Genomic DNA, 288,358 nt, shown 5'->3' with positions numbered 1-288,358 from the left:
TCCCACAGATATACAACTCCAGACCCACGCATACACAGACTCACAGAGGCACAGACATACCCATGCTTGCACATACGCACACACAGATGCACACACAGACCCATTGTTAGAAGCCGGAGATCCTGTGCGCACCGTTGTTGTCAAGTGCACGTCCTGGACCCGCCCCTCCATATTAGGCCAAGAAAGGACACCGTCTGAGACAGCCCTGCTCACCCCTTAGTAGCTTGACATGAGCAGCCAGGCTTATCTCCAAGGCACGAGTGTTCAGTATGTGCAACCACACCCACAGCAATTCCAATGATGTCATCACAAATGGACTCCACACAAGTTTGTATAAAACGAGTATACTTTATATAGAAATATATACAAAATGACCACACGATACGCATCCAACATATATACAATGCGTAATATTGTTTCCGGAGGCGGTCCTAATCTCCAACCACTGCTTCTAACCAACAGTTACTCTGACTTTTAAAAGTTCTCAACGTGTTAGGTACGTCGTATCACTAGAATCACGCATGTTGCAACATAAAAGGAATACTGCACTACTTAACGATGGATTCCTGTACAATGCCACAGTGAAACAATGCAATGCGTAGCGTCGTGATCATGTACTGCGTCAACACAAGATAATGCAACTGGGGTCACTACCAGCATGCCCTGTTCAAGGAAGAAATACAGTAATGCATCACACTGCAATTACGTACAGTGTGATACGAAGACAATGTAATGCGTTTCACCACCAACATGCCCTGTGCAAGGAAGGAATAAGGCAATGCTTCACAGTGCAATTCAGTACAGTGCAGTAAATAACCAATCCAGTGTGCCACGCTATGATCCTGTATCCTGCAAGAGAAACATAACGTAGTGTGTAGCGCACTAACCCCTGAGTCCGTTAAGCACCACTAGTGTCAGACGTTGTCCAATAGTTCGTTATCAGCAAATATGCAAAGTGTTATACGACTGTTTTCAGAAGCTGTGTGGCCGGTTGCCCCAACACGGATCAACGATGACACCAAAGTTCCACTTCGGACCCTGGCCTCTTTACTGGCCCGTCCGGGAGGGGCACGGACCAAGATCTGGACCAAAGCGACAGGCGCACACAGCTGTCAGCAGTGAGAAGCTATGAATGTCCCCCCGAGCCCGCACCCCACCCCAGGCGATGATCCACTTTACCTGGGGAGGCGTGACCCAACTCTCCTCTCCTGCAGCAGTGGCTTGGCCTCACTCCAGAACCTTGTCACTAGAGGCAAGGTACGCTCGGGCCTGTAGTTCAGCTCCTGCTGGGCTGCCGGTCTGGGCCGCCAACATTCAGCACAAACTCCTTCGACCAAGCTTTCCACACAACGCTGGTGCCACCCCACTTTGCCTTCAAGGGCCCGATCACTTGGCCCTATCTCTCCAGCACTGTTAGGACTTCTTCGCTCCCGGGTGCTCACCGTTCCCCGGTACTCCTCACCAGCACCTCCGGTGGCACCTTCAATACGCACCCGAGACTCACTCCTCCTCCGGCCTCCGATGACCAGGTGCACCTCACTATGCCTCAGCTGGCACCTTGACAAGAAACCTACGCGTCAGAGTCTAGCTCCGTCTCCTAGTGCACACGATCATCAGGCACTCTCCTTTAGCACTGCAACTGCACCCCCACACACACTCTGTGTGCTGGAGACCCACCTCGTTTCTTGGTGCACACGATGACCCAGGCGCTCTCCACTAACGCCTTGGTCGCACCACGACATGCACACTGCGCGTCTGAGTCTCACCTCTCCTTCTGGTGCACACGAGGCACCAGGCGCTCTCCACTAATGCCCAGGCTGCACCACCACACTCTGACCCACGTGTCAGAGACTCACTCCTTCTTAGTGCCTGTGATGTCCCCGCACTCTTCACTAGCACCTTGACTGCACTGCAATACGCACCTCATGCGTGTCCCGAATCTCGGCTCTCTTCCACGATGCCCACAATCGACAGGCGCTCCAACACCTGTAGCCTCACCAAGACACGCACCCTGCACGTCAGAGTCTTGATTCGCTCCGCGTGCTCATGATCACTTTAGGCACCCTTTCGAAGGTCTCAGGCTGCCACGACATGGTCCCACCACCGCAGCACTTGAGAAATTACCTGGAAACTTTTATGTTCCTGTGTTTCTGAGCAGGGAGCTAGCTCACCTCAGACCCTTGGGGTACAGGACGTAGCACACAGCAAAGTCCTGCTCAGGAAGAAGGTGGGCACGACCCACTGCAGCGCCCTTTTAGTCTCTCCTCAGTCAAGAGCTACAAACTACCCATGAGCCCCAGATCACGAAGCAAGGGTCAAGTGTCTCCCGCAGCCTATTCAGCAACTCTTCCTGAGGTAGATACTTCTTCCCGTATCACGGACAGGTTAAAGCCGCCAGAGACTCGACCAGTCCACGGCGTCTTCAAAACGCTCCTAGCCCTTCTCTGAATGATACAGAGACCGTTCTCGATGACATCATCAACATAAAAACCAAAGTCTTGGGGTTACAGTTCTTCCAGTTATACCCCTCATTGTCTTCGAAGTTTCCTTGTGCTCAGGGTTCTCAGACTCCTCCCTAAATCAATCTTGCGTATCTCCCCCCCAGTGTCACCGTCCTCCCTTTGATACTGGGGGCCTGGATCTTTAATCACTCAGAGGGAGATGGGTCTATTGTTTTAAGGCTCTAAACCAGGCCTCTTCACCTTGCAAAGCCTCTCCTTCTCCCCGCTCCAGGTCCAGGGCAGTCTGGCGCCGTCTCCACCCCTCCCCTGGGGCACGAACTCCCTCAGCCTTTAACACCTCTCCCAGATCCAGGCAGGCAATTAACGTTCTGCTGAGACACACAAAAAGGTCTAAAGCACAAACTCGGCCATTTTCTCAAACAACGGTTTCTAGACACCGAGCGATAAAACCATCTACCCAAAAAGATGCATTATGACGCTGTGAGTTCAGACATACCAAACTTCACTGTTCCATTTCCAATTCTTGGGAAACTAAGCTAACAATACTACGCCCAGCCTCCCCCATTCTGCCCTACGGGCAAGATGGCCTTTCACCAGGGAAAATGAAATGGAGTATTTTCCACTGTCAGGGCCTAGTACCCACACTGGCACAGGTCCTGCCTTTTACCTACACTGCACCCATCCTAGGGGTTACCCAGGACGTCCTACAGGGGTACCCCATGCGTATGCAAAACGGAAAGTAAGGCCTGACAAGTGGTAGCACTTGTCAGGACAACATGCTAGTTTACCATAATGTGCGCAGGCCCTACACTGAAGACCTATGTTCCCTCTCTGTGCATGTCTTTAATATTAGCCCTGGTACACACAGTGCACACCACTTAGGGATCTTGCTAGTAAGGCAAACATACCATTCAGAGACAACCAATCACCACTACAATTTATATATCTCCGCTAACGGTTTACAAATTAATACCAAGAAGACAAAAATAATGATGGTGGGTGGCACAAAATCAGGCAAGAAAGAATGGAAGATTAACGGGTTACGCATTGAAACTGAAATATTATAAGTATCTAGGAATAACATTCGATGATAACCTGGCTTTTAAGCATCACTTTACTATCCTTGAAGCAAAAGCTACAGCCATGTCGTTTGCTTTTAGAAATTTGAGGGATAAGTTGTCTTGTCTAAACCATGAACATCTACTTAAGGTTGTGAAAGCAAAGTTGAATCCTTCTTTGGCTTACGGTTCAATGATTTTTCGTGGGAAAGACGCGAAAATTCTCGATGACCTACAAATAAAGGTTTTTAAATCTGTCTTTGAGGTTCCGAGGTATATGGGGCACGCCAATTTCAGATCGGAATTTGGTCTGAAAAGACAATCTCTGTTAAGGCAATCCAACTTTTGTTAAATCGTTATATTCTTTTTTTCGTTCAGACCAGGGCACCCTCACATACCAATGTTGGCAGGAGATAATGAAGTACAAGGATGCTAGAAGTTGGAGAGCTTATCTAACAGAGAGTTTAAACAATTTTAAGTCTCCGTTTTTTGAAGACGAAGTCAGGAGTGAGGCGGTGTATAAAAAGAAAATAAATCACTCAATCTATCGAGTCTTCAAGATAAGGACGAGCTCACAAAAAAGAGTCACTCTTGGTCGGTTATTAACTCCTTTACCATACTAGTGCCTCAATTATATCTCACGACACATTTAAAACCATTCTTAAGGAACAGATTTATGTTGCTACGGTTTGGGAGATATCCCACGAAGGATGGAATTCCTACATGGGAAAAAAACTGGCCCTCAAACAGCTATAGGTTATGTGGTTTTTATAAAGAATCTTTAATGCATATTGTAAATTTGTGCCCTCAGCTGTTTTTACCTAATTAGGTGTGAGAACATGTCGAAAAGGCATTATAACCTGTCTCACTGAGAAGATGCCCCGCCTGACTGTACAATTTGTAAAGTTAGTTTTTATCACAGAAAATAAGTTGCTCTCCAAGTGCGACTCCCATAATCAGTCGCTTGCCTAGACCGTTAATGATTGTTCTTGCAGGATAATGTTGTTAATCCAATTAATTTTAAATGAAAATCTGTAACCACCTAATAACTGTCTCTAAAGTTGTGTATATGACCCTGAATTTGAAGCTCTAACAAGCTCATAATTGTTTATAGTAATTGGAAAAACAAATTCGAGATTTTTTATATTTAAAAAAAAAGGTTTTTAATTGTTCATAGCAACTGGTTAAATCCTAATTACACGATCAATTATCTGTATTGTCTGGGTCAGTCCTGAAGAGGAGAAATTAACTATCTTAATTAACAGTTCAAAAATGTTTTCCAGCTATTAGATTCTGCACATTTGCTCCTTTAATTATTGATGCTAAATACAATTGCACATGAATTATTGTTACTAAAAGACTTGGCACAGGCAATTTTTAACTATTGCTGCTAATTGTATTATATTGCGCAGGTGTTTTATTCTTGATTGTAATGATTTTTATTAATCATCAATAAAGTATTACTTAAACTACAATTTACACAGGGAACATCTGTACTTGCACACTGATTAGCAGTGGCAAGTACCTACAGCATCAAACTTAACAGGAGGCAAAGGCAAAAAGTCAGGGGTAATCACACCAAGCTATGCCAGGTCTAACATGCGTCTCCTATAGCCGAAAAGTTGGGGTAACTAACCACCCTCATGGGAGTTCTCATCACTGAGGTGGAAAAATCTGGACAGACCATCAGCATTGGCGTGTTTGGCTCCAAGACGGTGTTCCACCAGGAAGTCCATCCCCTGTAGGGAGATGGACCACCTCAACAGCTCTGAGTTCTCACCCCCATCTGCATTAACCATCTGAAGGGTCTGTGGTCCGTCTGAACCAGGAAGTGAGTCACAAACAAATAGGGCCGCAACTTCTTCAGAGCCCAGACCACAGCAAAAGCTTCCCTTTCAATTGCACTCCACCTTTGTTCCCTGGGGAGTAGCCTTCGGCTAATGAAAGCTACCGGTTGGTCCAAGCCCTCGTTGTTCAACTATGAGAGCACTGCTCCCACACCATGCTCTGAAGCATCCGTCTGTACTATAAATTCCTTGGAGGAATCCGGCGCCCGTAACATGGGTGCGGTGCACATAGCCGACTTCAGGGCATCAAAAGCGATCAGACAGGCATCCGTCCAGATCACCTTCTTAAGCTGTTTCTTGGAAGTCAGTTCCGTCAAAGGGGCCACCAGGGTGCCATACCCCTTTATGAACCGTCGGTAATACCCAGTGAGTCCAAGGAAGGACCTCACTCCTGTTTGTGTCTTGGCGTCTTCCCAAGCCAAGATGGTATCAATCTTTGCCTGCAGGGTTGGCATCTGGCCACTCCCTACCAGGTGTCCTAAGTACACTACAGAACCCTGCCCTATCTGACACTTACTTGCCTTGATAGTTAGGCCCGCCCTCTATAGGGCCTTCAACACTGCACAGAGGTGTTGAAAGTGTTCCTCCCACTTGGAACTGAACACTGCAATGTCGTCCAGGTACGCAGTGCTGAATTCCTCCAGCCCACTCAGCACCTGGTTTACCAGTCTCTGGAAGGTGGCAGGGGCGTTCTTCAACCCAAAGGGCATAACCCTAAACTGGTAGTGCCCCTCGGGTGGAGAACATGGACTTCTCTTTAGCCCCCCTCAGTCAAGGCAATCTGCCAATACCCAGATGTCAAATCAAATTTACTGAGGTACCGGGCAGCTCCCAACCGATCCACAAACTCATCAGCTCTGGGGATGGGGTGTGCATCCGTTTTAGTGACCGCGTTGAGCCCCCGGTAATCCACACAGAACCAAAGTTCTGGAGGGGTACCTGGCACAGCAGCTTTCGGTACGAGGACCACTGGGCTAGCCCAGGGGCTGCTTGAGGGCTCAATCACCCCTAGCGCCAACATCTTGGAGACCACCTCCTTGATGCTGGTCCTGACTTTATCAGCTACCCTGTAAAACTTCTGCTTGTCAGGTAGGCTGTCCCCCGTGTCCACATCATGGACACACCAGTGGGTGACTCCGGGGGTCAGAGAAAACAGCGAGGCGAACTGACCCAACACTCGCCGACAGTCCCTCCACTGTAACGGGGTAGGGAAGATCAGAGGTTCACTCCATGCACGGACCCATCCTTTTCCTTGTCTGACAGGAGGTCAGAAAGAGGTTCACTCTCCTCTTCCACCCCGACATCTGTAGCCAAGAACATGGTCACTTCCGACCTTTCAAAATGTGGTTTGAGGCGGTTTACATGGAGCACCCTTAGCAGACTCCTAGGAGTTTGGAAGTCAACTAAGTAGGTAAATTCGCTCCTGCGCTCCACCACCTCATAAGGCCCAGTCCACTTTTCTTGGAGAGCGCAAGGCTCCACCAGCGCCATCACCCACACCTTCTGCCCAGGTTGAAACTCGACCAGAGTGTCATTCTGGTCATACCATAGTTTCATATCTTCCTGGCTGGCTTCCATGTTCGCCTGAGTGAGCTGCCTGAAATGCCTAGTTTTATTCCTGAAGGCCATCATGTAAATGTATACATCCTGGGGGGGTCTACTAGGAACCTTCTCCCAACCCTCCTTCACCAAACTCAGAGTACCTCTGACCGGGTGCCCATAAAGGTGTTCAAAGGGACTGAACCCTAAGGACTTCTGCGGCACTTCCCTGTATGGAAACAACAGGTAGAGCAAGAGGATGTCCCACTTACGCCTCGTGGGTTCCTCCAGACCCATAATCATGCCCTTCAAGGTCCGGTTAAACCTCTCAACCAGACCATTACCCTGGGATTGGTACAGTGTGGTAAACTTGTAGGTTACACCGCACTCCTTCCACAGAGATTTCATATACCGTGACATGAAATTAGTGCCCCTGTCGGACACCACCTCTCTGGGAAACCAACAGGGCCGTCATCATCCAGAAGAGGATGCCCTCCGGATTCCCTTTGGCATGGTCCACCAAGACCAGGATAAACCTGTTGCTCATGGCTGTCTTTGGATCCAGAGCCACCACAATGTCAATTCCCACCCCCTCAAATGCTGTGCTGACCACAGGGAAAGGTTGGAGGGGAACCTTTTGCTTCCTTCCACTCTTACCAATTGCCTGGCAAGTCTGACAGGTCCTGCAATGAGTATCACATCTCTTGCACATCTGGGGCCAGTAAAAGTGGGTGACAAGCCGCTGAAAGGTCTTGTCCTGCCCCAAATATCCCGCCAAGGGTACATCATGAGCCAACCCCAATAGGAAGGCTCTGAAGTGCTGGGGTACTACCAACGCACGGGCTGATCCAAGTTCAGCCACCCTTGGCTCACTATACAGGAGATCGTTTTCCCAGTAAATCAAGTGTGATCCCGACGATCACCTGCTGCCTCGTTTAAGGCCTGCTGCCGCAAAGCCCTAAGAGAAGGTCACTTTTTTCTGTTCCTCGCTGAATACCTCCCTGGCGGGCCTGCCTTCCTGCTGCCAATCGGTCAGCCCTGGAAGGTCCCCCAGTTCAGCTACTTGTTCCCCTGTAGGTTCCAGGGTATCTCCCTTATAGAGTGCCTCCTTCTGGACCGTGGAAACCGGGGAGGCGGTTTCCCGTGCCACATGCCTTATCTTTTAACTGCAGATCCCGCCACTGTCTCCGGCCCCAGGTCCTTTTGAGTACCTTTACTGGCTACCATTGACCGAGTGGTCACACACGCCCACTCAGGTAGACCCAACATCTCCAAATGCGCCTGGCGCTCCACCTCCTTCCAAGGGGAACTCTCCAGGTCATTCCCGAGCAGACAGTCTATAGGCATGGATGGACTTACAACAACCTTCAAAGAGCCTGAGACCCCTCCCCATTCAAAGGGGACCAGCGCCACCTTGCAAAGGCGGTCTGAATTGTCTGCTGACATTACCGGGTGAAACACATCAGGAATTATTTGCTTGTCAGACACCCACTGACACCTAACAGATGTCAAACTGGCTCCGGTGTCTCTCAGAGCCTCCCACCCTCCGCCCATTCATGGTCACCCACTCCCTGTATTTCTTGGTGTTTTCTGGCAGCGGGATTTCTTGGACCACCTCATGATCTCCTTAGGAGACCAGGGTCATGACCGCTTGCTCCTCCCCATCCCTTGGACTTAGGTCCTCCCCCAAGACTACACTAACCAAACCTGGTGTTGGAGCACCAGGGGGTGTAGGGGACTTCTTGGGGCATTTAGGGGAGCTATGACCCACTTCTTTACAGAATGAACATGTAGGGGTACCTCGGGCTCCCTCTTGCCCCAGGAGAGCCAAGTCCTCTTGGTCTTGGGAGACTGTGACCCCTTCTTGGGGGGTTACTTAGGGGCCCCTTGGATGACTCCTTGTGGTTACCCTTATCCTCCCCCACCCTCAGCGGGGGACCCTGCCCACTCTTGGAAGCAGTACTCCCAATCCTCTTGTGGACCTGGGTACTAGTTCAGTTGTCTGCCTCCTCAACAAGCTTATTGGGATCAGTCAGCTTACTTTCCAAAAGATGCTGGTGCAGCTCGGGAATACAAAGACTATGTAAGTGTTCCCAACTAATTAAATCACATAAGCCCTTAAAATCAGTGACTTTGCTGCCTAACATCCCACCATCCAGTGCCCGGGTGTACTAATTTACACATGCCACCGAAGTACGGGATTCTAGTTTCTTAGAGGTCCTGAACTTCTGCCGATATTGTTCAGGGGTGAGCCCATGCCGGAGGCACCAAGCCTCCCTCATGTTGGCGTAGGTCAGGGTTCCCGCCCTATCTAAAGGGGATAGAACGTCCCTTCCTGAAGCCTCCAAGTGTTTCCATAGGCCTGCCCCCCAATGCTTCTCGGGTACCTCATTCATCCTTAGTGCAATCTCATATGCCGTGAACCACGCATAAATGTCATCACCCCTCTGGTAATCTTGTACTGAATCCTTGGGGATGTACACCTTCCCTCCTGGCACTGGTGGTGCGCTGCCACCAGTTGTCTACCTTTCATGTCCAGTTCCCTCATGCTTATGCCATGAGCGATAAGAATCTTCTTCTCCTCCAACGCGAGAGCCCCCTTGCCTTCAGTTTTAACACCTCCAACTCATGCAGCCTGACCCTTTGGTTTTCCTCCAACGCCTCTGGTGAAAACCTCCTCCCGGAATGGCCACTGCCAGCGTACTGGCTGGCCCCTTCACTTGCAAATCCTGTGTACCAAATCCATTCTCGGGGTCCTCCACATCCACTTCACCATCACCCGTCCCGGAGTCTCTTGGGCTTCCACCAGACCCTCAAGGCCACCTGTAGTTCCTCCTTTTTGGTGCTACCCCTCATGGGACATCCCAAGGCTCTGCAGAACCTCCTCAGCTGTTCAACCTTATAAGACAACAAAGCCTCAATGTCAAACTCACATTCTATAGCCGTAGCACCACTGGCTATCAGACTCCCTCCTGAGTCATGATGTGTGGATAACAGGGTCACTCCAAAGATAGAACCAATAAACAAATACAATATGTGGTTGTATCGTGGTCTACAGTCAATTTGCGATGCGCATCAATTACTGTGAGTGGTTTTGCACATACACGTTTTAATAACGTTAGGATCGAATCCCGCCACTCTGCCACCAATTGTTAGAAGCCAGAGATCCTGCATGCACCGTTGTTGTCAAAAGGGTGACCCGGATCCCCCCCCCCGCTTCCACATTAGGCCAAGAAAGGACACCGTCCGTGACAGCCCTGCTCACCCCCTTAGTAGTGTGACACTAGCAGCCAGGCTTATCTCCAAAGCGATACAAAAGGGGATGATGGACGGAGCGTTTGAGCAAATCAAACACTCACCCCCAGTCAACTGATCTGGGTTTAAGCCATCACCATTCTTTAGCCCACTCAGCCACCCCATTTCAGACATGGCTATATGCAAATCAGTCTGACCCTGTGCCTCATGGAAACAGTCCAGCCCGAACTGCCAAGCCATGTCTTCCATGGACCGGAAACAAGCATCCTGGGACCGGTTTCGGATTCATAATCCTCATCAGCCAGGCTATCTTGAATCCAGTGGCCAAGTGAGCAAAGGACTCACGTCTGAGCATACCCTGCCACACTTAGGGCGAACAAAGTGATACAAAACGGGATGATGGACGGAGCGTTTGAGCAAATCAAACACTCACCCCCAGTCAACTGATCTGGGTTTAATCCATCACGATTCTTTAGCCCACTCAGCCACCCCATTTCAGACATGGCTATATTCAGATCAGTCTGACCCTGTGCCTCATGGGAACAGTCCAGCCCGAACTGCCAAGCCATGTCTTCCACGGACCGGAAACAAGCATCCTGGGACCGGTTTCGGATTCATAATCCTCATCAGCCAGGCTATCTTGAATCCAGTGGCCAAGTGAGCAAGGGACTCACGTCTGAGCATACCCAGCCACACTAAGGGCAAACAAAGCGATACAAAAGGGGATGATGGACGGAGCGTTTGAGCAAATCAAACACTCACCCCCAGTCAACTGATCAGGGTTTAATCCATCACAATTCTTTAGCCCATTCAGCCACCCCATTTCAGACATGGCTATATGCAAATCAGTCTGACCCTGTGCCTCATGGGAACAGTCCAGCCTGAACTGCCAAGCCATGTCTTCCATAGACCGGAAACAAGCATCCTGGGACCGGTTTCGGATTCATAATCCTCATCAGCCAGGCTATCTTGAATCCAGTGGCCAAGTGAGCAAGGGACTCACTTCTGAGCATACCCTGCCACACTTAGGGCAAACAAAGCGATACAAAAGGGGATGATGGACGGAGCGTTTGAGCAAATCAAACACTCACCCCCAGTCAACTGATCTGGGTTTAATCCATCACCATTCTTTAGCCCACTCAGCCACCCCATTTCAGACATGGCTATATGCAAATCAGTCTGACCCTGTGCCTCATGGGAACAGTCCAGCCCGAACTGCCAAGCCAAGTCTTCCATGGACCGGAAACAAGCATCCTGGGACCGGTTTCGGATTCATAATCCTCATCAGCCAGGATATCTTGAATCCAGTGGCCAAGTGAGCAAGGGACTCACGTCTGAGCATACCCTGCCACACTTAGGGCGAACAAAGCGATACAAAAGGGGATGATGGACCGAGCGTGTGAGCAAATCAAACACTCACCCCCAGTCAACTGATCTGGGTTTAATCCATCACCATTCTTTAGCCCACTCAGCCACCCCATTTCAGACATGGCTATATGCAAATCAGTCTGACCCTGTGCCTCATGGGAACAGTCCTGCACAAACTGCCAAGCCCTGTCTTCCGTGGACCGGAAACAAGCGTCCTGGGACCGGTTTCGGAATCATAATCCTCATCAGCCAGGCTATCTTGAATCCAGTGGCCAAGTGAGCAAGGGACCCACGTCTGAGCATACCCTGCCACACTTAGGGCGAACAAAGCGATACAAAAGGGGATGATGGACGGAGCGTTTGAGCAAATCAAACACTCACCCCCAGTCAACGGATCTGGGTTTAATCAATCACCATTCTTTAGCCCACTCAGCCACCCCATTTCAGACATGGCTATATGCAAATCAGTCTGACCCTCTGCCTCATGGGAACAGTCCAGCCCGAACTGCCAAGCCATGTCTTCTATGGACCGGAAACAAGCATCCTGGGACCGGTTTCGGATTCATAATCCTCATCAGCCAGGCTATCTTGAATCCAGTGGCCATGTGAGCAAGGGACCCACGTCTGAGCATACCCTGCCACACTTAGGGCGAACAAAGCGATACAAAAGGGGATGATGGACGGAGCGTTCGAGCAAATCAAACACTCACCCCCAGTCAACTGATCTGGGTTTAATCCATCACCATTCTTTAGCCCACTCAGCCACCCCATTTCAGACATGGCTATATGCAAATCAGTCTGACCCTGTGCCTCATGGGAACAGTCCAGCCCAAACTGCCAAGCCATGTCTTCCATGGACCAGAAACAAGCATCCTGGGACCGGTTTCGGATTCATCCCTGGAGCGTCCGAGACTCACTCCTCCTCCGGCCTCCGATGACCCGGCGCACCTCACTACGCCTCGGCTGGCACCTTGACACGCACCATGTATGTCTGAATCTGGCGCCATCTCCTGGTGCACTCAATCTTCTGGAACTCTCCTCTAGTGCAGCAACTGCACCCCCACACGCACCCTGCGTGCTGGAGACCCACTTAGTTTCTTGGTGCACACGATGACCCAGGGGCTATCCACTAACACCCTGGTCGCACCATGACATGCACACTGCGTGTCTGAGTCTCACCTTTCCTTCTGGTGCACACGAGGTACCAGGCGCTCTTCACTAACGCCCTGGCTGCACCACCACACGCCGACCTGCGTGTTGGAGACTCACTCCTTCTTAGTGCCCACGATGTCCTGCAACTCTTCACTAGCGCCTTGACTGCACTGCGACACGCACCCCTGGCGCGTCCGGAATCTTGGCTCTCTTCCACGATGCCCACAATCTACAGGCGCTCCAACACCTGTAGCCACACCAAGACACACACCCTGCACGTCAGCGTCTTGATTCACTCCGGGTGCCCACGATCACCTCAGGCACCCCTTCGGAGGTCTCAGGCTGCCACGACACAGTCCCACCACCACGCCACTTGAGACTTCCAGGAAACTTATGTTCCTGTGCTTCCGAAGATGGAGCCAGCTCGCCTCAGGCCCTTGGGGTACAGGATGCAGCACACAGCAAAGTCATGCTCAGGAAGAAGGGGGGACACAACCCACTGCAGCGCCCCTTAAGTCTCTCCTCGGTCGAGAGCTACAAACTGGCCATGAGCCCCAGATCACGAAGCAAGGGTCAAGTGTCTCCCACAGCCTATTCAGCAACTCTTCCTGAGGCAGACATTTTCTTCACGTATCAGGGACAGGTTAAAGCAGCCAGAGACTCGACCAGTCCACAGCGTCTGCAAAGCGCTACTAGCACTTCTCTGAATGATACAGAGACCGTTCTCGATGACATTATCAACATAAAAACCAAAGTCTTTGGGTTACAGTTCTTCTAGTTATACCCCTCATTGTCTTTGAAGTTTCCTTCTGCTCAGGGTTCCCTGACCCCTCCCTAAATCAGTATTGATTATCTCCATCCCAGTGTCACCGTCCTCCCTTTGATACTGGGGGCTTGGATTTTTAATCACTCACAGGGAGATGGGTCTATTGTTTTATGGCTCTAAACCAGGCCTCTTCACCTCGCAAAACCTCTCCTTCTCCCCGCTCCAGGTGCAGGGCAGCCTGGCACCTTCTTCACCCCTCCCCTGGGGCACGACCTCCCTCAGCCTTTCTAACCTCTCCCACATCCAGGCAGGCAATTCATGTTCTGCTGAGACACACATAAAGGTCTAAAGAACAAACTCTGCCATTTTCTCAAACAGCGGTTTCTGGACACCCAGCGACAAAACCATCTACCCAAAAAGATGCGTTGTGAGTTCAGACATACCAAACTTCACTGTTTCATATCCAATTCTTGTGAAACTAGGCTAACAATACTACACCCAGCATCCTCCATTCTGTCCTATGGGCAGGATGGCCTTTCACCAGGGAAAATGAAATGGAGTATTTTCCACTGTTAGGGCCTAGTACCCACACTGTCATAGGTCCTGCCTTTTATCTACCTTGCACCCTGCCCTAAGGGTTACCCAGCACGTCCTACAGGGGTGCCCCATGTGTATGCAAAAGTGAAAGTAAGGCCTGACAAGTGGTAGCACTTGTCAGGACAACATGCTAATTTAGCATAATGCACGCAGCTCCTACACTGAAGACCTATGTTCCCTCTCTGCGCATTTCTTTAGTACCAGCCCTGGCACACACAGTGCACAGCACTTAGGGATCTTGCTAGTAAGACAAACATACCAATCAGAGACAACCAATCACCACTACAATTTATACAGGGAACATCTGTACTTGCACACTGATTAGCAGTGGCAAGTACCTACAGCATCTAACTTCACAGGAGGCAAAGGCAAAAAGTCAGGGGTAATCACGCCAAGCTATGCCAGGTCTAACACCCATGCATACACAGACTCACAGAGGCACAGACACACCCATGCATGCACATGCACACACACAGATGCCTTTAAAATCACACAGATATATAACTCCAGACCCATGCATTCACTGATGCACAGAGGGACAGACACACCCATGCCTGCACATATGCACATAGAGATACATTTAAAATCACACAGATATATAACTCTAGACTCATGCATACACAGACTCACAGAGGCACAGACACACTCATGCATGCACATACTCACACAGATGTATTTAGAATCTCACAGATTTATAATTTCAGACACACCATGCATGCACATAAACGCACACCGATACATTTTAGATCACACAGATATATAACTCCAGACCCATGGATACACAGAGGCACAGACACACCCAGGCGTGCACATATGCACTCACAGATGCATTTAAAATCATACAGATGTATATCCAGACCCATGCATACACAAACACATCCATGCAAGCATGCATGCACATTCGCACACACAGATGTATTTACAATCCCACAGATACACAATTTCAGACCCATGCATACAGAGACTAACAGAGGCACAGACACACCCATGAATGCACATATGCACACACAGATGCATTTAAAATCACATAGATATATAACTCCAGACCCATGCATACACAGATGCACAGAGGCACAGACACACTCACGCATGCACATACTCACACAGATGCATTTAAAATCTCACAGATTTATAATTCCAGACTTAAGCATGGAAAACTCACAGAGGCACAGGCTCATACAGACGCACACAATACAAAATGCACACGCACGCAGATCCATAGACAGTTGTACACATTCACTGATGAATATCTTCAAACTGTGTATACACAAATCAACAAACTCACACTCTGTAGGAAAGTAGGATCTGCTTTCAAGGTCACCCCTACTTTTTGCTGGTGTCATTATGTTTTACTGACTAGTCTGACAGGGATCCTGCTAACCAGGACTCCAGGTTCTATGCTTCCTCTGTAAATTGGACATGGTGAGTACTTAGGTACCCTCCAGATTGGCTATGGTTCTAAAGTACGCAAGTCAGAAAGAAATTCCCTTTGGGTGAATTTACAATGGTACATGAATACTCACAAACATACAGAAAACTACCGACATCTCATATATCACACGGAAGCAATGTAAACAGGTGAGAATTATAACATATGTGAAAACACTATCGCAAAAAATAAGTTATTAAAACAATTTATTGAGCATACATTACACAGGGCGCCCTAGGAGTTAATCTGGGATTATATGAAAGAAATGAAGTATAAAATGTTGACTGTGTTAAATGTATACATGCAGTGGGATAATAGAGTAGAGTATGAAAATGAGTTGAGGCTTTATAAGGAAGATGTTGATACCATACTAGATAAATATGCATTGGATATACTGATAATAATGGGGGACTTTAACCATAAATTAGACCCGAAAAAGGCGGACCTCTGGAATAGAGAACTGCTAGAGGTGTATGGCATAAATCCAGCAATCTTCCCAGTAGTAGAGATCTCAAAACAGGAAACTGAACTTGTACATGTCATGGGGGGTAGGGGATTCCAATGTGTGAATGGCAGAGTGAAGTCAGATTCCCCAGCAGGGAAGACCTTCAAATTAGGTTCACAGAAATGCCCAATAGACTACATGTTTTTACAAGCCTGGAACTTTCCACTAGTGCATGAATTTAGGATAGAACAAAAAGAGGTCAGTGATCACAAAGTATTACATCTGACATTACTGGGGGGAGTAAACTGATTAGAGATAAAGTGATCCACCAGGAGGTTGAGTATCCCAAACGGGTATCGACACGACTGACGGAGGAATATCAGGAAAAACTAAAGGCCATGCAAATTAAGACCGAGTTTGGAAACATAGAGAATAAAAACTTGGAATGGTTCATAGAAAAGATGGAAGAAGTGGTTCAGTGCCTAAAATTAGAATTGAAAAGGAATAAACATGTTTGTGTAAAACCGCCCTGCCGAGTAAAATGGTTCTCCGCTGAGTGCCAATCTAAAAAAAGGGAGATAAGGGCAGCACAACGTAGGCAAAAAAAGAGCTTCACACATGAGAGACAGGCACATATAAACAATTTGAAAAGAGAATTTAAAAAAATGTCCGACACTGCGAAAAGGATATATAAAGAAAAATGTTGGTTGAACCTGTTAGAAGCGATTGAAGAGAAAAATCTTAGGCATTTTTGGAAATTGGTAAAAGCGGCAATTGGCCCGACAGATGGGGAATTAAAATGTGTAGTTAGTGAGGTAGCATGGGAGGAGTATATAAGAAAACTGTACGGGTTAAGAGCTCCCAGAGATCCTGAAGACAATGTAAATTGGCAAGAAATTTCAGAAGATCTCAAAGCAAAGTTTAAAGAAAACCAGGTAGAAGTTATAATAAGAGAATTGAAGTTAACCCGGGCGGCAGGTCCTGATAACCTCCCGGCAATAATACTAAAATCAGATGTAAACTGGTGGGCAAGATTCTTCTCACAGATGTTCCACTTAATCCTAACAGAAGGTATAATGCCACCTAACTGGAAGGGCGCAATAATTAGGCCAATTCACAAAAAAGGGAATATAGAGGAACCACAGAATTATCGATTGATTAACCTCCTGGATATAGGAGAGAAAGTTTTCTCAAAAATTGTATTGAACCAACTAAATGCATGGGTAAAGGAGTGCCACATTGTACCTATAGAACAGGGAGGATTCAGAGAAGGGCACTCCACGATTGACCATGGATTCGCACTATGGGCTATGGCAAAGAAGTCGACGGAACAAAACGGCAAGTTGTGCTGTTGCTTCGTCGACTTCCGAGCCGCATTCGACTCAGTAGATCGGGCCTGTTTATGGGAATCTCTGACGAAGGTAAACATACCCAAAGACCTCTTAACCATAATAAAGGAATTGCATAGAGGAAATTGGGCTCAAGTCATTAAGGATACCGAGGGATCTCTGACGAAAAAAATACCCATTGAAAACGGCCTGAGACAGGGGTGTGTTCTGGCCCCACAGTTATTTTCGATCTTTCTGGCAGACCTCCCGGCCTATCTAGAGGTAAAGGGTAGTGCAAGCCCGAGAATGGACGGTAACAAGGTGCCCTGTCTACTATATGCAGACGACCTGGTAATAGTGGACCAGACCGAGAGAGGCCTCCAAAGAAAGCTTAATGCTTTCAAGGTATACTGTGCCAGAAAATTCCTAACAGTTAACCTAGACAAAACAAAAATATTATGCTTTGGGAAAAAGATAAATAGGTTTAACTGGTACCTAGGGGATCTCAAACTAGAGACGGTAAATGAGTACAGATACCTGGGTATATGGTTCGACAGGACACTGAACTGGCGTACCCATTTGGATTCACAAAAAGCAAAGGCATATGCTTCAATTTGTGGACTAAAAATGTTCAACAGGGATTACGGAGAAATGTCACATCGACCCATGTTAAGAGCATTTGAGGCAATGATCCCCCCCCCCCAAGTCCTATATGGAGCAGAAATCCTTTATTTGAGCGGTAAGGGAGCCTGGGACTTGGTGGAGGGGAAGTGCCTAAAAAGCCTTCTTTCTCTACCTCCGTCGTCTATGGTCCAAGCCATAAGAATTGAAATAGGTACAAAGTCTTGGGATATACAAACTCAAATGGCACTAATAAGACTCTGGAATCGATTTGAAGATCTAGAAGGGCAAAAAGTTGCCCAATGGTGTAGGAGAGAAATACAAAAGAGTGACCTAAAATGGGCAAAAGCATGTAGAGAAAGACTGATGCAAATCTGTAAAATGCTAAAGGTGGAGGTGTCCCAGGAAACGCACCAAGTAACATGCACTAAGAGTGAGTTGAAATTAAAAGGGAACGAAGTAAGCAGAACCATTGATATGAGTTACCTAGCAATGAAGAAATCAGTAACACACATGATGAATGTCTGGTCAAATGATAACTGGTTCCCCTATTTAGACATACTTCCCAACCGTGGTTACAGGCAGGAGATACTAAGGCTGCGGATAGGGATCCACCCATGGTTAATGAATAGAGACTGGAAAGCAAAAATGCTAGATCAGGAAGGGTGTTGCAGGTGTAGCTTAGGATGCAAAGGAGACCTGGTACATACTCTACTGGATTGCCTGTCGTTTTTAGAACAGCGGAAAACGTGGCTACGTCCTGTATTTATAAAACATGATGTAAGGACAAGGGCACAGGCAACAAACTTAATATTTGAAAGCTCAACTATTGATATTGTAATTGCCCTGGGGAAATACATAAAGGCGATGCAAAAAGCATTAAGAAGCCAAGAATATTGTAGTACTGCATGAACTCTAACACGAAGGAAATGATATAAGAACCAAAGGAAGGTAATGAGTTTTAAATGTTAGAATAAGTTTTATGGTAAGATGTATATTTTAGAGAAACTGATAAATGTAAAAAGGACTATTAAGAGTTTTTATCTGACATTGGATTCATTTTACATTGTTTTATGAGTTTTATGGGAATATTTTAAAACTGTGATATTGTTTATTGCTACTGTTTAAAGACTATGGTCATAATAAACATAATGTTGACTTGACTTGACTTAATCTGGGATTATAAATTAAGGAGGAATTCAAAACTAATGGTTCTTGTTTGAGTTGATCCTTTTTCCCTGTGCACTCCTTTTTATTGGAATGTGTTTTTTATTAATTATTGTACTGTCCTGTATGTGTTTCCCAATTTTTAGTTTTTAATTTGATGTAATGTATGCTCAATAAATTGTTTTAATACCTTATTTGTTGCGATAGTGTTTTCACATATGTTATAATTCTCACCTGTTTACATTGCTTCCGTGTGATATATGAGATGTCGGTAGTTTTCTGTATGTTTGTGAGTATTCATGTACCATTGTAAATTCACCCAAAGGGAATTTCTTTCTGACTTGCGTCTATTGTGGAACCCTATCCCTTTGGCTTTGGGGTCCCTCTCTCTTTTATTAGAGATATGGTTCTAAAGTACACCTGGGGTCTCCCATGGACTGAAGCATGTATTATTCCACCCATGGGAGATCACTCAAATTGAGACTACAAGCCTGACATTGCAGCCTGTGTAAGCTGGTGCTAGCACCAATTACAACAGATACATGTTTCCTTATATCTGAGGTCACAGCGCTTAAAACCTATAAGTCACCCCTAAGGCAGGCCTTTCAATCCTGAAGGCAGGGTGCTGGGTCCTAAGTGAGAGGGTGGCCCTGCATGAGCAGGACACCCCCACAAACTTCGGAGTACATTCTCCTGGGTTCTAAATGCATCAGCCATTACGACATATAGAGTGGCCATGCGTTATTGCGTGATGACCATCTCTAAACTGGCTGTAACGAACCCTGTCATGTTTCATATCAAACATGTTGGAATTATACCCCAACATCGTAAACCCCAACATCGTACACGGTGTTGGAGGTATGATTCAATGCACTGTAAAGTTCCTTCAAGAGGCCCTCAGTGCTCCTGTTACCAGTCTTCTAGATCTGGACAGCAAGCTATGGCTGCTGCCGACTAGAGACACAATTCTGCCCCTGTGCTGCTGAGCCAGACTCGGAAAGCCGGGAGAATAGGTTTCCTTTTACCGGGAGGTGTGACCACCTCTCGACATCCAACATGGGACAACTCGTAAACGGCTCCTGGTCTTCCACAGCATCACCTGGTCCACACAGCTGCAACCTTAAGGGCACCATCAACTCTCCAACATCTATCGAAATTGGTGGCCATTTGTCTCTGGTGCCTCCTGGTCACTCCTGAGTGGCATAGTCTCTATCCCTTCTGCTTGCAGGTTCTTCTCATCTCAATCTAGCTCTGGGTTCCTCCCCTTCATCTTTTTCTCCAGCAGCAGTTCCCTGAAGTCCTCCATTGTGGTCCATGGAGGTTTCTAAGGTCACTTCACACCTATGCACCCGTCTTCCCTGGTATAGGTAACCTGGTTCCTGGGGTACCATGGGTGGAGTGACTCTCCAACCTTACATCTTCCATTGAGTTTCTTCAGAGTCCACTGGGAAGGGTCCTTCTTTAAAATTGCAACGCAATTTCCCTATTGACTAACATTGAGCAAGTAGTTGTGTTCCCACTCCGCACACAACCTCCATGGGGCTCATAAATACTCACCAAGGGTGGTTCCTTGGGTCCCCGATTCTAATACATCTTCTGGGTCCAGAATTGACTTAGGTTGTGGTTTGCATGTCACCATTTTAGTATATGGTTTGGTCTCCCCCTGGAGAGCACTGTGTATTTGTGCTACTTATGTGTTCTAGTCTCAAAGTATTGTGTGTATTGTGAATAGATCTCCAGGTAGGGGATATTGCAATGTGTTACGGAGGTTTTGTAATAAAATACATATTTTTATAACTACACTTTGTTATTCTTTTTCACTTAACCTATACCATAAGATTAAGGACTGGTAAATAAGCTGCTTTACACTCCTTCTGGGCTGAGCCTGAAGGCTGCTACCACTTATAGAGCTTTCTAAGGTTGTCTAAGACCACTAAAATCACCATAAGCATTCTCTGGATTAGCACAAGGGTGCTGCACTTACATAACTGAGCACAATATACTAAGCCAGCCTCTCACACACTCTCACATAGGCACACTATTACATACAAATGCTCACACACAGATGCATATATAATCTCACCAAGGCATAACTTCAGACCTATGCACACACAAGCTAACAGAGGCACACACTCCTACAGATGAACATGTTTTTGCACACTCACAAATACCACCAGAAAATGCAGTATGCAAACCCATAGACAGGTATGCACACATGCAGGTACAATTCCTACAGTCAATAAATACAGAATAATGCATATGCAACTTTCAAACGCACATACTCACAGATAAGCCCATGCATTTCCATACTCTGTGTCTCAAAAGCCATACATGCATACCCAGACAGACACAAACACTCAACCATGCCCACAAAAACACACAAACAAAGCTATGCAGACATGCATGAACCCCACACCAAAGCGGGAACATGCATGCACACGTACACACACACACACACACACACACTGGTACATACTCGCAGACAAATAATGCCACTCCTGTGAACACATACTCTAACACACATCATGTAAGTAATACCTACTACCAGGTCCAATTTCAGCCTCAATACCCAAGCACAGTGCATCCGGTCAGTATATTTATCTGGTGGAAACCATGACCCAGTTTGTAGCATCTGTGTGTCTTGAACTTTAAGAGGTCACACTCAAAGACATGAGCACAGACATATACAGAGACAGAGCACTCACTGAAGTCACTCACCCTCATGGTTTTATATTGTTTCTCTTCCTTGAGTTTAGATTCCACATAATATTTCTCCTCTTTCTTCAGACGACGTAGCCACTCTTGAAGTTTTACCTGCAGAGATGAGAGCGCAAGAAATAAATGCTCATCTTGAGTGTGGTCTTACTTACAAAAAAGAGTCACTACAGTACATGCCCAATCTGTACATACCAGAAATACAGTACTATTGTGTAGCGGGGCAAGAGGACACCACAGCAAGATAGGGTTTATGAGGTTTATTTGATATGTACAACAAAAGTAAAGGCACTCTCGCTGGAGTCGGGTAGGGGAATAAGCTCTTCTCACGTCGGGTCGCGTTGCTGCTGTCACGGACTCACCGGAGGAGATGCATAAAGAGGAAAAAAAAAAAAGAAAGAACAGCCTTACTGTCAGGCTCTGACCCTCAGGTTTAGGATAGGGAGAAAGGGAGAACCATCTCATACGGGCCGTGAAACGGGAAGAACGCCAACACCAGGGAATCGGGGTTGATCCGTAGTCCTTAAAGGCCACCCGGGGAGACACTTCCCGCCCTAGATCCCGACCCACGGAATCTGGCACGCACCTTTTCTAGCCACAAACTCCGGTGTTCGTGGCTGGGCTCAGCGTGATGTTGGCCTCCTGGCTCCGGAACCCTCAACGCGGCTTCTGACTCTGCTCCTGTCCGGCTCGTCTGGTCCTCGGATCTTCCGGCTTCGTCTCCCGTCTTCGCTTCCCCGGCGTCCGCCTCGATGTTCTCCTCTTCCTGGTGGAAGTCCGCCCCCTTATAGGCCGACCAAATCCCTCCGGCCGCTGCTGTTGGGGGCGTGACCGCTCTGTGAGTCGTCTTCAGTGTTAAAGGGCCAGAAGCCCGGGACCTTCAAACCGTCAGTTTCCTTTTGTGGAAGCTGTAAACAAGCAGAGGGGTTTATCGAGGTTGGGATATCCCCGGAACCCCGAAGGTCAGGAGGAGGGGACTCCTGACATATTGCAAGAACCAGTTACAGATATCAGGATTGTGAGCACCACCCCCAGGTATCGCAGACAAGGACACAGACAGAGGTGTCATTTCTTTGGATTTGTTCTTGCATAGAAAAACCTAGGGCTAGAATCCCTGCTCCAGGTAAACAACTTTAATCACTGGCACTTATGCAACTTGATAAACAACACTGTGCGTACTTGAAGCCTAAATGCATGGACACAAATCGACTTGGCATTACAATAAAGAACACACTTTCTTCCTAATAAAATCAAAATATTCCAGAACAAAGTGAAAATATCTAAGCTAACAAGTTTTCACACAAGTCCATTAACCCCTAATGCAGCCCATTATCAGAAACAGTTTTGGGACTGCAAGCATTTAAAAATGTACATTATCTGTGAATTTCCTATTTGACGCTCATTAATGCTTACTGTGCTGCAACCTAGTTTCCCCCTTCAACATCCTTCAGGCACATGCACATTCTGGACGACTTCATTCCCGAAATAGACACTTCCAACGCACAGATCACACGCTTAAAGAAGGATGGAAAAGGCGTGTAGTCATACTACACCTCAGTATCAAGGGCAACTAAAAAAAGGAAAAGAAATATGTTATCCCATTAAAGACATCTCTCTGTAAAAAAATCAAGAACATGCTAGAACACATGAGCCCATCAAATATGTCACAGCGTAACGAAAATAAACAGGAGAAGTTCAAACACCCCACTAAAAACACTAAGGGCCTGATTTACAAGTCGGCAGATGGGTTACTCCATCACAACGGTGACAGATTACCCGTTTGGCAAAATATAAATCCCATAGGATATAATGGGATTTATATTTTGGCAGATGGGACATCCGTCACCGTTGATGGAGAAATCGATCTGACGAGATCTAAATCAGGCTCAATGTCTCAGGTCATGCATCATAGCAACTAAATCCTTTTACTATAAAATCTCTATCAGTGATGTAAACAACAGACGCAAAGCCCTTTTACTTCATAAGATCGCTCCAAGGAATGGCCCTTAAACACTTCCACCACATTCTCAATATCTCCCTTAGCCAAGGAACACTCTTAAGTCAAGTCAGATCTTCCCAGTGCTAAAGAAACCACCCTAGGACCCAGCCACACTCCAACTAGTTAACAGTGCCCTCCTGCTCAGTGAAAAGAGCAACCACTGTCCTCCTGGTCATGGTTCTGGTCCGGTTCTGGAGCTCTTGTCAGACACAGACGACAATCCAACTCTGATCAATATCCTGAAAAAGCCCATGGATTGTCAGACTATCTTGAAATGGTTCACATCATACCTCAGAAACTGGCTCCAGTTTTTGAAAATATGTTCTACAAGCTCACAGAAGTTCCCTTTTTCCTGCGGAGAACTGCAGGTCTCCATCCTTTCTCTTATCTTCTTTAACCTCAACATCTGAACTGCCGGATCAATTCTTACAGACAGCAGCATCAAGATCCATCAATATATAGATGATCCACAATTCTACCAAAAAATCTTCTTACCCAACAACATTTTCAAATCCTGCCTCAAACTCAAAGCGGCTTTTCTATTTCATCAATGAAAAGGATGGCAAAATTGGGGGCAAAGACTGCCCCATGAAAGTCCCTTTACATTGTTGGTAATACTTGTCATTAAACATGAAGTAATTTCTGGTAAGGGCTACTTCTAGGAGTGAGATGATAAACTCAGTGAGTACTAAATGTGGTCTAGGGCATTTATTTTGATGGGTTTGAATGACTCTGGTGCCTTTGTCCTGTGGAATATATGTATAGAGGGCCTCTATGTCAAGGGTGACCAAGAACTCTCATGTGGGGTCGATTCGTTCTTGTTCAAACAAGTTGATAAAATGGGTGGTGTCTTTGACATAGGCTACAGTGTCTTGAACAAGGTCTCGGATGAAACAGTCGATATATCTGCCAAGTGGGTCCAGGATAGATCCACAACCAGAAAGAATGGGCCTACCAGGGGGGAGGGGGGTGTCCTGGTTTTTATGGCTCTTTGATAGTGTGTAAAGTAGCGGAGTACAGGGGTTATTGTTATTGAGATATAGGTACTCTTTATGACTGGTGAAGCCTAGTTCTTCTGCTTCCCTGGTAATTGTTTGAAAGTGATTCTTGATTTCAGAGAGGGGGTTGTATGTCAATGGTTCTTAATGAGCTGTTTTGGCAATGTGTCACCACCACCTTTGTCGCAGGGCTTAAGTATGGGCGAAATTTGCGAATTAGCGTTCCGCGAATTCGCGCGAAATCGAATTCGCAAAATCCGCGAATTCGTGTGAATTTGCGGATTTTTGTTTTTTTGTGTGTTCGCGGGGTTTTTTGCGTGTTCGCGGGGCTTTTTACGTGTTCGCGGACCGCTTGCATGGCAAAGTTACCCATGCAGTCGTGTATGGGCACAGCACCCTCTGGTTCACCACTGCGACCCTCTGGTTCATCACTGCCACCCTCTGGTTCACCACTGCCACCCTCTGGTTCACCCCTGCCACCCTCTGGTTCACCCCTGCCACCCTCTGGTTCACCCCTGCCACCCTCTGGTTCACCACTGCCACCCTCTTGTTCAGCACTGCCACTCTCTGGTTCACCCCTGCCACCCTCTGGTTCAGCACTGTCACCCTCTGGTTCACCACTGCCACCGTCTGGTTCACGACTGCCACCCTCTGGTTCACCACTGCCACCCTCTTGTTCAGCACTGCCACTCTCTGGTTCACCCCTGCCACCCTCTGGTTCAGCACTGTCACCCTCTGGTTCACCACTGCCACCGTCTGGTTCACGACTGCCACCGTCTGGTTCATCACAGCACCTCTGGTTCAGCACTGCCACCCTCTGGTTAACCACTGTCACCCTCTGGTTCTGCACTGCCACCCTCTGGTTCACCACTGCCACCCTCTGGTTCACCCCTGCCACCCTCTGGTTCACCCCTGCCACCCTCTGGTTCACCCCTGCCACCCTCTGGTTCATCACAGCACCCTCTGGTTCACCCCTGCTACCCTCTGGTTTAGCACTGTCACCCTCTGGTTCACCTCTGCCACCCTCTGGTTCACGACTGCCACCCTCTGGTTCATCACAGCACCTCTGGTTCACCACTGCCACCCTCTGGTTAACCACTGTCACCCTCTGGTTCAGCACTGCCACCCTCTGGTTCACCACTGCCATTCTCTGGTTCACCACTGCCACCCTCTGGTTCACCCATGCCACCCTCTGGTTCCCAACTGCCACCCTCTGGTTCACCCCTGCCACCCTCTGGTTCACCCCTGCCACCCTCTGGTTCACCACTGCCACCCTCTGGTTCACCACTGCCACCCTCTGGTTCAGCACTGTCACCCTCTGGTTCACCACTGCCACCCTCTGGTTCACGACTACCACCCTCTGGTTCATCACAGCACCTCTGGTTCATCACTGTCACCCTCTGGTTAACCACTGTCACCCTCTGGTTCAGCACTGCCACCCTCGCGTTCAGCACTGCCACCCTCTGGTTCACCCTGCCACCCTCTAGTTCACCACTGCCACCCTCTGGTTCATCACAGCACCCTCTGGTTCAGCACTGCCACCCTCTGGTTCACCACTGCCACCCTCCGGTTCACCCCTGCCACCCTCTGGTTCACCCCTGCCACCCTCTGGTTCACCACTGCCACCCTCTGGTTCAGCACTGCCACCCTCTGGTTCAGCACGGCCACCCTCTGGTTCACCCCTACCACCCTCTGGTTCACCCCTGCCACCCTCTGGTTCAGCACTGCCACCCTCTGGTTCAGCACTGTCACCCTCTGGTTTACCCCTGCCACCCTCTGGTTCATCACTGTCACCCTCTGGTCCATCACTGCCACCCTCTGGTTCACCACTGCCACCCTCTACCGAGACCTTTTGTGACGCAGCGGCAGCACAAAAGATGCGCCATGGTGCTGGGTATTAACAACGTGACGCATCTCTCTGTGACATGCGTAACGTTGTAAAGCCCTGCGCCATCAGGAGGCGTTCCGACTCAGCCTCCTAAAAGTGGCTGAGTGAAATCTACAAGATTTCACTCAGTCACTTTTAGGCCAATGCTGCGTCAAAACCCTGCGCCTGCTTGAAGCAGGCGCAAGGCTTGATGCAGCATTGGGGAGATAGGGGCCCCCCAGAGCATTGCTAGAGCTCCAGCAATGAGCTGCTTTTATGGCACAGATGCGTGACGCATCTGTGCCGTTTTTGCCACATGGTGCACCACATTGTAAACGCGGCGCACCATGGGTGGCGGAGCTTCGGCGCACAATAACTGGCGCATCCCTGGGGATGCGCCAGTTATTGTAAATCTGCCCCTATACATTTAGCCAACGAGGGAGCACTTACTGATTAGACAGTAGAAAGTACTCCAGTTGAGTAGAGGTATTGCACAAAAGGGTGGCATCTTCGTGGACAAACATGCAGGGCGGGATTCATTCTGCCCCCTGTTAGACTCGTTTTTTGTGCCCTTCTGCCCTCTGTTATACTCGTTTTTCCCTTGTTTTTCTGCCCTTCTGCCCTCTGTTAGACTCGTTTTTCCCTTGTTTTTCTGCCCTTCTGCCCCCTGTTAGACTCGTTTTGTGTGCCCTTGTGCCCTCTGTTAGACTCATTTTTCCCTTGTTTTTCTGCCATTCTGCCCTCTGTTATTCCCTTGTTTTTGTGCCCTTCTGCCCTCTGTTAGACTCGTTTTTGTGCCTTTCTGCCCGTTAGACTCGTTTTTTGTGCCCTTCTGCCCTCTGTTAGACTCGTTTTTCCCTTGTTTTTCTGCCCTTCTGTCCTCTGTTAGACTGGTTTTTGTGCCCTGCTGCCCTCTGTTAGACTCGTTTTTCCCTTGTTTTTCTGCCCTTCTGCCCTTTGTTAGACTGCTTTTTGCGCCTTTCTGCCCTCTGCATCACCACATCATCACTCAGCGCTACCCCAGCATCACTCAGCTCCACCACATTATCACTCAGCACCACCACATTAACACTCAGCACCACCACAGCACCACTCAGCACCACCACAGCATCACTCAGCACCACCACAGCACTACTCAGCACCACCACAGCATCACTCAGCACCACCACACTATCACTCAGCACCACCACAGCATCACTCAGCACCACCACAGCATCACTCAGCACCACCACAGCACCACTCAGCACCACCACAGCATCACTCAGCACCACCACAGCACCATTTAGCACCACCACAGCACCACTCAGCGCCACCACAGCATCACTCAGCGCCACCACAGCATCACTCAGCGCCACCACAGCATCACTCAGTGCCACCACAGCATCACTCAGCACAACCACAGCATCACTCAGCACCACCACAGCACCACTCAGCACCAACACAGCATCACTCAGCACCACCACAGCATCAATCAACACCACCACAGCACCACTCAGCACCACCCCAGCATCACTCAGCACCATCCCAGTATCACTCAGCACCACCACAGCACCACTCAGCATCACCACAGCACCACTCAGCACCACCACAGCACCACTCAGCGCCATCCCAGCATCAATCTGCGCAACCATTCAACAACAACTGGTTCAAATATGTTCTCTCAATGTTTCAAACTTTATTACAAATGTCACAAAAAGATGTTAATATTTCACTTCTATACACTGAACATAATCTTCACAAAAGTTATTTACAAAAGTTTAAGCTATTGCCATTATAAATTAAATCACTTTTATTTCAGTATTAATTATTTAAAAAAATTAAAAGCCATTGTAATTTGTAATATCAATACAGCTAAGTCACGTAAAACACAAAACATGCGAGACCTATTGCATTGCAAATGCTTGTTTGTACTTTGTCATCTACGAGATCTTTGCAATGTTTCAAAAGAGAGAGAGAGAGATAGAGAGAGAGAGAGAGAGATAGAGAGAGAGAGAGGGGGATGGAGAGAGAGAGTGAAAGAAAGAACGAAAGAAAGAAAGAGAGAGACAGACAGTGAATGAGCAAGAAAGTGAAAGGGAGAGAAAGGGAAAGAGAGGAAGAGAAAGAGAAAGAGAGAGTGAGAGAGGGGAGAGAAAGAAAGAAAGAAAGAAAGAAAGAAAGAAAGAAAGAAACAAACAAACAAACAGGGAGAGAGAGAAAGTGAAAGAGAGAACGAGAGGTAGAACGGGAGAGAGAGAGAAGAGGAGAGAGGGATCGAGAGAGAGAAAGAGTGGGAGAGAGAAAGAGAGAACGAGAGAGAAAGAAAGAAAGAGACAGAGAAAGAGCAAGAAAGTTAAAGAGAGAGAGAAAGAGAGAAAAAGAGAGAAAGACACACAGAGAGGGAGAGAGAGAGAGAGAGAGAGGATGAGAGAGAGAAAGAGAAAGAGAGAGAGAAAGAGGGAGAGTCAGAGAGAAAGAAAGAGAGAGAAAGAGAGAGCGAGAAAGAGAGAATGTGAGAGAGAGAAAGAAAGAAAGGGAGATAGAGAGAAAGAGAGAGAGAACAACGGAGAAAGAAAGAGATAACCAGAGTAAGAGGAAGAACTTGAAAGAGAGAGAGAAAGAGATAAATAGAGCAAGAAAGGAGAGGAAGAGAGAGATAGATAGAGAGAAAGAGAGAGTAAGAGAGATGGGAGAGAAAGAAAGAACAAAAGAAAGAAAGAAACAAACAAACAAACAAACAAACAAACAGACAGGGAGAGAGAGAATGAGAGAGAAAGAAAGAGAGAAACAGCGAAAGAGCAAGAAAGTGAAAGAGAGAAAGAGGGAGAAAGGGGGAGAGAGGGAGAGAGAAGAGGAGAGAGGGATCGAGAGAGAGAAAGAGAGGGAGAGAGAAAGAGAGAACGAGAGAGAAATAAAGAAAGAGACAGAGAAAGAGCAAGAAAGTAAAAGAGAGAGAGAAAGAGAGAGAGACCTGGAAAGAGAGAGAGAATAGAGAAAGACACACAGAGAGGGAGAGAGAGTGGATGGGAGAGAGAAAGAGAAAGAGAGAGAGAAAGAGGGAGAGTGAGAGAAAAAGAGAGAAAGAGAGAGCGAGAAAGAGAGGATGTGAGAGAGAGAAAGAAAGAGAGGGAGATAGAGAGGAAGAGAGAGAGAACAACGAGAAAGAAAGAGATAAGCAGAGTAAGAGGAAGAACTTGAAAGAGAGTGAGAAAGAGATAAATAGAGCAAGAAAGGAGAGGAAGAGAGAGATAGATAGAGAGAAAGAGAGAGAAAGAGAGGGAGAGAGAGAACGAGAGAAAGAAAGAGAGGCCGGATCTCTGAAGGGCCAGATTCCTGAGTTGCCCCTACAGAACATACAGCTTTTTATTTTTAGCAAAATGCATATGAAAATTGTGCTGTAAAGGTCTCTTTTAGTTTATCCCCACCTGACAACTCACAATGGGTCTATTTGCCATCCTCTCCCTTCTTCCTGTTTTTTATATCTGTAAGTGCTTCCTGATGAGGTTTAATTCCTGGGACAGGTGCCTCGTTGCCTACTTGTAACTATTCTCTGACCCTGCTTCAAGGGTCAGAGCAGGGTCAGAGAATAGTTGCAAGTAGGCAAGGAGGCGCCAGGAAGCACTTAGCAGCAGGTGCCCAAGTTGAAGTTAATTTCTTTGTAACCCTTTTGTAAAAGGTTACAAAGAAATTAGGTTTAACTTTTGCACCTGCTGCTGTAACCCTTGCTTGGCTGAAAATTCATCCCCGCTGATTCGCGAATTTTACCGCGATTTCGCGAGATTCGCGGATCGCGAAATCGCGGAAAATCCGCAAATTCGCCCGCGAAACGGATTGTACGCCCACCCTTAGCAGGGCTTGATAATTATGTTGTCCATGCATTTGAGTTTGGTGAGGCTTTTTTTCTCCTCAAGGCTGATGTTTTATGGGATGAAGTCATGTTGGTTTTTCAATTTGTCGAAGTCTTTTAGGACTAGGTTCTCAAAGGTAATGACCTCTGGGGGTCATGAGCCAGTGTGAGGGTTAAAGGTCGATTTGGGACATAGTCCTGTAGTGTCAGTGTAGGTTGTAGTCTCTCTATCCTGCAAGAAGGATTTAAGTCTTATTTTCCTAAAGAATTGGAAAATCTCTGTCTGGATGTTAAACCAATTGGGTGTCTTGGTCAGGACATATGATAGCCCTCTACTCAGTAGGGAAATCTCTGTCGATGTTAGCTGGTGACTGGACAGATTAAAAATGGGGATTTTTTCTGTGTTGAAAGGGGGATCCTCTATCCCTGCACTGTTCAATATTGGTAGCCCCATTGATAGAATTTGCATCTCGTCAGACGCTCTCCTGGGGGTATGATGTATTGTTGCTTTCCCCTGCCCCCCTCTGTTTGGAATGACTAACCTCTCCCTAAAAAATTAGGATTGTTGGTGGAGATACTGGGTCCTACTCCTGGGTCAGCAGAATCAAAGTCTGCAGATGAGTCAGAGAAGGTTACTGGTTGTTTGTTCTTAAACCTACTCCAAGTGCCTGCGGCTGTCTTGTGGTGTACTGGGGGGTCGTGAAGTAGTCGTCTAAGAGGTAGGGGTATGTTTTCTCTTTGCTGTAATTTTTAATGTCTCTCGTGACCTTGGTGGCTTTCTTGTGATGTTTGAATTTATGGAAGTCGGAGATGATTTTCTCTAGGTTTTCAAGGATCGACCAGGCTGTCTAGTTCCATAATTGCTTTCTCTAGTTCTAAAATCCCTTCCAGCTCTTTCTGCTGTGTTCCAGCGCTGTGTCTATCCTTAACACCATCCAGTGGCATGAGCAAGTGGTGCCTAGGTGGGCGGAGCTGTTTTTGAATTTTATGTCTTGTAGGAAGATTGCTGGGGTGTTACGAATTTGTAGGCATAGGGGTATTATATCGGCCTTTAGGTATTCTGTCAACATACGAGCATGCAGCTCCGTGCGGATGTGTTCCTTTTTTAGGTGTTCTAGGGCTGTTATCTTGTCTGTGGCATCATCAGTAGGTGCTATGGATGGCAGTTGTGTTTCGAACAGGGAAGGACCACTTATGATTTTAGTTATATAGTCCTCCGTATAAGTTTGGACGCTAGTATTGACATAATGAGAAGACAGGTGTGTAGGGGGTGTAGGACAAAGTTTCTGAAAAGAAATAAAAAAGAGATAGAGCGCAAAACATTCACCCAAAGGTATCATTGTGCTAGCTCCGCACCCAAGAGATAAGAACAATGGAGACAAGCTCAAAGATTAAAAAGCCACTTCTTTAAAGCCATCCTAAATGGCAACAGGTGATTTTTCCTTCTTGATCTGTACGGGAAGTCTGTTCCAAAGTCGGGTCGTACTGATCAAAAAGCTGCTTCCCCACCCAAGCACACATTTTAAACCTGGGAACTACCAGGTTGTGAGAGTGTGCTGAGCGGCGCTGGCGGGCTGGAACATAAGGCTGGAGATTCTTTTTGAAAAATAAGGGCCCCGCATCGTGAGTGGCTATAAACGCAATGCCTTAAATGCTATCTGCCTTTTTACTGGCAACCTATGCATCACATTGAGCGTCATAGCGACCGATTTATATTTTGGGGTGTTTAGCAACGGACGTGCTGCGGCGTTTTGCGCAACTTGTTGAGACAGTTTTCCTGAGGTTCATAAAAAGCTCATTACAATAATCTACTTTGGACAGTACAAGAGCGGAAACCACTAGTTTCCTCAAATCAACTGGGATGAGTGGAGGAATCCTTCTTAATATTTTCAAGGTATAGAAAGAGACGAGAGTGACCTGATTGACATGACCTTCAAAGGAGAGCATACAGTCAAATGTCACCCCCAAGTTTTTTACCTCATCTTTTGGGTTGGGAAGTGGGCCAAATTATGGGGGCCACAGTGCGGGGGCCAAGAAGTTGGTGTTTTTGCCAAAAAGTAAGACCTCAGTCTTGCTAGCATTTAGCTTCAGACAGTTAGCAGACATCCAGTCCCCGACCTGGGAAGACATCTGTGGAACTGGGTCACTGTTTCGTCAGAAGAGCCAATCACTGAAACCACAATCTGGGTATCATCTGTGTATGAAATAGCAGAGAAACCCAAAAATCTAATTAGCCTTGCCAGTGGGGCCACTTAGACGTTAATAAGGGTAGGGCTCAACGACGATCCCTGTGGTACTCCACATTGCAGAGTGAAATTGGATGACTTGTGCACAGCAAGAGCCACAAACTGTTCCCGACCTGACAGGAATGATTTTAAGAGGGCAAGTGCTTTTCCTCTGATACCAGTACCCTCCAAAACTTGCAATAATTTCTGATGGTTAATCATATCAAATGCTGCAGAGAGGTCAAGCAGCACCAGTGCTGCATTGCTTCCTGCATCAACGGTCTGCCTAATCATTTCAAAAGTGGAAATAAGCGCTAGTTCCGTACTGTGTTGCTTCCTAAATCCAAACTGGGAAATGTCTAGACAGGCATGCTTTTCCAGATAATCCGAGATGACCGTATTCATAGCTTTCTCCGCCATCTTTGCAGGCAGGGGGAGCCTGGAAATTGGTCGATAATTATTAGGCTCTGCTCCATCCAGATTAACTTTCTTTAGGAGGGGGGGAACGGACGGCAGTTTCCAATTAGTCAGGAAGATCCCAGAAAGAAACATTTGATTACAAATGAGTGTCAAATGTGGGCCAAGAACCTCTGGCAGCCGATTAAACATTTTTGGTGGACAGGGATCAAGGGGGGACCCGGATTTGGTGGACATCATGAGATTAATGACTTCCTCCGTTGTTACTAGGGGAAAGGAGAGAAGTTCATGCAGATCAATCCTATCCGCGGATACCGAAGAGGTTTCCATTTCCACCATAACCGTACCAGGAGTCCCTGTAGGTAACAACATCCATGGGGCAGCACTCTGTGAGAACTCACCATAGACCACTTTCACTTTTTCTTGGAAAGATGTGGCTAGAGAGCTACAGAATGTTTAATTCATTGATAAAATAGTCTCCTCTGAGCATTTGGCTAGAATTTTCACTGTGGAAAAAAGTTCAGTGGATGAAATATTTGCAGTTAGTCTGGCTTTGGTAAAGTAAGAAGCTTTCTCCTTATGTACTAACTTTTTATAGTCACGTCAGGCTTGTTTATAGACCAACTTGATGTTAGTGTGGTTTGACAATCTCCACTTCCTTTCCAAATGGCGACACTTTTGTTGTTCTGCGAAATGAGTCAGACAGAAAGGCGATAAAGACTAAGGAAAACTCAAACGAGAAAAACCACTTCAAGTGGTAACCCTTGCAGTGAGGCATCTGCACGTAAGATATATTTTAAAAAACAAGGGGACCCCAGTAGTCTGAACAGGGGTAGTCTAAGGTATATTAAAGAACAATGGTACATAAGAGGCCAAGGAGGTCCTCAGGTAGCCTGGGCTACTGTTATTTAAAAGAGCGTTAGTCAGTGAGAACAAAGAAAAGCCCTAGAGGACTTGTTACGCAATGTATGCAAAGACACAGGGAGGAAACGACATCACATTTATTGACAGCATAAATGGAGTGTCAAAGTTCTACTTTTTAAGTGACAGTTTTGGTGCTCACACACGAATATAGTGAAAGTGCGTGAAGTGAAGGGTGCTACTGACTGACATTTAAAATTACATCGCATTGACAACATTGAAAACTCCATGCGTGGCTTGATGCGATATAGCACTGGTGATTTGAGGACAGAGGTCGGGCGCAGGCCCTTGAGGGAAAAGGACCCTGATTGTCTGCCACCCCCGGGGCGTTTCTGCCAAACGGATCGTATCAACGGAGGCGCAGAGATTCATCTGTGATACCATGGACACTAGTCGGGCTGCTGGTGCCGCGGGGAGCTGATGGGGCTAGAGCTTAAATGGCCACCATTATATCTTTGTGGATCGGCTGCACTCACAAGAGGAGTAGCCGTGGGGGCTGTGACAAAGGCCACAACGGGGACTGTGCCCCTCACCCCCTACCACAGGATAAGGAACCACGGCACTTGGGTCTGCCTTCGAGTGGAGAGGACTGGATCGGGTGAGAGCGGGCTGGCGCAGTGGCGAGTTTGGGTGGGTGTGGGTCCCATCGGGCATTGAAGCCAAGATATCGGATAAAGGATCCTGACTACTATTTGGGACTGTGACAGGGGCCCCCTGGATGTGTGTTCAGGGGCCCCCTGGATGTTGCTTCCCCCATTCTATTGATTGGAGGATCATCTCAGCAGAGTGCTGAAGGACAGCACTTTTGGATTGGGATATGGGTGTGGACCATGTGACATTGAGGGGACCTGGTCTTCCATCTACGGGGGACAGCAGCTGGTGACACCATTGCCGGATGTTGGACAATGGTATTGTTGGACAGAAGGAGTGCTTGTGCCCGGGATGAAGAGAAGTACTTGCTTGCCCCATGAAGGGATGAATCAACTGATTTGCTACATTGTGTGGGTGCCGTTTAACCCTTGATTGCAGGGTAGAGTCCGAGGGGGCGAGCACACAGCGCCTGTCGACAACGGCTCTCTGACTGGCACATCATGGATTGCCATAAGTTTGACAGCCAGTGGGGTATGGTGCTGCATGTTTGGAGCCTTGGGACAGGGACCCATTACCCCCACCAGTGCACCAAGGCCTTGAGGTGTACACCCTCATCATGCTGACGTCTATAAAGACCAAGATGGTATTGGAGGTTAAAACTGACTCAGTCTTTCTGGAGGTGAACTAACTTAGGGCCGACCATAACAAACTGGTGAGCAGAGCAGCAGAAGGTGAAAGCACTGTAGCCAAGGTCCATCCAACAGTGATGGAGCACAGTACTGGCTTGAGGGCACTGGAGAGAGAGGGGCAAACAGATAAACTAAATGATTTTTAGGGCTGCTCCAACAGCAATAAAGTCTGAGTGCTGGGGGTTCTGGAGAGCTTGCAGGGCCCCAGTGCTGAACTTTATCTGGAAGAGTGGCTCTCGTTGATGGCGTTGAAGGGGAAATCCTTGAAGAGAGTTATGGTGGAGAGGTTATGGTGGAGAGGGCAATCGGGGTGCACGGCTGACCTCACCTTACATTCTCCCCACGTGCAGTGGAGGCCACATTATTGAACCTTCGGGATCAGGACACAATACCAAAATCAGCAAGGACATGGCCATCAACAGTGGATGGTGGGCAGGTGAATTTCTACCTCAACTATACGACAAAAGTACAAAGTCAACTAAAATCCTTTTGGGCGGTTAAATAACACCTCTGCAAGTTTAATATCTGGTACGCTCTCCTGTCTCTAGTGAAGCTTCGGGTTGTGGATTAAGGTGAGTGTTCGTTTTTCACAGCGGCCGATACTGTCTGTGACTAGCTCAGGCGGAGGGTTGGTTTCAGGTGCAGAGATGGCAGGAGTGAAAGTGTAGACCGGAGGTGTGACAGAGGAGGAAGCCAATTACACCAATGAAGGAGCAAGCATAAACTGACAGGGTCAGGTAGGTACAGTTGGTTCACCCTCAGCGGCACAGGGGCAGCCGGGTGCAGAGGTAGTTAGGCCCAATGTTATCCAATGAGGGGCAGGGGGCCTCCGGTTGCTGGCTGCTGGCTAGCATGCCATGCGGCTGTGGGAGCTGGGCTCCTGGTCACTTGCTCAGGACAAAGGGTGAAGTAGGTAAGGACAAAGGTTGCACAGCCAGCGGCACTCGGGCGGCTGGGTGCAGGGTGCTTTTGAGCCATTGGGCGCTCAATGTTTTTCAATGGGAAAAGTAAAAAGGAAACAAAGGTTGCAGACTCGAGGACGGTGATTCTTCAGGTGTGACCACCACTTCGAGAGGCAAGTTGGGATCTTGGAGAAGAGGTAGGTACCCCAAAGGCAGGCACAGGGGGCTGCAGGGAGCCGGGTGCAGGGGTGTCTTTTGGTGTCGGGAATCTTACACCCGGCTGGTCGTGGTTGTGGGGGTCTCTGGTTCTTGAGGCTGAAGGTGTCGTCTGGTTCGTCGAGGAGGGTCTTTGGGCACTGGACTTTGGGTCCCAGTCACTGGGGAGACGTCCTTGTGGTCTTGGATCACATGGGCACAGGCTGGGCTCGGCGGGTGCAGAGTGGGCAGGTCTAGAGCTTCCTGACTGGTACCAGGGGGTGATTGTTGAAGCAGAGCCTCTGCTTACGGGAGTCCCAGTCTTTAATAGGGTCAAGGCAGGTAGGTCCTCCGGGTTTCCCAAGGTTGCAGTCTGCAGGAGTCACCGGGATTAGGCAGGAGCAGGTTCCAGGATCGACAGGCCGGTAAGGCTGGGGCCAAGTCAGTGGGTGTCGTCCTGTTGTTAGCAGCTGCACAGCGGGTCTTCTTCTTCTTGATCTTCTTTCTTCTTTTCTTTTCAGGATCTAAGGAAGGAAGGTTCAGGGAGCCCCTAAATACTGAATTTAGGGGCTTTACAGGTAGGGTAAGGGCAGGGACCAATAGGTCTCTGTTCTCCTGGGGTGGGTACACCCCCTAGCCTGCTCCTCTCCGGTGGGAGGGGGCAGGAACCTAGCTGTGATTGGGCAGGGCTCCCCATCTTCAAGATGGCTGGAGCCCAGGGTCGTGCTGAGGGGTGGGGTTGGCACAGGCTGGCACCCCCCCATTCCTGACGTAGTGTTTCCCACCAGTCTTCCCGCCAGTGTAGTGGTCAGGACTGGTGGGGGTCAGTTGCTGGGTACAGCAAATGGTCTGGAGAAGCTCACAGAGGTAGAATGCCTTTGAAGCTCCCCCCTGCCCATCCTGGGGGAGGAGACCTAGCACCTCGCCCAGGATGTGCATTGTTGCAGGCCCAGGAGAGCGGGGGGCTCTCCACCCAGGGGCCCAGAAACATGTCTGCTGTGTGGCAGCCGAGGCAGCCTCTCAGTCCAGACGTGGATTGTAGGTTAGGTTTCAGGGGGCATCTCTAAGATGCCCTCTGGTGCATGTTACATTAAACCTCACACTGGCATCAGTGCGGGTTTAATGTGCTGACCAGTTTGATACCAAACTTTTCAGTCTCCAGTGAAGCCATCATTTTGCTGTGGAGTTTGTAAGGACGACCTCCCAGTACCATAGACTCTTAAATGGTAGCACTGCACTTACAGTGCCCAGGAATGGCCCTGGGTACTGTAGGGGCACAGGGATCCTGCACCTGTGCCCAAACCACTGGCATAGGGCACCCAGCTAGAGGGGTGACTGATGTAGGCCAGGTCAGTAGGGTTTGTGGGCATGGCACACAGGGATGTGGGCCATGTCGACTCTCTGTTTAGTTCTGGACTTAGACACTCAGCCTGCAAAGGCAGTGTGTGGGTGTCAGGGTACAGGGCCCCCAAGGGTGGCACAATAAGTGCTGCAGCCCTTAGGGGTCTTCTCTGGTCACCATGCCCTTAGTACCTAGGGAACCATTTACTAGGGGCTGATAGGTGGCCAGAGATGCCAATTGGGTTTTGTTTCAATACAGCTTAAGGGAAGGAACACAGGCCCTGGGTACCTGGTTGGCAAGAGCACACTCAGTCAAAGCACATCAGCAGTTCAGCAAAAAGTAGGGGCATACCAATGCAAGAAAGATGGCACTTTCTCACACAAAAGATATAAAACAACTAATTAGAAAGCTGCAACGTACCTGGCTCAAAATAAACGCCAAACAAGACAAACTTCACCTACAGAAAATTAACAGATTATACAAGTCGGCTATCAAAAAAGCTAAGAAAAGGAACTATTCAGACAGAATTCAAAACGCTAAATGTGCAAATAAAGAATTCTATAAAATACTCAATGAATTTCGCAAACCAAATTGCCTAGAAGGAACTCATCCTGTTACTCAAGATTTCACAGACAAACTGGCAAATCATTACATGGATAAAGCAGACACGTTGGACTCTTACTTAAAACAGAAACAAAGCACCAGCACTAACCCTTGTACAAAACAACAATCCAAGAATATTCTAATCAAGTCGCTCCGTTCTTTCCAACACATTTCACACAATGAATTTATGGACCTGGTCAAAGCAAGCAGGCCGTTCTGACCCCTGTCCGCCACAAACTTTCAAGACAATTCTTTTAATAACCTCTGCTGCCACTCCAGTAAGAAGAAGAATCAACGATTCCTTAGCTACTGGAATATTTCCGGAAGAGCTCAAAAAGTCATACATATGCCCTTAACTGAAGAAAACAAACTTGGACCCGCTGAACCCTGATAACTACAGACCCATTACAAATTGACCTTTCCTGGGCAAACTGATAGAAAGAGCAGTGTTCATCCAGAAGTCACAATTCATTGAATAGAATGACATACTTTAAGACTTCCAAACAGGATTCTGTCCGGGAAGAGGCACTGAATCTGCCCTCCTTGCCATCTGGGATGACCTAAAGAATACAGTTGACCGCAACGGGTTTGCTGCGCTACTTCTCTTGAACCTCTCAGCTGCCTTTGACATGGTTGACCATGACACTCTGAAACAAAGAATTTATGAAGCCGGCATAGAGGGAACTGCTCCAAACTGGATCGCGTCCTACCTTCGAAACAGAACTAATGTCATCCATACCCCACCTTTCTCGTCCAAACCGTACTCCACAAAAGCAGGGGTCCCTCAAGATCATCTCACCCATGCTTTTCAACATCTACATGAAGTCATTACCAGTACTGATCAATACATTTCACCTCACGTGCTCTAACTATGCAGATAACACGCAAATACTCCTTCAACTGGAATGCCCCAAAGACACTGGCAAATCGCCTATTTTCAGCTGTCTCAGAACCGTGGATCAGTGGATGACTTGGAGCCATCTCAAATTGAATGCTTCAAAAACTGAAATACCCATGAGTGGCGATTCGAAACATTACAACCCGTTTGCCGCATGGCCTGATGAACTGGGATCACTGCCTAAAGTATCGAAGAACTTAAGAAACCTCTGAATGACCATAGACTCCAAGCTGTTGATGAATGCCCAAGTGGATAAACTAGCCAGATCAAGCTTTGATGCTATAAAAACGCTGCGACAAATCTTCCCTCATTTGGGATTTCCACACAAGGTCCAAGCTACCATCTCCCTTGTTCTGTCCAAACTCGATTATGCCAATAGCCTCTACCACGGATCATCTTTAACGACCATGAAAAGACTACAACGGATTCAGAACTCGGCTTCCAGTCTACTCTTGCATATCAAACTGCAAGACCACATCTCCCCTGCCTTGAAAGTCCTGCATTGGTTACCGGTTGCCAGAAGATCCACGTTCAAGCTGCTTTGAATCACCCACAAAGCAATACATGGAATAGGACCACTCTTCATCAGGAATAAAATCACCAAACACATTCAACAAAGGAACCTCCGCTCTAAAGGAGCATCGCGCCTCAAAATCCCACCATACAAGAAAAAACCATGAGTGGCACATCCTTCTCTGTTCAAGCAGCCAGACTATGGGACTCTTTACCCCCAACATAAGGTCCACCGACAACCACCTTATCTTCAGAAAACTACTCAAGATTTGTCTCTTCCCCACATAAGCACCATAAGCCAACAGAAATGTACAGCATATCCCTCTGTATATAAGCATTTGTTTTCGCTATAGATGTGTACCTATCTTTGTGTATTACTTTGTATAAACATGTAAAATAATATTATGTTGTTAAGAGAAAAAATAATAATAAATAAATAAAAATCATCATTGATCTACATACTGCATCTATGTACCTTCCATGTACTTGGATCTGTGTGTCTGTTACTTTTCTCCTGAAAAAGCATATCCAATGCACTACCGTAATTCTCATCCTGTGCCTCTATCAATATCTTTAATCTACATATACTTACCTCCTTTATGTATCTATATACTTTCAATGTACTTATGGATCTATATATTTATCACTTTCTTCTAATTTAGCATTTCCAATGCACTACCCTATTTCTCAGTCTTTACTTCACTCAATGTATCTTCTAGCCCAACCTACTTACTCACCTCAAATTTCTTTCTACTACCCCTTCCAATGCACTACCCTATCTCTCATCCTATACATCTATCAATTCAACCTCTACATCCACTCTCTCATTTATCTCAAACCCCATACCACTACTATGATCGTCAAAATAACCCTTTCTAGACTCTCTCCTACTATACCCTTCATTCTTATTTCCCTCCACTATCCTTTTCAATCAAAATTAACAGACTAACATGTTCACTTCTCAAATTCCATATTCAACTATACTAATATACTACCCAAATAACTGAATAACATATCCACTACTCAAATTACTTCATATTTATACTATACTAATTTTCAACACTAATCCTTTATGGGCTCCGGAGTGGCATGCTACTCGCCAGAAAAGCGCTTCAACACCCATCAGGGGTAACATGTGCTATATGAATGCAAATCTTTCTTCCTCTTTTATCCCTCTGCTATTCTTCTCACTCCAAGTAACTGACTAATATCCACCTCTGAAATTACTTCATATTTCACCATATTAATTCACCACTAATCCTTTATAGGCTTCCTGAATAGCGTGCGTCAACATGCGCTATATAGATACAAACCTTTGTCCTCCTTTATCCTTCTGCTATCATTCCAAATACAAATAACTAACAAACCTCTCCACCACTTAAAATGTACTTGCATGTTTCACTATACTAATTAAACACTAATCCTCTATGGTTCCTCGGAGTAGCGTGCTACTCGCCGAAAAAGCACTATATAAATGCAATTACAATACAATACAATACAGTGCTTTGCCCTGGAGACGGATCAGGGGGATCGTCGGAGGAAGACTTGGTTTGTGATGCAGAGAGCAATATTGGACCCTCCCCGAGTGTCACCCCCATGCCCTTGGGAAAGAAAATGTAATCGGAGTGGCTGTGGACAGGGAATGAGAAGGAGAGAACTAGAGGAACTGGTGGATCTGGGGAGAAATACCCTGCCCATGTTCCAGCCTAGGGAGTTTTGAGTATTCCCTTGCAAGTCTGAGTATCTTGTGGGCCTAAGGAGGGCTGCTTTGCTAGCCGCACTGAAAGTTTAGGATTGCAAATGATGTAGCTCCAAATTTTTGAGTGTGTTAGGTAACGGACATACCATGTCATGGGTTGGTGGCCAGTTTTTAGTCTGAAGGATAGTAAGGTAGGGTGGGAGGGGAGTTAGGTTACTGTTATGGTTTTTGTTCTTATGTTTTCAGCAGGGTGTCAGACGAGGTGCTGGGTTTGGATGCTCCCCTGACTGGGAGGCCAGTCAGCCCCCGAGTGAGGTAGACCGGCAAACCACGCAGTAAGACACACACACTTAGTTTGCTCACATGGAATGTTAATGGGTTGGGCAGCGCAATCAAGAGGTGTCTAGTGGCCAAATGTTGCACGGTTGAAGTATTATCTGAAATGGCTGGGGGCCTTATCATGTAATACTAACACAATACACAAAAGTGGACCTCAGATTCTCTCACAGCAATCCTTCGCTCAACCCTGGTAGAGTAGCAGAGAGCAGTCAGACTTACTTAGAGGAACATGTGTTAAGCATTTCACAGTACCAACATTGACAAAAAGTAAATGACACGACTCAAAAGAAATCCTGACATCAATTTATAAAAATAGATTGTATTTTTATATAAATATAGGCACCAAAACGAACTGGATATGTTGCATATAACTGGAATTATAGATGTTCTAAGTATTAAACATCAAATGCAATAAAAGCTGTCAAATGTTTACCATAGAAGTCAATGGGGGAAAATATATGGGCCAAGGCTCAACAGTTGTTACTTTGTTACCCTGCCCAGGGAGTCCAGGTGCAGAGGTTACTTGGCTGTCCCTGGTGCTGAAGAGATCTGCGGGAGCTGTCAAAAAATGCAGCACTTGGCAAACGATACTTGGGGATGGAGCTACACTCTACCCTCCTAGAGTGGAAGCCTTTGGGGGTCTCACCACACACTTGACAAACCCAATTTCAGGATGCAGGGATGCAGCAGAGGGGTTGTTGCTGACTTTGGTCATTGTGAGTTGCTCTCAGGATAGAGATGTCACCCAAGAGGTCGACCACCCAATTGGTGATCACCAAATTTTAGCTCCTGCAAATGTAGTTCTCGGTTACTTCAGCTAGGAGGGCACCAGCTGCTCGAAACTTGGTGTGGGCTTAACTACCACTCGGGGATTGCAAGACACCACTTTTCTTTGGGCTCACTCTCAAAAGTCCCAATGGGGCATAATTCCTGTGCCACAGCACATCAATTCTTCTACAAGTTGCTGTTGACTGGCTCCACCAGTCAGGGGAGTCTGCTTTGGCTTTCTGGTGTCCACTGGAGTCCTTGTTGTGAGTAATGAGCTTTCACTGCAAACACACACTGACACACAGTTCCTGTATATGGTCTCTCCAGGACACTTAAGTATCCTCTCTTGGCACTGTGACAGAGTCCAAAGTCCTATTTTCGATGATGGAATCATCTTTGTGCCTCTTCTCAGATTCTAAGTTAGAACTAAAGTTCTGGTGTCAGGGGAGCTCCTTAAATCCTAGTTTGGGGTTGTTAGGGGTGGGATGGACAGTGGCCATTGGGCTATTGTTCCCTGCTGCAAACCCGCCTCTGCAGTTACAACATCCTGTGGGTGTGCGTCACTGTGCTACCCAGAATACTCTATTTTAGGGTCTGTCAACATGGCAGAATCCTTTCTTGGATGTAAAGACCTCCTAGCCAACCCTAAAGGTGTGTCTAGCCTTTTGGAGGTGTAGACCTCCTGAATATCTAATTTTCCCGCTTGTTGGCCTGGACAGGGAGTGAAGGGCTTTGTCCTCGGGTGGTGGACAAGGTAATTACATATCAAGGGTGGAGGAAGTCTTTGAGGATACTGACGGAGCACATTTTGATTAATTGTCATTCATTGTACCACAGATTTACTGAGACAGCATCTGACACATTCTGACTTGTCATCTCCTGTTGAGTTGGGGAAGCAAGCAGTTAAATCAGTCAGATCCCAGGGTATCACAGAATAATTCCCAAGGTGGGGGCGACCCTAAGAAGGGTGCTCTGACTTGTCAACAGGGGAAGGAGGTGAGCACTAACAAAGATAAAAAAGGAGTTCTCAAAAGTCTCCCAAAACTCTTCTTAGGAGGGTGGGCAGGAGACTCTTCCCATTGCAAAGAAAAGGAATATCATGTGAAAAACTGGGATCCTAAGAAGGGTGGGACGTGCTTTGACTGTAGCCAACCAGGGCATAAGGGGAGGGGGGAGCCAGCAGGCACCAAGGAGTCTGCCACTAGTCGTCCTTCCAAGGGGTTAGTTACTTTCGGCATGGGAGTGGATGTGTACTGGGTGAGTTGGACATTGAACCTCTGGGTACTCTGTCTGACAACCTGTCTAGGTATAGGCAGATACTCAGAATCAATTAGACTGAAGTAGAAGCTCTTAGGTATACAGGAGCCAGTGTCACCATAGTGACAGCCAAAGTGGTTTGATTTCCCAAGAGCAGCACATCCTTGGTGCTAATCACCAAATTCCAATGCTGACAATGAGACTAGGCAGCACCCACTGGGCATGAATAGCCTAGAATGGGGAGGAGTTACTGGCCCAAACAGGTGGTTGTGTCTCCTGCCTTACCAGTTCCGTGTCTGTTAGGCAATGATCTAGAGACTTCTGCATGGGCAGAAGTGGAAATGAGGGTCCATGCACTATGCTGGGCCTTCCTGAATGAGTGTGCATGACTACAAAAGCACAGGCCACAAGAAAGGTTAGTCAAGAGAACTTGAAGCCTGAATGTATGGCCCAAGAAAAAGGGAAAGGGCCGAAGACAGGTGGTCCAGCTCCCAAGAGGTCCAAGGATCAGGGTAAAAATGTTTTCTGAAAACGATGTCCTGATGCCTGAGGAGGGAACTGCAGCTGAGGAGCTTGGGCCTGACCTGGCAGAGCTACTTGACACAGGGGGACTCTCCGAACAGTACTTGTGCAAAGAGCAAAAGGTGTGCCCTACCCTAGAGAGCCTAAGGTAGCAAGCTGCCAGGCAAGAAGAGGGAGATGTGAGTGGAGCTCATAGGGTCTATTGGGAGACAGACCCCTGTAAACTTTGTCCAGGGACCCCAAACCAAGGAAAACCAGCAAAATGGCGATCCCCAGGTATACAGGGAATTCCTTCTTACATTTGCACATGACATCCCCCTCGCTGGACATCTGGGTCAGCCTATGTACTAGCACATCCCACCAGGAGGCCAGATTCTTTTCTTGGTGACAAATGAAGCCCGTCAAGGTACTGGAGCTTTGAATCCAAGGGAGGTACCCACATAGGGTGGTATCCCTGTGCATGCCAGCTCATCCTCGACACAATTGGAGGTGAAAAAGTGCAGTGTTTGATACCAAAGAAAATACAATTCGGTCATTCCATAATGGAGCTGGCTATCTCAAGTTTGCCCGGTAGCTCTGGTCACTTACATTAAGACCTTTCTTTATAGGGTTACTGTATGGATACATATGTATAAACGTATATATCCACACCTTTAATATAATGGACTCTACCTCCTGGGATTAGGAGGGCAACCTTAGGAGTGACTTACTTATATTAAGGTAGTGGTGTGGCTCTGCAACACATGGTGTGGGCAGAGCTGTTCTTGAGCAGACAGGCTGCTTGGGCAGGGCTGCAGTGGCAGACCTGCTTGTAACTTTACTCGGGTCACGCAGGGCCACAATAATGTGCTGCAGCTCTGGTGACTTCTCTTATCATGTTCTACAAAAAAAATTGAAGCTGTTCCTCTGAACCAGAAATCACCTACCAACTAATTAGTGGTGGTGAGTTAGAAAAAGGGGTCAAGAAGGTAGTGGGATCTGGGATCCCGCTTTTCCGGAACTAGGGTCCTCACACACCCAGCAAGCTAGGTGTCATGCTTCATCATATGGACCTGCTCCTCGTTGAGCCGGCGCTGCAATGCTCAATGGGCACCCGCGAAGGGGCTCTTTGTCAGAGATCTTTTGTTCCTTTGCCGTATGATGAGAGGGGGTGTGTGGCCCGTGTATGTGTAAACAGTGAGTGGTGCTGTGGGTGTGATTTAAAAAAGGTTGGATATTCCAGGAAGATACTTTTTATTCTGGTTGGTAATCCATCTTGCTAAAAAGAAATATATAAAAGTAGAGTGGCACCGGCCCTAACGGGGGACGTTCATTCAATATTGTGCTCTTCTCTCTGGGTCGACATGTTTCTTGCCCTGTTGGTCAATTAGTACCGTGGCAATTCTTCAGGACCTATATATGTGTAATAAGTGTAAAAGGGGTGGTGTTGAATATCTACACTAAATGGTGCTGCTAATTAGGTGCTACCTTTCAGAATGGACTACCTATCTAAGTTTTTGTAGTCAAAAGTGAAGGACCTGGGGATATAAAACAATGTGGGAGGAAAGGAGAACAACACATTTAGAACGTTGTATCCAGGTTACCTCCATGGTTGATACACTCGCATTCCCTATGGACCAGACCTCCTAACTTAGCATTGCAATTACAGTGCCATGTGGTTAAAAACAAGTTAAAAAACATTTCACAGTAGTAAGTTCTCTTATTCATATTTAACTCATGCTGGTAACACTAAGTGGTGTCTGTGCAGGAACAAAAGATCTCCGACAAAGAGCCCCTTTGCGGGTGCAGCGCCGGCTCAACGAGGAGCAGGTCCATATGATGAAGCATGACACCTAGCTTGCTGGGTGTGTGAGGACCCTAGTTCCGCAAAAGCGGGATCCCAGATCCCACTACCTCCTTGACCCCTTTTTCTAACTCACCACCACTAATTAGTTGGTAGGTGATTTCTGGTTCAGAGGAACAGCTTCAATTTTCTTTATAGAACATGACTCAGGTGGGCACGAAGCTTGGACCTCCTTAATAAGCCCCCGCTGATTCCCCCCTCTTTTTGTCAAGACTTCTCTTATCACCCATGACCTGGGTACCACTAATACCATCCACTAGGGACTTACAAGGAGTAATAAGTGCTTTCCAATTGGGTGTACCAATTCAACAGTTACAGCTGAAGGGCAAAAGCACTGGCACTGGAGACTAGCTAGCAGGTCTCGGTGCACATTGAGATATATAAAGATTGTATCTAGAGCAAAAGGTTGGGAGTAACTAATACAAAAAGGGTACTTTCTAACACCAAGACACTCACATTCTATGCAGCAGATGCAGTGTTTCAACAGGAGACACAATTAAAGAAGCCCTAATGCATCCCCCTGGGCATGGACGATAAAGTGTGGCAGGGCACTAGGGTTACACTGCGGGATCAAAAGGGTTGTAATCCTGGTCAGAAAATCCATCTCTTTTCATGTGATATAGGCATGCTCAGATGACTCGAGCTGCAACACAGTGGTCATGGGCATCTGGGAGGGGGAGTCCTTGGCAATGATTAGCTTCCCCTGGGGCTGCAGGCGGAATCTCCCACAGGGGCTGGCATTTATTGGGAAGGGCGACTTTAATATGACAATGTATCCAGAGCTAGATAGGTCATTTGTATGAGTCAGTCGGGGGACCCAGAGTCAGAAAACAGGGAATTTGTAAAGGACTGTCCCTGCAGGTGGTTAGGGGACGCTGTGGCTCTACAGCAGAGTCCGAGCTCACACAGGAGGAAATACTCCTGGCATTGCGCAGCTGTATGCTGGGAGGTTCCCAGAGCCGAATGGCCTCCTGGCGGAGTTATTAGGAAAATGGCGGGGAGGATTACCAGGCCCAGACATAAGATCCATAGCTAGTAACACAAAGAGAGTACAAAGTTCCCCGAGAAGAGTGAAGGAGTAGAGGTGTGTGTGCTAGTAAGAGGGGGGAATCCCCTAGTTGGAACTAAAACACACACACCTCTACACCTTCACTCTTCTCTGGGAACTTTGTACTCTTTTTGTGTCCACTCTAGTCCCTCCTTTGTTCAAATGTTGTGCGCGAGAGCATTCTCGCGGGACTTTGAGGTTACCTACAGTAAGCAGTTTTTACTGAGAGGACCATTGGGTGCCCACTGATACTATTTTCGTACAGTTGGTTATTCAAGAAACCTGTGTGTCTTTCACCAAAAAAAACTCGGACTGGTACAAACAATACCTTATCATGGAAGATGTGCCAGGTCTAAGTTTCGATGAAGAAGCAATAGAAGAGGCTTTGAGAACGGCGCCCTCACTCTTTGGAATGGGTGGTGCTAGTGCCTCCAATTCTGCAAATGAGGACTGGGCAACGGTAACGTCACTGAAAAAAGAATGGCTCAGGATAACGGTACATGGGGCGATGATGACTGAATACCTGTAAGGATCCGAGGTCCGTTTCCGCAGGAGTGCCAGGAGCCGATGATAACCCCAACCCATCCTCCCTACACCACCTGTGCCTATCAAGCTCTAGGACACAGGGGTGATATGGAGGGAAAGGAGGGAACAAAACAAGGAAAGTAAGGGGAGACAAAACACTGGACTCTTCGGACCCTGTACTCTTCTGCTTCTGTCTGATGATGAAGCTACAAGGAATAAAGGTGTTAATACAACAACAATCAATCCGCCATTCAATCCCTTCAATGTTCTGTACATAAACCGTTAATCACCTTGAGAGTCTACAGGAGTGACAGGGAGAACAACTATGATCTGGTCTGGAACCGTATGTGTACAGCCCTATGGAGATTGCATGAGACCTGTATTGAAGAAAACGCTTTGTAATAAGGGTGTGAACTAAATCTGTACTATCTACTGGTATGTGTATCTACCTTAACTCCTGTTTCTTTTCTCAACTAAGGAATGGATATGGTACAAGGTCTGGAGTCACAATAATCCTTGCCTGTAAGATAATGCAAACGTACATAAACACCCAATATTATTCAACAAGAACACGAAGAAAATATAGTGCGCTACAAGCGCTTTACCAGGTCTTCTTGTCTTTGTACTGTAATATATGCCAGCATCCAGGAAGCCCAGAGAATGCCAAAATAAGAAGGTAAAAGGGGAATAAAGTAAACTCGCCAGGCGGACCAAAAATCCCACAATGCCAGGCAACCCCACTACTCTGCAAATACCGGCCGGCCGGCGGGACCGTAGTCCGGCCCAACGACGAGTCTGCAAGCAGCAGGGTGTATGAGATCACACTGACCCCATGGGACAGATAGCCGGCTCTGGACGAGAAAAAAGTAAATAATAGATCCCACGTTTAAAGGGCACACATGGGTCTATTGGGTAACTGAGGAGGAGAACTTCGTACAGCCCGCACGAAGTGATTACCGATAAACACTCGGCTAGAAAGTTGGAGCTGCCAGAGAACTGCAAAATATGGTTGACGGCAAAATCAAAACATAGGAAGGGAGCTCCACGTAGACGAACGCTCAGAACAGAAGTCCGTGACAAAATGACCCCAAACCGGGATCAAACCAACGAACGTTAACATTGCTAGGGAAAGCAGTGATCCTATAATCAGGAACAAGTATCACCACAAAACTATGGCGAAGACGGAAAGCGGATATGCGGAAGTGACGTAGTATCCAACAGGGAGACTAGAGCGCAAAGCGTTAGATGCCGAGGGAAACGAGCTTATGTTCCTGCCCGATACCCTTGCGCATGCGCTATTCCTCGAGGCCATCTTGCATTGGTCTCGATACATTGTCTGTGCTATCCGCGGATGCTCGGCAGGCATGACAATACCTACGGGCTAAGACCGCCCCACAAGGACTAATAGTCAATATCATGCCGAGACTGTTCCTTGAAGACGGTCAATTCAAAGTTGACTGGTGTCACGTTTCTTGGAAGTGTACAAAAGACCTCCTTTTCCTGATTGTTAAGACTGCTAAGAGATTGGCTGACGCACTTTTAGTAAAGATCACAGCAATTGAAACAGTGATAGAAGGCACAATGAAGAAAACTCCCTTTACAGCCAAGTTGGCGGAGATCAACCAAGAGATCTCTGACAATCAAGAATTTCTCTTACAACAAAAAATGACCAAATTGCAAAAAGATGTAGCAAAATTCGACAAAGAGAAGGTATACCCCTACCTCAAGGAGGGATACACCAACAACAGGAATGGCTACTCCACTGATGAGAGCTCAGGCAATGATAGCCGTAGGGGCTCCTCTGGGAGTGACTCCAGTGGGAATAACCAAACCACCAACAGAGGTAAACAGGGCCGCCCCAACTGGAACCAAATGCCGAATAGTGGTCCTATGTTCCAAGGTCCACCACAGATGCTACCTCCTTGGCAATATCCCTTCTACCCCCAGGGTCCACCCCATTTCTACCCGATGAACCCACCTTTTTTAGGCAGAGGCTGGGGCAGAGGAAGAGGGCGCAAGCGAGGAGGGCAAAAAGCCGTACAATGGCAAGAGCAACCAACTGCCCAGACAACAGTGGAAACCAGGAGCACAACCAGAGGCAGGAGAGTCTGATTGTGAATCTCTCCAACAAAACATTGAACACAATAGAGACAGAGATTCTTGAGAAAGGGTTAGGCTTTGTTCCTACTCCGATCCCTGATAGCTTCACTGAAATGTGTGAAGTGAAGCAATTTTTTAGGAAGGTACGCCTACGTTCCATTTTTGCTGATAAACCTGACCAAGACAAAACTGATACTGGGTTACGAAAACCTTCCACCTTTACCCCCACTGACTCTATGGTTCCTCCTGAGATACTAGCCTTCGAACGGGCGGTGCTTAGAAGCTGGACAACAGACCAAATACCTCTTCTCATAAGAATCTGAGCACGAATGAAAAACAAGCTGTCTTAGCTCTGGGGAATGACACTAGCATAGTCATTAAACAGGCAGACAAGGGTGGGGCCACTTTTATTCAAAATAGTTGTGACTATGACATTGAATGTAAACGCCAACTCTCCAATGTCAAGCACTACAGACCACTCACGATAGACCCCACAAAGAGACTGGCTACTACGATCACTAGTCTAGTCCTGGAGGGTGAAACGAATGAGTGGATCTCCAAGAATGAAGCAGCTTTCTTGATTACTACAGACCTGGTTATCCCATACTTTTACACCCTCCCCAAAGATTCATAAAGGGGTGTCACCAGTACCTGGAAGACCGGTTGTCTCCGGTATTGGCTCACTACTGGTGCCTTTATCAAAATTGTGTGACTCTTTCCTTCAACCAGTGGTCAGGAAAATTCCGGCTTTTTTACAAGACACAAGAGATGTTCTCCGCCTGGTCGAATCCATCGAGGGGAGGGATGACGTTGACCTCCTCCTCACTATGGATGTCGAGGCATTGTATACTAACATCCCCTAGCAAGCCACACTGGAGGCAGTTGAGTCGACCCTTCTGCTAGAGGAATGGTCCTCTCCCACACCAGTGGCATTCATCATGGCGTGTGCTTCTTTGGCATTGACATAATTTTTTTTTCAATATGGCACACAACTGTACCATCAGATACAGGGGACCTCAATGGGTTCTACATTTGCTCCAAGCTTGGCATGTATTTACATGGCAACCTTTGAAGAGGGCATCATCAGGTCTGCACTTAACCCCTACCTTGGTAACATTACCTTGTGGTGCAGGTATATCGACGATATTCTTATTCTGTGGAAGGGTGATCATGCAACCTGCGAAGCTTTCTGTTCTTGGATCAATCTCCAGAACCCCTATCTAAAATTTACTGGTAACATTTCAGCAGATAGCATCCCCTTTCTGGATCTATGTATCAACCTCAATCCCAAAGGCCTGAGTACGACTCTTTACTGTAAAAGCACTGACAGAAACAGTCTTCTTCTGTACCAGAGCTACCACCCCGTGCCCTGAGGGATAACCTCCCCTTTGGGCAATTCCTCAGGGTCCGGAGAAACTGTACAGCTATAACAGATTTCCAAAAAGAAGCCACGCTCCTGCAACACAAGCTACAGGAAAGAGGATACCCCACCAGACTACTCAAGAAGTCTCGCAAAAGAGCATCGAACAACCCTAGAGAGAGCTTACTAGAGTCGTATCCAAAAACCAGAGATGAGCAGATAACATGTGTTACCAGTTCCACTCCAAACTCATCATTTCTGAAGAAAACCATAAACAAACATTGGTCCATAGTGAACACAGGTGGCCTAGAAATTCCACGCCCTAGGTTCGCTTTTAAAAGGACCCCTAACCTTAAAGATGCCCTCATCCATACACGCCCGAAGAAAAACACCACTGACAACCAAAGCACATTATGGAGACTCCCCCCAGTGGTTGGCCATTTTCCTTGTGGCGGTTGTACGGTATGTCCACAGACATTACAAGTTAAGGAGGTGAGAATTACAGACACCTTCCTGTGGCAGCTGCACAAGCACACAAATTGTAATAGCATTAAATGCATCTACATGATCACTTGCCCCTGTTGGAAAAACTACATAGGGATGACAATGAGACAAATCAAAGTGAGGATTCTGGAGCACAAAAGCAACATCAGGTGCTTGAAAACACACACCAAACTATACGAGCATTATTCCCAAAATAACCATCCTGCTGACAGCCTCAAATGGTTAGTTCTGCAATCCCACCCAGCTATTTCCAAACAAGCACTGTTCAAGATTGAGCAGAGATGGGTCCATCGGCTCCAACTGGACTCACTGGGGTTAAACGATTCTGTCCCGTGGGCATCCCTGGGGAGTTAAAGTCACCGTCTCATGTATCATCAAACTGTGTGCCTTGCATCAATTTTTCTACTTTCACTACCAGTGGAATTACACTCGTACTGTACCCTAAATAAACCCCCCCTGTTCCCCCCTATACACTTTACCACTACAAACTATAGGGTGGCTCCCTTTCTGTCCGGGGAGGTCTGGATATGAAATTCTACACTCAGTGGGTTCTCCTCATTTGCCTCGCATTAACAATGCGCTAAACTCCCTTCCAAGATGGCCGCTATCTACATCTTACAGCCCCTTGCTTCGGGCCACCGCACATGCGCGGATGTAGAGGGGGGCGTTACCCTAGCAGCGCAGGTTACCGGGCTGAGTGAGGCGAGTCTCTTACATAAATAATGGCGTGCCCCGATGCTCCGCTACCAGCTGCTGTGCGCCTCGATCGAGACGCTGTCCGAGGGGTAGGTGCATCGGCTTGGACCGTGTGCCGCCCGAGGTGAGGTTTTCAATTTAATTTAATTCCACTTGATGTTCGACTTCGATCTGCCCCAAACCAGCGTGGGACATCCCGTCACCAGCGAGTGGGGCGGTAGAAACTCTCGACTACCCCTGAGTTTTTGGGTGCCAGGTAGCTAATTGTTGCCTGGCCGAGATGCCTTCTGTGGGTCCGATGGGCTGCCGGGGTGTTCGCTTGTTGCCGGGCTTGCCTCCTCCACCGCTGTGCGGTGCTCTGCTGTCTTCCAGCGGGGACGCGACGCGGTTATTGTAGGCGGCTTGTAGCGTTGCTTGCGCCCTAGGCTTTCCACCGGTGATCAGACCGTATTGAGCCACGGAGCAGTGGCTTGCCGGGACACACCAAGGCTCGAGATGCGAGGTGTCTATCTACCTCCTGGTGTGCGCCCTAAGTGGGGTCCTTCATACTCCCACTCTTATCCCTGCTGTGATAATGTTTTCACAGCTTATCATGCCGAAAAATCTCCCCCATTAGGTACCATACCTTTTCCTACCGGTTCATCGGAAGCAGACTGTGAAGTACCTCTGGGAATCTTCTGGGGTGAGCATGATTAACCTAGTCTTCTTCCTTTAACCAGCAGTTTTTGACTTCTTCAAACATCACCGTTATATTTTATTGCACAAACCACTGGTTGTGTGATACAATCACCAACTCACTATGCTATATGCTTGGTTTTTACCTCTCACTAGGGTTGGTGTGTGTGTGTGTGTGCATGGATTGAACTTGTACAAATCCTCCATATAGGATCAGTGCACTGAAGCTGCCATCTGTGAACTGTATTTATTTTATTTTCCACAGGTCATAAAACTTCAGCAGGACCAATCGGCCTGCACTTCGGTGTTACCGACCATAAAAAGTTGTATATCATATTGCAAGTTTTTATTTTTATCACTTCTTTAAAATAATTTTTCACTGTGTGGTACAATACACCGAGGTCCTGAGGAATTGCCATTATGGCAAGAAACATGTCGACCATACAAGAGGGTAGTAGCTAACGTGCTAGGATAGCTCCAGGGCATTTAGCTCCCTTCCCACCCCTTTTAAACAAGGAAGTCTACCACAAGAATAAAATAGGTTGTGGACTGACCAACCTTTTTTAACTTTACCTTTCACATCACGACCACACTCCCCCGCCTTCTCACACGCATGCACCATATGGCCGGAACAAAAGAGCCCCGGTTTCGGGAGCCCATCAGACATTGCAGCGCCAGTCTGATGAGGAGCAGAACCCATATGATGAAGCATGACACCTAGCTTGCTAGGTGTGTGAGGGTTTTAGTTCCAACTAGGGGATTCCCCCCTCTTACTAGCACACACACCTCTACTCCTTCACTCTTCTCGGGGAACTTTGTACTCTCTTTCTGTTACTAGTTTATGGACTTGTACACTGGACCCCATTAAATATTGCCCACTCTAGTCCCTCCTTTTTTCAAATGAGATCCATAGCTGCCAAGGTTTCAGATCTGTATGAGTGACATTTTCATGATTTCTCTGTAATTATGAGTGACATTCAACGACTATGAGTGACACTTTCTCGAAAGCAAAATCAAGCAATAAAGACGAGGGAAACATATAAATATTAGAAATGACTCCCCTCCCTCCTCCCTTGTAATTCATGAGGAATTATTTTTCAGCACTAAAACGTTTGCTGTGTTTCAGCACAGCACTGGAGGCAGTCGGATCTTTTGAGATCCTGCTTCAGCAGAGATGACTGTAAAAGGTTGTCTGTGCTCAAAATTGTGGCCATGTGGACAGGAAGCAACTGGCAGCACACAGGGATCGGCATTTCACTGTTGGCTGGCCAAGGGGGTGCAGCATTATATGGAGAAAACTAAAGTGTACTCAGGGAGGAGTCACTGTCAGTCAACACTAAGTGCATGGGGGCAGATTTACAAGCCCCTTGCGCCATTTTTAACATGGGAAAAGTGATGCAAATGTGGCGTAAGGGGTATGTAAATATGCCCCATTGTACTCGCAGCAGTGGACTTACTGTCTGCACTCATAATCTGCGCTCATTCACTTGCAACTCACTAAAATTACATTCTTGAATTTATATGTACTCAGAGACCAAAATATGTGCATCGACCTATACACACCTGAGATTATCAATGAATGTGCACTCGTGCTCCTTCCGTCGCCTCACATGTGAGATGACCACGAAACATGCACCATCTCTGTATCTTGTGAATGTGCACCTGCACACATGACATCCATGCATAGATATTTGACTCACCACAAATGCGTAGCAAGGTATGTGCAACAGTAACTCGGGATGATTGAAGCCTCGTAGAGCTTACCAATTACCGACTTTAGACGTTGTGTGTAATGGGCTCACTGCCTATGAGGTGGGGTAGTTGTCGGGCGATCTAAGCACGAACATCACTGTTCTGATTTCCAAGGTGAACATGCCTCGAGAGGGGTGGGATTCATACAGGCCGATCTCTTTTCTGATGGCGATGCCAAGGTTTTTCCCAAGGCACTGGCAGATAGAATGCAGTGAATGATCTTGGATCTGATCCACCAGGACCAGATAGGTATCTCCCCATCGGTCGACTGCGTTGAATCTTTTTCGCAACCACAACAGATTGAGGTGCAGATGGGTTGGAGACCCCTTTGGGGATAGCATGTTAGGATGCGTTTAATGCTTTCAACTCCATTCTTTGGCTCGTTTTGTTTGCCATAATGGAGAAAATGGGATTCAGGCCCCAATGTTTGCAGTGGAACTGTACACCTGCCCTAGGGCCAGGATGAAGGAGAATGGGGTTCTCTCTCCTGGGATTTACACATACAGAGGAGCACACACCGGGATAGCCCTCTATCACTGATGCTGTTCGCCATCTAAGCACCGGCCGAGTGCATTGGGGTGGAAGCTCGGGTGTGGGGATAGTAGTGGAGCGATTCGTGGGAGGACAGGATCTGGCGGTACGTAGACGACATTCTCATGAACATCCTGGACCCAGAGGCTTAACTGAGATGACTGGGGGATATCTTTGCAATCTAAGGCACTTACTTGGGGTTGAGGATTAACTGGGAGAAGTCATTGACTTTTCCGATAGGGGGGGGGTCGTCTGGTAGTTGCCTAGCCTTGTCACTGAAGGTGGAACCATTGTGTTTTAAGGATGTGGGCATATGGGTGTCCAGAGAGGGTGGTACACACTACATGGATAATCTGGGCTCCTGCTGCAAAAACTGGGAGGGGCCATAAAACACTGGAGGGCCCTAACGCTCTCATTTTTGGGGAGAGCGGCGCTGTTTAAGATGATTGCGGGTCCACCTACATATTGCAGAACAGCTCTTTTACGCTCCCGGATACCTTTTTCTGGGGTACGAACGCATTGTTGCGGTCCCTCCTCTGGATGGACGGCCCAGCACGTGCTGCGATGTTCACTCTGTGGAGGTCAGTCTTTGAAGGGGGTACCGCGCTTCTGAATGTCCGAAAGTACTATGAGGCTGCACAGGTGCAGACTGTCAACCAATGGGCATACACCCCGCTGACGGCCCTGCATTTCAGATGGGCCAGGAGATGCTGGGAAAGGGGGGCTATATGTGTTGTTAGGGGGAGGGGAGGCAGATACCTCAGAATGTGCCCCAGCTACTGCCCCGGTCATATGGGTCTGGCGTAAACTGACACAGGCGATGAGGTGGGAGTGGCGTCTGATGCCACATACCCTGCTGTGGGTGGGCATCGCTGCCCCGTTCAGGACTTTCCAGCGTTCATGAAATGGGATTCGATTGGCCTCTCAGCCCTGGAGGACGTATGGGATGCCAATGGGATGAATGTATGATGTTACAACGCGACGTATTACATCGCAGTACATCACAACGCGTCTTTTACAAACCAAGTCGTTACCACGACTTGCGCTGTAGGGGTGCTGGACTTAGGAATAGTTAGATATACTATTCCAACACCAGCCTACGTACAGTAGGGAAGGTGGTGGAATAGTAAATCTACTATTCCTTAGCCTAGAGCGCCCTCCAGCGCAAGTCGTGGTTACGACTTGCGTTGTAAAAGACGCGTCATAACGGCACTGCGGTGTAACATCCGCGTTGTAATGGATGTTCCCCCAATGGGATGGTTCTGTTTGCTAATTTACAAGCAGAATATGACATGGTCACCTGTCGATTATTTAAAAACTTGCAATGGAGGCAGGATTCCTAGAGACGAGGAAACGAAGGAAGAATCCCCAATGGAGCTACGGTTGCCTGATGATCTTCTTGTCACAAAGGCCATCTCCCTCACCAATGCTATATTGATGAGGAGCATGCATAGGGAGCTAACACGCTTATGGGAACTATCAATCAATCAATCAATCAATCAATCAATCAAAGCATTTATATAGCGCACTACTCACCCGGAGGGTCTCAAGGCGCTAGGGGAGGGGGGGTCCGCTACTGCTCGAACAGCCAGGTCTTGAGCTGCTTCCTGAAGGTGAGGTGGTCCTGGGTCAGGCGGAGGTGGGTCGGGAGGGAGTTCCAAGTCTTGGCGGCCAGGTAGGAGAAGGACCTTCCCCCTCTGGTGGCTCTTCGGAAGCGGGGGACGGTGGCGAGGGCGTGGCCGGTCGATCGAAGCTGGCGTGTGGGAGCGTAGAAGTTGAGGCGGCTGTTGAGGTATCCTGGGCCTTGGTTGTGTAGGGCTTTGGGTGCGTGGGTGAGGAGACGGAAGGTGATTCTCTTGTTGACCGGGAGCCAGTGCAGGTCTCTCAGGTGTCCGTAGATGTGGCTGCGACGGGGGATGTCCAGGATGAGTCGTGCTGAGCCGTTCTGGATCCTCTGGAGTCTCTTCTGGAGTTTGGCGGTGGTACCGGCAGAGAGGGAGTTGCCGTAGTCCAGACGGCTGGTGACGAGGGCCTGGGTGACCGTCTTCCTGGTCTCAGTGGGGATCCACCGGAAGATCTTACGTAGCATGCGCAGGATGTTGAAGCATGACGAGGAGACGGCGTTGATTTGTCTGGTCATGGAGAGGGAGGAGTCCAGGATGAAGCCCAGGTTGAGTGCGTGGTCTGTTGGTTTGGGAGCGCTGCCCAGGGCAGGGGGCCACCCGGAGTCGTCCCAGGCGGAGGGTGAGGATCCCAGGATGAGGACTTCCGTCTTGTCCGAGTTCAGTTTCAGGCGGCTGTTCATCATCCACTTGGCTACGTCTGTCATCCCTTCGTGTAGGTTGGCTCTGGCGGCGGCGGGGTCGTTGGTGAGGGAGAGGATCAGCTGGGTGTCGTCAGCGTAGGAGATGATGTTGAGGTTGTGTTGGTGTGCGATGGCTGCGAGGGGGCTCATGTAGACGTTGAAGAGGGTTGGGCTGAGCGAGGAGCCTTGAGGAACGCCGCAGATGACTTCGGTGGCTTCTGACCTGAACGGGGGGAGGCGGACTCTCTGTGTCCTTCCGGCGAGTAAGGAGATGATCCACTCCAGTGCCTTCTCCTGGATTCCGACGTTGCTGAGGCGCTGCACTAGTGGCAGACAGTGTTGAATGCCGCGGAGAGGTCTAGGAGGATGAGGGCTGCTGTTTCTCCGTTGTCGAGCAGGGCTCGGATGTCATCGGTGGCTGCGATCAGGGCAGTCTCGGTGCTGTGGTTGGCCCGGAATCCAGACTGCGAGAGGTCGAGGGATCCGTTCGTCTCGAGGAAGGCGGCCAGCTGCTTGTTGACGGTCTTCTCAATGACTTTTGCAGGAAACGGGAGCAGCGAGATGGGGCGGTAGTTCTTGAGGTCGGTGGGGTCGGCTGATGGCTTTTTAAGTAGAGCGCTGAGTTCGGCGTGCTTCCTGCTCTCCGGGAAGGTAGCGGTGTCGAAGGAGGTGTTGATGATGTCCCGCAGCTGGGGTGCGATGACAGCGTCGGCCTTGTTGAAGACGTGGTGAGGGCAGGGGTCGGTCTGAGATCCGTAGTGGATGGAGTTCATCGTGCGGACGGTGTCTTCGGTGCTGATCGGGGTCCAGGCGCGGAGGGCGGTGGTGGGGGGCGGTGGTTCGGTCGTGGTGTGCGTCGGTTGAGTGCTGAAGCTGTTGTGTATGTCCGCGATCTTGTTGTAGAAGTAGGAGGCGAGGGAGTTGCAGAGGTCTTGTGAAGGGGTGATGTCGTTGTGTCCGATGTTGGGGTTGGAGAGCTCTTTGACGATGTTGAAGAGTTCCTTGCTGTTGAGTGCGTTGTTGTCCAGTCGTTTCTTGAATGCAGTTTTCTTGGTGGCGTGAATCAGTTGGTGGTGTTTTCGGGTGGCGAGCTTGAGGGCAGTCATGTTGTCCGGTGCAGGCTGACGTGGGGGAGTTAGAGGACGAGGACTGGGGGACGAGGACAGTTCCCTTGGGTGGTGGCCATTGGGCCACCTTTCATCTCATTCAACTGAAAATCCTGCACAGGACATATTATACCGGGTCCTGCTACACAAATAGGTAGGGCCGTGGAGGATCATTGTCTTCAGACATGTGGCCATTGGGGAACTTTTCTTCACACACTGTGGAGCTGCCCAAAATGGAGGCCGCAGGAGTATCCTTGCCACTGACCACATCAAGGGTGTTTTAGGGGGACTGGGTGGACTTTAAGGATACATCCTACTCTAAGCTCCTGATCAGCATTGGCTACATCATAGCTAAGACATATACTGCAACACAGTGGGGCTATCGGAGTGGCGGGAGGGGATGAAACTGAGCAGGGTCAGGGAAAAAATCATATAAGAGAGCCAGGGATGCATGCACAAATATGAGAAAATCTGTAGGATCTGGGTGGGGGTGGGTTGTGGCGTAGGTCTTGGGGATGGTTAGAGGTACAGGACTACCGGGATGGTGGGTGGGGGAATGGCAGTAGGGTTGTCTCAATAATCCGTCTGTGATAAAAAGGGGCGCGGGGGGGGGGGAGACTGGACTTTGGTTGTTCTGTGATGGCTGCTGAGTTTGTTCTGTTTAGACATTTACGAGTCATGCATATTGTTTTCGCCTTTAAAATCAAGAAAACAAAAACACCCAAGGGACAGCAGGACTTGGAGAGGAGGCCCTGACCGAGGCACGATCGACGCAGGAGGGCAGCAGTCAGATTGAGACTGTGAACAGTAGAGTCAAAGGTTTTGGCGCAGTATCCATGTGACAAACTGCTTCCGTTTTACTATCCTGGCCCGGGATATCTTCTCGTGCAGGAGACCCGGGCCACGAGTGCCCTGAGAAGTGCTTTACACCTGGCGTGTTGCTCTAAAGCAGAGTATGAGATTGCGGTCCACCTAGGGTTCCTGCTTTATGCCCTAATGGATCCCCCCCTGATGACCAGCCCATGGCACTCCCATATGTTTGTGGCAGCCGAGCAGAGTAGTGGGGTAGATGTTGCCTTACACTCAGACAGGAGAGCACCTACTGATGCTACCTTGTGACTCTGTGTAGTTTGTCATCTCTTGGTACCATCTGTATGTGCAGCATGCATGTTGTGACACACATCTGTATAGCGCTGTATTACAATTAACAGAGCCTCACAGCACTGTGAGGCTCAGTTACCTTCAGGCCCAGGTGAGGTCTATAGGATGCAGTGCTTATGAACATGTGATGTGAGGTTCCCATGTGCGGTGATGGGGGCCTCAGTGTGTGTGAAATACTTTCTACAGTGCACCAGTGTTAGTTGTAGCCAGTGCCTACAGTCTCCCTTCTCTTTGTATCACGCACCTCTTCGAAGACCCTCACTCACCCTTCAATCCCCGTAAGTGCTTAATTTGAGCTTGGGCTTGCTGGTACAGTGGAACACACGGAGAAAGGGCCAAGAAGAAGTTTAAGGATCTGCGTGAGCACACTCCCCACTCGTAATACCTAACACAAAACGAGCCCACAGGTCCAGGACAAGAATCAGGTAAATACATGGACTGAATTAACCATACAAAACAAGGGATATCCCTTTTTAAAGATGGTTCCCCTCACACACCAGAGGTGTCATGCTTCATCATAGAGGTGCCTCCTCGCATTAAGAACCTAGTCTGGTTGCAGGCTACAACCCCCTTGCTGCAAAGGAGGAGCTCAGGGTTGTTTTTTGAGGTTGATCAGGTGAGTTGTCCTAAAAACCCTATGTAAGCTTGGTGTGTGAACAGTGTGGTGCAGTGCTAAGGTGAAAGTGATTTAAAACTGACGACAGGGCTAACTATTGGCAATCTTTATTGAGCTACCCTGTGACAGGGTTAAAAACAATGAGCTTGTTAATGGAGCTGTCGACAATAGAGACAGCTACATTAAAATGGGATCAACATGTTTCGGCCTAGAGACCTGTCAGAGTGTCATGGCCTTCATCAGGATCAAAAAAGCAGTTACTGCAAATGGTGAGTGAAAACAAACAAATCAATGTGAGAAAGAAAACGGTGTACTATCCTGAACCAGTGATCCTGTTGTTCAATTTTTTCACCGGTGAGACCCACGGATGTATGACATTACAACGCATGCTTTTTCCACGCATGCTTTTACATTGCAACTTTTACAACTCATGCCTTTACAAAGCATAGCGCTTTGGGGTGCTGGATAGTGAATAGTTTAATTTACTATTCCAACTCCAGTCCCCGTGCATAGTAGGGAAGGTGTTGGATAGTAAATTAAATGTATTCCCTATCCTAGAGCGCCCCCCAGCGCAATGCGTTGTAATAGTTTGCGTTGTAAAAGTTGCGATGTAAAAGCATTGCGTGGTAAAAGTTGCGTTGTAAAGGATGTTTCCAGCTCGTTTTGAGGCTGGATAGCAAGATCATATGTCCATCCGACAGAGTGTCCTCACTGGCACGTATTTTTGGGGACTGCCACCTATTTTTGCATCAGATATTTCCCAAAAGATGGATAGCACACAAAGTAGAAAGAGGAAGGAAGAGAAAGAATGAAAAACCATCACAAAGTGGGTTAAAGGGTAGATTTACGTCTACCAGCATTGTTATTCGCGAGCCGACATTTCATTGCACGGGCCGCAGGCTTCTGAGCAGAGCTTTGGACACCAGCACTCATTCTTTTACAAACTAAGCAATGACCCCGCCCTCCATTAAAATGTTTTTAAGGCCAAGTACTACTGTCTGGGTTGAATATCTATCCTGATGGAAAGAGCAATTGTTTGCAGTTCCTTCCAAAGGTCTGGCCTAACTATGAGTCTGACTGGACAGTTCAATTGAAGCTAACTATCCTGGGACAAGATATAAACTGTCCCCTCTTAACTCTAAGGAAGTCTGCAAAGCACTGAAGAGAAAGCTAAAGACGAGAGACGGGAATTTTGGCCGCCTCCCTTCTCCCTTCGAAAGGTAGGAGCTGTATCCCCAAGATCGGGGAATAACAATCTATTGTTGCAGCTGAAGGACCCAGGAGGTGGACTGCCTGTGAGGAGAGGGCTGGCCCTGATCACCCAGAGTCCACGTTCAGAGTTCAGCAACTTCAGATAATAAAGTCAGAGATTCTGAGCTTCGCGGGACCAGGCGCCCGAAGTCACAGCCAGGCTGACACCCTGTGGAGGGATGTATGACGTTACAACGCAGGCTATTACAACGCCTGCCTTTACAACGTGGTTTTTACATCGCAAACCTTTACAACGCATAGCGCTTAGAGGTGCTGGATAGTGATAAGTTTAATTTTCTATTCCAACTCCAGTCCCCGTGGACACTAGGGAAGGTGTTGGATAGAAAATTAAACGTATTCCCTATCCTAGATCGCCCCCCAGCGCAATGTGTTGTAATAGTTTGCGTTGTAATGACCGCGTTGTAATGGTAGTGCGTTGTAAAAGTTTTGTTGTAAAGGTTGTTCACCCCTGTGGAGGGTCCTCAAACCCAGCCAATGACAGGAGAGCTCACTCTGTGCCCAGTGAAGATGTAAGCCTGGCATGCCTGGACGCTACACTCCCTTTGTGCTTAATGAACCATGCACTGATGGGGAGTCGTCTGCACAGATAATGATAATAATAATAATATATAAGTTTATAAGATGCCCTTGGGATCCGTGTGCTACACAATGCATTGATTCTCCTCTTCTTCTACACCTTCTGCTGTGTCTTATGCCCATGAGAGCCCGTGTGCCACACCCTACATTGCTACATCAAGTCTTCTGACACCAACGACCGCGTAAGCCCATGTACTACACCATGCAGTACCACACTGAACCCTTTGAGTACCACGTGAGATCCAAAAAGATCCACACACAGATCCCTTCTGATCCTCTGCAGCTGCCTCTGCGGCTCATGGTATACGTCCTATGATCTCAGCGTTCTTGTAGACACACTGTGAGCTCTTTTGCATTTTCTTATGTAGGACCCACAAAGTGTATTCACTAACAACCCCTAAACACCCACAAACATACCTTGCGATTTTGGGACGCCTTCTCTAGGGGATCCACAAGGTTCACTGTGATCCCTGAATACCCACTGACATATCTTGTGGTCTTCTGCCACATCTTTTATGACGCTCATAGTGTACAACCTGTGATCGCTTAAAGCGGACATACATACCTTGAATTCCTCTGTGAGACTTACAGGATGCTTTATTTGTGAATCCCGACGTCCTACCTATATACTATGCAGTGGCGTCACTAGGGCTGGTGTCACCCGGTGCGGCTAACTCATGGTGTCACCCCCTCACAACTTACCGGATGGACCATCTCAACCTCTGCCTGCACCATCTCACCCTCTGCCTGCACCATCTCCCCTCTGCCTGCACCAGCGATCCCTTTGTCCGCACCATCTCCCCTCTGCCTGCACCATCTCTCCCTTTGTCCACACTATCTCCCCTCTGCTGCACCATATCACCCTCTGCCTGCACCATCTCCCCTCTGCCTGTACCATCTCCCCTCTGCCTGCACCATCTCTCCCTTTTCTCTGCACCATCTCCCCTCCGCCTGCACCATTTCACCCTCTGCCTGCACCATCTCACCCTCTGCCTGCACCATCTTACCCTCTGCCTGCACCATCTCACCCTCTGCCTGCACCATCTCCCCTCTGCCTGCATCATCTCCCCCTCAGCCTGAACCATCTCCCCTCTGCCTGCACCATCTCACCCTTCCGCCTGCACCATCACACCCTCTGCCTGCGCCATCCCCCTTAACCTGCACCATCTCCCCTCTGCCTAGACCATCTCCCCTCTGCCTGCACCATCTCCCCTCTGCCTGCACCATCTCCCTGCTGCCTGCACCATCTCCCCTCGCCTGCACCATCTCACCCTCTGCCTACACAATCTCCCCTCGCCTGCACCATCTCACCCTCTGCCTGCACCATCTCTCCTCTGCCTGCACCATCTCTCCCTTTGTCCGCACCATCTCACCCTTCTGCCTGCACCATCTCACCCTTCCGCCTGCGCCATCTCCCCCTCAACCTGCACCATCTCCCCTCTGCCTACACCATCTCCCCTCCGCCTGCACCATCTCCCCTTCGACTGCACCATCTCCCCTCTGCCTGCACCATCTCCCCCTCAGCCTGCACCATCTCCCCTCTGCCTGCACCATCTCCCCTCTCAACCAATAGACCTTTCAAAAACAGCCCTATAGTTACATTAGTCTATTCCTGATTGGCTATTTGATTTAATGCGCTTAGACACTCATATCTGCAACTGCATGGTTTATATTTGATGGTTTGAACAGGAAAAACAAAAGACATGCATGGTTTTGTTACCAATACTTTGTCCTTTACTTTGCCTTTTGCTATTCCTGCAAACTCATCCTTAGGCTGGAGGCTTGCTATCCAGCTCCCAACAGCAACTTCTCACGGTGATATTCTCAATTTAAGGTAGTGGTTGCAGAAATACAGTCGGTGCAGTGCCAACCATCAAGCAGCTACAGCACGTAGAACAGCCTATAATAATAAGGACTCACCTTACCTTATTCTGTGCATGCCAAACTCTGGCCTTGCGGAGCGTCTGCACAGGTCGCGCCCCAGCCTACTCAACAAATATGTGTAGGCTTCTGACGCAACCGTCGACCCTCCCATTGTGGAGGGGTGGGGGGCATGTAGAGGCCCGAGCAGGTGCTGTGTCGAAAGTTTATCATGACCCCTTCAAGTGCAGGCTTTCTAATCACAGTCACTGGAGCACTTCCTGTGTGCTTAGGATTCTAAAACGGGCCGATAATGTGGCCTGCTAACTCGTGTTCTGCTCCCAAAATAAGCAACGGATTTGATAACCTGGCATGCAATGACTAAAATGCACATCATAAGTAACAAAGAAAGATCGGAGTTGTTGCCTAATAATCCTCATGCTTACGATTTATCTGCTCCTTTCCCTGGAGCTGCGACGTCACCAGCTTTGGAAGTTTTGTGGCCTGGCCATCCTGGGCAGGGCTGCAGCAGAGGAGCATTTCAATGTATTTTTCGAGTGGGTGCAGAGTCGCATTCAGTTCTCCTTCAGGTCGGTATAACGCTGGAAGGGCAGGCGGCAGCGCCACTAACTGTATTTGAATATTTTAAGTGTGAACAGCAGGCACACTTAACATCGTCATTTCTTTTTTCGTGATCAATGGCTTTCTGCTCCAGGGAAATACGAGACCAGCGCAGGAAGAGCCTCTTTCAATGACTTTCTGAGCAGCCCCGCCCGCACCAAAGATTCTATTACAGGACCGGAGGCTTCAGATTATGCTTCTCAATCTTTACTGCATAAAACACAGCAGCCAATGAAAATGTATATTTTCAGTAAACATTAACAAAAACTTCATTACCCATGAACACCCATGAGTATAGGCACGCCCCCACAGTCCAGAAGAACCCCTTGCGTGCTCCCATCATCCTCTTTCTTTGCTGCTCACAAGCCAGAGTTAAGTGCACCTTCCCTGTCCCCTCACTCTGCTTGTTGGTTTGGGGGTGCTTTGGGAGATTGTTTATGATTATGTTGGAGTTACTGCGGGTCATTCCGCTCCCTATTTGAGGACGTAGGTGCTCTATCTGGTGTGTGTTTATTTTTAATTGTATTTCAGGACTGCTCGCGAGTAGCGCTCTCACCTCGCGCCGCACTCGTGTTGAGCCGTTTTCTGTCTGGGGCAGCTCCCGCTGTGGAGCGCGCGCGTTTCAGCGCGATTGAGACGGTCTCTGACCGGCGAGGGGCCGCCGCGCACATCAGATGGGCCCCGTTACCGGCAGCCTGAAGGCGCGCAGGAGCTCCCTGATACGCCCTGCGTAGAGGCCGGGTGGCTCACGGCCGACGCGCGCGCCCAAAAACGCTGACCAATTGGGCTTGTTTTAGTAGGTTTTGGTAGCGTTTTGGGCGGCGCGCCTCGGCACGTTACCAAGGCTTACAGGAACGCGCGTTTTGCACGTTCCACACACCGGCTTGCCTCTCGTGTCACCGCCAGTTCTGGTTGTAATAATTACAAGGTCCAGAGTGAGCACACGCTCTGTATATTTTATGGACCTATGTCTTTGACCCTGTAGACTACAGCTTTGCTGAGGGGGTTTGGGTATCGTTGTGAGTTTGTTGTATGCTTGTGTGCAGTGGGCTGACCCCCCCCACCACCCCCAGGATCTGCCAGGGTTTAATCCCTTGTGTTAACTTTGTTCTTTAAGCACCATGGAGAATTGGGCTAAGTACCCTGAGGAGGAGGAGGCAGATGGGGAGGAAACAAATGAAGGGCAGCAGGAGGCTGTCCTGGAGGATAATATAGTCGAAGCATTGGATGCCTCGGTCCAGGCTTCAGTTAATCGAGCCATGGAGACGAAGGTCCCCCAGACTGTGCAACAGGCACTCGCAGTGGCCCTGCGCCCCATAAGAAAGCAATTGGAAGGCTTTGCTAAGCGCCACGGTTATGATAAGCACAAGAAGCAGAAGCGTGCTAATCCCTCTACCTCTACTGCAGTTTCGGACGAACGCCAACTGTGGCCGCATGCGCAGTCCATGGCTTCCTTGCCGGATAAAAACGCCCTAGCTCAGCCACGTTCTGGCGGTAAGGCGAAGAGTAAGCGCCATATTGTAGTGGACACGGATACCACCACCACTGATACTGATACCAATACGGACACTGATTCCTCGCAGGAACAGCCTCCGCCTCCTAAGAAGGCCAAGCCGGCTCCAAAGACGGCTGAAGACAAGACCCCTAGGGCCTTCCATTTTGATCCTTCCGATATAATTCACCCTCGGTCTTCGGACTGGGTCCCGCCAGCGGAGGTCTCAGACTACATTCACGATCACCTCCGGAAGAGTTTCACTCGGGAAGTACGCAACCGGCTACGGTCAGAGTGCCCGCGTCCAGATATTCCGGACAATGTCGCTGACACGCCGGAAATCGACGCAAGTATGCTAACATTTTTAAAGAAATTTTCTAAAGACCCTAAAAGAGGGCTGGACAGGGCCTGGCGGGGCTGTCAAGACAAAATGCTTGATGTTATTGGCCCCCTGGCGAAGATCTTGGAGATGGCCCTGGCGGCCAAGGAAGGGGCGACACCGGTGGACCCAGACATCTTGGCTGAGTGGACTCAGCGCGCGATTTGCTTTCTAGGCAACGCAAATTGCGCCATCTCTTCGGAGAGGCGCAAGTCCCTGCTACTGCGAATGGACGGCAATTTGACGGAACTTGCGGAAGCGGAGCCGGGTCCCCTGGCTGGTGGTTGTCTCTTTGGAGACCGTTTCGTTAAAGATGTCACCAAATATGTTGGTACTTTCACCGCACTGGATAAAGCCCAGAGCGGTATCAAGCGCGCACTCACGCAGGGTGTTTTCAACAGGGCCGGGCGAGGCGGGGGTCGCTCGTCAGGCCGAGGGTTCCAGAGAGGCTCCCAGAGAGGAGATTTTGGCCGCGGCCGGGGTGAGTGGGACTCTACCCACGGTGGCACCTTCTATCCGTCCCGAAGAGGTTTCAACAAAGGACGTTTCCAGTCGGGAAACAACAGGGCGAGTTTCAAGGCTCATCAAAGTTCCGGTGAGTGTCACAGATGTGTCTCTTCTTCCATTGGGGGGTCGCACGCAGCATTGTCTTCTACAGTGGCAGGTGTTAACTCAGGATGCTTGGGTCTTGCAGACCATTCAAGGGTTCCAGCTGGAATTCTATTCTCCTCCTGCGCAGGCGTCAGCCCCGCCACCTCTCCATTTTTCCCAACTAGATCACAGTTTCATAGAAGCAGAGGTGGCAGACTTGCTGAGGAAGGGCGCGATCGCTCCTTGTCTGAGAAGCCCTCGCGGCTTCTCCAGCAATGTCTTTATAGTTCAAAAGAAAGGAGGTGGCAACAGACTAGTGCTCAATCTCAGAGAATTCAACCAGTATCTAGTGTACAACCATTTCAAAATGGAGGGTATTCACATGTTAGCGGATTTGTTACAGGAAGGAGATTGGATGGTGCGGTTGGATCTGAAAGATGCATATCTTTCTATTCCAATTTTTCCTCCGCATCGCAGGTTCCTGCAGTTTCCTTGGAACGGCCGTTGGTACGATTATTTGGCTCTTCCTTTCGGTCTCTCCTCGGCTCCCTGGTGTTTCACCAAGGTCATGAAACCAGTGGTAGCCTTCCTCAGAGAGAGGGGAGTGCGGATGATCATTTACCTAGACGACATCCTGATCATGGCGCAGGATCGGTCTGTGTTGCAACAACATCTGACCATGACTACTTCATTGTTGCAGCGCCTGGGTTTTGTGATAAATCTGAAGAAGTCCGTGGTGACCCCTTCTCAGGTGATAGATTTTCTGGGGTTCACGATCAACTCCCTCACGGCGCAACTGTGTCTTCCACAGGCGAAGTTGAGGGAGCTGAAGAAAGAAATCACGAAGTTACTGGACAGTCAATTGGTCACGCTTAGAACCCTGGCCAGGATTGTAGGGGTCCTGGCGTCATCAATGCAGGCGATATTCCCAGGTCCTTTACATTACAGAGCCCTCCAACGCCTGAAGATCAGGCACCTTCAGAAGGGTCTCTCGTATACGGACTCGGTCCCGCTTACGGACGAGGTTCAGAACGAACTCCAATGGTGGCTAGGCCACGTGGATGCCTGGAACGGAAGGGCGATCTTCGGGTCGCGGCCGGACGTGGTAATCGAGTCAGACGCCAGCAGATGGGGCTGGGGCACGCGCTGTGGAGAGGTTTCCACAGGCGGCAGATGGTCATCACAGGACCTAGAACTTCACATAAATTGTTTGGAACTACTGGCAGGATCGTTCGCGGTCCGCACATTATCCCCGAAGCAGACGTCATGTTGCATCCTCCTGCGTCTGGACAATGTGTCCGCAGTGAGGTATATCAACAAGTTGGGCGGCACGAGGTCGTCTCTTCTTGTCCAAATAGCCAAGGATTTCTGGCATTACTGCCTTCAGAACCAGATATCAGTCATAGCGGAGTACATTCCGGGACAGGCCAACCAGGTGGCGGACTGGAACTCCAGACACTTGAGGGATTACAGCGACTGGAAGCTGCTTCCCCAGGTCTTTCTCTGGTTGCAGGCGATTTGGGGTCCATTTCAGACGGACCTGTTCCCCTCCAGGTTGACGTACCAACTTCCCCGGTTCTTCAGTTGGAGACCGGATCCGATGGCAACGGCGACGGATGCATTTCTGCAAGATTGGTCGCTAGGGACCCAGTATGCCTTTCCCCCCTTTCTGTTGATTCCCAGAGTGATGACTCAAGTGATACGGCAAGGGGCGGAAATTGTCATGGTGACTCCGTGGTGGACATCACAAGCGTGGTTTCCCAAGTTGTTGCAGTGGAGCTGCGACCGCCCCCGGCTATTGCCGGATTTGAAGTGGTTGTTGCAGGGCCCTCATCAGGAACAGCACCCGTTGCTGTTGGAGGGCAGGTTAACCCTGATGGCATGAAGGCTTTCCGGGAACAGTGGAGGCTGCCAGGAATTTCGGTCCAGACTGCTGACTTTATCAAACAGGCTTGGGCACCTTCCACCAGGAAGCGATACTCCGCTGCCTGGAAGAACTGGGTGGATTGGTGCGTGGGACGACATCTGGATCCCGTGGGGGCAGAGTTATCCCAAATTTTGAATTTTCTATCCGAGAAAGCGGCTGATGGCCTGGCGTATCGTTCGGTCAACAACTTTCGCTCGGCCATCTCGGCGGGGCATGCCCGGGTGGACGGTAAGCCAGTAGGCATGCATCCAGTTGTTTGTAAGTTGTTGAAGGGCATCAGGGTAGCCAACCCTCCCAAACCCAAGTATACGGGTTTGTGGGATGTCTCAGTTGTGATTTCATTGCTCAACAGATGGCCGGTTAATTCTCTCCTTTCCAGAAAGCAAATATGGGCTAAACTGGCCATGTTGCTTTGTTTATCCTCTTGCAGAAGATCTTCGGATGTCAGAGCGCTCGACGTAACAGGAAGAGTGTTTACCCCGGAAGGGGTTTCTTTTCATATTACAGGTCGTACTAAAACATTGTCTCGACATATATCTTATAATGCTTTTCCTGAAAATGAAAAACTATGTGTGGTCCAATGTTTAAAGACTTACGAGGAATGTACGAAGGCCTTGCGGCCGCTGGGCTGTTCCCAATTATTGATTGCTATGCAAAAGCCCTTTAAACCAGTGGTGGCTGCCACTATTGCTAGATGGCTTCGGTTCATTATGAAGGAAGCGGGTGTTGATACAAACATTTTTGGTGCTCATTCAGTAAGAGGCGCGATGGCGTCAAAGTCATATGGTTTAGGATCAAGTATCCAGGATATCATGCGTTGTGCAGATTGGTCCTCTGATTCAACGTTTAAGACGTTTTATTATAAGCCGGTGGGAGATATTACTTCAGTGGTATTTAATCAGCGTTAAACTAGCATAATCTGAAGCCTCCGGTCCTGTAATAGAATCAAAAATTTGCTAGCATTCGCGACAAGAATTTTTAATTCTATTAAGGACACGGAGGCGAGGATTATCCCACCCGGCTTAATGTACTGTATGTATTAAGCTTACCCACCCTTTTATGCAAGGATTACGGTGGTGTTATTTCCTTTATTTCAGGATCTGATAAGAAGTCGGACTGATCGACTCCGGAGGTCAGGAGGTTACACCTGAAGATGTTCTTCCACGTTGGAGGATTGTGATTGTTCAAGTTTTGTTGGACTTGTTTCGCCTCAATGAAAGAGGATGATGGGAGCACGCAAGGGGTTCTTCTGGACTGTGGGGGCGTGTCTATACTCATGGGTGTTCATGGGTAATGAAGTTTTTGTTAATGTTTACTGAAAATATACATTTTCATTGGCTGCTGTGTTTTATGCAGTAAAGATTAAGAAGCATAATCCTCGCCTCCGTGTCCTTAATAGAATTGAAAATTCTTGTTGCGAATGCTAGCAAATTTTTGATTCACCACTATGTTTGTTCCAGGCAGGCTGGGCGGGGCTGACAGAGGAAGCAGCAGGAAAATACACAATACATCCGTGGCTGGTACCTGTTAATCAGAACGAGTCCTCCAAGCCCAGCGCAGGCAGGAAGGATTAATTTCTCGAAGGGGGCCCCCTTCAAGTACTGAAGACTGGGGGGCTGCAGGGGTGTTTGTTACGCCCCTGCACAGCATAACCGTAACCAGATGGTGTCACCCCAAGTGAGGCTGTCACCCGGTGCAGTCCGCACCCCCCGCACCCCCCCTAGTGACGCCACTGATACTATGTGCTCTTAGGCACCCTTGTCTAGTCGACCTACAGGATGAATTTTCAACTCTTTACACACAAACACATATTTTGTATCCTCTTATAGACTTAACACGTTTATTTACGTGTGGTACCTGAACACCCACACACATACCTTGTGCTCCTCTGCAGGGTCTTCCTCTGGGTCACTTACAGAGTGTCTTCACTTGTGTATTGTGAACACCCACATACACTCCGTGCACAGACTGCTCGTTGGGGCTCACATGGTGCACTGTGATTCGACATACCCTGTTCTCTTCTGCAGCCTCATCAATGGCATACACAGGTAGGGTGGCCAGATGACTCCATGCCACAAGGACACAAGCTTTCCACATCTGGGCTTTTGATTTAACATATTAGTGCATTCTGGGAGTTGTGTTCTTGGTTGGTTTTCCTGGATCCTCCTGCTTGAACGCACCAGATCAAAATGACATGGAAACGAGTGTCTCTTTGACACGGAGCCATCTGGCCACCGTATACAAAGGGTGACTTGTGATCTCTGAACACTCTCACACACAGCGTGTGCTCTCCGGCTGCCTCTTGGTGTGGCTCACCAAATGACTTTGTAATCTGAACTTTCACAGACACACCCTGTGCTCTTCGCCTGTCATTCCTAACAGCCTCCCACACACACCTGGTGTGACTTTGTGATCCCTGAACTTTCACAGACACACCTTGTGCTCTTCGCCTGTCATTCCTAACAGCCTCCCACACACACCTAGTGTGACTTTGTGATCCCTGAACTTTCACAGACACACCTTGTGCTCTTCGCCTGTCATTCCTAACAGCCTCCCACACACACCTAGTGTGACTTTGTGATCCCTGAACTTTCACAGACACACCTTGTGCTCTTCGCCCGTCATTCCTAACAGCCTCCCACACACACCTGGTGTGACTTTGTGATCCCTGAACTTTCACAGACACACCTTGTGCTCTTCGCCTGTCATTCCTAACAGCCTCCCACACACACCTAGTGTGACTTTGTGATCCCTGCATGATCACAGACGTACCTTGTCCTCCTTTCCAGCCCCTCTGTGAGGCTCTCACCAGCTGTAATCCCTAAAATCCGACTTAAATACCTTGCATTGTAACGGCTCAAACAAAAGTCAAGCTTCCAGCAGGGCCGGCTTTAGGCATGTGCAAGCTGTGCACCTGCACAGGGCCACCAAACCCCAGGGGCCACCACGCCAATATATATCCTTAATATAATAATCCTCTGAGGATGGATACATATTTGCGTGGCGGCCCCAGTGGCAGGGATTTGGCGGCCTCCGGCTCTGTTCCACTTTCAAACACCCTGACCCCCTCCCCTCTTTACTGGCCTGCGCGCTCCGCCCCGCCCGGAACCCCTCTTCCGGGCCCCCTACCTACGCTCCCTGCCCAGGGCCACCATGAGCCTAGAGCCGGCCCTGCTTCCAGGTATTGAGATTTGACATTCGCGAGCAGAGAGATTCACAACTCTAGATCGACAAGGTCCTCACTCCAGGTTTGCAAAGACGTCCATGAATCTGGCAATCACTCAAGGGGAAATGACTCCACTTGTCACATACTTCTTATAAGGCCTCCGGTTTTTGGATTATTCTCTGGATTCTTAAAATCTTGCTGCAAGGAGTTATTCAAACTCAAGGTCATTCAGGCATGTGGTGTTCAGTTTTCCATGATCCCCATTGTTACTTGATGGCATTCTCAAGCCCCTCAAACGACTTCCTATATATGATACCCTCCCATCTCAATAAGAGGTGCCATAAGGAGCTATTACAGGTTCCTTGTTTTCCTGCAATTCACATGTCTAATTTCTCACAAAGATGACTACTGACAGACTCTCTGAGGAAATTCTGGGGCAGATGTAACAAGCGTTTTGCGACTCGCAAAGGCCGAAATTTGCAGAATTTCGGCCTTTGCGACTCGCAAATGGTCTTTTTGCATTTTTTAGAATGGATCAAAAATTCGCAAATTTAGAAATCGCAAAGATTTGCGATTCCTTAATTTGCCATAGCATTTAAGGAATCGCAAATTATTCGATTCCTTAAATGCTATCAGCCTTATTCATCAACGGGCCGTTTTGCGAGCCCCTAATAGCGATTCATAGCGAATCGCTATTAAGGACTCGCAAAACGGTATTCATGTAGGAATTGCTAAATAAATAGCGATTCCTACACATTCCTTATTTGCGAGTAGCAAATTGCTAATCGCAAATAAGGAATAACTCAGCATTCATTCCTATGGGCCAAAAGGCCCATAGGAATGAATGGGGAGTATTCCTTATTTGCGATTAGCAATTTGCTACTCGCAAATAAGATAGCGATTTAAAGGGTGCCAGGGGTGTCCAAAGGACACCCTGTAGCACCCCTTAAATGCAAATTGAAACAGGTGTTGCGCACACACATGTCTGACCTCTCGGTAAATAGCGGCCCGAAATTGCGAATTAGCAATTTAAAAATGGTTGATGAATTGCATTTAAGGAATCTCAAATAGAGATTCCTTAAATGTAATTCCTCGCAATTTAGCGAATTAGCAATTACCGATTATTGCATTTGGGATGATGAATCCCAAATGCAAAAATTGCGCTCGCAAAGGGCCAGATTCTCAGATTCTGGCCCTTTGCGAGCGCAATTCGGCTTGATGAATAAGGCTGTAAGTATGAAGCATTTTTCTTTTGCGAATTTTGGTTAAGGAATCGCAAATTACCACCAACTTGTAGTTGATGGTAATTTGCGAAGTCCTCTACAAATGCACAATTTTGCATTTTTTAAGGTGGCATGTGACGCACACACATGCCCCATGGGGCATGTATGTGCGCCATATGCACACACATGTACATTTCAGGGGTGCAGCAGGGTGTCTTTCAGACACCCCTGCACCCTTGAAATATTTATCAAATTCCGATTAGCAAATTGCGAAATCGCAATTTGAGAATGACTTCACAATCATTCCTATGGGCCTCCTGGCCCATAGGAATGCATGGGAAATTATTCCTTATTTGCGAATTCGCAAAATGCGAATTCGCAAATAAGGAAGATTAAGGCATCGCAAAAAAATAGCGATTTTTTACATACATTCCATTTTGGGATTTCTAAATAGCGATTCCTTAAAAATCGCTATTTAGGAATCGCAAAATGGATTCATGATACATCTGCCCCTCTGTCTCCTTGATGCCTTCTCCAGTTGGTTAGTTCAAATAACCTAATACCTGAGAGCTTGAAAGGAGGCGTGGACAGCTCCTGGCGGTTGCATTCTATCATATTGAGTTTGAGACTCTGGGAGAGTCCACTGCGCTTAGGGAGCCTCTCGCAGCAGAGATGGGGAAATGATACCACTCCCCCTGGGATCACAGCTTCTGGACTTTGGGCACAGCTTTGACTCGCCTACCGGATTGTGTCCCTGTCACCCTCCCCCTCCTCTTGCCATGCCGTGTCTCTAACCCTCCCCTCCTCTTTCCCTCCTCCACTCTCTTTCTACTTCCCCTACCATTACCCCCCCACTCCCTTGAATATATCCCCATTCCAAGCTTTTTCCCCTATCTATATGTTCCTTTTTGTTTGTCTCAACCTTACTTGTAACTAAAATTGCCATGCTCTAATAACTGTGTAACCTTTGCAAAGCTGTAACCTGCAATTTATTGTCTGATACCCATGTAAAGCGCTCTGATACCTCCGGGTCTAGCCAGCGCTATATAAAAACGTTTTAAATAAATAAATTTAAAAAACTGCGTTGCTTCATGAGTGAACTCTGAACACCCACTCACATACCTTGTGCTCTTGGACAGCTATCTATATGGGCCTCACAGGGTACCTTTGATCCCTGAACACCCAGACACACTGCATTTTCTGAGACACTCTAGCAGTGTATCCACTTGTGAATCCTAAACACCCACACACACACCTTGTGCTCTTCTGCTGCTCCCTCTATGGGCTACACTGAATGACTTGTCACCTGGACACTTCCACACAGATGTATGACATTACAACGCATGCTTGTACATCGCATGCTTTTACAACGCGTTTTTTACAACGCATACCATTACAAGGCATAGTGCTTTTAGGCGCTGGATAGTGAATTGTTTAATTTACTATTCCAACTCCAGTCCCCGTTGATAGTAGGGAAGGTGTTGGATAGTACATTAAACACATTCCCTATCCTAGAGCGCCCCCCAGCGCAATGCGTTGTAATGGTTTGCGTTGTAAAAGTTGCGTCATAAAGGCACTGCGTGGTAAAAGTTGCGTTGTAAAGGTTGTTTACCCTTCCACGCATATCTCGTGCCCTCAGGCTGCCTCTTTGATGGGGTTAACAGCTCTGCCTTGTGATCCCTGAATTTCCACAGACAAACCCTGTGATCTTCACGGGTAGTCCCAGAGAAACAACAGACGCATTGTGTGCTCCTTTGCAGGTCCATCAGTGGAGCTCACATTGTGACTTTGTGTTACCTGAACATCCACAGACGTACCTTGTGCTCCTCTGCAGCCTCCTCTACAGGACTTGCTGAGTGAGTTTTATGCTCCTTGGACTCCCGGCAGACCCAGCATATCATCCTCTGATCCTCTGCACAGAACAGCCTCAGCTTCTCATCATGTTTCTCGCACAGATGCTCACCCTGGGGCTTCACGGGGGGCAGATGAAGCTGTTTTAACATTTCCACCATGTTCCCCAGTTGCCTGTTGGTTCGGAGGATTTTTCAAGGAGATATTTTTCTGCACTCTGGACAGGGAAAGTTTTTATCTCTCCCCTCCCAGCTCTGGGTGATGCAGGAGCGGCAGAAGTTGTGTCCACAATCAAAAATCATCACCGGATCAGTAAAATATTCCAAACAGATGGAACAAGTGGCCTCTTCCTGGAGGTTCCCGAGCTGAGCTGCTGCCGCCATGATGCAGAAACGCAGGAATGAAACTTAAGTTTCAGTTTCTCTCGCTGTGTGAAGTGGGTGTGGGTGTGTCTGTGTGTCTGTCCCTCTTCGTGTGCGCTGGGACTTCCGGGTTCATGTGACAGTCACAGAGCAGAATAGTCAGAAAAAACTGCTACTTGGATTTGTTCTCAGATTTTGTAAGTGTCAGTAGTAGGCACTTAAAATGATTTTCTGTCAAATCCTTTGTATTTTTTTAAATATGCTGATTTAAATAATTGTTTAAGAATTGTACAAATATCTTTGAAGTACTTTGAGGCAAATTCTTCCTGCATGAGCAATTTTATGTTTATGTTTTAAAACCTGTAAAGTACCTTTCTTTTGCAGCATTTTTTAAAAATTTGTTTGAGCCTTGCATACAAATAGTAGTCAGGCCAGTAAATAACTGCCCAAAAGGCAACTCTACATGGGCTTTCTAAAGGTTCACCTGCTGATGCTGATGTTTTTACAGTATCACAGTGTTGTGATTAAGGGATGCTTGCATTGCTTCTGCCTGTGATCAACTGTTCTGTTTGTGAGGTAAGCTTGCACTGCTGCTGCCTCCTATTACCTGTTCTATGTGTGCAGGACGGCAGGAAGCTTGCTCTCCTGCTGCCTGTAATTAACTGTTCTGTGCGTGAGGTAAGCTTGCACTGCTGATGCCTGATGTACCTGGGGTGTGTGTGTGAGGGAAGCTTGCACTGCTGCTGCCTGTAATTAACTGTTCTGTGCGTGAGGTAAGCTTGCACTGCTGATGCCTGATGTACCTGGGGTGTGTGTGTGAGGGAAGCTTGCACTGCTGCTGCCTGTAATTAACTGTTCTGTGCGTGAGGTAAGCTTGCACTGCTGATGCCTGATGTACCTGTTATTTATCAGGGGCATATGGTACCAGTTCTGTACTTCTGTGTGTAAGTGAAAAGTGCACAGACATATCTGTGCTGTACCTGTTCTGTGTGTGAGGGAAGCTTTCACTATTACTGCTTGTGCTGCACCTTTCTGTGTTTGAGGGAAGCATGTACTGCTGTTGCGTGTGCTGCTCCTCTTCTGTGTATGAGGCTGGTGTCTGTACTGCACCTCTTCTCTGTGTGAGGGGAGCTTATACTGCTGGTGTCTGTGCTGCACCTCTTCTCTGTGTGAGGGGAGCTTATACTGCTGGTGTCTGTGCTGCACCTCTTCTCTGTTTGAGGGGAGCTTGCAGTGCTGCTATATTTGTTGCTCCTCTTCTATGTGTGAGGGAAACTTGCACTGATATTATCTTTGCTGCACCTCTTCTGTGTATGAGGGAGGCTTGCACTGCTATTGTCTTTGCTGCACCTCTTCTGTGTATGAGGGAAGCTTGCACTTCTGTTGTCTGTGCTGCACCTCTTCTGTGTGAAGGAAGCTTACACTGCTATTGTCTTTGCTGCACCTCTTCTGTGTGAAGGAAGCTTGCACTGCTATTGTCTTTGCTGCACCTCTTCTGTGTGAAGGAAGCTTGCACTGCTATTTTCTTTGCTGCACCTCTTCTGTATATGAGGGAAGCTTGCACTTCTGTTGTCTGTGCTGCACCTCTTCTGTGTGAAGGAAGCTTACACTGCTATTGTCTTTGCTGCACCTCTTCTGTGTGAAGGAAGCTTGCACTGCTATTGTCTTTGCTGCACCTCTTCTGTGTGAAGGAAGCTTGCAGTGCTACTATCTTTGTTGCACCTCTTCTATGTATGAGGGAAGCTTGCACTGCTATTGTCTTTGCTGCACCTCTTCTGTGTATGAGGGAAGCTTGCACTGATATTGTCTTTGCTGCACCTCTTCTGTGTATGAGGGAAGCTTGCACTGCTATTGTCTTTGCTGCACCTCTTCTGTGTATCAGGGTAGCTTGCACTGCTATTGTCTTTTCTGCACCTCTTCTGTGTGAAGGAAACTTGCACTGCTATTGTCTTTGCTGTACCTCTTCTGTGTATGAGGGAAGCTTGCACTGCTATTGTCTTTGCTGCACCTCTTCTGTGTGAAGGAAGCTTGCACTGCTATTGTCTTTGCTGCACCTCTTCTGTGTATTGGAAGCTTGCACTGCTATTGTCTTTGCTGCACCTCTTCTGTGTATGAGGGAAGCTTGCACTTCTGTTGTCTGTGCTGCACCTCTTCTGTGTGAAGGAAGCTTACACTGCTATTGTCTTTGCTGCACCTCTTCTGTGTGAAGGAAGCTTGCACTGTTATTGTCTTTGCTGCACCTCTTCTGTGTGAAGGAAGCTTGCACTGCTATTGTCTTTGCTGTACCTCTTCTGTGTATGAGGGAAGCTTGCACTGCTATTGTCTTTGCTGCACCTCTTCTGTGTATGAGGGAAGCTTGCACTTCTGTTGTCTGTGCTGCACCTCTTCTGTGTGAAGGAAGCTTGCACTGCTATTGTCTTTGCTGCACCTCTTCTGTGTGAAGGAAGCTTGCACTGCTATTGTCTTTGCTGCACCTCTTCTGTGTGAAGGAAGCTTGCTCTGCTATTGTCTTTACTGCACCTCTTCTGTGTGAAGGAAGCTTGCACTGCTATTGTCTTTGCTGCACCTCTTCTGTGTATGAGGGAAGCTTGCACCTCTGTTGTCTGTGCTGCACCTCTTCTGTGTGAGGGACGCTTGCACTGCTATTGTCTTTGCTGCACCTCTTCTGTGTGAAGGAAGCTTGCACTGCTATTGTCTTTGCTGCACCTCTTCTGTGTGAAGGAAGCTTGCACTGCTATTGTCTTTGCTGCACCTCTTCTGTGTGAAGGAAGCTTGCACTGCTATTGTCTTAGCTACACCTCTTCTCTGTGTGAGGGGAGCTTGCAGTGCTACTATCTTTGTTGCACCTCTTCTGTGTGTGAGGGAAGCTTGCACTTCTGTTGTCTGTGCTGCACCTCTTCTGTTTATGAGGAAAGTTTCCATTGCTGTTGTTTGTGCTGTATCTGTTCTGTGTGAGGGAAACTTGAACTGTTGTTGCTTGTGCTGTGTGTTCCTTTTATAAGTGTGTGGGCGCTTTTAGTCAAAATGTTCATTATTTTGATCTTTTTTCACCTGTATAGTTTATCACTTTCTCAAATTCAAGCAAGGGGGACACATTTTATGTGCATTGTGTTTCAAAATATGTCTCTTTAGTGTATCCGGACATGGGCAGGTATGGTTGTGTCTGGACTGTTCCATACACAGTGGAAGTCTGCTCTGCTGCTGCTGTACCCATTTTGTGTGTGTAGGACTTTGATCTGCCTGTACCTGTATGATCCTGCACTGTGCCTGTTCACTCTGTGAGAACTGCTGCGGCTGTACCCAACAGTTTGCACTATGACTACTTGTGCTGTACTAAGCTTGGGTATGCACGAAGATTGCACTGTGGCTTCTTGTGCTGTGCGCTGTGGGTGAGTGAGAAGCTTGCACTGTGACTGCCTGTTCTGTACTCAGATGCTGCGTGCAAGATTGATGTACTGTGGTTACTCACAGGGGAGCAAGCAAAGTTGCTGCACTGAGTTGCTTGAAAAAGATTACAGAAATGCTCTATATTTACAAAGATATGGAAAATGTCTCCTCGCTCCTTGCACTGGCGCGCTGTGTGCTGCCTAGCATCAATGCAGGCACTATGCACCATAGTGCATGGGTGCAGGATTGTTCTTGTGCTGGAGGGGTTCCTTCCTGCACAAAACAGTCGTTAGAGGTATTTTCCTGTTTATTTGTGTGCTGCAGAATGCAGCTCTCCAGCTCACGTCGAAAGAGGAAATAATGAGTCGTTCTACATCTGGGAATGTGAGAGTCCATGTATGGATGAATTGGAATGCCCATGCTCGATGCGTGGACAGGCACGGAAGGCCACGCAAATCAGGCCTTACGTGGCTTTGTAAACGTTACTGAAACTTGTGAGTTGTCCTTGCTTCATCCTGCGTCACGCAGAGACAACGTAAAGCGTAAAGGCTATATAACTCTGTGTCCCAGTTTCTTTGTGCCTGGAGCCTGCACTTTGGCTGCTTGTGGCTTGTGCAGTGCCCAGCTTGAATATGCACGAAGCCTACACCATGGCTGCTTGTGCTGTACTCTATAAGAGAGGGAGGCTTGCTCTTTGCTTGTGTTATACTCAGCCGTGGATGGTTGTGCTGTACTCTGTGTACGAATGAGAAGCTTGCTCTGGGGCTGCTTGAGCTCTACTTTGTGTATGAATGAGAACCTTGCGCCGTGGACGGTTGCACTGTACTATGTGTACGAATAAGAAGCTTGCTCTGTGGCTGCTTGTGCTGTACTGTGTGTATGAATGAGAATCTTGTGCCGTGAATGGTTGCGCTGTACTCTGTGTACGAATGAGAAGCTTGCACTGGGGCTGCTTGAGCTCTACTTTGTGTATGAATGAGAATCTTGCGCCGTGGACGGTTGCGCGGTACTCTGTGTACGAATAAGAAGCTTGCTCTGTGGCTGCTTGTGCTGTACTGTGTGTATGAATGAGAATCTTGCTCTGTGGATGGTTGCGCTGTACGGTTTGTACGAATGAGAAGCTTGCACTGGGGCTGCTTGAGCTCTACTTTGTGTATGAATGAGAATCTTGCGCCGTGGACGGTTGCGCTGTACTCTGTGTACGAATAAGAAGCTTGCTCTGTGGCTGCTTGTGCTGTACTGTGTGTATGAATGAGAATCTTGCGCCGTGGATGGTTGCGCTGTACTCTGTGTACGAATGAGAAGCTTGCACTGGGGCTGCTTGAGCTCTACTTTGTGTATGAATGAGAATCTTGCGCCGTGGACGGTTGCGCTGTACTCTGTGTACGAATAAGAAGCTTGCTCTGTGGCTGCTTGTGCTGTACTGTGTGTATGAATGAGAATCTTGCGCCGTGGATGGTTGCGCTGTACTCTGTGTACGAATGAGAAGCTTGCACTGGGGCTGCTTGAGCTCTACTTTGTGTATGAATGAGAATCTTGCGCCGTGGACGGTTGCGCGGTACTCTGTGTACGAATAAGAAGCTTGCTCTGTGGCTGCTTGTGCTGTACTGTTTGTATGAATGAGAATCTTGCGCCGTGGATGGTTGCGCTGTACTCGGTGTACGAATGAGAAGCTTGCACTGGGGCTGCTTGAGCTCTACTTTGTGTATGAATGAGAATCTTGCGCCGTGGACGGTTGCGCTGTACTCTGTGTACGAATAAGAAGCTTGCTCTGTGGCTGCTTGTGCTGTACTGTGTGTATGAATGAGAATCTTGCTCTGTGGATGGTTGCGCTGTACGGTTTGTACGAATGAGAAGCTTGCACTGGGGCTGCTTGAGCTCTACTTTGTGTATGAATGAGAATCTTGCGCCGTGGACGGTTGCGCTGTACTCTGTGTACGAATAAGAAGCTTGCTCTGTGGCTGCTTGTGCTGTACTGTGTGTATGAATGAGAATCTTGCGCCGTGGATGGTTGCGCTGTACTCTGTGTACGAATGAGAAGCTTGCACTGGGGCTGCTTGAGCTCTACTTTGTGTATGAATGAGAATCTTGCGCCGTGGACGGTTGCGCTGTACTCTGTGTACGAATAAGAAGCTTGCTCTGTGGCTGCTTGTGCTGTACTGTGTGTATGAATGAGAATCTTGCGCCGTGGATGGTTGCGCTGTACTCTGTGTACGAATGAGAAGCTTGCACTGGGGCTGCTTGAGCTCTACTTTGTGTATGAATGAGAATCTTGCGCCGTGGACGGTTGCGCTGTACTCTGTGTACGAATAAGAAGCTTGCTCTGTGGCTGCTTGTGCTGTACTGTGTGTATGAATGAGAATCTTGTGCCGTGAATGGTTGCGCTGTACTCTGTGTACGAATGAGAAGCTTGCACTGGGGCTGCTTGAGCTCTACTTTGTGTATGAATGAGAATCTTGCGCCGTGGACGGTTGCGCGGTACTCTGTGTACGAATAAGAAGCTTGCTCTGTGGCTGCTTGTGCTGTACTGTGTGTATGAATGAGAATCTTGCGCCGTGGATGGTTGCGCTGTACTCTGTGTACAAATTAGAAGCTTGCACTGTGGCTGCTTGTGCTGTACTGTGTGTATGAATGAGAATCTTGCGCCGTGGATGGTTGCGCTGTACTCTGTGTACGAATGAGAAGCTTGCACTGTGGCTGCTTGTGCTGTACTGTGTGTATGAATGAGAATCTTGCGCCGTGGATGGTTGCGCTGTACTCTGTGTACGAATGAGAAGCTTGCACTGTGGCTGCTTGTGCTGTACTGTGTGTATGAATGAGAATCTCGCGCCGTGGATGGTTTCGCTGTACTCTGTGTACGAATTAGAAGCTTGCACTGTGGCTGCTTGTGCAGTACTGTGTGTATGAATGAGAATCTTGTGCCGTGGATGGTTGCGCTGTAATCTATGTACGAATTAGAAGCTTGCACTGTGGCTGCTTGTGCTGTACTGTGTGTATGAATGAGAATCTTGTGTCGTGGATGGTTGCGCTGTAATCTGTGTACGAATTAGAAGCTTGCACTGTGGCTGCTTGTGCTGTACTGTGTGTATGAATGAGAATCTTGTGCCATGGGCCTCATGGGAAAATTGCGATTAGCAATTTGCTAATCGCAATTTAGGAATGTGAAGGAATCGCTAAAAATAAGCGATTTCCTGCATACATACCGTTTTGCGATTTATAAATAGCGATTCCTTAAAGTTTGCTATTTAGAAATCGCAAATGGTGAGGATGATACATATGGCCCAGAGTGCATTAAATGAAAACATAGTCCGAGACAGGCGCACGAGAATAACAAGTTGCTCTTAAAGTGGTAAGAGCAATTTGTTGTTACAACATCATACCCTTTATTTTGACAAAAAATAAAAAGATGAAATAGAACTACAATGAATGAGAAATATAAAATGTAACATGAGAAAAGATAAAACAATGAATAAACATAGTTGAAAGCAGTATACAAAACAAGGTAATTACATTAAATAAAAATCCTTCAATTTCTGCGGAACAGAAACATTGCGATGTGATTTGCGAGAGGAAACAGGAGAAGAACAAACGTTGGGTAATGATCGCAATGTAGCTGAAGGAATTTGACTGGGTGTGGTGGCTGGAGACATAACACTGGGACAATCATTGGAAACAGAATCTTCATGTGAGAGAGAGTCTCTAACTGATGAAGCAGAAGATGAATTGTCACAAAAGAAGTCTATGCTCTGAAACATAAGAACCTCTATTTTTTGCAGACATGATTTTTAAGGCTTGATCAAGAGTAATCTTTACGAGATTGCTTCTGTTCCACCACCCCCTTCCATTTAGTAAAATTGCACTTTCAGCCACTTGAATGACTTTGACAGGCAGGGTAAATCTGGATTCCCCTTTCTTAATCCTGTTGTTTTTTTTAATCAAAACTCAGTCATCAACAGAAAATGAAATATCTTTTGTGATCTTAGCATTTGGATGGTACATAGAAATTGCAGTATGTTTGCACTTGACAGTATCTTTAATTTTCTGCAAATCATCTTGTAAACTTACAGTGGAGTTGGTTATATCTTTAACCCAATGAGGGCATAAATGTGAAGTAGCAACCCTGTTGCCCAGTAATTAGAAAGGAGAAATGCCTGCAATACTATGAGGAGTGGAATGGTAAGTCCATAACTTTTGTTTTAAAAATGCCTCCACCTGAAAACCACCAGACAAAGCAGTCTAAATTCCCTCTTTCAAAAATCTGTTGATGCGTTCAACCAGACCGTTTGAAGAAGGGGTGTAGAGTGCAACAGTAAGAGGTTTGATGCCTAGGTCTTGAACAAATTTCAACATTTGATGTGATATAAATTGTGTGCCATTGTCTGTCACAATTTTTCTGGGTGGACCTTCAACATCAAAAATACCTTTTAAAATTTGATGACAGTATTTGTGTCAGGAGATGATACATAATCAAAGTATACCCACTTTGAAAAATAATCAATTAAAACTAAAAGATGCCTTTTGCTTGCGGGAAGAAGATCAAAGGGGCCCGCAAAGTCTAATGCAACTTTGTCCCAAGGTGAATCAGGTAAGGGAACCATGTGAATATTTGGTTCAAAAGTTCTCCAATGCTTATCGGAGATTAGACAAGTGCTGCAGTCAGAAATCCACATTTTCACTTGAGAATCACGACCAGGCCACCAGTAAAATTGTTTTAAATTTCGAATGGTGGCTGACACACACATGTTACCCTCATGACTCTTCTTGAATAACAAATATCTAAGATTAGCTGGAGGGACTAAAGAATCATGTCGAAGTAAACATCCATTAACAATTGATAATTCATCAGAAACATGTGCAAAGGTTTGATAGTAGAAGAAATGTTTCTCTCATGAGGCCAGCCCAACTTAATGTAAGACATGACTGTTTGAAGAAGACTGTCTTCACTAAGTGCAGACTCCCATGACTCTTTAGAAAACAAAGAATTCTCATCCAAAATGTCACTAATGAGAGCTACAACGCACTCTACCTCATCAGGAACAGGTGAAGATGTATCATTGATGGGCATTCTTGACAGGCAATCTGCACGTCCTTTTTTTCCGCCAGGTAAGTATTTAATTGAGAAATTATACTCATGTAACTTGGAAAGGATGCGCACCAACCTGGCTGAAGCTTTATCTGTACCATTACCGATAAGCATGAAGATAAGAGGCTTATGGTCAGTGAAAATTGAAAAGTGCGTTCCCCAAAGAAAGGTCTTACATTTCTCAACTGCCCCTGTACAGGCAAGCGCTTCTTTTTCAATAATGCTGTAATTTGTTTCTGAGGGTATAAGAGAGCATGAAGCATAAGCAATAGTGTGTTCTGTGCTCCTAAAATGCTGTGACAAAACAGCACCTAAGCCTGACTGGCTGTTGTCCATGACCATGACCAGACAAGTCAACGCCGTCTCCTCGTCGTGCTTCAACATCCTGCGCATGCTACGCAAGATCTTCCGATGGATCCCCACCGAGACCAGGAAGACGGTCACCCAGGCCCTCGTCACCAGCCGTCTGGACTACGGCAACTCCCTCTACGCCGGAACCACGGCCAAACTCCAGAAAAGACTCCAGCGGATCCAGAACACCTCAGCACGACTCATCCTGGACATCCCCCGCCGCAGCCACATCTCCGGACACCTGAGAGACCTGCACTGGCTCCCGGTCAACAAGAGAATCACCTTCCGGCTCCTCACCCACGCACACAAAGCTCTCCACAACGAAGGACCAGGATACCTCAACAGCCGCCTCAACTTCTACGCTCCCAAACGCCAGCTTCGATCGACTAGCCACGCCCTCGCCGCCGTCCCCCGCATCCGAAGAGCCACCACAGGAGGAAGGTCCTTCTCCTACCTGGCCGCCAAGACTTGGAACTCCCTTCCGTCCCACCTCCGCCTGACCCAGGACCACCTCGCCTTCAGGAAGCAGCTCAAGACCTGGCTGTTCGAGCAGTAGCGGACCCCCTCCCCCCCCAGCGCCTTGAGACCCTCCGGGTGAGTAGTGCGCTATACAAATGCTCTGATTGATTGATTGATTGATTGTTGTCAACCGTTAAACAACAAGGTTGGCCAGAAATGAAAGGTGCTAAAATCGGTGCAGAAGTGATTAATGTTATAATTTCAGAGAATGACTTCTGCGCCTCATCAGACCAAGCAAAAACTTTTCCTTTGCGTAACAGTTCCCTTAATGGCTGAACTATTAAAGCATAACCTTGGCTGAAACAAGAGTAATACTCGCAAAGCCCTAAAAATGAGCGAAGAGTGTCCTTGTTTTTGGGAGGTGTGGTATCTCTGATGGCAGAGATAAGGGACATCTTGGGTTTAAAACCTTCTTTTGAAATACAATAACCAAGATAATCTAATTGGTCAACCATGAACCTACACTTTTCTCTTCTGAGAGTAATTCTCAAACACAGACAGCACCCTTTCCAAAATGAGAATATGTTCTCTAGTAGACTCCGCAAAAATAAGTACATCGTCTTGAAACGCTTGTATACCTGAAATGTGTCTAAGAATTGTGTCCATAAATTTCTGGAACACTCTCCCCGCAGAGGTAAGACCGAATGTCATACGTAGATACTTGAACGCACCAAAAGGTGTTATGAAGGTGGTTAGGTCTTGACTCGCTGCAGCAAGCGGTGTCTGGTGGTAAGCGGATCTAAGATCCAGTAAAGAAAACACTTTAGCTTTCCCCAAATTTGATAGCAAATCATGTACCTTAGGTAGGGGGTGACAGTCAACAATTATGTTCTTATTAAGGGTGCGCAAATCCACACAGAGGCGGATCTTATTTGTCTTTTATTTACAGTAACAATCGGACTGATCCATTCAGAAGAGTCTGTCACTTTGATGACACCCTCTTTGCAAAGCTTGTCAAGTAGTATTTTGAGATCTTGCCTGACGCTAAGAGGAACAGACCTCTCTTTCTGTACAACTGGAGAGACATTTTTCTTAAGTCTGATTAGGTGTTCAAATTGTTTGATGTTGGCAATTTCATCTGAAACGACGTTATTAAAGTTATTAATAACATTTATTACATTCTTTTCAACATCACTTTCAATAAAGTTAATGGATTGTTCTGCTAAAACAATTGGATTCTCAGCTCCAGGAACGAGGATGATGCCTAATCTTGCTAAATCTGTCCATCCTATTATATTTTTGTCTTTAATAGCCACATTTATTTTTGTAGTTATTTGTCTACTCAAACATGACAGAACATCAATAAAATATTCCAACATATTAATATCTTGATCTCCAAAAGCTTTCGGGTGAATGTCTGTTTGTGATAATTGTCTCTCCTTCCATTGTTCTGTAAATAACCAATCAGCAATAATTGTAATAGGTGCACCTGAATCAGCCATCATATCAATGAGAACATGAGATACCATTGCTTGATAGTACGGTCCTTTGATAGAAATTTGATCAGAATTGTCATCAGAAATTGTAAGAATCATTTTACCTAAATCTTGTGCACATGTGTATGGTGTAACTTCTACTGAACTAATTCTAACAGTGTTTTCACCAGTTTTACAAACTGACATAAAATGGCCCATCTTACCACACTTGGAGCATCGTTTGAATGAAGCAGGGCAAGAGAGGCAAGTATTCATGTTAATTGCAGCGTTGCGATTAACATGAATACTTGAAGAAAAGCAGACAATCTGCCCCCCCTCAGCGCTCTGTTAAGAAAAGTCATGAGGCAAGCCTAAAATCAGGACCTGTGCTTTCACAATCATTAACATATATTAGTGATTGTGAAAGCACAAATCGTGTGGTTGGGCTTACTGCATGTTTTTTCATAACAGAGCGCAGCAGTTTGTGTGCCTTTTTGAAAGTTTTCATGTTAAATTCAGCCCCGAGTGTAAGCATGTTGGGCCCTGCAATTAACATGCAAACTTTCAAAAAGGCATGCAATCTGCCTCGGTTCATTAACAAAAGGCAGGCAACAAGCCTAACAGCACGTGTGCTTTCACAATCACTAATAGTGATTGTGAAAGCACACGTTGTGCTGATAGGCTTGCGTGCCTTTTGATGATAGATAGAGTGACCTGAATTTTAAAGCCAAAAAACTGAAAATTTCACACAAACATAAAAGGGACTACACATAACTGCCAAGGTTTCAGATTGCTATGTGTGACATTTTCAAAAATTCAGTGCAATTATGAGTGCATTTTAATGACTATGAGTGACACTTTCTTGAGAGCGAAATCATCTTTGCTCTACCCGGTACATTAGAACCCCATTCCCAATATGAACCAACCTGCCTCACCCAGTGCATTCAAACACCACACAGCCATTAGAACTAAGTCCATTCATATCCACCAGAACCAACCTGCTCCTTTGCAGTCAATCTTAACCACATTCACATCTGCAGTGTTCAGCTCACATGTGCCAAGCAAGCCTCGGGCCAGGTTGAGATGGGGCTAGGGGTCATTGGTGTTGCTTTGCTGATTATTGCAGGAAAGAGGCCGGGCCTGGCTTCTCAGGACTGGCCTCAGATTGTACGGTGCTCTGTTATGCGTATTACATGCAGTGTTTGGTCTATGTTAGCAGTGGGGCTGCTGCCTGGGTGTCCTAGGGGCTGCACTGAGTCAGAGTCCCAATCTAAACTGCACTGGGTAGCTCTAAGTCTCAGCTCGCTGTTACGCGGGCCATGAGGGTGACCCGAATTCCAGTACACTGTAACTCTGTCACGCGATTGAAATGGGGCATGTGGTGAACGGTTGTTCAGTCAACAACTGAACAACATTCAGCAAAATAAACCTGTCTAAGAGTTTGCAGGGGACTGGGGAAATGAGTAGGTAAGATTTTAATTAAATTATTTCATATAACCATCCTGGGCTGCGCCATACTTTCTCAGTTTTCAACACAGTCTACACAGGGCCTGCAAGTGCCTGGCATTGCAGGCTGTACAGGAAAAAGCATTCATATGTGAGCTTTGTTTATTTAAATACCACAGTGAGTTACGGCAGACATCCTTAGGCTGCTTCATACCATGTCTGGTATACATATGGGTGGACAAGGTTTACTATCAACATATCGGACTTAGGGCTAGTTGCACCTCGGGGTCTCACCTGTGACTTTTGAAGTTTCCAGCAACCGCTGCAACAACTTTCCCTGCACAGGCCAGGTTGTGGGCAGATGCCACGGTCCAGGACGTGACAACTCGTGCAGGCTGTCTGCTAAACATGAAGAAGCACCACTCCCGCGGCGGCCGCAGTCTGGGTCGGGTTGCGGGCTGCCACAGGCATATTAGGGCAGCGCGGGTCAGCACAACAATGCGCGGTTCCCACTGCCAAGTGTAAACTGACGGTCATGCTACACGCTCGCACAGCAGGCGGCAGGGTACCTATAGCAAGGTGCGTAATCCGTCTCAGTCTATCTGACATTGGGCACAGGGTAAATCAAGCTGACACTAATTCGCTCGCATTGTTACATGAGGTCAGTGAAGCTGGATGCGGCGCCAGCCCACTATGAGTGAAGTTGTTACACTACAGCCCCTAAAGCCAGCCCAAATCTAGCTGAACCAATCCCCAAGTCTGCGCAAGCAGGGCTGACCGCGCAGTGCCAGCTTTCTGTAAGTGGTGCTAATTACCAGGTGGTACTGGGCTTGACATTGGAAGAGGATGTATGAATGCGTGACTTTGCATTTCAGTGTGGTGATGATGACCACCACACTAAAATGTGTTAGTCTAAGCCTGATGCGTGGTACTTGGAGGGCTGCAAAAGGCATGCAATAAATGCAGCAGGAGATAAAACTCGCAGATGGAATGTTCTGTGGTTGGCTAAGACAGGACACAACAATGGATTTTCTCAGATTCCATTGTGGTGCGATCTTGAATAACACAAACACCTCTCAGGGATTTAGCATTCCCAGTTGACAAGTGATAGTAAGGGACACATTGTTACATTAAAAGACTTTTAATGGAGAATATGCTTTTGAATACTGTATCCTTTTTATGTTTGTTGTATGTTGCAAACCTGCCTTCTGACCCTTCATGTGGTGCTGTAAGTGTAGAAATACACTGTCTTTTCACATTATTAAGCAAATGTTTGAGTGAGGGTTCCACTGATATTTGTCGCTACACCCACACACGCGGTTGGGTTCTTGGCGCACATAACCTGGGCTGCAGTGCACAGAGACCTTATACTGCCGTACACAAAGAAATAAAATTAGAGGGAACATTGCTTGTCACCCACTTTTATTGGCCCCAAATGTGCAAGAGTTCAGATACTCATTGCAGGATCTGTCAGACTTGCCAGGCAAGTGGAAAGAGTGGGAGGAAGCAGAAGGCTCCTCTCCAGCCATTCCCTGTGGTCATCACCCTCTGTGAAAGGGTGGGCATTGATATTGTGGGGCCTCTGGATTCCAAGACAGCCATGGGCAACAGGTTCATCCTGGTCATGGTGGACCATGCCACCTGGTACCCGGAAGCCATCCCTCTCAGGACAGTGACGACCCCGTGTTGGGACGTGCACTGTTGGGGATTTTCTCCCGTGTGGGCTTCCCCAGAGAGGTGGTGTCAGACCATGGTACAAACTTCATTTCTAAGTATATGAAGTCCTTGTCGCTGGAGTGTGGGGTAACTTATAAGTTCACCACTCCTTACCACCCCAAGGTAATGGGCTGTTTGAGAGATTCAACCGGACCCTCATGATTATTGGTCTTGAGGAACCTATGAGGTGTAAGTGGGATGTCCTTTTGCCATACCTTCTCTTTGCTTACAGAGAGGTGCCACAGAAGTCCTTAGGGTTCAGTCCCTTTGAACTGCTCTATGGTCACCCTGTAAGAGGACCTCTGAGTTTGGTAAAGGAAGGCTGGAAGAAAGCTCCCAGGAAACCTAACCAGGATGTAAATAGTTACATGCTGGCCTTCAGAAACCAAACCCGGCGTTTCAGGCAACTCGCTCCGGCGAATCTGGAAGCCAGCCAGGAAGAGATGAGTGGTGGTATGATCAGAATGCCACTCTGATTGAGCTTCAGCCTGGTCAGAAAGTTTGAGTCATGGCCCCCGTCGAGCTCTGTGCGCTCCAGGATAAGTGGACCGGACCATTTGAGGTGGTGGAGCGCAAGAGTGATGTCACCTACTTGGTGGACTTGGGGTCTCGAAGGAACCCTTTGTGGGTCCTGCATATCAACCGCCTGAAGCCCCACTTAGAAAGGTCTGAAGTGGGAATGCTCCTAGCGACAGATGCTGGAATGGAGGAGGAGTCTGAGCCTCTTCCTGACCTCCTGTCTGCAACAGACAAGATGGGCCAGTGGATGGTGTTAACCTCTCTTCCAACCTGACCACTGAGCATCAGAATGACTGTCGCAAGTTGTTGGGACGGTTTTCCGATTTGTTTTACCTGATTCCCAGTGTCACTGATTGGTGTGTCCATGATGTAGACACTGGAGACAGTCCTCCTGTTAAGCACAAAACTTACAGAGTGACTGACAGGGTGAGAGCTTGCACCAAGGAGGAGGTCTCCAAGATGCATGCCTTAGGGGTGATTGAGGCCTCTAACAGTCCTTGGGCCAGCCTAGGGGTCTTGGTCCGCAAAGCTGCCGCACCGGGTGCCATGCCAGAACTCCGGTTCTGTGTGGACTACGGAGGGCTCAATTCAGTCACCAGGACTGACGTGCACCCCATCCCCATAGCTGATGAGCTCATTAATCGGTTAGGGGCTCCCCGGTACCTCAGCACATTTGATCTAACATCTGGGTACTGGCAGATCGCCTTAACTGATGGGGCAAGAGAGAGGTCAGCATTTTCCACACCAGATGGGCACTACCAGTTCCGGGTTATGCCCTTTGGGATGAAGAATGCCCCTGCCACCTTTCAGAGGTTGGTCAACCAGGTGTTGGTTGGACTGGAAGATTTCAGTGTTGCCTACCTGGAGGACATTGCAGTGTTCAGTGCCAGTTGGGAAGAACATCAGTGCCACCTCTGGGAAGTGTTGATGCCGCTGCAGAGAGCAGGCTTCACAGTCAAGGTGAGTGAGGGCCAGATCTGGCAGGGTTCTGTGGTGTACTTGGGACACCAGGTTGGGAGCGGCCAGGTGGCGCCCCTACAGCCCAAGATTGAGACCATCCTGGCATGGGAACCCTCCAAGATCCAGATAAGAAGTGAGAACCTTTTTAGGACTCACTGGGTACTACAGGAGGTTTGTTAAGGTGTATGGCAGCATTGTTGCACCCTTGACAGAGCTGAATTACAGAAGCAGCCCAAGAAAGTGAACTGGACTGACACCTGTCAGAAAGCTTTTAATGCCCTGAAGATTGCCATGTACGCGCCCGTGCTCCTGGCACCCAACTTCTCAAAAGAGTTTATTGTTCAAACAGACGCTTCAGAGCACAGTGTGGGGGCTGTTCTTTCACAGATGAATGAGGAGGGCCAACACCAACCTGTAGCCTTCATCAGTAGGAGGTTACTTCCACTGGAACCGAGGTGGAGAGCAATTGAGCATGAGGCATTTGCCGTGGTCTGGGCACTGAAGAAGTTAAGACCATACTTGTTTGGTACTCACTTCTGGGTGCAGACAGACCACAGACCCCTCAGATAGTTGATGCAGATGAGGGGTGAGAATCCAAAGCTGTTGAGGTGGTCCATTTCCCTACAGGGGATGAACTTCATGGTGGAACACCGCCCTGGTACAGAACATGCCAATGCTGATGGTTTGTCCAGATTTTTCCGCCTTAGTGAAGAGAACTCCCAAGGGGTGGGTAGTTCTCCCCACATTTCAGCTGGAGGGGACACGTGTTAGAACTGGCACCATTGGCGTGGGTCTACCTTCCATTTTTTGCTATTTCCTCCTGTGTTTTTGCTATGTGGTTTGCTGGTCTAGATGCTTCAGTCACATTGCCACTGCTAGTCATTGCCAAAGTGCAAGTGCTCCCTATTGTAAAGTATTGGATTGGATTAGTGACTCCATGATTGGGTTATTTGATGGCCTGTAAATCAAATGCTGGTGGTGGGCTTGCAGCACTGGTTGAGCCACCCACAGAAGAGCTTGTAAAATGTGACTCAGGCCTGCCATTGCAGAGCCTGTGTGCAGCCTGGTGCTACCATGTCGACTTGCAAGTGCACTTACTTGCCAGTCCCTAAACCTTACCTTTTCTACATATTAGCCAACGCCTAAGGTAGGCCCAAGGGCAGGGTGCATTGTATGTAAAAGGTAGTGTGTGTGTAGCATTCCCTGATAGTGAATTACAGCCAATTTCATTTTTCACTATTTCACTATTGCAAGGCTACCTGTTCCCATAGGCCAGAATGGGCAGTTTGATTATTACATCCTATAATCCTAACTGACTCAGGAAACTAGGTGGAAATTCGAGCTTAGTATGCCTGACCTCAGACTTATAAAACACATCTTTTAGTGAAGTTGGTTTTAATATTCTGTGTTTGAAAATACCACTTTTAGAAAGTTGCCTAACCATCCAAGCCTGCCTCTGCTAGGTTGTGTATTCCATGTCTGGTCTGTGAGTGACAGGGGCTGGGGGGCTCCAGGAGGCAGGGTGAGTCAGCACAGGGCTGAATAGACCTATCTGCATGTAGGGTGGTGGGAGGAGTAGCACCTGGGCCTGAATAGGGCTGTGCCTGACTTCCACAATGCTGGCTCCACCTTTTGTGGTGTGTCTGATGACCCTAGCCCACACTGTCAAAGGAAAGAAGGAGTCCTGTAAACAAAGTGCTCCAGGACTGCACAGAACTGGTTTGGACTAGGTACGGACACTCTCTGCCTTCAGAGACAAAGGGGGACCCAGACCCCCGAACTTTAGATCACTTCTGGGAATCAAGACAACCCTTTGCCAAGGATTAGAACCAAGGAAGCTGAAGAAGGAGACTACCCCATGTGCAGTGCTGTTGGGGTTGGCCTGCATTGGTTACTTTATTTGCAAAGGAAAGGAGAAAAGGAACTTTGTGTGTACTTTTGCAATCTTTTTTTTTTTTTGGGTTAAAATCTTTTATTAAGCAGCAGAAATTATGTTTACAAACACGGGCCTACAACCACATGGGCTGGCCGCGAACAATCAAGGCATGGTACGGTACAAAAATCAGTGGTCAAAACCCCAGCGGTCAGGCAGGAACAGGATACAAAAGGCCGCACACAGTGTAAAACAGGATAGAACATTTTTCTTATTTTAGAACAAACCAAAAAGAAACAAACACGGAAACAAAGGCGAATAGCGTAACGAACAGAGTCAGCTCTAGAGGGGGGGGAAGCTCACTAATCAGGAATACAAAGTTGCAATCAACAGGACGAGTCAGGGTGGGGGGACAGAGGGGAGGTCAAGCGAGCCATATGTTTAATGTACGAACTTACGGGAATGCCACATTAAGGGGACAAGGAAACATCAGGGGTCTCTACCAGGGGAGGAGTACAGATGTTTCCGCGATAGGCGTTCCACTGACACCAGATCTTTGTCATGCCCTTGGTCTGCCCCTAGCTGTGTATACCGTCTTTTCGCGGAACATAGACCAGTCCATATTTTCTTCCCACACAGACACGGTGGGGGGTCTTTGCGAGCCCCAAAGCTGCGCTATGTCTCGCTTTGCAACCATATACCCCAGGGTCGCCCATCTCATCTGGGCCACTGTGTAATCGGTGGGTTCCCACACGTTCAGCAAGCACCTCCGGGCCTCGGGTACCAGGGCAATTCCAGTCACATCAGTCATCACCGCAAGCACCTTAGTCCAATAATCAGCCACCCTCGGGCACTCCCAAATAATATGAAGAAACGTAGCACTCATCCCGCACCCACGCTTGCACAGCCCATCCGGGGAAAAACCCATCGCAACCAAACGAGGACCAGTGACATACACCCGGTGTATGTCATAAGCTGGACGAGACGGAGACGGGCGGGAATGGCGACCTCTTTCGGGGAAGATAGAGCCGATTGCCAGTCTTCGTCGTCCAATTCCAGCCCGTCCCCAGCCCACACCTCTCTAAGTCGGCCGAGCAGGTCCGCTCGAGTGTTGATCAACTTCTTATAGATCAGAGAGATGGTGCTGTCAGGGAGATGACCGTCCAGAATACGGTCCTCAAGGGGGGAGGATTCGGGGATGGCGGCACCAGAAACCAGGACCGAGGTCAGGGCCTGACGGACCTGCAAATATCTAAAAAACTCTCTATCGCTCAATTCATATTCATTCCGAAGGGTCTCGAAGGACTTCACTGCTCCTTTCACCCAAAGGTCACCCACTCTACAGATTCCAATCATGTCCCAGCGTTCAAACCCCTTCGTAGTCCAGAGACATCCCAGACGCTCAGACGCATAAAGTGGAGTCGCCAGCGTAACTCGATCATCCCAGCCCATGCTCACATTCGCAGCGCGCCACACACTAACCGCAATCCTAGTCGGTCCCGTAAGGTGTAGCCCAGCAGCCCTGGAATAAAGCACTCTATTGAAGTCTCCACCCGGCAGCTGGAATTTGTCCATTTCAAAAGCTGGATTCGGGCCGGGTGAGTATATCGAATGGTTAATGGCGGACAACTGGGAGGCCCAATAATATCTTCTAATGTCAGGAAGTGCCATGCCCCCATCATACCAAGGGATGGTGAGCTTCGCAAGGGCAATACGTGGACGCCCGTCCCAAATCAGCTGCCTCTGCAAACCCTCTACCTCCCGGAAGTAAGTAGCAGGGATGTCATCATAAGAGTTCTGGAGTGCGTAAAGAAATCGCGGTAGGGACATCATCTTGAAAAGGGCGGCCCTGCCCGGCGGCGACAAAGGTAATTTACGCCATCGGGCCACGTCCAGCCTTAATCTACGAAGTGGGGGAAGAAGATTGCGTTCGAAGCGAAGCGACGGGTCTAGTGTAACAAAAATCCCCAAATATTTGAAGCCCGATTGAGTAACCTGGATGGGAAATCTATTCGGCAACGGAGGCAAACCGCCGGAAATAACGTACACACAGGATTTAGCCCAGTTTATAGTCAAGCCAGAATTCTTGCCGAACGAGGTAAGGACGTCAAAGAGGACATTTAGAGATTTGCGCGGGGAGGTAAGATAAAGAAGAATGTCATCTGCGTAAAGCGAAACACGGTCCTCAAAGTCGGGGGACCACTGTATACCTTTGATAGATGGCTCCCATCGGAGCCACGCGGCTAGCGGCTCCAATGCGAGAGCAAAAATAGCGGAGGCAAGGGACATCCCTGTCTGGTCCCCCTACCAAGGGAGAAGGGTACCGACACTCGACCGTTAACAACGACCTGCGCAAGGGGGTCGGTATATAACAGTTTCACCCATCCGATGAATTCCGGGCCGAAACCAAACTTCACGAGGGCGGCCCAAAGGTAGGGCCACTCGATCGTGTCGAAGGCCATCGAGGCGTCCAATGAAGCCAAAATGGCCGGCTCCGTCAGAGACCCCGCCCTCGCGAGGACTCCATGAAGGCGCCGCAGATTAAGGGCTGTGTTCCGGTGCGGGATAAATCCGGATTGGTCCGGATGAATCAAGTCACTGATGACTGTCAGGAGACGAGTAGCCAGGACCTTGGCTAGAACCTTAGGCTCAGCGTTTAACAGGGAGATGGGTCTATACGATGCACAAAGGTCTCGGGGCTTACCATCTTTAGGAATAACCACTATCGTGGCCAGGCGCTGGTCATAAGGGAGAGTGCCTAGATCACTGGATTCCTGGGGCATTGCTCGAAGATAGGGCGCAATCTTATCAGGCCGCAGTTTGTATAACTCAATCGGCAAACCGTTCGGGCCCATAGCCTTGCCCGAACGGAGATATCGAATTGCGGCCGCTATTTCGTCCGTAGAGAACGGGGCCTCCATAGAAACCCGCTCCACCTCGGAGAGGCAAGGCAGATCTATGTCACGTAGCAAAAGGTGGGAGTCTTCTTCATCCCTTTCCGACACCGGGGAGTAAACCATACGGAAATAGTCCGCAAAACATTCCACTATCTCAACCGGGTCAGTCACTCTCACACCATCCAAAGTCTGAATTACAGGTACAACACGATTCGCTCTTTCCTTCTTGTCCAACCAGGCAAGCAATTTACCCGCCTTATCCCCAACATCATAAAGCCGGCCCTGTTGCTCCCTGTACATCATCTTGGCAGCGTCTGTGACCAGGGACTTATAGTCAAATTGCTTCAGACCAAGGGCATGGAGTTTGTCACGAGTGACACCCGACTCCAGGTCAGCCTCCAACCCAAGTATTTCCGTCTCCAGATCCACCACCTCCCGATTCCTTGCCTTCTTAGTGTCAGCGATAAGAGATAGGGCCTGCCCACGAATCACAGTCTTAAAGGCCTCCCATAGGGACACTGCAGAGGAGACGGACCCTTCGTTGTACAGAAAGTAGTGGTCCAGGGACTTGATTAATTGACCACGGGTCCCAGGGGAGCTCAAGTACCAAGGATTGATAGGTGCCACCCGTCCCACCGCCTCCACACCCATTTCAAAACAGAGCCAGAGCGGAGAGTGGTCAGAGATGCCCCGGGCAAGGTGTCTGATCTCCCTGACCGTAGATAATTGCGCGGCCGGCATGAGGAAGTAATCCAGTCTGGACAAACTCCCGTGAGCCCCGGAGAGGAAAGTATATTGGAGCTGGGAGGGATGCATAAGTCTCCAGCAGTCCACCAAACCAAAGGTATCCAGAAAACCACCCAGCCACGCTTGGGCCGAAGGAGAATCCCTGGGGGGGTAACGATCAATCAAACCCGAGAGAACAGAATTGAAGTCACCAGCCATGAAAAGAGCACCATCAGGGAGTCCCAACAGCACTCGGCCCACATCAGAAAAGGTAGAGGTCTGCAGGCCGGGGGGCACATAAACGGTAAACAGGGAAAGGGTCTTGCCCTCGTATCGTTCCACGAGGACGGCATAGTGGCCCCTATCATCCAGGAGTACCTCATCTATCTCAAGGGGAAGGGAAGACCGGACAAGGATGCCCACCCCCCTGGAACCCGTAGTAAACCCTGAGTGTGCAACAAGACGATAGCCCCACCTATTCATCGCATGACAAGTATTACCCACTAGGTGCGTCTCCTGCAAAAACACAATATCAGGAGACAGTCGTCGCAGGTATCGCAACACCACCCCCCGCTTGATACGATCCCCCAAACCATTGACATTCCACGAAACGAACCTCAACCCATTACCCCCCATCCCAAGATGTGAAGCAGGAGCCACCCCACAATGAGCAAGACACTGAAAACAAAATTGCAGATATTGCATCGCCTTGGAAAGAACAAAGCACAACCACAAACACCCCAACTACCCACCCCCCAACACCCAAGGTAACACCCCCCACCCTGCACCCCTGCAGTAGACTAAGAAGCCACCCCAACATGCAGTGTGCCTGTCGCCTAAACGACCCCATTCTACAGAAAGACCCCGGAGGAGGAAAGGGCCCTGTCCCACCCGCCACCCTGACAGAGGAAAAAGGGGGGAAAATACACAGAAAACATAAGCGACATAATTACGGAACCCCCGCAGAAAATGTCTTGTTACGGAGGCAGGGGCCGAGATATCGCTTTCAGCTCTCCACGCCACCCTCCGCACCACCCAGGTGCTCGGTGGGATCAGTCAGGTTAGTCCGGTCCGGTAAAGAGTCCAGCCAATCACTTACGGCCTCAGGTCGATCAAAGAAGAACGTTCGCTCATTGTACTCAACTCGCAGCCTAGTGGGAAAAAGCATGGCATATTTCAGACCCAAGTCTCGGAGACGCTTCTTGACTCCACGGAAGCCCATTCGCTGTCTCTGCACAAGCTGAGAAAAGTCCGGGTAGAAATTCACAGTGGCATTCCCAAAGGCCACCGGGCCCTTAACTCTCGAGGCCTGCAGGATAGCGTCTCGGTCCCTATAGTGAAAAAGCTTAGCAACAATCGGCCTCGGCGGGGCGCCCGGCTTGCACTGTCCACCCGGAACACGATGAGCACGCTCCACCGCAAAGAATTTGCTCAACCCAGACGGAGAAAGGTAGTTCTGAACCAGGTCCTCAACCAGGAGATCAACGGAGTGAGGATCAGGATTTTCCGGTACGCCAATCACACGCACGTTACAACGCCGTGCCCTATTCTCAAAATCCTCCAGACGATGGGACATGAAATCGTTCACAGATCTGAGATTGCCAATCTCCGTCTGAAGCTCCCAGACGTCGGTCGTGAGACTAGCCGTCTTGAGGTCCAATGACTTCACCTTCTCATTGGTTTTAGACAAATCGGCCCAAATCAAGTTCACATCAATGGCCACAGTGTCAATTTTGTGGGCCAGAGCTTCGTACTGTTGGCCGATAGTTTCCTTCATGTTAGAGATGGCGCCCATGACGTCCTGTAGGGATAGCTCCGCCGAAGCCGCCAACGGGTCTCCCATTGCACTCGGGCTAGGTAAAGCGGCACCCGGGGACACCTTAGACTGTGTATACCGGTCCATGATGTTAGACTGGACCGGGCCCCCGCGAAGGGGCGTCTTAGTCTTCCGTCTCTCTTGGTCCCCTCTGCCAGACATAGTGGAGAATGAGCCCCCGAGGGACCCTCTCGACCTGGTGAAAATGGCCGCTGGAAAACAGGGCGCCACCGTCAAAAGTCACCAGCGAGGGCAAGTCGAGGTGGGAAACGGCCCGGACAGGTCCAAATCGAGCGAAAGGCTCTCTTATAATCCTTCGTTGCTGGGTCAATCACCGGCCAGACACCTCCATAGGAAGACGTAGTCAGAGTCAGAATCGAAACCGAAAGTTAAGAGGGGGACCCACGAGTCGAATCCCTCTGCCGTTGTTGTTCAACTCAGACACGGCATCAGAGCCTCACCAAGTCCCGGGCATGCCACCAAGGCGGGCCCCGAAAGTTCGATTCGACGTATCTTTGGTGCACCTGGTCCAAATCGAAATCCGAAAACAGCATTGAGGTCAGCCCAGGTTCCTCTTCAATAATCCTTTTAAGAATCCAGGATATGTTCAGGATATTATGCCGGGAGTGGCGGGGGTCCGGAGAGCTCTGTGCTCACGCGGCCATCACGGATGCCCGCTAAGCTCCTCCTACTTTTGCAATCTTGAAGAAGAATCTCCAAGGGCTTGAACTGAGCTTGCCTCCTGCCTGCAGTCTCAGGTATACAAGACTTCACCGCCAGCTCCCCTGAATTCCATTGCTGTGGAAATCTGCCTGCAGAAAGGTGCCAAATGTTGTATGGGCCCTCTGAGAAAACTGCAAGTCGCTGGGAGCTGGAAACGCGACGCAGCGAGGAGAAGCGTGTCGCCGCAGCAGCAGTTGCCGTCCCATCACAGAAGAAGCGTGTCGCTGCTGCAGTTGTTCGCCGTCGCAGCATCTACAAATCGCGTCGCATCCCCGGAGAAGTGAGTTGCCACCGCAGAGGCCCCCGTTGCATCACCATGTCTCAGGGCCTGCTGCGTCTCAGAAGTTACCGAAATCACTGCATGGCTATCGGGCGTGCACACATCACATCCAACGTTGTCGCATTGCATCAAGACGCAATTTTCTCACATCGCACCGGATCGTCGCATCACATTGGGGGGCCATCTTGTCGCATCGCACTGGATCACAATAAGAAACCGACGCATCACCTCCTCTCCGGTAAGGAACCAACGCATCACCTCTCCTGCGCTGCAGTAAGAAACCGACGCATCACCTCCCCCGAAGCAAGGAACCGATGCATCACCGACGCATCACCTTCCCTGCGACCCTTCTGTTTGTATTGCGTGATGCATCCAAGGTACTTTGAGAGTAAAGTGTTGCATTTACCACATACATTGAAGCTATTTTCTACCATTTTAAAGTCTATTTATGATTACAGTATTGTGGATTTTTGTCATTTGGTCTTGTGTTAAGTCTAGTAAAGATTTATTATTTTTCTGAACTGGTGTGGTGTCCATTTGTAGTGTTTTCAGGCCTTGTGTCAATGTCAGGATGTGGTGTATAGGCCGCTAGTACTGGCCAAGTTGCTCCGTCTCTTCCGAGCGGAGAGAGTCTTACTATATTTCTTGCATGCGGAAGGGCGCCTTTAAACGAGGTTATATCCTCCTGGTAAGTGAGCGGAACTTTAATGTCCTCATACAGACAATATTCATTCAGTATGTAATCTTCTATGTAGTAATGAAATGATTTTGTTCGTGCATTTGCCCATGGGAATCTAACCCATGAATAGAATACCTCTGTTCTGCATGATTCGTGTGCCTCAATCACAAAGGTTACTGACCCACCCCTAGCTGTTAACTATACCATATGCTGCTAATTTTAAGGTGATGGCATTTCTAACATTTTCTAAAATCTGTATTGCATCTGCATCTTCTTCTTTGGCTGAGAGATTTAGGTCACGCATAGCGTGATCCTACTGCTCAATCATTGAACTGAGATAGGATGTTATGCACAATAGGAACAATGTGTCCTTCAAGCTTGATTAACCAACAGCCAATACATAGGATTTTGCCTAATCAGCTGAGGCAGATTTTTTGTACCCTCCCACTCCCGATGTCTCTGGGAAAATGTGAGTAGGGGTGTCTGAGAATAGCACAACTGATCTACTCAGATTTGATAGTTAAATAAGTATCCAACCAACGTTGGTTGTGCCATGTCGTATAGTTCTTATAAACCTATATAAGATCTGCACGTTTAGACAACATACACTGTAGGGTTGGGGCCAGACTTATTCTAGGTACACCGACCGGGTATGCCAGCCTGTATACCAGCTAGCTCACAGTGCCACTAGAAACCCCACTTACCAAGGAGAGAATAGTTCTTGGTAACTATCGAAGGTGACAACCCTGATGCCTCAGGACCAGTGAAACAGTTTACTACTTTGCGCTCAGTCACTCGTGCTCACTTAGTCTCACAGAGATACACAGAATAAACTGTATGGACGTCTTTCAATAAGCATTTATTGAACAGTCGTTATTGTAGTGTAAAATAGGTGTGCTAAAACAACCACTAGACCGAAACAGATATAAATGATTAGAAGCACTAAGAAAGTAAAAGGATGGTAGAGTTCTACCATTATGCCGAAATCATGAATACAGGCAGGTATATAAAATACATGATAATAAAATGCGTACTCCTACGATGCTACCCTAACTAGATGTACCTAAGTGTACCTAGTATGTATGTACTTTTCAAGCCAAGAATCCCTCTAGGATAAAGTCAACCGCTTTCCCTGAAGTGAGAGTCTGTGGGACCCCCCTCTTTGGTCTCGAGTTCGACACCCCGCAAGGGATGTCAGACCACTGCGAGCTGGAGTATCTGCATGCAGGAGCCTCAGCGTCTTGCGTCAGTGTGTTGGCATGGAAGTTCTGATCTCCTCTGACTATCTCAGATGTTATATTTATATACCCAAAGGAATCCCAGGGGTTCTACATTGCAGTGCCATCGTCGGACTTAGGATGAAGTCGGGAATGAACCTTGTACACAGTTGTTATGCAGGAGGTGGTAGTTCTGCTGAGTTTCTAAGAATCCAAGAATCCTCATGCATAATGTATGAGGCTATTGTTCAGGGAAAACCCCACATTCTGTAAGCAGTGCTGTAACTAGGTAAAGGGTCAGTCCTAACAGTCCATTACGTAGGTAATGTAGGGACGAATACAGGTGAGGGGCTCGGATGTGCATGTTAATGGAATTTTCATGTTAAAGGATATCTCCGATCACTACTAATTAACCCTACAAATTAACCCTTATAATTTACCTCTGTGCAACACCACCCCCTCATTCCCCCTTACCTCTCCACGTCCTCTCCACTCAAAGTACTTCGGATTTGCGTTTCACGTCGTAAAGAGGAAGCGGAAGTGCCTTGCCGTTTCCTCTAACGATGCCAATTGCCTCCACATCTTTTTTCTTCAGATTCAGAAAACAACAGAATCAGGTGTGTTTCTTTTTTAAACCCACGTTTTTTTGGGGGGAGATCCACCCCCAAATCTCCCCCCTTTTTTTTTAACCTTTAGCACACATGCACGTACTAAAGGTAAGCATGGTAAAGGCTATTCGTTGTAACCACGCATGTGTGGTAATGCATGCATGGTCATGGTTATGCGTTGAAACGGCCGCGTTGTAGTGGCCATTTCCCAACACGGGCCTGCACCACTGATCTACCACAGCACTTTAACAGGTAACATGGGTCCCCCCACTGATCAACCACAGCATGTGAACAGGTAACATGGGCTGCACCACTGATCTACCACAGCACTTGAATAGATAACATGGGGCTGCACACTGATCCACACAGCACTTGAACAGGAAACAAGGGGCTGCACCACTGATCCACCACAGCACTTGAACAGGAAACACAGGGCTGCACCACTGATCCACCACAGCATGTGAACAGGAAACATGGGCCTGCACCACTGATCCACCACAGCACTTGAACAGGTAATATGGGCCGCACCACAGCACTTGAACAGGTAACATGTGCTGCAGCACTGATCCACCAAAGCACTTGAACAGGTAACATGGGCTGTAGCACTGACCTACCACAGCACTTGAACAGGTAACAAGGGCCTGCACCACTGACCCACCACTGCACTTGAACATGTAACACAGGACTGCACCACTGATCCAACACGGCACTTGAACAGATAACATGCGCCTCACCACTGATCCACCACAGGTCTTGAACAGGTAACATGGGACTGCACTACTGATCTACCACAGCACTTGAACAGGTAACACAGGGCTGCACCACTGATCTACCACAGCACTTCAACAGGTAACACAGGGCTGCACCACTGATCCAACATGGCACTTGAACAGATAACATGCGCCTCACCACTGATCCACCACAGGTCTTGAACAGGTAACATGGGACTGCACTACTGATCTACCACAGCAGTTGAACAGATAACATGGAGGAGCAACACTGATCCAAGGCACTTGAACAAGTAAGTCGGGGCTGCACCCACCCAAAGTGAGAGATTTGGCTTGATGCGTACAAAGAGGAGGTTTGTTGCCTGAACGCTAAACTTTGCCAATACAAACTTTTTGGGTCTAAAAGACTATTGACCTTACCTGCGAGCTGACAATGGGATAATTAATAGGGATTTGCACCTGTGCATAATTTACACTATTCCCATATCTTTTGCCTAAATTATGCTACACAGAAGAAACCTTCCAGTGGCGACCGGCATGTCTCGTTGGGGAGGGTGTGAAGGGTCGCGGGGTGGGGGGCGCGATTGCAGGAGGGAGTGAGCATAACAAAACAGATAAAAACTTACCTTGCAATCGTGTCCCGCGTCTCTGCTCCAACTCTCCTTCCTCCGACTTCAGGAACAGGAAGCAAGCAGCCAGACACCCTCCACTAAGCCAATCACCACACTGTGGGGCAGATCTACAAGAAAGTGCCGCAGCGTGGCACCATAAGCCCTTTGGCTGCACCACGCTGCGCTCTCCCTGGCTGGCGCAGAAACAGCTGCCGTGCGCCGGCGCAGGCACTCTTGCACCATGGTGCAAGTATACCTGCACCATAGGGAGATTGCTTTTGTGAAGGGAGGGGCCCCTTCCTGCACAAAAGCAATCACTGCAGGCATTTTCCTCTTTCAATGCGTGCTGTAGAATGCAGCACGCATTGAAAGAGGAAAAAACGTGGAGAAATGAAAACATTTCTCCTCGTTTGCTTGGCTACGCCACCCCTATGGTGGCGCAGCAAACAGACGCATTTCCAGATTTACGATTTCTCATAAATCTAGAAATGCATCAGTGGACATAGGTGGTGCATGGGAACACCCACAGCAACACCTATGTCACGCCCCTAACACGCAAAGTGTTGTGTGAACAGGGGTGATATTTACAAGCACAGGTTAAGTCACGCAGGGTGACTTTACCTGTGCTTGTAAATATCCCTTAGCAGGCTGCGCCACTGGTGCGTCACGCAACGTGATGCACCGGCGGCACATGGGTTTGTAAATCTGCCCCTGTGTTGTGATTGGTCAGAGCGTCGTGACACGGTGCTCAGCCAGGACCTGGAGTAGTAGGCATGTTCTCCATACAGGCTGTAATGCAGTCTGCATGGACAAGGGGGAAAGTGCGCATGACTGGTTTGGGTGGCCCAAGAAGCGGGCCGACCAAACACTCATTGTCCACTTAGGATTGAGCAAACCACTCCTCCTCTGCCCTGCTCAGAGAGCAGAGCAGTCCCATCCACCCACTCACCCGCAAAGCAGCACAAAAATAAAAAGATAATAACTTAACCGCTTCCGTGTGGCGCCGATTCCGCCCCTGTGCTGGACATTCCAGAACAGGGTGCGGTCGTGACGGAACCATTCCGTCATCAGCACAGCTCAGCCGCGACTGATGACGGAATGGTTCCGTCAGAAGCATCGTAGGGGTTAAATGTATTATCATTTTATGTTTTTGCTTCTCGCACTGCTTGAAAGCAGTAAGGCGACACTCCACCACCACTGAAACCTTCCAGATGGAGAGTTGAGTGAAGGTGGGCACCTTACAGGGCGGTAACATTTCATTCCTCCTAGAGAGATTGTAACCAATTAACTAAGCCACTCTTCGAGTGTGTAGTATTTCATTTTTCTCTATAATTAAAGTATTTGTCTAACTAAAAGATAAGCACTGGGATGGACACAATAGTTTTTGTATCTGGTGTCTGCTGCATTCTGAGCACACGTCCCTTCTCCCTCCACTCACACTACTTCCGTGAAAAGCCTCAGACTGCTCACCCTTGCTACCCTGAGGATCAAGTGTGGGAATTCTGCAAAGCCATAATAGAGTGGACAACAATTACAAACACCCTAACCACCTCCGCTAGGGCACAGAAATCCTATTATAAAACATATTCTCTTTTTTTTTATAGAATACCACTGCCCCTATGGGGGTCGATTCCTGCGCTCTATAGGAAAATAAATAAATAAATAAATAGATGATATATTTATTGTGACTCTATACATATCTTACCTGCAGTAGATGTCCTACCGTGCACCACCTTGTAAGAGGAAGTATTGACTGTTGGACCTCACCACCCCTTGAAAGTCATAACCTATGAATGATATAAGTTGCAAGTGTGGCTTATTTGGCCTCAGGGGAAACATCACAACTTTTAACACAGACTGCTCGTTTGCAACTGAGTTCTGCAGACCCTGGATAAGCGGCCTGACAAAGTGTCTGATGCGGATGGAACGCTGTGTGGTAAACAAGTCGATGTGAAGCACCTGTGAATCATGGTAAGGGCACAGACGTTCGAGGGGCTCTTTATGCAGACAACAAGTTTCGGTGCTGTTGTCTCTGTTAGCTTTGGAACCCTCAGTGGTGAGATTAACTTAAAAATAAAGACGATATGTATCATTTAGATCCTGGTGGGCAGCCTGCCAGCCCTGTGAGTCATTGTAGACTCTGACCTCCACTCCTCCATCAGAGAGGTGTGCATGACAGGTGAGATCTCTGTGCCTACAGTCTTGGGTGTGACAGGTCCACCCGAGGCTCTGAACTCTGCCATACAGGTGAGATCTCTGTGCCTTCAGCTATGGGTGTGACAGCTTCACTCAAGGCTCTGAACTCTGCCAGGCAGGTGAGATCTCTGTGCCTACAGTCTTGGGTGTGACAGGTCCACCCGAGGCTCTGAACTCTGCCATACAGGTGAGATCTCTGTGCCTTCAGCTATGGGTGTGACAGCTTCACTCAAGGCTCTGAACTCTGCCAGGCAGGTGAGATCTCTGTGCCTACAGTCTTGGGTGTGACAGGTCCACCCGAGGCTCTGAACTCTGCCCTGCAGGTGAGATCTCTGTGCCTTCAGCTATGTGTGTGTCAGCTTTACTCAAGGATCTGAACTCTGCCAGGCAGGTGAGATCTCTGTGCCTTCAGCTATGGGTGTGACAGCTTCACTCAAGGCTCTGAACTCTGCCAGGCAGGTGAGATCTCTGTGCCTTCAGCTATGTGTGTGTCAGCTTTACTCAAGGATCTGAACTCTGCCATGCAGGTGAGATCTCTGTGCCTTCAGCTATGGGTGTGACAGCTTCACTCAAGGCTCTGAACTCTGCCAGGCAGGTGAGATCTCTGTGCCTACAGTCTTGGGTGTGACAGGTCCACCCGAGGCTCTGAACTCTGCCATGCAGGTGAGATCTCTGTGCCTTCAGCTATGGGTGTGACAGCTTCACTCAAGGCTCTGAACTCTGCCAGGCAGGTGAGATCTCTGTGCCTTCAGCTATGTGTGTGTCAGCTTTACTCAAGGATCTGAACTCTGCCATGCAGGTGAGATCTCTGTGCCTTCAGCTATGGGTGTGACAGCTTCACTCAAGGCTCTGAACTCTGCCAGGCAGGTGAGATCTCTGTGCCTACAGTCTTGGGTGTGACAGGTCCACCCGAGGCTCTGAACTCTGCCATGCAGGTGAGATCTCTGTGCCTTCAGCTATGGGTGTGACAGCTTCACTCAAGGCTCTGAACTCTGCCCTGCAGGTGAGATCTCTGTGCCTTCAGCTATGTGTGTGTCAGCTTTACTCAAGGATCTGAACTCTGCCAGGCAGGTGAGATCTCTGTGCCTTCAGCTATGGGTGTGACAGCTTCACTCAAGGCTCTGAACTCTGCCAGGCAGGTGAGATCTCTGTGCCTTCAGCTATGTGTGTGTCAGCTTTACTCAAGGATCTGAACTCTGCCATGCAGGTGAGATCTCTGTGCCTACAGTCTTGGGTGTGACAGCTTCACTCAAGGCTCTGAACTCTGCCAGGCAGGTGAGATCTCTGTGCCTACAGTCTTGGGTGTGACAGGTCCACCCGAGGCTCTGAACTCTGCCAGGCAGGTGAGATCTCTGTGCCTTCAGCTATGGGTGTGACAGCTTCACTCAAGGCTCTGAACTCTGCCAGGCAGGTGAGATCTCTGTGCCTACAGTCTTGGGTGTGACAGGTCCACCCGAGGCTCTGAACTCTGCCATGCAGGTGAGATCTCTGTGCCTTCAGCTATGGGTGTGACAGCTTCACTCAAGGCTCTGAACTCTGCCAGGCAGGTGAGATCTCTGTGCCTTCAGCTATGTGTGTGTCAGCTTTACTCAAGGATCTGAACTCTGCCATGCAGGTGAGATCTCTGTGCCTTCAGCTATGGGTGTGACAGCTTCACTCAAGGCTCCGAACTCTGCCAGGCAGGTGAGATCTCTGTGCCTACAGTCTTGGGTGTGACAGGTCCATCCGAGGCTCTGAACTCTGCCAGGCAGGTGAGATCTCTGTGCCTTCAGCTATGTGTGTGTCAGCTTTACTCAAGGATCTGAACTCTGCCAGGCAGGTGAGATCTCTGTGCCTTCAGCTATGGGTGTGACAGCTTCACTCAAGGCTCTGAACTCTGCCAGGCAGGTGAGATCTCTGTGCCTACAGTCTTGGGTGTGACAGGTCCACCCGAGGCTCTGAACTCTGCCAGGCAGGTGAGATCTCTGTGCCTTCAGCTATGGGTGTGACAGCTTCACTCAAGGCTCTGAACTCTGCCAGGCAGGTGAGATCTCTGTGCCTACAGTCTTGGGTGTGACAGGTCCACCCGAGGCTCTGAACTCTGCCATGCAGGTGAGATCTCTGTGCCTTCAGCTATGGGTGTGACAGCTTCACTCAAGGCTCTGAACTCTGCCAGGCAGGTGAGATCTCTGTGCCTACAGTCTTGGGTGTGACAGGTCCACCCGAGGCTCTGAACTCTGCCATGCAGGTGAGATCTCTGTGCCTTCAGCTATGGGTGTGACAGCTTCACTCAAGGCTCTGAACTCTGCCAGGCAGGTGAGATCTCTGTGCCTTCAGCTATGTGTGTGTCAGCTTTACTCAAGGATCTGAACTTTGCTCAACAGGTGCCATATTTTTTATGATCACCGAGCAAAGGTAGTTTGATTTGAGGCAGTAAACTTCTAAAGCAGGAGTTTGTTCCTTGAAAACAAATAAACAATAGCTCTGTTGCACAGGGAGTTTTCTGCGTCGTCATACTTACATTTTCTGTCCAGGCTCCTACATACCTCGTTTGGCGGTCTGAGGCAGGGAAACCTAGGGAAAGTTACACCAGCCAAAGAATGACGGCAACCATGACTATGACCTTGTAAAATATTGGGTTATTAGTTGAGTTGGGTGAAGTGCCATTCAAATAATAAACGCAGTCCTTTTCAGGGTGAATGAACCACAAAGGTCACTAAACAAGCCTGTGCTTAAACCAGGGGCGGCTCCTCCATTAGGGCGGACGAGCGTAGCCCCACGGCTTTCTCGCTGTGCGATAAGCAGAAACATAAAATGGTAAAACTACCATTTTATGTTTCTGCTTCTTGCACTGCAAGAAAGCAGAAGTGTTTGCTTGGGGTCGACCGGGTCAACTCTAGGGGACGAGTGGCTTGCATAATGCAGCCTACATGGAGAAAATGGCCTCCCCTAGGCGCCTGGATGGTCAGCGACCTCACCAATCACAATGCTGCCATTGCAGCGTTGGGATTGGCTTAGGGGAGGGGAGGGAGGCTGCCTGCTTCTTGTTCCTGCTGGAGGCAGGACAGCAGGAGAGCAGGTCAGGAGAGACAACGCGGGACCCGGGAAGATAAGTGCATTTTATTTTTAAATTACCCCCCCCCCCACCCCCACCCACGAGTCATGCCGGCCAGGACTGGATGAACCCTTTGGTAGCTTGGAACAAATCAGTCAAGCTTAACTTAGAGTCTATATGGAAAAGCTTTATGCAAGACTCAAACAGCAATAAAGTGAAATACAACAAAAGGGAAATTAGGTGAAAATAGTGCCAAAAAGCAGAAAGCGTCATTTGTTCAGGCCTGCCGGGATGGAGCGTGGGGCAGATAGAGGGACCATGTTTGTCCTGATAAAAAGTTTACTTTCTCTAAGTCCAAGTCCAGGCAGCGAGCCTCAGCTGGAGCTTCTCGTTGGCGGGAGGAGTGGTTGGTCGCTGTTTGGTGCAAAGAGAAGGTTGCCGTTGGAATTTCATGTTGCCAGGATACACAGTGACCATTGCTGATGCGAAGAGCCTGCTCACTGGTGTGAGGAGCCTTAAACTTCTTGAGGAGTACACTCTAATAACAGCCAAGGATCCAGGACCTGGGAGGCACTTTCTAAGACTCACTCCAGGTAGAGGCCAGCAGCGGGCTCATGCAGGTCCAGTTGATGCTGGTCAGCTGAGCCTTTGCAGCTGGAAACGTGTTATGTCCCTGTAGCTCAAACAGGAGGCCAGAGAAGATACACTTGGAGTCACTTCCTGGGATTCTGCCTTCAAAGCAAGCAGATCCAATCTTCCTTATTCATACAACAATCTTTCTCCTGAGTCTTTCACAGGAACAGAAGTACTTTGATGAGATTTTCTGAAGGTGATACATTTATATCTAGTGCCAGCCTTTGTGTGTGTGGGGAGGGTCAAACTATCTAGGGCAGCAGCTATTAACCTTTTGCCTTCTGTGGACCCCCACTGAGTCATTACTGGAAGCAGGGGACCCCCAGACTAAGCAATTTCTATGATTTCGACCTCAAAATAATACACAAAATTACAAAGGCAAGCATACACCAAACAAACACGCAAATACTGAAATATTTGGTGGCATTCAAAATCAAATACAGAAAAGGTTTTCAAGAGTTCACTTTTGCTTTCTTATCTATTTATACTTTATTTATTTTAGTTGATTCATTTTATATTATTTAGTTTTGTAAAACAGTCGGGGACAACCTAAGTAGACCTTGCGGACTCCCAGCATAGGTTAAGAACCGTTGCTCTCGGATGACAAAAGAAAGGGCAGGTCTGACATCAGGGTTCTTTGTGTGCTGTGGGCAGGGTCCTTTGAAGTGTAATGAGGTCACGCCTGACATCAGGTTCCTTTGTGCGTGCTGAAGGGAGGGTCCTTTGAGGTGTAATCATGGCAGAGTGCAACTCCTCCTCAGCTGTCCTGTCCCCACTCCATCTACACCTTGTCCTCATGTCTGAAAGGAATACACAACTCACCACAGGAGAGAGTTTCACATTCATGTGACCCTGGACACTGGCAGAAAGGCACATTTGTTTTAAGCGGAAAAATGTCAACTTTATAAAAGTATGAGAAAGAAAGAGGGTGGGACCAGGAGCCAATCTTTAAGCAGGTCCTGCACTCGTGGCTTCAAGGAGAACGTTTCAGACACGGGGGGTGCAGCCGCTAAAGGTAAATTTGAAGGGGAAGAGGAAAAGACAAAACTTTTTACATGTTGCCCTCACACACCCCAAGAGGTGTCATGCTTCATCATTGGGCCTTGCTTCTCGTCGGCCGGCGCTGCTATGCTCGACGGGCTCACCGTTTCCGGGGCTCTTTTTTGGAGAAGCCGTAGGATTTGTGCGGGTAAGGGGGCAGTGTAAGGTAGTGTGCATGTGTAAGGTGATCTAAAATAGGTGAGGGTCAGTCCTAAGCTCAATCAGTTTAATGAAAAAGGTAGATCCTCCCTAAATAAAATAAACTAGGCGCCCTGTGAGGATGTAATGTTCCTGCCGGGCGGTCTCTAAGGTGGGGTCGACATGTTTTGTGCCTAGGTGTTACAAAGGAATCGGTTGGCACTTCTTCGGAACCTATGTGTGAAAATAATAAAGTGCACGATTAGTAAACAGGCTCCAAGACTTTTGGGAATAGCCTGTGTTGGGGCCCTAGTAGTCCTGTACTGGGCGTTGTTGAACCTCTGGAGAAATTAAAGAAAATACATGTTTTAGAAACTGGAAGGGGGACAATGGGGGGCTAGATTATATTTAATAAGAACTATTAAAAAACTAGAATGGAGAGAGATGCCCTGGCCCCTCACTAAGGCCATATTCATACCTAACTATCGAATGGCATGTGCTAGGTGAATATGCTCTGTGGTACTTCACGTAGCCAGGTGGCCTCGCGAATTGCAAGCACGGTGCCCACATATCCTGCAGTAAATCACATGAGTATGTAACCAGTAGGTGCTATTGTCTCAAGTAGCTTCAGAAAGGAAGCACACAAGCAGCTGTAGTTGAAATGGAAGAAACCCTATAAAACAGGCAACATTATTGTGTGTTTTTTTGGCCGGCTGGAATGTGATTCCATGTTACCGGAGGACTAGGAAGCATGCTGTTTCCACCATAATGCCCAGTTCTGTCCGCACGTGTGAGTGGCGTAATACAAGCTAAATCACTGTGTAACACCGGGCGGAAGAAACTGTGCCCTTAGGTCTCAGCAACCGTAGGCTGCGCAAATGCGCAGTCTCGCTGGCGAGATTTAATGACTCTGAGTAGCGAGGCTAAGCCCCGCCCTCTTCTCCATTGGCTGTCCTCCTAAACGGCGGCCAGCCATTGGAGAAGAGGTCTCAGTGACGTTCTCTTTTTGCTCTAAGCCCCGCCTTTTTCGGATTGGGGGCGTGTTTTTTACATTCTTTCTACCTAGTAACGTTCTCAGTTCTCAGTCAAAAACACGCCTCCCAGTCTGAAAAGGATGGGGCTTACAGACAGTGTGAGCACAAGCAGCTTTTCTATGGGGCGTGTTTTTCTATGGGGAGTGTTTTGTTGACTGTTGTTTGTTGCTCCGTCCTTTTGAGATTGGGGGGGCGTGTTTTGGACATTCTTTTATTGGGCGTGTTTTTCTATGGGCAAGGTTGTAAGCTCTATGTGACGCAGCTCGTGCTTGGAGTCTCCCGGGCTCAGCAGGTGAGGTCCTGGACGTGGTGGCGCCCCCCGGGGGGCTTGGGTGCTCATGGCCGGCCGCCGCTGCAGCTTCGAGGCTGTGCTGGGCATGGGCGGGCGCCTCTCTTTGTAAGTTCCCGCTGCTAGATCGTGACAGAAAAAAACAACACGAAAAAAATAAATAAACGGGCAAGGACCATAACGATAAAAAAAAAGCCACGCCTGCATTCACAGCGTTACTCTCTGTTTGTGTCTATTTTCCATTCCGTGTGCCTTAAATGTTCCCTTCTGCCAGCAGGAGGCTGATGAAGGTAAAATACCCCATTCTTACATTCTTGGGAGCAGGTTATTACCGGAGGGGCTGAAAGTGTCACTGAGGCGGGTGGAGCAGCTTGATGGGTTTCTTTACCCTTCACTGAGCCGCGAAAAGCTGTGGGTTCGCATGCTCAGCGTCCCGGAAGTCTCGCCGGCAGATAGGCCTCGAAAGCCATGTCCTCCATTTCCCACGCGCCGTTGCGAGCAGGCCTGTGATTCTACAGGCGCGTGGGAAGGGTCTGGTTTACTCTGAGGTACATGTGGGGTTGAAGGTAGCCGAAGAGGCACGCTGAAAAGGCCGTGTCCTCACCCCGTCAGTTGGCTGTTAAATACAATGGAGTGAGAGGAAAGTGAGTGTTTTGTCTTTGACGGTGCGTTTTTGCTCTCTTGGTTTATTTTACAATGCCCACCTCTCGTGATTAGGCCGAAGTGCCGGTGGCACAGGCCTGTAGAATGGGGATCCGAGCCCTTCTGCCGCCCTTGGCGGCTTTGCTGCTGGTTGGAGTTGGTGAGTCCGAGCGCTCATGGGGTGACCTGGGAGGAGCCGCGGGCGGTTGGTGCTGGTGGGTTACCCCGCAAAAAGCAAGGGGCGCTACCGACTAGGAAATTGGAACAGATAGTGGTCAAACTCCAGACCCTTTCACCGATGTGGTGTCCCACCGCTGAAGCTCCCCATAACTTTTTTTATTTGCGGACCGGGGTGGAGGGAGTTTTTGTTGCAGCTCTCGGCATCGAGGGTGGTGGAGTTAGAGGCTCTCCCCCTCCGGTTTAGGGGGTGCGAGGCGGGGCCCCTAGCCAGCAGTGCTTGCCTTATAGGGGCTACGGGGTCTCTAACCCACTCAGTCAAGGGCCCGAGGCTGCCGCGCGGCTCAGGACAGGACCCGAGCCAGGGGCGAGAAGGCCAGTGAGAGTAGCCTGGCTCAGAGCGGCTTGGGGCAGGAGCACTTTTCACGCGGTGGGGGAGGAGCGCGATGTGCTCGCATCCCCTCCACCTCCAGTAGCCTGCCACCAGTGGGCCTGGAGGGGTGGAGGCAGACATCCGTGTGACTCTCACCTCCGTTGTACCACCATGCCAGCCATGCTGTTACCCGGCCATGCGGGGTAATATTTTCCCCAGCACGGCCACCTCACGTGCGAGGTAGTGGTCTCGGCCACAATGCACCACGAAGCATCAGGTGTGATTGGTTGGTGCATGGGGGGAGAGAACATCCTACCCCGGCATCAGCGCCTAGAGTCAGGGTATTCTTACGAGCCAGGCCAGTGGGCCTGTGGGACACCCGATGCATGGTGGGGTGGGGAGCGGGTAGCCGCATTGCCCTGAGAACCCAGCTGTTGGCTGCGAGCAGGCGAGCCCCCTCAGTTAACGCAATGGTGAATAGCAGCCAACCCCCGACATTATAGTGCAGCCAGGCTCACCGGGCGTGTTGTGGAGTGGGGGAGCGGCGAGTCTCGTGCCTCCCCATCCCCCACGTTGTGTGCAGTTGGCACTGTTTGCAATGGCGGGGGACTCTGACATGTGGGCTTGTGGGCTGGGATCTGGCCACGCAGCTGCTCGGTGGGGGTTATCAGTATCGGGGGATGGCCGAATGTCAGTCATCACGCTCCCTTCACTGCCTGCAGGGTTTCCTGTTCAGCCGGAGCAAGGGAACCCTGGCACATGGGCCTGTTTTCAGGGGGAGGGAGGGCTAGCGAGCGTCACTATGCCGCTCCTCTTCAATCACTGCAGCCCAGGTGGTTGCTTGGTGGTGGGGGGGCAGCAAGGTCGCGTGGTATTTCACACGTAACGGATACTAGCGAGTGGCACGGCAAACCAGGAGCGCCGACCGCATGCCCCATGGCCCCCTCTCTACCCAGTGGGGACGGGCAGTCAGCAAATAGCGGGCCGCTCACCTCCCACTGTTTCCCAGCACTGGCACTAGTCCACAATGAGTTGCTCCAGTCTCCGAATACATTGGCCCTACTTCCTCTGCTGCCAGTTATTTCAGCTAGAAATAGAAATGCAGCTGCTTACATGTACACGTTGCTGCACGCACATGGACTAACACAATCTTGCAGAGACAGGCATGGTCATCAAACCCCCTTGGGTTGGCGGCAGTGGGACCATGTGGTTTAGAACAGTACGTGAAAACACTCTCAAGCTGCACCACAATCAGTTGCTTAGCAGCAAACACGCCCCCCTCCGCAGTGGCGGATGTGACATTGCTATGATAGGTGGGGAGCAGCAAAATATTTCCAGCTTTTGTCCGCTCTGCAATGCCCCTGAGTTTTCTTGGGGGGAGGGCAAGAAAGCTTGGAGTTCTTTTCTGTGTGTGTGGGGCTCTGTGTGTGTGGGGGGGCTCTGTGTGTGTGGGGGGGCTTTGTGTGTGTGTGTGGGGCTCTGTGTGTGTGGGGGGGGCTCTGTGTGTCTGTGTGTGGGGCTCTGTGTGTGTATGGGGCTCTGTGTGTGTGTGTGTGTGTGTGGGGCTGTGTGTGTGTGTGTGTGTGTGGGGCTCTGTGTGTGTGGGGCTCTGTGTGTGTGTGGGGAGGGCTCTGTGTGTGGGGGGCTCTGTGTGTGTGTGTGTGTGTGTGTTTGTCTGTGTGTGTGTGGCTCTGTGTGTGTGTGGCTCTGTGTGTGTGTGTGTGTGGCTCTGTGTGTGGCTCTGTGTGTGTGTGTGGCTCTGTGTGTGTGTGTTGCTCTGTGTGTGTGTGGCTCTGTGTGTGTGTGGCTCTGTGTGTGTGTGTGTGGCTCTCTGTGTGTGGGTGCAAATGCAATAGGTCTCGTATTTGCGAGAGATTAAGCAATTGGGATTGTAAATGACAATGCCATTTATTTATCTGTTTTCAAAACTAACACATTAATAAAAAGTTTGTCATTTACAATGCCAATAGCTTTAACTTTTTCGAAGGTGAGACCGTTGCATTGTAAATGCTTGTTTTATAAGGCGTTGCATTGTCAAGCATGAGATTGTTTCCTGCGGTGGTGGTGGTGTTTTTGCAGGCATGGGTAGCACGGGGTGTGAGATAGTGCAGGTCAGGATGTGAAATAGTGCAGGTATGAATTGTGAAATAGTGCAGGTACGAGAAGTGAAATAGTGCAGGTACGAAATATGAAATAGTGCAGGTACGAGAAGTGAAATAGATGAGGTACGAGAAGTGAAATAGATGAGGTACGAGAAGTGAAATAGTGCAGGCACGAGATGTGAAATAGTGCAGACACGAGATGTGAAATAGTTCAGGCACGAGATGTGAAATAGTGCTGGTACAAAAGGTAAAATAGTGCAGGTACAAGATGTGAAATAGTGCAGGTACAAGATGTGAAATAGTGCAGGTACGGGATGTGAAATAGTGCAGGTACAAAATGTAAATTAGTGCAGGTACAAGATGTGAAATAGTGCAGGTATGAGATGAGAAATAGTGCAGGCACGAGATGTGAAATAGTGCAGGTACGAGATGTGAAATAGTGCAGGTGCGAGAAGTGAAATAGTGCTGGTGCTAGAAGTGAAATAGTGCAGGTACGAGATGTGAAAAGTGCAGGCATGAGATGTGAAATAGTGCAGGTAGGGGATGTGGAATAGTGCAGGTACGAGATGTGAAGTAGTGCAGGCACGGGATGTGAAATAGTGAAGGTACAAAATATAAAATTATGCAGGCACATAATGTGAAATAGTGCAGGTACAAAATGTGAAATAGTGCAGGTATGGGATGTGAGATAGTACACATACAGAACGTAATTACTGGTTCGAGACCCATGTGAGCAAATTCAAAATAGTGAACTTAAAAGCACCAACGACCAAATCCAGTTCACTCTCTTCATTGACTCTCACTAACTTTTCAGCTGAACAAAACAAAGGACTGGATACGGGCAAGCCAGTGCCCCCAAGTACATAGCACCGTAGATTCTTGCTCTCCCCTGCCTGCCTAACGCCTATGTTCACTGAAAGCAGTGCCTGGAAAACTAAAAGAAACTTACGTTGACGAAAACAGCAGTCAAACAAAACAAGGAGACATGGTGGGTGGGAGGGGAGAAGAAATAATATGTTTGAAACCAAAAGAAACAAACTGTGCGAGGAGGTAGCTCAATATATAACGCAGCCGACTTTGAAGCAGGAGAACAAGGTTCGAGCCTCAGCGTGGGTAGCATCATTTAATAATAAATAAACTGATATCTTGTGTATATTAAATTTAAATAAGTAAACAGTGTGGGGTGAGGGCAGTAGAAATGCAAGCACCAAAGAAAAAAAAGTAGTTCCTAAATACAAAGATAACAGCCAGCAGCGTAAGTTAACTGTAGTTGGTTGATGCTGCTTCCTGAAAAAGGAAGTGATGTATCGGACCACCAGCCAACAATGAGGTCAGCCAACAATGAGAAGAGCAATGCCAGATTCCACCAATGGCAAGTGTCAAAACAAAAAGAAATGCAATGGGTGGAGTTTCACTAGTAATGCTGATTACATGATGCCTCATAAAGGCAGCGCATGCGCTGCTCTATGTGAGACCTAAAAAAGACTGCTAGCATCCGTTCTGTCCCTCCCCTTCTGGGGTTTGGGATGTGAAGCTGCCTCAACCGCTGCACCCTGCGGAAGCTGGCCGTCTAGCTTCCGGTGTGGCTTGCGTCCTCATTGAGCTCCCTATCCCCAAGACCCTTGAGATAAAAAGCTGAGCAGGTGTTCTTTCAGCGACATAGCAAGATCTTGTAACATAGAGATATCCTGCAATTGAAAAGTTAGCTCCCGCCCACTAATTGTTGTTAGCAGAACGTTTCAAGCTGCTCGCTGGATCTCAGGTGAAGACAGTGAGATGCTAGTGGCTTGAGTGGCATGACCGGCCCCTAAGACGGTGTTGTCAGACACAGCAAACTTGAAACAATAACCAAACGGAGCAACTTGCACCAACCTGCTGTTACAGAAATAAGGTGATTCGTCCACCTCTGAGGTAAACTGATTGGCACAAATTGGATCCGTCTGGCAATGGACAGTTTCTTAGGGAAGAAATTAATTTAGGAAGAAGGCTAGTAAAAATCACACTGGATAAAGCACTTTGGCCCTGGTGCTAAACTCCACTTTAAGATCATTGAGCATACAAACCAGAGTCTGGTCTTCCAGGAATCGAGAGGTCCTGATGGATGCAAAGCGAACCCTCTCCCCCTCGCAAGTAAAAGTACTTCCCGGCAAAAAAATAGCTCTCTGTCTAAACCTCCAGCAGCTCAAATCTCAAAGGATCATTACATTTTCATTTTTGATTGCCTGCAGTTGCCTAAAGAAGATGTATATGACTTAAACCTTTGGTCCCCTCAGCAAATAGGGGCCACACAGAGTGCTCACTCTCCTGAACCTTCAAAAGTTGACAGTGAGACAGACAACTGGAACCAGTTTACACCATGCAATGTTGAGGAAGGATCAAAGCCCTCTTGTGAATACAGCAGAGTCATTGAGAATGGCATCTGGCCTTGCTTGTTCCAGACTCTAGATGCTGCATCAAAAGCTCTTGAATGCCAATCCAATACATTTGACATACAAATGAACTCAAAACCACTCTTATAACTTCAAACATGCAACCTCCACTCCTGTCAGGACCTAAGAATCAAACTTGGTATTAGAGTACTCTCAAAGAACAATGAAGGGCACTATATAAGGAAATCAAATTAATCACTCTCCATTCTGAACCTCAGGCTCGAATAAGGTTTCAAGAACTACGAAATGCTTATAAAAAAGCAGTCTGGGAAGCAAAAAAGGCCTAAACCGACCAGGACTGTATTGACATAGTGAAAGCTTGTAAAAACAACTCAAAAATCCCTCTGGACTCTAATAAATCGCTTAGATAGACACCCTTTGGGGGAAGTAGACAACAATGTGGCACAAGAAGCATGGATGATGGATATAAGTTTCCTATATGATAATCAAGACATGTATGTACCCAACATCATCAAAAAATAGATGTGTGACATGGATGTATGACATAACAACGCATGCTTTTACATCGCATGCCTTTACAACGCTGTTTTTACAACGCATGCCTTTACAACGCATAGTGCTTTTGGGCGCTGGATAGTGAATTGTTTAATTTACTATTCCAACTCCAGTCCCCGTGGATAGTAGGGAAGGTGTTGGAGAGTAAATTAAACCTATTCCCTATCCTAGAGCGCCCCCCAGCGCAATGCGTTGTAATGGTTTGCGTTGTAAAAGTTGCGTCGTAAAGGCACTGCGTGGTAAAAGTTGCGTTGTAAAGGTTGTTCACCGTGTGACATCTTTAACTTTCCCTCATGGCGAAATCGTAGAGAAGATTGATAGAAGATTGATAAAAGAAGAGGCAATGGTGCCCCTGGCGAAGATGGCCTCCCTGGGGACATATTTAAAGAAGATTGTGAGTTCTAGAGCACCCATTTCACACCTTGTATAATTACTGTCCAGCAGCAGAAGCAGTCCCAGAATCATGGCGTGGCTCATCAATATATAGGAAAGGCCCCTATGGTTTCCTCGGAGAGCTATCGCATGATCAGTATAATGGATACAGATTCTAAAATCTTTGCAGACCGTATACTGGCTAAATTGGAAGAATGGGCTGAAAGCAAAAACCTAATTCAATTTAATAATTTTTTTTTAGAACAAATCCAGCACTACAGACCCTCTGGTCGTGCTCACTATAATCATGCACAAATGGTTCTGTAAAAAACAACTCCTATCAATCGAAATATATTACGGAAAAAGATGATCAATTGCAATATTCCACCAAACCGTTTACATGGACTCAGGTCCAACAAGGCCAGAATAATGGCTTGACTGCCACAATTCCAATAAAGAGAGGCTTTTTGGATGACCTAAGTATATTCCTAGACACAGTTAATTCTCATCCTTTAAGGCTGGGTTCTCTATAAGTGGCACACTACAATATGCTGATGACTTAGTACTGATGAACCTGACTGCGATTGGGCCGCAAAGGTTGCTTATCTTAGGGCCCTATTAGGATGGCGGACGAACCTGCGACCGTCCGCCATCCCCGAGGAAGAGGGACCGTCCGCATGGGCAGCGGCGGTCCCTTCATGGCAATTAGGATGTGACCGCCACCCTGGCGGTCACATCCCCTACCTTTCACATTGCTGCGGATGCTGCTTCAAGCAGCACCCGCCACAATGTTAAACATTGCATGTTGACCTTTGCATGCACGAAGCGGCAGGCACCACGTGGTGCCTGCCGCTTCGTGGACGCAAAGGCAGGTATGGTACCCCCCATGTGCAACCCCCACTCCCCCTTCACCCCTGGGGGCCCGCAACGGGCCCCCAAACAAAAGACTGCATACCTTTCCACGGCGGAAATGCCGCCGTGGAAAGGCGTAGAAACGCAGACATCCTAATATGCCTGGCGGTGTCTGATAGACACCGCCAGCCATGTTAGAGCTTTTCCGCCGCGGTCGGAAGGCGACCGCGGTGGAAAAGCTGCGGACATAAAAAATATCACCCCGCCATCATAATCGGACGGGGGGTATTTTCTCAGCCCGCAGCGGATACTCCGCATCCTCCGGCCCGGCGGTGGCTTCCGCCGGCCTGGAGGATGAGGAATATCCGCAATCATAATCAGCCCCTTAATCTTTATTGCATCAAAAATGAAATGAACATCAACTTCAGAAAAACCCAGGTTGTGGTGTTTGACAGGAAGATAAACAAGAAGGGGAACTGGGCTTTGGGTGGGCAATTAATTATTCAAGGCTCTTCATATAAACATCTTGGCGCCTGGCTTCAGGATCCGCTATCACACCAACTCCATCTGAACTCACTGAAACCAAGAATTGCTTCCTTGATTTAAGCATTTCATTCAATACATCGAAAATTAATAAATCCGACCTTCTAGCCACTTATCACAGCAATAAAGGCCAAGTTCATTCGAACACTTTACTATGGGACAGAAGCCTTTACAGGAAAGTTCAGGGCTTTCCTTAACTCTGCACAAAACAAGGTCACGTGTTCCAAATTCCACCAGAATGTGTCGCCGTCTCAAATTCAGATGGCCTAAACAGTCAAGATCTAATACAACAAGCATTTACAATGCAATGGTTTCGCCTTTGTTAAAGTTTGAGCTTTTGGTATTGCTTTTGACAAATGGTCTTTTCTAACTTCTTTGAATTATGTGTAAAACGTTGATGTGTTTTACTTTACACAGAAATATGGATTGCATTTATAATGCAATTAGATGCAGATGTACAGTGAATTAGAATACAAGTTATTTCATAAAGCATGTTAGCATGTTAGTGAAGCCAGGAGTGTGAGAGAAGACAGGAGAGAGAGGGCAAGAAGGAGAGAGTGTAGATAAAGAGAGAGGGCAAGAGGGAGAGAGATGGAGACTGAGTTCAAGAGAAGAAGTGATAGATATAGAAGTTAAGGAGAGCAGGAGTAAGGAAGAAGAAGGAAGAGAGATCAAAAGGAAGAGAGGGCAGGAGAGAGAGGGAGGGCAGGAAGGAAAAGAGGCAGAAAGGAGAGGGAGGGCAAGAAGGAGTGGGAGGGCAGGAGGGAAGGTAGGAGTGTGTGAGAGAGGGCAGAAAGGAGAGGGCGGCAGGTAGGAGAGGGAGGGCAGGAAGGAGAAGGAGGGCTAGAGGAGGAGAGGACAGGAAGGAGAGAGAACAAGAGAGAGATGGAGGACAAGAAGGTGAAAGAGAGCAGAAGAGAGGTGGAAAGGGAGGGCAGGAGGGAGTAAGAAGGCAGAAAAGAGAGGGATGGTAGAAGAGAGAGAAAGCAAGAAGGAGGGCAGAGGGAATAGAGTGAGAGAAGGCAGCACATGTGATAGACACACATTTGGAAAGGAGCAGGTGAAAAACAATCGAAGTGAGTGTGGACATCACATGCTTAGGGGCGTAGCTATCATAAGCACTGCAGGTAGGGTCACAATGGGGCCCAGGGAGTCGACGAAGCACTGAACTTCAGTTATGCCAATTGGTTACTAAAACTGAGGGTAGGAGGATAATTCTTCTTCTTGAGTTAGGACCCATTGTCTCATTGTCCACTCCACTGTAACTAAGTATCTTCACCTGGCACCAAAGAATATGTGTTGCTAACGTGAAGTCTTCTGCATTGCTGTTTCTATCCTTGGGTGCACGAACATGGCAATGCCGGTTTATACAATGCCTGTAAAGTCACCCGGGTATTTATGCCCGCTAGTACTACTGATGATCATTCCAGGCAGTGCTGGCGAGGTAAACCTGTGGCACCCTACAGAGCATGCTGAAGATGCAAACATGGAACCCCACAGGAGTAGCAAAGAGATGCACAATTTAGGGGTGGGCTTTCTTTATGTACATGGAATGACAGCTAAAAGCAGCCATAAAGACCCGACCCTTGACAAGTCGTCCAATGCAGAATGTTGCCTAAATGACAAAGGACTCCAATGCTTGAAATTCAACATTCATGTGAAAACATTGTCAATTGGAAAAGCAGCGCACAACATCGAACAGAAATCGAGCAGCCTTGCCAATACACTTTTGATAATGATACGTATTGCCAAGTATAAAGAAACAATGCGTTTGCCAGATTTTAAACTTGTAGCCTGCATATTATAAATAGTGTTTTACAATGAGTGCTGCTATTAAGCTCAGGTGGCATGCGGAAGCGTTATTCATTAGCCCTCCAGCATTCTCCCCCACAGCCCCTCTCTCCCCCCCTCCCGACCAGGGCTGGAAGCCACTACTCGTCACGCAATATAACTTGTTTCAAATTAAATTAATGGCGGACATTTCAGGTGGTTGAGGGACCTACTTCTGTTAGTTATTTTTGCACATCTTCTTCTTAATCTCCATACAAGGCACAATTACAACTTTACATTAAAAGCACAAAAACCATGGCACGCTGGAAGAGCTCCTTTACTAGTGTATATTCCTAGGATGGGCTCATTTATTAGGTGTGTGTGGTCTGTTTGGGAAGGAATGGAGGATTCTTCAAGGGCAGGGGCAGGCCTTTAACTAACCCCCTTGTAAGAGAGTAATTTATGTAATGCAGATCACGCTGCTCACAAACTTGCATTTTACGCCCCCTTAGACTTAGCCTCCCTGTTGCATATGTTCCATGGTTGCGAGTGCATTGGCACCACTCCTGTTCCTTTCCGCATTCGACGTAAAGCACTTTTGTGAAAGCGCTACACAAATAACAGATTTTTATTTTAATAAAAACAAAAGGTGCCGTGTGCAACACCTGCTTGTTTTATGGTCATGGGAAGCAGGTGCTCTGTGTGTGTGTGGGACTCTGTGTGTGTGTGTGTGTGTGTGTGTGTGTGTGTGTGTGTCTGTGTGTGGGGGGTGGCTCTGTGTGTGTGGCTGTGTGTGTGCCTCTGTGTGTGTGTCTCTGTGTGTGTGGGGGGGCTCTGTGTGCGGGGCTCTGTGTGTGCGTGGCTGTCTGTCTGTGTGTGCGTGGCTGTCTGTCTGTGTGTGCGTGGCTGTCTGTCTGTGTGTGCGTGGCTCTGTCTGTCTGTGTGTGCGTGGCTCTGTCTGTGTGTGCGTGTGTCGCTGTCTGTCTGTGTGTGCGTGTGTCGCTGTCTGTGTGTGTGCGTGTGTGGCTGTCTGTGTGTGTGCATGCGTGGCTCTGTCTGTGTGTGCGTGCGTGGCTCTGTCTGTGTGTGCGTGGCTCTGTCTGTGTGTGCGTGGCTCTGTCTGTGTGTGCGTGGCTCTGTCTGTGTGCGTGGCTCTGTCTGTGTGTGCGTGGCTCTGTCTGTGTGTGTGCGTGGCTCTGTCTGTGTGTGTGCGTGGCTCTGTCTGTGTGTGTGCGTGGCTCTGTCTGTGTGTGTGCGTGGCTCTGTCTGTGTGTGTGCGTGGCTCTGTCTGTGTGTGTGCGTGGCTCTGTCTGTGTGTGTGCGTGGCTCTGTCTGTCTGTGTGTGTGCGCGGCTCTGTGTGTGCTCTGTGTCCGCGAATACTCTCTAATGCTCACCTATTGCCATTGTAAATGACAATACCATTTATTTATGTTTAAAAAAAAAAGAAAAAAATGTCATGAGCAATGCCAATAGCTCTACCTTTAATAATGCCGAGACCATTGCATTGTAAATGCTTGTTATTTTTCTAGGGGGAAAACACTCTGCTTTCTCTTTGAGATCTGAAGAGGGCAAGGGAATACAAACACTACAATATGCAGAATAAAAAAGAACTATGTTGCAACAAAACCCGTGGGTCAGCAAAATAACTCAGAAATACACAAGAGGCCGCTTCCGGCGGTGCCATGTCTTTTAAAACCTGATAGACTGAAGAACAAGGACTGAATAATCTCGGCGTCGACTCAACAGCCTGTGATTCTGGGCAAATCACTTCATCTCTCCGTGCCTACAAAAAATGAATGCATCCTTATGTGATGCAACCTGGTGCTCGTGTATAGCGCCCAGATACCTTCCGGCCGAGTTCGCGCTATATAAAAAAAACTATACAAAAAAAAAAAAAAATACACACTGGTTTTGTACATGAGACAGAGTGCACTCAGCACAAACACACCAATCACAGTCCTACTAGATTCGAAAACTTGGAAAACGCTTGCTTGAGGACTATCATATTTAGTAGAATGCTCTTTTTGCACTGTATGCTGACAATACATTGCCGAAAAAGTATGAGAGGCTGCGCGCGCTTTTCCTGGGCACAATACAATTGTTATTATTTTTTAAGTGTTCAGTCGTCTTAATGATCACACAGAAATGCACGTTTTCATGACTCAAATGGTGCAACCAAAAAGGAACTGGAAAAAGGAATTCCTTTGGCAAGTATTAGAAATGTACATTTAGCTGTATGGCCTGCCTAAGCCCTGTATTTTCTTGAAAATAACTCGTGTTATTTATATAAAATAAATGTGAGCTGCTTTCGGTCAAATATCATTTTATATAAATAAATGCAACACCTATTTAGTTCTTTTCAACTTACAATAGTAGAATAATAATATTTTGCACTGTCCAATTATGAAGCGCCACCATATGCCAAAGTGTCCCGCAACGTTTAAATATTTAGTGTAACACTATAGTTGTTAAATACTGACCGGTGTCCAGCGAGTCAGCAACATATCTCTGTAGTATTCACTCAACCCCCTGAGCTATGTTACTAAGATTCAAGCGCTCGGAGTAGTAATTAGACACCGGGTCTGCAGCAGACACAGCAGCCCACTGAGCTTTCTAGCAGGAATGAAACCCGCGCCCTACTGCTTTTATGCGGGTCTGGGCAACAGGTGCATTAACCTCCCCAGCTGCCCTGGCAGCATGGAAATCTGCTGGTTAGAGCCGCCTTCTATGCACGCCCGAATGCTAAACGACTGACTGGTGTGTTATCATGCCACAAAGAGCAAGAACATTTTTCCTGGGTCATCCTTTTCCGACTTGTCAAATACTTCCCATTACAACTCTACTCCATTTGGAAGCCCAGTAGCTATAATCGTATAAGCTATAATCGCAGTCCCTATATTACTCATTTCTGCACACATTTCACTGTTTCGAAAAAAACACACGAATAAATATAATTTTGTTAAAAATACTATGCGCAACGAGAGCCCCAGCATCGCAAAAACATCTAGGGTCATAAAGCGCTTTGAGGCCATTCAAACGGTGTGATTGAGCTATTCAAAGGCAAATAAAATGGACGACTGTTGACAAAAATGCACGCAATGCATGCATTATAAAGGTTAACAAAGCCCTTTGGAGTGCTGGTGATAGTTAAGCCCACTTGTCGTGGTTTATTATCACGTCAGCAGGAACAAGACATGACGTCATTGGGCAATACGCAGCTGCTGGTTACGAACCAACTACATATTGAATGGCTGGATGTCACCAGAACATTGGGGCCCATAATAAAGAGCTGTCTGTTGTGTATTGGCTCTCTTTAACCGTCACCCAATCCGTATGTGATACCAGAGGCGCCTATTCTCGACTGAAACCGGGGCTGGGGAGGCTATGGGTGCCATAATACAGCGCCTACATGGCCAAGGCGCTTGGGCATAAATTACAAGTTCGCGCCCAAGAAGATGTCTTTGCTACACACTGGCGGCTGTAAAATTGAAATAAGATCGAAGCATGTCAGATTTATAGTCGGGTTTCCTAAATCTTGCTTTTTGCTGTATCTTTAAAGAAATATGTTCACAACGTGTTTATATGGTTATTTCCGAACAGTAACGGATAAGTACGGCGCATGTTTGTGAACACCAACAGCCAGGCCCGCAGCAAGGATGCCCGGGGCGTCCCCGAGGCGACAGGCGCCGACATGGTAACGAGGCGCTATCTGCCTTAAAATACATGGATATGATCGGGTTATTCTCGCTCCAGAGGAGGGTGGGGGCAGCCCCCACCCGAGCCTCCTCTGAATGTGATAGACCCAGAGACTGGGACACGGACAGCGGGAGGGGGGCGGGCGGGCAGGCACACGGACAGCGGGAGGGGGGCGGGCAGGCACATGGACAGCGGGAGGGGGGAATAGAGTAACAGAGAGTTGCATACTTCTGACTCTGTCAACCACAAAGGTCTACTATAGGATGGAAACGGTAACCGTGTGCCAACGCGCCATGAGAAACATGCATTGCTTAGGGAGGAGAGATGGACAGCAAATACTGCAAAAATCAGCCATCCTCTCATCCCAGCGAGCCCTCCCTTCAGTGCAGGCCTAGATGCCAAGTCTCTCATTACATCGACATGTTTTGCTTTGTAGCTAGCAGCAGTTAAAACAATGGGCGTTTAGAAACACTCTTTTTGAGATACACAGAAAGACTTGACGGAATGCAAGATACGCTTGACACGCAGGACCCTTAGGCAGCTGTTCGTCAACGCCCCACCCCCTCCCCCCATAAGTCGGCGTTTCCTCGTGCAATTGGTTTAAGGTTTCGTGAATAGATGCAGCATGCTACGATACGCAAAATAAAGTAAACCTGCTCTTTTTCCTTCTACGTTTTTAAATACAGATCTCGCTTTCGCTTCAGTCGATTCCGTAGCTTCCGTAGATTCCCACACCAAGGTTCAAGAACCAAACGTGCGCTAAAAGGAGGCGGTGGCACCAGCGACTGCTGACGGTCGTGCACAAAGATAAGCTACACCTGCTGCGCGGGACCTAATTATATCGTTTACTCTTTTAAGAAACAAGCGCAATCCACCTCTTTAAAAACCCGAATAGTGCGACATGCACAACGACAACAGCTAGTAACTAGGGTGTATGCCTTCTAAGACTCCAACATAAACAAGTCTTGGCAAAACCAATGAATCTGACGTTGGCGGACAGCCGTTTTGTTTTATCAATGCTCATTTTATTTTGCCAAGCTTTTTACAAATCTATATTGCCGAGGGAGCTACCGGGCCCTCGTCAATCTAAAACAAAAACAACAAGAAACAACGGCACAAACAGGGGGGCAGAGGCTTACCTAAAAGCCTCGGTAGCTGCTCAGAAAACACAGCGTCCTGTAGGGATTCGGGGGCGTGCTCTCCCCTTCCCATTGGCTGGAAGGTAAAATTCCAGCCAATGGGAAGACAGAGGGCGGGACATAAAAAAAGACCCGGAAACGCCCCCGAATCGCGTCAAGGCGGGCCCTCAACTCAGTGACGCTCCTCTCCTCCAATGGCTGGCCAGCATTTACGAGGCCAGCCAATTGAGAAGAGGGGCGTGTTAAGGCCCCCTACTAACAACAAAAGATTTCGGCTCCGCCCACCCACTGCTTACGCAGTGGGACGGTAGCCGAAACCTAAAAAGGCTTATTAGTTAAATAAATGTTGCTCTTAAGGTCCTCAGGCGAAGCCACATTACGCGCTCTGATGTGGAAAGAAATGCAAACTGGTCCTCAGACAAATTCAAATAAGTGGGCCCGGGCCCTTGAGTTGGCGCAGAAGGACCTGAAGGAAAAGAGATGTTGGACTCATCATTACAAATATAATGATGCAGAAGGGGAGAGGAGTTGGCCTAACGGCTAGTGCGCTCGACCTCGGACCTGGAGGAACTGAGTTCGAGTCTCGGTAACGACGCCAAAACCGCCTGTGATTCTGGGCAAATCACTTAGGGCCGGATGTAGGTCGGCCGGCTGTTACCGACCGGTATTTACGAAATGGTATGTAGGGCCACATATTTTACAGATTCGGTAAATTTACCGATCGGTAAATTTACCGAATCTGTAAAATACCGATTCGGTATTTTTACCTATTCGATAATTTTGATATGTAGGTGGGACTCTTCTGAGTCCCACAACCCTTACCGAATCTGTATTTTACCATCAAATATATTTGATGGTAAAATACCGATTCCGGTGTGCATGCACATGTGTGCATGCACACCTGTGCCATATGACAGGCAGACCTGCCCTTAGGGCAGGTATGCCTGCCACATGGCACCCGAGCCTCTTTTGGGGGTGCCAGAGGGTGTCAAAGTGACACCCCCTGCACCCTTGTGGAATTCGGTATTTACTGATTTGGTAAATACCGAATCGGTAATGCCCATTCATTCCTATGGGCTGCAAAGCCCATAGGAATGAATGGGCATTACCGGTCGGTATTTACCGAATCGGTAAATACAGATTTTTACCGATTCGGTAAAAGGAACATCTGGATGTTCCTACATGTCCCCTATTCTTATTTACCGATTCATAATTACCGAATCGGTAGAATTCGGTAATTAAGAATCGGTAACTGAGTCCTACCTACATCTAGCCCTTAATCTCCCCGTGCCTAAAATGAAAGTAACTGGAAAACGTAGGACTGTGGGTTAACCCTTCAATGACTGTCTTCTATTTTTCTAGAGCCTAGTGATCGGGAATTAACTGTTGCCATTGGTTTGAAGGAACAGTCCAGTATATTTAATTAATGCACTGCAATAGACAATTTTACATGAAGAAAAAGCTAATAGTGTACCATGTTATTGTTAGATTTGGGGGTCTCTGGTTGGCACAGGTGGGTACCTGTGACAAATAGGGACCCTCTCCTCTAGTCAGGATAAGGGGGATTACACTCCTAAAATAACCCCTGCTCACCCCCTTGGCAGCTTGGCACGAGCAGAAGGGCTTTACTTCAGAGGCGTTGTAAGTTAAGCAGTTGTGACCACATACAGTAACCCAGTGACAACACTACAAATGGACACCGCACAGGTTTTATATAAAAAAAGAAGTATACTTTATATAGAGTTACCACAAGTCCATAAACGACAAAAATACACACTATGATTACTTTAAGATGGTAGATTTAAGCTTAGTTCAGTTCAGTTCCTAGATGCGACACTTTGCGTCAATTGTAATTGTAATTGTACAGGTTATATAGTGCAAATCACCAAGCGGTTTCTAAGCGCTTGCTTAGGGAACCCGTCCTGGTATTCCCCTGTGAGATAACCCCGGCAGGGTATCCGCAAGGTGAAAGCCAGGCATCCCGCCGCGAGGGGCCGTTGTGGAGATTAAGCAAGCTATTGCCCAGAGTCGCAGAGTGTGAACCCGTGAATCGAGTAGGCACCGGAGCGAGAATTGTCGCGTTGTCGAATTGTCGAATTGTCAATATACCTTAGGTTGCGTTGCACTTCCACGACAAGCAATGTCGCAGCGATGGGAAATGCGTCAAAGTTCAGATACAAAGAAATAAAGACGTGAAGATCTTCCAGATGCGGCACACTTCTCGGGGATGCAAGAAGTTCTCGGTTCGATGCGTGGACTACAGCGGCGACAATCAAGATGCGACGGCAGCAGCTCCAGCGGCGACGCTCTTCTCTCATGATGCGTGAAGCTTCCGCTCGATGCGACAACTACAGCGGTGACATCTAAGATGCGACGGCAGCAGCTCCGACAGTGGCGCACTTCTCGGGGATGCGAGGTGCTCTTGGTCAATGTGGTGCAGTGCGACAGTTCCAGCGGCGACACCCTCCTTCGGAGTTGCGACGGCGACATGCTCCGACTTCGTGGCGAGATTCTTCTCCTGATGCGGTGCAGTGCGACAGCTCCAGCGGCCACACCCTCCTTCTTCGGAGTTGCGACGGCAGCAGCAGCGACGGCGTCACGCTTCCTCTTCGTTACGGCACGCTTCTCTCCGATGGGGTGCAGTGCGACAGTTCCAGCGGCGACACCCTCCTTTGGAGTTGCGACGGAAGGCACAGCGGCGGCGACACGCTGCTTCTCATTGAGTGGCGCTTCCAGCTCCTTGCGACACACAGTTCCTCAGAAGGCCCAAAACAGCAGCAGGCACTTCCAAAAGAACTCTGGGGAGCTGGGGGGTGAAGTCTGTTGTCCCTGAGACTTCAGCAGGAGGTAAGCTCTTTTCCAAGCCCTTGGAGATCCTTCACAAGTTGAAAGCAAAGTACACAACGTTCCTTTCTCCTTTCTTTGGCAGTAAGGCAACCACTGCAGGCCAATCCCCCAAGCAGCACTTCAGCTTGGGAATAGTCTCTCCTCAGTTTCTTCAGGTTCCTCTCCTCAGTAAAGGTTTCTTCTTGTAGTCCAAAGTGATCTAATTTCATGGGAGCAGGGTCCCAATATTTATACCCCAAAATCTTTTGTTCTCTGAGGGGCGAGGGGTCTGTGCTTAGTCCAAACCAGTTTCTGAGCACTTTGTTTACCAGACTTCTCCTTTGCTTTCACAGTGCAGGGCAGAAACATCAGACGCCCCACAGGAGGAGGAGCCAGCATTGTGGAAGGCAAGTACAGTCCTGGAGCACTTTGTTGACAGGACTCCTTCTCTTCTTTCAGTGTGCAGGGCAGAGACAACAGCCGCTCCCCAGGGGGTGGAGCCAGCATTGTGGAAGGCAGGCACAGCCCTATTCAAGATTCAGGTGCAACTCCTCCCTCCCATCTAGATGCAGATCTCTCTATTCACCACTGGGTGACTCAGCCTGTCTCTTGGAATCCCCCAACCCTGTCACTCACAAAACCAGACAAAGGAATACACAACCTAGCAGACTCAGATTTGAATGGTTAGACAAGCAAATTCCTACTTTCTAAAAGTTGTATTTGCAAACACAGAATATTAAAATATGTGTTTTATTATTCTGAGTCCAGGCATACTAAACTCGAATTTCTACCATGTTCTCTGAGTCTGTTAGGATTATAAACATGTACCAATCCAACAGCCCATTCCGGCCTATGGAGAACAGGTAGCCTTGCAATAGTGAAAAACGAAAATGGTTGTAATTCACTATTAGGACATGCCACACACATCAGGGGTTGTCCTACCTTATACTTAAAATGCACCCTGCCCTTGGGCCTACCATAGGCTGACTGATATGAAGAAAAGGGAAGGTTTAGGGAGTGGGAAGTGGGTGCACTTGCCCAGTCAGCATGACAGTACCAGATTGCACACAGGCTCTGCAATGGAAGACCTTAGACGCATTTTATAAGGCTGCTTCTGTGGGTGGCACAACCAGTGCTGCAGGCCCACCAGCAGCATTTGGATTACACACCCTGGGCACACTCAATGCACTGTACTAGGGTCTGACAAGTAAACCAAACACCCAATCATGGAGTCACTAATCAATACATCAATTTACAACAGGGAGTACTTGCACTGGCATTGGACAGCAGTGGAAAGCATCTAACACCAGCAAAAATACATGAGGCAACAGCAAAAAATGGAAGGGAGACCCACGCCAATGGTGCCAGGTCTAACAGTTATCATTTGACGTGATGGTCAGTAAGGTTCTGTAAGGGATATTACAGACTGATAAATTTCTTCGTGTATGATTATTGCCTTAAGTTTTCGACCGTTTGAACCAAGAACAATTTTTACACCTTCAGACACAGATCTGGAGCTTAGCTCCTACCTATTTGTTTTTTTCATCACACAAAAAGGCAACATTATTAACACAGTTCCACAGCACACAATTCAACTCCCAACATTTCCGATCCACGCCACATAATTTAACATCAAACCATATAGTTAAACTCAGTACAATTACACAACACACCACACCACATGCATCCAATCCACACCACATAATTCTACATCACAACACAAAATTCAACAGCACACTACATAATTAAACTCCACTACATACCACAACACAAAATACCATTCTACATAATTCCACTCCATAACACAGAATTCCACTCCTCATAATGTCAGTACATTCAATACCACATAATAACTATCCACATAATTCCACTGCACACCTACACACATAATTTCAGTACAGAAATCCACTCCACACCACACTATTCCACGCCACACTATTCCACAACTAACAATTCCAATACAATCCACATAATTCCACTACACACCACATACATAAGACTTTATCATTTACAATGCCATAGCTCTAACTCAAGCAACAGACAAACGGACACAACGATCGCCCCGAGGCAGAGGGCTATCAGGAACAGCAGAGGCCAAGGCTCAAACCCCCACTAGCCACCTCTCAGCGGCAGTGGAACAACGGCAGAGCTACTGGGAGAGAGAGCAGTCCCTGACCAGAGGTCCCTGATTTCCCTGGTTGACAATTCCTTGATTGACACCACAGAAAAGGTGGACTTGGTCTGCTCAGCAGGGATTGATACATTGCAGCAGCAGGCTTACGTTCACTTCACAAAGAGATAATTAAATGATATAGAAATCTTACACTGTTTGTGATGCGTACAATTACAATTCAACCTACAAGGATCACTTCTGCGGATCAGCTACGGGGGACTGCAACAAAAATTACCCACAAACGCTCAACCCAATTATGGAAGAATGCTCACTAAATGTGACCAAATGCCATTCTAGATAGCACAGAAAATAGCACAGCTTAAGACAGTTTTTTCACAAACAGGCAGAACCTGCCCTGGATGAAATTGATAGGCAATTTTGCTGAGGTATTAACAATTATGTTAGCCAACCTAATAGGAGAGGCAGCGGTGGTGGCTATACGCCAACTCCTGAGGGAATGCCCTCCTGCACAACAGGAGCGTGACTTACCTAAAATTATCGAAGATAGCTATGCTTCAATGGGTCGGGATAATTAGGGAGCTAGACCAGTGAAACGGGTAATCCTGAAAAAGATAACTCAAAGCAAGCACCCGATTCTACTAAAAATAAGTGGAATAATAAACAATCAACAACCAAGCAGAGTGCATCACAATCAAGTGGTGGGTCTCCTCAACAGGAGCCCTCTGACAGGAAATATAACCTTAGAAACCTTGATAATAAATAAAAAAAACTGAAAGGTATTAGCATACTGATAGATGTTCCTCTTGTTCCTTTCAAGGTTCATCCAAAAACTCAGAGAGGGAATGACAGTCAGAACATAGATCAGAACAGCGTGTTAAGCCAATAGACACACATCATACTTCAGTCTATAATGTTAAACAAGAAGATAAACCAAAATCTAGACCTCAATCTAAAATGAAGAAAGTAGATGGCTTTAATATAAGAAATCCCCAGGCTACTGAGGGCTCAAGTACTGAATGGGGAATGGGCTCTGACGATGCTAGACAGAGTAGCAGAAGTAACACTAGCTCACCAGAACCTGACGGAATTTCTGGTGACAGCAGCGTTGAATGAACATATCACGGTGGAAACACCTGATACAAGGCTAAGTGTCCCACATCGTTTATATGAAATTACGCTCAAAGTGGAGGGGGACATACCCAAAAAAGTGAAAAGTCTGTTATATGAGAACCTGACTTTTGCATACGATATCCTTTTCACTGAAAGATATTGGCCACCTGAGTTCATCATGGATTTCCCAAAGGGGGAAGAGGTAATTTGACTGGCTTTTTCCAGAATCATTGAAACATACATACGCGCAGGAGTGGGTGGTGGTACTAGCTCCTGCATTATACTGCAATCATGTAGGGTGGGATGCTGAGTCACCTCACCATGAAATCCCAGTTAAAACTACTCCTACACAACAGAGGCAGTACCTAATAAAACATGAGGGGAAAAAACAGGTCAGGGAGATTTTAGATTGGCTTGACTACCAAGGTGTAATCGAGAATTGCACCTCCTCCATGAATAATCCTTTGTTTCCCATAATAAAACCAGACAATTCATACCACCTAGTTTTAGGCTAAATGCATTTGAACACATGCACAAAAACCTTTGCAGTACAAAATGCACACAGTGCCGCATTAATGAATAACATTGTGCAGAAGAAATACAAAACAACACTCAATATCTCAAATGGATTCTTTTGCCAATATATAGTGCCTGAAAGCAGATATTTGACAGCATTTTAAGTGCTTGGTTCTCAGCGCCAATTCTGTAGACTGCCCCAAGAGTGTAAAATAGCCCTGGGTTGTTCTCAGCAAGAGTAACAGAGCTACTTCAAAATTGTGATGAGGAAGCATTGTCCTATGTAGAGGATATTTATCTGATGGACGTTGAATTACTGGATCACTTGCACAGGGTGAAAAACATAATCTTGGGGTTTGCCAACATGGGCTACAAATTTAACTTAAAAAATCAAAAATTGCCCACCTCAATATCCTATTTCTAGGATATGAGCTCTCAAGTGAAGGAAAAATCCTAGCATCTAATTCTTTCAAAAAAATGTGCACTGCTCCAACCTCCAAAGACTCTGAAAAACTTACATTCCATTTTAGGATTCCTATATTTTGGCAGAACATACATTTTGTATTATCCAGAAAAGGAAAAACCTTTCTACGATTTAATTAGACCTGATTTTTCAGTTTGTCATTGGACACAGGAACACACAGAAATTCTCTGTTCCTTACAAGCTGACATGATAGCTTCCAAACACTTACATACTCATGTAAATACTACAAATTTGGGTGATCTACGTAGTTGTGGGTCAATCTGGGTACACCTACCTCACCTTCAATGAAGGCGAAATGGTACCCATTGAATACAAATCTCATTTCTACACAAACGCAAAAATGCGTTTTGCATCCACAGAAAATAAAAAATACTGACAGCAGTACAGACTGCTGTAGTGAGGGAAAGAGCACTAGCTCAGGGGAAATAATAATTGTCGTGACCCTAGTACCAACCTTAGAGACTGTTACACAAGCAAGCGTTCCAAACGCAAAAGCACTGCATCCGCAATGGATACAATGGGCTAATTCTCTCACTGCAACATATGTAGACTACAAATTGTATTCTACATTAAAAACACAAGCATTCCTGCAGTACGAACAAGAATATCCTTTCCCGAATTAAATAATGTTTATAGATCAGAATGAATACATCATCTACAGTGACAAATCTGCCTAGCCTGCTGTAGGAAGTAAACCGCAATACAGCACAGCTAGTGCAATTGTAAAGGGACATATGCAGGATGGCAAGTTCCGTCCTAGCAATACGCAGACAAAGTCTCTAGGAGATTGCAGAGCTGACAGAATTAAAAGCCCTGATACTGGCACTAAAAAATGCGGCTCTGGAATTCCCCACACTCATTGTGTGCGCTTCTTTTTACTGTGTCAAGTCATACAACGAATATCTTCACTATAGGGGCCAGAATGGGTTTAGAGATTCCAAACGTTGCACAATAAAGCAGAGCTGAAAAGGTCTTGCAACGGACTCATGTAATTCACACATTGAGTCATCAGCATGTTGGCATGCATGTTGAAGAGAATTCACTGGCTAACGAAGCTGCCAATGTAACAGTGAGAACTGCTGCTGTTGCTGCAATCACTCATTCTAGTACGATAATAGACGGACAGATAATGATAGCTGTGGACGCTATGCGTAACAGCAGCTCAGCCTTGCCAAAAGGTTTTCCACTCAAGTACTCCTACAAGTTAGATGCACAAAAGATTCCGTAAGCTCGAATTCCAGGAGTGGGGGCTAGAGTAATACCAAACATGGATCACAGATTAGGTTTAATTCTAGCTGCACAAGTAGGTATTACTGCAACAGTTTCACAACTCAAACAGTGCTATTGGTGGCCATAAAGCAGACCAAGGGCTTTGTCCTTAAGTGTGACATCTGTCAGCAGATGAATGGTTCTACCATAGCACGTCCGCCACAAACACCACTACTGATATCAGTCAGAACATTTGTATATTTGGACCACTGTGGCCCCTTACAATCTGACGAGGCTTAATGGTACATTATGGTGGCAGTGGATTCATGCTCTAGATTCCTGTGGGTTTGGCTACAGCGCTTGACTGACACTCGACTGTTATAAAGGATGTGCGAGTCGTTATAGGGACATATGCAATTGGCACATTACATTCTGACCATGGCCCGTGTTTAGCTCATGGGCTTACAAAGAAGCCATGGAAAGTTTGGGTGTGGTCTTGCGGTACTACTCTCCTTATCATCCAGAGGGAAATTTGATTGTGGAGAGGAAAAAAACTGCACTTAAAGCAATCCTTGACAGCAATGGCCTGAGGCTCGGTGGCAGTTGGGACAATCATCTACCACTTAATAACATGCCAAGAAGTTCCCTAGGGGGCAGTACTAGAATGTGGGTATCGATCTCGATTATGGCAGCGCAGTGGCAGATGAAAAATGATTTGACATAAATGGTCCTTTGGCTGTCAACTCAATTAATTCCAGGAATTACAAAGCAAAGTCCAAGTAAAACGCATCACCTGGGAAGTGAAAGCAGTGCCGGCAAGACCTCCCTGGTCCTGAAGATTGGGGACCTGGCCAGAAAAAAGATTGTGGACAATAAATAGTTTGGGCCATCCTACAGGGCCCCTGTACCTGTCCTGGCAGTCGAAGGAACAAGAACAGTACTTCTACCACCACGTACCAGCAAGAAATAAAAGAGATTTGTCTCAACTGATCTGATTAAACCACACTATGTGGCCAATACTCAATAGTATGGCGCATGGGCTCCTGGGTAGCTGCCAATCTCTCCGCGCTACCTTACAGGAAGTTCAGACAGAAAGCTTAATAACGTTTGAAGATTCTACTGTCTGAAGTGAAGGAGTTACCAACAATGGAATGGAACTCTTGCCTGTTGAAATTGAACAACAAAGAAAGTACAAATGAAACAGTAATCTCAATTTGGCCCAATACCGACATCTATATGAATATGTCTTGAAACTAATCATCTGTTGGTTCGGCAAAACCTGTTGAGCTACCAAAGATAGATGGTACTGCACCTGACTACTTTATTGATTTCAATACATTCTCTCTGAATTCAAGTGAACCAGAGTCATCGCCAGCTCCTGATTTCCACAAACAAATACTACTTGATTTCTACCTTTAGCTACAAAAAAGACTTACTTTGTTTCTCCCTGGCTACAGCTCTTGCAATTGGTCTACTCTTCCTAGTCCTTTGGATAGGTGTAGTGGCTGTCTTTTTCCTGCTCTTGAATTGACATTATCTCCCAGATTCCTCTGCAGTACAACATGTGCACCTGGTCCTGAAACCACATACATCGTCACATCGCTTCCTTTATTTCCCAACAGTCTTTACAGGGTTTTGACTTTTGGAGGGACACCATAGGGGTACAATCTGTCTGGGGGACTATAGGTTGGCAAGTTCAGGCACCTGAGGTCTTATTTAGGGCATGCCACATACCACAGCAAATTATCTTCCTGAACAACCCAGTGCAACAGACTTCCTGTCTTGGGTTAGCTAAGATCTAGGACTTGAACACACCTCGGATTCCCTCACTTACCCACTTTCAAGGGTAGCAAAACTATACACAACATAGTGAGGATACACTAGATGACATTCTACATGATGGTTCATGCAATTAATCAGATCCCAATTGGTAGGGATGGCTGGTTCGACCTATTGGCACAAATAGGAGACAGTGAATATTCAGGGGTACCACTGAAGGGTTTAGTATCCATAGGCCTGACCAACACAAAGTACAAACAGAACACTTGGGTTGGTGACATTTTACAGTTTTGGGAAGTTATGCCTAGAGTGGCTAGAAACCTCAACACTGTCCCAGGTGAACCAACACTTGTCCTTACTCTCTGATGACATGGATCTTAGGGATTTCTTGTTAGGTTTCCAGAAGCTTCGTCTAAAGCGCTTCTTATGCGCTATTTACAATGAAGTATGGAAAATATCTCAACAAGAGGCTGCTGAGAGATTGCGTGAGATTGATAGGGTTAACCTAGAAAAGGCTTTGGCAGTGGTCGACAATGGTATGATCACACTGACATCCAGGATTTATTCACTGGGCAACATTGTTTCTTCTGCAATAGATATAATAGAACAGGATTTGTATATTCTTCAACTTCAATCCATTCTAATTTCAAGCTGGAAGCTGCAATCACTGCGTTCTAGTCATGTACCCTGGCGATATATCAACAGTACGTCTCTGTTTTTTGCATACAATCTAACGGAAAGACAGACAAAAATTGCACGAAGACTTGCAAAGTATACAATGCTGCACATATAAAAATTGGACCAATTACCTTTTACCATGGCTGAGTCATCCCGCACAGATTGGTTAATCCGTGGCCATATTTCACTGACGGCCACAACTCTCCAATTTCAGTACTGTCTACAGTATCACCAGGTGGGCAGGTATGAAGCATTGGGCGAGGGGTACATACATGAATCTCGGGAATTACCTTACAGATTTAGATGCAGGAATGGGGACACTGAGGTCTTTCTCAGTGGTTCAGACTGTGAGAATTCTTCAAGTGGTTCTCTAATTTGTCAGGATATTTTCCTTCACGAAGCCAGTAATGCTTCAGTTGCAAACCTATTGTGTCACTTGAAAGGATCCCCAGCTGCCGGGATTCATCCGGTGTTCAAACTACTCTCGAATGGGGGTTATTTGATAATGAATGATCAAAGTTGTTGCGGGATGGTACCAGGCATCGCATATCTGGTCACACTAAGTTCCAGGTTTAATCGTTTAATGCAAGTTTTGTTTCCCCCAACCCACACAGTTAGGGAGGCAATGATATGGCCTTCATTGGATATTTCCTTTATTTGGTTTAATTCTCTGAGCAGACTGAAAGCCATGCTGTTACAGAAGGATGTGGCCTTAACCTCAGACCGAGAGACTTTTGATCTAAAGGTTTCAATGTCTTCGGCTGAGATACAGGCACTAGTCCAAACAAACTTACAGCTCCATTTCGGAGAAACGGTACATCATATTTTCAACATGCCTGATACGAGTGGGATTGTGCACCTATTTAAGAGCATAGGTTCTGGACTATTGAGCACCTTTCAGATAATCTTCGGAGTTATTCTATCATTTATACCCTCTGTATTGGGAAGCATTTTTGGAGGGCTTCCGCTGGTCCTATTACTTGTAGTGGGTATCCTTGTTTTCATTTTCCTGCTACGCAAAGGACAGCTCAGTTTCCAAACAGATGGAAAAAGCATTCCTAGTGGGACGTTGCCGTAAACCCATGTTACAAAATCTGGGTGCACCATGAATTTTGGAGCTAAGTGAGCATTGGTTCCTTTCGTTCAGATCAGTCTGGGTCAACTGCATCTTGCCTGTGCTCCGCTGCCTAGTCTGTGGATGCAAATGTGTGTGGATATATGTCTAAGACTTCCAACGGTTGGTCCACCAGAGTTAGATGCACGACTGGACTCCTTAAAGGCCCATGTATTACAGTGTGCTAAGCATATTACCATGTTGATGACAGCATTCTTAGCACCTCATTTGATTTGCTTCAGCACCTGTCGGAACAGACATCAGCTCTACAACCAGCACACTGGTTTCGAGTGTTTCCTCAGCGGCTGCTGCAGAAACTAAAGATGACCACCTTCGCTCCATTAACCTGATACAAAAGGTGTTACAAGGACTGTCATCTGTGAATGCAAGCTACAGTGATGTCGCGTCTCCCACCAGGACACATAAACATTTGGCTCTCTGTGTGATGGAACCAATTTGGTCTTTTTCCAAAAGAAGCATAATTGTAATTCGAAAAAAACATTTTGCTTTATTTTTCTCTCCTCCTCTCACTGAGCCCTATGGCTTTCGATGTGATCAGTTGGTCTAACAGTACATTAACTATTTCGAGGACTCATAGAGCTTTTTAACTTCTGCATCCTAACTAATACCCTGTTTTTAGATGTTTTCATACTCATATTTTAGCAATGTTGTTATACTTTATAGGTCAAGCATATACAGCGCATGCACTGTTAGGTGATCTGTTGTATCTGTTTTATGGAGTCTGACCCCTCCCACTCTTTGGATTGGCTTTTTTATGTCAATCAATCAGGGGTTTATCAAGCACACTACTCACCCGCGAGGGTCTCAAGGTGCTAGGGGGCGGGGGCAGCTCCGGATCAGTCAGAGAGCCAGGTCTTGAGGTCCTTTCTGAACATGTGGAGAGTAGGGGAGCGTCTGATGTTAATGGGAAGCTTGTTCCATGTCTTGGATGTGATGAAGGAGAAGGCTCTCCCGCCTGTTCTGCTCCTGCGGATGCGGTGGACTTTTGCCAGGGCGAGGTCGGCGGAGCGGAGGTTCCTCTTAGGTACGTGGAAGGATACTCTCTCATTGAGGTATTTGGGGGCGATGTTGTTGAGGGATTTTTAGGTGTGGGTGAGGCGTTTGAAGGTGACCCTCTTCTTGATGGGGAGCCAGTGGAGGTCTCATAGGTGTTGGGTCATGTGTTCGTGACGAGGCGTTCCGAGGAAGAGTCTGGCAGCAGCGTTCTGGATGGTCTGGAGTCTGTGTAGTAGGGCTCTGTTGCTTCCAGCGTGGTAGGTGTTGCCCTAGTCAGGGCTGCTGATAATGAGGGCATGGGTGACTGTCTCTCTGCAGTCGGGGGGATCCATTTGAAGGTCTTGCGGAGGATGCGCATGGAGTTGAAGCTGGTGGAAGCGACGGCGTTGATTTGGCAGTTCATGGAGAGGGAGTAGTTGAGGATGATGCCGAGGTTTTGTGCGTGGTCTGTAGGAGTGGGTGGATTCCCGAAGATTTGGACCCACCCGGTGTTGTCCCAGGCAGATGTGCAGGGTCCGAGGATGAGGACCTGGGTCTTCCCTGAGTTGAGCTTCAAACAGCTGTCTTTCATCAAGGCTGCCACGTTCTTCATTCCTTCCTGGAAGCAGAGTCTGGTGTCTTCGGGGTTCTTTGTGAGTGAGAGGATGAGCTGGATGTTGTTGGCGTTTGATACAATGCTGAGCCTCTGCTGTCTCATGATGGTGGCAAGGGGGGCCATGTAAATGTGGGGGCTGAGCGATGATACTTGGGGTACTCCGCAGTTGATGTAGGTGGGTTTGGAGTGGAAGGGGGGAGTCTGATCCTCTGGGTTCTGCCAGAGAGAAAGGAACGGATCCATTCGAGGGCTGTTCCCTGTTTCTCTGCGTTGTGCAGTCTGGCTGTGGGAGTGCGGTGAGAGACGGTGTCGGAGGCTGCGGAGAGGTCTAGAATGATGAGGGCTGCGGTGTGTCCCTTGTTGAGTAGCATGCGGAGGTCCCAGAAGTCTGTAAATGAGGGTGTGCGTAGCGTGGTCCTGGGGTTGGTTTAGATCTGAAAGTGGAGGTGTTCTGTGTTTGAATGGGGGTCACTTGTGCTGGAAGTGGAGAGTCGGAGGGGGGTATTGTGTGCGATGGCGAGTACTCCTCCTGGGCGGTCCTTTCTCTGGATCTTGTAGCCGTCAGGGAGGGCCGTGGCGATGTTGAGCCGGAGCTGACATTGGTCCAGGTTTCCATGAAGAATACGACGTTGGGCGAGAGGGTGTTGATCAGGTCCCAGATCTCTACGGCGTGTCGGTGCAGGGAGCGCACGTTGAGGAGGATGCATGTCAGGGTGTGAGTGGTGCGTGCGGTAGGCGGGCCTTTGGCGATAGTGAGGGTATTGTCTGTGGTGAAGGATCTGTGGCATGGTCTGAAGGAGAACTGTCTGTGGGTGGTGATCGGTGAGGATCTGACGCAGTCGGAGTGTCTTCCGGGATTGAGTGCATGCAGAGTCATAGCGGTGGGGCCTGGGAGAGCCAGGGTTCCTAGCGCTTGTTTCGGTCAGCTCGCGGGCGGGCGCAGATGGGGTTGCCTTAGGCACGCCCACTGCGTGCATTCCCTGCGCAACTGCGCAGTGGCCGCCATTAAGTAGGGGAGGGGGCGGGACTTGAGGAGGGGAGGCGGGAGCGGTGGCTGTGTTGGGGGCAGGCCACAGGTGCCGCAGCGGCAGGAAAGACAGTGAGCAAGAACGGGATGTTCACCTGTAAAGGAAGGAAACTAGCAACAAGACAATAGGAGGAATGATAATAAAAAATAGGAGAATTACACCTAAAAAATGACACAGACAACAATATAGCAGGAGGAACGATAAATGTTAGAAACCAGGAGAATTACAGTGAGACACCAGGCTGGAGCGCAATCGCCTCAGTGCAGCGACGAGCAGCTGGCGCGAACCCTGGCAAGACAGGAGACTCTGAGCAGAGATGAGCCTGCGCTGAGTGCGGAGCTGCTGGGGAGAGTGCTGGCCTGGACCGGAGGTCTAGGATTCATAAGGGTCTAGGAGTCATTTAAAAATCATAACCTCTGATTGGCTAATGGCTGGTTCATGTCCCATGTTTTTTTGAAAGTTGAGGTGTGGCTCAGCGGCAAGGGCGACTGACGCCCGAACACGGGGGCTCACAGTTCGATCCCCAGTGCCGGCAGCTGGTCAGCCCAGCAGCATGTGACTCTGGGCAATAGCTTGCTTAATCTTCCTGACAGCCCCCAGTGCCATGATGCCTTTGAGTAATTGTTCACGCTTTACAAATACTGGATTTACTCCCCTGGAGTATTGCCGTGGGAACACGCAGTGACGTGCATGCAATTCCTGCCTTTCATTTCCAGCGCAGTGCGTGTCTTCAGCATTGCTGTTTTGTACCATGCACTTTACAGGGACCAACTTGAGTGCTCCTGTATTAGCACGTCGTCTACGTTTCCCGGGGGCTCAAGCAGACATTCATGCGGGCGTGCTTTTCTTGTTAAAACTGGAACGCGAAAAAATCGAGGTCGGCAGACGTGGTCACCAGTAAGGTTGATAAGCTATGTAAAGTCACAGAGGGAGTTTAGCATTGGGATTTTATACTAGAATGGCATGCGCATTCCCTGCACTCGTCCTTCCTGGTCTACTGAGCTTCAAGCGTTGGCTCATTACCCATCCGCTTTGAGCCTACGGAGTTTGAACGGAAGAGGCTGGGAAAATTAAGCCCTTGATGTTTTGTCCTTGATTGTCTTCTGAAAGATTCCTTTTTCATTAAAGGACTAACAAAATCTGCTCACCGCCATCGCCTCATTAGCATAGAAATCACTTGAGTCCTATCAGCCATACCTACTCCTCAGCGCAGTCTCACCTGCATCCACCCTAAAGTGTCTGTTTTGAGCAACTTTGATGTTTAAAGCTAGCTCCTGTCTACATGCTCTAAACAGACCGAGCCTAGCATGCACATGCATTATGCAGGGAGCACTCAGTGGGTCATTTCATTGTCCATGACCTCCCAATGCGTGCATGCACTCTGCAGAACTAGCCCCAGGGGCACATACATTATTATTTTTTTGCAGATTTATATAGCGCGATCTTGACCTGAAGGTATTGGAGTGCTTAACATGAGCACCAGTTACCTTACATGAGGACACATTCATAATTTGTCGGCATGGGGAGATTAAGTAATTTGCCCAGAATCACAGGATGCTGAGACAACGCTGAGGCTCGTACCCAGTTCTCCAGCTCCAAAGCCAGCAGCTCTAGCCGTAAGGCTACATCCTCTCCCCATTATGCAGGAAGTGCTCAGCATGTAACTTGTACGCCAGCCTGTGTAAATAACAGGGAATATTAATAAATCTAGCAGTGCCCTTGCTGTTGGATCCCTTGGAAGAAGCTGCAGTTGTTCGTGTATGCAGGGCCGGTCCTATGATTTTCGGGAACCTGGGCAAAAGGGAATGTGCGAGGCCCCTGAAATTTACATAAGTGACACCTTCTGATCTCGGGGAAGCTGCTTTGTGCAGATTCAACCTGGGCCCCAGCTCTTCCTCTCAGCCACCCCAAGCACCTCTTGTACCGCCTATTTCGGACCGAAGGTGTCAGAATTGCTTGGGGGCTGAGTTAAACCTGTGTGGGCTAAAGTGCTGACAATGGGCGCCCTGCGGAGTCTCTGAATGGGCAGACCGAGAGGTGTCCCCCTCCACCAGCCCTTCCCACACTATCCCTTAGAGGCTCCAGGTGGAGGAGGACTGATGGGGTGTTGCCATTGCGCTGGGCCCCATCATGGCAGGCAGAGTGCCAGGCACTGGGCAGCTGCCCACACTGCCCCTGCCTTGGGCCGGCCCTGCGTGTAGCATTATTAATTGCAGCCTTGGTACCCGGCGCAGTAATTGAAGGCAGATTTGAATTAATCCACAGTCCAAAGATGCTGAAGAATGTGGAACTTGCTTTGTCGTCTAAAACTACTGCAAAAACGCACGGCCAGTTGTAAAAGAGCATACCAACTACTGGTGAATGCTAAGTAAGGAACAAGCAGCTAGATTCATCAAAGAGCCGTTTTGCGAGTCTGTAATAGCGATTCATAAGGAATCGCTATTAAGGACTTGCAAAACGGGATTCATGTAGAATCACTAAATAAATTGTGATTCCTACACATTCCTTATTTGCGATTAGCAAATTGCTAATCGCAAATAAGGAATAACTCCCCATTCATTCCTATGGGCCTTAAGGCCTGTAGGAATGAATGGGGAGTTATTCCTTATTTGCGATTAGCAATTTGCTAATCGCAAATAAGGATGCGATTTCAAGGGTGCAGGGGTGTCCAAAGGACAACCTGTAGCACCCCTGAAATGTGAATTTACACTGATGTTGTGCACACACATGTCCAAAGGACATGTGTGTGTGTAACATGCAACTTAGAAAAATGCATTTAAATGCATTTTTCTAAGTTTTCGCTATTTACCACAAGGTTTGATTTCGTGGTAAATAGCAGTCCTAAATTGCGATTTCGGAATTTCAAAATGGTTCATGAATTGCATTTAAGGAATCTCAGATAGAGATTCCTTAAATGCAATTCCTCGCAAATGTGCGAATTCTTTATTAGCGAATTTTGTATTTGGGATGATGAATCCCAAATGCAAAAATTGCACTCGTAAAGGGCCAGATTCTCAGAATCTGGCCCTTTGCGAGCGCAATTAAGCTTGATGAATCTAGCTGAAGGACCTTTTGGCTCACTGTCGCAGTTTTGTTGCATTATGTTAAAAGAAAAGCATTCAGTTAATGTATGAATCCTCCTCTAAATACATCAATGTGGTATTGATTGCATAATGTTTACAACATGACCCTTGGCCCACTGCTGTGTCTGCGGAAATAATTGGCTCGGCCAAGAAGAGTGTCCTCCTGCATTAAATTCAGCGAGTATGTTCTCACATGCAGGGTAAGCTCCTCCTTAACAATTTAACCACAGGAGAGTGTAATGTTTATTTAGTGTTTAAAGATGGAGTGAGAAAAAGATGATATGCAGGGAGGGCACAATACTGAAAATGTGATAGGATTACACAATGTGAGGCTGGGGAAAATGTAAAAAGGCCTATCCCAAGCTTTTCCATGCTAAGGTACCAGAACCCTTTGGCGCACTGTCGTAGCTTTGTTGCATTACATGTTTACATGCTCTAATCAGAGCGAGCCCAGCATGTACATGCATTATGCAGGCAGGGCTCAGTGGGTCATCTCATCGTCTATGACCTCCCAATTTGTACATGCACTCTGCAGAACTAGCCCCAGAGGCACATACATTATGCAATAATACTTGTACGCCAGTCCTTTAAAGGAATATAGCGCAATGTACAGTGCTACTCCATGAGGTTTGGAGCCACTCCAGGTTTAAAGGACTACTACTGAATAAAAGAATGATTCCAATATAGATGCATTACATGCACTCCTAACTAAAGTGGATATCATGACAATCTGGCATAGCTCCGACCCTCTTTGATCAATTTTGGACACCCGTGCACAATTAGTTTAAGTACTGAACTGACAGCATTTGCAGAGCCAGTCATTCACTAGTTTCCTTTACAGCATCAGCCATATGTGTACAATTTCCATAGCCTAATCAAAATACATGCATACTGTGCATAATAATCTGTGCAAGTAGCCTATGTTTACCCTGTGTACATATCTGCATATATACACTGCCAAATTGTTTGCAGGTTATACAGTATTTTGCCTTTGTTTAATAAGTCTGGCATTGCCCAAGACCTGATTTTACTAAATTACATATATATAGCATTCACTTATAGATGCTTGCAGCCAGCCCTCTCTTTCTGTCTATGCTCCTACACCCCGACCCTGGCCATTCCTGGAGAAGATCTGTCAGAGTCTTACCAACATCCACTACAGAAGAAGACAACTCTGTTGCTCCAGGCTCGAGAAAAAAGAACTGCAGATTATTTTGCGGGGTTCAGTACAAGGACATTCTGGGAGAATTCAGGCTGTTTTCTGACACGTAAGTAAATGCAGGTGGGGCTGTACCCTTCTTATTTTTGCGTGTTTGTAGAGCGCTAGAATAGACTCCCTGGGGAGTATCTCCGCGCTTTATGACTGCCGAACCTGCAGGAGAACATGTTACATAACTGCAATCCAATTCTGAGACTGTATAGTTAGCCCTGGAACAGGAACGTCTTCAGCTTTTTCCTGAAGGCCAGATGATTTTCAAGCTGCCTAAGCTGGAGAGGGAGGCCATTCCAAATCTTCGGTCCCCTTACCGACAGAGCCTTACCCCCTTGCCTTGCCCGCTTGATCCTAGGAATCATAAGAAGCAATTGATCACTGGACCGTAGAGCACGGGAAGGGACATACGGCACAAACTTGTCTGCCAGATAAGAGGGACCCAAACCATGAAGTCCTTTATGTATCGTACAACAGATCTTAAAGGTGACTCTCTGACGAATGGAGAGCCAATGAAGCCTGGCAAGAAGTGGTTTTGATGGTGTTCTGGGAGGAGCATTTACCACCAGCCTAGCTGCAGTGTTCTGCACAACCTGCAACCTGTCCAGATCCTCCTCATTGGCTGACAACAAGAGGCCATTACAATGGTCGAGACGACTGATAACCAGCGCCTGGACCAGGGTCTTTCTAATGGTGTCTGGAAGCAGTGGGAAGACTCTGCGCAGTAGTCCTATAGTTCGAAAACAGGACCCCACAATGTTGGTAACATGCTGCTTCAGGCTGAGTTCTTGTTCCAGACAGACCCCTAGGTTCTTGACTATCTGCTTAGGCTCAGGGACTGGGCCAAGGTCTAGAGGCCACCAGTCAGGAGCCCAGCAGATTTTAGCCTCCCCAAAGAGCATAACCTCTGTCTTTGAAACGTTGCACTGCAACTTGTTCAAAGACATCCATTGGGAAACTGCTCTCATCCCCTCAGAGAAAGAATGTAATACCTCTGGAGTTAGATGGTCAAAGGGAAAGAGCAGCTGAGTATCGTCAGCATATGACACTGGGCAAAAACCAAAGGCTCTCAGGATATTCGCCAGGGGGGCCACATAGATGTTGAATAATGTAGGGCTCAAACAAGAGCCCTGTGGCACCCCCTTAGTAATCCTGGTCTCCTTGGATCGAAAATCTCCCATGGTGACACATTGGGTTCGATCCAGAAGAAAGCTCTTTAGCCAAGCCAATGCCATGCCCCCTAGTCCAGTCTCAGTCAGGCGCTCGACCAAAATTTCATGTGAGATGGTATCAAAAGCTGCCGATAGATCCAGCAGCACCAGGACAGCTGATGTTCTTTTGTCCTGGAGCATGCGTAGATCATCGGTAATTGACAGCAATGCTGTTTCCGTGCTGTATTTTGGTCTAAAGCCCGACTGAGATGGATCTAGTGCACCAGTGTGTTCCAGGTGATTAGACAAGTGCTTGTTGACATGCTTTTCTATGAGCTTTCCCAAGAATGGTAAGAGGGAAATGGGTCTCAAATTAGTCATGTCAGCCCACGCAATAGCGGTATTCTTGCGGATGGGTCGCACTTGGGCTCTCTTCCACTCTAGAGGGACACAGCCTGTATCCAAAGAGAGGTTGACCAAACTTTGGATTTCTGGTGCCAATATGCTCCTCACTGCGATCATCACTCTCGGTGGAAGCTGATCCATAGGGCTCCCACTTTTTATAGTTGTAATGAGTCCCTCCACTTCAGCCACAGTGATGTTAGGAAAATTAGTGAAGGTGGGGGCGAGGACCTTTTTACTCGCTGGGACCACAGTGGGAAAGATCACATGTCCAATGGATGCTATGGAGACATGAATCTTTTCATAGATGGTTTCGATCTTGTTTGTGAGGAAGCAGGCAGTGTCGTCACAAAGTTGTTGAGATGAAGTGTCAACACTCTCACATGCTGCCGGCTTCAGGAAGGAGTTCAGTATCTGGTAGAGAGTCCTCGGCGCATTTCCTACCGCCTCTAATTGCGAGGTGATATGTTGTTTACGGGCTGTTCGAATAGCTTTATGATATGATTTTAGCGCTGTCTGATACTCCCCTTTATCTGACTCCAAATGAGATGTACGCCAGATTTTCTCTAGTTTCCTAGTCCTACGTTTCATGGACCTTAAGTCCTCTGAAAACCACACCTCCTGATTTTTCGTCGGGCGGGTCTTAAAGGTTTTCATTGGAGCTATATGCTCAATGGCAATGGTTACTGCCTTTTCATAATTTTCTAGCGCCACGTCGATATCGTTCGTTGTGACATAATCTTGAATAGAGAAGGCATCCCTCAAAGATTCGTTAGTTATCTTGTGCCATTGTCTCCGTTTCATAGGAATCTGAGTGGATCTTTTAGGAATAGGTCCTATCTCAGGAATAGATAATTCAATCGTAAAATGGTCAGTCCATACATTTACGATAGGGTCAGAGCACTCAATTCCAGGAAACCTGGACAAGATGAGGTCCAGAGTATGTCCAGCCCTATGGGTAGGTCCTGTATTACGGAGCAGGAATCCCAATGAAAAAAGATCATTTAAAAAGTCCTGGATTTCTTTTTCCTCCTTTAACTCTGCATGTATATTAAAATCACCCAATAGTAAGAAGTCTTTATCTCCATTAACATGGGGGGCCAATAATTCCAATAACATATTGGAAAAATTGTTCATGGGTCCAGGAGGCCGATAGATCAGAGCGCCATTCACAAAACATTTTGGCGAGGTACAGATTTTAAAAACCAGCATCTCGATCTTTGCAGAGCAATATTGCTCGAGAATGGAGACCATAATGCTATCCTTGTGCACAATGGCTAGGCCACCTCCCATTTTTATGGGTCTATCCTGGCAGATAATTTTATATCCCTCGGTATTCCCAAAGTAATGGTAGGTGCAGTGTGGGGCTTTAGCCAGGTTTCGGTGAAGAAACATAAGTCAGGTTCTGCCTCTGAGATGAGATCCCAGATCTGCATGTGATGTTTAGGCAGTGATCTGACATTACACAGCAGACATTTATTTCGGGAACCTATATTAGTAAGAACCTGGGGGACAGGCACAGCAAATAACTCCGTCCGAGGCAGAGCATCCATGCTCTGAAAATAACAATTTTTACAGGAAAAGGGCCCTTCCAGGAACTGACCCTTGTAACACACAGAATCACTGAGCAAAGAAGTATGTACATGGTGAAGTGCGGCAGCCGAATATGTAATATTATGCATACGAATAACAATTATAAGTACAGGGGCAACCAACCTGAGGCCAAGCCCCTAGCCCCGTCCAGTCACGGACTGGCACAGACTGGCTTCTCTTTGGCGCCTCTTCGGCGCGTCAAAGGCGCTCCCGCTGCGCGTCACCGCTGCGCTACAAACCCGAGTCTATGTAGGTTAGGAGGGTTGGGAGACTAGACCCACACCCTGCAAAAATGGCCGCCCGCCGTGGAACGACCAGGAAGTGCCAGCGCTATTCCTCCCTCCACATCAATCAGCAATGAAAGCTGCGGTGGACCGGGGAGTCAGCGCGCCTCCAATGTCAGTGCAAAATGCAAAACTAGCCGTTTGAAATAACGTGCTTAAAGTGCAAATGTATAAAAGATTAAAACCAGCGTTTTTAAAAGCGAGTCTTGAGCACACCGGTTATTCCACAGTAATACTATTCCACAGTTTCCAAATTAAAATATTTCAGCACAGAACAGAACAGAGCTTCACACAACACGCTGCCACCACAATGTTCACAATCATTAGGGGGCGCGAGGATAATAGGCTCTTTAATAGTCAGGGAGGGCTGGGAGACTAGACCCACACCCTGCAAAAATGGCCGCCCGTCGTGGAACGACCAGGAAGTGCCAGCGCTATTCCTCCCTCCACATCAATCAGCAATGAAAGCTGCGGTGGACCGGGGAGTCAGCGCGCCTCCAATGTCAGTTCTTCACCATGCAGATGAAAGCAAACACCCACTGGTTTAAAAAAAAAAAAAAACAGATGGGAAATGTTGAAGATGATGAACAGTACTGAGCTTTGCCATTTTGCGATCAAGGAAGAACTAAGAGCGATCAGCCTCATTGTGACGCTACATTGATATGTGTTGGGCTAGATAACCGCAATGGAGGGAGGGGTGTGTGCCAAGATCGATGCGTCCTGCTGCACATTTATCTCAGGCAACGATATGGACAATGGGACACTGACTCTTGCCATCCAAGCCCTGCACCATTTACAAAAAAACATACATGCGTAAAGAGAGATGTACCTGTGTATGAAACTAGGACCCCCTGAGCAAAGAACTATCTGTACTCCTAGGTCAGGGATAAATCATATGTGTAAACAACAACCTAGGCAGACATAATGCTTGTCAAGTGAATATTATAAGGGCAAGGGACCATTCTCAAAAATAAAGTTAAAATAATTTTTATTGGCAACACATCAACAATTCATATAAAACAATAAAAGATAACATTTTAATAAAGCAAAAATTAAAAATTAATAAAATAGTCCAAAAGAACTATATACAAGTAACAACATACAATACAATCAATATGCACAAAAAACAGTTAAAAATAGGTTCACAATATAAAAAGCAGATATATACGTGGCACAGAAATTATTAATCTCGATGCGCGTTTCGGCGACCAGCGCCTTCTTCAGGACAAGCCACAAGGTAACTTTATTCTTTATAATGTGAGAAATTGCCAGGTAATGCTGCTTTAAATCAGGATAAAACGTAAAAGTCGATAATTTATATTTGAAGTACGAATTCCAAATTTTCTTTTCAAATTCCTTATTGCCAATGAAATCACCTTAACAGGATATTGATCACCGTCGTAGCCGAAAAACAGAGTCTATAAAAAACTGATATTCCTTTCAATAGGGACTCACATGATGAATATTTCTGATGCCGGTATAAAGTTTTTTTTAAAACACTGCTCTGATTGAATCGGCGGTTGATGCAATGATCTGATTTCAAGAGCAGATTAGGATTGCTGCCGTGCTGCGTCCTAAATAGGGATCTCGCTGTGCTGTGCTGCAATCAGGATGTGGGCAGCATCAACGCGGGGGCTCGGCAGGCGGGACGACGACCTCACGTCTTGTTGGAAAAGGTAACAAAATATTTTGTTGGTGACGCAACATTGATATGTGTTGGGCTAGAATATTTTGTTACCTTATCCAACAAGACGTGAGGTCGTCGTCCCGCCTGTCGAGCCCCCGCGTTGATGCTACCCACATCCTGATTGCAGCACAGCGAGATCCCTATTTAGGACGCAGCGCAGCGGCAATCCTTATCTGCTCTTGAAATCAGATTGTTGCATCAACCGCCGATTTAATCAGGGCAGTGTTTTTGAAAAAAACCTTATACCGGCATCCGAAATATTCATCATTTGAGTCCCTATTGAAAGGAATATCCATTTTTTATAGACTCTGTTTTTCGGCTACAACGGTGATCAATATCCTGTTAAGGTGATTTCATTGGCAATAAGGAATTTGAAAAGAAAATTTGGAATTCGTACTTCAAATATAAATTATTGACTTTCACTTTTTATCCTGATTTGAAGCAGCATTACCTGGCAATTTCTCACATTATAAAGAATAAAGTTACCTTGTGGCTTGTCCTGAAGAAGGCGCTGGTCGCCGAAACGCGCGTCGAGATTAATCATTTCTGTGCCACATATATCTGGTTTTTATATTGTGAACCTATTTTTAACTGTTTTTTGTGCATATTGATTGTATTGTATGTTGTTACTTCGTATATAGTTCTTTTGGACTATTTTATTAATTTTAAATTTTTGCTTTATTAAATTGTTATATTTTATTGTTTTATATGAATTGTTGATGTGTTGCCAATAAAAATTATTTTAACTTTATTTTTGAGAATGGTCCCTTGCCCTTATAATATTCACTTGACAAGCATTATGTCTGCCTAGGTTGTTGTTTACACATATAAAGAGAGATGTACCCCTGAGCAGGAATAGTACACCAATGTGTTTTCCTGGCTCCCCTGGTGGTTGACTGGTCTGTGTACGCCATTGCTGCCCTTTATCATTTTCATATTGTTTTTGGGTGGTTTCCTACAAGTGGGGTTTTCCTGCTGTAAAAATGCCGTCCTCAAAATGGGTACAATGCAAGTAATAATAGTTGCAACTGAAGCAAAACAAACCTCTAATAATGTGGCTGCCGTAAAGTGTGGGGTAAATAATGTAGCTGGAAATTCTACTAGAGAAGGGAATGTTAATATTTTAAAACCCAATGTCAATGTATGCAATATATGTGTGTGTATATTAAAACAAAATCATATCACTGTTGTCAAAATCAACCGACATGACCTCTCAATCAACCCGGAGTCAAAAATACGTGGTCAGATAGACCCTGCGACCTAGGACAGGGGCAACTGATTGACAGATCACAGGTGGGGTGACACGAAACCAGCAGAACAAATGCACAAATAGGAAAAATCCAGATCAATCCCACAGATAGGCAATGACACCACAATAGTCCAGGGAGATTGGCCCAAATAAAGCACCCTTGGCTGGAGGGGTGCACGTGTTCCCAAAAACATCATACATTTAGATTATAGAGGTCAGATGCTACATAAAGTTAGGAAATATAGATAATCAGAACATAGTACACACAGTACACACAGTAATCATCACGTGATCCTCATGTTGGACATCTGGACACGCTACCTACTGGCCACCTTGTATCAATGCCAGATACAGGGCTAACTTGATTATCCATCAAACAATTAATTTATGACTCCAATGGCAACAACTTACATTCCTTACCATGCAAGGATCACCGGAACCATTTTTGGCATGCAATAAACTGTATATAGGAACGTCTCCAATCAATTGTGAATTGAGACAGTCGCCAGACCCTATGCCTGCAACTCATCTTCCGAACTGCAGTGTTTAAATAAATGAACACTTCCTGTTTTGCCAAACGCCTCTTGTTTTCAAATGTATTTCATGTTCAAGCAACCCAGCAATATTTCCCCAAAGCAGTTTGTCAGAAAGCTGCAGCTTGAGTAGAAAATAAACGTGATTGGCAGCAAAATCATCTCGATATGCAGCACCCTCCAGCATGCTGCGTGGTGCCATGTGAGCTGATTTCTCAGCTTGGAACGAGCTCCCGGCACTAAAAATCAGCATAAGCAGTGCAAAATGCCAAATTCTACCCATTCACTGAACTCTGCGGAATTTAACTGTATTTTCATGTAACTACTCGAGTTCCCCCCACCCCTATAAAAGACCGGACTATGGGCAATTATGCGCTTCATTTAGAATTTGGCTGTCAGGATGCAGACGACTCACATCCGCCAACCTGCCTTTAGGTCACCCACCAAATTTAGAGATAATACCTGGCCCTTCAGTGAACTCTATGGGCTTGTATGCGCCGTCATCAATGTGGTTCGTACAATGCCATTTCAAAGCTTAGTGTATGTCAGAAGGAATCCTGCCAGAGCATTAACAAGAAGGAATCCTGCCCTGGCAGACATCATAGACTCATGGATGGGCAGAGCACCTAAGCTATAGAGGGCTAACACAGCTTCAGCATGGAGTGCTATTCATGGGGCACATTCAGAAAGTAACAGCCAGAGGTTCCTTCAAGAACAATAACAAGGAATGAATCAATACGAACTGATCACTTGCCACGATGTGTGTTTACGCAGACGTGGGTGGAATTTTCAGCAGAATCTATAAAGAATCTCACATTCACTGCAAAATTCGGGGCAAGGACCCCTACCAGTGGCTGACTCTAAGTATTGCCATTCTTATGTTGGCAGCCGCTCACCGCGCAAGAATAGGCATGGCAAGATTTAAGAAGCAGACAATTTGAAGATAAAGTAGTGCCAGACTACTATTCCATCGAGGTTTTGAGATTCACTAAATATTTCCAAATTGCAGTGATCTTTTTTGTAGCACCCACCCGCCTTGCATATGCTTCTTCAAAAAATCCTTATCCTTTTTATCTTATTTAGCAACCTCACATGTATGTGCTTCCCTCGACCTCCAATTCTTAATAATTAGAGAGTGAGCAACAAGGGAGGAAATGGATGGAAAAGCCTCCTCCGCTCTGTCAGATTTGCCCTAGGTCTAGCAATACTGAAGACGGCGACCTAAGGCTCTGGATCTACCCTTTTCTGGATCGCCCGGCTTATGGTCGAAAACATCTTAACCCAGAAAGACCCTAGCCATGGACACGTAAAGAATATATGTAGCCAAGCCCCCTCTCCTTCTGCCTGGCAGTGAAAATATCTATTCTCTACTTCTGGATATTTTTTATTGTGTGTATAATATGCCAACCACACAAAAAGGCCCTTTTTAAAATTGGATGCTCTTAAAGCCTTGCTTCCTAACTGAGATATGGCCTGCCTCTTCTGACTTGAGAAAGTACATTGAGTTTCCCCGGTTGTCCTTTCTAAGAATTATCTCGACTAGTGATGATTCACTTTGAGTGCACAAAAGGCGGTACCAATTCCCTACCCCTCTTAAATTCTGGCAGCCCTGAATTCAAGCGCCGGAGCAAAAGCCTACAGAATTTTATAAAGTATTCGCAAAGGAGTTGACCCTCTTCTTGACAAAGCTTTTCAATTATATAAAGGCTGGTGGTGTTGTCACCCCAGTTTTTAAAGAAGCTATTATGGTCAGCTTTGTGAAAAAGGGCAGGAATCCTAAGGATGTTAATTCCTGTAGACCAGCCTTCTTAATGCTGATTACAAAATTCGAATGAAAATCTGGGCTCTGCTTTTTACTCCCTTAGCAGAGGAAGTGATCCACAGAGACCAGTCTGGGTTCGTTGCCGGGAGGTCAAGTCCTCAAATACAGGATTTTTACTACAGGCTCTTGACTTTTGTAATAATAATTGTACCCAGGCATGTATCATGATGGTAGACGCTGACAAGGTATTTGACCTGGTTAATTGGAACTCCCTTTTCTATGGATGTGGTAGGTTTGGTAGGTTTGGGGGCCCCCTACAAGTTAACAAAATGCTCCAGAATATTTATCAGGGGGCTCAGGCACAGGTGGTGATAAATGCAAACAGAGTAGGGACAGCAAATATAAACCATGGGACGATATAAGGGTGCCTGCTTTCCCCTTTTTTATTTTCTGTTTTTTATCGAACCCCATGTTATTAAAATCCACGATAATGTTGCAATTAGAGCCCCGATTCTGGGCATGTCAAAACTAAAGCTGTTCGCGATTACATTATTTTATATCTCAGTCCAGAGAGCCAGAATTAAGACCTGGTCCTAACCGAATTTAGCCAATTTGAATTGATTGTCGGCTATAAAATAAACCAAAATAAAACGAAAATTCTAATTTTAAATTCTGATAGTGATTTTTTCCTGCAAATCTCAAACAACGAGCTCTTAAGCCGGACCAAATACGCTATTTGGGGATTTATGCCTCTAATCAATATGAGCAGCCATATAAATTGAACTATGTAGTCATGCGGGGTAAAATTAAAAAATTGTTGGACAACTGGTCGCTTCTACCACTAACTTTGATAAGCAGTGTAGCCCTTATCAAAATGTCCATTCTCCCTCTACCTGTTTTTCTTTTCATAAATATACCCATTAAAATCAATATTAGTTATTTCAAAGAGCTGGAAACAATGTTTAGGCAGTTTGTCTGGAGTAAGAAGACACCTAGGGTTAAACTCTCAGTGCTACAACTAGATATTAATTAGGGTGGGTTAGCATTGCCACTTATTTGTACATATTACGAAGTGGATATTTAAGATTTAACAGCTCGTTTGCTGCCATCAAATGGTTTAATAGACAACTTTTCTTTGGATAAAATGGTGCAGGAATCTGGCTCGCAGATCCCGATATTTCTAAAGACCTCTAAACTCCCCAAGAGGACTAGATATAATAGATATATCTGCAGGAATATTCCTTTAGATTGCAGTTCTGTTTTAGGCAAGCTGGTTCTTCTGGATTTTATTACCTAAAATTAGGTGAATGTAAACATTTGGGTTTCCAAATTCAATCCAGTCACCTCAGAAATTGGAGGGAATGTGGACTAGAAAAGCTTGGGCGCTTTTCAATCCAGAATAGAGTAATTACCTAGCAGGAGGTTCAGAATAGAAGTGGTGACCAGAGCAAGCCTGGCTTTTTTGAATATTTACAGATTTTAAATGTTTTAAATTGATATAATTTTTCATTTAGTGGCAGCCCTTCTAAGCTGGTGACTACTCTATTTATTTAATAAACACTCACTTTATGAAATTCAAGTATTATGATTTATTATGAAAATATCCACAATGTAACAGAGATTCTACAAATGTAAATAACAGTGTATTATTGCAATATGTGTAAGGTGATAGAATAAAAGAAAAACAATCCGATATGGAACCTGTATTCTAGATTTTAAAGAGTGCCTCTTTAATTTCTTCCTGTCAGAGTCATTGTTTGCCTTCTGAGTTTCAATTACTTGAAACACATTAGGCTTCACAAGGAAAACAGAGAACAGTTATGTTTTGAATCATAAAGCTTTATTAAAGGATTATCAAAGTTACAAATTCAAGCCATCTAATTGGTTATAAATCAGTAATCACTGCATGAATGCCTTAGTCGATACATTAAAAGCAAACCAAAGTCATTAAAGCAAAGATGAACTGTGATAAAGTTGTCTCAAAATCAGTTCTTCAGTAAACAGAGCACCCTGCTCTGCTCAGTTGGGAAAGAAGTGCTTGCTCGGAGTTAGGCAAAAAAACTGGCAGTCCATATTCTGAGTTTTATCTATATTGCTTTTGCTTAAGTCACACATTTCTAACATTCGATACACAGTGAACCACATGAAATACATTAGACCACAACTGCACTCTGCAGGTACATTACAACAACGCGTAGCACATTTCACGAGTATCACAAAAAGAAAAATATTTGACATGAGAACAGGACACCAAGGGCTCATCAAAATAGTACCTGCGGATCCAGCTACTGATGTAGGTCCGACAATTGAGCCCCTGGAATGTTTCAGATGGTTATCGAGCAAAATGTTAATAAAAGCAAATCATGCATGTTTCCTTAGCATGAAGAAGTGTCAGATAATTGCCCTTTGGATCTGCTGCTGCAATTCGCAAGTAGAGCCTTCAGCTATCTAGGGATACAGGTGTTTCATCGTGATGCAGACTCTACGGAAGGTAAATTGGGATGTCCGATAGAAAATATAGGGTTATCCATCCAATTCTGGAGCAATCTTCAGTTAGCGGGATTTGGGACTTTATCTGTTTGTGAATGTCACTATAGCAACCACCATTACATTTAAAAACTATGAGGCACAACCACATGAAGATAATTGGGTCATCCAGAGGGGACGAAGTGAGTCAATTAATTTGTTGAATAAAATCTGGCCCAATCCCCCAGGAAAAATTAAAATCATGGAAAGCTTTGAGTGCTCAAACTCTCAAGACGCTAAATGGACAAAACCTCTTAGAATACTGAGATATCATCATCAATGACATTCACATTGCAATAGGCCCCCCAAAAAATTCTTTGCGGATCCAAAGCAAGATCTTCTCAATACAAGACACCAATAATAGCTAGCAAACAAAGGATTACCAGGCTGCGGAAACTAATGAGAAAGACACATAACCAACCTTTCAAAATCAACTTGAACTATCAACTGAAGAAACAACTAAAATTACACAACCAGCTGACCTAGACAATTAAACAACAACAAACAAATAAAGAATGTCTACATGTATATTCCCTTCTAGGAACACATAGCCACGCCGAGCTGTGGAGCTACATTAAAAGTAAAAAAAGTATTACAGCCCTGCAAAAACGTAATCAACGAGGCACAGTGGCTACATCATATTACAAAATGGTGCGTAGTCAATACTTCTAGCCTCCTGCCAAATCTCGACTCCAGCACAGACCCTGCGGCATCCGATAAAAGACAGAATTTTTCTGCAAAACTTAGCTCAAATACTTTGTTGAGAATTTGCTCAACAGGAGAGCCAGGATCAAAGGGCATCCCAGTCCAACCTTTTAAAAATGACATTGAACTATGGACTGCAATACTGTCTCCACTATATCATTGCTGCTCACTGTTGGCCATCAAAGCCAAGGGCTACGCTACACTTCTGCCGACAGACCTAGAGGAGTGAGCGGAAGCAAATGAGCTGATCTTGTTCTGTCAAATTGGCTTCAGGGCTAATGCGTCAATGACTGACAATATTGAGGCCATATCTTTTTTGATTCAATAAACACTTCACCGTAAATCTCAGTCTTTATATGAATGTTTTATCGACTACTCCGCCGCCTTTGATTCAGTGGACCGGAAGATTCTTTGGCAGCTATTACAGGACTGGGGCATTCCAAATCATCTGCTATGCACAATAATGTTTCTACATACGTCTACTTGGGACCCAATTAAGCTGACTGTTACACAGACAACAAAGAAGATAATGACAAACACCTGATTAAAGCAGTGGTGTGTCCTGGCCCCTCATTTATTCAATTTGTACACAGAGGATTTGTTTTTAGCCTTATAACAAGCGAACCTGATTCCTCACAAAATTGGGTCTTCAAAAATAACATTATTAGAATATGCATACGATATTGTACTAATGGACAACTAGCGATTGGGATCTAAAAAGCCTTGCATGCTCTCCACAAATATAACAAAGTAAAAAAATTGACAGTTAATGAGTCAACAACAAAAATGGTTGTATTTGGATGAAGCAATATGAAAGGAAGTGGCACCTGGAGCCTGGGTCTCTTGACCATTCAAAGGTCAAATGTCTATAATTATCTGGGTGTGTGGCTGTCAGCAAACGGTGGACCCAAAATCCACCTGAGGCGCCTGAAAATGAAGGTAGCACTGATCATTAGAAGATTAAGCCAGCTAAATACAACCTTAGAAAGTCCTGCTACTATACCCATTCAACGGGTCCTCCAAGCCTGTCTTATACCAGCACTCGCTTAAGGCCAGGAGGCCTATCCAGAAACCTTCACAAAACTACTTGACAAATTTCAACTCCAAGCCTACAAAAGAACTTTTGGACTCCCAACTTATAAAGGAGGCTATTTGATAAGATCAGAATTTGGCCTCGAGGCACAAATGTGGTCTAACATGGAAGGATTCTTAAAATACTATTACAGGATCATCAAGGCTCCGCCGCACACCCTGAAATGTATTCTTCAACAGATTTTTACTATAAAATCAAACCTTTGGTCGAACTATTTAACCAAAGCAGCAGAAACACTTCAAATAGACTTGTCTGTGCTAAACAACAAACTTTTGTCACACTTAACTCTTAAACAAATCCTCAAACGACAAACAAAAGTACAGATAATACTCGCCGATTTGGCAAAATTAAAATCCAAGAGCTCACCGACATTTGCTGCAGTTGCCGCCTCATATGATACTGTCCACCTGTCACAATTTAGACCACAGCCATATCTTCGGCACACAATCAGAAGGACATGCCTACAACAAATCATGGCTGCAAGTTTGATGTGCCTACAAACAAAAGAGCTGAATCCTAAATGGCACTGCCTTTCCTTGATCACTAAGTGCAGACTATGTGGATATCAAATGGAACCTTTTAACCACTTGCTGTGCTGCTGTCCTGTCCTTCTTAATGCTCATCGTGCCTTGCTAAAAACTTTGGGTCAGATGTAGGAGCCCAAATACCGGTCGGTAACGGCCAATTTCGTCCGTTACTGACCGGTATTTGGGTATTGTAATGTAGGGGGCTAGAAAATTACAGAATCAGTATATTTACCGATTCGGTAAAATACCCTAATCGGTAAATTTACAGATTCTGTAATTCAATATGTAGGTGGCATAGTTTACAGTGCCACAGACCCGTAGAAATTCGTTATTTACCACCCAATACTATTGGGTGGTAAATTACGAATTTCTGTGTACATGCATATCTGTGCATGTACACCTGTGCCACGTGACACACATGCATGCCCTAAGGGCGTGTATGTGTGTCACATGGCACACAAGCCAGAAACAGGGGTGCAACAAGGTGTCAAAGTGACACACTGTCTCCCTTAGAAATACGGTATTTTTACCGATTCGGTAATTACCGAATCGGTATTTGCTATTGATTCCTATGGGCTTCAAGGCCCATAGGAATCAATGGCAAATACTGATTCGGTAATTACCGAATCAGTAATTACCAAATCCTACCGATTCGGTATTTTTACCGATTTGTTTTCCTACATAGCAATTACCGATTAGTAAATACAGAATCGGTAAAATTTGGTATTTACCATTCGGTAATTTGCTATTACCTACATCTAGCCCTTCGTTCCTTAAAAATGGGATACAAACTTGCAATGAGGCCACAAACTTGGTTTTCAATATAGTGGAGCCATGCAATCTTGCAAAATTTGGCAAGTATATTTCCCTGTTGCAAACAGCTTTTAAAGACACCGATAAATTGGACCAACATTCTAACCATCACAGTGAAGCACCCCATATTTTAACTGCGTCCTGTAAAAACGAGATATAACACCTTAGATCTACACGCCTGCAAGCAGTTATGTACTTTTAGTCCATACTGCTCAGAGTAAATACTCTCTTCTAGATATCATCTGCCAATTTTTAGCCCATTGGGAGGCTATTAAATTTTAACCCTATCTATTCTGCACTTAAGATATCCCGCACCTTTACCATCCTAGCATTTTCTGGACATTAATGACATGGTTTTAGTTTCGATCTTGCTAACGAATTGGCAAATTTATGGAGTCTCAAATGACCCTGATCTATTTTACTAGCATAAATGAACTGGGACTTATGACTTGTCATGCTGGGCACAATATTGAGGCTCAACAACTGCAATCATTCAAGGAGAGGAGCTACCAGTGGGGCAGGTTTTACCACACAAGGCAGTAACTTGAGTGATCAAGACATTATGGAAGGGATGAATTGAGGAGCCACCAGTGCACACAGCATTATAGGAAATCGTAACTCATCGGAGGGGTAGAAAGGCCATCACCATGTTGTACAACTCTATCCCGCGTCAAAGCTTAGTCTGACACAGGTGAGAGACAAATGGGAGGCACACACGTAAAAACAATGTATAGACAGGGAAAGGGCAGGTGGCTGCAGTTTCTGGGGACTGTCTCCAGATTGGAAAACTTGAGTTAATACTATACAAAGTCCTACAAAGGACATATATGATACCCAACATACTACATATGATGTCTCTGGTGGTGTGGGATATGTGCCTGATGTGCAGTGCCATCGACTGGGGTCTGATACACAGGTGTTGGCGCTGTGCCAGTTCAAGTGCTCTGTGGCGGGAGGTAGCGGATACACTAACTGACATCAGTCCGATTCATTGTGGAAGGAGTATATGTTTTGTAGGGATTAGTCAAAACGTCCAAATAAAAAAGGGCGGTCCCAAAACATGCTTAATTGCAATGTGTTTCACTGACAGTCGCATTCTGTTACAATGTGGCCGGATTACATATTATAGTGCGCACATGATTATTATGTGTAGTTTAGCGTAACTCATTTTTACAGTATTTAAACGTAATGATATCTGTTGTTGCGTCATTTTAGAGAACTATGGGGGTATTTCGCAATAGGACTACAGTACATAGTGTTGATAAGTCATAGCTGATTGTCTAGTAATTGATTTAAGTAAAGTTAAACGTAGCTATATTTTTTTAGGTACACTTTGCCCATGTTCCGCGTTACATCTTCCGATGTAAGTAAATATTAAAGGGCTCATTATGATGGTGTTCCGACCGCCATCGCTGAAGAATGGAGACCGTCCAACAGGTAGCTGGCGGCTCCACCCAACCGCCGTGAAGGCAGTCAGAAACATACCGTTTACTATTCGGCTTGTCCTGTGGCCCGGACAAGGACTTGGCAGTTCGGGCTGGACTGTTCCCATGAGGCACAGGGTCAGACTGATTTGCATATAGCCATGTCTGAACTGGGGTGGCAGAGTGGGCTAAAGAACGGTGATGGATTAAACCCAGATCTTTTGACTGGGTGTGAGTATTTGATTGGTTCAGATGCTCCGTCCATCACCACCCCCTTTTGTACCGGACAAGGACCACAGCACAAGCCGCAGTAGAAAAATGCATGTATTCAAATATCCATGCACCGAGTGCCAGGATTCATGTGGTGCCTGGCACACAGTGGATGGATGCTTGGGGGCACCACATGTGCCCACCTGAGCACATAGCGGAGGCCCAAAGGGGAAGGTGGGCCCTGCTAGGGGCATCCAAACTGTTTTTCCGTCTGCCTTTATCTGTCCGTGGGACTGCCATGTAAAGGATGAGGGAAAGAGACATCCTAATCCTTACTGTGGTGTGTCAGCAGGCACCGCCTCCATTGTGGGGCATAGGCTACGACTGCATCCCCAACGGGCTCATTGAGCCTGTCAGAGGAGGTGGTCTTTCCCCCTCACAAATAACTCCTACTTCCGGTATTGTAATCTGGCGGTCATACCCATACACTGGATGTTGGGCAGACCGCCACTAACAGACTGTTGGTGCTGGTCCGGCAACATCGTAATCGGACCCTAAGTGTGGTATTTTTACCCTGACTATTACCACTTTAGTAAAATGGTAATAGGCAGATCAAAATATGTGTAAGTTTCTATATATTTAAAAAACAAAAAATACAGAGAGTGAGGTAGTAGCGCGGTACCCCCAACAAATGTAGAGATGTTGGACATTACGTTACTGTTGTGTTAAAGTTGTGTAACTGTTTTTGCAACCCTATCCTAATAAATGGCCTTTTACACTATATGGTGGTATGATGTTTGATTATTTTATGATGAAGGGACCTGGGGGGAGCAGTCGCAGACTAGTCTTCCCTGGGGATACTCGCGAGTCCTACAGTACAGGCCAGGGGAAAAGTAGTTTTAAGAGGAAGGGGCGTTTTTTTTTGGGATGTATAAAGGAGTCAGGAGAGGTGGGTTCAGTCTCTTCCTGACTCCTGAGCACCACCGGAGGGTTGGGGCAAAAATTGTGTTGAAACCACCCACCCATATTACTTAAAAATGCGATTCGGTGGAGAGTTGCTCTACACAAAGTTTGCCATATTACCGGTTGCAGGGGTGTAGGCGGTATTTTGGGGGTGTGGAGAGTCACATGAGGGCATATCCACCCCTCGGGGGGTGAAAAGAGCACAGGCGAAGGAAGATGGTGTGCAGGGTATTCTTGGGACAGGATAAAGAGGTTTCCTTTGAGGAGGTTTGGTAGGGGAAGTGAGAAAGAGATTGGGGAGTGGAAGGAGGTCAGTGAGTGAAAGGGGAAAGAATGAAGCAATGTACTGGGCACTGGGGTGAAAGGCTGGCAAGCAGTGAGAATTGTCCTATTAGAGATCTTAGATCTTATGTTAATGTTGTGATAAAGTTGTTTTAACTGATTTTGCAAATGTGTCCTAATAAATGGTGAATTATTATTTCACGACTAGTGCCTAGAGATGATTCTGCATGCAATGGCACTAGTACTGTGCACACTTAGCACAAAACACAATTGTAAAACCAGGTATTTGAACCATTTCTACCTGATTCCCCAATTGCCACAACACTCAGAATGGGGATGTGACAGTTTTTTGAAAGGTATATGTTCGAAAGAACAATTTTAGTATTCTTAAAATTAGAATATACAAAACAAAAATTGTCACCACAAAACAGGAATAGGGAAAAGAAGGATACCATGATTTTTATAGAACCACCACTTCAAAAAGGCAGTACATATCACGGTCATCCTTACAAGCTAAGAGGTGATGGTCATTTTCGCCACCTGTACCGTAGCTATACCGCGAAAAATACAAATCATTGGCTGCTTTAAAAATCACTTTCCCTTCTTCATAACTAACTTCGAATTCAGTGAATGGTGGGTTCCTGTGGGAGACGGTTCTTATGTTGTCCTGGATGTCACCTGGTGTCAAACACAGATACTCATCTTTGTAGTCTTTGATTTCCACCTTTCCTGATGTGCTCATGGCCACATGGAAGCTGCATGCAGAGCCTCTCTCATAGCCACCCTCGATCAAGGAACCTCTTGATGTCCAATACATGTCATTGTCCATTAAGAAAGCGATTTCCACTTTGGTGGAAATTACACACTCCTCGCGTTCAAGCATTTCAACGAAATGTGACAAGTCATTGCACATTTGGTGAGACCTGTAAAAACCTAAAAAAATAAAATATTGTCATATAAATGTAAAGGTAAATTTTAAATCAATTTGAAAACAAAATCATCTCATCTTCTATTGTAAGTCTATCTAACTAATTTCAACCTCAACAAAAAGAGCACAACAAACTACAGTTAAATACTGGGTTATGGTTCAAAAAGTGCGAAAACAGTGACATTTGTTGGCATGAGATGCAACGTAGGCTGTAACTCAGACCGCCCGCCATGTTTAACTCCTGCGTGATCACCTTTTTTCTAGTGCCCTTTGCAAATCGCAGTTTTGACCATGACATCCAACCGCAGTGCTGGAGTATGTTGTATGCGTTGCATAGCATAACTGGTACCCTAGCATAACAGTGGTATTGCGCCCTTGAGCCAGAACCATGATTTGTTTTAATTGAATTTCTTTTTTCTTGTTACAATTTATTCCTAACACCTCTGCTCACTGTCCTTGACTGTGTACTACAGCGGTTGACCGCAGGTTCTAGATAATAGCCTGGTCCTGACCCAACCTAATGTAGGTAGCCAACTTGTCATCGCTGCACAGTGGGGACTGGCCTCATAGCTTAGTGACTCTAAACCCAACTTTCTGCGGGTACCCAGTTTCCGCTGCATCGGGCATTTACTATCCCCTCTGTTACTTTTCCTCTGTGACTCTTTTTTTTCTCACTGCTTCAACCCCGTCTGTTTTTTTTAATCCTTTGATTTGAAAATCATATTCAAATCGCAATAAATTTCACAAAATGGAAGATAAATACACTTACTGAAATGGAGGCTCCCACAATCGCATTTTGATTTGCATATCACTTTGGGTCAGATTTACAAGCCCCTTGCCACACTTTTGCACGCTGTTGCGTCACTTTTGTGATGCAGAAACGGCGTACAAAATGTGGCCAATTTACAACGTGACACATCTAGGGAGTTGCCTCACGTTGTAAAGCCCTGCGTCACATTTTACCCGCATCTGGTATAGTGTATGTAGGGTGGGCGTTCCCACGCAGGAAAGCCTCGTAAAAGTGATGCAGTGGAATCAACAAGATTTCACTGCACCACTTCTAGGACGCCACTGTGTCAAAACCTTAGGCCTGCTTCTGCTTGAAGCAGGCGTAAGAAGTGACGCAGTGTAGTGGGAATAGGCCTCAAAATACATTGCTGGAGTTGCATCGTGCTTGCAACACGACTCCTTAATGCGTGACTTTTGCCCCAACAGGTGCACCAGAATTTCTGACCTATATTTCAATCCTTGCGCCATGGTGCGCCGTATTTACAATATCATCCATGGTGGTGGAAGGATTTCTAAGGGTGGCGCAGGGAAAGTGTTGCATCTCAACAGATGCTTCACTTTCTTGTAAATATGCACCTTGGTTTGTCTCTGTCTTTTCCTGGTCTGTTATTTGAAATTTCCACACCTTCGAGCACTTTTCTGTGGTCGGACATGTTTCAGGGTGCTTCCTCTAATTGTATCTAAGTCACGATTCAGAATGAATTTGTGGTTTTCAAGATGATAAAACTGAACCCTTAAACTGCAAATAACATTTGTCAAAAAATTTAAATGTGATTGAAAAGGGACGGAAATCAATTAATCGCTCTTTAGTAGCTTAGATATGTAAAAGTGTTTTCTCTTTCAAGTCCATGCACACATATGTCTCCAAAACGATTATATAGATTTACAGAAAACCAAACAAAATCACGCTTTATGACTAAAGTTGTACTCTCAAGGGAAGTTTTGCATGCTTCCTTTTAGTATGTTTTTTGCTGTAGGTGCAAGCAAATTTGGAGCCTAAATGGAAATTGCGTATTCGTTTTTAATCTCCCCTTTTGATTCCTGCATGGAACTACATGAATGTTTTTCAAGTCTTTGATTAGTTGACTATACTGGTTGACTACCAACATTCGCGCAACTCCGTCCATAGGAGGCTCGGCTGCATGCAAGTCGAAAATGCCTTTTCCAAACAAAAGTGAGACTGAACAATAGATGTAGACTGTTCACTGCACTGTGAGATAGATAGATAGATAGATAGATAGATAGATAGATAGATAGATAGATAGATAGATAGATAGATAGATAGATAGATAGATAGATAGATAGATCATACCCTAACATAAGAAATTAGGAGTATTGATTACATAAAAGAAATAATAAATATAACAAATATATTATTAATAAAGTAATATTCACAAACCTGTGCCTGACCCTCTGCAGCATGGCACACGAACAGTAAGGTATTGTGTGAAGTATTCCTGCAGTACTCAAACAGTAATAAAATACAAAGTTATATAAAGAAAACACAACAATAATAAAAAGAAGACAACACAGAAAAAATCCCAAACCAACTTAAAAAAACTGAGTACATTTGAATCAAAATGCAAGGGGATGAATGGTGGGCCCACTCCAAAGTGTGCAAAGACTGTTTGGTCGGCAGCCCAAACCAGTCATGTGCACTTCCCTGTTCTCCATATAAGCTGCATTACAGCCTGCGTAGAGAACATGCCCATCTCTCTAGCCTGCTGCAATTGCGCATTGTGATCGGCTTAGGGTAGGGAGCCTGGCTGCCTGCTTCCTATTCCTGTTGGAGGCAGGACAGGTGGAGCAGAGAAGACGCAGGACAGGGCCTTGAGGTACGTTAAATGTTGTATTTGATTAATTCTGATCCTCCCTCCCCAACGCGTGTCATCCGCGGCCCCCCATGCGCACCCTCCTCCCAGCGTGTCCTACATTGCAACTCCCGCTGCTTGCATTCCTCCCTCTGTGTTGCTCCTCTAATGAAGAGCTCCACTTTGCAACTCCCACTGTTTGTATTCCTCCCTCTGTCCTGCTCCTCTCATGCATGCCCGGGAGAGCTTCAATTTGCATTTCCTGCTGCTTGCATTCCTCCCTCTGTCCTGCTCCTCTCATGCATGCCCTGGCGGGTCCCACTATGCATCGCCCACTGCTTGCATTCCTCCCTCTGTGATGCTCCTCTCATACATGCCCAGGAGAACTCCACTTTGCATCTCCCGCTTCTTGCATTCCTCCCTCTGTGATGCTCCTCTCATACATGCCCAGGAGAACTCCACTTTGCATCTCCCGCTTCTTGCATTCCTCCCTCTGTGATGCTCCTCTCATACATGCCCAGGAGAACTCCACTTTGCATCTCCCACTTCTTGCATTCCTCCCTCTGTGGTGCTCCTCTCATGCATCTCTGGGAGTGCTACACTTTGCATCTCCCACTTCTAGCATTCCTCCCTCTGTGGTGCTCCTCTCATGCATCTCTGGGAGTGCTACACTTTGCATCTCCCACTTCTTTCATTCCTCCCTCTGTGCTGCTCCTCTCGTGCATGCCCAGGAGAGCTCTGCTTTGCATCTCTCACGCTGGTTGCATTCCTCCCTCTGTCCTGCTCCTCTCATGCATGCCCGGGCGGGTCCCGCTATGCATCTCCCGCTGCTTGCATTCCTCCCTCTGTCCTGCTCCTCTCATGCATGCCCCGGCGGGTCCCACTATGCATCGCTCACTGCTTGTATTCCTCCTACTGTGATGCTCCTCTCGTACATGCCCAGGAGAACTCCACTTTGCATCTCCCGCTGCTTGCGTTCCTCCCTCTGTCCTGCTCCTCTCATGCATGTCCGGGAGAGCTTCAATTTGCATTTCTAGCTGCTTGCATTCCTCCCTCTGTGCTGCTCCTCTCGTGCATGCCCGGGAGAGCTCCACTTTGCATCTCCCGCTGCTTGCATTCCTCCCTCTTTCCTGCTCCTCTCATGCATGCCCCGTCGGGTCCCACTATGCATCACCCACTGCTTGCATTCTCCCTCTTCTCATACATGCCCAGGAGAACTACACTTTGCATCTCCCGCTTCTTGCATTCCTCCCTCTGTGCTGCTACTCATCTCCATGTCGGGGTGAGCTCCACTTTGCACCTCCTGCTGCTTGCATTTCTCCCTCTGTGCTGTCCCTCTCATGCATTCTCTGGAGAGCTTCATTTTGCATCTCCCACTGCTTGCAATTCTCCCTCCGTACTGCTCCTCTCCTTCATGCCTTGGAGAGCTCTGCTTTGCATCTCCCACTGGTTGCATTCCTCCCTCTGTGCTGCTCCTCTAATGCATCTCTGGGAGTGCTACACTTTGCATCTCCCACTTCTTGCCTTCATCCCTCTGTGTTGTTCCTCTTATGCATGCCTGGGAGGGCTCCACTATGAATCTCCCACTGCTGGCATTCCTCCCTCTGTGCTGCTCCTCTCATGCATTCCCAGGAGACCTCCAATTTGCATCTCCCACTGCTTTTATTCTTCCCTGTGTGCTGCTCCTCTCATGCATGCCCAGGAGAGCAGGAGGTGGAGACAGCATTATCCAAGGCAGACCAGGCTCATTCAGGTGTGAAAGAAATTTCCTCCCCTTAATCTGAGTGCATCCCAAGTCTATTCAGCCATGCCCTGACTCCCCCTTGAAGGGCAAAAAAGGAACAAGGAGACCCTAAATGTCTGAGGGGACTAAGGGTGGACGTCTGCTAAGGTGAACAGTAATCCCATACATGCTGAATAAGTACAATATCTCATTTTAGTAATAAAAAATCAGGCTTACAATTGTATCGATGCAAAGTACGGTTTTAATTAATTAATAATATACAAAAAGGTGAGTGAGCAGGACAAAACAAGGTAACGGAAATCAGCATATTTCCTTACCACAGGCAAGTGACTTGAAAAGTGACTTTTCAAATTGTGAAGATGCAGGCAAGCAGAAAGCCACAATCAGAGTTACATCTTATACTCCACAGGGGAAACAACCTTTACAACGTAACTTTTACAACGCACTACCATTACAACTAAACTTTTACAATGCAACATCCATTACAACGCATGCATTTACAACGCAACCATTACAACGCATGACACTACAACGCACACCACTACAACGCATGTCATTACAACTCAGTCATTACAACGCATACCATTACAACGCATAACATTACCATCCAACACTTACCCTACTGTTGCACCCCCTGGAGTTAGAATAGTAATTTTTACCCCTACATTAACCAAACATGCAATGTAATGTAATGCGTTGTAATGGAATGCGTTGTAAATGTAGTTTTAAAAATTTCGTTGTAATGGCATGCGTTGTAATGGATGTTGCGTTGTAAAAATGGTTGTAAAGGTATGTGTTGTAAAAGTGTGCGTTGTAACGTCATACATCCCTCCACAGTAGGATACAAATAGAGTATAGAGTTGTATCTTTCTTATCAAACTTGTATGGGACCTTAGCATATGTTCACCCGTGAAGGGCAGCACACACCTCGTCCCCCCAAGTGGCTGTCTGAACAGAATGATTATCCCCAACCTCTGTCACTCCAAAGCCAGATATTCAATACACAACCTAGTAGAGGTACACTGGATGGTTAGGCAAGAAAATACCTACTTTCTAAAAGTGGTATTTTCAAACCCAGAATGTAAAAATTGCCCTCAATGAAAGATGCATCTTAACATTCTGAGTTCAGACATATGAAACTATTTTCCTATCTTGTTCCCATGGGCAGTAATACTTATAAGATGTTATGAGCAAACTTCCCATTCCATTTTATGGGACAGATGCCTTACAATAGTGAAAAGTGAAATTGGCAGTATTTCACTATCGGGACCTGCCACACACATCAGGGCATGTCCCATGTTTCACATACACTGCACTCTGCCCACAGGGCTACCTTGGGCCTGTCTTAGGGGTTTCTCACATGTAAGAACAGGGAATGATAGGGCCTGGCAAGTGGGTGTACTTGCCAGGTCGACATGGCAGTAGTAGGCTAACCACAGGCACCGCGATGGCAGGCCAGAGACTTTGTTGCAAAGAGGCTTGTGTGGATGGCACAATCAGTGCTGTGAACCCACGAGCAGCATTTGGTTTACAAGCCCTGGGTATGCACAGTGCACTGTACTAAGAACTTAACAGTAGACCAAATAAACCAATCATGGAAACCCCAATCCATAATACCTTTTTACAAAGGAGCACTTGCATTTTGGCACTGAACAGCAGTGGCAAAGTGCCCGAAGCATCTAGACCAGCAAAACAAAATCCTTCACATGGTAAAAATACATGAGACAAAGGCGAAACATGCAGGGGAAACCCACACCAAGGCTGCCAGGTCTAACAGACTTTGCTTTGGGAGGATATTCATTTTGTTTTGGGCCTTCTTTTGAAGGGGATTGTCTCCCACCCCTCTTTGTGCCTGGTGCGCCTGTCCCATTCCTCACCACTTCCGCCATTTTACAACAGGTGCAGCCTCGTAGCAGACACCGTTGTATCCTACTTTCAGGCAACTTTGAAGTGAAAGTACAAAGTGGTGCTTTTACTAAAAAAAACGCTTGTTTCCCTTGTCCCGGTTGTTTTTCCACAAATTGTGTTAAGAAAGGGTTAATCGCTGTGCAGATGGTTTGGTTGTATTATACTTTAAGGTAACTCAAAATTGAAAGCATGCACTGGTGCTTTTATTGAAAAATGCTTGTTTCCCACATTGCTGTTTGCTTTTTAAAATGGAGCACGTTTAGCCCCGCTCTCGCATCTCACAACCGAAGCTCCGCTCAGCTTTCGAGCTGCAACTATTCCTGTCTGGCTGAAAAGCTGCTGTCAGAGGCGGGGTGGAGCTAAGAAAGAGTCTCTGTGATGAGCCAATCATGCATGAAGAGGATAGACCCTCAAAGGGAACCGATGAGCAGCCCCTGACCCCTACATGAAATTCTGTTTTGATCCTGCTTCTGTTTACTCGATGTCATTTTTACTGCCTTCCTTGCGGTTATATGCCCAGGTTTAGCATCTCTTCCACCTGCTTTTCTTTTTTTTTAATAGTTCCTGCCAGCAAACAGGCAAAGGCACACACTAATGAAAGTCTGTTTGACAAAGGTAGCTTCTGCATTCATATTAACAACCCTTGGTTTTAGAAGTGGTGTGTGGTACTGTTGTTTGTAATTACAAAACTCTCTAAATAACAGATATTCTTTATACCCAACTTGTTCAATGTATCAACTATAAATGATTAACACCAGCCCTGCCGAGATTCAAACCTGGGAATTGTATATTACGCACAGGGTTCCAAAAGTTAGTTAAATTCTCACTGCTGAGATCCAACATCCAGCTCTGGGTGGCTGTACACAGTGTCTGTGTACAGCCACTGTAACTAGACATAATATCGACTCCACAATATCGAATGGAGAAAATATCGAGTTAAAAATATCGACAATACAAAAATATCGATAACAAAAATATCGTTGGTAAAAATATCGTTTAAAATAATGATAAAAAATATCGAGTACAAAAATATCAACTCAAAAAAATCGACAAGACAAAATATCGATATATAGTGGAAGTAAAAAATATCGATAATATGTAGAATTTTTTTTAAAAAAAAGGAGCGGGATGTTGGGTTGGGTTAATAGGGGATAAGGGTGGGGAGTAATTTAAAATAATTAATTAATTAATATATGTTTGTACATTTATTTTATTATTAAATAATTATCATTAATTAGTTAATTAATTAACTTATTAATTAGTTAATTAATTAATATAATTTTGTACATATTTTCAATTAGTAATTAATTGGTAAATAATTAATATTAATTAGTTATTTAATTAACTAATTAATATTAATTAGTTAATTAATTAATATAATTTTGTACATATTTTTTATTAGTAAGTAATTGGTAATTAATTAATATTAATTAGTTAATTAATTAACTAATTAATATTAATTAGTTAATTAATTTAGATAATTTTGTACATATTTTTTATTAGTAAGTAATTGGTAATTAATTATTATTAATAAGTTAATTAAATGAATTAGAGTTTTTTTATATATGTTATATTTTGTTATTGTTAATTATTTTGGAAAAATACTAATAATTATTACATTAAATTATTTACAGGTATTGTGCTAATAGATTAATTTTATTTTTAATGTTATAAATTGTAGTTAATGTTTAGGAGTGGGATGTTGGGTTAATAGGGGATAAGGGTGGGGAGTAATTTAAAATAAATATTTAAATAATATATGTTTGTAATTTTAATTTTTTATTAATTGGTAAATAATTAATATAAATTAGTTAATTAATTAATATAATTTTGTACATATTTTTATTAGTAATTAATTGGTAATTAATTAATATTAATTTGTTATTTATATTAATGAGAGTCTTCTTTCTATTTTTTATTTTTAGTTATAGTTAATTAATTAATTAGGAAAAATTCATATTAATTATTACAATACATTAATTACAGCTAATGTGCTAATATATTAACTTCTTTGTTATTGTTAATTAATAATTAATTGTTAATTAAATAATATTAATAATTTATTGGTAAAGGAGTATTTGTAGGGTTCAGGGTCAGTTTTGGCTTTTTGGGTAAAGGGTTTTTTTTTTAGTTCAGGGTCAGTTATCAGTTCTTGGGTAAAGGGGTATTTTTTTGATTCTGGGACAGTTTTCATGTTTTGGATAAAGGGATATTTTTTGGGTTTAGTGTCACTTTAGGGTTTTTGGGTAAAGGGGTATTTTTAGTGTTCTGGGTCAGTTTTTAGTCTTTAGGTAAAGGGGTATTTTTAGGGTTCAGGGTCAGTTTTAAGTTTTTGGGTAAAGGGTTTTTTTAGGGTTCAGGGTCAGTTTTCTGTTCTTGGGTAAAGGGGTATTTTTTGAATTCTGGGTCAGTTTTGGGATTTTGGGTAAAGGGGTATTTGTTAGGGTTCTGGGTCAGTTTTAAGTTCTTGGGTTAAGGGGTATTTTTAGGGTTCAGGGTCAGTTTTCAGTTCTTGGCTAAAGGGATATTTTTTGGGTTCAGGGTCAGTTTTCAGTTTTTGGGTAAAGGGGTATTTTTAGGGTTCAGGGTCAGTTTTAAGTTCTTGGGTTAAGTTTTTTTTTTAGGGTTCAGGGTCAGTTTTCAGTTCTTGGGTAAAGGGGTATTTTTAGGGTTCAGGGTCAGTTTTCAGTTCTTGGGTAAAGGGATATTTTTTGGGTTCAGGGTCAGTTTTCAGTTTTTGGGTAAAGGGGTATTTTTAGGGTCCAGGGTCAGTTTTGGGTTTTTGGATAAAGGGGTATTTTTAAAGGGTTCAGGGTCAGTTTTAAGTTCTTGGGTTAAGGGTTTTTTTTAGGGTTCAGGGTCAGTTTTCAGTTCTTGGGTAAAGGGGTATTTTTTGGGTTCAGGGTCAGTTTTTAGTTTTTGGTTAAAGGGGTATTTGTAGGGTTCAGGGTCAGTTTTGGGTTTTTGGGTCAAGGGGGATTTTTTTAGGGTTCTGGGTCAGTTTTAAGTTCTTGGGTTAAGGTTTTTTTTTAGGGTTCAGGGTCAGTTTTCAGTTCTTGGGTAAAGGGGTATTTTTAGGGTTCAGGGTTACTTTTGTGTATATAAAGTGTGCTAAACAATATTAAAAATATTACAAATATTTGAAAAAAATTTAGTGACAAAAGTTAAACATTTTTATGCTAATAAAATATTGTTGTACTACTCAGCTAAAAATATAATTAAAATATATGTAAATAAAATTATTAAAAATTTCTAAATTTTTAAAAAAAATTGTTAAACAGTAACATTATACTAAAGTAGCTATTCTAATTTATACATGGTCAGTGTCCAGCACCTTCCCTGATATTAGCTACACTGGAGTTGGAATAGTAATATAATTTTTTTCTGAGTCCAGCACCTTCCCTGATATTAGCTTGACTGGAGTAGGAATAGTAAATAATTATTGGTCAATGTCCAGCACCATACATTATATTAGCTTGACTGGAGTAGCAATAGTAAATATTAATTGATCAGTGTCCAGCACATTTGCATATAATTGTACATTACCATGTTATTATATTACAAAACAATGCAAAATGGATGTTTTCACAAAACTTTATTACAAATTTTAAATTTTTTGATGTGTACTACAATACAATCACAATCAAAAAGAACATAACATTTTTTGGAAATGTAGTATTTGCAGATTAACACATTAACATTTATGTACATGTTGTAATTTTTCACAAACATTTATTTAACAACATTTTTTCTGTAAAGAAAAATATTTATCATCATTAACTTTGAATAACAAGTATTTATATTGAAATAAATAAACAACCAGTTTTTTTTCTGCTTCTTCCTTTTATATTTAATAATGTTAATATTATATAATAATATTATTAAATATTTAATTTTTACACTTACATTTTTATAAAGTAACATGACAATTATTATATTTGCTCAAGATATGGAAATACAAATTAAGACATTTTTTGGCACATATTTCAGACAATGTTGTTTTTAAATCAAAAATATAAATATATTATGTTGTTAACTTTGTAACTGTAAAGGGGAATAATATGTTTAATAATAATATCTGGTATTGGCAAAAGATTATTTATGCAATTATATACTTTTATAATACTTAGAAATTATTATAAAACATTTTTTAATAATTAATAAAAATAATAACAAATATATTTATTATTATTATTATTATTAATTATTAAACTTATACATTTATCTCTTCTTTTCAGAAAAACATACATTCAGAGAAATAAAAATACATTATTTCAGGGTATTATTTATATAGTAAATGGTTATAATTTTTTTATTAATAACAATAAATAAGTTATAATATTTATTATTATTAATTATTAACATAAACAATTATAATGTTTAGTTATAAACAAACACAAACTTATTCCTATAAATGTACACAATAAGAAATTATTTACATATATCATTTCAAGTGTTACATTATTTTTTAATATTATTAATATATAATAATTACTATATATTATTTAATATTAAATACATTTATAGTTTTTAAACTGTTTAAATTTTAATGAGTCTAGTGTATTAATTTGTTAAAATAACAATGTGTATGTATTATATTTTTATACTATAAAATTGTATTTTCTATAATACCTTTTCAAAAATGGTTTAAGGGGACTACTTTTTTACCTCGTAAGGTTATTGCGCTTCATTCAGGACTGGAGAAGCTCGCGGTTGGGAGTTGCTTCGTGTGGAGAGAGGTAAGGTTAATTTTACATACAATTTATAACTGAGTGGTAATGTTTGAGGGTATATTCGAACTGTGTAGTGTTTTTGTGTGTATGTATGAATTGTTTATGTAGCGTTTAGGTGAAATGTCGTCGTTATAGATGCGTCGTGTATGTTTTAGTTCTAGTGTTATTTTAAGTGTTAGGAAATGTCTTCTTACATGGTTAATGTTAATTGTGAGTGTATTTACAAATGTTATGGGCTATTTGTGGGTGGGTTTCGTTATGTATGTTTTTTTACAGGTTCCGGTTCCTCGCATGAAAACTACATGGAAGGAAGCGTGTTTTTTTCCTGCGATACTAATGTATGACTTATTATGGTTATATTTTGACGTGTATCTCCTATATTTCGTGTTTGCCAGGAGCGGATTTTAATTTTTTTTAACCTTTTTTCGGGTTTTTGGAGGGTTTCGTATTGGATTGATACATTGATATGCGTGACCGTTTTTTAAAAGTTGTGTGTATATCACTTTAAATACTAAAGTGTCCACACTACTGTTTTCGGGATTTCCTGGAGCGTTTATTTCATTTTTACATAATTTTCGGGTTTTTGATGGTTTCCCATATTGGAATTATCCTACATTGCAATGGATTGTATGGATTGTATTTTGCTTCATTACGTCTTTTTCATCTACAAAAATTGTAAGTATTTAAAGTACTTTTTTTATTGGGTGGGAAATGTTGAACTTAATGTAATGTGTATGTGTAATGTAATTATAAATATTGCATATTTGTTCAGAAATAATGTCCAAATTTTTGATAAGTTTGTTAAACAAATATGTATTATTTATAGTTATTAAAAACAATTTAAGATTTTTATATGTACCATTATTGTAAGAAGACATTAGTATCTTTTGTAGACATTTTTATAGTAAGCTTTTAGCTATTATTGACAGGTATTCTAATCCTCTAGTTGTAGGATATAGTGTGACTTGACTTTGCAGTAGTCGGAACATTTGTTTAGTTAGTTTTGGACCAATTTGGGTCACAGATTGTTCCATTCTTAGTTCTTGATAGCTTTGTTCTTTTTTCAAAGCTTCTACTAGGTTATGGAATGTGGGTCTGGCTCTGCTTGTGGTAGCTTGGAAAGCATTATGCCACCCTTCTACACTGTTGTTTGTTTTAGCCTCTTGGTTTAAAGTACTAAGATAGACATTCCACCAAGGGATTTGGAATTTGGGTTGGCGTCGATGTCCAGATCTGTGCAACCTTCCCACCCAAGTATCTTCGAAATAGTCCAGTGATGGGGTTAGTTTATCTTCATTCCTCTTGTAATATGTGCTGTCTATTAATAAATTGTAGTGTTCCGCTACATCGGTAACAGGAACGTAGGCCAGTGCTATCAATTTTTTAATTTGATAGGCAAAGGTGCTATCTGTTGCGTATAAAATACTTAAAGTTGATTTCTGGAGATGTCTCCATATGCTCTGATTGAAATGATAGTAGCAACCCTGGATTGCTGTGTGGGGAAATGTTCTCAAAATGCTATTAATCATAGCTAATTCGAAATCAATAATTTTTTTTTCTGGAAAATAATTATTGATTTCATTTTTGAGAACATTTAATATTTCTGTGTAAGTGTTTTGCTGTTTGTTTGGTAGCAAACAGTAAATGAAAGGGATGTTATAGTTATGGTATAAACCGTGGATGGAATATAGTTGATAAAAAGGTTTGGGGCATGGTTTAAATGTTCCATCCATCATCCATTGGGGACACTGTTGGATTTTTCTTAAATTACTTGCAGTTGCAAACATTATGATTCTGTTTGTACTGCTTTCATTGTCAAAAAGGATAAATTTGTCTTTATTGTGTGTGATGGACATTTCTGGTGAAATAATAATTTCCTCAAAAGTAGTAGGGTTGGGTGGGGTTGTGGAAGTGTGTCTTTTAGTGTATGCAATTGTGCGTTTTAGGGAGTCAATAGAGGGTAGTTGACCGGAAGCATGGGCTGGGACTTTTAACAGTTCTTCCTTAAGGATTTGTGTTGTTGGTTTATCACTTTGTGTGCTAGCAGTTTTTATACTTTCTAAAGCATCTCTTATTTCAATTTCTGTGACATTGGGGGATGATTGTGTTCCCTGGTAAAGAAACATTAGTTTCCTCAGTAGTAGCCCTTCCATAACATTTGTTTGAGTAATATTTTGTACATTTCCAGAAAACTTTTCTACCACTTTGTCTTTCCTGATTATAAACATAACCCATATAACATAACAGTAATTTATTTTTCTGTGACATAACAAATTCTGCACCTTCTGTTATTTTGTTTTACTTGTTCTAGGAAAGAGTAGAAAGAAACAAAATCAAAAAACATATATTTCACTTTGTGGTGCTAACATAATTAATGATGTATTTATACTTACAGTTACTAAAAGTAGTAATCACAAATGCAGAACTGTATTTTGAAGGATTTTCTTGTATGTATTTCTTTATTTACTGTTGGTATGAAAATATAGAAATGCTAAGTTAATGTTTACACATAACAAACGTTTTCCTAGGAAAAAGCAGTTTTTAATTTTGCTTAGTACTACATTTGATGTGAACATTACATATACTTACTTGTTTAAATAGTTGACTTGTAGTATTTGGTGGAGTAGATCAAGGTAGTAAAGTTCAGATCTGTAGAGAAGATAGAATAAATAAATGTAAAATATTATTAAAATTTTTTGGAACTGTTGGGAAATTGGAAATATTTAAAAGTATACTAACTTCTAAATAAGTAGTTTTGTTTGCTGTAGGTAGAATAGATGTATGATGTATTCAGAATATCTGTAGAGAAAATATAAAATACATAACATGGTGTTAAGAACATAGTTTTCGTTTTTTTCGGAAGTTTTAGACCAATTACAAGTATACTTACATTTTTTACAAGGGTAGTCTTGTCTTTTGGTATAGTTGATGTTGGATGTTATTATTGGATCTGTAGGGAAGATGTAATATGCAAGATATGTTGTTTAGAAAATAGCATTTTTAATATTGGGGGTTTACTAACAAAAACATATATACTTACATGTTTAATTAGTCTAGTATTATACATTTGTAGTGTTGAAATAGGAAATTCTCTGAATATCTGTGAATAAAATGTTTAAAATAAAGAATGAATCTTGTGAAATAGTGTTTAAAAACAGCAGTTGGTGTATAACAGAGCATTAATATATACTTACTATCTGATTTTCCAGGTGAAGAAATAGGAGCATGTATTATGAATTTATTTGTAGTAGTTTCTATCAGAAATGTAGGAGGAGATAAAAATTAAATAAGTGCAAGAGTTAGGAGATATAAGTAAATTAGTACACTACTAATTTAGATTTCTACATAATGCACTGTAACTTACTTGATTAATTAGCTAGTGAGCTGGATCTCTAAAGATGTTTGTTCAGGAACAAAATCTTCAGAGTGTTGGCATCTTCTTTCTATAGAGTTAGCAGCAGCAAATGGTAGAATGCATGTATCCCTTTTATAGTATGTGTATTTTGTGTGCTTTGATTTGATTGGTTGTAGGATGAAAGGAAGGATTGTATAGGCTAGTTTGAATTTTTTTTTTGTTAATTGGTATGTTTGTTGATGTGAGAATGGTGGTATGTGGTGATTTCCGCATTAAAGCAAGTTAGTTGTTAAATAAAACAGATCTGTAAGTGGTAAAAAATAATGAAAATGTTAGTTAAATGTAAAGAATATTTTCCAAAAGATAGAACGCATTTAATAGAATGTATAGCAAATGTAGATAAATAGGAATGTTATAAAAGTAACAGGTATTATATGTAAAATGTTTTTTGTATAGAGCAATGACTTTTATAGACGATTAATATGGTATTCTAGACATGAAAGGGTACAAAAAAGAACTCTATATTTTTTTTTGTAACGATATTTTAGTACTCTATATTTTAGTAGTCGATATTTTTGTGGTGTTAGGGGTAATTTCATGAACAACGATATATTTGTAGTCGATATTTATTAAGGCGATATTTATGTACTCGATATTGTAAATACTCGATATTTTTGAGTCGATATTTTAGTAGTTGGTGTAATAAGTATACAAAGTCGATATTTTTGTAGTCGATAATTTTTCAACGATATTTTTGCTACTCGATAATGTGACCGTCGATAATATTTCAGTGATCCGTCTAAAGCATCACAGTATCTAAAGCATGCACATGGTAGTGCTAATATAGAAGCCTTTGAATGCAGCTAAAGACAGGTTGCTCAGGAGTACCAAAAATTATTTCTTGCTTAAAAACTGACCTAATCAGGTAATTCAGGCACCTTCAAGCTCCTCACCCATGCACCAAAGGCACTCCACAACACCGGACCGCCAGCACCGCTCTGCTGACATCGCCCTCGCCACCATCCCCCGCACCCGAAGAGCGAGCACCGGCCGCCAAAACCTGGATTACCCTCCCAAACCTCCTACGGCAGGACCAGGACCTTCTAACCTTCAGGAGACTACTCAAGACCTGGCTATTCGAGCAGTAGCAGCCCCCCTCCTCCACCACCCCAGCGCCTTGAGACCCTCACGGCTGAGTAGTGCGCTTTACAATGTTTTTTTTATTGACTTCCAGTCTGCCTGAAATTTAAAGTTAATTCCATAAGGTCTGAAAAAATTGAGAAAAAGGAATTGAGCTAGTATACCCTCCTGGTTTTTCGAACAGTGTTTCTACCTTCTGAAATTGGAAAGCAAAAACAATTCAGGAAAGCTACTTCAGAAATTATTTAGATACTTGAATGTACAAACATTACGTTTCATGTTTTCACAGTTTTTTTCATGTTTAAAAGCATGCACAATGTTTATTTTTGTTTTCTGTTTAATTGTTTCCATAAACACTAACCATACTTTGTGTTACATGTGAGGCCCGGAGCTGGTCTTGCTTCAAAGTTAACATTACCTACCATCACATATAGAGTTTGCCTACAGTCAACAAAACCCTGAGGTCTGCGGCTTTATCCATGCACCTGCTTTGTGTGCGATGTGCAAAACCAAATGCTGTTCTTAGGTATTAAATGGTTTAATCTATATTTGCAACGTTATCAGCTATAGAATGAAAAAAAAACAGAAAGAGGATAAAGAAAGAACTCTTTAACAGGAGTGATCTCAGTTTTCCCACTGCACCACATTCTCATGCCAGGAAGGTCCCAGTGAATTGGGCAGAATCTATTTCCCGTCAAAGCAGAAGTTGTTCAGAAAAAGCTTGAAAACAGTCATGCTAACTTGGGCCACAATAGTGGTGTTGATGTGAACGCAGAGACCAAGATTGTGCTGTGATATTTGACTTTGTGTTCTGGCAGGCAAGGAACAAGATATACTGTCCTTTTTGTGCCAGAATATCTTACGTTTCAGCTGCAGTACTCGGCATTCCTGATACATTACTTAAGGGCACTTCTAAGGTGCTAAAAAATAATCTTCATAAGTAAAACATATTTCCATTACAATGCTAATAGAGCTAACTCTAAAAAAATGAGAGGCCTGTTGCATTGCACATGCTTGTTTTTGTTTTACCATGAAATTCACCCCTGCTTCCACAAAGGATGAAAGGATTCATTTAACACTACAATAATTGGGCCAGATATCGATATCAGACATTTTCAAATATTTTCTTTAGTAATTTTGCATAGCTACTCAAAAGGATATCAGGGACATTTTGCACACCCCTGCTCTTCAGCAACCGGCTTCTTGTCAGTCATGGTTAATGAGTTTAACCCCTCCCCTGCTGACGGAACCGCTCCGTCATCAGCCGCGGCCGCGCTGTGCTGATGACGGAGCGGTTCCGCCATGGCCCGCCCGGCACGCCTGCGCGGCGCGGATTCCGCGCCTGCGCTGAGCGTTCTATTGAGCGGGGCGGGTCATGATGGAACCGCTCCGCCATGAGCACAGCGCAACCGACGCTGGTGACGGAGCGGTTCCGCACCAGCATGCGACCGATGCTCTTCCGCCCCCTTAGGGGTTAAGGGTGTAATACAATCTCTAATCGGAGCACAGTTTCAAAGACAGCACAGTCCCAGCCACCAGGCAGGCAGCCCAACTCCCAAGTGTCCCATCATTCTATATCCAGGACACAGGTAGGTAACTGGTATCACAAAAACATTTAGAAGGAAACAAGAAATACAATTCTCCACTACATGTAACAAAGGTCTTTGAAGGTGATGCAGAGCGCTTTGCACATGACACCAATAGTGAAGAGAGAGCCAATGTCACTGATAAAGGGTGAAATAATACAAGGGATGATCATTAATCCATAATCGTTCATACTTGATTGCAAAGAATACCTGAAAGATGAGCTGGAATAGATAGAGGAGGCTAGTAAGATGAGAGTTATCAGTGTCGAGAGGGCACCAACAATGGTAGACAAACAAAATCAAATTCTGCAGGAAGAAGGAAAGGCCTGATCATATGCAAGAAAGAGAATTAATTGTGATGCATTTGAACAACATGAGCAGAATCTAGATGAAAAAAGTCTTCTGAGGTGCCACTGCTAAAATATGGCAAAACTACTGATTTCTCCGTGCTCCAATGTACTTTACTTCAATGAAAACTGTTGAGAAAACATTGTTCATATTTCAAAAAAGTGCATTAGTTTCCTGTGCTCAAATGAACTGTTTTTTATTTCCTGTAATGTGCATGTGCTCAGAATTTTAATATGGACTTGCCTGTGGCTGTGCTTTTTAGATTGATCGAATAGAGTATCTTTATGGCATTTTAGCAGAGTTTGCAGATTATGTGCAGTACAGCAGTGTCTCCCAATGCCTTACAATGTGATGATGTTGTTGCCTCTGCAGGAAAAGTGGCGCAAGATTATTACTTTGCAGATTTCTCAGCCAGAATGTTTTTCAAACTTGCCAGCTTGATTTACTTTGATTTTTATGCAGGTAATCAATGGAGACTTAGAGGCAGATGTATCAAAATACCTATTTGCGATTCTCGAATAGCGATTTTTTGAGAATCGCTATTTGAGAATTACAAAATGGTATGTATCTAAAAAATCACAATTTTTTAGCGATTTCTGATTATTCCTTATTTGCGAATAGCAAATTGCGAATTCGCAATTAAGGAATAATTTCCCATTCATTTCTATGGGCCAGGAGGCCCATAGGAATGGATGGGAAGTTATTCTCAATTTGCAATTCACAATTTGAGAATTGCAAATTGAGTATAATTTCAAGGGTGCAAGGGTGTCATAAGGACACCCTGATGCACCCCTGAAATTAACATGTGTGCGCACAAGGCGCACATACATGCCATGAGGGCATGTTTGTGCCCCACGTGGCACCTTCACAAATGGCAAAAAGTGCATTTGTGAAAGAAATCCCAATTTACCACCAAGTTCAAGTTGGTGGTAATTTGCGATTTCTTAATTAGGAATCGCACAACTTGGGTGCTTCATACATAGCATTAAGGAATCGCAATTTGCGATTCCTTAAATGCTGACGCAAAATTAAGGAATCGTAAAATTAGCGATTCCTTAATTTTGCGATGCGATTGAAATGATACATCGCATTTTTCATTTTTTTTTGTTGCAAACGTTGCTATTTTGCGAATTGCAGCGTTTGCGACTAAAAAATCGTTCAATACATATGCCCCTTAATCACTTTCTAACCAGTGTCATGGGTTCTTGTCATCTTTAAAAACTCTTGTTCACGTTGAAGCCATTGGTGTGGTATATCTTAATTTTCTGCAAGCGTTATTACGTGAAAAGCATCATGATCGGGTCTTTGTTATGCTTTACTCCGCTTGGAGGGAGACCAACTGGTATTCACAGTAGTGATTAGTGATCGTGAGAGTGAGAGTGAAGTGTGTCTAAAATGACCTCCATCTATCAGAAGTAATTTTATTTGGTTGATGATGGGGTAAGGCTAAAAAGAGTAGTGGTGCGTAAATAGAAGAGTCACTTTTCTATTGCACCTATTTTAAAAGACATGAGTGGTCGACATGTTTCAGCCATTTGGTGCCCAGTTGCGCCATCAGGCTTTCTTCAGGACCGTGAGATTGCACACATACTGTTTTGTGGTGTGCGTGGGTAAGTAATGCACTTACCCTTCTTCTTACCTGAGCTAAATAGCACTCTGACCTGTTATAGGTGAATTGTACCTGTAACTGGAGAGGGACCAGGACCATAAAAAACAATAGGCAGGAATCAATCTTATTCTTGCAATATGTGATGCTTAAACATTTACATTCAAAGTTTCACAATTTTAAGTACCAAAGTGCTTAGAATAGCCAAGCTGGAGTGTGTACATCTCAATTCATAAGAAACATCACAATCACACTAAAAGGCAGTATCTTTTATTATATTTTCCCCTTCTTTATGTGTTTTTACTGAGTTATGATGGGGGAGGGGCTGCGCTTCTTTTACTGAGCGTGGGGACTATATCAATGACTATGCCTCTGCTGAAAAAATGTGTGGCGTTCTTTTTATGCCTGCATATGCTATTAGACACCCCAATGTTGTGTCCTCTGGGGATAGTCTGTGCTTGAGGCAGTAAGCACTTGTGGTGTTTAATTGTAGAGAGGTTGCACTTCTATAAATGTTATGATAATTAAGCGCTGACACGGCTTTAGAGTCAAGCGTATATTTACAAATGCCTTCATTGAGGGTATGGCGTTTGCGTGGTTCGTACTCGCATTGCTTAAAAATAAGATGTAACATTGCAGATGTCAGAGGAGCTTGCATGTAGTGATTCTGTCTGGTTCATAATTAGAAAGGTAATTTTAGACACACTTCACTCTCACCATCACTAATCGCTACTGTGAATACCAATTGGTCTCCCTCCAGGCGGAAAAAAGCATAACAAAAGACCCGATGATGATGCTTTTCACATAATAACGCTTGTGGAAAATCAAGATACACCGCACCAATGGCTTCAAGGTGAATGAGGGTTTTTAAAGAAGGCAAGACCCACGACCCTGGTTATAAACAGGACAAGTGATTCATTCTCCATTGATTAACTGCTTACCAGATGGAAGCTGAAGGAGTCTCAGATTCTTTCTCCCTCATTTGATTATAAGATTACCAAGCAGCGCACAGCTGTGAGAGCTCTCCCATCGCAGAAATTGTGACATCTTCAAACTTGAGAAAAATATCTCTGAAGAAGGACGATCAGAACCCATTGTCTCCAACATAGTCACAGAGAATTTAAAGAAACTCACCTAGAACACCATCACACCAAGAATGGCAGAAAACCCTGGACTGAGCTACATGGATGAAGAGATTAATGCCATCCTATCTGGTCCATCCATACTACAAGCAAGAGAACTAAATCAATCGCTGGCCCAGACAAACGACTGGAATGAACTAAAAGAAACCAAAAATGAACAAGTCACGACGGCCATCCATGGCCTAATCATGACTTGTTCATACCTTTGCAACAATGCTGCCCCTAAAGGCCTATGGGTCCACAATGCCTGAGAAAGTCTGGTCAGCAATATCCTGGAAATGCACAAGACTATTTAGTCATTATCTTAAAAACAGCAACAAGACTTTCTGAAGCCCTGACAGTCAAGATACAGGTCAGTGAAGCCAAATTAAAAACAATGGTGCATATTTCAGTTTATAAGAAAAGACTCGAAGAAATCAACAAAGAAATTAATGAGACCAGAGAATACATCACACAGAATAAAATACAGAAACTGGGCAAAGACCTCAAACTTTTCTCTCTAGAAAAAACTGACCCCTACTCAAAGGAAGAATACACTGAACCTGAACAACAAAGTGACAATTAATCTTCTGGAGGCAACTCCTCGTACAACACAAACTGGAGCAGCAACAAGGTACCATACCAACAACGTAATAGAGGACAGAACAGACACCCTACACGCAGATGGCAAAACTCATGGAGAACACCACAGTTTGGAGAGCATCCGCAACCACTGTTTCAACTATATGCACCAACTTTCCCAGGATGGATGAATCCATACATGCAAGGACCACCGTCTATGGGACCACCACAAACTAATTGGCCTCCTGTTTTAGGGAGAGGCCCCAACAACCGCTAACGAAGAAGAAAAGGAATGACCCGGACAGAACAGGACCATCAAGTCCTAAGACTCAGCATGTCAATAGAAAGACCAGGCCCAAGCTCAACAACTCGCTAATTGTGAATCAGACAGACCTAACACTAACAGAGGAACAACAAAAAGTATCGAATAAAGGTCTAGGCTTCGTACCTGCACCACCTCTAGACCAGTTCAGACTACAATGTGAAATGGCGGAATTCTGCCGCAAGATAAAGCCCAAAGCATTCTTCAAAGATAAAGAAACCGAGACAACAAGGAGCGGCACTAACCTCCGGAAGAAATCCACCTTCTTCCCACCAACTCATCTAGTACCAGTGGAAATACAAGCCTTCTTGCAGGCAGTATTCAATGAAGCGGAGAAACTAAAAGAAGTAAATGAAGAACCCCTTCATGAACATATCAAAACAAGAAAGTATTGCTATTGAAGAACTCCAAAAACAAGAAGGACTACTCATAAAGCCAACAGATAAAGTTGGAGACATTGTGTTACTTACAAAGAACAACTATGACAAACAATGTACCAATCTACTGTCGGACCAAAAAGTCTACAAAATCCTAAACACGGACCTGACACCCAGACTACAGAGGACCATTAAACTGATGACAGACGAAACAGTGACCAACCAATGGATCGAAAAAAATGTGTGTGACTTCCTTAAAACCAAGACAAACCTGAACTCCCTATTTCTATTCACTATCCAAAATACGCAAGAACAGAACACCACCACCCAGGCGACCAATAGTCTCGGGTTTTGCTAGTACAATACCCCAAGACACTTTGTACTGGAATGCTACCATCTAGCTCTTACTGGAAGTTTTTTTAATACAACAGAATGTTCTTTTTGCAGACACACAAAACTTTCATGGGGAGCACATTCGCCCCAAATATAGCAGGGCTATATGTAAGTAACTTTGAAACCAAACACTTTCTTAACAATACAAATCCCTACAGAACCAAGATGCTCTTCAGGAAACGCTACATCGATAATGTCATCATGATCTTGAACGACACCCGAGACAGTTTACCAGAAATCCACAGGTGAATTAACACCAGAGATGAATTCATCCAATTTACATATACATCTGATGAACACCAATTGGATTTCCTGGATATCACATTAAACATTGAAAATGACAATATAAACACAAAAACATTTTACAAACCTACAGTTAAAAACAGTTTCCTCTCTTTCAACAGCTTTCACCCACGTCCCTTAAGAGAAAACCTACCATACAGCCAATTCCTCAGAATAAGACGAAACTGCAGCAAAATCCAGGACTGTAAGCGTGAAACTAAAAGCACAAAACTACCCATATAGAGTGACCCACAAATGCCAAAAGAGAGCGAGGAACCAAAACAGAGACAACCTATTAGACCTCAATAAAAAGACAAGATGAAGACATACTCAACTGCGTTACGACGTACAACACGGTATCCAATACAGTCATTAGAATTGTGAACAAAAACTGGCGGATTCTCACATCAGGGACCCTTAAGAGGCCAAAGCCAAGATTTGCGAAAAACATCTGTGGCCTGCAGGTCCACACATGACCACAGATGACCACTCCGAGAACAGAAACAATAACAGAGATGTGGAACCTTGCCCCCATCACTGGTCATTACCCATGTGGATCCTGTTCTGTGTGTAAACTAACAAAAATAACCAAGACTCTACAACTTAAACCTGATTTGAAATGGACATTAAGAAACCATATGAACTGTAATACGACTCTTGTGATCTATATGGTCACATGTCCTTGTAGCCTTAAATACGTAGCGATACAAAAGGGGATGATGGATGGAGCGTTTGAGCAAATCAGACACTCACTCCCAGTCAACTGACCTGGGTTTAATCTATCACCATTCTCTAGCTCACTCCGCCATCCCAGTTCAGACATGGCCATATGCGAATCAGTCTGACCCTGTGCCTCATTGGAACATTCCAGCCCGAACTGCCAAGCCATGTCTTCCCTGGGAAGACATGCCTTAAATACATAGGCATGACCTGTCGGAAGATAAAACAGCTATCGTGGAGCAGAGGAGTAACATTAAATGTAAAGAAATTACAAGGAAAAAGAGCGCCCACTTTATCAATCAAAAACACCGAAGAAATAAACTGGGTGATACTGGAAACCCTAACAACAAAGAATGAGAATGCGGAATGTATCCTTTTCGAAAAGGAGCAAAGATGGGTTCACCGTCTGAAAACCTATGATGTGGGACTAAATGACAATATACTGTGGCACCCAATCCCACACCAAGGGTAATAAACATCAGAAACATCAGCAAAGTACCACACCACTACAGGGCTGTGTGTCTCAACTGTAAATGAACACCAGATTACAAGACACATGAGCCATATTGACATTAGACAGCCCTCCATCCTGTCAACATGAAATCAGGCTCACAGACACAATAGGAATGTCACCTGAATGCAACGTACTCCTCTATAATCATCAAGGAAGTCTTTCTATTATGCAAACTGAAATAATTTCCTGAAGTATCCCTTATTCCACAGATAATCATCACATCACCGTAATGTTATGAAGGCTGCACGTTAAATATTTCATGCCTGTGAGAACCACCGCAACTTCATCCTTTAAAAACTGACATAACATGAACGTCATCCCAACGAATGGAAAATGGAGGTCTCGCCATAATACCAAGTGACACACAAACTTTAGGAATTTTCATTGAAGACGAAGACAGATTTTACCCATCACTAATATAGTAAAATCATGAATGTATTTGCATTAGAGATCTTCAATCTTTCTTTTCTAACAAATAAGGAAACTGGAGTCTCTTTACTATGCCCACTCCAAGGTCCACAATATAAAAAGACTTTTCAACTGGCCTGCGTCACCGTGCCACGGCAGACAAAGCTAGAACAAGTCGCTAGCAGGACGACTCACTGATATGTCTTCAAGTCAAAAAGAACTTGCTTAGCACAACAGGCCCTACACTCTTAATTGCTATCCTTCTTTTAAATCTCACAGTAGAGAAAGTCTCATGCCACGCGTCCCCCTAAGGAGCTTCTTGCATTAAAAGACAAGGTAACGACCTCCGTCTTAACTGTGGAACTGGTAGAATTACTGCATGCACGCTCCTCTTATATCAGGGATGGTTTTTTTCACTGAGAGTGAGAACTACGCTGTAACGACCGGATTCTCAGAACAGGCAGCTCACCAACCGTGGCTATCGTAACGACACTCTTCCCAGGCCACTATTTACAAGACATCTAGAATACTCACCTGAGAAAGTGAAAAGAAGCTATTTACATGCCTGTATAGTCAAACATATCACTAAGCTAATGGATTCCATATCTTATCCTATATTTACCTCATTTTATATTCTTTAACGTCTCCCGACGATATCTTCTATCTTTATAGTCCCGTAAGACTGTCTCTATCTTTATAGTCCCGTAAGACTGTATCTTTAACGTCACCCGACGATCTCTTTAACGTCACCCGACAATATCTTTAACGTCACCCGACGATCTCTTTAACGTCACCCGACGATATCTTTAACGTCACCCGACGATCTACACTAATGGGGATAACTAATAGGGGTTCACCTTTAAGAGTTATTTCCCAAATGAAGTTCACACTCTCCCCCAATCATCAGTTACCTTTGCAGAAGGGCATATCCCATCCTTCTGTATGTCAGCACCTGGTTAAAAGGAAAGGTTAATCTCATTCATGAAAACAACATTCAAAGATATTGGTCATTACATCTTTATTCTACAATCAAACATGACAGAATGAGCAAAAGATAAATGAATTAAGTTATTCGATACCTATAACCTAAAAAGGGGAATAAAGATGAATAGTTAAATGTATTCTACACTAAGCTCAGAACGCCTCACCTTAGACGTGTGTCTTTCCATCTCAGCAGCTGAGCTGATCCCTCTCTCTCTCGTTCTCTTCTATGCGCTTGGGACTCTGCTCTCCCTCTATGGCTCACGAATACACGTCTGCACCGCTATGCCTCGTCTACGCTGCCATGGTTCCAGAATACTCAAACCCTCTTCTGGTCTTAGTCTCTGCCACTCCTGTATGATGTCACTACAGGACTTTCAATCACTTTCCTTCTTCACTTCAGGATTTCGATTAGCTGATGGTAGCAATCTCTATGCACCAGCCTTCAGACTAACTTCTTTGGTCTTCTCCACACGTTGCTCTCTCTCTCTACTCTACTCGCTCCTTGATAATATAGAGCTCACTTTCTCTATGGAAAATTCCGGTATTAGGCCGACTCCCACCAAATTCCTGTACCAGTCCCCGGCCCCCTTCGCCCTCCGCAGTGGCCACCTGCGTATTGCGTCTAGAGCCGGGGAGTCAAACACATTCCTTCGATAAGGGCCAGTCTTGACCGGTTCCTCTCTAGCGAACAACAGGATGAATTGTAAACATTACCTTTACTCTGCAAGCGCCTCGGACAGCCAAGGCAGAGATATAAAATGGCTTCTCTCTAACTTTCGGGCCTGTAGGCCTGAGAACACGGAAAAAGGCACTAAACCCTGTCAAAGCACATAGTTAAGCCCTACAAATAAACGCAAATGCAACAAGGACTGAGATGGTAATAAATTATAGTCACCACCAGTCTGAAAATAGACTAAAATTACCCTGTCGCTACATACGCAAGGACTGCATCCTTCACAAGGATAAATTAGCGGGATGCACAACCCACAGCAGTAGGCACTAATAGAAGCACAACCTCCATACTAAGTAACACCTCACGTGCACTAAAACACAAGGTAACAACCCCCTTCCTAATTATGAAACCCACTGAATCAATAAATGCACGCTCCTCTGACGTCTGGAATGTTATCCCTTATTTCCAGCAATGTGAGTAAGAACCACGCAAACGCCATACCCTCAATGAAGCCATTTGTAAATATATACGTTTGACTCTAAAGCCATGTCAGGGCATAATCATTGTAACATTTATAGAAGTGCCACCTCTCTACAATTAAACATAGCATGTGCTAACTGCCTCATGCACAGACTATCCCGGTAGGACACAACAGCGGTGTGTCTAACGGTATATGAAGGCATAAAAAGAGCACCGCACATTTTTTCGGCAGAGGTATAGTCATAAATATAGTCCCCACGCTCAGTGAAAGAAGCGCGGCCCCCTCCCCCATCATAACTCAGTACAAACACATAAAGGGGAAAATATAATGGAAGACTGCCTTTTAGTGTGATTGTGATGTTTCTTATGAATTGAGATATACACACACACAATTCCAGATTGACTATTTGGAGCACTTTGGTACTTAAAATTGTGAAACTTTGAATGTAAATGTTTAAGCATCACTTATTGCAAGAATATGATTGATTCCTGCCTATTATTTTTTATGGTCTTGTTCTCTCCCCAGTTACAGGTACAATTCACCTATAAAAGGTTAGAGTGCTATTTAGCACACTCAAAAAGAAGGGTAAGTGCATTACTTACCCACGCACACCACAAAACAGTATGTGTGCAATCTCACATTCCAGAAGAAAGCCTGACGACCCGACTGGGCACCTAAGGGTTGAAACATGTCGACCACTCACGTCTGGGTGCCATAGAACCGTGACTCTTCTATTTACACACCACTCCTCTTTTTAGCCTTACCCCATCATCAACCAAATAAAATTAGTTCCAATAGATAGAGATCATTTTAGACACACTTTAATCTCACTCTCACCATCACTAATTGCTACTGTGAATACCAGTTGGTCTCCCTCCAGGCGGAGGAAAGCATAACAAAAGACCCGCTGATGATGGGAATAGTAATTTTATCCCCACCACTATCCAACACTTTCCCTAGTGTTGCACTCACTGGAGTGGGACTAGTAAATGATTCCCCTTTGTTATCCTACACTTTCCCTACTCTTTTACCTGCTGGAGTGGGAATAGTACATTATTCCCCTCCGCTATCCAACACTTTTTCTACTGTTGCACAACCGTTTTGGGTCCATTTTGGCTTTAGCTTTAGAAGTGCAGTTGTTGAACAAGAATGACCTTACTCTTTTGAGGGTTGGTGCAGGCCCCTGTCTAAGCCTCTACCTAACAATATTTTAACACTTCCTTACTTCACCCCTAACTTCACCCCTTTAGTATTACGTATTTTCCATGTTCCAGCTGCTCCTCTCTGTTCCTCCATATTTACTGATAAATCGGAGGCTTATGTGTGTGGACATTCTGCAGTCGGGGGAGGGAGAGGGGGTCTCTGCACAGAAAAAGATAGGAAGGGCAGAGTCAGAATCTCCACATGTAGGTTTGTGAATAGCATTTAGTAGTGTCTTACTAGTACTATTGTAACACTACTAAATGTACTGAAAAATGCAGCTTAAGAACATATTCCAGTGAGGTGTCATATGTGTGTATCGGGGACATGTGATTATGGTCAGCCACACTATAGACTTTGCCCACACTGGTCATGGTGCTCGTGTTGCATCCCCTTCATGTGTATTATGGTCCATTGTTGATGACTGTGTAATGGATGATTAACTTATATTTTCTGCAAATATTGAAAGTCTTTGGCAAGGGGAACTGCCTGGTTGGTATTGCGAGTGATTGATTTCATTTGAATAGTTGTTATCTGGTCTTCACATTCCTGTGCTGCCTTGTGGAATGTAGGACCCTTAAATACTTTATTTTTTATTGCAATTGCTTTTTCACATTCTTACTGCTGTCACACTGGTGATGTAAGGCCTTAACTAGATTTCAGATACAGATTTATGCAATGCCTGGCTTTGTATGCAATGCTACATATGTTTTTTGTTGAGATGGTATAGATTGAAAGGGCATGCAGCCATTTGCCCTTGTCCACCATGCCTCCTCCTTCATTGCCAGTTGCTGGACTATCAACCAGTGTGTGTGTGTGTGCGTTAGGCAGATATTACTATTTGTTTTGATGCCCTCTTCTTCTTTGCCAAGCCATGTGATAATTCAACATTTTGTGAAACCAGAGAGAGATAACAGTTTGAAATTACTAAACATCCCCTATTATCACTTTCCATTTGTGTTCAAACTATTGTGTCCTGCCTCCCCCTTCTTGTTGGGAAATAAGGGTACCTCTTACTGTTGGGTCCACTTAGTGCGCTGTTGGTATCTCAGAAAGCTGTTCTGTTTCTATGGCCCATGCTTTTACCGCAGGTGAAGAAGACTCCCCTGTACTTCAGCTGGTCTTGCCATTTGCGTGGATCATCTTGTGTGGAATTGCGGAGGCCAGGAATAGGGTTAGCCTCACAAATGTCCCCCATCTCTACAGGCTCCTCCAAAAACCTTCTGGTAGCAGACTTTACTGCAGGTTTCAAAAAATCCTAAAAATGTTACTAGACCTGCAGGTCAAGTGACTTGAATGATCTACTCGACCAAACTGTAATGCACTTGACCCATTAACTGGTTTTAAATTGTGTGATCCTAGGCAAATACTTTACATTGAGTCACCTTTTCTTTATTATCAAATATTCGAGCACCTTTAAATATGTGAGTTAAGCACATCTGCTGCACAAAAACCATTTTGTTTGATTTAATAGACTAAACTTTTGCTCCATGTGTAATACAAATCTAGTACACGTAAAGGGTACAGATGACCAAACACTTGTATCTTGATTCGTCAGTAGCATTATCAAAAGGGCAGAGACAGGATGTTCCTAAGTTTATGTTTGAAAACTCTCACTTTTCATCAATATATTATTAAAGCATGATATGGTAGTGCCCTGTCATTTACAGACAAAACATTTCCATTGAAATGGCTATAAACATTCCCACTTACACGCAGTTTTAGTGATAAAAATATAGAGCGTACAAACAATAACATGGCAATTGGGTTTCAGAAAATATTTAACATTTGCACATATCAAAGTAAAGTGTTCTGATTTGTTTCAATCCTATTAAAATACGCATTTCCATCAAACATTAGAATTTTAAAAAGTAGTTTCCCAACTACTGAAATATATTTTGAAATATTTCTACAGTTCATTTACAAACTATTAAAAACTGACATCCTGTAGCCTTTGATTGCACACAGCATGATTGTCAGACAATTCATTTTACTTTGCTTTCTCTGACTGCAAAATTAGTGGATTTTGAGAATACAATCTGCAGGATGAAATAAGGAACAATTTGTAAGAAGCTGACATTTGCCCTCTGTCTTTGGACACACATTGAATGTAAGAAGATTTAAAGGCATCTTTATTGCACATTCTCAATTAAAAGAACACTTGTTTTAAGTTAGCTAAAGTCTCTCGCCAGAGGGCTGGTAGTCTATAAAATAGCTTGCCCTGATAGCATCTGACTCACCGCAGCGAGTGGGCTGAAGTACCGGGTTTTTAAGAACCCAGCGGTGCCAGGGAGAACACCCAAAGACTTCGAGTCCTTCCTGTTTCAGACTACAGAAACACAGAGTCTTCTTGGTGAAGTCAAAGATCGTATTTATTGGCTGCAGCCAGTAACAGATATCCTAGAAGTACAACAGCGTGTACGTTCTCAGGAGACTGCTCAAACTTACAAAGTCAGCCTTCTCTTTTATACAAAATATTATGCTTTAGGCAAACATTCCTTATTTTACAGTTGACCATTCACATATTTTCACTACAAAGAAAAAGCAGAGTCATGATGACAAGCCCATATTTCAGTTTGTCCAGCCCACGATCAATTGCCCGGCCAGGTCCAGTATTCTCATCAGATATCGACGAAACACCAATAAAAACGGGCACCTCCTCCTCGTAAAGTAAGTCATAAAGAAAGAAACAGGGACAGGTGTGTGTAAGATTAGGCATGGTTTGTGTGCGATGAAAGGTTTATGATATGTTGTGCCTTGATACTAATCTCGCTCGGCCACTGTGAAAAGAACTGTCCGGACAGGTTTGGCTTCAGGCAGTGGAGTCAGCTTCCCAGGTCACAGAGGAGTCAGCAAAGGTGTACGTGCCCTTCAGACTCGTTTCTGGCTTAGTCATTTGGCTATGTGAGGGCAATCACAAAATGGCTGCCGTTCACAAAATGGAACTCAAGGGTTCATGACAGAAACTCCGATTTCAGGGTGATTCCGTCACCCGGTCATGACGAAAATGCTTGTGGATAATATTCAAATCATTACCGGTCAGCTGACACCAAAATCGTCATGATACGAGCATGTTTATAACACGGGTCCAGAATTTTCAGTACCACAGACCCTCCTTTTGCCCTTACATAGGCAAAAACCCTATACTCATGCTAATCTGAGTCCAGGTCTATATTCATAAAGTCATTGAGATGTTGCTGTAGCATCATCCTATTACTTAGCTCGTTTCTTGATACAGGTTTCCTTACACAAGATGTAGCACAGAGGCCACATATTGCAGGAGCACACTGTACACACAGACAGAACAGGAAAAGAATGGCTAAGATCATCCCAATGACTATCAGAATCTTCCATCAACAGGCTGATATCAGCTCCCAGAACCACCCCATAAAGGACCAGTCTCCTTTATCCACGTGAATAGATTCAGAGATCTTATGCAGTTTGGAAATGGCCTGGTATACTGTTGGAGCGTTATCTGGGATGAATATGCAGCAACTTGATTGGATCACTTTACATACCCCACCTCGGTCTGCAAGTATGACGTCTAGGGTGACCCTGTTCTGCAGAGTCATAAGGCGATCCGACTGGAGCTCAGCAGTCAAATTACTAAGGGCACCGGCTGTTTCAATGACAGTGGATTCAACCACCCTTGTCAATCGCCTTATGTTCCTGCTGTTCACCATAGGTCCCCAAAACGGCAGAAAACCCTTTACAAAATCTCCAAATTCTTGTCCAGCAGTGTCTTCACTACTAATGACACCTCTAACTATCCTAGTCCTATGGTAATCTGCTGTGGCCGTGTAGATGGGAGGCAACAGGAACGAAACAAAACATGTGCCTGAGAAGTCAGGGGGCAACCATGTATAGGCCTATCATGGCAGATGAAATAGGTACCCTTAGCTGCCAGGAACGAAGGGGAGGTCTGAGATGCAAAAACATATGTCTCAGTGCAGACACTTCTCCCTAACTGAGCTCTGGGATTTTTGCCATTACCTTGCAGACACAGGTGACCCTGATGGGGTACAATCCAAATCGGGGAGGATCTCTTTGCTTGCTGGTTCTCACTCAGAGTAACTCCATATCTCGTTACATTCCATCTGGTGTACGCTTGTAACTCATCTCTGGGAATCGTTCTATACGAGTCAATGTCTCTGCTCATATTTGTGATTCCCACTACCAATGCCTTATTGCTCGAGTTACTTCTTGTGGAACGTGGAGGATATGGTTCGATGGCATATATGAACAACGTCTGAAATGCCCACAAAGAACCATTGTAGCTAAATGGTAAGACCAAGTATGGGATGCCCTTATCTGTTGTATGCGGCATAAGACCACACACCAAACAATTAGTTGTGTTTACTACTAGTTGGTGTTGGTGCAAAAGCAGAATGAAGGAATTATTGACAAATTCTGATCTTCTAGCGGACTCGTGTTCGGGCAGAGGGTGAAAAGAATGCAAGGAAACAGTAGAAGGAGGTGTGGGCTGTGTAGTTGGTGCAAATGTCACTTGAAAAGAGAACAAAACATATCCTATTAAAAACATCATTACACTAAGCAACATGAAAATACATAATATCAAAAATCGTCTCTTGGTCATCAATGTACACATTCTGCTTTTAAAGTTCATTTGTTTGGCAGGTCTCTCCATCTCGAAAAACTCCATCCTCTCTAATTTGCTGCCCGCGGCGGTAGGGTGTTCTATGCTAAGGAATGCTTCTGTCAGTCCAGGGCAACTCCCTTAGACCAACCAGAACCGTCGACCTAACGTCTTCGGCTGTACCCCAAAGACTTGGGCAACCGGGACCCTAGCAGCAGAACCAGATGGCGGTTCGAAAAACAAAAATAAGCAAGTTCCTCAGATGAGAGAGCTGCACTTTCAAAAATAGAAGAAAAAGAATTTTTTATTTGTCCATAGTTCTCGGCCTCAGATTATAACGGCTCTTTCCGGGTACTGTCTGGTTATGAAACAAGAGTTCAGGCTCTGCAGTGTTCAATCGAATTGACAGTGGCACAGCTCCTTGCAAAATATTGTCACTTTCGTGTTCGGAAATTGTTCCTTTTACACGTGCATCGCTAAAAGGCAGAAAACGAGGCACAGTCTCAGTCTCAGAGTCAGCGATCCCCTCCTGGGTCCACCGGTCGTACGGTAGAGGCAAGGGGACTCTCTTGCAGTGCACGCCGTGGACCCAGTTCTTTTTCCCTTCCACTCGAACAGCTGATCTTGTTGAGAGAAGGACTAGATGAGGGCCGGTCCACCGGGGCTGGTTATTCTTTGTTCGCTGGAAATTTTTAATCAGCACCCAGGATCCAGGATCGATCGGATGTCTTGGAGCTTCAGAGGCCTGAGGCAGAGTGTCGTGGACCTGTTGCTGTAAAACACGCAATTTAGCCATCAATTCATACAAATAATCAAGCAGTACAGGGTGTTCTATCTCGCTGAATTTGGTTGGCCTTGGCACTCCCCATATGTTGGCCAGACGGTCGAACACGATTTCATATGGACTAAGTCCCACTCATGAGTGCGCAGTCATTCTCGTTGATAGGAGTGCTAAGGGCAGAGCATCAGGCCATTTAAGACCGGAGCTCGCTTGAATCTTGGCCAATTTCAGTTTTAGTGTACCATTATAGCATTCTACTAATCCAGCTGATTGGGGGTGATTTGCAGCATGGAATTTTGATGAATGCCTAGCCCTTCACATACTTTCTTCATCACTCGACCCACAAATTCACTCCCATTATCACTCCAGACCATTCTCAGCATTCCAAATCTAGGGAAGAATTCTTTGACAAGGGCTTTAGCTGTGGATAAGGCAGTATTGTCCTTTAAGGGATATGCTTCTACCCATCTTGAAAAGGCACAAACAACAACGAGTACGTATTTCAAATTGTTGCACCTTTCCATGTGGATAAAACCTAGCTGCAAAACCTCGAACGGATACGTTGGAGGCGCAAAATGACCAGCTGGGGTTGGGGTTCCCCTACCAGGGTTGTATTTCAGACACACCATACAATTCTTGACCACATTCTCTGCAACTCTAGGAATTCCAGCGTTTTGCCATACTGGAGCTAGCACTTTGCAAATCCCTTTCACACTGATATGAGCCATTCCATGGGCCATTGTCACCACTGCAAGCACATACGCATCGGGTAACAACCATCGCTGATGTTCTAACAATTCGACCCAACAGCCATTTGCATCCAATTTACCCTTACTTTCTCTCCATTCATTCAACTCTTTCTCTGTAGCTTCAGCTTGAATGCACTTCACGCTCTCAATCGTATCTTCACACATTCCAACGTCACCAACCCATCTTGCAGGACCTGCAACATACATTCTGCTCATTACGTTCCTTGCAGTTTCTTTCGCGACTTCGTCCGCAAACGCATTTCCGCGACCAACATCGTCAGTAACCTTTTTGTGTGCACTGCATTTCACAATCGCAACTTGTAATGGCAAGGTCAGTGACTCAAGGAGCTCATTAACCAACTGACCATGCTGAATCCTAGCACCATGCAAAGTCAGGAACACACTTTCTTTCCACAATCGTCCAAAACTATGAGCCACACCGATGCATATTGGCTGTCCGTGTACACAGTCACTCGTTTTCCTTTCGCCAACACGCACGCTCTCGTAAGTACAATCAATTCTGCTGCTTGAGCTGAATTATGTGGAATACGCGCAGCTTCAACAATCGTACGCAAAGTCGTGACAGCATATGCCGCAGTCGTATCACCATTCGGCAACTTGAAGCATGAACCATCAACCCACAAAGTACCATCACACTCTGGAAGAGGAGTATCCCTCATGTCTATCCTCCCTTTCGTTTCTTCCTCGGTTCTGAGAAAACAATCATGCTTTTCTTCTGCATTCTCTATCTCAGCTGAAATCGGCAATAACGTAGCTGGATTCAACGTATTGCACCTCTTTATGTGCACATGACTCGCTAACAGTGTCAGCTCATAACCTGACAAAAGAGCACTAGTTAAGTGCTGTGTCTTGGTTCTGTTTAACAAAGTGTCTACTGCATGCGTAACCATCACGATTAGCGTATTATTCATCACCAAACCAGCAGACTGTCGAATAGAAACAGCTTTGGCTCTCAAACAACTCGGCAACGCCTTAGCTACCGGATCCAAAGTCAACGAAAAATATGCACATGGACGTTGCTTGTCCCCAAAAGACTGTGTCAAAACTGACAATGCACAACCTTCCTTCTCATGGACATACAGTGTAAAGGGCTTACTGTAGTCGGGGGTACCCAACACAGGAGCCGAACACAATGCATCACGCAATTCGGAAAAACTTTTCTGACACTCTTCAGACCACAGAATGGGATTCGGTGTATCTTTACAAGTTAATGCCACCAAAGGTTTGGCCAATAAGGAAAAATTCGGTATCCATTGTCTGCAATATGATGTAATGCCCAAGAAAGCACGCACTTCTCTCTGTGTCCTTGGCACACTCAATCTTGCAATTGCCTGAATTCTTTCTGGGGTCAGTTTCCTTCCCTCCTTCGATAAGAGATGACCTAAGTAGGTCACTTCTTGTCGACAATATTGTAACTTTGAACGAGACACTTTGTGATGTAGATCACACAAATGACGCAACAACGACAACGTGGCTTCTTTACAAATCTCCTCAGTATCTGCAGCGATTAGCAAATCATCGACGTACTGAATAAGGGTAGCGCCATCCGGTAAAACAATTGTGTCAAGCTGTGTTTTTAAAGCCTGACTATATATTGATGGACTTTCACAGTAGCCTTGAGGAGCACGCTTGAAGCGGAAGCTTCGCCCTCCTAAACTGAAGCCGAAAATATCCCTGCTCTCCTCGGCAATCGGGATGCTGAAGAAAGCATTCTTCAAGTCAATCACCGAGAACCAAGTGGCTGAAGCTGGAATCATAGTCAATAGGGCAGTGATATCAGGGACAACGGGAAACTGTGGCACAACTATTTTATTGACCTCTCTAAGATCAATCACAAACCTGTAAACAGGTGGCTGGGAAGGATCAGTACGCTTCAAAACAGGCAAAACAGGACTATTACAAACGTTACCTCTAGTTTCTTCAATTACATCTTTTTCGATCAGATCATAAATGATCGCTAACAACGCCTTCTCACCTTCGCTAGAGATCTTGTATTGGGGAATGCGCGGCATTCTAACATTGGCTATCAATGTCACAACATATGGTGGTATTTCCAAGAGACCCACATCATTAGGACCAGTAGCCGAAAGAATATCAGGAAGAGAAGACAATTCAGTCGGAAGTTTATCCTTTGACAAATACATTGGAGAAAAAACTTTCTTTCCCAGTGTAAGTTGTACTCCCGAAGGAGAACAGTACAAAGTCGCATACAATCTTTTCATTAGATCCAATCCTAACAAGTTCTCACCACAACCTGTTGTAAGAATAAGGGGTGCTTCGAATTCACAAGGTCCAACAGAAAGAGACATAGGACTAGAAATCAGGTTTCTAACCGGGGCGCCAGAAAAACCTACTGAAACATTCATTTCGCCAGACAAAGGTGCGCCAGGGAGTTTTGAGTGCATAATAGAACTCTTTGTAGCACCAGTATCCAACAGAAAAGGTTCTGACACACCTGATGTAATCACCTCAACATAAGGTTCACTCTGATCTACTGGAACTGAAACAACTCCCTCTCTTTGTCCATGGCTGTCCTGGCAATCATTACCCTCCATATTCTCATCTTCTGTATAGTAGTCGTCAGCATAGTACTGAGCCGGCCTACCAGACGCGGTATTCTGCTGGTCAAAACTATTCAATGAATTCCGAGACGAAAAGGAACGCGCGTTCTGGGGGAAATTTCCACGTCCTCTACCTCTAGGGGCTTGTTGAACACCTCGACCTCTTGCACCAGAAGCACCATTCGTACGCTGTAACAAAACCGGGCAACTACTCTTAAAATGACCCTCTTCTTTGCAATACGCACACTGATTAGGCCCATACGGAAAACGTTGTTGAGAAGACTCGTTTCTTTGCGAGTTCCTCGAATATTGCTGAGGTTTCTGATAATCGCGCTGACTATTAGTACGGGGTGGATAAGCTTGTAGTAGAAGAACTTTAGTCTTCAATTCCTTAGTCTTCTTATCCGCTTTCTCTAACTCATCTTTGCGCCTATTTTCATAGTACTGGGCCGTAGCTAAAATCTGTGCTGACGTGGAAACGGCCCAAGCACTTTCAGAATCCTTCAACTTATTGCACAATTCAGGAAGCAAATTATGTACAAATTTGTCGACAAACAATCTCTGGCCACCCTCGGTAGCCATATCCTGACCACTATGATCTACAAAAGTCTCTCCAAACCGTGTGAAAAAATCAGACACAGTCTCATCTTTCTTCTGCTTACATGCGGACAACTTGTCCCAATTAACACGCACTTCAGGCATTAGAGTCTTCATATACGTAATGATTCTACCAGGCAACTCAGCAACTAAAGGCTCGGGTTTAGCACCACCAACTTGTCGGCCATCTGCCGCAACAATATTAGCCCATGTATCACCTAGCTCTTGATCATGATTCTCATGACGGATTTTTCCCCATATAGGCTGTGGGACAACATTCCCGAACAACATGTCTATATCAGCCAAATTCATGATGCATGAGCCTGCAGTCTTTGATAATTCCTTATAGTACCCTGCGGGGTTTTTACGGGGATCTAGCAATGTCTGTTTAAGGGCCAAGACTTCAGCTCGTTTCAAAGGAACATGCACACAAACACGCTGAAAATGCGCTGGTACAGCTAGAATACCTTTGACTACATCAGCTTGAACTGCTTCCTTCCATACCGGGGGAACTTCTCTCATAAAATATTGCGGTGCTTTTCTCCTAACTGAAGCGTCAGGCTCAAACATCGGCTGAGAAGGAGACTCATTCCTAAATTACAACAACGTCGCAACTGCTTTACCAACCTCGGAACCCACAATAGTTCCCTTCGCAAACTCAGACTGTATATTGATGAACTCAGAAGGAGCTTGTCCCACATCATCATCTTCCCACTCCTCACGAAGGAAAGTACACATTTTATCGAAAACATATCTCTGCTTCGGCGCTTCCCATTGATGGAAGACAACCGTAACAGACTACACCTCATATTTTAAAGGACGAGTGGCCCATTTACGTGCCAGGCGGTCCAATATTTCTTTCTCTCTCGAATCAGGCAGTTGGCTACGCAACTGTTTACGTTCTGCATCAGGGGCCGTGCTAGGCGACCCAAAAAGAAAAGGAAGAAGACCAGTAACAGTGTTTGTCATTCTCTGTCGAACAGAAGGAGATGTCGACAAAACGGGAGATAAAGCGGATTGAGAAAAGGTCAACGTAGGAGCAGTAGTAGGGTAGGTAGCAAGAATAGGTGGAAGTGTTGCAGGAGTTAAAGGCGGAGCAGGTAACAAAGTCGGTGGCCCTTGAGGAGGCTGCACCGGAGGAATAGGAACCGGCTGAAGAGGAGCTGGCGGCTGTTGGATAGCAAGGGGCAAAGCAACTAGGGGTTGCGCCACCAGAGGTTGCGGAGGTGCCGTAGCACTCTGCGCATAAGGCGGTGGCGAATTTAATAAGTGTGACATTAAAGGATCTTTTTCAAGTTCTTTTGCTTCCTGTTTTTTACGAGACAGATCTGGGTAGCATTTATCTACCGCTAATTTCCTAATCCTAAGCATCTGTTCGCTCTCTTGCTCTTCCTCATTATCCCTAAACGCAACAGCAGCTTGTACCATTGACTTACCTCGTTTATTTTTCTTCGCTAATTTCATTTCTCTCGGTTTGGCTTCTTTGTGCCATATGCGAAAAGAGTCAAACATTGCCGGCCGTCCTTTCTTCTTAAAAAATTGAACCTCCAGATTATCCAAAATCTCAGTGTCAAAACTACCAAATTGGGGCCATTTTAAAACACCATCCTTTCTGGTGTATCGGATCCATATTCCATTATATGCAATGGGGCCTACGCCGTGTTTCACATAAAGCTCATATGTTGGAGTTCCAATCGGAGGAACTGGACAAGAGTCCTCCAATCGGGAAACCCTATTACAACCAAGACAAAACAAATTTCCAAGTCTGCTAAGACCAGGCATCTGTGCTCTCTAGTCTAGCTTCAAACTTCAAAGGATTATCGAATACGATATTTTCGTGAATACACGAGTCCTTCGGATTTGGCACTTGCAAGTTCCAAACAAAGCGATCCCAAGGGGATACCAAAAACTAAGAACCAAACTAAGGACTGTGAGACGCTCCACTTATACTTAACTGAGGTATCGATGACGTCACCAGAAGACTCGTCTATCGTTTCGCTCTACCAAACATCAAGGGTCCAAAACAGGACAATAGTCAGGGCAGCAGTCCTTCGTAGCCGTCGGGAAGCGGGGAACCTCGCAGCAAAGACTTTTGGACCACGTCGACATACAGGGGTCGATGAAGTGGCGGCCTTCCTCCAGAATTTTCACACGAAGCTCCTCATGAACCTCTGGCTTGGACCGGTACCGCTGAAATGGCCCCACGATGGGCGCAAACTGAAGTACCGGGTTTTTAAGAACCCAGCGGTGCCAGGGAGAACACCCAAAGACTTCGCGTCCTTCCTGTTTCAGACTACAGAAACACAGAGTCTTCTTGGTGAAGTCAAAGATCGTATTTATTGGCTGCAGCCAGTAACAGATATCCTAGAAGTACAACAGCGTGTAATTTCTCAGGAGACTGCTCAAACTTACAAAGCCAGCCTTCTCTTTTATACAAAATATTATGCTTTAGGCAAACATTCCTTATTTTACAGTTGACCATTCACATATTTTCACTACAAAGAAAAAGCAGAGTCATGATGACAAGCCCATATTTCAGTTTGTCCAGCCCACGATCAATTGCCCGACCAGGTCCAGTATTCTCATCAGATATCGACGAAACCCCAATAAAAACGGGCACCTCCTCCTCGTGAAGTAAGTCATAAAGAAAGAAACAGGGACAGGTGTGTGTAAGATTAGGCATGGTTTGTGTGCGATGAAAGGTTTATGATATGTTGTGCCTTGATACTAATCTCGTTCGGCCACTGTGAAAAGAACCGGCCGGACAGGTTTGGCTTCAGGCAGTGAAGTCAGCTTGCCCAGGTCACAGAGGAGGCAGCAAAGGTGTACGTGTCCTTCAGACTCGTTTCTGGCTTAGTCATTTGGCTATGTGAGGGCAATCACAAAATGGCTGCCGTTCACAAAATGGAACCCAAGGGTTCATGACGGAAACTCCGATTTCAGGGTGATTCCGTCACCCGGTCATGACGAAAATGCTTGTGGATAATATTCAAATCATTACCGGTCAGCTGACACCAAAATCGTCATGATACGAGCATGTTTATAACACGGGTCCAGAATTTTCAGTACCACAGGGCGAGTAGATTTCTCGAGGCCAGTACTGATAGACTACTTTGCTTTGTCAAGGGAGGAAAATGTAGTCACTAATTTGGTCAGTTCCATAATGAACGGATCTTGAAAAAGAGTGCCTTCCGCCACTGATCCGGCTTCCATGGTGGCCAATTCCCCTAATTTGGGATCAATTTTGATCAATAACAATCGTCTGTGCGCAGTGGATAACGCTCACTTTGTGTTAACTACTAAGAAGCAATGAGCTTGTTCTGCCCATATAAGTAGGATATAAAGATCGACTGTATTGCCAGTTTCTCTGGCCTCCTCAGCCATGTTGAGTATTTTCATGAGGGGTCCCTAAACATCAAGCAACTTGTCCTGACATGACTTCCATGAATGGTACACACCCTTTTGCGGGTCCCTAATAAATTCTATCATAGAGGTAGCCATTTTGATGTTGATTTTTGGAGATGCAGGCCCCTTTCCCTGTAAGAGATGGTCATGATCATACCGATGGTAGAAACATAGAGACGTAGCAATGTCTTGCCTTGACTATGGCCAACCCTTTACCCAACTGGGCACCCTGAATGGCTCTTGGGGTTGAGGGCCCCCATTCCTCCTACCAGGGGGTTTTATGCTGTGCTTCACTGTCAGCAGGACGATATGCCTACTCTGGGGTTCCTGAAGAAATACCCAGCACAGTGATGCATCAATAGCATCCACAAGCTCCTCATTAATGGGCAAGAACACTTGTACCTCCTCAATGGTCTCCAATGATTCCTCTGTAAATGCACCTGCCATGTTTGTTCAAGTCTATATTAAGATGGCCATGTCTGATGTGCAGGGATGAACAGTTCTTACGTCCAGTAGGCCATTAAGAGCCTGCATGCAATCGAATGCTCCCATTGGAGCATTCGACTAAGAATAATTTGCAGATGGCTGGGTCCAAATTGAGTTGACATGGTGACCAAAAAAGATAGATTGAGATGCGGCCCAAGTGATTGTGAATAGCTGAAGTTAATTCAAGCAATCCATCCATCACCTTGTTGTTGTGCCAGTTGATGCCCTAAGTGTGTCAGGTATGCCAAGACATGAATCCCATGCTCACTATGTCACTGGAATCAAGATGTACCTGGCTGATGAGCCCTAACGAGAGCATAACTGGTCCTGTGTTGCTTCTGTTCCAGTTCAGATTTCTGGCTGTACTGTTCCCATTTGAGCAGTGTGAAGACTGATGACATAAAGCTGGGTCCAAACTGAGGTGGCATGATGAGCAAAAAAGATGGATTAGCATACAGCTTTAGTGGTGCCAGCAGCTGAGATGAATTGAAGCTATCAATCTGTCTTCTTGTTGTTGCAGCTGATGCCCTAAGTGCAATGAATAAGAAGGGAGTCATGTCCTCTCTGTGCCATTGGAACCAGGCTCTACCCGGTTGTTCAACTCTAATGAGTGCCAGGAATTTGCATCAGACATTTGTCATCTGTCAACATTCTTGTGGGTTACATACCAATCACATCTTTATATGCGCCTAGAATCGATATGAATGGTATTCTGCACCTTGTTTGTATGCTTATAATGGAAAATCGCCAATACTTGTTGATCCCTATGACTGTATCACCATTTGTTTTGGTTTTATATTTATTATTTTTTTCTACTATGTGAATTCTGTTGCCAAGGAAACTTTCCAGAAAGCTTTGTGATATGGTAGGTCATGTGTGGAGAAACAACACGTTACTAACACAATCAACAATGCCATCGCATTGGGTATAAATAGCCACACCCATTATGACATGTCGATAGTTTTTTTTTCCGTCTTTGGAGCAGCAACAATTGGACGGCGTCTCCATTGTCAAGGATGTAGGGTTCCGGCGCGCGTGGTAGCAGTCTAGCATACCCGCGCCGCCGGAGTGCGCTACCGCTGACGCGTGACGTCAGACGCTGGTGAATATAAATAAAGAGGCGGGGCTACCGGACGGCAGTCGGAGCCACGTGTGAACTCAAACACCGGCTCCTGTGTTCATTAGCGCCGCGGGCCGCTCGATATAGCGCAAGCTCCCAGAAACTCTACACTGGCGACGAGGGTCTATCAGAGCCCACCCTGCTGTATGCACAAGTCCCCGCTACTCGGAGGCCGGTTGGTCACAGGGGTCAACAGTATTCGGGCCAGAAGCAGTCCTCGGAGGCCCTACTGTGGGGAAGAGACCCTGTGGTGAGCAGAAGCAACGCTCACTGGACTGAAGCAGGCTCACCCCAGGAAAAGGGGAGTACGTACTGCACAAGACGCGGTCACACCACGCCACGAGGCAGCACAGGCCCCGGAAGTACGTCAAGCCATCCTGACTCCTAGGCCTGGCGCCTGGTTAGCATTTAGTGCTCAGGAGAGGACATTTAGTGCTCAGGAGAGGACGGGAAGACGGGCAACACAAAAGAAGGCCACTACCGTCTCACGGAAGAGGGTGACTGTCGAATAGCCCGCGTGGCACGCTGAACACGTGCCAAAATGGCGTCAATTCCCGCCCTTGTACCGGTCTTCGTCGAAGGAACCCCATCGTCCTTGGCTCCACGCTGGAAGGACTGGGCCGATCACCTCTAGATATATTTTGAGGGGGCAGGAATATCCCGGGAGAGGCGCAGAGCCCTACCGCTCCACCTAGGGGGTAAGGACATCCACCGCATCTACAAGACATTAGTAGAAGCAACGCCAAAGACATATCACACTCTCCTCACTGCACTGAATGCACACTTTGAGCCAATGGCGAGCAAAGACTATGAGCGGTTCATTTTCCGCCAAGCAAAGCAGGAAGCTGAAGAGTCTTTAGATGCATTCCATGGCAGGCTGAAGGAACTGGCCAGCTCATGTAGATTCCGGGACGAACAAGAAGAAATCTGTGGACAGATCATTCAAGGCTGTTTCTCATCCAAACTCCGAGTCGCCATCCTCCAAGAAGATGACAAACCCCTCGCGGACATACTCAAACTAGGCCGCTCCAAGGAACTGACTAAGTGTGTTGTGTTATCTCCCCTGAGGCGGAAGCCGGGGGTTTAGGCTACTGTACAATTTAAGAAAAACTTTGAATTCTTTTGCGACGCTTTAGCATTTATTTTAGCACTCTTTTTAAAATTTGCTGCCCCTTGCTGGAATCGAACCCTGCTCCCCGCGCAGAGCGATTAAGGCTCTGACGCGGTCTGAGACAGGCCCGGCAGACATTTTGGGGAGGAATTGAGGTGAGCGGACTAGTTGTTGTCCTACCTCCTGCCCACTGTATTTAAGGCGTGTAGAAACGCGCCAGCACCGACTAAGTGTGTTGTGTTATCTCCCCTGAGGCGGAAGCCGGGGGTTTAGGCTACTGTACAATTTTAAAAAACCTTTGAATTCTGTTGCGACGCTTTAGCATTTATTTTAGCACTCTTTTTAAAATTTGCTGCCCCTTGCTGGAATCGAACCCTGCTCCCCGCGCAGAGCGATTAAGGCTCTGACGCGGTCTGAGACAGGCCCGGCAGACATTTTGGGGAGGAATTGAGGTGAGCGGACTAGTTGTTGTCCTACCTCCTGCTCCCCTCCACCCAATAAATGGAGACTGATTCCCGACAGCGCAGCGGGCGGGCGCAGCGGGCGAGCCGGCGGCGCGCCGAAGGTGCGCCAAAGGTAAGCCCGTCTGGGCCCGTCCGGGCCTGTACGGGACTAGGGGCTACCCCCCTAACATCTAGGACTTACGATAATCCATTAAGAACATATGATAGGGATCAACTCCTGTTACTTAGAAAGGAGCACAAGCCCACCTGTAATCTCCTATCACCATACGTCAATGACCATATCCCCTGTAACGGCTGTAACTTTAAGTTTACTGCTGATATTGTTACTCCTGATGTTCGTTCCTACTCACTGGCACTAATAAATTGCAGATCTCTGCGCAAGCATGCGCTGGAAATCTCATTACTCCTGGAAGAACGAGACCTAGAGGTACTCTTCCTAACGGAGACATGGACCAACGAGAGCTCCGACCCAGATATCGTAAGAGCTTTACCGCCTAATTATGCAATTATGAGACAAGATCGTACTGATGGAAGGGGTGGAGGGATTGCTATAATTTATAAAACATCAGCGATTTGCAGACAGGAGAAGGTTTCCATAGAAGGGTCAGAAAGTCTGTCCTTCTCCATTACACTGTCCCCGACCTGTACATGCACAGGGCTCCTTGTGTATAGGCCCCCTGGACCTCTCGGCCAATTTTGTGAAGAGCTTGTGAGCTGTGCTATTAACCTCTCCTGCAATGCCCCCAATTTTACTATGCTGGGAGATTTTAATATACATCTCGACGAAGGAGACACCCATGCTTGCCAAAAATTGTCAACAGCTTTAGAGGTGATTGAACTTAAACAAATTGTTCTAGGTCCCACACATATAGCAGGTCACACCCTTGACCATTGTTATACTAATATGAATGCGCTGAAGTTTGAAAACTCAACAGTGGTTCCTTGGTCGGACCACACCCTCTTGTCCTTCTCCTTGACCCACCATAAGCAACCAATACAGACCAATTTCTCTAAAAAAATGAGTAGGGTCTGGTCCAAACTGCCTGTGGACAAATGTACAGCGGAACTTAGGAAAACAAAGCCAGAGTATAATAATGACCCAATAGAAGCAAATGCGCGCCTTAATCACTGGCTAGAGGAATCTCTTGAGGCGACTCTGCCTAAATCTGAACTTTCTCATCGGAAAGGGGCGAATAAAAAAACTTGGTACACACCTGAATTGAGAACTCTCAAACAGATATGTAAACAGAAGGAGAGAAGGTGGAGGAAAGATTATGGTGAAGATAGTAAAAATGTTTACAGACTAGCCTTACGCAATTATAAGCAGGCTATAAAAGTGACCCAGTCCAACTATTATCAGGAAAAAATCTCTTTAGCTGCCAGTTCCTCCAGGGAAATCTTTAAAATTTTTAAATCTTTGGTTACCCCTCCTACCCCCGTTATGGACTCAACTTTGTCACTCCCGCGCTGCAGGGACCTGGCAAATTTCTTTGCCGCAAAGGTAGCAAACATCTATGCATCTTTTCAGGTGACTGCCACAGGTGACTGCAATAGGTCTAACCCCCCCCTGGTACAAGACATACCTACGCTTAATGAATTCTCTCCCCTGGATGGCGACAAGGCCCAATTGCTTCTGGGGAAACTGAAATCTGGATCACCTAGTGATGTAGCCCCACCAACCATCCTCAATCTTGTCTCAGACACAGTGGCCCCTGGGATACAGGATGTGATTAATACATCCTTGGCCACTGGGGTAGTCCCACTTATGTGGAAACAAGCAAGAGTAAGAGCGTTATTAAAAAAGCCCAACCTCAACCCTGACGATTGCTCCAACTATCGTCCTATCTCCTTGTTGCCAACTGTTAGCAAGATTGCTGAAAAATATGTCAACTCTCTTCTATCTACCTTCATTGAAGCTAATAATCTGCTACATTACACCCAGACTGGGTTTAGATGCAAACAGGGTACGGAAACGGCCCTTGTGTGTGTCAGTAGTTGAGGAAACTAGGAAGATTCTGGACGAAGGGAAATGTGCGGCCATACTATTATTAGACCTCAGTGCGGCCTTTGATACCGTTAATCACACGATTCTCATTCAGAGATTGAGTAATGTAGGCATCACTGGGACCGCACTGAACTGGCTTAGCTCTTTCCTGTCCAATCGGACCTTCTCAGTGTTCGAGGATGATATAATTTCAGCTCCAATACAGCTTCAATGTGGTGTTCCCCAGGGGTCATCCCTCAGCCCTACTCTATTTAATATTTACATGAGACCTTTGGCTGAGGTGGTGCAACCTTGGGGAGTACAATTGGTAACATATGCTGATGATACTCAGCTTATCATCTCCCTGTCCGGGCAGGAGGCGACTTATAACAACCTATCCTCCTGTCTTAGCAAAGTCCAGGAGTGGATGAATGACTCTTTTTTTTTTTTTTTTTTGGAAAACCTTTATTTATAGAAAAAGTACACCGCTATTTAGCCATACATCCCGGAGGCCAGGCAGCATGGAGTCAACAGGAACAGTCGTGCACAGTACCATCAACAGGAGCAATCAGGTTTAATTTTAATTAAGAGTGAACTGAAAAGGTAATAAACCATAAGGTAAAAAGGGCCCACGAAGGGCAAAAAGGAAGAGGCGTGCAAGAAGCACGATAGGCAGCAGAAGAGAAAGAGAAGGAGGCTGAGGACAGTACAGTTCTAGCGGGCTATTGTAGCGGGAGGGGGTCGGGGGCCCGACACCCAAGGTTGTACACAACAAGAATGACAACTGTGAATTACGTGGGGGGTAGCACAGCAGGAGGTATAAAGTGGAGTCCCGGGTAGGGGGTGCTACGGGGAAGGCAGGGTCTCAGTATCTGGTTCCACGGGGGGGTCGCAGATGTCTCCCCTATAGGAGTTCCAGGCACCCCACACAGACATCCACATTCTAGGCTTACCCCTGGCCACATACACCGTCTTCTCCCGCAGCATGCACCAGTCCATATTCGATTCCCAAAAGCTGAGCGAGGGGGGAGCTGGCGCACCCCATTTCTGAGCGATATCCCTCTTTGCCACCATGTTGCCCAAGGTGACCCACCGGGTCTGCGCTACACTATAGTCAGTCGGGCCCCAGATGTTTAGGAGACATCTCCGGGCCTCAGCCGGCAGGGCCACACCAGTCACTTCTTCCATCACGGCATGCACACGCGTCCAATATCGGGTCACACAAGGGCATTCCCATATAATGTGCAGGAAGGTCCCAAGCATTCCACATCCCCTACGGCACATGCCATCCGTTGACAGCCCCATGTGTATTAGTCTGGGACCGGTGACATACACCCTATGCAGTATCTTCAGCTGCACCAGGCGGAGACGCGCAGAAATTGCCACTTCTCTGGGAGAGGAAATCGCCGATTGCCACTCCTCGTCATCCACCTCAATTCCGTCATGCACCCAAAGCTCTCTCAAGCGCACCAGCAAATCAACTCGCACATTGATAAGTTTTTTGTAGATGAGGGAGATAGCGCTGTCCGGCATATGGCCGTCCAACACCCGATCCTCCAGGGGAGATGATTCAGGGATCGCTTCCGCCCCCGACACATGAGGGGAGAGAGCATGGCTAAGCTGAGCATGTCGGAAGTATTCCGTTGCCGCCAATTGGTACTCTGATTGCAGCACATCGAAAGGCTTAACCCTACCCCTAGCCACCATGTCCCCAACCTTGGATATCCCGATGGTGTCCCACCTGTCGAAGCCCTTCGTGTGCCACAACTTCCCCAGGACGTCTGAGTCAAACAGCGGGGTGGCCATGGTAACCCTATTGTGCCAGCCCAGTGTTTTAGTAACTGCACGCCAGATATGAACCATAGTCTTGGTGGGTCCCGTAAGCTTCCGATCCAGAGACCTGGAGTATAACGCTCTGTAGTAATTCCCGTCTTCCACGAGCCAGCGATCCATAGCATAGCCTGGGTCAACCGCCGGTCCATAGAGGCCGTGATTAACTGCCGCGAGTTGGGACGCCCAGTAGTATCGCCGCACGTCAGGCAGCGCAATACCCCCATCGTAACTCGGTATAGTAAGCTTGGCCAGCGCAATCCGCGGCCTGCCGTCCCACAGCAACGCTCGTTGAAGGGATTCAATTAGCACAAAGTATTTAGCTGGTACAGGGTCCTGGGTGTTCTGCAGGGCATACAGGAAGCGCGGCAACGCCATCATTTTAAAAAGGGCCGCCCTGCCCATGAGGGAGATCGGCAACTTCCGCCAGCCCTCGACGTCTCGGCGGAGCCGCTCCAACGGTGGAAGGAGATTGCGCGTATAACGGGCTCGGGAGTCCCGCGACACGTAGATGCCCAAATACCGGAAGCCCTGTTGGGCCACCTGAATGGAGCACCCCCGGGGGAGACGCGGCGTGTCACCGGACAGTACATACAGCGAGGACTTGGTCCAATTGATTACCAGGCCCGAGTGGGCCCCAAAGGTCCCCAGAAGATCGAAAGCCACTATGAGTGAGCGACAGGGAGAAGTAAGGTACAAAAGGATGTCGTCAGCATAGAGCGACACCCGGTCCTCAAACCCCGGGGACCACGGTATGCCAGAAATATCAGGGTGCGTTCTGATCCACGCCGCCAGTGGCTCAAGTGCCAGTGCGAAGAGAAGCGGGGAAAGCGGACAACCCTGCCTAGTGCCTCTGCGTAGCGCGAAAGAGGCCGACAGCCGACCATTAACCGCCACGTTGGCCAGTGGTGCAGAGTACAATAGCCGAACCCAGCCAATGAAGGCGGGTCCGAACCCAAACTTGTCCAAGACAGCCCACAAGTAATTCCACTCCAACGAGTCAAAAGCCATGGTGGCGTCGAGAGAGGCGAGGACGGCAGGCTCACGGAGCAGGTGTACACGTGCCATTACTGCGTGAAGCCGTCTCAGATTGAGCGCTGTGTTCCGGTGCGGTATGAAGCCGGACTGGTCTGGGTGGACCAAGTCCGAGATCACGCCCACTAGCCGGTTAGCCAGTATCTTAGCCAATATCTTCGGCTCCGCATTCAAAAGGGAGATGGGTCGGTAAGACCGGCAAAGATCGCGCGGCTTCCCCTCCTTGTGTATCACCACGATGGTGGCCAACCGCTGGTCTGGGGGGAGTTCTCCCAAAGCACGGGCCTCAAGGAACATGTTCAACAAGGGCCCGGCAAGCGAGTCAGCCCTAAGTTTGTAGAGCTCAACCGGGATGCCGTTAGGCCCCGGCGCTTTGCCAGGACGCAAGGATTTAATAGCCAAGGCCACCTCGTCCGCTGTTAACGTGCGATCCACGTCGTCTCGCTCGAGGTCCGAGAGACAGGGAAGCTCTATTTCTTCCAAAAATGAGGCCGACGCAGACTCCGGGAGAGGGTCTGCCGAGGCATAGACCTCCTTGAAGTAGTCCGCGAAGGACCCAACTATCGCGGCCGGGTCGGTCAAGGTGACGCCATCCGCCCCTACCAGCTCTGGGACCACTCGAGACGCGAGTTCCCTTCTATCTAGCCACGCCAAGAGCTTTCCAGCCTTGTCCCCCGCGTCGTATATCCTACCTTGTTGTTCCCTACTCAGGGCTTTCGCCGCATCCGTGGCTGTCGCGCGGAGTTCGGACTGTTTAAGGGAGAGCGTGTGAAGCAGGTCGGGAGATGGGTCTAGCTCCAATTGAGAGTTTAGTGCAGCAAGGTCGGATTCCAGCCGCACAACATCCTCATCCCGCCGGCGGCGGGCTTCCGCAATCAAGGAGAAGGCCTCGCCGCGCAGCACGGTCTTGAAAGCCTCCCAGAGGGAGACAGCTGAGTCAACTGAGCCGGTGTTTTCGGCGAAGTACCGATCCATCGCCTTGGCCAGTAGCGACCTAGACTTCGGGTCCCGGAAGTACCACGGGTTAATGGGTGCAACTCGCGAGGACGCGGGGATCTGGAAATCGAAAGAAACCCAAACTGGGGAATGGTCCGAGATACCCCTAGCCAGGAGACGCGCCGTGGATACGGACTGCGCCTGGGCGGCCGGGGTGAGAACGTAATCTATCCTAGACAGGCTACCGTGGGCGCCGGAGAGAAAAGTGTACTGTCGCTGGGAGAATGACTCTTTTTTGAAGCTTAATGGAGCTAAAACAGAGGTCATGATGCTAGGACATAAACCGCCTACCTCTGTGGATATGTGGTGGCCGGACTCCTTGGGGCAGCCTCCGACCCCTAAAGAGCAAATCAAAAGCCTGGGAGTGTGGCTGGACCCAGCCCTTAACTTTCAGGTCCAAGCCCGGAAGGTAGCAGGGACTGGTTATGCCCTCATGAGAGCACTCAGAAAGATCTTAGGACTACTTCCCTTTGAGGCCAGAAGGATCCTAGTACAATCTCTTATCCTATCACGATTAGACTATTCCAACGCAGTCTATCTAGGGGCTCCTAAAGGGACAATCAAGATCCTTCAGACCATCCAAAATTGTGCTGCCCGAATGCTACTAAACATTCCACGCAGAACCTCTGCTAAACCAGCATTGAAGCAACTACATTGGTTGCCTGTACAACAACGAATCGAATTTAAAGCAATGACTATTGCTCACAAAGCCCTGCATAACTCCGGACCAGACATTCTTGCACCTTTGTTTAGTCCTTATCAAACATGCAGAACCCTGAGATCCAGTAATAAGAATCTACTGGTAATCCCCAGGATCAGGAGATCGCGCACCGGGGGCAGGCATTTTTCTCTACAGGCTGCAAAGCTCTGGAACAATCTTCCAGACGCTATCCGCTATCCGCTATCCGCTTGGAGGAGGTTTCGAAAAATGCTGAAAATCTTCTTATTCTGCTAAAGTTAATGGAGATGACTGGACCACTTAAGCGCTGGGATGCCTCAGGGTAACCATGCGCTATAGAAATGTGTAATCATTCATTCATTCCAGCTAGAGCCTCCCACATGGAAGCAGCCCTACACCGCCCCATCAAGACGGAACAAGTCAACACGGCGGAGAAGGTGAATGCAATAAGGCCCAAAGCGAGGCCGAGTGGAGGAACAAGGCAGCCAGACAAGAAGAAGGAGTGTGGATATTGCGGAGGCCAGCCACACCGCATGCAAGATTGTCCGGTGAAAGGAAGAAAATGCAGCGCAAGTAGGTGGATGAACCACTTCGCAGCAGTATGCAGGTCCTTGAGAGCCAAGAAAGAGGCCGCGCACGCAGTACAGGAAGAACGGAACAGCGAAGACATGGACGACGACACAGAAGACTACCCGGTACACTATGTGTTCGCATCGACCAGCCACAAAGAAAGAAACGCCTCCTCCGGAAGTGCCGCATCAAGATTCACCAACAAGAAGTGAGAGCCACTATCGACACAGGGACGTCCATTGAGCTGATGGCCGCGAACGTGTACATCCAACTGCGCGAAAGACCTCCCCTACACGAGGCAAAGATCAGAGTATTCGCGTATGGACAGAAGACACCCATTCCCCTGATAGGGTGTTTCAAGACAGAACTGCAACACCAAGAGACTACGGTACCCACCGCCATCTACGTCACGAAAGAAGGCAGTGGCATACTATTGAGCGGACAGTCAGCCAAAGATATGAAGCTCATCTCGTTTGCCATGGCAGTGTTGGAGGAGGAGTTAGACACCATCATGGAGGAATTTGACGAAGTATTCAAAGGCATCTGATGCCTAAAAGGCAAAGAAGTGTCCCTCCACATCGACCCGTTGGTCCAACCCGTTGCGCTGAGGCACAGGCACATTGCATTCCACTTGAGGAAGAAAGTCGAGGAGGAATTGGACGAACTGGAGAGACAAGGTATCATAGAGAAGGTCAGTGGACCCACCCCCTGGTTATCCCCGATCGTAGTCGCCCGGAAACCAAAACAGCCTGGACAGGTCCGTATCTGTGTGGACATGCGTCTCCTTAATGCGGCGGTAAAGAGAGAGCGACACCTAACCCCCACAATAGACGATATCCTAGGGGAACTCAACGGAGCAAAATGGTTCTCAAAGGTGGATCTTCGGTCTGGCTATCATCAGCTACCGCTCCACCCCGACTCAAGGTACATAACCACCTTCTCCACACATGTAGGCCTCAGGCAATATCGGCGCCTCAACTTTGGAATATCGAGTGCCACAGAGGTATTTCAAAATACAATCCCCGTGGTCCTCAGTGGACTTCCAGGGGTCCTAAACGTGAGCGATGATCTGCTAATTTACGCCTCGTCAATTGAAGAACACCACCAGAGGCTGAGAGGAGTCCTCCAAAGGATCAAAGAATCTGGCCTAACCCTCCACCGAGAGAAGTGTTAGTTCCCGCAGAACAGAATCAGCTTCTTCGGGTATACATTCTCGAGCCAAGGAGTGGCCCCTGACCCAGACAAAGTGAAGGATGTCCAGGGAGCCCCAGCTCCAACGAATGTCTCGGACGCGAGAAGCTTCTTGGGTATGGTGAACTTCTGTGGATGCTTCATCCTTGACCTCTTCAACCTCACAAAACCCCTCGGGGAGCTGATAAAATCCGCCACCACATGGCAATGGGGCCCGGAACAAGGGAAAGCATTCTGAGACACGGAGGCAGCGTGTTCAGCGGACACCACCCTGTCCTACTTCGACCCGTCCAAGCTCACCAATGTGGCCGTGGATGCCAGCCCATACGGCTTAGGAGCGGTACTAGCTCAACTTCAGAGCAACGGGGAATGGGCGCCCTACGCTAGCCGTTCCTTAACCGACACGGAGCAGAGGTACTCGCAGATAGAGAGAGAGGCCATCGCCATCCATTGGGCCTGCCGACACTTTCATGTTTATGTGTATGGCCATTCCTTCACGATATCTACGGACCACAAACCCCTCATGCCCCTGTTCCAGGGCTCAGTGTCAAAGCCGCCACCCAGAATTGAGAAGTGGATACTCCAATTGCAAGGGTACGATTACCCGTGGAATACAAGCCGGGGTCAACAAATTCGGCAGACTACCTGTCGAGGCACCCCCGAGAAGCCACAACAAAAGAGAGAGAGGAGGCTGAGGACACCGAGGAATACGTCTGGCTAGTACCAGAAAGGTCACGACCCCTACCCATGAGCTTAGCCGCCATCATTGAAGCTTCCCAGAGCGGTGAGTGCATTCAACTAGTCACAGATGCAGTCCGGTCAGGCAACTGGCGCCACATCCAAGACTGGCTAAGCAGGCGGACTCCGCAAGCCAGAATGACCCTGGAGTTGATCCTGCGAATCAAGGAAGAACTGTCCCTTGACAGCCAAGGATGCATGCTACGAGGCCTCCGACTTATCCTGCCAGCCAGCCTAACACACCAGGCCGTGGAACTAGCACACTGAGGACACCAGGGCATGGTGAAAACCAAGAGCAGGTTGAGAGCCAAGGTGTGGTTCCCTGGGATGGACGCAATGGTGGAGCAAACCGTCAGAACCTGTAACTGGTGTCAAGCGGCGGGGCAGCCAGATTGTCCCCACCCCGTCGCGACTGAAGAGACCGTGGGAATGTGTGAGTGCCGACTTTGGGCATCTCCCTGATAGACGCTACGCTTTGGTGATCATTGATGATTTCACGAAGTATCCGGAAGTAGTGATCGTAGGGAGCCAGACAGCCACGGAAGTGATTGCCAAATTCGAAAAGACTATCGCCACCTATGGCACCTTCTAAGTTGTCAAGACGGACAATGGGCCCCCGTTTCAGGGTCAAGAGTTCGCAGAATACTTAAAGAGCTGGCGAATCCATCATCGCAAAATAACGCCCCACTGGCCCCAAGCAAACGGGGAAGTGGAAAGGTTCATGCGCACCCTCAATAGGACCATTCGTATAGCGGTGGCGGACGGGTCACCACTGGAAAGAGCTATTTACAGTTTCTTGAGAGAGTATAGGATAACCCCACATGTCACGACTGAGGCAGCGCCAGGAACCGCAATCATGGGCAGGATAGTGAATGATACAATTCCAAGCCGCCCAACGTGGAACCCGGCACAAGCAAATGGAGAGAACCGAGCTCGCTCTAATAACCAAGCCAGCAAACGGCAAGGAGCCCGAGAATCCAACATACAACCCAGAGAGCATGTGTACGTTAGAGATCGTTACCCAGGAAGCAAGTTCAGACTCCTGTTCGAACACCAACCGTGGACAGTCACCCGAGGGTCCGGCACCATGGTGTCCGCCGAGAGAGGAGCCGAAACCGTCACCAGAGACATTTCGTTCTTTAAGAAAGCACACCCTAGTACACCACCTCATCTGCGGCGGGACCCAGAGCGGGCCAGCCCCAATCGGCTGATCGAGAAGAAGAGACAACCCAGTATCCCTCGGAAGAGGAGAACCCGATGGATCAAGACACCCAATCCCTGCCTGCCACCCCGAGGGGGGGCAGCCAAGTTCTCCCTTACCAGCGGCGGGAGACAACACCCCAACCCGAATGACACCCAAAGTGGTTCCATCACGAGGTGGACAGTCCAGATATGGGTTTCGAAGGAACCCTGCACCCTCCTCCCAGCTAGACGACTACCTGGTGTGATAACTGCGAGAGTGGAAAGGGAAGACCACTCGGTCCCCCCGAACGTATGGATGGGTGCCCCGATCCCCCCGGGAAACCATTTTGGGCGGGGGGCGTGGTACGGCTGGTATGCCCAAAGCGGCGTAGCCGGAGCACGCCCTTCCCGCCCAGAAGGGGTTGTCCTAGACACCCGCCCGGAAGACCGCGCCCAATGGGCGTACCTGAGAAGGGTCCCCGCCCTCCCGCAGACGGATAAATAGAGCGGGAATCCGAAGAAGCGTCCTCTTGTTCCAGTGCTCTGAAGGCTGCACCACTCGTTGCTCGTGAGCCCTCGACGGAGCAAGCGGCAATTTTGAGAACTTGTAATCTTGTTGTTTCTCTTTCAGTGCCAGGAGTGTGAAGGATCTGGGACCTCGTCGATCGACTAGAGCGGATTAAACGAAGCTATGGCCGGCAAAAAAGCAGGAAAGAGCTCCGAGCTGGAGAAGGTTCTGCGCACCTTGTCGAACCGAATGGCGATCATGGACCGAAAATTGGGTAAGGTAGATTCGATCGGTCGAGGTTTGGCTGAAGTTAAGAAGCAGTTAGCGGCCCAGAACAATCCCTCGGGCCGTCCGAAGAAGGTGATAGGCCCGGCCTTGCCGGGAGTCGGCCCTGAGGATAGGGGGGAGCGTAGCAAGAGGAGGGCGGTTTCCGGGGAGGATCCGGTCCCGGAGGTGCCCCCAGCTGCCCCCATCACACCGGCGGACAGCCCGGTACAGAGTCCGGATATAGGTTTACCAATCCCTGTCGTAATTACCCCGGTTAACGATGATCAAATGCCCCCAGAGCTGGCCCTCCAGTTAGCGGCAGTGTTGCCCTGGCTTAAAAAGAAAGCGGGGGGCAGTGGCTGCGGGGGATCCGGCCAAGGAAGCTAGATTAATAATCGAGCAGTTACGGCAGTCGAGAGAAGCCGGGACGGCGAATGTTCCTTCTGTTTCCCCTCAGGTGGCGCCAGGAGTACCTACGGTTGGCCGGGAAAAGACGGCGGACGCAGCGGTTGAACCTGGTAAGAACCCATTGCCAATGGTGGGGGACAGTTCAGTACCTTCAAGGCGCGAAAGGGTGGCCCAGCACATCCCAGATGCCACAAAGGAAATGATATGGGGGGACAAGTATGTGAATATGTTTTCATTATTGACCGACCATCGCGAGATGGAATATGCAAAAACCCAGAAAGATTTATGGCACCCCAGTGTATGGTGGGCCAAGATGGCGGAATTTAGGGTCGAAGAGACCGTAGCAAACTCGGTGAAGGCCTTCTCGATATTTACGGCAGTAATGGGGGAACGTAAGCCTGAAGTATTGACCGAGCTATCCTGTTACCAGAATAGGATCATGGATTTCTATAACATGTATGGGGGGAATGAGTGGAAAGGATATGACATGCAATTCCGAAAGGCTAAGGAGTTTGATGCAACTTTGACCTGGGATTGCCTCGACACAGTTTCGTGGCACAAGCAGCTCCTGCCTGGGTCAGCAGGTACGTCCTCGCCGGGCGGGAGCGGACCTGGAACAAGTCACCAAAAGCCTGCGCAGCCCTTTCGAGCAGGTCCCGGGGGGGAATCGCAGCCAAAGACCGGCGGAAATGCGGGCAGGCGCGGGGTTTGTTGGGGCTTCAACAGAGGCAACTGTAACAGGCCCGAGGGAACATGTAGGTTCCGGCATGCGTGTGCGGGCTGTGGGAACTCCTCGCACCCGGAGAGTAGCTGTAGATCGAAGAACGGTGGTTCGGGAAAGGGGGGTCCAAGCAGGAGTGAGGTAATGCTTGGGAAGCAATCATCTTCACCCGTCGACATCATGGCTTTGACTCCTTGGTTGAACAAATACCCTGATCATGTCTCCGCCGGGATTTTGAGGAACGGTTTCCTATATGACTTCAACATCCCGGCGGGGGATTTTCGGGGGAACTCCTTTTGTAAAAATCAGCAATCTGTCCAACTTAACCCAGCTGTGGCAGCTAAGAAAATATCCAAAGAAGTCAGCTTAGGGCGGATAGCGGGCCTTTTCCATGCCCGCCGGTGGCGGATTTCGTGTGTTCACCTCTAGGAGTGGTTCCAAAGAAAGACCCAGGGGAGTATAGACTCATTCACAACTTGTCGGCCCCGAGGGGCGCATCGGTGAACAAAGCCATTGATCCAGATGTCTGTTCAGTTCGGTATGCATCGTTCGATGAGGCTGTTGCCCTATTGAATGACCTAGGCCCCGGGGCTCTGATGGCGAAATCGGACATCAAATTGGCATTCAGGTTGCTCCCGGTGCACCTGCGAGACCAGCGCTTGCTAGGTTTTACGTTCCAAGGAAGTTATTACATGGATAAATGCATGCCTATGGGTTGCTCAATTTCTTGTGCTTATTTTGAGATGTTCAGCCGTTTTTTAGAGTGGGCATTCACCGAGGCCACAGGGCATAGACAAGTGATGCACTATTTAGATGACTTCCTGTTCTTGGGGCCTGCCGGCAATGCGAAATGCGCACAGGCGTCCAGGACTTCTGCATCCTCATGCAGGAGTTTGGAGTCCCATTGGCACCAGGTAAGACGGTAGGGCCAACTACTTCACTGGAGTTTCTGGGAATTGAGCTCGACTCAGTGGAAGGATGCTTCCGTTTGCCGATGGAAAAGGTGGCCAAGTTCACGGCTTCCTTAACACAATGCCTTGGCAAAGAGAAAGTGACCCTGCACCAGTTACAGCAAACAGTGGGTCAGCTTAACTTTGCCTTGAGAGTAATACCGATGGCTCGCCCATTCTCACGCTCTATTGCACAAGCTATGATCGGCCTCAAGGAGGGACACCACCGTACGAGACTGTCGGCAGAGGTTCGCCAGGATATGCGCATTTGGTTGGCATTTCTGGCGGACTTCAACGGTCGAGTAGTGTGGAACAAACCGCCAGCATCGTCGAACGAACTGGGTTTGTGGACCGATTCAGCCGGGAGCGTGGGATTTGGCGCTATCTTTGGTAACCAATGGTCGGCACAAGTATGGCCGACGTGGTGGCACTCCAGCGGCCTGACAGGTAACATTGGGTTTTTGGAACTGTTTCCCATTTGGGTTGCTCTGTTGGCATGGCCAGACGATTTTAGGGACCGTTCAGTAGTGTTTTGGTCCGACAATATGACTGTGGTTGAGTGCATCAATCAGCAGGCAGCCCGCTGCAGGTGGATCTTGAGACTGTTAAAAGAAATTGTTTTATGTTGCATGAGATTGAATGTACAGTTCAGGGCAAAACATGTGCCGGGTGTACTGAATAATGCAGCTGATGCACTCTCTCGTTCACACATGCAGGCTTTCAGGGGCTATCTACCCACAGCGGACCTAGTGGCGGCACCGTTCCCCGAAGCACTATGGCTGATCGGTGCCCCGGATTACAAAACCTCGTGGCAGCCAGCTTAGCTCCCGGGACGAGGAAGGCTTATGAGGGAGCGTTTTGTTCCTACTGCACGTTTTTAGGCCCGGCAGGGAGACATAGCTGAGGACGGGAGGAATCCTTCCTGGGGTTCTTGGTAGCGCTGCATAGAGAAGGCCGATCAGCGGCAACTGCCAATAGACACAGGGCGGCCATTTCATTCATGGCACAGCTACACGGCATAAGGGACCCGACGGGTTCCTTTTTAGTCAGGAAGGCGCTCCGCGGCTGGCAACGCCTGGAGGGTCGCAGACAAGATACGAGGCGCCCGATTGGTTTAGAGCGATTGTCTCTGCTTTTAGCAAAGCTGGATGAGACGTGCTCCTCCCCTTCCGAAGCAGTTCTGTTCCGGGCAGCTTTCGCCTTGGCATTCCATGGGGCTATGCGGGTAAGCGAACTCGTGGCGAGGAACAAGAAAGATATGGAGGGAGGCTTATGCAGGGATCACGTACAAATAAGGGGTGATTCGATGCTAATCTCGATAGCCAGGTCCAAGACAGACCAGGGAGCTATGGGAGATAGTGTTGTAGTGCAGCGCGCTCAAGGGTCCCCCACTTGTCCGATAAAGTGTTTAGAGGAATACTTGGCACAGAGGGCGGCTGCATGGGGAGGGAGCCTGCTTAGGCACAAGGATGGCACCCCTCTGACGAAATTTCAGTTTCAGAAGGTGCTGGCACTTACAATCGCTGCCGCGGGCATGGACCCGTGCGATTTTGGGACCCACTCATTTAGAATAGGGGCTGCTACTGAGGCTACGGCCCGGGGTCAGGGTGCAGAAGAAGTGAAACAGCTAGGCCGTTGGTCCTCGAACTGCTTCAAAAGGTATGTGCGATTGCACATGTTGTAAAAAGACTATTGAAATGCACTCACGCTTCTTGTCTTTTGTTTGAATTACAGTTTCGCAAGCCCGTGACGCGGGGCAGAATGTGGAGTCAACCCAGCACCAGGAGACCAGCGGTCGAGGATCACCGACTGGAGAGCGAGTGGTATGGGTCGTGGGCCACTCATACGTGAGGCGCGCCGGGGACGTATTCATGGCAGGTGACGCGATTCACGCATCTGGGGAATACGGGTACAGAGTGACCTTTCATGGGAAGGGTGGCCTCTGTTTTGACCAATTTCAATCGTTTGTGGAGGGTCTTTTAGGGCGGCAAAGGTCACCGCCATCTACAGTCATAGTACACCTGGGGGGCAAAGACTTAGTGAAGCTGGGAAGACGAGTGTTATTAGAACACATTCTGTCGGCAGTTAGCTGGTTGGCTAAGAGGCTCCCGGGGTGCACGATTGCCTGGTCCCACATGATCCCCAGGAAGGTTTGGCGGGGGGGTCTCTCTGTGTCAGCGTTGAACCACTCGGTAAAGAGGGTCAACAATAAAATTGGAAAATTGTTTCACTCCGTGCAGTTGCATAGCATTCCCCACGGGTGTATTCGGGGTGATCACATGTATCTGAACGATGGGGTTCACCTTTCCAGGGAGGGGAATGATTTACTCATAGGAGACTTCATAGCATGGCTAAGGGGTTTGAGGAAGCATGACCTTTAGGAGGAGTGGGGGGGGGGCCGGATAGTCGGTCAACTATCCGGCCTGTGGCGGTAAGGTCATGATCGTTGAGCAGTAATTTCAAGGTCCCTAGAGGGGGGCGCCACCCAGAATGGATGGGAGCGCCCGGGGGGAGGCGGCCATTGGCCCCTTCCACGCGGAGGCGGCACCCACTACGGATGGGTCGCCTAGGGGGAGACGGCCATAGGCCCCTCCCAGGGGGGAGACGGCTAGATGCCCCTCCTACGAATTTCCCGGGGGCCGGATATCCGCTCCGGCGGAAGAGAGTGTGGGGAAGGGGGGGGGGAGTCCACGCTGTCCTTCCTACAGATACCTCACACGGGAACTCGGACGACCTTTAAGATGGCGTCGAGTGAAAGGGGGCCCCCACGACAAGGGAAGTTACAGTTGGCAACGACGGTAAAGTCCTCTGTGCATGCGCCGCTCACACCGTGAGGGCGGGAGTTTGCTAGTAGGGATCTGACACCGGTTAAGACCTTGCCGTTGGCCCTTAATGCTAGGATGTACAATTTTAATTTAGAATGTATGCATTTTCAGGATGCTAGACTCGGCTAGGAAACCTTTGTATTAGAGATCTGTTAAGGTTAGCCAAAGAACATGTCTTCATCAAAATGTAATGAAAGTAAAATTGTACATAATTAATGAAACGTTTTAATTTAATGTTTTAAATTTTGTTTCATATTTTAATAAATACGGCCGGGGGGGTGACTCCCCCCGCCTTCCAAAAGCTCAAACCTGTGTCTGTCTCCTCCCCTTGGGGAATTGGTGTTGGGAGGGGGTGGCGGGCATCCCGGCCATATGGAAAGGGAAGACCACTCGGTCCCCCCGAACGTATGGATGGGTGCCCCGATCCCCCCAGGAAACCATTTTGGGCAGGGGGCGTGGTTCGGCTGGTATGCCCAAAGCGGCGTAGCCGGAGAACGCCCTTCCCGCCCAGAAGGGGTTGTCCTAGACACCCGCCCGGAAGACCGCGCCCAATGGGCGTACCTGAGGAGGGTCCCCGCCCTCCCGCAGACGGATAAATAGAGCGGGAATCCGAAGAAGCGTCCTCTTGTTCCAGTGCTCTGAAGGCTGCACCACTCGTTGCTCGTGAGCCCTCGACGGAACAAGCGGCAATTTTGACCCACCCACCAGCCCCTCTTGCAATGTTGTTTGAATAAAGTAATTGCCATCCAATTGTATTAAAGAGATGCAGTCACGTTTTTTCAACAGTTATGTATGCCTTGGGATTGAAGAAATGTGTATAGGCCTTTTTTCCTTTGTAGAAAAGTAAAGAAGTGTATCGCATAAAGAAATTGTCTTCTGCTTTAGGACTTTTTTCCCTTTGTAGAAATAAATAGTTGATGAATCGTCAAGCTGTGTCAGATCAGGTGAATTTTCTTTCCTCAGTAGGTAACAGCTGTCGTATTTATTTTTTGGTCGGGCCGTAAGGTCATGATCGGTGAGCAGTAATTTCAAGGTCCCTAGAGGGGGGCGCCACCCAGAATGGATGGGAGCGCCCGGGGGGAGGCGGCCATTGGCCCCTTCCACGGGGAGGCGGCACCCACTACGGATGGGTCGCCTAGGGGGAGACGGCCATAGGCCCCTCCCAGGGGGGAGACGGCTAGATGCCCCTCCTACAAATTTCCCGGGGGCCGGATATCCGCTCCGGCGGAAGAGAGTGTGGGGAAGGGGGGGAGTCCACGCTGTCCTTCCTACAGATACCTCACACGGGAACTCGGACGACCTTTAAGATGGCGTCGAGTGAAAGGGGGCCCCCACGACAAGGGAAGTTGCAGTTGGCAACGAGGGTAAAGTCCTCTGCGCATGCGCCACTCACACCGTGAGGGCGGGAGTTTGCTAGTAGGGATCTGACACCGGTTAAGACCTTGCCGTTGGCCCTTAATGCTAGGATGTACAATTTTAATTTAGAATGTATGCATTTTCAGGATGCTAGACTCGGCTACGAAACCTTTGTATTAGAGATCTGTTAAGGTTAGCCAAAGAACATGTCTTCATCAAAATGTAATGAAAGTAAAATTGTACATAATTCATGAAACGTTTTAATTTAATGTTTTAAATTTTGTTTCATATTTTAATAAATACGGCTGGGGGGGTGACTCCCCCCGCCTTCCAAAAGCTCAAACCTGTGTCTGTCTCCTCCCCTTGGGGAATTGGTGTTGGGAGGGGGTGGCGGGCATCCCGGCCATATGGACACTGGCAAACTGGTAACAGATCCATTGTTGTTCTTTTTATTGTGTCTCTGAAATGTTTCTGTTTAATAAAGGTTAGAAGGAATGTAGTGTTCCGGCGCGCGTGGTAGCAGTCTAGCATTCCCGTGCTGCCAGAGTGCGCTAGCACTGACGTGTGACGTCAGACGCTGGTGAATATAAATAAAGAGGCGGGGCTACGGGACAGCAGTCGGAGCCACGTGTGAACTCAAACACCGGCTCCTGTGTTCATTAGCGCCGCGGGCCGCTCGATATAGCGCAAGCTCCCAGAAACGCTACAAAGGGGTCACATCATTCCTGGAATTCTTGCCTTCCTGAAAGCCGGCCTCAGCAAAGCAAAAGCAAGAAGAAATGGGACCCGGCTCACCGAAGTATTACAGCAAAAAGATACCGGATATGCAAAAACCTAAGTGCTTCTTTGATTTTAATACATCGCGTATGTTTGGAAATACCTTGCGGGTATTTAAAAGGGACCCGAATACTTCCCTGAGTTTTATTTGGTTTCCGATTACAGCTCCCAGTGCTCTTGTTATTATTTGTGACATTGTGTGGACTTTTGAAACATTCAGAATTCCGCAATTGCACCCTTGACTTTGGCAACAGCATTCTTGACTTTGGTGTAATTTGAATACTTGTCCTTGGTGACATTGGAATAATACGAATCATTACTGGCATTTGATATGAATGTGCTGGGACATTAATTTTTCAAGGCATCTCATTAGGTATAACAGCTTGCCACACAAAAGGTACAGTGCTTACATTACACATGTTTAAGAGTTATACGGAAGCAACATGACAGATTAATGTTTTCTTTTTAGAACATATATAAAATCAATCCCTGAACATCCCAAAAGTATGGTGTATCACTTCCTGTGCATCAGCAGCAAACCTATAGAGGTAATTTCTTGGTATATAAATATTCCATAGATATAGCGGGTACATGTCTGGGTTAGAGGGTACATGTCAAGGTTATTTCAATTGTTAATACTACCTTTTGCTTCAGGTTGAATTGAAGACTAACACAATACCTGCTTTTAAGGACACGGATCCTGGCTGGAACACGTGGTAGATGGTTGCAGTGTCTTCTCTTCTCTTTTTCTATCATCCCAATCCCCTTCCCCCCTTGGAATATCTGCCAGTGCTAGCGCTGAGAAATGTTCTGACTGGACTGGAGATCTAGCATTGCCCTTGCAAACATCCCTGGAATGTAGGTGAGTGGCTGGTCTCTCATCTGACAAAGAGGGCAAAACCGGTTCTGGGTTGCTTGTGCTCCTGTTTAGAAAGGACCTGCAGTTCAGGCTGGACTACTCCTATTGGAGCAGGGTCACAACTAATTTTATGATGGCTGGGCCCAACCTGAGGTGACATGGTGACCAAATATAGAGGGATTGTGATTTGGTCTGAGTGATTGCCAGAGGCTGAGATTAATTCAAGCATTCGATCCATCACCTTGTTGTTGTTCAAGTGGATGCCCTAAGTGTGACAGATATGCCCATACGTGGTCCCATGCTCACTGTATCACTGGAACAAAGCTGGACCTAGCTGATAGCTGATAGCCCTAATGAGGGCGAATCTGGTCCTGGGTTGCTCAGGTTCTAGTTCACGGAGGACCTAGCCTGGCAGTTCTGGCAGGACTATTCCCATTGAAGCAGGGTTAAGACTGACTTGCATAGGGCTATAACAGAATGCATAAAATAGCTGTGCAGAGTGCTACACTGCCTGTGCAATGAAGAACGAAATTGGCTTACGTCGACACATGCTCGAGAATGCTAAGTCCACCTTCCCTAGCAAAAGGAGAGACCAATGATATGCATGAGAGCTACCATGCCCTATGATGTATGCCCCCTAGGAGCATCGAAGCGACAACACTGCCCGAGGGACAATGGCTTTTCTAGAAAAATCTCCTCCACCCTGTGGGCCGACAAATAACAATACGCTCCCTCTTTGAGATCAGGCCCCCTGGAGAGTTGATTAATCACCATGCGCTTCCTGATCGGCTGCCACATGTGAGGAGATAATCGTCTGCTGTGTGAGGAGTACAAGGTTCCTGTAGACCTCAGAAGCACCAGCTAAAATAGAAAAAGTACAACCCTGCTAGGAGGATTGTCTGAATAGTCAACAAAACTTAATATAAAGCTAACAGCTGACAATTATACCCATGGTAATAGTAGGCATCAACAAAAGATAGGAACTTACCTAGCTGCTGAGCAGCAAAGAAAGAAAAAGTGCTTTTATTTGTGGATGATTTTGAAGAATTAGAAGCCTTGCAATTGGTGGATAATGTGGAAGTTTTAAAGACTCATAGGAAATGTAATATTTTCATGTATATATATATATATATATATATATATATATATATATATATATATATATATATATATATATATATATATATATATATATATATGTGAATGCAAGCTTCGTTGCGGTGTGTGGCTATTTTCTTCTCTGCTGGGAGAAGGTTTGGAAAAATATATATATATATATACAAAAACGAGTTGCCTCCAAAAGAGATTACCACACCCGGTAAGTTGAAATCCTTTATTCAGAGAAGCACAGCAGCAGCGCAACCAGCGTCTTCACAGCACTAATGTTCAAGCCAAACGCGTTTCGGGCGTTCCATCGCCCTTGATCACTGGCAGGAGGAGGGAGCAGTTAAGGCAGATCAAGTGCACATTAAATATCTCCCGCCCCAGTGGGCGTGTGCACCGAATGTATCCTGGTACTTGTGGTTTGCCAAAAGTTAATAACGCCCCAGTGGGCTCCGCTCTCCCTCCACGAATAAAACAATACAAACCCCAGTGGGCATGCTTGGAGCAGTCTATATATATATATATATAACCAGGGAATCAGGGCTTACTTCACAGCAGTATGGTGTGCTTCCTCTTTCATCAAGGGCATTGTATTGACCATCTTTTCCTCTGAGAAATAGAAGAGCACCCTCTATTTTCTCAAAAACGCCTTTGAATGATGTTGACATAGAGTGTACCCTCGAGCCAAGCTATTGGAGACAAGGCAAAACAAGTTTTCAAAAAGCACAGATGGCAGTAAGGAAAATGAACTAGCCAGTATCTGAGACAAGCATGGCAATAAGGAAGTGCAAATCACCTTTATTCAGCCTGTTCCTCTAACACAATCACCTGCGTCCATCTTCTCAAAATTCAAAAACATTGTGCCAACATCCCCTCACTCCAGCCTCTACAAACTATAGGCAAAATCAAACCAACCTATCTCCACTACCCACTAGTTCTCGGCGTGGCTCTATAAGGAGGCTCTTCTCCTAGTCTGGAACCTATTTACATACTAAAGAAAGAACACACTGTGGACTTTTGCCACTAATCAGTCTATTTTGGGACATTTCGGGAGATATCTTGATACCAGGACACCATAGATCCATATAAAACCAACCATCCAAACAGCACCTAAGAAAGATTAGTGTTCAGAGAAACAAAAACAAACTGATAATCCTGCAACACATAGCATGCATTCATCATCAACTGCAACCTCTGCTTGGCACATAGAAAACGGGATATATCACTGTCTCCCCAAACTGTCCAAGCAGCCTATATCCATGAAGATCATTTGATATGGGATTGTCACAAACCAATACTCAAAGCTGCGTTCAACAAAGATTCTATGCAAACCAATTTTATGATCCATTATATGCAATGAAAATCTGTTCAAAATGTTGGCACTTGACCTCCTCCCTCTTTTTTTGATGAAAGGAGAGGGACTTTTGGAATCTGTTGAGACCCCTTTTTCTAGCTGGACCTATATCTCAACTGTCGCTGTGTCTCAACTGCACTATGACGTGCGTGTCACTTGGCTGCCTGCCAAGTGAAGAAGAGTGATGGGCAAACATTCCGTTCACTACAAATATGTGGACCAGTTGTCAAACTAAAAACTATGGGGCTATTTACAAACTATGGGGCTATTTACAAACTATGGGGCTATTTACAAATTGCATTTTGTACTATCCTTACGAGTACTACAATAGTATTGTTACTGTACTACAAAATGCTTTTTCACAAATCTACCCAGAGGTTCCACCTATCCTATGTTTGTTTTCTGTGCAGTGGTCTCCACCCTGACTGTGGAGTCTCCCCACACATCTTGACAGAGGGGAGGGGCTGGAAAATTACTGCCGGTGTGGAGAGAACTATGTGGGAGTAAAGAGGGGTACAGAAAGGAGTAGGGAGGAATTTAGGGGGGAAATACACCCACCCACAAAAAGTAAAACTCTTCCTATTCACAAACTGTTCTTCTAGAGGTATTACAATCATAAAAGTTGCACATATGCTTCAGCTCATCCATGGCCACTCACAGGTACTGAGACACCCTACCATTGAAAATAATGATAGTATCGAGTTAAAATTAAACCCACTTTAACTATTGTTAAAATAAATGTAATTATTTAAAATGTGATTACATTTAATTTAATTTTAAAAAGTATTGACATGTTTTAAGATAAATCAATACAACAATAATATTTATTAAGATAATTAAATTACTTTCCATTCTGTCACTTTTAATAATAAAATAGCTAATCAATTTTTCTTTTCTTTTAGTGGAAATTTTTACTTATTACAACTCAAAATTGTCTTAATTTTAAATGTAATATTTTCTATATAATTCAAATATTAATTTAATATTGAGTTAGAACTGCGGTAACATGTTTTGTATATTATTCTACACCCAAAATAAATATAAACATTAACATCAATATTTAACTTAAATATATTGTATCTAAATTTTAAAATGTTTAATGAACTTTTGAACTTTTTTCTGCATTTACCGTGCAGAGATCGCTAATAGTGGAGGTCTCTGCCAAGTTTGGGGAAAGTCAAATATGGTTGTGAAGTCACTAGAAGTATTAATTTTATGGTCATATTTCAAGTTTTTACTGACTCAACCCTCTATTTCAGGGGGTGGGGGCATGTAAGTCTACACTTTTGAGTAAGTTATACTCGGAAATAGTGAATTTCCCAAAGTAGTAAATGTTACTCATGAGTAAGTTTAACATGCCCAATTGTCTCCTTCAAAGGGGTTAAGAAAAGGCTTTCAGTTGGCACCATTTTTTACAGTTTTCTTCAGCATTATTATTTGTATTGTTCTTCATGTAGAAAGCACACACAGTTGCGAAGCTCCTTCCGTACTAAAGTCTACTAATATATTGATGCAGGAGGTCTCAAATGGATTTGTTGCAATTGGCAATGGCAGAATTATTGTAAAATCTACTAACATAGGTGAATAGTCTTGTGCACCCACACAATGCACACAACTCAAGACCCATAAGGTTCATACACATATATATAAACAAAGTTTCCTTCAAACTCAACATTGTATATAATTTGATTGTTCCTGGTAGGCAACATGACTAATTAAATATACATGCATCTGTTACTTTCACAGGTCCCCTGAAGAAGGATTCATCCCAAAAAGCATTGGGAACACAGCATGAAGTTCAGGCATAATTCAAATATGATGTAGCAATGTGATGTAACATTGTATATGATGCACTACTGTTAATGTGTGCTTCAAATGCCATGAGCAACACGCTCTTGATGGATGTTTATTGAAAGAAACATTATGAGGATTCCAGACAAAACATAAATAAATGCTGGATGTACAATACTGAGTTTGAAGAAAACGTTGTTTTTATATTTGTATGAACCTTATGGGTCATTAGTTATGCTCATTGTGTGGGTGCACAAGACTTGTAGACCTATGTTAGTAGATTTCACATTGACATGAGCAGGTCCTGTCACAAGGCAGCACACAATTGAAATACATTGAGTAATTTGGTTAATTTGAGACCGTTGAGTGCCGGCTAATATACTGTTTCAGATAAGTATTATTGTCAAAGCCATGGCAGATGGAGTACACTTCTGAGGGTTTTGTGTAGATGTGATTGTGCAGGGTGCCCCTCATCCAAGAGGAAGTAGTCTACAACATACTGGTTACTGGGTAGTTACAGTTAGGACCACATTTCCATAGTAAAAGCATATTTTGGTTTCCTAATAACTGTAGCACAGTTTGATCAATCTTCAAAAACTTTTCACATAAAGTTTAGCACCTCAGCTCCTTTTTGGGACGTTTCCAGGTGATCAGTTAAGACGAGGCCATGAAAAAGGGGTAGTCCCGATATATGTTTTAGCCATTCTTCCACAGGAAAATTAGACACAAACGTGTGAACGGAATGACATCAAATTTGACAGAAAGCATGATGTTGATCCAGAAAGCATGCTTTTTGTGATTTGGTGCAATTTTCTTTAGTATTTTTCAAGAAATTAAGGTAAAAAAATAGCTATTTCACATTGTGGAAAATCCGCAGGGCGGAAAGATCTGAAGATAAGATCTGATTGGCTGCCACCACATCAACAAAGATGTGATGACAGTCATTTTAGGATTCTGGGAAAGTTGAAAAACAAACAGATAAGAGGGCAGGGTAGGTCTACCCAAGGGGCCATTTACAGGGGGCCAGTGGGGCTCTTGCCCCGCCATAACTATACATTTAAGATGTGAGAGTCCCTGGTGGGACGGGGGTACCTAAAAACAATAAAAATAATAATTCTTATTTTATTTACTGCTCCAGCATGGAGTGCCTATAATGCCCTACAAGGGCGTAATATTAATATTCTTTGGATCCTTGTGATGCACCAAGAAGGGGCGGAGGCACTTCCAAGCTTGTTTTATGTTTTGGCGGGCTGTAGAGAGTATAGCAGACCCCAGCAACAATAACAAAAAAAAAGTAAATCACCTGGGTAATTAAATCCATGACCCCAAGAGAGCACACCATATTTTTACAGCACCCCACTAGCTGGAGGTTGCATGCTCTTCAGCTGAAGTGCAGGGACCCCTAGTGGTTGTTTTATGGCTGCATTTTGTGGTCTAAAAAATGTTAAAAGAAAGACTCAAAGATATGTTGGTGTTTTTTTTCAAGAAGACCATTAATTTTGTATGACAATCAATTGTAATAAATGTTCTAATGTGTGAATTAATGAAATATATATTTGAATGTATATATTGGTGTTTTTGACAAAGACAATAGTTCTGCTTTATATATGTTGATATGCTGACCCCTTGAGAAAAACAATAGGTCCACTATTCATATTTTGGTGTTATGACTCTTTGACAAAGTCAGTAATTCTGCCTTATTTTAATTAACACCCTATATTGTAACATCACATAGTCAGTCTGCGCCCAACCCCGAGTGAAGAAGGCTGAAGGCCCTGCACCCAAATACATGCTGCGCACAGCCGAAGGCTGTGAATTGCGTGTCGTAGGGCGCATGCAGAGAGATAGGCACAGGTTCTGGCTGCTGCCCTGTACCATGCACGGCGATCAACATCTTACTTTAAGTTAAAAGAAAAAATTGATATTCACTGAAAAAACAAAGGTTAAAGTGACATTATAGGTAGGAATTGTAATATTGTTCTATTTTATATTATATAAAACCTAAGGTTAAGAGGATGATACAGCTAGGAAAAAATGCAAATTTAAAACATACTGTTTTAAACAAACAAAACCATTGAAATTCACCTGTTATAATTATCTCAAGTAACTGTAAATCAGCCCCTAAAGTCTATAGCTCAATCCCTGGTCATGCACTGTAAATTACCTCATATAGTACACCTCTAATGAAAACATTGTGCAGACGGGGGCATGAGATATAGTTTCTTTAAAGCACAAGGTATACTTAATTGAGTAAATTATCACTGGTGAACGTACATATTAGCAATGCTAAAATCAAGAGTATCAAGAGGTATAATACTAGCTGCTTCAAAGCAAAATCTCTTTGAATACAAGCATTAAATCTTGTGTTCCAACAATGATTAGAGAAGCCTGATCGCACAACAGGTAGATCTGTAATGCAAGCAAAAGGGAGTGGGGTGAGGCTGTCTGGGTGGATCTTGTACAGGTCTCAAGTGCTAAGAATAGGGATTGTTTACGACATATAATTGCCCACAGCATCAGAGTGGAATCCCCACTGACCTTTTCATCCAGCCATCATTATGTGTCTCCCATTTTGAGAGACTTTATTCCCTAGCTCCTACACCTGAGCTAACTATGGTTGTTCACCCCAATGCCCTGTAGTGCCCTATTACACCTGCGCTCAAGGCATATCCGTTCTCCTCTATGGCAGTTCCTCAGCCGCTAATTATGTATGGGTGAATTTTGCAGATTTGCGGTCCACAAATTTGCGTGAAATTGCCCAAAAAATCAGCGAGTTTGCGAAAAATCTGCGAACTCGCGGATTTGCACAAATTACTGTCTCTACTGGCTAACAGCTCGTTGGGTAAATGTATAGTGCTTTTCCAACACTGCAGCTGCGAAAGGGCCAGAAGAATTGTCTCCAGTGACCATGTGTGTGTTACTATGCGTGAGCTGAGCTGTGAGCTGTCCATCATAGTGGGTAAATGGCGGGAAGACGGTGCACACGGCTAGTGTGTGGGCGGGGCCAAAGAGCGGGGCTTCTATGCGAGTTCACATGCCTCTTGTGTGTAAAAAAGGTCAGAGACCGATCAGAGCCGCTGATGAGGAGAAAGAAGGTCCTGGACACAGGAACTGCACAGGGATTGCGCTTGTGAAAGTGAAGGATGCAGAGGCCTCTATCCAGCATCACAGCTAATTTTCGACTGTAGATATGGGTAGAAAGCAGACCTGCCCAGCGCCGGGTTCCCTTGAGTGAGCTGTCCATCATAGTGGGTCAGGGCGGGAAACGGTGCACACCACTAGTGTGTGGGCGGGGCCAAAGAGCGGGGCTTCTATGTGAGTTCACATGCCTCTTGTGTGTAAAAAAGGTCAGAGACCGATCAGAGCAGCTGATGAGGAGAAAGAAGCTCCTGGACACAGGAACTGCACGGGGATTGTGCTCGTGAAAGTGAAGGATGCAGAGGCCTCCATCAGGCATCACAGCTACTTTTCGACCGTAGATTTGGGGAGAAAGCACACCTGCCCAGCCTCGACAAATCTCACGATTGTTTTTGGGCTGATGAATGTGTTACGGAATTTGAGCTTCAACTCGGGCACCTGCTTAGTTGTAACTATTCTCTGACCCTGCCTCGGGCATCCGGCTATTTAGGGACAGGACAGGGTCAGAGAATAGTTGCAAGTAAGCAACTTCAACTCTGGCAGCTTGCCGGCGCCATTTGTAACTATTCTCTGACCCTTCCTCGGGCCCCCGGCTGTTTAGGTTCAGGACAGGGTCAGAGAATAGTTGCAACAAGTAAGCAACTTCAACTCTGGCAGCTTGCCGGCTCCATTACCTGCCTTAACTCTGCAGGAGCATCCTGCCAGAATGTAAATCCGCCCACGAGAGATTTGCCGAAAATCCGCAAAAACGGATTTTGCGCCCACACTTACCGCTAATAGCACTGTGAAGGCAAGTAAAGCTTATGGCTTTGAGAACATCCCAGGTGATCTCTTCGGCCACAAAGCCCAATTGGGGACTCCTAAATACACTTACTTTCCACTCTATAATTGAGGGGCTGCGTCCATCGACATACGGCAGGGGACGCAAAAATTATTCCTGTCTATAAAAAGAATAAAGCAATATTGGGAAATTATAGACCTAAAGTCTATGTGGATAAACTTCAAAAGATCTTTGCCTGACAATTTCTTAATAAACTTGATCAGTGGATAGCTGGCAACAACATTTTATCCCCTTTTCAGGCTGGATTCAGGGCCCTATCAATCAAATGTTTTGCTTCTCATTAATACAATGGAAATATATTAGTACTTTGACGCATCATTGTGTTGCATTTTTAAATTTATGGTCAGCATTTGACCTGTTCCCAGACAGTTATTGTGGGAATCCCTCATGTCAATGAGTGTGCCTGCCCCACTGTTTTCCACTATAATCAGACTACATGAGAACAATGATGCTCACGTACGTTGGGGGGACCACAGGGGGAGCTTATCAACCTGTGCCTCTCTACAGGGGTTAGGCAGAGTGCTTTCTTCCCCACCGACTCTCTTCTCTTCCTATATAAAGAATATCCTTGACACTATTTTCAAATGTATTCATGACTCGCTCAAACTAAATTAATTATTTATACTGGCCCTACGTTTTGCAGATGACACAATCTGGAATTCCTATTGGGTTGCAAAATCTGTCTGCCAAGAATAGATTTTATAGAGATCATAATGAACTAGAAATTACCATCTTGAAAGCAAAAATACATGGCTATGAAGTGAAACATCCACACAGGGACAACTCTCCTGGAGAAGGTGGAAAGATTTGACTACCTGGGCATCAAGATCAATAGCAGATCATCTTAGATACCTCAAATAGAGAAGGGTAAATCTATTCCACAGCATAGGGCAGGCGCTCTCTTAAAGTTCCAATGCGCAACAATTTCAAATTCGTTTTTCCAGCTATGAAGGTATATAAAGTCAAATCAAAGTCTGCAGACTTCTAAAGAGCTGTTATGGGCTTTGCAACTGTATCAACATTGGCTGTAGCAGAAAATGCATTTGCCAGATCTCTTTTTAATCTTCCACAAAGCACTCCTATAATCACTTTGCTTTTTTACTTTTGATTACGTTAAATTGAGCACCTGGCCATCTTGAGACCTCTTTTATTCTGTGTATGATTATGGCCAACTGAAGAACTGACAACCCCTTGTAAGGCAAGTCCTATTGAAATCTTGAAACCCCATATTTCTAACATCTTACCCCTTGAATCTCCCATGTAAAATCTTGGATAGGTATACTAGGATGACTGGAAGACAGACCCCACATCCTTAACAGCTGCCACCATAAACAATTTCTACTGGGACTGTGTTGTGGGTCACATACAATTGCAAGCCTCTGGGGGCAGTCCTACAGTTAAATACCTGGAATATAAAGAGAGATTTAAAGAGAAATTGTTGTAGATGAAATGTATCAACCTCTACCTAAGACTCTCTATATGAGGATTTGTTTGAAATCCTCCGCCTTCAAGATTTTAAATCTAATTGGTCCAATTCTTAATCTAGCAGCATTCATTGTTCACTTTGTAATCACAAGGAAGTAAAGAACATTCAGCATTTACTATTTTTCTGTCCAGCCTATCATGCATCAGGGAACATGTGGATTTGCTTTCATTTAGGCCTTCACCAGTATTTGCCTACTTTAAGGATTTTCCAGTTTGACACTGCCAGCCCTATTTTATTCTCCTTAAGCAGGTTATTGAATTACTATAACTCTGCCCCCTACCATGCACACTGTTCTCATAAATGATATCATTTCAGCTGTCATGAGTATTGTTATAAATGCTATAATCTCCCATGCAATAAGTAATTTAATTTAAAAGGTATAAGCAATGCATCGGGAAGACATGAGTTATAGTAAATGTAGTGCGGCTAGCAAGTTAAAAGCACTGTGTATTTATGTGTACCAGTTTTAGGATGCTTACACCAGGGCAGAAATTATAACTGTAAGCTATACCTGTCACTTTAGAATATCTACGGCTTGTGTAGTTTAAGTTGGCTTTGTATACAGAAATTTATAAAGTTTTCCTAACTATACTAATTTTTAACCTTAGTTTTTTCCATTAAATTTCAATGATTTTTATTTTTCAACAAAAATGTGTTTCAAATCGTAGAGAGGAGAGTGGTTGATGGGAGTGTCGTACAGTGTAGGAGAGAGTAGTTGAGTACAATGTTGCACAGTGGAGTGTGGTAGAGTGGAGTGGCATGTCAGAGTGGTGTGTCGTAGAGTATCTTAGAGTGGAGGTGTTTAGTGTGAATGGCATACAGTGTGGTGTCATGTCGTAGAGTGGAGTGGGATGTCTTAGAGGGGACTGTCATGGAGTATCACAGAGTGGAGTATTGTAGAGTGGAGTGGTGTGTCAGCGAGTTGAGTGGTGTGTCATAAATTGGAGTGCAGTGTCATTAAGTTGCGTGCCATACAGTGTCGCAGAGTGGAGTACATTGGCATACAGTACAGTAGCATAGAGAGAAGTGGCATGGTGTAGAGTAGAGAAGAGTGGTGTGTAGTACAGTGTTGGAGAATGGAGTAGATTGGCATAGAGTGGTGTCGAGTGTTGTGGAGTGGCATAGAGTTGAGTGGCATAGAGTGTGGTAGAGTTGAGCGGTGTATCACAGAGTGGCACATTTTACCGTGTGTTACAGTGGAGGGGAGTAGAGTGGAGTGGAGTTAAGTAGTGTATCATAGAGTACAGTGGAGCAAAGTAGAGTGAATTGGCGAAGAGGGAGTTGTGTAGAGTGTCGTACTGTGGAGTGCAGTGTTGTTGAGAGGCATACATGGAGTAGAGTGTCAGAGCATAGAGTTGAGAGGAGTGGCATAGAGTGGAGCGGCGTGTCCTACAATAAAGTGAAGTGTCATGACACAGAGTAGCATGTCTGAGAGTGTTTTAGAGTGGATGGAAGTGGAGTGACACGTCGTAGAGTGGAGTGGGTTGTTGTCCAGTGGTTGGCATGGAGTGTCAGAGTGGACTGGAGTATCATAGAGTGGAGTGCCATGTCTTGCCGTGTCTTAGAGTGGACAGGTGTAGAATGTATTGGTATTGAGTGTAGTGGTGTGTCATACAGTGGAGTGCAGTGGAGTGCAGTGTGGTAGAGTGGAGTGAATAGGCATGTCGTACAGTCTTATAAAGGGGAGTAGAGTGGTGTAGACATAAGGGGGCATGGAGTGGAGTAGAGTGCAGTGGCATATAGTGGAGTGTCAGTCAAGAGATCTTTATTCGATTTGCATCATAAAAGACAAAATACATAAAAAACAATTCATACAATTTTACATATAAGATAATAAATACGTTGCATTTTAAAACCATGTTAAAAAAAGTATTACATTTAGATAATGATGTACAAAGGACCCCTGACTACATAAGAGCAATACTAAGTTGCAACTAAAAACTCATAAAAACAAATACAATGGGAACTTCATTTACCAAGGTTGTGAATGCGGAGTGACCAAGCCCAACTCACAAATTTTGCTACACCAATAGCGATAGGGGCAGAAGTATCAGTTTTTAGGATCCTAGTCGCTGCAACAGCAGATCTAGTCCCTAATAAGTGGCAAACTGGTAAAAGCCAAACTTTTCTGGGTAACGAGTACATGGGACAGCAGAAGAAAAAGTGTTCAATATTCTCTACTGCTGTTACACAGAAGGGACACTTATCGCTGCCACCAGTCGACCAGGAGTGCGTAAGCCCCCGCACGGGTAACAAGCCTATTCGTAATTGATGATACAGTTTACGATCATTTGGCTTGGTTATTAAGTCCCAATAGGCTTCGTATTTGGGGACATCCTTAACAACCAAAAATTCCAGTGACATGGTAGGACCAACAACCATGGTGGATCTCCTCTCAGCGATCCAGTGCCAATAAATATCTTTGAGTGCCTTTTTTGATGGAAAGGTAGCACGTGCTGGATCAACCCATAGTGCCTCCAGGCTCGGATTTTTGAAAAGCATCCTGAGATGAGAGAACCAGGGTACCCTATGGGCCCCTTCAAGCCCCCTCACCTCAACGATGGCCTCAGCAAACAGGGATAATTCGGGTGTAGTACACAGACGACGCCAGAACGCCAGTGGTCTATACCGTATCATGTCCTCGATAGATTTAACACCTAAATCAAGCTGCAAAGGTAAGCAAGGTGTTGATTGTGGGAGACCAGTTGCCATTCTGAGGAACCTATTCTGAGCCACCCTCAGAGTGGATAAATCACTATACCCCCACAGTTCTGCACCGTAGATAATTGCAGGAATTATCTTGGAGCCATACATTTTTACCAACGGTGCCAGAGGTTTAGTGAGAGATTTTGCGTGCTCCTTCAATAAGGCTCCCCCAAGTTGAGCATGTTTCAGGGTCATAAGATCCAATTGGGGTTTCCAGCTCAAGTTCTCGCTTAATGTGACACCCAAATATGTAAAGACCTCCGTTTGATCCAAAATGGCACCGCTCATCGACACCTTGGCCTCAACAGCTTTGGGGCCTCTCAGAACCATAAATTTGGTCTTGCAAACATTCACCTCTAACTCATGCTCGCTACAGAAACACTCAAAACGGGCCAGCGCGGACTGGAGGCCCTGCCTCCTTTTAGAAATAATTAGAGTGTCATCCGCGAACATGAGGAGGGGAATTTTCCTTCCTTCCGTTGGAAAGTTAGAAAAATACTTAGTCACCCCATTAATGAACAAAGAAAAAAGGGTGGGGCCAACACACACTCTTGTCTAACCCCCTTGGCGACTTTGAAACTATCGGTGACTTCCCCTGGACCACCCCATCTTACTTTGGCATAGGTGTTTGAATGCATATTGATAAGCAGCGCCACCTGCTCTTTGGGCATGCCGAAATCCAACAAGACTTCCCAGAGCTTAATCCTAGGCACTAGGTTGAAAGCTGACCTAAGGTCCACAAATGCTGCAAACAGCAGACCTCCCCCTAGGTAGACCACCTTCCAATATAATAGCATAAATCTAAAAACTTGCTCTAGGGTCCCCATATGTTGCCGAAATCCCGCCTGAAGAGGGCTTAAAATATCATAATCAGAGATCCAACTCTGGATCCTGCCCAGAAGTAGGCGAGCCACAATCTTTTGTACAGCATCAATAAGGCTAATAGGTCGATATTTAGCCGTTACTGAGCGGTCACCCTTCTTATGAATTGGGAGGATCTCCGCCCCCAGCCAAGAGTCAGGGACTTTCGCACCCCTTGCCAAAGCATTGGCTAAAAGAACAATGTATGGGACCCAAAGGTCCTGTTCCTGCTTAAACAAATCAGCTGGTATACAGTCAGGTCCAGGTGCTTTACCCCCCGGGATAACCCTTAACACTGCCCTCACTTCGGAGGAGCTTCGCGGGCAACCAAGATGGCCGCGTAAGCTCGGAGCTCCGCGGACCCTCCGATCCTCTGCAAATATCCTGTTCGAAATCCTGATCCACGTTGGTGGATTCTACTTGTTGACTGGTCACTGGCGCGGGAGCCGCTTTCCGCCTCTAAATCGGTGGTTCCTACACTGAGCTACGTCGAGTGGAAATCCGTGCCAGGGATGCGCCATTGTCTCCTGGATCTCCGTCTCTCCGCACGACTGGAATGCGTAGTGGCTGTTCGAGGTCCCAACTGGCGAAGTGCTTGTGACTGAGGTGCTATCTATCATCGGCCTGGCCTGAATATCGACTTCGACCCTTTATTCGGTTCACTTGGCTCTGGCTTGGGCGGTGTGGCCCTTTGTTCTCATCAGACCCATCATGGCGGGCAGAGGGGACCCCGACAAGACGTCGAACAAAGGCGTTCGCAGCAAGACCCAGACACAACTGAACAGGATTGAGCGGTATGTTCAGCCACGGACGCCACCCAATGCGGTGGCCTCCACTAAAGACCTTCCTCCGGCGGGCTCGCCCGGTGCGTCCGAGCCTACCCTCAGTGACGTTATGGGGGCCATCGCGGGCATTCGGTCCGAACTGCAAAAACAGCATGAGGTCTTGACTCACAAGGTGGACACTTTGGCAGTGGATCTCACTCTTATCAGGGCCGACCTGGGTAAGACGAACGACCGTGTGAAGTCGCTTGATATCAAGACCTCTAGCCTAACCACCGATGTCTCGGACCTGCAGAATGAGGTCCGGACTTTGCGATTGACCACTGATCACTTCTCCAGGAGGCTGGAGGATTTTGAGGGACGTGCCAGGCGGCAGAATGTCCGTATCATTGGTGTTCCGGAAGGCTCGGAGGAAGCGGCAGTGGACCTTTTTGTGGAGGAACTGGTGCAGACACATCTAGCGCCTTCTGGCCTGAGTAATTTCTTCTCAGTGGAGCGCGCCCACCGGGTTCCGGGCGGCCCGCCGAAGTCGGGCGTGGCGCCTAGACCCATCATTGCATGGCTCCTCAACTTTCGGGACCGGGACACGATCCTACAGGCGTCCAGAAGGCATGGACCGCTTAAGTTCCAGAATTCTGAAGTACACTTCTATCCGGATTTCACCAGGGCTGTTCAGAGACAGCGTCAGAGCTATGCGGGAGTGAAACGGCGCCTGAGGGACATGGGCTTTAAATACTCGATGCTGTTCCCTGCCAAGCTTCGGATCGAACATGATGGTCATGCTCTGTTTTTTGACGTCCTGGAAAATGTGAGCGACTGGCTGGACACTCTGCCACAACGCCGGGATGACCACGGCGAACACACTGGAGGCGCGACTGGTGGTTCCGATCAATGAGACTTGGCTCTACTGCACGGATTTTGGTGGTTGGTGGCCCTGCTGTATGTGACTGTCGATACTGATATTGCGTTGACTTTGCCAATTCTCCTGTCGTTTACATGGAGGGTGGCGGTAGGTGTTCGTGGAGATTCCTTACTCCTCTGGGGGCTTCTCGTAGACTAGTTAATGGGGTGACAGGCACACTGCTGGTTGGGGGGGCTTTTTAGTCTGCTGCAGGGGTGCAGGGTGGGGGGTGGGGTTGGGCGAGTTCGCTCGTTTGTTTGTTCTTTCTTTCTTTTCTTTCTTAGGCAATGGGTCGTATACACTGCTAAGTTTCACTTGCTGTTGAGGATTGTTGGGGTTGGGTGGGGCGGGCGGCATGATGATGGGGGGTAGGAAACTACGAGTACTCAGTTGGAATGTTAATGGGCTAGGTGACCGTATCAAGAGAGGGGTTGTGATTCAACTGCTTAAACGCCACATGCCTGATGTTGTCCTTCTGCAGGAGACGCACTTGGTTGGGAACACGTGCAAGGCACTCAATCGTAAGGGATATAAAATGGTGGCCCACTCGGGGTTCTCTTCGGGATCTCGGGGGGCGGGTGTCCTTGTACGTACGTCCCTTCCACTTGAGATAGACGTCACCCTGATTGATGAGAGGGGGCGGTACGCCGCAGTGGCGGGGAGATGGGAAGGGCGTGCCCTGATGTTACTTTCGGTTTACGTTCCCCCAGGCCTCCAATCTAGTACTTTCCAAGACCTTGGTGGCGCTATTTTAACTTTGCCTGCTGGTTTGTTGGTTATGGGGGGTGATTTCAATTCAGTTTGTTCTGGCTCCTTGGACCGCCACCCGCCTAGAGACCTCCGGAGTTCCCAATTGTGGTTGCCATCCTTCCTCGAGACCATGGGATTAGTGGATAGCTGGCGGCTTTTACACCCTAAGCTCTGCCATTTCTCCTTCCATTCCGGTGCGCATGGTAGTCTTTCTCGTATAGAATATGTTCTCACCTTAGCAGCACATGCGCCTGCCGTGTCTGAGGCCCGATTTCTGGTGCGGGGCATTTCTGACCATTCCCCGTTATGGGTCTCATTTGATTTTGACATCGTCCTGTCGGACCGGCCGGTGGAGATTAACCCGTGGTATTTCCGCAATCCCAAAACTCGCACTCTCCTAGCCAAGGCCATTGACCTTTACTTTTCTGAAAATGAGGGTTCGGTTGGCTCGGCCGCGACCCTGTGGGAGGCGTTTAAGACTGTTTTGAGGGGCGAGGCTTTCGCTCTTATAGCGGAGGCCCGTAGGGTCAGAGATGCCGACTTGGTACGTATCGAGGAGGAGATTATGAGCCTTGACTCCCAGTTGGGGACCGAACCCGAGCCCGCTCTCCTGCATGCCCTTTCCCTCAAACAGACTGAATACCGCGATCTTGCCACGAATGCTGCCCTGGCTTTGGCTAAGGAACAGCAAGGTCGTATTTATGACGTTGGTGACAAGGCTGGGAAGTTGCTGGCCTGGCTGGACAGGAGGGAGATGGCTGGCCGGGTCGTATCTGAGATTATGGGCGACGACGGTGTTGCTGTCTCTGACCCCAGTGCTATTGCCGAGTCTTTTGCTGATTATTTCCGGGGTGTCTACACCTCTACTTCGGACCGCTCCGAGGTTGACTCGATAGCGCTTCTCTCGGCCGTTGACCTTCCCTGTCTCTCTGATGAAGACCGTGACGATTTGGACAGAGATATATCTGCCGACGAGATCGCTCTTGTGATCCGTTCGTTGCGGTCGGGTAAGGCACCTGGTCCCAACGGCATCCCGGTCGAGTTGTATAAGATTCGGCCGGACGTGGTTTCCCCGCACTTGCATACTATGTTTTTGGAAGCGCGAGACGCCGGCCTTCTTCCCCTGGACCAGAGGTTGGCCACCATTGTGGTCATCCACAAGGAAGGGAAGCCGAGAGACCTGTGTCGTTCTTATCGTCCCATCTCTCTCCTGAATGTTGAGCCTAAGATCCTCGCCAAGCTACTCGCCAATCGACTGATTGGAGTTATTGGCGACTTAGTGCATCTGGACCAGTCGGGCTTTATTCCTCACCGCAACACTGCCCTCAACTTGCGTCGACTCCACGGCGCCCTGGCTAGGGCCCATACCCTTGAGGAACCGGCAGTCCTCGCTTCTCTTGACGCCACGATGGCCTTTGACTCTCTTGAGTGGAGTTACCTCTGGGCAGTGTTGACGAAGCTCGGTTTTGGCCCGGTGTTCGTGGGTTGGGTAAAACTTCTCTACGCTAGTCCACTGGCCAACGTTGCTGTTAATGGCCATCTATCGGCGTCTTTTGCCCTTCACAGGGGCACCAGACAGGGTTGCCCCTTGTCGCCTCTGTTGTTTGCCCTTGCTCTTGAGCCGCTCGCGGCCATGTTGCGCACGCACGCTGATCTGCATGGCATTACCTGGGCCCCCGGCTTCGAGGACAGGATCTCCCTCTATGCCGACGATATTCTGCTCTACTTAACCTCCCCCTGCAAGTCACTCATCGTGGAATGCGATGTACTCAGACTTTTTGGACAGTACTCTGGCCTTGTTATCAACTGGGCCAAGTCCTCCCTGTATGTGCTAAAAGGGGACACGCCGCGCCTCCCCAGAGGCTGCAACATCCAGGTGGCCGGTCAGGGTTTTAAGTACTTGGGGATTTACATCTCCGGGAGTTCGAAGGCGCGATATGACCACAACTTGCTCCCTCCTCTCCTGCGTCTCCGGCGTGATGTGGAGAGTTGGCGCAAGCTTCCGCTCTCCCTGCTTGGCCGCGCGGCATTATTTAAGATGATGTCTTTGCCCAGGTTCCTTTATGCTTTGCAGACCACCCAAGATCCGGTTCCGGCCCGCTATTTTAGGGAGATTGAGAGCCTTCAACGTGCCTTGCTCTGGGATGGTCGCCCCCGCGTCGCTATCACGAAGCTCACGCTTCCGTGGTACGACGGGGGCATCGCACTGCCGGACATGCGTAGGTATTACTGGGCCTCCCAACTGGCGGCTATTAACCATGGTCTTTACGGTCCGGTGAACAGCCCCGGCTATGCAATGGATAGATGGCTCCTGGGTGGTGGTAAGTACTACCGGGCACTATATTCGAGGTCTTTGGATAGGCGGATGTCGGGTCCAACGAAGACAGCGGTCCACATCTGGCGGACGATCACCAAGGCGCAGGGCTGGCAGGGCAGGCTGACCAGATTCACCCCTCTGTATGACTGATATTTTGGGCAGGTTGTGGCACACCAAGGGCTTTGATAAATTGGACCTCATAGGTATCTCAAGGGTGGACGATATGATCTCTAAGGGCGAGATCAAGACCTTTCTTCAATTGCAGGCTGAATACCAGTTTGGTGGCTCGGAGTCCTTCCGCTATGCCCAGCTGCGGCACACGCTGCTCTCTGGCAAACCGGCGGAGGGGGCAATTCCAGAGAGCTCCCCCTTGGAAGACAGAGTGTTGGATGGCCATATGCCCGATAGTGCTATCTCACTGTCATATAAAAAACTAATCAATGTCCGCACTGACCTTCTCCTTGGAGTGCGTGATCAGTGGGTGGGTGATGGCCTGGAGATCGACGATGAGGACTGGCAGAGCGCAGTGTCCTCCCCTAAGGAGGTCGCCATCTCCTCTCGTCTTCGGCTGGTGCAATTCAAGATCCTGCACAGAGTGTATGTGACTGGCCCCCGGCTTGTGCGTATGGGATACTCGCCCGACGGGCTTTGTCGTCGAGGCTGTGGTGCCCTTGCTACTTTCCTGCACATTATATGGGAATGCCCCGTCATAGCCTCCTACTGGAGAAGAGTGCACCGGATTATGAGCGAGGTGACTGGGGTGGTGGCGAATGCAGAGGCTCGGAGGTGTCTCCTCAACATCTGGGAACCATCCGATCACAATGTGGCACAGACCCAGTGGGTGACCCTGGGCAACATGGTGGCCAAACGGGACATTGCGCAAAAATGGGGTGCTGCCACGGCTCCCCTGGTGGTACAGTGGAAAGCCAACATGGATTGGTGTTTTCAGGGAAAAGACGGTCTATGTTGCCAGGGGTAGGCCCCAGGAATGGACGAAAGTGTGGGGGGCCTGGAATGCTTACCGGGGAGATATTTGCCTGCCACCGGAGCCTGTTTCTCTGGATGAACGTATGTCACCATAGCCTGTGACACCAACTGTGACATGTTGTGCTCCTTGATCCTGTTTTTCCTCCTCCCCTCTACTATCCTGCTTCATTCTCCTGTATCAGTGACTCAATGCTTGTTCTCCCCTGCCCGCTACCAACACCTCGAAAGATTCCTCTACTCCATTGCCACTCTTTAGCGCCGCTTGGCGTTTCTATTTTCTTTGTTCTATGTTCTCTTCCTACATAAAATATAAAAACAACCTGCACTGTACTGTTGCGAATGTTTTTGCACTATTGCTCTCCTGATTCACCATGCTGCCTTGCCTCCGGGATGTTAGGCTGAATAGCTGTGTGCTTTTTCAAATAAAGGTTTTAAAAATTTAAAAAAAAAAAAAAAAACACTGCCCTCACTTCAGTAGAAGTAAAAACCAGGGCTTCGTCAATAGTGATGGGCGGCAGAGTGGTAGAACTAGTAACATTCGCTTTGAATTGGTTCCCATAGTATTCGACCCATGCCCTTGGCTCGACACAATTTGAGGGGGATATATCCTGTGGGCGGTTGCCCCATTTAAGCTGCCGCCAGAATTTAATCATGATATTACTCTAGCAAGCCTCCAACAGTTCCTTCCATCAGGTCTCGTCCCAGTTCTTCTTGGCAGTGGCCTGCACAGCTTTGTAGGTGGCCCTGCAGCTGCGGATTAAGCTCTGATCTCTTAACTTTAGAGCCGCATGCAGCGCCTTTTGCGACTCCCTGCATGCACTGTCAAACCAGGTTAGGGGCTTCAACTTATTTCTTCTTGGGCCAGTGTACTTAACAAAAAGAGTTTTAAGTTTTAGAAAGAGATCCCTATGTAATGTGGTGATATTGTCCAGAAGGACAGACTCTTGGCAGATCCCACTGATTTGAAGCATTGTATCCCCAAGCATGGTTCTAATCCTTGACAGAACCTCCTCATCAAGGGCTAGTTTAGGCCAACTAACCCTTCTTTCGTTATTAGATAGTGAGACCTGTGGCAGGGACGCCTCAGCCACAGAGAGCTCTGCAAAGGTACCTTCTTTGATCGATAGAACCAAGGGATTGTGATCGCTCCCGGCTCTACTTACTACCACCATATCCAGTAGACTGGGCCACATTTCCACATTCACCAGGATATAGTCAATGCGGGAGCCAGATCTGTTGTTATCGTAGGTTATTGCCCCCGTCCTATCGGACTTCAGTCGCCCATTGACTGCACGCATTCCCTGATTCAAGCATAAACCCTTCAAAAATATGGCTGATTGGGACCATTTCCTAATAGGCTGTAATTCCAAACCCGGGATGCCCCATAAAGAATCCTCATCCTCGGTGAGCATACCATCATCCAACCCCAGAGGTTCAAAACAGGTATTGAAGTCCCCCAATACCCATTTTCTTGTGATTTGGTCATGAAAAACGGGAGGTAAGGCAAGATTATTAAACATTGGGGAATAATAGCTAATTTCACCCAGACCGAGAATTTTTATCCTAAATTGTCGCCAAATTGTAGCACAGGCTAAAATATTCTTAAATTTGTTTTTTTTATAATAACTGGGTTCAATAATTTTGACTAAGCATTGTGGAGCCGCCTTGCCTAACAGTAATTCATAGACTGAGGGATAAACGGATTCTTCAGTGACAATATCCGAGAAAAGGAGTATACCCATAAATCTTAAAGAAATAAGCCAATAGTACAACCGAAAATTAGGGACTCCCCACCCCCCTTTCAGCCTGGGCAAAATACAGATTTTGGGAGACTTATACGAAGATGCTCAATTTTCTTCATTTTCAGCTCTCCAAACTAAGGGGGTCATTAGGATTGCGGTTTTTCCGCATCCTCGGGGCCGGCGGAAGCCACCGCCGGCCCCGAGGATGCGGAAAAACCGCCGTGGACTGACCAAGGACCCACCGCCACATTAGCATGGCTGGTGGGTCCTGGTTTCCGTCCGCAGCTTTTCCGCCGCGGTCGGCTTACAACCGCGGCGGAAAAGCTTTAATATGGTGACGGTGTCTCTCAGACACCGTCCACCATATTAGGATGGGCAGTACAATATGCTTTTCCGCGGCGGGTTTTCCGACGTGGAAAAGCATACGGAACTTCACTGCGGGGGCCCGTTGCGGGCCCCCTAGGTGAAGGGGGGGTGGGGGTGCACATGGGGGGTACCTTTGGTACCCCCTGCATTTGCGTGCACAAAGCAGCAGGCACCGTGCGGTGCCTGCCGCTTTGTGCACGCAAATGCTGTGCATGTTTTTTTAACATTGCGGCGGGTGCAGCTTCAAGCTGCACCCGCCGCAATGTTAAAGATTGAGGATGTGACCGCCACCCTGGCGGTCACATCCTAATCTGCACGGAGGGACCTCCGCAGCCCCTGCGGACGGTCCCTCCTACTCTATAGTGGCGGACGGACTCAGGTCCGTCCGCCATCATAATCGGCCCCTAAATATGGTCTACCACAGCATCACTTTTTCAAGTATCTTCAGATCCGGAGTTTTTTAGAATCGAAAGGTCTTCTCACTCACTCATGTATGAACCCTAATAAGATATTAGAAACTACGAGGAAAGCAAAGAAATAGGCCCAGTTTATCAAATGACTATTAATCAATTTGAAGACGATTTATCTTCTGTGGAGAATAAATGGCAAAGGAAGCTAGATTTAGTAAATATCGATATGGGAAGATCAATCGAGTTATCCATTAAGGTACTCTTTAACGGATCCCTTCAAAGCCAACATTATATGTCTATTTTTGATCTTTATTATTCTCCCGCTAAGATAGCTAAGTGGAAGGCTGGCGGTGAATCAAGATGTAATCGTTGTGATGAGGTGGATGCGGACTCCATTCATATGTTTTTTAAATGTGAGAAACGTTCTTGTTTTATTATCGATATTGAATCTTTTATTAATAATAATTTAGGGATTGTTGTGAAATTTTCTCCCGAACTGGTAATTTTTGGTTTTCAAACAGATCAGTCTGGGATAAGACCTACGGCTGAAGAAGCATTTCTGTTTATTTGTATGTCCGTTTTCCGTTTCTGCATCACTTCTCGCTGGATTGATAAGGAATCCCCAACCTTTCATCATTGGCAATGTAAGCTGCTCTCTATTTATCATTTAGAAATGGCTATGTATAGGCTTAAGGGGATAAGGAAAAAAAGGCAAGGATCAAAAATCTGGGATCCAGTCACTAAATGGATTTAAGATACTCCCCCTATTTGTGTATTTTCGCAGTCTGTTTCTCATTTATATTATTTTTGCTCCTTTTTTACATTGCTCAATGTATGACTGTTTGTTGAAGTAAAACAATAAATAAAATTAAAAAAAAAAAAGAAGTCCCCCAATACCACCCTATTTGTATTCACCGGCAATGAGCTTAAGAGACCCTCCAACACGAGTGCAACAGGTGAGCAATTTCCCCCTTGGATGCCCCGCATATAGATATTTACAATCACCATATTCAGTCCCGAAGATGATTTTACCCGTATGACCAACTTATCGGGGTTGTCCAACGGGAGCTCCTCCACTGTTACTCCCACATGTTGGCGAACCCAAATAGCTAGACCACCCACTGGTCTGCCCCTTGCACCTTTCACAGCTGGTCTAGAATAGTTCAAAAAGCCAGCGCGAAATATAGGCCGAGTGGCCCAGGTTTCCTGGAAGGACCAGATAACAGATTGGTCTATAAAGGTCCCCCAGTCAGGCAGATCAAACTTTGATTCAAGGCCAGCAATATTCCAGGAGTGGAGTGGAGTGGGGTGGCATATCATAGAGTAGCATGTTGTACGGAGAGTTACTGTGGAGCGACGTGGAGTCGAGTAGAGTGGAGTAGAGTCAAGTAGTCACACAGTACAGCGGAGTAAAGTTGTGGGGAGTGGCATAAAGTGAGTTGCATTGAGGGTTGTACAGTGAAGTATAGTGTTGTAAAGTGGCAGTAGAGTGCTGCAGAGTGGAGGGGCATAGAGTGGAGTAAAGTAGAGAGCATGTGGCATAGTGAAGTGGCTCTGCGCAAGTACAGTGGAGTGGTGTGATATGTCGCAGAGTGGCATCTCGTACAACATCTTACAGCATCTTAGTGTGGATGGGAGTACAGTAGAGCGATGTATTGTGTAGTGGCATGTCATAGAGTGGCAAAACACACAAGATGATGGATTGGAGTCAAGCTATCCTGGCTGAAGACGGCTGATAACCCAGATCTGTGACTGGGGGTGAATGTTTTACCATTGTGCAACATTCCGTCCATCATCTTGTGTGTTTTGCTGTTCACCCTATGTGGAAAGGGTATGCCCAGACGTGGGTCCCGTGTTCACTGCGCCCCTGGAGTCAAGCTATACGGGCTGAAGACGGCTGATAGCCAGAAACCGGTCCTAGAATGCTTGATTCCGGTCCAGGGAAGACATGGCTTGGTAGTTCGGTCTGGACTGTTCCAATGAGGCACAGGGTCAAGACTGATTTGCATATGGCCATGTCTGAACTGGGGTGGCTTGGTGAGCAAAATAACAATGGATTAAACCCAGATCTGTGACTGGGGGTGAATGTTTTGCCATTGTGCAACATTCCGTCCATCATCTTGTATGTTTTGCTGTTCACCCTATGTGGGAAGGATATGCCCAGACGTGGGTCCCGTGCTCACTGCGCCACTGGAGTCAAGCTATCCTGGCTGAAGATGGCTGATAGCCAGAAACCGGTCCTAGGATGCTTGATTCTGGTCCAGGGAAGACATGGCTTGGCAGTTCGGTCTGGACTGTTCCCATGAGGCACAGGGTCAAGACTGATTTGCATATGGCCATGTCTGAACTGGGGTGGCTTGGTGAGCAAAATAACGATGGATTAAACCCAGATCTGTGACTGGGGGTGAATGTTTTGCCATTGTGCAACATTCCGTCCATCATCTTGTGTGGTTTGGTGTTTACCCTATGTGGGAAGGGTATGCCCAGATGTGGGTCCCGTGCTCACTGCACAACGTAGCCAGAAACCGGTCCTAGGATGCTTGATTCCGGTCCAGGGAAGACATGGCTTGGCAGTTCGGTCTGGACTGTTCCCATGAGGCACAGGGTCAAGACTGATTTGCATATGGCCATGTCTGAACTGGGGTAACTTGGTGAGCAGAATAAAGATGGATTAAACCCAGATCTGTGACGGGGGTGAATGTTTTGCCATTGTGCAACATTCCGTCCATCATCTAGTGTGTTTTGCATGTCATAGAGTGGAGAAGTGGGTCCTACAGTGGCTTCGTGGAAAGTGGAGTAGAGTGCTGTAGAGTAAAGAGGCATGTCATAAAGTGGAGTGCAGTGTTGTACAATGTCTTAGAGTGGACGGGCATAGAGCGGACTGGGGTACAGTGTAGTAGCATGTTGTATGGTGGAGTGGTGTGTTGCACAGTGCAGGGTCATAGAGTGGAGTGTTGTACAGTGGAATAGTGTGTCGTAAAGGTGTGTGGCATGTCATAGAGTGGAGTGCTGCTTTGTTCAGTGGAGTGGAGTTACATACAGTGCCACAGAGTGGAGTAGAGTAGGGTAGAGTGTAGGGGCATAGAGTTTTTTTTTACAGAGTTTTATATAGTGCAAACTTGGCTTGAATTGGGTATCAGAGCACTTTACATAGCACCAGTTGCGTTACATGAGGACACACATTCATTTTTATTAGGCACAGGGAGATGAAGGGATTTCCCCAGAATCACAGGATGTTCAGCGTCATTGCTGGGACTCAAACCCAATTCCCCAGATTCAAGGTCGACCGCCCTAGCCATTAGGCAAACTCCTCTCACCAAGAGTGTTGTAGAGTGCAGTGGCATGTTGTAGAGTAGAGTGGGATTATGTGTCGTAGAGTAGATTGGCGAAGAGTGGAGAGGCATAGAATACAGTGGAGTAAAGTGGTGTGGACTGGCAAAGAGGGCGGTGTGTAGAGTGTATGCACTGTACCTTGTGGTACAGTGGATAGAGTGGAGCAGAGTGTCGTAGAGTGGAGGGACAAGGAGTGGACTACAGTTGCGTGGCAGCAAGTGGAATACCGTAGAGTGGAATAGAGTGTCATTTTGTGCAGTGTCATGACATAGAGTGTCGTGGCCTACAGTGGCCTACAGTGTTGTGGTGTGCTCTGTCATTGTATACAGTGGAGAGGAGTAAAGTGTCATTGAGTGGAGGTGCATATACTGGAGTGGAGCAGATTGGAGTGGCGTAGAGTTATGGTATCCTCTATTAATAGCGCGCACGGCTACTCAGAAGTGTTCCGGTGCGGGAACTAAAAAGATAGATGCGGAGAGGGGCAGACCAGGCTGGAAAATTACTTAAATAACAAAGTTTTCAGATGTTTTTTGAACAGCCTGGGGTCGCAGGTGTTCCGCAGTTCAAAGGGCAGGGCATTCCAAGCCATGGCTGCTCTGACAGAGAGGGAGCTGCCTCCCATTCTAGCCAGGCGGTACCTGGGAATAAGAGCGAAACATTGACCAGTGGAATGTAGATGTCGGGACGGCACATAAAATATTAACTGACTTCTGAGATACTGAGACCCAGACTTATAAAGAGCACCATGGACAAGCGCAAGAGCTTTGAACAAAATGCGTGCAGATCCCGGAGGAGCTGCCTCGCACTAGACCTTCCCGGAATACCCAGTAAGGCTCTGGCCGCCACGTTCTGGACAATCTGCAGCTTTTTTAGCTGATATGCCTGGAGACCGATGTACAGGCATTGAGGTAGTCCAGACGCGAGAGGATGAGGGCCCGGGTCAGCATTTCTTTGGCCACTCTGGGCAAAAGTGGCAAAAACTTCTTGAGGTGTTTCAGTGAGCCAAAGCACCACACCGGCCAGCCTATTGATCTGAGGTAGAAATTTCAATTCCTCACTGAACCGTACCCCCACATTTTCTTAGTTGGGTGGCGTATAGTAGAGTTGATTAGAATGGAGTTGAATGTAGTGATGTGCCAGAGCAGAGTGGCTTGTCGCTGAGTGTCTTTGACTTGAGGGGTGTAAAGTGGAGTGGCATGTAGCATAGTCAAGTAGCATGTCATACAGTGGATTGGCAGGTCATAGAGTGGAGTGGTGTGGAGTGGAGTTTTTTTGTGTGAAGTTTTATATAGTGCGAACTAGACCCGAAGGTATCAGAGCACTTTACATGAGCACCAGTTATGTTACAGATGGACACATTCATTTTTGTTAGGCACAGGGAGATTACGTGATTTGCCCAGAATCATAGAATACTGAGAGGGGGAACATCACTTACAACAAAACTTTTACAACGCACTACCATTACAACGCAACCATTACAACGCAAACCATTACAACGCATTGCACTGGGGGGCACTCTAGGATAGGGAATAGATTTAATTTACTATCCAACACCTTCCCTACTATCCACGGGGACTGGAGTTGGAATAGTAAATTAAATAATTCACTATCCAGCGCCTAAAAGCACTATGCGTTGTATTAGTATGCGATGTAAAAACCGCGTTGTAAAGGCATGCGATGTAAAAGCATGCGTTGTAACGTCATACATCCACTGAGAGTCCCTGCCGAGACTCAAACCCAGTTCTCCAGCTCCGAAGTTGTACGCCCTAGCCGTTAGGCCACATTCTCTCCCCAATTAGTTGATTATCAAACAATGCAGTAGCATGTCGTTCAGTTGAGTGGTGTGTCGTTCAATGTAGTACTGTATAGTGGCATGCAGCTGAGTAATGTATTAGACTGGAGTGTTGGGGTCGTGGAGTGCTGTGGTGTACAGTGTTGTGTAGAGTGGAGTAGTATACACTGAAGTGGTGTAGAGTGCAGTGATGTACAGTTAAGTGGTGTGTCATACACACCAGTGGTGTGTCATAGACTGGAGTGGTGTAGAGTAGAGTGGAGTGGCGAAGAGTGCAGTTGTATGCTGTAAAGTGAAGCGTCATGTTGTACAGTCTCCTTTGTCAATTAATTGTTTTTGCTTTGATTTCAATAGATACCGAGGAGTGTAGTCTCGTGTCATACAGCAGAGTAGAGTGCAGTGGCATAAAGTGGAGGAACATAGAGTGGAGTGGGGTACAGTAGAGTGGCATGTCGTAGAGTTGAGTTGTGTGTGGTACAATGGATTGGCATGTGATACATTGCAACGGCGGAATGTATCGTGGCGTGCTGCAGACTGGAGTGGTGTCGCACAGTGCAGTAGCGTGCTGTAGAGTGGAATGGTGTGTCATACAGTCGAGTGGTGTAGCGTGTTGTGAATAGTAATTTGCATTTTCTTTCAACTTTTTAGACAAACATATCTGAAAGATGGCTGAGTTCTTAGTTTATACATAACATGTACCATAGTACTGTATTTTTAACTCATAGGACTAAATGAGGGACTTGACCAAAGTGTGAATAGCTAGAAAAAAGTATTTTTATTGTTATGTATATTTTTGAAAAGGGTAACAGAGTAGTATCTTGAAAGTACCGCAGTACCTATTGAAGGTAAAAAAATATTATGATGCCAAACAATGAAAAAATATGTTTTTTATTGTTGCTTATTAACATTTTATTGTTTGTCATTAACTCTTTGTTTTTTTATTTCAAAAGGTAATGCAGTACTTCCTGCATAGTACAGTTGTACTTTGTTAGGAATATATAGAAAAATAAAAATAGTTTCCCCTGACAATTGCACCTTTGTAAAGTGCGTCATGTCTTCCTACAGGTAAAAAAACATAGTACTAATGCATATCTGATGTACAAACCCAGAACAAAGGCAAAGTGTGTTAGACATACGGACCGGCAAAATGGCTGAGTTGTTGGTTTCTATGTGAGATGTACCTTATTACTATGACTTTTAACCTAAGAATTGAGGCCCTTTACCAAAGTCAAAATAGATAAGGAAAAGTATTTTTATTGTTGTATATAGGTTTTTAAAAAGGTAAAGGATATAACGTGGCACTATGTTGGAAGTACAGTGGTATCTACTATCAGTCTTTCGTGCAACATAGGGAAGATGAAGATGGATGGCAATATGGTATGGAGCCTTCTGAACAACCTATCTAGGATCAGAAGGATCCGATGATGCTAATTCTAAAGATCTATTCCTAAAGGTATCTGACTACTACAAACACTTCCCACAAGCGCAGGCTTCCTGTTTCAAGCAACAAACTTCAATGTCTACAACACCAAAAGGTTCCACATTTCAGATGAGGCCTACTACAACTTCATCACCAGTGCAGTTCTTTCTGCCTGCTTAAGCGTCCTTGTCACAATTGTCTCCAGCACTGCCTCAATCTGTTCTACCACAATCAGATACAGATGCTAATTAGGAGGAGGGATACTCTTCAGTATTTACACCTTGAATGGGATCAGCATGATGCTACTACCCTGCATCAAGCCACTCCTCCAGCAGTGGATTCACCACCAGATGACATGGGTGCTTTTCATCATCTCATCAAAAGTTCTTTAAGGAGATTTGCCTTCCCTATAATTATTGTTTCCTTTATGGTTTCAAGGAACCTGCCAGAAATACTGTTAAATCAATTCCTATAATAGATCACATTTGGAAGGAAGATCCCAAGACTGTGAAAATACCAGCCTTAACTGTAGGGGTAACCCCACAATTGGGTAAAAACCTACAGAGCCAGAAAACCCCAATATGTCTGTTTGATCATCCTTGAGCAGATTCTATTGTGACACAGGCCGCTTCAAGAAGGTCCCGTTATCCATTGTCACAGTGTGGTCCTGCAGATAGAGAAGGTGGAAAGCTAGACAACATTAGCAAGCATTTTTCTGCGACTGCTGCCATCGCTATAAGAGCCTCGAGTACTCTGGCAATTCCAGGAATATATGATCACCAGATGTGGTCATATATAGAACATCTACCAGATGTTAAACAATTGTAGGTGAAAGCAATATTGCATGAAAGAGAAAGAACACCTTCGGCAATAATCAGAGACATGGTATTTTATGTTCAACTGAATTTGGCTATAAGGGGGACCAAAAGGACCTTCCTCATCACATTCTTCTGTGTCATACAATAGTCTTTGCCTGAAATGCCTTCACCTGAAATTATAGTTATTTTGGATTATTTTGTAGTTGTCTGTTTTATTGACAGTGTTGTTAAAGTTGAGCTTGGCTAAATGTGGAATATGTGGCTGAAATGATAGCCTGCGTAGTCATGGTAGATTGCATCTGATTTGAGGGTTCCTTGTTGACGGTGTCGTCGATGTTGTTGTTGACGATGCTTCCATTGACAGCATCAACATTGTGGTCGTTGTAGACTCATTCATTGTTGGGATTACTGTCAACAGTTTCTTCATTGATGACCTTGTGGATGGTGTAGTTGGTGATTCCATCATCAATGGATTCTCGTCCACAGAGATCATGTTTTCGTCAATGGTGATTTATTCGCAGAAGGTGTCGTCGGCCAGTCTTCATCGACATTGACTTTGACAGTGATAAAGTTTGAGACTTAGTCACTAGTGAAGATGAAGAATGCTTCAACTGTTCAGCGCTTCTTTCTTTCTGAAATTGGAGGTACTGATGATGCGCTTGGATGTTTTCCCTGACAGGTTTTTGTCAGACTTATGACCTAACTGTGAATATATAATGTCCTTTCTATGGGCTTTTTGGTGAGGTTCTCTCTCAGGTTTTTTCCTTGAAGGATGTCCAGAATAGGAATTCTCTTTTATGGTTCACTATGGTACAAATAAGCAGTGCAGTGAAAGGCCTCCTCACCCATAGGTGGGAATGCCATTTTAAGTGATTTTGAGGAGGTTGCATCTTTTTCCCCAGATTGAGACTCGGTTTCTGACTTTTGCAGCCTTAACAAAAGTCTTGCCTCTCTGTCCTTTAATAATTTTTTAGAGCACGTTCTACATATTTTGTATTCCTCTGCATTGTGGGCCAGATAAAAACAATGTATATTCTTTATGTGGGACTTCAGAGTGAAGTCGCTTTTTACCACATTTCTAACATAGCCTAAAAAAGCTTTTCTTGCTAGCTTCAGATGTAGTATGATTTGTGGTTTGTTCAATGCTTATGGGGGCGCACCAAATAGAAGTCCAAAACACAACGTTTCATTCAAATATTAGAAAAGTTCTTTATTTGTCTTTGTCCGTTCCTAAAATACAGATCACCAAGTAGTGTACAAAAAAAGGTCAGCCAACGCGTTTCACTCCCAACCCAGGAGTTTCTTCAGGGCACTGCAGTCTTTTTGTCAGCGCGGGGTGGAGTAGTTCCCTTTTTCGAAAAAGCTCCTTATCGGTCCTGTACTTATTTATTCTTGTATTGATCTTTTTCCGGTGTTGTATATTTTCCTATATATCTCCACGTTTCTGATGTTGGCGGTTGTTGCCTCAAAATAATTCAAGAATCCCAATTATTTCTTTATTTTTCCTTGTCTGTTTAGGGTCATTGTGATACTGTATTTTCGACGTTTCAAATCTTCAACGCGGCGGCATGGCTGGTTCCAATAATTGGGATTCTTGAATTATTTTGAGGCAACAACTGCCAACATCAGAAACGTGGAGATATATAGGGAAATATACAACACCGGAAAAAGATCAATCCATACTAATATAATAAAGAGAGAGCCCAAACCTCTGAGGCGGGTAATCTCAGGAACCACAGCACCAATCACAACACCCAATACAGCGTTGGAAAGGGCAGTTGCAGCAGCAGGACATAGGCTATGCAGACGCCCACCATATACATTTAAAAGGTAACAGAACCGTGCCAGCAAAGTAGTCCCTTGTGGGCGTGTCTGCGTTGTGCTGTGGGCGTGTGCTGGGGGGCGTGACAAACGCTGGGAGCGTGTGGTACGTTCCCCCCTTCATGCCATGTCGCATATCATGTGCTAATCCCACCCTGCTCCCTTTAAATACCCCTGCACCCCATAATCATAACCCACCCTTACTCCTTACAATACCCCAACACCCTTAAACACTAACCCATCTTAACCCTATAAATATACCCTGTACCCCAAAAACCCAAACCTATTCCTAAACCCTAAAAATACCCCTGTACCCCAAAACCTAAACCTTGCCCATAACCCTAGAAATACCCCTGTACCTCAAAACCCAAACCTACCCCTGAACCCTAAAAATACCCCTGTACCCCAAAACCCAAACCTAGCCCTGAACCCTAAAGATACCACTGTACCCCAAACCCAAACCTACCCCTGAACCCTAAAATACCCCTGTACCCCAAAACCCAAACCTAGCCCTGAACCATTAAAATACCACTGTACCCCAAAACCAAAACCTACCCCTGAACCCTAAAAATACCCCTGTACCCCAAAACCCACACCTAGCCCTGAACCCTAAAAATACCCCTGTACCCCAAACCCCAAACCTACCCCTGAACCCTAAAATACCCCTGTACCCCAAAACCCAAACCTAGCCCTGAACCCTAAAAATACCCCTGTACCCCAAAATCCAAACCTATCCCTGAACCCTTAAAATGCCCCTGCACCCCAAAACCCAAACCTACCCCTGAACCATAAAAATACCCCTATACCCCGAAACCCAAACCTAGCCCTGAACCATAAAAAAAACCTGGTACCCCAAAACCCATACCTATCCCTAAACCATAAAACTACCCCTGTACCCCATAACCCAAAACTATATCTGAACCCTTAAAATATCCAAACACCCCGAAACATATACCTCAGTACCCCAAAACATATACCCCTATACCCATACTTACCTTATCCAAACATTAAAAAAAAACATGCTTTTACCATTCATGCATTTACAACGAATTGTAAATGTATGCGTGGTAAAAGCATATAAAATGTAATGCCATGCGTTATAATGGCATTGCGGAGTAATGGTACTTTCGTAATGAAAGTATGCGGAGTAATGGTATGCGGAAAGAAAGTTGCAGAATAATGGGTGTTTACCCTCCCGCGGTAAGTACATTGGTGGCACGGCGGCCCAGATCTCCAGCCACAAACTCATATTTTTTCACCACCCATTTGAAAAATGCACAGGTCTCTCTCATTGATGGCCAGCACCGACATTCACTTTTAGACACACCTCCCACCACAAGTTCTTGAATTGTGAACTTTAGAGCTGGGGAGCTACGTTCGAATCTCGGCATCAGCTCAACATCCTGTGATTCCAGGCAAATCGCTTTGTCTCCCCGTGCCTTCCACAAATGAATATTTTCTTCTGTAATGTAAATTGTGCTCATGCCATGTTATCGAGTTTGCGCTATATAATATTGCAAGGAAAAATAAAGTAGGGAAACTCGAGTTCACACACTACTGAACGCGCACTCTTAAGTGCATCAGCAGTGCACTGTGAATCGGAGCGTTTCACAGGCCTGTCACAGATAAGAAATGCTATCAAAACGAGATCCTACAAAACAATATACTACTGGCCGGCAGCAATTCATACCCGGACAATGTCGGTACGGGCTGCTAGTACAAGAATAAATAAGTACAGGACCGATAAGGAGCTTTTTGGAAAAAGGGAACTACTCCACCCCGCGCTGACAAAAAGACTGCAGTGCCTTGAAGAAACTCCCGGGCTGGGAGTGAAACGCGTTGGCTGACCTTTTTTTGTACACTACTTGGTGATCTGTATTTTAGGAACGGACAAAGACAAATAAAGAACTTTTCTAATATTTGAATGAAACGTTGTGTTTTGGACTTCTATTTGGTGCGCCCCCATAAGCATTGAACAAACCAATCAACTGATCTGGAAAGCACAGCAACGCCAAACAGCAGCTAGCGTTGGGGTTTGGCAGCACAAAAAACATACACACAAAAATTGGAGTTAATTTTGGAACTGGACTTTAGGTGCGGCATCATAGGGTCCGCTGCTGTCGTTTGCATTGATCCTTATCACATAGTATGATTTGTGGTTATTAGTAACTTCTTGAATATGGCAAAGAAATGGTCAATTCTCTGACTGAAAAAGAAATGCTCACATGGACTCCCTTCACACATGACATGCAATAGAAATCTGAACTTACTGGGATCCACTGGCGCCGGACGGAGGCAAGATGGCCGCCGTAGCTCTGTAGAGGACAGTCGCTTATTCTCCTCTCTCCCACCCTAGGATGTGAACGGACTCGTGAATACGGGGATGTGGGTGCTGGCTGGTTTGCTGTCCCGTTTCACGGCAGGTTTACTCAGGGCAGCTTCAATTAATACGGGGACAATTTTGCTTGGTTGCTGGAGAAAGATAATCATTGCTGCTAAAGTACCCCACGAAATGTCGCAGAAAAGCAAATTGGATAAGGACAAAGATAAACCACCAGGGTCGATCAAAGGCCCAGCAGTAAGAGAAGGAGCAATCCCAAAGGTACCAGCCACTGCTGCCAAGAAACAGACGGAGCATATTAGCCGATCTGCTAAGAGCGCCCTGCTCAAAAAAACAGAAAAGCAGGAGAAGAAGACTGAAGTAAAACCAGAGACCCGTCTGGCGGCGAGTAAGGCCGCGAAGGAGGCAACTTTGGACACGGAAGGGAAAAACCATCGAGCTCAAATGGTGGCAGCTAAGGAGCAGATGCAGCAATCAACCTTACCGGAATCCTTCACCTCCAAGGTACTCCCGCTGGCTCAGATGCAGGCGCCTGACCTCCGGCAGCCCGGAGCAGCGAGCAGAGTTTCATCGGTAAAGCAGATCGAGACGGGATCTCCGAGGATGGCAGCTGGGCTTAACGCAGATGCCGGAGAAACAGCAGACCGCGAGGACGCAAGCGTCAAGGGCCCGGTTGCTGGGCAACCACGGAAGGCTGCGGGAGATAGCATGCAGCAAGCGTTGCAGAGTGCAGATGCCGAGAAGGCGAGCGAGGAGGAGAAAGCCGACTCAAAAGGTAACGCGCTAGAGCAGCTGGAAAAGCGCAATAACACTCAAATGCTAGACGCACTGATGAATGTTGAATTAGGCTTAAACAATAAAACTTTACAGCATCTCGACCCGAGCTGGGGGAGCACACAGAGCCTAAGAGACCAACAAGATCTCGTGTACGACCAGGAGAATGGTAAAGGAGGTAGAGAAGATAGAGGTACAAGGGGAGGTTCTCCTGAGTTCTTCTCAGTCAATGAGGGATCCGACACTACAGACATTAGTGAACCGGAAAACGAGGAAGAGGGGAGCAGCACGGATCAGTCATCAGATTCTGATACAAGTAAGGATTCCAGGGATCAAGCGACCAAGAAGAAAAAGAGAGCTGGAGCCAGAAGAGATGGAAGAGGGTCTAGAAGCAGTATGAATAAGAAATTGTCTTGGGACTACTCGGCTACATCAGAAAACTATCAGGAAAGAGATCAGAATGAGGGCGAAAATGAGGAAAGGGTAAAATCGCAAAATGTAACTCTGGAAATGTTATTTGGAACTTTGAAGCAGATGCATTCTGAGGCCAGAGCAGAAAGCCGAAGAGCAAAAAGAGACACAAAAAAACTACAAGCCTCTCTCAGAAGAGTAAGCAGAAAACAGGAAGAGGTTGAAGTGAGAGTAACTCAAGTGGAAGAAAGGACTAGCAGAGTGGAAGATGAGGTGACAGATTGGAAGACTTTTAAGTTGGAACAAGAAAAGGTAGTAGAGGACTTACAATGGAAGCTAGAAGACTTTGAAAACCGCCAAAGGCGAAACAACGTAAGACTTTTGGGACTTGAGGAAGGGCGGGAGGGTCAGGACCCTACAGGGTATGTGATAAAAGTATTAACAGAAGCTTTTCCAGATTCGAAATGGCAGTGGGAACTTGAAGTACAAAGGGCCCATAGATATCCTCTGTTCATAAAGAACAATCGTGGGGGGCAAGAGAAGGCGTTACCAAGAGCTATGTTGGTTTTTCTAGGAAATTTTTTAGCAAGGCAAGAAATAATTGACAAAGCTAGACCTGATGCCAGAAAGACTGCTGATGGAAACACATTTTTTGCTAGACCTGACTTCTGCCACGTCACCGTGGAAAGAAGGTGGAAGTTAAGGCAGATGATAGTACCCTTCCAAAAGCAAGGTGCGGAAGCCTATCTGTTATTCCCGGCAAGGCTGAAAGTAATTAGAAAGGGGTATACAAAGATGTTCACATCAGAGATAAAAGCGGGGGAGTACCTTGCAGAGATTACGGAATTAGACAAAAGAAAAGAGAGTAGACCCAGAACCCCGCCAAAAACCCCAACAGACAGCCCACCAAAAACCCCGTAAAGGTAGTAGCAAACCAAATGTGTATAGAGTAGTTGATAGCTGTGGAAACAGGATGGGAGAGAGTAGCGACTCTGCAGACTACAGGGGCCACAAATAGGTCAAGATTGACCTATTTGCCTGTGGCAAGGGGGGGTGGGATCCAGAGGGGAGGGAGACAGAGGGAGGGAGGGGGAGGGAGGTCGGGGGGGGAAGACAGGCACTCAGGTGGCGGGCACAAGCACAAGCACAAGCACAACACATGTAGAAGAGTAAAGAAAGACTTGATGGGTAAGGTGCATAATAGCTTTGTATTAAAATTTGTAGGTAAGGAAACAACGAAGCTATGGAATACAGAAAACGGGGGAGGAAAAATATGAGCTATAATGACTTGTAGGATAGTTTCGATGAACATTTGTGGACTAAATGATCTAAATAAAAGGCTTAAAACCACTGCCCTGCTAAAATCGCTGAACCCTGATTTAGTTGTGTCTTCAAGAGACACATATTGAAGGTACTAAGGCTTATCTACTAGATCAGCTTGGTTTTAATGTATTAGTGAAAACTAACCAAAATACAAAAACGAGAGGGGTGGCTATTCTAGGCAAGAGATATGACACGCAGGTAAAAAGAAAGAAGGAAGATCAGTGGGGTAGATGGGCTATAGTTGAATTAGTGTTTAGGGGGAAACTATCACGGTTGTCTCGGTCTACGGATCTACAGGAGACGACCCTGAGATTTTTCAATATTTAGACACAGAATTAGCGCAATGGCCAGAACCCATCATACTTTGCGGGGATTTGAATATACATGATGCAGATAGCAGCTTCTTAGATCCTGGTAGGAATTATTCAGGAAGGAAAAAAAGGACTTATAGAGCCTTAGCAAATATGGTAAGGAATAATTCGTTAGAAGACCCATGGTTAAAATGTCATCCAAATCTAGATGGGAGCACCTTTTTCTCAGCTCCCCACCAAATACTGGTTAGGTTAGATTATTTTTTAATTACGAGAAGTCTGATGGATAGAGTAAAGGTAGATAGGGAACCGAGGATTATCTCAGACCATAATCCATTAGTTTTAACCGCAATAATTGGACAAAAGAGAAATAAAGAGCTGAGACAATGGACTTTTGACAGAGCACTATTGCAGGATCAGTGCTATAGGGAAAGAATGAGCAACTGGATTAAGGAATACTGGGAGATAAATAAGGGCACATCATCACCAGGGATAGTGTGGGATGCTTTTAAGGCTGGTATAAGAGGGGAAACTCTGAGCTATGTCATTAAGACGCAGAGAGAGCCAAAGGCAAAAGCTGAAGAAGATATTAAATTAGTTAGGGAAGCAGAGGAAGCACTTATTTCAGCTATAACTTCACACTCCCCTATCGACCAGATTTTATTGAAAATAGTTGCTCTTAAAACGGAAGCCCTGGACGGGATGGCGAAAAAGACAGTGGAGAGGTACATAGCAAATAAAGAAAAGGTTTATGAACTTAGTGAACGAGTAGGGCATATACTGGCTGTGCTAGCCAGACAAAGGGAGGGATTGGCTGATATCAAGGAGATCAAGAATTCTCAGGGGGGTATAGTTAAGGAAGCTGAGCAGGTTAGAGAGGTCTTTAAACATTTTTACACGGAACTTTACACACTTGATGGTCAGGAAAAGGTATAAGAACTTACCTAAGTGAGATAGAGCCCCCAGTGATATTAGAGCAAGACAAAAATAGGCTGGAAGAGGCACTGCAGTTGAATGAACTGGTTGAGGCTTTGAGGGATTTACCATCTGGGAAAGCAGCTGGCCCGGACCAGTTGTCGGTAGAATTTTATAGAACCTTTCAACCATCACTCTTAGAAGAAATGTTTAATGTGATGTTGCTAGCACAAAAGGCTGAGTCTGTCCCAGAGTCATGGGGCGGTGCAGACATTATTGTAATACCGAAGAAGGGTAAACCCACAGATGTTCCGGGGTCTTACCGCCCCATTACCTTAATGAATGCAGATGTTAAGGTGTTCTCCAAAATTTTGGCAAAAGGCTATCAAGGGTAATAGAAACATTGGTAGTTCCTTCACAGCACGGTTTCATTCCAGGAAAGGGAACGACTCAACACACTAGACAAGTAATCACGGCATTTGATGCAGCAAACATTCTAAAAGACCCTATGGCTGCTCTGTTTTTAGATGCTGAAAAAGCATTTGACAGGGTCTCCTGGAGATACTTTCGGGAAGTTTTGAGTTGGAACGGTATAGGGGCAGGTTTTATAAAGGCCTTACAGACCTTATATATAAATACGACTGCCAAAATAAGGGTTAACAAAGGGCAATCATCTGCAGTTAACATTCAGAGAGGAACAAGGCAGGGGTGTCCCTCTTCCCCTCTGCTTTTCGCTTTATATCTTGATCCCTACATACGAAAATTAGAAGCTAATGCTCAAATTCCGCCATTAGTTCTGAATGGATGTAGATTCAAAACGTTAGCGTATGCCGACGACGTGGCTATTCTGACTGCACAACCTATAGTAGCTATTAGAGCAATCGAAGCTGAAGCGGGGCGATTTGGGCAGTTCTCAGGGTATAGTTTGAATAACACCAAAACCCAGATTGTAAAAAATCAGTGGGTAGTATGTAATGACGATAGAGTGGTGGAAGCAGCAACCTACTTAGGGGTTCGAATTACAGTAGAAATAGATAAGATTGTTAAAAGTAATTTGGACCCCTTGCTGGCTCAAGTCATAAAGGATTTGGAAAGAATGAATAATTTACACTTATCACTCGTGGGATGCACAAACATTATCAAGATGATGATCTTTCCTAAGTTTTTATATTTTTTCAGGGCCATACCTCTGTTGTTTGAAGCCAGCTGGTTCAATAGTATAGAAGCCATATGTAACAGGTTCATTTGGGCACATGGTAAGACCCGGAGGGCTTATAGATTTATGACATTACCTAGGGAAAAGGGGGGATGGGGTGCACCTGATTTTCGTTTATACTATATGGCTACTGTCTTGCAATATATACAAGGACTAATTGGGGGGAATGCTGATGATGCAAGAATGCAAGACATGTCTACGAAGGTCTACACTGTTGTATTAGGGCCAAATGCTTGTAATTGTTTTCTAAAATGTACAGACTTTAGCTATTTTAAAAGAACCAGGTTTAAAACTGTCATGGCGGCAGTTACGGTATGGAATGCTTTTTTAAAGAAAGCCAAGATGGGGAGATATAATAGATATGTCTCGTTGCTCAACAACAGATCGCTCCCGGTGGAACTATTTGCTGATCAAACTATGGCAGAATGGGCAGCGAGTGGGATTACGCAAATAGGGGATTTGTTTGATCAGGAAGGTTTCAAGCAGTTCGCAGATCTGAGAGAGGTATATGGTATAGACAACAGGGGGTTTTTCAAGTACTTGCAGATTAGAAGCTTCTTAAAGAATAAATCGGGAGGGCCAGCAGGCTTTAATAAAACAGAAATAATGGAGAAAATTATGATGATGGGGGATTGCACAATCAGGTCCTTTTATGCAGCTTTGTTGAAAGAAAAGCAGGACGATTTAGAGAAATACAGCATGAAGTGGGCAGACAAACTGGGGGTTAATAGCAATATATTCTCTGAATCCCTAAACTTAGGCTGCACAATTTTAAGTGCTGCCCCTTTGCAGTCCCAACACTACAAAACACTATACTTTCTCTATTTTACGCCTGAGAAAATAGCAAAATGGGGCGGGAACACAGGAATAAACTGCCCCCGATGCAATGAGCTGGAAGCAGATAGCATTCACATATTTGCAACATGTCCACAGCTTCATTCATTGATCAGAGAGATAGAGGGCTTTTTAGCAAGATCCTTGGGGATTGTGATTTGTCTTACACCATCTTGGATTATGTTAGGGGTGGCTGAACAGGAGCAGGAACAACATACTGAACTTCTGTTTGTATTAATGGCAGTTTACAGACTGACAATAGCCCGGGCTTGGTTAGATAAAAATCCCCCTAAATTTCAAGACTGGTTGGCAAACACGCTGTATGCCCACAAGATAGAGGAAAACATCTATGCTCGGAAAGGAAGGAGAGGAAGATGTCTGGGGAGAAGAATTTGGGAGCCATTAAGTAAATGGAAAGAGAAGCAAAGAAAAGCTGACCAGGGGGCGGTTGGGGGAAAGTCAGGGGGGAATTTTCCTAACTAATAGCTCCTTTTTTCTTTTATATCTTCTATCTTCTATTTTATGATATGCTTGGTTATAAATTTGAAACTAAGTAAATTACTGTAAACTGTTTAAATGTACTTGTGTAATTTGAAATGTGCTTATGTTGGCAAAGAAAAATAAAAAAATTTAAATAAAAAAAAAAAAAAAGAAATCTGAACTTACTAGCCTGGGTGAGGAGAGTGGAATGCTGTGCTTTGCTCTGATTGTCTAGTTTGGGTGTTTTTATGGTATAGTTGTCTAGATGTACGTTTAACATTGCACTGCACACTATGTATACAATGGGACTCCCAGTTTGACAACGGGGTTGCTTCAAGCATGTGACTCCATGAAAGATCCAATGCAGCAGAAGTAAGGCACTCCTGGGGAAAAAGTGCTATTTTTGGTATGTGACTCATGAGTTGGAGTTGACTCACAAAATGGGCGGTCAATTCCACTACCACTGTGTCCGGAGTTATAAAAGGCAGGAAAAAGTGTGAGCCCCAGGCCAAGTCTCCTCTTTTGTAGCATCCCCACTCCTCCGAACATTGAGGTTGAGGCTCAGTGCACAACCTCCATTGTGCACGGCCAAAGTGAGTGACCATGAGGGGTGGGATGCCCAACTCCCCAATCCCACTGAAGGATACAAAAAAGGGGTGGGTGGAATGCTAGAAGTGATCTCAGCCACTTGTTATTACTAGGGCTTTATTGTAGTCTATTGTTATTTTGCACAGTATGCCAACTCAGTTTGGCCTCAGCCATGTGCAAATCTTGACCCTGCTCAAATAGGAACAGCCCAGCCCAAACTACGAGGCCAGGTCTTCCCTGAACTGGAACACAAACAGCCCAAGGTGGGTTTCACCCTGATTGGGGCTTTTCAGTCAGTTGTAGCTTGGTTCCAGTGACATAGTGAGCAAGGTAGTCATGTCTGGGCATACCCATCACACTTGGGGCGTCAAAATTAAGAATGCAAAAAAGTGATGGATTGAATGTTTGAATTAATTGCATGTCACTGGTAATTACTTGGGGCCGTATCCAGTCCATCATTATTTTGCACACCATTCCATCTCAGTTTGGACCCAGCCAGATGCACATCAGTCTTGACCCTCCTCCAATAGGAACAGTGCATTACAAACTGACAGGCCAGGTCCTTCCTGAACCAAAACACAAGCAATCCAAGACCCAAGCCTAAAGTCCTGCGCAGCCACAGATGTATGCCAATAGCAGGTCGGGTGCAGGACCTGCCGAAGACATTGTGCAGCAAGGGATGGGCAGCCAACACCCTCCATGCACAGACACCTATTTGCCAATGGCAAAGATACATAAAAACAGAAAAAAGGAGAAAAACAACTAGTTAAATTATGTTATAAGTGTATTTAAAAACAAAACTGAAAATGTCATTAGTTTTACGTGTTTCAGCCAGAACCATCACTCCGTTTTTTAAAATTAAGGGGCATATTATCAAGAACGGCATTAAAATTATCGCCGGTTTAGCAGCAGAAAACTGCCGCTAAATCGGAGATAATGTGCTTGATAATATGCCCTGGAGAATTCCCATAGAAGCCCATGTTCACACCAGAACATGGACTTCTATTGGAATACTCAAGGGCATATTATTAAACCCATTATCGCCGTTCTTGATGATATGCCCCATAGAGACATAGAATGAGCACTGAAGTGGGAAACGGGTATGAGACCTAGCGGAGTCAGTTCACAACTATGAGGACATGGCCAGTCCCCACTGTATTCACCAGACTTCCAGCAAAGATGAATTGAAAAGGGGCAGTCCTTCAAATATTTTGAATCAGTGAACCTTTATTTCTTGCTTGGCAGTAGCAAAGGTTAACACGTTTTGGCTTTCACGTTGATCATAATCATAACCTTGTTCTAACCAGGCATCATATTTAAATACTTAACCTGAAAAGAAACGTAAAAGTAACAAAGCACTTTTCAGTGGCGGATTACCAATAAACACAAACAAAATAAGTTAGTTTCATATTGATCATAAATATAAACAATGGTTGAATTGACCTCCAGGGTAAGACTTAGCTCACTGGATCATACAGGGATCTTGTGCATTGTTGTCACTTACCTGTAAGCACCAATTCTTGCTTTCGTTCCATGGGAGCGAATAAAGAACAGTGTATTGTGTTACTCAACAGAATGGGTGGGATGGTGGAAGCAAAAACCCAAACCACAATTTTTAGGACACCCACAATTTCAAAACATCCAAAATTTACCTTTGGTGAGCCCGCCTTGGTGTTGATATTGTCTTAAAAGGCACCCTCCTCAACATTAGACTCAACATTAATTTAGCAGAGTAGCAATTAAGTAACTAGGGCCACTCAATAACTAGGTTGAAAAAAGCTCAAAATCAAGCGGTACAGAACTAAAGATTATGGGCTAGATGTAGGTAAAAAGGTACCGAATTTTACCGATTCGGTATTTTAGAATCAGTAAAATCTATGTAGGTAATTATTTGGTATTTTTACCGAATCGTTAAGATTCGGTAATTTACCGATTCGGTAATTGCCATTCATTCCTATGGGCCTGGAGGCCCATAGGAATGAATGGCAATTACCGAATCAGTAAATATCAATTCGGTAAAATTGTGAAATAGTCAAGGGTGGCAGGATGTCACTTTGACACCCTGTTGCACCCCTGATTAGTGCTTGTGTGCCACGTGGCACACATACATGCCCCAAGGGCATGTTTCTGTGCCACATGGCACAGGTGTAAATGCACATATTTGCATTTACATAGGAATTCTTTATTTATCACCAACTAATAGTTGGTGGTAAATAACGAATCCTTAAAGCCCTGTAGCACTGTTTACAGTGCTACCTACATTTCAAAATACAGATTCTGTAATTTTACAGAATCAGTAATTTTACTGAATCGGTAAATTTACAGAATCGGTAAAATTACTGAATCGGTAAAATTACCGAATCTGTATTTTTTCATGCCCTACATCTCCGTATCCAAATACCGGTCGGTAACGGCCGAAAATCGGTACTGTCTGCCCTTTACCGACCAGTATTTGGATCCCTACGTCTGGCCCTAAATGACCTGACAGCTCAAATTTAGAGTACATTATAGGTAATCGGAATTATTCTAAGTCCCAAATGAACATCAAAATCATTAAGATTACTGAGACATCATTCAGTCCTTGCAATGCAGAGGCGTGGAAGAAAAAACACACAGTGCCACGGGTAGGGAGGGGGAAGAGACAGGAGAGGACAACAAATGACAGAGATTTCAGCAAATTGTGATTTAACTAAAATAGGCTCATAAACACACGTCTGCACATCATTTTAAACTAGTTTCATAATAATAATAATAATAATAGGGAGATTTATAGAGCGCCTGGTTACGCGCACCGGCGTGTCCCCGCGCTATGACAAGTGGAAGTGACAGAATCAAGCAGCCAACATCAGTACCAGTCTACCGGGTAAAGAGGTGAGTTTTAAGTTTACCCCTGAATCTGGACTCAGATGGCTGAAGGCGTAGTTCCAACGGCAGTCCATTCCAGCTTCTAGCTGCCAAATATCTAAAGGACTTACCCCCCATACGAGCCTTTTTAATTTTAGGAATTTTCAGCAGCCCAGCACCTGTGGAACGCAGGGGACGAGGTGGCTCATAATGAGTGATCAGGTCCTGTAATGGTATAGGCGCCTTACCGCCCATAATGCGGTGGCACGTGCACAGTGCCTTACACTCGATCCTGCTTCTCACTGACAACCAGTGGAGTGCCTGGAGCGCTGTCTTCGAAGCCGACCTTCTGGTTAGTCTCAGGACCAAGCGGGCCGCGGCATTCTGTAACACCTGCATTCATGCTCCTTCTGTATTATCGCATTGGATCCATTGTTAAAATTATTATTCAGCTAAATGTATTTTCCATGAAAACGCTAATTTCAAAAACACTTGAACACATTTTCAGGTGCTCTATTAAGTGTATCATTTCTGTCACGTGCATTCTGGGCCCCAACAGAGTTACAGGAGACTCATCTCAGATGCATCAGGTGGGTTTGGGGGCTTAGTGGACTAATGCATCCACTGCAGGGTCCTGTGTTTAACCTCATGGTCACAGGTTCAAATCCTGGTAGATCCACTCAGACTTTCATCCATCTGAGGTTACTAAAATGAGTACCATTGGGTAACAATAAACATCTGTTATTCGGTGCCAAGATGCCTAAAGTTGAACGTGCGCTTTACAAATTTATGTTATGTTATCCAACATTACAGCACTGGCGCCTGTATACACAGACAAGGAGGAGCTTATACTCACCTCCTCTCAGTCCTGCCTCTGACTCAGGTCAACCCCTACCTTGCTGGGTCCACGCCCACTGAAGACTACAAGTGCAAACTCTTGTTCACCTACATACCTTCCACAGACTCCACTGATAGATACCAGGCCACAGATGATTAACTTCTGCTGGGTTGGGGGCTACAGAAGGAAGGGATCAGAAGTCTCCTGGATGGGGATACATCTGCATAAGTATTGCAAGTATGAGGCTAAGAGAAAGCAAAGGATAATGGAATAGTAGCCTGTAGTGGTCTGTGGCTGGTTGGTGTGCACTCTCACACTATGCCTGTGCTGCCATTTACTGTAAATGGTGAGGAACACAGATTGCTTTTGAAACACCATACTTACAAGTAATCTGGTGTTGGGGTGGCTATTCTGCCCCCAGATGTTAACAATACTCTTGGGGTGCAGAATTACTGAGGATTACAAGTGAAATTCTGAAGTTTCACTGAGAACTAGGGAATTACTGGTGAGATTGCTGTTCACCACCCTGTCCGTCACCCTTTCTCCTCCATGGTTTTGTCTCACATTTTGGCTGTTTTAAACAGCTGGATTCCCTGTGGAATACCCCTAGGGCTATTGAACGGGTTAGCGGCCACACGGACAATCTGGCAATAGGGAAAATATTGTCTGCAGAGAGGACTGCACAGAGGTGATTGAAGGCCCTAGCATGTCTGCATGGTAAGGTGAGTTTAAACTGCTCCATCAGCTGGTGTGTCTATGCAGCATAGCTACCTCTGGGCCAAGCATGCCTGTCTGCTAAGACTTTAGCAGAAGATCACTACAGATGGAAGAAGCAAGGAGAAATGAGGCAAGAAAAAGATAATGTTGCAGCCCAAGGAACCACAGCTCCAGCACTGATCCATTTACTACAATAAACAAGAAAATCCTCTGCTCCTCTTGCTTTTACTTTAAGGACTCGTGTAATGTACTCACTGGTGTTTGGAGTTATCTTAGACTGCTAGTATCTACTGTTCTTTGTATCAGTCCCAGCCACAGCAGACCATGCTTTCTAGATTAGTCGATTACACTAACAATGATCTTACAGGTTGATATGCAAAGTGTATTTACATTTTTTGTACATGGCTTTTCAAGTTAGTGACTGAATTTTGATTGCTTACCTTTAGTCAGGAAAAAGTCATACTCAGCACACGAACTCGTGCTCTTACGCACACTGAACTTGCACAAGTTTGGGCTTTCTTGGTCAAAAGTGACGATCGCAGATTGGAACTCAGTGTTATCCTCAGGATCTTGCAAACATTCAATATAATATTCACTCATATTGCTGGGTACCTTGAGAAGATTGGAATGCATCTGTTTAATCAGGTTTAGGAGACTCCATGGTGCATTTGATGTTAATATGGGGGTGGGGTCACTTGGCAAGGTTGCCCATCGAGTCGTTACTGCTGACTGCCTGAACCTGTATGAGGTGTTCGGTTGCAGACCAGTTATATTGATGGTGTTCTCGCCATCCTTAGTTTCCAGGTCCGTCCAGCTCTCTTCGCCCATCTTCGCGTACTCCACCCTATATTTCAATACTGCTTCAATTCCTGAAGAGCATGCACCACAAGTAACCAGTACATGGTCTTCAGATACTGTGTCTATCTGAGGGGCAGCCAGTCGAGGTGGGTGGAAGTCTGTACTTTTCAGGACCCCCCCTTCATACAGGTAAATGGAGGTCCCTGCAGCTGCATCCCCTTGATTGGTTTGAGCTGAAACTGAAGATACAATGAAGCATAACTTATTATTACCCTTATTATTGTGTGCAAAGTCGGTGAACTCTTTCACATTTGTTCTTGTTTTATGCACATCAGGACCGGTTAACCAACTTCTGGATTTTTTCTCAATAGGATCGGCAATGATGGAGGTTGGACTGGAGGTTTGCTGCGTAGAATGTGAGTCCAGCCATTGTTTTAGATCTTTTAAGTATAACTCTTCTTCTTGCAATAGAGGCAAATTGAATGAGACCACAGATTCGAGTTTAGGATCCAGCAAGAATTGGTTGAGTTGGTTTTGAGACCACAAAACTTGAACTTGCTTGGACTCTAGCAGTAAGTTAAGGCAGTAGCTGAGATTATATATCTCTTCCTGTATCTCATCCATAAATTCACTGAGTTGCTGAGTATTAAATGGGGACTGCTCTTTGGTAGTCAAAATGTTGACCAGCGCACTCTGCTCATCATCTCCTGCACGAATGGCGGGCAGAGCTCTAGCAAGGTCATTCTGGAAGAGGAGCCTGTACTGCCTGCAGAGATTTTTGAATCGCTGGATTTTATGCTTGAACTTGGGGAAGTGCACTGCAGCTGGCTGGGTCAGCAGGTCATTACAATGCATGTTGATATCGTTGAGGTCTTCCATCACAGACTGGAGATCTTCTATCAGCATGCTCGAAACACTGCGTACCAGCTGAGCGGCGTTAGAATTCAGGTTCTTCAGCGGATAGAGCCAGACCTTCACAGGAACCGCCTTCTCATTATTTGTGCCAAGGAGCGCTGGGAGGCTTTTATAGATAAGGATGGACTCGAGATATGTCGTGGGATTGTTTGTTAAGGAAAAGTCCCCGTGAAACGTGCAACTGATATTCTCAAATTTAGCATTGTCAGTGTCATTAATGTTGACCGCTCCATTCCCATCAATGCTAAACGATGGGATACTTTTTACAGCTACTGTTAAATCCCCGTGTATCTCCTGCTTGTTGTCATTAGAGGAGAACTCGCGTTCAAAAATGAAGAAAGAATGTGCCCCATACAGCACCCCCGTCACCACATGGGTTGCCAGATTGTGGTCAAATACTTCTGGATAAGTGATATTGTGGGGACCTAATTTTTCCATAGTAAGTTGTTCAAACTTGGTTGTTGTTGAATATTGTAACGTGACTCTGGCCTTCTGCTTGGAGGTCTTCGTATCCTTCAAATATTTTGCAGATCCTCCCACTTCCACCAAACCCCCCAAGAAACTCGCTTTTACTGAGGCCGAGACATCTAGCACCGAAGTTTTGTCTTCAATGGTGTCAGAGAGGATGATTTTGAAATCTGTGTTGGGCTGTGGTGTTACAAGCACATCTTCCTCAATGTTCTTCGAGCCCCATAGACTAACACCTGAAAATACAAGGAAACAGAGTCTGATTATCTGAGGCCATGCCTTTGAAATTTCAGATACAGAAAAGTTCACACTTCTGAGCCCTAGTTTAGTTCAGTATTATTCCCACTGATGGCATCAGCACTCAGCATAAAGCAGAAGGTGGTGTAGGCCCATCAGAACAGTGTGGTACCAATCCACAAAGGCATTAAAGAGTGCATACTATGGGAGTAGTACTTCCCGTTCTCATGAAAGCCCCCGTGAATTGGCCCGACATGTCCTACTCTCAATAGGTAAAAAAGAGGGGCAAACCTTTTTATATGTTCTGAGGATCTAAATATTCCAAAAGATTCACAATATAGATTTTTTGGGGGCAATTCAAAAAGACATTTAAGAGTGTTAAGTAGTACTGCGAGAGTAGTATGTTCCCTGCTCATGAATTGCTTTGTGAATTGGACCCTCTGTTTGCAAAGGGCTGAAATATCCCAAGTATTTTTACCAGTGTTTCTTCAATATTTCTTTTTTCAATTTTGTTAAATAGAGCATCTGCCTTGCATTCTTGCCAACTTTCCTAATGCAGGTGGTGGGCTACTGCTTCTGCAGTAGTCCTACCGCCTACTGATTTATACCCTACTTATTGTTGCTTTCTTAGAAAGGGCATTGTTGGGCACCTGAAGTGTATGAAAAAATTAACACGTGCCCTTGCACGGCCTGAAGGGAGCTGCCTGAGCCTGACGTGTTTGCTGCGACAATCATTATGCTGAAGCAAATGTAAAAGATTTCAAGCACCAACAGAGTAAATAGAAGGTAGAATTCTACCATGGTACTAAAACAACGGAAATTTGAAGGTATATAAACATGACAGTAATCAAGCATACTCTTACGGTGTGGACACTACCAAATGTACCTAGCATGTATATGGATGTAAAGCCAAGAATCCCTTAAGAAAGAGCCATCCCCATTACCTGAGTGGAGAGAATGACCCCGTCTTGGTCTCGAGTTGGACATCCACAAGGGTTGTCAGACCACTGTGTGTTGAAGCTTCAGCATCCATACCCCAGAATCTTTTATCAGGGTGAAAGTGTATCCTCTGCTTATCTAGTGTAGGTATTGTTCTTTAATACCATAAAGATAGTCTCTTGATTCCTACCACAGTCAATATGCTGTGAGTATGATTATGTAAATGAGCCTAAATCAATACTTGCAACTATGCAAAGTAATAATGTCACTCTAGGATGAAGCTGACCATGACTTTTAAGCAGAGTATGTTCATGCTGTGATGTATGTCATGTGTAATAAATGAAGCTAGTTTCAAGGAAACCAATCAACATTTATTCAGCACATACCTGGGTAAAAGGTCAGTGTTAGACCCATTATGCAATGCAAGGAAGGAAAAATGTTGGGAAAAGGTCATTTTGCTACTTAGGCCTAGTTTGCGGTACATAACACCCTATTAGGAAAGGATCCCTTTTAAGACCATGTTACTGGTACATAGGGCCATCCATCAGACTGGCGCTGGGTACCTCAGATCAAGGATCTGATTCTATGCTTCATCTAGGCGCATTCGTTCAGCTAACTTTCTTCTGGCCAAATTCCCAAGGAGATAGCAGTCCAGAACTGGTGGCAGGCCCTTCTCATTTTTAGGACCATCTGTATTGAACAAACTTCCCCTGGAGTTGCGGATTATTTCAGCCACCTCCCAGTTTCAGAAGCAACTAAAAACAAGATTTTGTAATCAGCTGCAATGCTTAGGTCTCCGAGCCAGTCAACAGTTGAAGTGCAGAGTGCCAGAACACTCCCTGGAGTAACAGTGCACTGTACAAAGGCCCTTTACATTACATTACATTACATGTGGCACAAGAACTCTGCTGTCATTTGTTGGAGACTGATTACCTCGATCTCTTTCAACCTGGATCCCAGCCAACACAAATTCTGGAAAAAAATTATTTGGAGGACATAGTACCTCAGTTCAAGCTCCTTCTCTTTGGAATGCCCTTATATCTGTGCATGGAAGCAGACTTTACAAGCTAAAAAGATTAAAGAACTGGCTCTAAACATAACAATAATGAGGATACAATTTGGGTGCCCCACATGCCAGCAGATCTTTGTGATCTACTGGTGGAATATCAGGGAACATGGAGCACCTCCAATGGATTTAGAGATTGTAAAGTCTACTGGGAAAAATCACAAACTCAGGCCAGAGGAAAATCAAACAGGGGTAGGTGGCACAGCTTTCCTTGTGATGCAACAACATCACTTCCTACAACACAGACCACTGGATACCTCCCTTATTAGAGATCCTTCGGACGTTTCTTTTAACTATATGGTCTTGATTGTTCAGACCCCACTGTCACCTAAAATTCTAACTTGGTCCTGATAATGGCCAAACGCTGTCAAATTCTACAGCGTAATATATGGTGCCTACCTCGTGATTGCCCAGAAAAATTATTCTGTTCTTAATGTATCAAATGCATGGGCATCATTAAGAGTACAATGTATATATCACTTGTTTTTTGCACCCTACTTTCCGCTGTATATACCCCTTCATGTGTCACCTTCTCACGAGAATTTGTTCACAGCAATTTACCTTCACCTACCCAGCCGGACTTTGGGCAAACCTTCCTTCGTCTTTCTGCTGAATCTCCCCTTACCCCCTTCCCCTCTATACTCCACTTATCTCGTTCTCTATGATCTTGTAATTGTTTTTCTAGCAACTGTTGTATATTGAAACGGATGTAATCTTGTAATTCTGTTGAACCTCATGTAAAGCGCTCTGATACCGCCGGGTCTAGCCAGCGCTATATAAAACTCTTTAAATAAATAAATAAATTTAATGTAACACAGTGTGTTTATGATTGTTAATTTGACCGTATAACCAAATATATGTAAAAAGCATTTCCTCAATCAAATGTCTCCTGGTCTCTTGTCTCCCTGCTCCCCTTCCCCTGTTCATTGCTATTTATAGTTTTTTTGTAAATTGTCTACTATTCAAAATCATTTGAGGCACTGTTGTATGCTATACATTATTTACCCTGGTCTCTACAGGGTTTACGGGTAACCTCCTGTAGTTTGTTACTGCACTGAACGTATACGGCTTCCCCATTGTTTGTTGGCTTGGAGTTATTTTAGTAAATGTTACCCTCCCATCTAATTACATATTTTTTTTATATTTGCAAAATTGTAATAAATAAAAAAATAGATATTTATGTTATGTATTAAAGAACGTAAACTTTTTTTGCATTAATATTTGAATTATAAAGGGGTAAAGAATATCGCATATATGTTCTGAGATTTTAATATTTAGTTTTTATTGTAACATTCTGTATTTAATATATTAATGTATAGAATTCATTTTTATATTTATACATTTATATTAGGGATGTATTCATCTTTTTTTTTTTAAAACAAATTTTATTGACAGATGTTATAACAGTCGCAGTTACCCAGAGGGATCTGCACTTCAAAGGCATACATATACATCACCATGTCGGTCTTTTAATAATAGTCAGGCATAGCTAGTAACAATGGATTTATTCATCTTTTAATTATTAAGGTTAATGTTGGTATGTTATGTTTGCAAATACCTAAAATTGTTTATACTATAGGGTCAGATAACTTTCTTTAAAAAATAAATGTAATATAAATGTAATATAAATGTAGTTTTTGTTAATTGTTTATTTTTTAAAATATGAAACAAGTATTCTTCAACTATCTTGAAACATCTTATGCCATTTATAACACTGCCAATTATAACTGTAAGAAGCTAAATTCCATTGCGGAATTATGACGTTTAAAATATTCTCTTTGCCATACACAAAAAAAAGTTTGACATGCATTAGCTAAACCAATAGATCTGCCTTATAATTGAAACAGTCAGACCTGTTGCCTTTGACAGTCCTTATTGATGACAACTTTTAGAAAAGTTGATTTGCATATTATCCCATGGGATTGTGTTTCTGGTACTTGGGCAAAAATGGATGAAAAAATATTGTGTAGACAAAATATTGTGTCGAGATTATCGAGGACAAAAACATTGTGAAGGTAAGTTTACATGTGAAAGCAGGTTTTTACTTAACTCCACTTGTACATACATTGATGGTGTATATATTGTCAAGATACATAGATGTGGAGTTAAGAATAGTAAATGTACACTACTCTACGTGCACCTACCTTCTTGATATTTTGGTGTTCTGCATTTTTGACACAATATTCTGTCCACATGATATGTTTGCCATCAATATTCTATTAGACATCCATGTTTGTTAAGATGTGGTCTTAGTCACAATCATAAATACTTAACCAGCATATTGTACTTATTGTTTACCTGGAATCATGGAATCGTTGCGACAGTCATACAACATCCCAAGCCGTAGAGGCCGACCAAGTGTTGATAATGCCAGGGTGGAACACATATTGTTCGAATCCATTTTTTAACAGATACCAAGAGCTGAAAATCAGAATCAAAATCTGAATGTAGATTATTATCATTGCATTTTGTTGCAGATATTTGTATACATAATCACTGACAATCGAAGGGTTGACTCCTGACCTTACCCTCGCTAGACCACCTAAAAATGAATAATCAGAGATGCTGATGCTGCTGAAAAAGTTGACACAGGACTAGAGTGGACGGAAAATATCTGGTAGAATACATTGACAACTGTCAGTGTAGGAACCATAATAAACAGTGAGTGTCCCAGATCTTCATGAGCTTGCTGTCAGTTTGGGAGGAAGGACAAACGCCCAAGTGTCCTGAAGTTCTATGGAGCAGGTGTGACTGTGAGGTCAGTGTAAGGATTGGTATATCAGGACGCCCTATGGAACAGTTGTCACTATGGGAGTTGGTACAAGGACCTGTATGGAACAGCTGTCAGAAAAAGAGTCCATTATCAAATCTGTACATCCAGAAATGCTATGGTATAGTGGAGGCAATAAGCTTTATCCTTGTAGGTAGAATAGGGCTAAAGTGATAAGGAAGTTCTGCCTAGCTTGGCATGGGCTCTCTAGGTCAAAGAACAGTTTGGTGAATTATAATCCCAATTAGTGAACTCTATTAGGATTTTAATGCTGTGGGAAGACAACACATGAAAAGAAACAGTTTACGTAGGAAACACTCTTACAACCCTGTAGACACTGTATTGTAACAGAAGATTTTATTTAATGTGTTGATGTGATTTAATAATGCTGGTTTTCAACTAGCCTGAGAAATCAAAACATTCACTCCCAGTCACGAGATCTGGGTTAAATCCATCATTCTTTTGCTCACCCTACCACCCCAGTTTAGATCTGGCCATATGCAAATCAGTCTTGACCCTGTACCTAATGGGAACAGTCCAGCCCGAACTTCCAAGCCAGGTCCTCCCTGGACAGAATCAAGCATCCTAGGACCAGTGTCGGGGTTTCACCCCTCTTCAGCCAGGATAGCTTGATTCCAGTGGCACAGTGAGCCCAGGACCGATTTCTGGGCATACTGGCACACTTAGGGTGAGAAAGCAAAAGACACACAATTGATAGAGGGAATGCAGAACAAATCCAAACATTCACCCCCAGTCAAGAGATCTGGGTTAAATCCATCATTCGTTTGCTCACCATGCCACCCCAGTTTAGACCTGGCCATATGCAAATCAGTCTTGAAGCTGTGCCTCATGGGAACAGTCCAGCCCGAACTGCCAAACCACATCCTCCCGGGACTGGAAACAAGCATCCTAGGACCGGTTTTGGGGTTTCACCCCTCTTCAGCCAGGATAGCTATATTACAGAGGCACAGTGAGCCCAGGACCCACGTCTGGGCATACCTGGTGCACTTAGGGCGAGAAAGCAATAGACACACAATTGATGTACAGAATGCAGAACAAATCAAAACATTTACCCCGAGCCAAGAGATCTGGGTTAAATCCATTATTCTTTTGCTTACCGTGCCACCACCCCAGTTTAGACCTGGTCATATGCAAATCAGTCTTGACCCTGTGCCTCATGGGAACATTTCAGGCCGAACTGTCAAGCCAGGTCCTCCCTAGGTCCGAACAAAGCCTCCTAGGACCGGTTTCGGGGTTTCGCCCCTCTTCAGCAAGGATAGCTTGATTCCATATGCATATGGCTGGGTCCAAACTGGAATGGCATGGTGAGCAAAAAAATGATGGATTTAGGCTCAGATTTCTGTACTGGGGTGAATGTATGACATTGTTCTGTATTCTGTCAATCAATTGTTCTTGTTGCATCGGTTTTCAACTAGCCAGCTGTTTAGTCAAGTTACTGAAAGCTGTTACTTATGTATGTATGTATGTATTGGCATTTATATAGCGCACTACTTACCCGTAGGGTCCCAAGGTGCTTCGACCGCTGCAAAACCCTTCCTGGCTTCCCTGAGAGATGGTCCCTTAATGGGTATCTCCAGGGTGAGACCAGGCATCCCCGGCGGTCTGGTGGGGCCGTTAGTGAAGATGAGGCAAGCTAATGCCCAGAGTTGCCGAGTGTGATCGCTGATCAGAGTGGGCACCGAGGCGAGAGAATTATCGAGTCCGCTGACCCTGGTCCAGAAACCTGCCGCGCCGGGAATCGAACCCTGGTCCCGGGCCGTCCTCTGCTCTCGGGTCTGCCGCCTCTAACCAGTGAGCCACACTACTTCACTTCCTTACAAGTGCTCCAGTCTGTTCAGAAATGTACCATGAGTCTTCAGTCTGCTTTTGGGCCAAGTCCTTTTGCGTACCTAAATAAGACATTTTTTTAATTGTTAAAGGGAGACAGGGTGCTTAAATAATCCTGGCCCATGGTGTATGTATAAAAAGGCCAGAATGAGATATTCATGACATTTTTATCTATGTATAAATGTTGCACTTTTCTAGACTGTGCCAGATGCTTGTTTCTTTAATTCATTGTTTTAGATTCTATTTTGAGGGCTACCATGCATCATAATTTGCCAGCTGAATGGATGTGAAAACTTCTACCTTCTATGTAGATTACGTTGAATACTTTTTCTAAAAGATGCAATGTTTTTTAATAACTAAGCAATTAACTATATCATTATTTCTATTACTAAACATGCATTTACTAATATCTACTGTGACATATTAACATGCAGATACTATGTTTTGTAAACGTATAAAAAAGTGTTAAGTCATTTAGTGTTGCACTTCAACTTTTCATAGCACATTGGATGGAGTCTTCTAGCCACTCTGCTCACAGTCTAAACAAAACTGCAGCAATTCGAAAGCAAGCTGTACCCAATCATACACTTTATCTCATACACAAATGTTTTCATAATTTCTTTGTCATGACCTCATTGACGTCGACTGGGAGTGAGAGGTGCAGCAAAGACAACTAACCATTTGTATTGTGTAAAAAAGGCTGATTTATTGAAACAGGTGCACATTGCAACCTTTACCTGTGCAAAATGCCTTACAAAACTAAATCATTCATAAATTAAGTATCTTATCTCCTACTCCTGTAGTGTAGTTCCTATTTTCCCTATAGGCCCTGCGCATTGGAATAACATAAACAGCAATGTAGACATAGAAGTGCGGTCTTCTAGGTCTCTACTGACTATGTTAAACTTAATTGGGTTTGTACCAGCTAGCTCATAGGTCACTGGAAACTTTCTTGACTGAATAGGAAGTGATCAGCTTCCCTGGCTCAGACAAGAAGGGATTCAGTTTTCCAACAACCGCATTAACATGACAACTTTGCTCCTCAGAATAAGAGTCAATCTCTAGAGTCGTGTGAAACAATAGACAGCTATTTCACTCAGTCAGTTGTGCAGAATTACTTTCACCAGTTATGCAGAGAATAGAGAGACGGGCGTTTTTCAATAAAAGATATTATTTATTGAACAGTCTTCCTTCTCATGCAAGAGAAATGAATTGCCACAATTGCAAGACTTGTTATTATACAAAGTGTGTACAGTAAAAGGAGTATTGCGAAATAATACTGTAAAAGCATTGATATGGTTTCTTAGCCATAAGATGGTTAAAATGAATAAAATATATACATTCATATATACATTTGGCTAACGTACTGAACTGGTGCTTCTAAATACGCCTACCCCAATGTACCTGACCTAAGCCTAATACGCGGGAGGGAATAAGTAAGTAGCAGTTTAAGTTAAGTTGGTTTTGCCAAGGGTTTGCTTCAAGAATTCTCTCTAAGGGTTTAGTCAGCACCGTACCTCTGAAATAGAATGTTGGAGGTCTGGTATCTCCTCTCAGGACTCAATATTCCAGTCACCCGCAAGGGTAGGCTGGAAACGCCGGAGCTGGATTTTCTCGGCAGGAGAAAAGACAGCGTCTTTCTCAGCGCGTCAAGGAGGAGGAGGGGCAGCGTCCGTGGGCTTCTCGCATCTGCTGGGCTCTGCAAGGGACAGCTGTTCTGCTCCTGTATTCACCACCACCATCGTGTGTGCTTAAGGCAACGTTGGTATTATTTATACCTGAAAGGTGCCGAGTTTGACGTAAGTTTTTGGACATAAGACGTCAATAAAGATGTCACTAAGAACCGGTCGTTCTTACAGTGCTTGCAAGAGTTGTATTACTAATCAAAACAACGGAAGCGGGGCTTTCCCAGGTTGCTGGGGGTTTAATCTGTTGAAAGAACTCGGTGTGTTATCTAGGAATCTAAGGAAGTGGCTTCTGCTGTGTCATGTACTGTAATGAGCTGCAGAGACGAGTTACTGAAATATGGCTCTGATTGTTTATGCCATTATAGGGATGTTTATTGATTATAGCCGTATAGGGGCATAAGGTCACAATATTGATCGGGGTCCTAGATAGAACACAACACTCCCACCACTAAAGTCCCACCAACATACTCCTCCCCGCAAATATCTCACTTGTATTGTATTGTATTTCAACAGTTCTGAGCTTTAACTTTCCGCTACAGCCTATGACTGCAAGTGCATGTATCAAAATCTAACCAACCAAACTTCCTATACAACTTCTTGCCTACCATTTCTTTCCTCGTGGTTCACCAACTGTCAAAGCCAACCACACCTCTGTAAACTCATGCAAGACTTTGCTGGCCACTGTCAAGCACCTGTCTCAAACAACAACTGTACACAAAAAATTCCCCTTGCGCACCTATCTCAACAACGAGTCCTCAATCTGAGAAAACAGAAAGAGCAAATGGGACCCGAAAGCTAGCTAATGCGAACAGGAGGGCGGGGAAAAGTTTGCCATTATCTCTCCCTGTCATCAGTCACCAAAATGGTGGCCGGGAGCCTAACTGAAGCCTCTTTATATCCTTCGGCTATGGTGGGCTCTGCACGTAGCCCAACATACAAAATGGCAGTCCTGGACTGCACCACCCTCCCAATTTCCCCCGGGAGCCAGACCTCCTTGTGGTCGACTGCCACCAAACACCCCATGGGTGGGAGGTGGAACAGCACAGACCACTAACCATTTGTATTTTGCGAAAAAGGTTGCTTTATAGAAACAGGTGCACATCACAAACTTTACCTGGACAAACCGCCTTACAAATCGAAATCTTCGGTACACATAAATGAACTATCCAATCTCCTACCCCACCCTTACCATCCCACGAACATATCCCTCCCTGTTCACTTTTCTATGCACCCTATTCATAGATAAGGGTTTCCTGGACCCCCTTTAATCCCTCCTCGGCATAAACTTTGTCCAGAGTTCAAAAAACCTGACCAACTGGTCCTTAATTTGCAGAGATCCTGCATCATGGCCCTCAACAGCACCACACCCTTCTCCCTCACAAGATTGGTCTCCCCTATATGAAAAATCAACACGTCCATACACCTACCTGCCTCTAGAATACCGAGACAGCTCTCACCATATCATGCCCCCTTTCCTCCACTAAGATTTAGGAAACAAGTGCTTGTGAAAGTCCAAATTCACCCCATAACCCCTCAGTGCTGCTTATTGCTCCACCCCCTGGATGGATGAATGAATGGCCCACCAGCCCAATTGGCACAGCCTCTGCTGCCAGGCCAGCAAGTGAACCTGCAACCAAACAGCAGTAAAGATTCACACAAAATGTCCTGCAGCACATCCCTAGGCCCCCGCACATGCACATATCGCCTATAGCAGTCTGATGACCAGCACCCCAGTTGTATAATGTCCTTGCATGCCCAACCTCTATATCCTGCTTCAGTTGCAGCGCCAATGTGGAATGAACGGGTGCTATGAGCAGCTGGGTGAACCGCCAATGCTGCTAGCACTTTGCGCAGAAAAGTGAGCAGTTGATATGCTGCGACCTTCGACCCGGTCTTATGTCTAAAAACCATGCCATTCAAAACCCTGGTGCACGCTGCCCGCTGATCACCGCACATCACTGGACAGTGACCATGTGCCATTAAAGGGTGCAACACCAAGCTCCACCCTTGCACTCTATGATCAGCTTCAAAGCTACGCAGCCATACCTCCAATCTACCCTCCCTTTTCGTTGGGTTCTCCCACAGTACCCCACCCAGGTCCCGGCAACCCAGCAACTCTGACATTAGGCACACACAACGAAACCTGCAAGACATTAGGGTCAAAAACAAGCACTTCTCTACTAGCCCCCAGCATACTGCCAGAAGCTGCTGCAGGACATTGTTTAACAACTGCCACATCAATGCTTTCTTAAGCCACCCCAAGCGTTGCTGCTCTCTCACTCAACCATCAAGCATTCTCTGGCCCAATTCGACAGCAGATGGAGCATAGCCCCAAAATAATTCCCCCATGAAGGCGAGATTCACAAGATTACCAGCAATGTAAATGCACCACAGGCCCCTCTCAGTTAAATCCGAGATAAACTGAACCACAAACTATGCCCTAAGCCACCCCTCCATCTGCCCCTTCGACACCAAGAATTCCGCCAGTGCCTGACTGTAAGCTTTCCCTGTCAACACGGCCAGGCACCCAACCAGCAGTTGGACCAGCCTGTGTCTCCTATCGACCACAACTCCTCCATCATGGGCATCTTACATATGTCTGCATCATTGATCTTTCCACGGAATCCCCCCCATTGTGAAAGAGACAAAGCTTACGCAATGTCATTGTCCACTCCCTGAAAGAGAAATCATGCTGCAGAAACCCAACACAAAAACCTGCGCCACCTGTTCATCTCTGGCAGACTGTTTATTCACAAACTGTACCACCAACATGTTGTCAACCCAAAACAGCAGCCTCCAATGTCTCAGCTCTTCTCCCAACAATGTGACCACCACCACCAGTGGAAACAATTGCAAGAACACAATGCTTCTACCCCCCGGATTCCAATGCACCGGCCATTCTTCTGCACACCACCATCCTTGCCAATATAATTGATAACCCAGCCCACCTGCTGCACCTGAGAATATTTGCACATCCCAATCTATGTACTCCTGCATTGCCAAAGAAATCCCATTGCAGGAAAGAGCACCACGTCCAAAGATCTATGCGTGGTAATGGTTTGCGTTGTAAATACCGCGTTGTAAAGGCACTGCGTGGTAAAAGTTGCGTTGTAAAGGATGTTCCCCAGCCAGGGCTCACACTGACAATGGAGGTTTTTGTACACTTGCAAAGTACCCCACAGAGGGCTGGATTCAAACACTCTCTGCCTTCAGAGAAAAAAGGATTTTGGTGTATATAAAGAGGGGCCCAGGCCCCAGACATTTAGATCACTTCTGGGAAATCAAGAGGAGCCTTTGCCACAGAGAAAAGCCAGATCAGCTGAGGAAGAATACTACCCCTGTGTTGTTTGCTATCTGCTGTCTAGGGTTGGCCTGCAGTGGCTGCTTTCTGCCAAGGAAAGGAGAAAAAGTACGTTGTTGTTTGCTTTGTCACCTGCTTGAAGAAAAGATCTCCAAGGGCTTGAAACTGAGCTTGCCTCCTGTTCTGAAGTCTCAGGGATACAAAGACTTCACCACCAGCTCCCCTGAATTTCCTTGCTGGGAATTCCAACCTGCGAAGAGGTGCCTGCTGCTGTTTAGGACTTGTAGAGACTGTTTGTCGCTGGGAGCTGTAAAATCGACGCAACAACGAAACGTCTCGTATCCGCACCTGTTTTCCGACGCATCGCTGAAGAAACTTTTGCAGCGGCTCGAGAAATCAATTCACGACTCATTGGGTGCAACGATCTCCGAAGTCTGAGATCACGTCACCGATCCCTACGCAAGCCTGCTGTGCGCTGCACGAAACCACGCATTGTACTGGATCGACATATCGCATTGAGGTGCCTAGACTGTCGCATTGTTGGGGGCCGCAGTAAGAAACAAACACATCAACTCCCCACGCAGTAACAAAATTATGTATCACCTCCACTCTGGTAAGGAACCGATGCATCAACTCCCCTGGAGCAGGTAATAGACGCATCACCTTCCCTGAGTGTAAGGAACCGACGCATCACCTTCTCTGCGGCTATTTTGTTTGTTTTGCCTGGCGCATCTAAGGAACTTTTGAGAAAAGTGTTGCATTTACAACTTGCTTTGAACTGAACTATTTTTAATATTTGAAAGCCTTATGTTTAATACTGTATTGCCGTTTTTTGTCGTTTGGTCTTGTTTTGGTTTAGATAAAGATTACTTATTTTTCTAAACTGGTGTTGTGTCCATTTCTCTTGTTGTCTCTCATTCACACGCACACACAGGCTTTCTTTGAGCCTTAAGGTTCTTCATTCTATGTGTGAATAATACATTCAATCCATTTGTTTTCCTTTCATTATGGCAATTGTTGTCACAAAGCAGGGGATTGTAATTGTGATCTATATGGTGGGCTAGACTGAGCTCAACCCCGACAGCACACCAAACCCAATATGACAGGGACATTACATGAAATGATACATGAATTGCACCTCAGTGACATTTAGAGAGTCAGAAACCCACAAGTCAAACAATTGTCCTGTTACACGCCCGCCTCAAGAGGGATATTCAACAGCCCGAGTAGGAGCTAGGAGACTTGGAAAAAGAGCTACCCAATCAATCAATCAATCCATTTATAGAGCGCGCTACTCACCCCGAGGGTCTGAAGGCGCTGAAGGGAAGGGGGGTGGCGCTACTGCTCGAATAGCCAGGTCTTGAGATGTTTCCTGAAGGTGAGATGGTCCTGGGTCTGTCATAGGTGTGCGGGGAGGAAGTTCTATGTCTTTGTGGCCAGGTAGGAGAACGACCTTCCTCCGGTGGTGGCTCTGCGGATCCGTGGGACGGTTGCGAGGGCGAGGCTGGCGGAGCAGAGCTGGCGGGTAGGAGAGTAGAACGAGAGGCGGTTGTTGAGGTATTCGGGGCCCATGTCGTGGAGTGCTTTGTGTGCGTGGGTGAGGAGCCTGAACGTGATCCTCTTGCTGATGGGGAGCCAGTGCAGGTTTCTCAGGTGGGCCGATATGTGTCTGTGGCGAGGGATGTTGAGGATGAGTCATGCGGAGGCGTTCTGTATGCACTGAAGTCTTTTCAGAAGTTTGGCTGTGTTCCTGCATAAAGGGCGTTCCCGTAGTCCAGTCGGCTGGTGACGAGGGCCTGCGTGACCGTCTTTCTGGTTTCTGTGGGGATCCACCGGAAGATCTTTTGGAGCATGCACAGGGTGTTGAAGCAGGAGGATGAGTTGGCGTTGACTTGCTTGGTCATCGTGAGCGAGGAGTTCAGGATGAACCCCACACATCTCATAGGATGGCGGACTGGTGGGATACGCGTAAGACCCTACTAGATGACTGGAGTAGATTAGAAAAACACACTTGCACAGAGAATCACCGACATCTGCATGCAAGACTGGAGGGATGCTGGCTTGCCTGGCTAAAAGGGAAGAGTCCTGAACCCCAATCCTGACATTGAAAAATCATGATGGACACAACAGGTCATTAATGAGGCCTTTCACTCCCATCTTAGGGGCGATTATGATCTCGTTCAGAAAGCATTCCTACCGAATCGGTTTTGGAATGCTTTCCAAACGACTCAGATCTGGGGAGTCCCAACGAGCAATTTGGATGCATCCGGATACGATTCTGTTGGACTCTCATTGGCTGCAAATGGAGCCTGTGTTCAGAACGTAAACACAGGCTCCCATTGAAGAAAGGGTTGGCTGGGGGAAATCGGGCACCCTGTGGCGGGCACCCCGTGGTGCCATCATATATCATAGGTGGACTAAGACACTTGTAACTACGTTACACTCAGTTGTGTAGATAACCCTCATAAACGCTATGTTTGGATGGATGCGGTTTATCTTGATTCTCCGCCCCACATAGACGTTATGGCATTTATCATTGGGTCATCTATTGTGCTGCATGCCAGCCTCAAGCCTGAGGTGATGATATATGATTCTACCCTGGGGAACAGACTAGACACCTATTCCTCCTCCCTACCTTCTGATTAAAATAAAACCTGTGGTGCCAGCCACACTGTGCATGGGTGGGAAGAAGGGACCCATGGGTACCCCCACAGGCCCAAATCGGAGGGCCCCGGGTGAAGTGGGGCCTGCTATGGCCCCCATAGACCGGTTCAGACAGCTGTTTTGTTCTGGACAAGCTACAGGTGAACCCCTTCAAATCCAAACTTTACTCTCTTGGATCCCTAATCTAGATACCGCTTGAAACTCTGCCACCAGTGGAACTTCCTCGAGAACTAGGTGATGTTCGATATTTAGGGATTTGACTAGCACCTAACACTGAGACATTCTTAGAACTTAATATTGGTAGAGTAGTGCAGGGACTGCAAACCTCGTAAGGTTTTGGAGGGACTTGCCTCTCTCCCTCATGGGAAAAACTGAAATTGTAAAAATTGTATTGCTCCCTTATTGCATTGATGCACTTCAGGGCATACTCTATGCGATCCCGAGATGATGCTTTCAAACAATCGACAACCTCATCAATTTATTATGGGCTTACAAATGTAGACAGATTGGACTCTCTGGTTTGAAGAGATCAGGGGCTTGGGCGACCCAGAGGTCCCCCACATGGAGCTCTACTATATGGCAGTACACTTATTACATACAGTTTCCTGCTCGACCTAGGAGACTCCTGGAAGAGGACCCTTTTCAAGGGCTCTCGTGTGAGCGGTGCGCTGCCTGCATTATTGATGAGCGGAACTCGGGTCCCCAAATACTCCTTATAAGATACATAAGGCAGCAGAGATGTGAGAAGGGGCAGTCATGTAGATGATCTGTTGTGCTCTTATGCCCAGATTTACCCCTCTGGGTTATACAACCTTTTCGCAGGATAGCGGAGTCCATGTTGATCCATAGATGGAAAGATGAGGGATCTACCACCCTGGGGACTTATCCCCTGAAGGGCCCTTTAACCCAAATGCCACTGTTGTGGAGTCCTTTGCACTCAGCACAGGTCAATTCTTATAATACATGAAAATCTCTACTGCGTCACAGGAGTTTTGGCCTAACTTTCGGAATACCCCACCTTAATCTAGCACTTTAACTATATTGTTGGGGATGGCGGGGCGCCAACATCTAATTCGACATCTTTACAGGGAACTGCGCGAGGTTGATAGCTGAACCAATAATGGGGAGGGACTAAATGCATATTCATGAGGGGCTTTGCACTGCCAGCTCTGATGCTTGATTTAAACGAATTCAATATAATTGTATTGACCAAGCTTTGAGACCTTTCAAAATATCTACCCTACACGTCCCAATACATGTCCCTGGTGAAGAAGCCTGAACGCAGATTTTATACACGTGATCTGGGAATGCACAGCCCTCTGGCCCTGTTGGCGGTCAGTCTTCAACTACATAAATAGAGCTTTGGGTGCCAGACACGGTTGGTAATATGACAAGTGATACTGGGTCTGATCCCCTCCCCTTCTGGTAGGAAATGCAGCAGGAAGCTTAGTCTATTGAACCATTTACAAAAAGCCAAACAGAAATAAAATGGTTGCGTGTAGAACCTCCTCGATAAACACAGTGGCGTAGCTGGGGGCGGGGGGAGGGCGAAGGCGGGGGGGGGGTCGGGCGGTCCGCCACAGGGGGCACCATTTTTGAGGTGGCCGCGCGGCACTGGAGGCCAGTTGCAGCCACCTTAATAATTTATTTGGGACACAAAGTCTCTGCCTGCAGAGGTTAGCCAGGACCCCTTCTGTCTCCTCTCTAACGCAGCCCTCAAAACCTTCTATCTCAAACGGATTAAATCAAATGTGATCAAGAATGCTGCATATGGAGTGCAAAGCAGCTCCAGACGCTATAAAAGTAGTCTGGCCAGCACTTGCCTCCTGATTGATGGATTCCGGCCCTAAAGAACCCCGAATGTCACTGTTATGTTATGTTATTTTATTTTGCAATAAGCACAGCTACCCAACAAGGTTTTCCCAGCGCAGGCCATAACAGAAGCTAGGAGACAGGCGGAATCAGCAATGTAGGTTAAAAAAAACAGGTCACTAAATGTCTTACTTTATATTTCACTGGAAACAAAGGCTGGATGCAGAAAGGCTTTGAGTCACAGCAGCAGCTAAAGCCTGCCTATGTAAGTGCTTAGACCGCACGGAAATAATGATTCATTATTTGTCAAATTAATGTTTTTTTTTTACATGGCAGCATTCTCAGTGTTACAATTATTTCAAGAATGCACTAAGAATGGAGATGTGT

The 288,358-nt window shown here is 46.0% G+C and overlaps 1 protein-coding gene across 2 annotated transcripts; it reads right to left on the bottom strand.

Moving 5' to 3' along the window:
* Positions 1 to 155,655: 155,655 nt before the first annotated feature.
* LOC147663744 (verrucotoxin subunit beta-like) lies at positions 155,656 to 276,311 on the bottom strand. Of its 2 annotated transcripts, XM_086950231.1 has the most exons (4): positions 276,187 to 276,311; positions 269,906 to 271,882; positions 165,497 to 165,562; positions 155,656 to 163,313 (listed from the first exon to the last, which is right to left on the bottom strand). In XM_086950231.1, the coding sequence occupies exons 1-4, from the start codon at positions 276,287 to 276,289 to the stop codon at positions 162,841 to 162,843; spliced, it is 2,619 nt and encodes an 872-aa protein (XP_086806357.1). In that variant the 5' UTR covers positions 276,290 to 276,311; the 3' UTR covers positions 155,656 to 162,840. The 2 variants fall into 2 exon arrangements, with proteins under 2 accessions (XP_086806357.1, XP_086806358.1); XM_086950232.1 differs by lacking the exon at positions 165,497 to 165,562.
* Positions 276,312 to 288,358: the final 12,047 nt, after the last annotated feature.

The sequence above is a fragment of the Lissotriton vulgaris genome, unplaced genomic scaffold, assembly GCF_964263255.1.
Source record: "Lissotriton vulgaris unplaced genomic scaffold, aLisVul1.2 SCAFFOLD_2370, whole genome shotgun sequence".
Taxonomy (NCBI): Eukaryota; Metazoa; Chordata; class Amphibia; order Caudata; family Salamandridae; genus Lissotriton; species Lissotriton vulgaris.
This window is presented reverse-complemented; position numbering and strand designations above follow the sequence as displayed.

Coding starts and splice junctions, on each gene's coding strand:
- LOC147663744 (XM_086950231.1), bottom strand. CDS start 276,289: ATGGATTCGAACAATATGTGTTCCACCCTGGCATTATCAACACTTGGT. Junction 165,563..269,905: donor TGACTTTTTCCTGACTAAAG/GTAAGCAATCAA, acceptor TTACTGTTTGAG/TACTGCAGGAATACTTCACA. Junction 163,314..165,496: donor CTGCAGAGGGTCAGGCACAG/GTTTGTGAATAT, acceptor TTATTTTTTTAG/GTTTTTACAGGTCTCACCAA.